The sequence below is a fragment of the Myotis daubentonii genome, chromosome 2 (assembly GCF_963259705.1).
Source record: "Myotis daubentonii chromosome 2, mMyoDau2.1, whole genome shotgun sequence".
Classification (NCBI taxonomy): domain Eukaryota; kingdom Metazoa; phylum Chordata; class Mammalia; order Chiroptera; family Vespertilionidae; genus Myotis; species Myotis daubentonii.
The window spans coordinates 86,974,579-87,218,371 of record NC_081841.1 but is presented as its reverse complement, the minus strand read 5'-3'; the positions used below and the strand labels follow the sequence as shown (position 1 = coordinate 87,218,371).

General features: G+C 43.0%; 2 protein-coding genes and 2 long non-coding RNA genes across 15 annotated transcripts; 3 read left to right on the top strand and 1 right to left on the bottom strand.

The window, feature by feature from the left end:
• The first annotated feature begins 21,526 nt into the window (after positions 1-21,526).
• On the top strand, positions 21,527-131,384 carry POC1B (POC1 centriolar protein B). 8 transcript variants are annotated; one of them, XM_059683756.1, is made up of 13 exons: positions 21,527-21,830; positions 22,428-22,512; positions 44,799-44,915; positions 51,711-51,882; positions 55,926-56,105; positions 70,976-71,083; positions 71,213-71,328; positions 72,439-72,572; positions 74,948-75,016; positions 75,921-76,073; positions 83,849-83,929; positions 126,588-126,806; positions 129,899-131,384. In XM_059683756.1, exons 1-13 carry the CDS (start codon positions 21,816-21,818, stop codon positions 130,001-130,003), a joined length of 1,554 nt encoding a protein of 517 aa, XP_059539739.1. In that variant the 5' UTR covers positions 21,527-21,815; the 3' UTR covers positions 130,004-131,384. The 8 variants fall into 8 exon arrangements, 7 of the variants coding, with proteins under 7 accessions (XP_059539739.1, XP_059539740.1, XP_059539735.1 ...); XM_059683757.1 differs by lacking the exon at positions 44,799-44,915; XM_059683752.1 differs by lacking the exons at positions 21,527-21,830; positions 22,428-22,512; positions 44,799-44,915 and adding an exon at positions 22,812-24,464.
• On the top strand, positions 56,684-66,765 carry LOC132228000 (uncharacterized). 2 transcript variants are annotated; one of them, XR_009451277.1, is made up of 2 exons: positions 56,684-57,799; positions 66,622-66,765. It is a non-coding gene; the product is annotated as an uncharacterized LOC132228000 (long non-coding RNA). The 2 variants fall into 2 exon arrangements; XR_009451278.1 differs by lacking the exon at positions 56,684-57,799 and adding an exon at positions 60,562-61,213.
• A 65,049-nt stretch (positions 131,385-196,433) lies between the features above and the next one.
• On the bottom strand, positions 196,434-200,251 carry LOC132227997 (uncharacterized). Of its 3 annotated transcripts, XR_009451274.1 has the most exons (4): positions 199,053-200,251; positions 197,260-197,461; positions 196,985-197,069; positions 196,434-196,582 (listed from the first exon to the last, which is right to left on the bottom strand). It is a non-coding gene; the product is annotated as an uncharacterized LOC132227997 (long non-coding RNA). The 3 variants fall into 3 exon arrangements; XR_009451275.1 differs by lacking the exon at positions 199,053-200,251 and having other exon boundaries at positions 197,320-198,956; XR_009451273.1 differs by lacking the exon at positions 199,053-200,251 and having other exon boundaries at positions 197,260-198,952.
• A 196-nt stretch (positions 200,252-200,447) lies between these two features.
• Positions 200,448-204,875, top strand: DUSP6 (dual specificity phosphatase 6). Of its 2 annotated transcripts, XM_059683750.1 has the most exons (3): positions 200,451-201,314; positions 201,886-202,323; positions 203,366-204,875. In XM_059683750.1, the coding sequence occupies exons 1-3, from the start codon at positions 200,915-200,917 to the stop codon at positions 203,671-203,673; spliced, it is 1,146 nt and encodes a 381-aa protein (XP_059539733.1). In that variant the 5' UTR covers positions 200,451-200,914; the 3' UTR covers positions 203,674-204,875. The 2 variants fall into 2 exon arrangements, with proteins under 2 accessions (XP_059539734.1, XP_059539733.1); XM_059683751.1 differs by lacking the exon at positions 201,886-202,323 and having other exon boundaries at positions 200,448-201,314.
• Positions 204,876-243,793: the final 38,918 nt, after the last annotated feature.

The window sequence follows — 243,793 nt, the reverse complement described above, 5'->3', positions numbered from 1 at the left end:
TTTTATTGATTTCAGAGAGGAATGGAGAGACAGGTGAAAACATCAATGATGAGAGAGAATCATTGATCAGCTGCCTCAGCCCCAAACCCGGGCATGTGCCCTGACTGAGAATCAAACCGTGACCTCCCGGTTCATAGGTCGACGCTCAACCATTGAGCCACACTAGCCGGACAGATTATTTTCTTATTGTTGATATCTGAAGGTTCTTTATATATTCTGGATAAAAGTTCTGTGCTGGAAATATGATCTGCAAATATTTTCTCTCAATTTGTAGCTTGTCTTTTCATACTCTTAATGTCTTTTGCAGAGCAAAAGTTTTTATTTTGAAGTCCAATTTATTAATTTTTTCTTTTATGAATCATGCTCTTGGTGTCATGAGTTTTTCACTCTTTAGATTGTTAATATGGTGACTTGCATTGACCGATATTCAATACTGAACTGGAGTTGACTTCGCAGGATAAATTCCATTTGGCATGGTATATATTATTCTTTTTACATATATTAAATTTTATTTTGTTGAGGATTTTTACATTTATTTTCATGAGGAATATTGCTCTCTAGTTTTCTTTTCTTGTACTATCATTGGTTTTTGTGTCAGAGCAATTCAGGAATATTACTTCTGTTTTCTGTAAGAGATTTTTGTATAGTTTGGTATTATTTCTTTTATAAATGTTTGGTAGAATTCACCGATGAAACCATCAGCACCTATAAATTTTCTTTTTTGAATGTTTTAAGCTGGAAATTAGTTCTTTAATAGTTATAGGACTACTTAGGTGATTTAGTTTTTCTTGGGCTTGTGTTGGTAGTTTTATTTATTTTTCTATGAATTGGTCCACTTTTATAATTATTTGTATATGTAGATTTGCTCATAGTATTCCTTTGTTATCCTTTTAATGTCTTCAGATTCTGTAGTGATAACTTTGATAATAATGTCTTTTTTTCAGCTTGCTAGAGGTGTGTGTGTATATATATGTGTGTATCTTATTTTAAAGAACTAGGTTTGGATTTCATTGACTTTTCAATTGTTTTTCTGTTTTCAAATTTTATTGATATGTACTCTTGCCTTTATTATTTATTTTCCTTCTGATTGCTTTAGGTTTATTTTTCTCTTCTCTAGTTTCATGAATTGGAAACTTAGATGGTTGATATGAAACCATTTTTTCCTAACATAAGGGTTTAGTGCTATAAATTTCCCTCTAACCACTGCTTTGCTGAATCTCATATATTTAAATGCATGTACTTTTTGAAATTTGCTTAGAATCAATAATTTACTGCTTAAAGTAGAATAGAGAAACCTGTCCACCACATGCAACACTTTTCCTCTCTGTTTTGTGTTGTAGTTGTCTTATGTACATTGAAAACATCAGCAAAAAATGTTATAATTTTTACTTTCAACCATTAAGCACGTTTTAAAGTGTTCAATAAAAGAAGAATAGCATATTTTAAAAGATATTTCTTGTGTCTGTTGCTTTTCCTTTATTACTGATGTTATATCTTTTCTTTGGTATCATTTCACTTGTCTGAAGAAATCTGCTTAGCAGTTGTCTCCCCTCCTCTCTTAATTCCTGAAGAATATTTTCACTGGTTATAGAATTATGAATTGACAATTCTTTTCCTTCTGTGCTTTAAAATATTGTTTCATTTTCTTTTCCATGATTTCTGGTGAGAAATCTGTATTCATTCAAATCATTGTTTCCCTGTAAGTAAGGTATTATTTTTCTCTGATTTCTTTCAATATTTTTTATTGTCTTTAATTTCTAACAGTTTGATTATAATGTATATAGGAGTGGATATATTGGATATTATCTTTATTTGGAGAGAGGTTGCTGGAAGTTTATTTCACTTGTCAGATTTGGGAAGTTTTTAGCTGCTTCTTCTTCTAATATTTTTTTCTGCATCACACTCTTCTTACTCTCCTTCTGAGACTTTGAGGTTTCAAATGTTAAACTTTCTACATTTTTTCTTTGTTATTCAAAATGGATAATTTCTACTAAATTATCTTCAAGTTCACTTTTTTCTGTTAACCTCTGTTGCTGTTGAGACTATCCACTGAGTTTTTATTTTTAAGTTGTTATATTTTTCAGTTCAGACCTTTCAAATGATTCTTTATATATTTTATTTCTTGGCTGAAGTCATCTATCATCCCATTATACGAGTTAAATTCTTTACTTGGTGGAGCATGTTTACAATAGCTTCACTAAGCCTTTGTCTGATAATTCCAACATCTATGTCATCTTGGTGTTGGCATCTCTTGATTGTCTTTTCCTAAATGAGTTGTGGTCTTCCTGGTTCTTTATATGCTTCATACCTTCGGAGTACATTCCAGACATTTTGAAACTATGATGAGTGAACACAAGAGACAGACCAGTGTGATGAGAGAACACAGAGACAGACAGAGCCGCCGCCACGTACCTCATCCCCTGGGCACCCCAGAACCCCAAGCGGAGAGGAATGTTCTCCTTCCTCAGAGTTTTGGCCCCTGCACGTTCTTGTTATTGCCACCACTGAGTACTCCTTGGGGCTAAAAGTGAATGAGAGAATTAAGAAAAGAAAAAAATAATTAGAATAATGGTTTTCTCTAGTCCAAGCATGTCAAACTCGTGGCGGGCGGGCCACACGCCTCGTTTAAATAAATGAGTTTGACATGCTTGCTCTAGTCTCTCCAGTGTTAGCAATTCTTTCTCCCATTTTTTGAGTGAGAATTCGAGAACTTCTCCTGCAGTTCTCTTCACCTGTGCCTCAGTACCCACTCTGGGTTTCAGGCAGCCTCGAGTTCATGTTGGTCATCTCCAATCTACCTGCTACCATTTACTTTTCAAGTCCGCAGATGCTCCACAAATTCTGTCCAGGTTTTAGAGCTGCATTTTAGGGGAAGGGGAAGGGTGGAATTAACGTGCTTTCTCTATTGTATCTACAATTGCGCCTCTTCAATATTTTAAAAATTCCTTCCAGAGGCAACAAAATGATAGATGAAGTTCCATTTTCTAAATTTTCTGCCTAACTGCATGTTTTCAGACCTATTGATGCCAGGAAGAGGGAAGATGTAAGTGTGGGTGGGTGAGGTGGGACTACCATGTAGTCATGTGAAACATTTTAAAGCCAAAAAAAGAAAAGAAAGTCTTTTAGGCTTTACTTTTACAGGCTTATGTTTTACCCAGTGCCATCTGTGGGAAAGGAAATAAGAAGTGAAAGGCAAGAATTAAAATAAGTTTTGGAATCAGTAAAGGGCTAAAGAAAGTTTTGCTGGGCAAGTTAGTATGGATTTGGGAAAGAAGGAAATGCATTATACTTACTGAGGTTGTTTTGTCCCATCTCCAAGCCAGGGCTTGCCAGGAATTTTCCTTTTTCCATCTACCCTGCTCATAAGCCCGCCACAAAGAGCGCGGCTTGGGTTTGCCTAGGCCTACGCTTGAGACAGAAATAAAACCCTTTTGTCTCCTAACAGGGGACTGAGCTGTGAGACTCTGAAAGCTTTTCTTATTGCTTATCTTCTTATTTTTTTGTTCCTTTATAATGTTGTATACCCATAATATCATTACCTTTCCCCAAACAAATAGCCGTGTTTGGCTCTCATGCCCATCATCCATGGAGTTAGGTCACAATAAAGATCAACCTCTACACAATGTGCCTTTCTGTTAGCTGGTTTCAGTCTGAATGTATTCATTCTGGGGTGTGTGTGTGTGTGTGTGTGTGTGTGTACTTTGGGGACTTTTCAAAGTCAGCGTTTAACCAAGGATATAAGATCTTGAACTGCGAGTCTTCTGACAAGGGAGTGAGGGCTTCTCTCCAGACCCTTTCCTACAAGTGTCTATTAAATAAACTCCCGTTCTATAACTGGTTTGCTCAGAAATCCCATTTCCGCAACACTTCAAGGGCCAAGGTTGAGGAAAGGATTGCTGGGTACGGTTTAGAAGACAAAATACAGACTATTCATCCCAGATGAGAAGCTAAATTTACTTTGAAAATCCGCTCTGTTTGCCGGGAGATGACTCTCACTGAAAACACCCTGGAATCTCTGCTAAAATGAGGGTTGTTTTTACGCAGAGCTCTGTCCTCTCTCAGGAGCCTAGCAAGAAACAGGATTTAGAGCTTTAGGAAGTGAACTGTCAGTCTTGCAGAGCTGCCTGACTCAGAGCAATCAGACTTCGGGCTTTTTGTGGACTAGGGACCGCGTGTTTGTACTTTGACTCATGCTGAGCATAGGTCCTTTCACAAGGTGGGTAACAAATATAATTATTTAATTCGGTGGTATCTCAACCATATCTGAGAGAGGAGATTTATTCATTGACCTTTAATGAGTTGCCTGTAATGGGTGAGGCTGTGTTCTAGATCTATATAATGAAGATAAAGAATGAAAGATTCCCTGTTCTAAAGACACTGGTTTAGTAGGAAAGGCAGAAGGTAACCAACTGTATTAGTTAACTCAGGCTGCCATAACAAAATACCACACTGGGTTGCTTACACAATAGAAATTTATTTCTTAAAGTTCTAGAGGTAGAGAAGTGTAAGGTCAAGGCGTTGGGTTATTTGGTTTCTTGGAGTGTGCTCGCATGGGAGAGAGAGAGAGAGAGAGAGAGAGAGAGAGAGAGAGAGAGAGAGAGAACTGGCTCTCTGGTGTCTGCTCTTACAAGGACACTAATCCTATTGGACCAGGACTCCATCCACCCTTCTGACCTCATTTAGCCATAATTGCTTCCTCACTCTAAGTATAAAGGCTTCAACATGCAAATTTTAGGGGGGGGGGGATACATTAAGTCCATAGAACCAACCAAACAAATATGATAATATAACAGCAGGTATGGTCAGGGGTATAAGGAGAAAGATAAGTGGGAGACTTGTACAATTTGAGGCCGAAGGATGGTAATTGGCTTCTCTGAAGAGGTGACTTTAAGCAGAGGTATTAGTGAAGGGAGGCAACCAGCAGTTCTCAACCTGTGGATCACGAACAATGAAAATACATCCTGCATATCAGATATTTACATTACGATTCATAACAGTAGCAAAATTACAGTTATGAAGTCGCAACAAAAATAATTTTATGGGTGGGGGTCACCACAACTTGAGGAACTGTATTAAAGGGTCGCGGCATTCAGAAGGTTGAGAACCACTGACTGTTCAAAGGGGAAATGGTCCAGACTGAGGGACCAGCAAGACAGAAGCTCTGGGGCAGAAGAATGTTTGATTACAGCAGAATAGATGTTTAAGGACCACAAAGAATTGATTGAGATAGAGTTTATCAGGGTGGAAGAATGCATGCTTTGGGGGGAGGGGGGGAAGTAGCCTACAAGCTTCCAGCTTAATCTCAAGTAGGAACTACCTTGACCCATCTTCCCCCTGATATGCCTGGTGGCTATAAACAAGAGAAAGTCTAAATGTACTTATAATACCAAGTCTCTCTAATAAGGGCTCAAGCCTCAGGAGATTGTGGGCTATCCCCAGAGCCCTGAAATATTTCATTCAACAATTTGCAATAATTAGGAAGCTCTTCCTGTGTGCCAGGTACTCATGATCATGGCTTGGCAGAGAAACTGGAAAATGTCCTTGGACTTAATTTTCCTGGGAGGTTATTATTACAATGGTAAGTAGTGTTCAGTCAACTAGCCCTGTTGCAAGCTGGGAATGCCCTAGGACAGAACGGGCTGTCCCTTCTTTCTCTCTGGCTGGGTCCTTCTTACCACTATTTTATGCTCTCTTCTTGGTTATCTCACTCAGTCTTACAAATATAACTGTTGCACTTGCTTCCACACGTTTATCCTGGACTCCAAACTCATCCATACTTAACTGGCCACTTGACCTCTCCCTTAGGATGTCTAGTGGGCGTCTCAAACCTAATGTGCACAGCACTGACCTTCTGCTCTTCCTCCCTAATCCTGCTCTGTGCACAGCCCTCCTCATCTGAATGGGTGACAGCTTCACCCTTGTTCAGGCTTCAAACCTCAAAGTCACGCTGTGCCCCTCTTCTTACTTGACTGTCATATTCAATTCATTCTTAAATTGTGTAAAATATGTTTTTATTGATTTCAGAGACGGAGGAAAGGAGGAGGATAAAGAGATAGAAACATCAATGAAAGGGAAACATAGGTCCGCTGCCTCCTGCAAACCCACTACTGGGGATCGAGCCCGCAACCCAGGTGTGTGCCCTGACCGGGAATCAAACCATGACCTCTTGGTTCATGGGTCGATGTTCAACTACTGAGTCACACCAGCTGGGCATATTCAAATCTCTATCTTCAAGATATAGCCAAACCTGCGCATGTCTACTGCTGCCAGCCTGCTCCCAGACACCATCACTTTTCATCTGGATTAATGCAGTAACCTCCTGATCGGCCTCCCTGCTATCACTCTTCCTCCTCAATGATCTGTGCTCAAAATTGCAGACAGATATTTCAAAATGTAAGTCAGCTGATGCCATTCCCTTACTCAGGTTCCTGCAATGGTGCTCCATTTCATTGAAAGTAAACACCAAAATCTTGCAACAGCTACAATTATCTTTGCCCTCATTAACTTCCTGCCCTCACATCAGCTCCTTTTCCTTTTGCTCACCTCGTTCTAATCACACTGGCTTCTTTGCCTTGGTTTTGTCAGATCCTCTTCTGCCTCCCAGTTCCCTCTGCCGGATTCTCCCCCCCAGCTATACGCATGGCTAATAGCTTCTCCTTCAAAGCTTTATGAAGGCATCACCCTCTCAGGGATGCCTGCCTGAACATGCTGTTTAAAATTGCAAACTGGCCCCCACAGCACTTCCTATCTCCCTTACCCTGCTCCATTTTTGTGAGTAGATCTTATCACCTTCTAACATATCATGCAATTTACCTATTGTTTGTTGTTAATTGGGTGGCTGTCTCACTGGGCATCAGTTCCACAACGACAGGAGTTCTGCCTGTTTTGCTCACTCATGCAAGCAAACAGGTGCCTAGACTAGTACGCTCAATAAGCATTTGTCTTGTGTGGACATGTAGATACGTTCCCCTCCCCACAAGGCTATAGTTTATATCTAATGCAATCCCTTGCATCTAGGCCTTGAATAAACTATTTTAATGAGCTGACTGTTTAGCTGGAAAAATGCATTAATTGTGTAGCATTTCACAAAATGTTCTAATTTAGTTTCAAGTTCATGGAAACTTTAGCAAGAATTTTATCATTATATAAAATGTACTGAATTTTTTCTTCTCATTGAAGTATAATATACATAGGTATAGAATAGCACATCTATTAGAAGTGTACAGCTTGTGGTTTCCCATGTAACTGATACCCAGAGGAGGAAATTCAACATTAGCAGCTGTTAGATGTCCCTTTGAGCTTCCTTTCCTGACTTCTAGGATCAACGGTTAGTTTAAACACATTTTATTTTAAAGACTCCATCATGGGGCCTGCCCAGTGTGGCTCAGTTGTTGAGCATCAACCTATGAACCAGGAGGTCACGGTTCGATTCCCGGTCAGGGCACATGCCCAGGTTGTGGGCTCGATTCCCAGTATGGGGCATACAGGAGACAGCCTACAATGATTCTCTGTTATCATTGCTATTTCTATCTCTTTCTTCCTCTCCATTCCTCTCTGAAATCAATAAAAACATATATATTTTTAAAGACTCCATCTTGAGATTTCAACAGTTTCAATAATGCTTGTATAAAACTGATTTTATAGAATTGATCTGATTTTACCCCTCACTGACAAAGAAAGCATAGAACTTGTTTTTAAAAGTACACACATGAGGAATTTATCAAAATTGTACATATCAAGATAGACTGTCTGGCAAAAGTCAATTAAGCATAGATATCGGATGTATTTTTCTTTACCTCACATACATTTAAGGAGAACTATGAAATATGTTGTCAGAAATATATGTAGAATGCTGAGATATTCCTTTATTGCCTTACTGACTTGTGATATGGATGCTGTTATATCTATAAGGATTTTTCTTACATAAAGTAAGAGGAAACTTGCAGAAGAATCATTCTATTTAAACTGAAGGCTATGGAACTTGCACATATGTGGGTGAACTGTTATTTGTTATCCCCTCACAACCCCAGTTCTATTCTCATCACTTCTCTTCCCTGCAAAAGCAGATGACTCAGACTTTCTATTACTTCCCACCTTTCCCTCAAACTGTACCTCGGGCCTTATGGGGAATTCCCTGCGAGCAATTGATGAGAAGACGGGGGGCTGCTGGCTGGTTTAAGTAAGTGTTTGTATTGGGTGGCTCTGTAAGTCAGGGGGGGATCTCCCAGGGAACAGAACTTTGGGCACTACATCTGGTTGGCCACTTGGCATGAAAGAAGAGAGAACCTGAATTTTCCTGGAATGTGCTGATTCATGGATGGTAGCTAATGAATTAGTCAACTGATCAGGGACTTGGTAAGTTTTCAACGTGATTGGAAGATTGGTGCCAAGATCACCTGAAGGGAAATTGTAGGATGGACCTATGAGAATTGCTCCAGGATTAGAAGCTATTTGAACCTCAGGTAAATGGCCCCCAGAGTACACTCGCCGTGTGGAAAGGCAACTAAGAGGTGGCCAAGACGGCCTATGCTTTGGTTGTCAGTGAGCCTCCTTCCCTGCCCATCTCTGTGCTTGCACAGATGGCCCATACACCGAGTAGCTATGGGGACAGAAATAGAGGTAATATACGAGCACAAAAACATGGACTTCCTGTCACCGTGTTTGATCTGGTCACTGCTGTGAGTGCTCAACTTTCTAAAACAGAAGCCAACACTGAGCCCTTATGCAGCTGTTTCCTGGGGGCACCAGCCATCCAGGTTGATCATCTTGGACCACTTATTATGGGAGGGGCAGTAACTTGCCTTCATAAGGATAGCTGCATATCCTGGAGCGTGATTTCTTACTCATGAAGTTTCTGCTAGCACTACTATTTGTGGTCGATAGATTGCCTTAGTCACCTCCATGGTATCACAAACATCATTACCATGGACTAAGGAACTCATTAACAGTTAAACAACTGTGGTTTGGGGGCTCATATCATAGAATTCATTATTCTTACGTCACCCAGAACCTCTTGGTTTGATGAAACGGTGGAATGGCCTATTGAGGGCTCCATTTTGGAGCCAGCACAGAGACAACGTCTTATGAGGTTGGGGTGCTGGTCTTCACGTAGTCAGATCAGTGGTCAATACAGGGTACTGAAGACATGAATGACTTCAGGAATACAGGCATGGAGGGAGAAATGGCTTACCTCACTTTTACACTTGATAACTCACTTCAAGAGTATCTCCTCCATGTCCCGGAAACATTGTATCTAGTGAATGGATCCTCCTGTCAAAGAGAGAGGAATATTTTCACCAGGAAACACTGAGAACGTCCCCTGGCCATTTTGATTGTTCGTGCCACTCATCAAGGACAGAGAATTGGGTGCCAGCAGGAGCCAGTGTGATTGATTCCACGTTTCAAGGAGCAATTGGACTGTTGCTACAACACTATGTCTGGAGCCCATGGGATTTATTACACTCCCGTGTCCAATAGCAACAACAGTCAGTGGGAAACAGCAGCAACTCAGTTAGGACAGAGCTGCTCAGCACAGGGGTCTGGTGGGAATGAGCTTTTGGTGAGAGCGTCTCCACTGCCAGGGTGCTAGTGGGGAGTAGGGAATCATGGAATGAGTGGTGCGAGAAGGAAGTCAGATTACCGGATTAGATTTGCTCAGATGTGGGACTGTGTCTGCTACATTTTACTGTAACTTTCCTTTTCTTTCTTTCCTTGCTGTCTTGCAGCCTGGTGGTGGCGGCCATGACAGTGTGGGTTCCAGGAAGGCGTATGAGAGCTCTGTCACCCCTCCATGATGAGGCTGATTCCCAGTGTCGGGACCTGAGTTTCTTCAGCTGAGTCAAGTGGGAGAGTGGCCTGAGCTGGCTATTCTAAGATCTCTACTCTGCCTTTTCTTGCCGCGCTCTGTGGCCTGGGGGGCTGACCGCTACCAAAGCTGTCGTTTCACTAAACCTGTCATTTCACTGCTTCTGCTTGCCATTTGGCAAGAGGCCAGAATGCAGGAGGCGGGTCTGGGCTCTGTCCTTTCTCCTCCCTCTTCCTAGCAGAGGCCCCAGCTCTGCTCTTTCCCAACTCCAGCTCTTTCCAGTCTGGGACAGCACTCCCTCTCCTGGGCCCTTGGCCTCCCTCGGTGAGGGCTGATCCCTGGGCGTCTCCCAGACCTTGCTGGTTCGGGTAACCCTGCCCACGCCTCTGTAAATAATCCCTGCCTGGGATGCTTTTCAGTTAAACCCCTTTCAGGCTGCCCTCTGCTTCCTGCACAGACTTCCATGGACAGAGCAGGGGAAATGGTGAGAAAGGAGAGAGGCTAGAAGGCTGGCCTGTGACAACAGAATACAATGCATTTTCACAGGCTGACAGTGGCCAAGATCAAAACAATAATCTCTACTGCTCGGAGTCTATGGTTTACTTACTCATTTATTCTTTCTGAAAAGGTGTTGTCAGGTAGAAAACACTTGTGGCGCTAATTGGGTTGTGCTCCAGACGGAGGGCTTTCCTGGGATGCAGGGTTTCGGTGCTAACGGTTACCTCAATCGGTGACTATCATCAGGACCTCCAAGTCCTGCCCAGAGGCCCTGCTGATGTGAACTCCCAGGGCAAAAGAACACTGTTCTAGTGCGGCTCCCTCAGTCCTCCATCAGTGGCAGACGTCATGTATCCCTCATTCTTTCTCAGTAATTCTACATGCAGCCTGCGGTCTCTCCGAGTACAGTGGTTCAGGCAGCCAGAATGACTGTTCACAATGCCAGGCAAGAGCCTGTCCGTCCCCTCGGAATGAGAGCTTTGACCCTAAATGCAAAAGCTGAAGTAGGCCAAACAGAGCCTCCTCGTAACCTGGGGCTTTGCCAACGTAGCAGGCAGTAATGGCCTTTGGCTCCTTTGCACTTGGCCAGGGCCCGGATCTGGTCCCTCTCTGTGTCTCTTCACTACGGTGCAAGCTTCGAAGGCTGAGTGTGTGTTATGACAGTAGCGGCTCATACGTTATCAACATGCCCGTCATTGCTCTAAGTGCTTTATATTTATTTATTCCCTGTATTTTAGGGATGAGGAAACAGTTACATGACGTAAGGGACTGGCCCTGGGTCACACAGGTAGCATGTGTAGACTGGGCCTCAAATCCACTCAGTCAGGCTCTGAAACCTCTCAGGGGCTGTGTTGGTAGCGTCATTCTCCTGGTTCACCCGGGGATTCCTGGCATCTGGCTCAGAGTTTGCCAGGTGGCCAGTACTTGATCACTAAATATGTGCTTAACATTTTTAAATGAAGATAAAACCTAGCATAGAGAGTTCACTCTCTTCTCAGGTCTCTTTTTTCCTAGAAACTGCATTTTCTTTTCTTTTTTTAAAAAATCCTTATGTGAGGATATGCCTTTTTAATTCATTTTTAGAGAGAAAGAAGGGGGGGAGGGAAAGAGGGAGAGAGGGAGAGAGAGAGAGAGAGAGAGAGAGAGAGAGAGAGAGAGAGAGAGAGACATCAATGTGAGAGAGAAACACCGATCAGTTGCCTGCCTTACGTGCCCGGACCAGGGATCAAACCCACAGCCATTTGGTGCACAGGCCAATGCTCCCACCAGCGGAGCCGCCGGGGCCAGGACCCTGCCCTGATTCTGTCGGGCCTCCTAAGCAAAGGCAACCTTTGACCCCATGATCATACCAGGAGAAAAAAAAGAGCAGAGAGTGGTCTAGCGTGATATGGGCTCAAATCGAGGCTCTATCAGTCCTAATCTATACACTGGGAATTGCAACGGCATTTACCTCCAAAAGCTGTACTAAACGAGAATCAATAACTTCGCAGACAGCAATGCTTAGTGTTAGCTTTGATTATATTAAATGCTAGTGTTCCAAATCGATGCAAATGGAGTAAATCTAAGTAAAAGGGGGTCATTTCTCATTGCGGGAACCATCCCTTTCACCTCCTGGCCCCATCCCCTCGCGGAGGGCTCTTTCCTGGTCGGTGTGGTCCGTAGCCTCTGTCCACGTTCTCCTCAGAGTGAAAGGAGAGCAGGAGAGAAAGCCTCGAGCGCTCTCTAGAGGCCAGAAACTCCAATGACGTCTCAGGACCACGGGCCGCTTTCCGTTCTTTTCTGCCCGCTCCTTCCGCTGCTGGTCCCTCCTCTGTGCTGGGTGTTTTCTGTGTCCCGGGACCTACCTCCACTCCCATGCTCCCTGCTCTGGGCCTGAGCCGCTGACCCGTGCAGACTGCACTCGGGAGCTCCCTGCCCTCTGACCTCCCGTTTATTTTAACTAGTGGACGTCACCAGCCTTAGGGGTGGGAGGTGGACGGTGCATTTGTAGGTCAGTTTCCTTCCTTCCCCTGTTGGGTTTATGGAAGGTCTTTGGGCTCTCAGGTTGCGACCTGCTCTCCCTCTGTCCCATGCAGCGCACATCTGGCCCCGGGAGACATTCCCGCACCTCCCCGCTGTCTTCGTGGGAAGCACTCTGCTCCGGGCAGTCTGATTTCTGCCCTCTCTGCCCTCAGAGCAGCCGGCCACCCACAGGCCCTTGATTTCATAGGCGTGTGCCACCTCACAGTCACTGTGCTCAGCAAACGCCCAGGTGTGCGTGTCTGAAAGACAGTCTCATCTCTCAGCAGGCCGGAGGGGAGGAGGCCTGACGCACAAACACACCCATGGAGAGTTTACATTCTGGTGAGAGATACGTGGTTATCTGTGTTGGTTTAAAGAAACACAATTATTTTATTTTTAAGTATAAAAAGCAGTGGCTTTTAGTATATTCTTCAAGTTATGAAACTATCACCGTTATTTAATACCAGGCCATTTTCATCAGCCCCCAAAAGAGACCCCTTTCCCATTAGTAGTCACTCTTCATTCCTCTCCCACCCACCCCGACCCCCCATTCCCTGGCAACCCCTAATCTACTTTCTGTCTCTATAGGTTTGTCTATTCTGAACGTTTAGCATGAATGGAATAGTGTCTGGCTTCTCTTGCTTTGCATAATGTTTTCAAGTTTCATCCATGTTGTAGCATGAATCAGTACTTCATTTCTTTTTGTTACCAGGCAATATTTCATCGTATGAACGTACCGCATTTCATTTACCCATTCATCAGTTGATGGACATTTGGGTTGTTTGTGCTTTTGGCTATTGTGGTGCTGCTATGAACATTTGTGCTCAAGTTTCTGTGTGGCCATACCTGTTTGTTTATCATGGGTACATGATAACTGAGTGGGATTTCTGGGTGATAGGATAACCCTATGTTTAACTTTTTGAGGAGAATCCACCTCTAGGTATAAAATAGCTGCATCAGTTTACATTGTCACCATCCACTTATGAGAGTTTCAATTTCTCCACATTCTCACCAACATTTGTTATTAGCCATCTTTTTTGGTCCAGCTTTGTTGAGATGTAATTGGCATGTTATACTGTGTACTGGTATATGGTATACATTGTGATGATTGATACATGGACATATTGCAAAATGTTTACCACAATAAGGTTCACACATCCTTTTTCTTACATAATTACCATCTTGCTGTGGTGGTGGTGAGAACATGGAAGTGTTATTCTCACAGAAACTTCCAAGTATATAGTATAGTATTGTAAATTATAGTCACCATGCTGTACATCAGATCTCCAGAACTTATCACTGAAAGTTTGTACCCTCTGACCAACATCTCCCCTTTTCTCCCACCCCTCAGCTCCTGAAAAATGTCATTCTATACCTCTCTCTCCCTCCTACTTTTTATTTAATCTGACAATTGACATAGGATGGCTCGTCGAGAGCATAAGCAACACACCTAGAAACTTTTTATAAATGCCTACTGAAACAGAAACTTGGGGTGCACCCAGTTGTTTTTCCATTTTAACAAGCCCTTCAGGTCTGTCTAATGCCCACTAAAATTTGAAAACCACTGTCCTGGCCAGGCGGCTCAGTTGGCTGGAGCATCGTCCCCTACACAAGAAGGTTGTGGGTTCCTGGTAAGAGCACACACCTGGGTTTCAGGTTCAATTTGGGGCATGTATGGGGCAGCCAATCGATGTTTCTCTCTCACATTGATATTTTTCTCTCTCTCTCTTCCTCTCTCTCTAAAATCAATTTTTAAAAATATCCTCTGGTGAGGATTGGGGAAAAAAGCATTTGAAAACCATTGATCAAGTCTAATCTGACCATTTTACTTTATGTTTCAATCTTTTTAAAGGCTTTTATTTTTTTGTTCTTTCCCCCCTTTTATTGAATTTATTGGGGTGACACTGGTTCACAAAATTATACAGGATCAGGTACACAATTCTACAACACATCATCTGTACACTGTTTTGTACACCATCCCAAGTCAAGTCTCTGTCCACCACCATTTATCCCCCTTTTACCCTCCTCATCTCCCTCCACCCCACCCCCTCCAATCACCACCCTCTTGTCCGTGTTCATGAGTTTTTTCTTTTTTTTCTCAATCCGTCCACCCCCTCAATGTCCATCTTTCCCTACAATATTGCCCATCTTCTCCTATAACCTTCTCTGATATAAGCACATCATCTCCAAGGACCTCTCACAGGTCTTAAGAATATTTGGCACTATAAAAATACAATCATATGTGCACAATACAGATATTTTGTAGCATTCTTGTGGTCATTATGGAATTGCTGCTTCACATAGTTTTTACGTTGATTCGTTTCACGAATTGTTTCATGTGGGAAGTCTTGTCTTCATAATTAGATTTTAAACTGTTTGAAGGCAAAGAGAATGTTTTCTATTTCCTTTCTAGCCTTTTATGTGAATACAGAGCTGGCCAACCAGAAAACACTGAGCCTCTGGGGTTAGGAGTTGTGGTGGCTGCAGTGACACCAAGATGAGTACAACACAGTCCTTGTCTTTATGGACCTTTCACTACAGTGAGAACTGTTAGAAACAAAAATAATATAGATATAATGTAGCAACATAAGACGTTGCTAAGGACCCTGGCTAGTGCTGCTCAGTGGTTAGAGCGTCAGCTTGCAAACAAAAGGGCTCATACCTGGGTTGCTGGTTTGATTCCCAGCTGGGTCAGGGTGCGTGCAGGAGGTAACCAATCCACATGTCTCTTTCACATTCTCTTTCTCCCTCCCTTCTACTCTCTCTAAAAAATTAATGAGAAAAATATCCTCGGGTGAGGATTAACAAAACAAAAGGAAGAAAGGAAGAAAGGAAGAAAGGAAGGAAGGAAGGAAGGAAGGAAGGAAGGAAGGAAGGAAGGAAGGAAGGGAGGGAGGGAGGAAAAAAATTACTAAGGAGAATTCTAAGTACATAGCATGCTATGAGGGACCAAAGGAAGAAATGTTATCTAGCTTATCTTATAGAGGGAATATGCAAATTGACTGTCACACTGTCACAAAGATGGTGGCACCCACAGCGGAGGCTGGGTTCCTGTAACGAGCCTTAAAGAGCAATCAGCAGGGACCTGAGGCTGTGTAGTGCTGGGCAGGGGACCTCAGGCCATGCTTCCTGCCTGGTGAGGCTTGATGGGAAACGCCAAGGTGTGCCCCCCGCCCCAGTGCCAGGCCAGGGGACTTCAGGCCATGCTGCCGCCCTGGTGCTGGATCGAGGGACCTCAGGTTGTGCCCCCCGCCCCAACACTGAGCCGGGGACCTAAGGGTGCACTGGAGGACCTGAGGCTGTGCTCCCCACGCGGTGGGGCTTGATAAGGGTGGGGCCGACCGGGTCTGGTCTCATGTGATTTTCAGATGCACAGGGGTGGGCGGGCACTTGACTCTGGCGTGCCCCAAACTCTGACAGGAGGAAGATTTTCACATACATTTTACTAATTTTCTTTCATCTCTGGCACTCCTATTATAGAGAAAGGGCAAATAGCAATATTAAAATATTTCCTCTAATTAATCCCCTTTTAATGTGCATGAATTTTATGCACTGGGTGACTAGGCCTCTCTAATAAAAGAGAAACATGGTAATTAGCCGTACCTCCGCTACCTTTCCCATTGGCTAATCAGGGCGATATGCAAATGAACTGCCAGCCAAGATGGCAGCTGGCAGCCAGGCAGCTGGAAGGGAACATGAGGCTTGCTTGCTTCAGTGACGGAGGACTCCAACGTTCCCCGCCTGCTGCTGCCGGCCTCTGAGCTTGCAGTTTGAAACATTGTTACAAATATAGAAGCTAAACAAAACCCCAGAAACCTGCTTTCAGCCAGCTGGGATCTCAGAACTGGAGTTGAAACAGTGTTTTGATTATAGAATCCAAACAAACCAGATACCTGCTTTCAGCAGCTGAGGTCTCAGAGCTGGAGCCAAGCCTCAGAGCTAAAGCTGGCCCAAAATAAAAAAGAAAAAAAGGAGCGGTTGGGAGCTTCTGTCACCCGCCAGCCTGAAAACAGCCCTCAGCCCCTCACCCAGACTGGCCAGGCACCCCAGTGGGGACCCTCACCCTGAAGGATGTGTGACCAGCTGCAAACAGCCATCATCCCCTCACCCAGGCTGGCCAGGCACCCCAGTGGGGACCCCCACCCTGATCCAGGACACCCTTCAGAGTAAACCAGCCAGCCCCCACCCGTGCACGAGGCCTCTATCCTATATAGTAAAAGGGTAATATGCCTCCAGCACCAGGATCAGCGGAGCTGCGAGGCTTCCTGGCACCAGGATCAGCATGACAGGGGGCAGCGCCCAAACCCCCTGATCGCCCTGCAGCTCTGTGTGTGACAGGGGGCGGGGCCACAACCTCCCTATCTGCCCTACTTTGTCTGTGACAGGGGAAGGCGCCCCAACCCCCTGATCAGCCCTGTTCTGTGCCTGATAGGGGGGAGCTCCCCAACTCCCTGATCACCCTGCGGCTCTGTGTGTGACAGGGTGCGGCGCCCCCCCCCCCCCCCACGGGCCCTGCTCTGTGTGTGATGGGGTAGAGCCATAACTTCCCCATCAGCCCTGCCCTGAGTGTGACAGGGTACGGAGCCCCAACCCCCCTGATGGGCCCTGCTCTGTGACAGGGGGCAGCGCCCCAACCCCCTGATTGGCCCTGCTCTGTGCGTGACAGGGGGTGGCGCCGCAACCTCCCCATCGACCCTGCCTTGAGTGTGACAGGGGGCGGTGCCCCAACCCCCCAATCGGCCCTACCCTGTGCGTGACTGGGGTGGCATCTCAACCTCCCGATCCACCCTGCTCTGTGCATGACAGGGGGCGACGCCCCATCTCCCCAAGAAAGGCAATTGCTCAAAATTATGGCATCTTCTCAAATCCGGAGATAGGTTTCTTTGTGCAGAAGCTGGAGCTGGGAGTTGTACAGGCATTCACACTATAGGAATAGTTCTAGAAAAGGCTCCAAAATGTGAATGTGTATAGTTGCCTGTAATGGCTTAAGAATCTGCCTGGGGGAGATGTGTGGTTGAATATGAAATAGGAATTTGTTTTAAGACTCAGACCATAAAGTGACAAAGCGCATTTTAAAGAAGGCTTGTGGTACGATTTGCCCAATGGCTTCCAAATATTGATGCACATTATAACCACCTGGAAAGCCTGTTTGAGAACATACAGATTCCTAGTATTCACACCAGGCTTTCTAAATCAAATCTCTGTGGTGGGGCCCAATAATCAGTACTTTCCGCAAGCTACTCTGGTGCTATTGGCAGTATGCACGACAGACAGAGGTAAGTCCTGAAGTCAGAAGTAGATTAGGGATTAATGAAATCCCTCTGGGGGGGGGGGGGTGGAAGAAGAGGGCCTAGAGACTCTAGGCCCTAGAGAGAGCCAGTAGGCCCAGGAACAGGAAGATGAGAAGACAAAATCAATTGTGAGGATATAGTTGATAGGATTTGAAGAATGAATGTTGATTGAAATAAATCATTGATAGTCATAATAAAAAAAGGGTAATGATTTAGCCCTGCTGGGTGGCTCAGTTGGAGTATCATCCCATACACCAAAAGGTTGTGGGTTCGATTTCCAGGCACATACCTAAGTTACAGGTTCTATCCCCGTTTGGGACACATATGGGAGGTAACCAATCTGTTTCTCACATCGATGCCCCCCTTCTCCTCTTTCTCCCTTCCTCTCTCTCTAAAAATCAATAAACATATCCTTGGGTGAGAATTTTAAAAATAAAACAGGTTAATACTTCAATGATTCAAACATATCTGGAAATGCCCTGACTGGTGTGGCTCAATTGGTTGAGCATCGTCATATCAATGCATCTCTCTCTCTCTCTCTCTCTCTCTCTCTCTCTCTCTCTCTCTCTCTCTTCCTCTCTCTGAAATCAACAAAAATATGTTTTTAAAAAACATATCTGGAAAACTTTCTATGTACTCTCCTATATTTTGGAGCAACTGTGTCCAAAAGAGTTACACAGCCTGGAAACAGGCTACAAAATATTTTCACTCCAAGTGCCAAGTAGGACTATGGACAGTAGATGGCACTTTTGTGCTCTGCCTGAAATTTCAATGTTTGAAGTGAATTAACTCAGGAATGATCCGAGCTATAGTACAAACAACCCTTTTTAGTACTCAAGTATATATATCCAGGTTCTGATTTGAGGGGGATCAGTAAAAGGGGAGCTAATGAAAAGATCAGTTTGCCCTGCCTAGTACTTGGCTTTCAATGATACCTTGCACATTTTTAAATATTGTGAAATAGTGTGGCTCCCATACAGGTTAATAAGTTTGTAGTCTGAGGAGGTCCCTAATAATTACTGCAGCAAGTAGAATTACATGAACTCAAGCACACTTGAGGTTAGGAAAAATATCCCAAATTTGGCCATATTTCCAAATGTCCATCTGAGCTTTTGCTGTTTGCAAAGGTGAGGAATAGCAAAAAGGAGTAAAATCAAATACAGAAAAGAACCATAGGAAGGGCAGTTTGAAGTAAGAGATGAAGACAGTAGAATGAAAACAAAGCAAATGGTCTGGCTGGTGTGGCTCAATGGTTGAGCGACCAGCCAGAGATGCAGGTCTGATTCCTGGTCAGGGCACACACCTGTGCTGTCAGCCCTACCCCAGAAGGGGTGTGCAGGAGGCGGCCGATCGATGATGTTTCTCTCTCATCAATGTGTCCCTCTAGTCCTCTCTCTCTAAAAATTAATAAACATATTTAGAAAATAAAGCAAATGTTACTTTTTTTCTTTTTGTAAAACTTACTCTTAGGCTAAGAAACAGAATTCTACATATTTACAATATGCTTGCAATCATGCAAAAGGCATGATGACTCACTCGGTGATGAAGAGAGTGGAGTCTGGAGGCAGCTGTGCCACTTCCTAACTGTGTTCGGGGCAAGTAACTCACTGTCTCTGCACATCAATTTCCTTGTCTATAAGATTGAAATGACAATAACAGCATCTCTATAATAAGATTCTTATGAGGATTAAATGTCAGAATTTGTAAGGTACTGACAGGAGTATCTGGCATGTAGTGAGCCTACAATGAGTAGACGATGAATTTTATAAAAGTCAACTTTAGGTGATGGGACAATAGGTGATTTTTTTTCTATTTGATTAAAAACATGTATGTTTTGATATTTGGAAAAACATTTAATATTTTTTACTAAAAGACAGAGAAAGTCTGTACTTAAAATTTTGTTTCCTTTTGAGCTAGTTTCTACATCTCCAACTGTTTCTTTTTCTGTAATCTTTTGTACCCCATATTAGACATATCTTGGCTGTGAGAAATCCTAAGGTTTGGGTTATTCCTCAGAATTCCCAGAATTATTTTTTATTGGAGTCAAATACACATAAAATTTACCATTTTAACTATGTTTAAGTGTACCGTTCACTGGCATTAAATACATTCATAGTGTTTTGCAACCATCACCATTATCGATTTCCAGAACTTCATCAGCTCAAACAGAAACTTTGCACCCATTGAACAATAACTCCCCCTTCTCCCTTTCCCCAGCCCCTGGCAACTCCCATTCCATTTTTCATTTCTATGAATCTACCTATTCAAGGTACCTCATATAAGTAGAATCATAGAGCATATGTTCCATTGTGTCTGGCTTAGCATGATGTTTTCAAGTTTCACCTATGTTGTAGTATGTGTCAGAACTTCATTCATCTTTATGACTGAATAACAGTCCATTGTATGTATGTATCACATTTATTTTTCAACTCGTCCGTTAAACATGTGAGTTGTTTCCACTTTTTGGCTATTGTGAATAAGGCTGCTATAAACACTGGTGTACAAGCATTTGTTCCAAGCCCCTACTTTCAGCACTTGTGGGTACACATACCTAGGAGTTAACATTTTTAGGAACAGCCAAACTGTTTTCCACAGTGCCATGCCATTGTATATTCCCACCAGAATCCAGCATTATTTTTAAGTATGTAAGGCGTAAAAAAAAAAAAGTCATACCTAGATTGGGAATAAATAGCAAAGCTGAGTCTTGCCACTTTGCTGACAAGTTGCGGGTATCAGCACTCTTGATGCATCACCTCCTCTAGACTAAGCAATGTTTCTCATTGTACACAGCTGAGACGCCCATAGCAATCATTAAGGGGCTTATTACATCTGAATGACTCTGATTCCACCCCATATATGATGAATCAGCATCTTTGGGAATGGGGTCCCCTAAATCATCATAATGTGTGCTAAAATATGAGGCTCAGAAACCTAGATTGTTAAGTGGGCAGGGAAGATATCTCAGTCACCTTTTTATTCCTCAGATATTCAACAAATTTATATTAGAATTAAACTAACACTGCAATCTAAAGCTATTTCCTATCTGCCTAATTGCTCAGTACAGTATTCATTAAAACTAAATTCTATCACATTCAGCAGTTAAACTGTAATTAAGTTATGTAGTATACCTTTCATTTGCATAGAGTATGTATTTTACCAGCTGTGGTCTATTATGCCATCTTATACTGCCAAGAATTCTTATTTTGTATGTAATTTTCCGATGAGTCCTTCATGCTTTGAGGCTGGGTACAAAAGATATGGACTTGGAATTGGAAGAGATGTCTCTGTGATTTTTGACAATTACATATAAAATATCTAAGAATCAAGTTTATAATTTGTAAACGTTGGTAACATTTTGTAACTCTACCACCTGCATACTGTTGCTGAAGCTTGAGTGATGTTATGTGTAAAGAAGCTTGCTGCAGAAATGGCTGTAGCTACTATGTAGCCTTAATAATTTAAACAAAACAAAAAGGTTATTCCTACGTCTTGCTAAAGACTAGATATGCTGCTGTATAAGTTGGTTGTTCTAAAACATACAGAAATGAGATTAGAATAGAAAAATAGAAAAACATTAAGTGGATGCACAACATTCACTTAATTCATTCATCACCTTTATCCACAATCTATATTTACATCACGCGGGGCATTGTGTGAAAAATAGTAATTAAGTAAATTTAAATCTGTTCTCCAGAGGCTTAGTTCCTTTGCGCACATTAAAGTCTAGCAAGCTGCTCCCACTTTGATCAAATCTCCCTCCTCCGTCTTAACAAGCAATAGGGGACCCCCTAGAATTCGCGGGCGCTGTCTCTTTAAGGAGTAATAGAACTCCGATTGCATCGATCACAGACTCATTATTTACCCTCTCGCTCCAAGCAGTTTCATTCCCATCACGGTGACTACTCTCCTTCTGGGTGTCAAGCCTGGAGGGGCGAGAGTGTGAACACATTTTGGCTTTGGCGTGTGGTCGCACCTGACCGTGGGGCGTCCGGCCTGCCAGCTGGAGGACGACCGGCGGTGCCCGGCGCCGCGGAACCTCGGGGCTCGGCTGGCCACGCCTGGAGCGCGGGTGTGATTGGGCCGCCGTTGTTGTAGTGACCGGGAGGCGCCGCCGCTCCCGGCGGACGGTTCCGGGCGCCGCATGGTCCCCCATCGCATCTCATCCCCTTCTTTTCCCCCGTTTCCCCACCCGCAGGAACCGGTGGCCCACCGCTAACCCCATGGCCTGCGCCCCGGTAAGGACGGGCTGGAAGCGACTCTCCGGAGCCGGTTCTGCGGCCTGCGGGGCCAGGTCGGGGCCGCGTCCCCACCTGCGGGAGGTGGAGGCAGGTGTCCGTCGCCGGGTCCGCAACCTCTAGCCCCTCGCCCCGGGCGCCCGCGTCTCCCCCGCTGCTGCCGGGGTGGCGGGAGCGTCCAGCCCTGGCCCGGCTCGGGACGGAGCCCCCGCAGGCGCACCGCCTCCGGAATTCTCCGAGGTTCCCGTGGAGCGCGTGCGTCAGAATCACCGGGAGGTTTTCAAAAAGCGCCGAAGCCGGGGTCCCGCGCGCACCGGTGACCGCGCGCCGCCGGGGGGCCCGGGAGCCTGCATTCCCAGCGCGCGGCCCGGGCGGCTTCTCAGGCCCGCGCGGTTCTGAGCAGCGCGGACCGAGGATGTGGCCGGCTCTGCGGGGGACGGGGGCGCCCCGCGGCTCCCTGTGGGGCCGCCCGCCCGCGGACCCACCGCCCGTGGCCGCTCCCGGGACTGACCCCTCGGGAGGGGACCGCGCGCATCCCCGACCCCCCGAGTTCGCGCTCTGCACCTGCTTTCACACCTTGACAACTTTCCTTCCCAGGAGGACCCCGTTCTGGAGCGTTACTTTAAGGGCCACAAAGCTGCGATCACCTCCTTGGACTTTAGTCCCAACGGCAAACACCTGGGTAAGTTGTATTCGCGCGCGCGCGCTCTCTCTCTATTTTTTATTTTTTTTTCCTTTTTGTGACGGGCAACGCTCAGCTGGTTGGAAACCTTGCCTGCTGTCCACGCCGGGCCCCGGGGGACCACCGCGGTCCTAGGTGGGGGGTTGAGGGTGGCCGGGAGCGCGGGGAGCCCGGGAGCGCACGGTCCCGCCGAGGCCCCCGGGCCGGGCCCCAGACTTTCGCGAACTCGCCGCCAGGAGGAGCGAGCGGGAGGGGGAGGGCTTTGTCAGCGCCGGGAGGGAGGGTGGGTGTGGGCTGGGAGTTGGTGAAAAGTTGTGAGCGGCGCGGGAGGAAGTGCGGACGGGACGGGAGCTGGGGCTGCGCCGCGGGCGGCGACGGAGGGCTCGGTGACCCCGGGAGGACCCGGCCGCCGCGGAGCCGCGGAGCCGAGGACCTGCCTGCGGGGGAGCAGGGCCCTGCTGGGAGGTGCGCTCCGCCCCGAGCCCCGCACGCCTTGCCCTGCGCCGGCACCGGGGTCCGCGCCCGCGCCCCGGCCATGCGGATCCGGGTGGCCGCGAGGTGGACCTGGGCAGGCAAGAGCTGCCTGCTGCTGGCGCTCCTGACCGTGGCCTACGTGCTGGTGGAACTCTCGGTCTCCACGCTCCATGCCGCCCCGGGAGCGGGCCTGGCCTGGGAGCGGGGGCCGAGGCAGCTCCCCGACCCCGGGGCCGGGGCAGAAGATCTGTCCCGGCCTCTGTACGAGAAGCCGCCCGCAGACCCCCAGGCCCCGGGGGAGTGGGGCAAAGCCAGCCACCTCCAGCTGAGCGAGGCCGAACGGAAGCAGCAGGAGGAACTCATTGAGAGATATGCCATCAACATCTACCTCAGCGACAGGATCTCCCTGCACCGCCACATCGAGGACAAGAGGATGCCCGAGTGCAGGTCCAAGGCGTTCCACTACCGGCGGCTGCCCACCACCTCCGTGATCATCGCCTTCTACAACGAGGCCTGGTCCACGCTGCTCCGCACCATCCACAGCGTGTTGGAGACCTCCCCCGCGGTCCTCCTGAAGGAGATCATCTTGGTGGATGACCTGAGCGACCGCGTCTATTTGAAGGCGCAGCTCGAAACGTACATCAGCAACCTGGAGAGAGTCCGCCTGATCCGGACCAACAAGCGGGAGGGCTTGGTCCGGGCCCGCCTGATCGGGGCCACGTTTGCCACGGGGGACGTGCTCACCTTCCTGGACTGCCACTGTGAGTGTAACTCGGGTTGGTTGGAACCCCTTTTGGAAAGGATCGGCGAGGACGAAACGGCCGTGGTTTGTCCCGTGATAGACACCATTGATTGGAACACTTTCGAATTCTATATGCAGACCGGGGAGCCCATGATTGGTGGGTTTGACTGGCGTCTGACGTTCCAGTGGCACTCAGTCCCCAAACATGAGCGGGATAGGTGGAAATCGAGAATCGAGCCCATCAGGTCGCCCACCATGGCCGGGGGACTGTTTGCTGTCAGCAAGAAATATTTTGAGTACCTTGGAACGTATGACACTGGGATGGAAGTGTGGGGAGGTGAAAACCTGGAGCTGTCTTTCCGGGTGTGGCAGTGCGGAGGGAAACTGGAGATCCACCCGTGTTCCCACGTGGGCCACGTGTTCCCTAAGCGGGCTCCCTATGCGCGGCCCAATTTCCTACAGAACACTGCTCGGGCGGCGGAAGTGTGGATGGATGAGTACAAGGAGCACTTCTACAATCGAAACCCTCCGGCCAGGAAAGAAGCTTACGGAGATATTTCTGAAAGAAAGCTACTACGAGAACGGCTGAAGTGCAAGAGCTTTGACTGGTATTTGAAAAACGTGTTTTCGAACTTACACGTTCCAGAGGATAGGCCAGGCTGGCACGGAGCTGTTCGCAGTACGGGGATCTCCTCTGAATGTTTAGATTATAATGCTCCTGACAACAACCCCACAGGTGCTAACCTTTCACTGTTTGGATGCCATGGTCAAGGGGGCAATCAATTCTTTGAATACACTTCAAACAAAGAAATCAGGTTTAATTCTGTGACAGAGTTATGTGCAGAGGTTCCTGAGCAAAAAAATCACGTAGGGATGCAAAATTGTCCAAAAGATGGGTTCCCTGTGCCAGCAAACATTATTTGGCATTTTAAAGAAGATGGAACCATTTTTCATCCACACTCAGGACTCTGTCTTAGTGCTTATCGGACACCTGAGGGCCGACCTGATGTGCAGATGAGAACTTGTGATGCTCTGGATAAAAATCAAATCTGGAAGTTTGAGAACTAAAAGAGCACAGCAGCACTTTGGTCCTGAGCTGACAGTATATTCAGGAAAGTCAAAGAGCCTCAATGGCGATTATATTTTATCAGAAATCACCCAGTGGTCATCTATGAGAGGGCTGTATAGCCTGTGGTTCATCTTGGCAGAGAACACAAACTGATGCGCAGAGAGCTGCCGTTTCACGTTTGAAAGTGCCTTACTTAGAGGTTGTTTTATTTCAGAGCTCTGTCAGTATGGTTTCTTCTCCTTAAAGAAGTTGACTGTGAATTGAGATATACAAAACATTTAGGTGCCAGATGATATTACAGACTGTAAAAATCCCAAGTAAAATAAGAGATGATTTTTGTTGATGGGTGAGTTCACTGCACATCCCCCCCCCCTTTTTTTTTTTTTTTTACAAACTCTTAAATGTGCAGTTAAAGCTGTTTTGATTATACATAGAATTTGGATTTCTTTAGCCAACACATTAACTTTTAGGGTTTGTTTATTTTTCCTAATTTTTTAAAAATGAAATGGAAATCAAAGAAAGTTGATTTTAAGGAGAAAGGCCTGGTTTGGATATGTGTGTCCTTAGAAGAGGGAATTAGTTTGAATGTGAGTTTGGAGGTCTTTTTTTTACATATTGACATCTCAGAAAAATGTACCCACATTTGAATGAAATGGGGAGATCTTTACATTTCACACTTTGTAAACTTGAGCTATTGGACTTAACTGAGCTATAGTGATACCTCAAATAGCTTTGATTTCATAACCTGTCCTGTCTGTGAACTTGTTTGTGTGTTAGGGCATTTTCTGATTGCACTTCCTTAAGTTATGAATGTACTATAGAGGGACTCACTCAGAATACTGTACTTCTTCCCTTTGTTAATGCTTAATCACTTAAAGTAAATACAATTGAGGCCTCTCTGAAGTCAAACCCAACTGTGTTTATTGAAATGTGTGAAACCGAAAGTGGGCCCTGTTTTGCAAAGGCTGTGGAACTCTTCTGTGAGTTCTTGCTGCTTAGGGCATTTCAGGATTAATCTTAAGATAAGGAAAGAAGCCTGTCTTGACAATGGTGAATGCCGCTTCCAGCTTATTTCCACTGAGCCTCGCACTTAGGCAGCTTTCCGAAAATGGGAAAAGGACTGAATGAATGAATGAGTGGCTCAGCCCAGGAATGTGACTGGTCAAGTCATTTGACCAAATGACTCAGTTTGGCCCTCACTTTCCTGATCTGTAAAATGTGGATGCTGGATTAGATCGATCCTGAAGATCTCTTCCAGCTCTGAAATGTTATGATTATACATTATATCCGTCTCAGTTTCAATCATTGTGCAATCTTTACAACACTTTTTATCTCTCCACTTTTAACATAGGTAATGTTTTTGAGCAATGTTCAGTCCAGTTATGAAGCTGGGAAAAAGAAATGGTTTTATGTGAGCTGAGCTCACCTGCTGCAGTGGTTTATTTTTGGATTGAGTGGAAAGTTGTTGTATTCATTTCATTTTGACAATTGTTGAACCAATTTTTGTTTTTGTCTTTAATCTTTCAAACTGTAAATAATCTTTTGGGGCAAGGATGTAAATATTTCCCAAACTAAATAATTGGAGAAGTAAACATACTTGAACAAAAGTATTTTTACTGGTTTTATTGCAATGTTATATCTAGAAATCTAAATTTAGAATTAAATCTCAATTAGTTCACTTGGCCTAGATTTTTGAAAAATACATGCTTGATAAAGAATTAATCTACAGTCCTTATATGAAAAGTTGTTTTTAGTGTCTACTTAATGACCTAGCAACTTTGCAAAATCTGAATTTAAGAAAAAATTTTAGGATAGTGTTTTCAAAAAGTAAAATTGCTCGGTGTCTTGAATTTTTTTTTTTTTTTTTTTTTTTTTTGCTTCTTAAAATGAAAATGTGTTATTAACTTTCTGTAAGTTATCTGGCAACCTTAAAGTTTACCAGATCCCATGTGCAATTGTGCATGGCCCTGGGTATAATTTAAAGAGGACTTATCATAGTGCTCTGAATTTTACAAAAGGGTTGACTGACAACAGATATTCTCCTAAACCCACCCTCTCCCCATGCTCAGTCTGCCTTTTTTTAATTATTAAGTTAGCTTTTCTTTTTTAATTTATTTTTATTATTATTCTTAGCCCCCTATCAAATGGGAGAACTAAAATTGATATATTCTGGAAGTACATACTGGAATTATTTTTATTCTGGTATCTTGCTGCTCATGTCAAGAGGGAAAAGGAGCATTGAAAAGTAGAGTAGTACTTAATTCTTTATTTACTTTTGGTCTAAATTTCAGGGCTTTTTGGAAGAAATTTTAGGCTAGTGCTTTATTTACATCAATAATTTGGAAGAGTTAGGTTGTTCATTCCTTACAATCCTGTACATAACTGAAGAATGAGACTTTCACTTTCCATGCATAGGCATTTCCAATTTAATTAAAAAAAAAACACACTATAAAACTGCAAACAAAATATATTTGAATGACCTACTTCTAATTTATTGGTACCAAAGCTCTCTTTTGTTGGGGGCAATTAAGAGTTGACCTTTTAAGTTAATTTACATGCTTAATAATAACATTAGTAAAATATTTGCTAAACAAGTTTCAACTTTAAATGGCCAGTCACTATGTCATTTAGTATATGAGCCTCTGAATAGTTAGACCATCTAACTAGGCAATTTTATAAGCCATTAAAAAAAAAAGATAAGCTAGTCATATGCAGGATCTCTATAACTCAAAGTAACTTGTTAATAAAAGAAAATTTGTATTCATTATATGTTGGCAAATCAAGCATTTCTAGATTGAAGGCAAGGTTATTTTTAAGTTGTGTAGTCATAGATGATTTAGGATCTCAATTTGAATTGATAGAACAGTTCTCACTTGTTTGTCTTTTTGAGTTCCTGTTTTAAGAATATTTTTAAATGAGCACAAAGAATGTTGAGATTCAGCCAGGCATGGTTGAGCGTCGACCTATGAACCAGGAGGTCCCGGTTCACTTCCCAGTAAGGGCACATGCCCAGATTTCGGGCTCAGTCCCCAGTGGGTGCATGTAGGAGGCAGCTGATCAATGATTCTCTATCATTTATGTTTCTATCTCTCTCTCCCTCTCCCGTCCTCTCTGAAATCAATAAAAGTATATTTTTTAAAAAAGAATGTTGAAGTTCAGATTAATCTGTTTTGAGTGATGAATTTTTTTCTGTGTGATGAGCAGTTTTCATCCTTTTTTCCCCCTTTGTTAATGTATTTGCAATATTGATTAAGACAAAATAAAATGTGTGCCTAATTATTTTTGCAAATGGATTTTGATTGTTATTTTAGTCTATGGGATCACTGTACCTGTATACACATTTGTTGGTGGTGCAGAAGTAAGTTAAGCTTGTAATTCTTTAACTTAATTGGGAATGCAGGCAGTAGACTATAAAAAAGTCAAGTTTTCTATATTATTTTGCAAAGTGTCATAAACCAGCAAGTATTCTGAAATGGTGGTAGCACTATTTATGCATTAACTACTCAAACAAACTGGGAATAATTAGGGATCTCTGGGACCCACTGAGGGCACTATAAAAGAAAGCAAGTGGGCACTTGTGCACATTAGCACTAATTTCACAGCCCTGGGCTAAAAAAAAAGAAGAAAAAAGTCCTATAAACCCCATTATGTCACACTTTCTCAACCTTCTCTCTCTCATCATCCTGTCCATATGGGCAATTCCTGTCCAACAGTAGCATCTCTTCTTTAGTGATCCCTGCCTAACACCCTGCCCTCCTGCCTCCACCCAGCCTGACACTGCTGAGAACTACTAGCCTAAGAATTGAGCTTTATGCATCAGGTGTCTTATAGCCACATTTAAGATATGTATAGTTGAGCTAAACATATTTTCACTGATCTCTTGTATTTTATACTGTTTAAAAAGTTGCTATAAATACGTGTGTTATAATCTTGCTTTCTTATGACGTGGCTACAACCCTGTGCAAATCATTTCATGTCTCTATATTTGTTTCATAAATATGAAAAACAAATGGGAAAATCTATAGAGATGATACATTAGTGGTTGCCAGAGACTGGGGAAGGGAGAAATAGCAAATGATTGCTAATGAGCATGGTCTTTTGCGTTTTGTTTTGTTTTTTTGGGGGTGAGGGTCGGAAAGCGGTGGTGATGAGAATGTTCTGGAATTAGATTGTGACAGTGGTGGTACAACTTTGGGCAAAACACTGAATTGTACACTTTAAAAGGGGGAATTTACAGTATGTAAATTATATCTCAATTTAAAAAGTAAACTTCAGGGTAAAAAAGAGGCTGGAGAATTTCATGTGTCCTAGAAAATATTTCTCTTTTCTGTGTCCCTCTGCACACTAGATTTTAAAACAGGCCAGCGGTATTTATTATTAATACTTGAATCATTTTGTGATTTAATAGAATTGAGAACCTTATATATAATGTGAATCTCCCAGTTAAGTATTAGGCTGCAGTAGGAAATCAGTTGTTATTGGAGTTTTCCCTAAAATTCAGAAAAATCTCAATTAATCCTTTAGAATAGTAGGTAGAGATTATTATAAAAGGTGAATGAGTTCCCGAGGTATACAGTCTGTTCCTGGCAGAATTGAAGAGTAGAGAAAGAATTTGCTAGTAATCGGGTACTACTTTTCCTTTTTACCCAGCTTGCCCATTCTATCAGGCTGGCCTGGGAGAAAGATCTGCTGCAGGCCTCATGTCCTCAGCTGTCTGGTGATCCTTCTAACCCATTTATTTGTACTTATCTAATCCTGTTCAAAGGGGAATGGGAGGTGCTGTTTTCACTCAGTACTCCTTTATTTAGTTATTGCCACTGTGCCAGGTGCTGGCCCACGCTTGGGTATAGGAAAGGAAGTTGACAAAGCAGGTGTGCCAGAAGTGGTATGAAGAATTCACAGTCCAGTGATAAGAGACAAAGAATAACAAGCAAACACACAAATTATATGCAGGTTCAACTTGGAAACAGGAGAATTAATTGAATGCTGCGAAGAAAAGGAACAAAATGCTTTGAGGGAAACTGTGACAACATACTTAAGTGTATGGGTCAAAAAACACTTCACTGGAAGTTAGAGTTAAGTCAAGACCTGAAGGAGGACTTAGCCAGGCAGACTAGAGAGCATGGTATGGAATAGCATTTAGCAGAAGGATGGGAAAGAGCTTGTCCTCAATCAAGGAAATAAAATTAAAAGGCAGCCAGCATGGGTAAAGCCATGCACCAAGAAAGAGAGCTTTGGGAGATGAAGTTGCTCGGGGAAGGCAGAGGCAGCTTGGGTAAGGCCTTGGAGGCTAGGAGGTTATCGTGAGTTAAATGATGGCCCTCCAAAAGATATGCCCATGTCCCAATCCCCGGAACCTGTAAATGTGACAGTATTTGTAAATAAAGGTCTTTGCAAATGCAATTAAGTTAAGGATCTTGAGAAGAAATAATCTAGAATGACCTGGATGGGCCCTAAGCCCAATGATTAGTGTTCTTATAAGACACAAACGAAGGAGATAAGAGAAAGCCACATGAAGCCAGAGATAGAGAATTGGAGTGATTGAGCCACAAGCTGGGGAGATCCCGAAGGCACCAGAAGCTGGAAGAGGCAAGGAATCTCTAGTCTTTAGAGCAGGGTGGGGAACCTTTTTTCTGCGAAGGGCCATTGGATGTTTATGACATCATTTGCAGGCCCTACAAAATTATCAACTTAAAAATTAGCCTGCTGTATTTGGTTAAACATTTAATTAACTCGCCTCTAATGCGCTGGCAGGGCCAGACCAAACGTTTTCGCACATCTTATGAGGCCCATGGGCTGGACGTTCCCGCCCCTGCTTTAGAGGGAGTGTGGTACTGCCAGCACCTTGCTTTTAGACTTCCAGTCTCTAGAACTGTGAAAGAATAAATTTCTGTTGTTATAAGCCTCCAAATTGTTGGTAATGTATTATGGAAGCCTCAGGAAACTAAGAGGCCATTTTTTAGGATTTTTTTCTGAGAGTTGTGGGAAGCCGTTGAGAGTTTTAAATAAGGGAATAACATGATCTGATTTATACATCAGATCACTGTGGCTACCATGGGGAGACTGAACTATTAGCAGAGAAATTAAGAGCTATTATAGTAATATCAGCAGGAGATGATGGTGGTTTTAATCAAAAATGGTGATCTTAAAAGTAAAGAGATGGTCTGGGAAAGAAAGAGATTTGGGAGTTATTAGCATACAGATGGTATTTAAAGTCACGGGAATAGATAAAGTCACTTGGGAAGAACATAGCGCAATGAGGGCAAATGGCCCATATCTGAGTCCAGAAGTTCTCCAACCTTTAGATCAAAAGAGGGAATAACAAAATCTAAGAAGGAATAATCAGAAAGATAGGAGGGAAAGCCATTATAGTAGGGTATCATGAAAGCTAGGGTCTAGAGTAGGGTAAAAATGTTGAAGAGAATGTAGAAGATACCAAATAGTCATTATTGAGCACTACTGGGCAGTGAAGAAGTTCATATGAAATTAGTGATCATGAATTTACAGTGTTCCCAATCTGTCTGGGGTTGTGTCTAGCATTTCTCACTGGCACAGATATAGTCTCAGAAAAGGCAGAATGATTGGGATTTTGCCAGGCTAGCCTGAAGGAAGGCAGGGTAGTCAAGGGATTGACTGTATGTGTAAGAGGGGAATTGTAAATTGGATAGTTAAACAAAGATGGTAAAAAGAGTCTTAATGGAGAATGTAGGTCAGTGGATAAGACTTCCGGATGAGGTGAACAAGTGACCTCTAAGAAAAGCCGAGTTGTCAGAAGGTATGGCAAGTTTCAATTGGTGATATGAGATGTGTTCAGGTTCTGCTGGTGACAAGATCCAGGGTGTGAGCACAGAGTTGATTATGGAGGAGGCAAAGAAAGCCTCATTACGCCCTTGGTCTGAAATGTTCTTCACCATCTCACTCTTTGCTTGACTGGCTCCTTCTTACCCTTCATACCCCCACTTAAAAATGCCACTGATCACTCCATTTGAAGTGAGTATTCTGCCCCACACAAAATTCTCATTATGACTTCCTACTTTATCTTCCTACTTGCTTGTTTGTTTTCCTCTTCTCCATGTGAATATAAGCTCAGATTTTGGCTATTTTGTTACTTAGCACTTCCCCTGACCTACCCACAATGCCTTACATGTCATAGGGGTGAGATATCTGTTGAATCTTCCCTATCCTATACTAATAAAAGAGAAAAATGGTAATTGGCGTACGACCGATACCTTTTTCATTGGCTAATCAGCGAGATATGCAAATTAACTGTCAGCCAAGATGGCGGCTGGCAGCCAGGCAGCTGAGAACAGGAGGCTTGGTTGCCCCAGCGATGGAGAAAGTCAAGGATCCCCGCAGCTGCGGGGCTCTGAGCTCCTGAAGCAACAACTCCAAAAGATACAATGTTTCAATTATAGAAGCTCAAAGATGGCGGTTAATTTGCATACTCAGGCTCCAAGCAGAGCGAAGCCAAACAGCCCTGAAGCAGCAGGGCAGAGAGGCCTCAGGGCCTGGGATCAGCGGAGCCGAGAGGCCTCCCGGCCCCAGTGATCAGCGGAGCCGAGAGGCCTCCCAGCCCCGGTGATCAGCGGAGTCGAGAGGCCTCCCAGCCCCGGTGATCAGCGGAGTCGAGAAGCCTCCCGGCCCCGGTGATCAGCGGAGTCGAGAGGCCTCCCGGCCCCGGTGATCAGCGGAGTCGAGAGGCCTCCCGGCCCAGGTGATCAGCGGAGCCGAGAGGCCTCCCGGCCCCGGTGATCAGCGGAGCCGAGAGGCCTCCCGGCCCCGGTGATCAGCGGAGCCGAGAGGCCTCCCGGCCCCGGTGATCAGCGGAGTCGAGAGGCCTCCCGGCCCCGGTGATCAGCGGAGTCGAGAGGCCTCCCGGCCCAGGTGATCAGCGGAGCCGAGAGGCCTCCCGGCCCCGGTGATCAGCGGAGTCGAGAGGCCTCCCGGCCCCGGTGATCAGCGGATCCGAGAGGACTCCCGGCCCGGTGATCAGCCGAGAGGCCTCCCGGCCCCGGTGATCAGCGGATCCGAGAGGACTCCCGGCCCCAGTGATCAGCGGATCCGAGAGGCCTCCCGGCCCAGGTGATCAGCGGATCCGAGAGGCCTCCCGGCCCGGTGATCAGCGGATCCGAGAGGACTCCCGGCCCCAGTGATCAGCGGATCCGAGAGGCCTCCCGGTCCAGGTGATCAGTGGAGTCGAGAGGCCTCCCGGCCCCGGTGATCAGCGGATCCGAGAGGACTCCCGGCCCCAGTGATCAGCGGATCCGAGAGGCCTCCCGGCCCAGGTGATCAGCGGATCCGAGAGGCCTCCCGGCCCAGGTGATCAGCGGATCCGAGAGGACTCCCGGCCCCAGTGATCAGCGGATCCGAGAGGCCTCCCGGTCCAGGTGATCAGTGGAGTCGAGAGGCCTCCCGGCCCCGGTGATCAGCGGAGTCCAGAGGCCTCCCGGCCCAGTGATCAGCGGAGTCCATAGGCCTCCCAGCCCCGGTGATCAGCGGAGTCCAGAGGCCTCCTGGCCCGGTGATCAGCCGAGAGGCCTCCCAGCCCCGGTGATCAGCGGAGTCCAGAGGCCTCCCGGCCCTGTGATCAGCGGAGTCGGAGGCCCCGCGATCAGCGGAGCAGAGAGGCCTCCCGCCCCGGTGATCAGCGGAGCCGAGAGGCCTCCGGGCCAGGGATCAGGGGAGCCGAGAGGCGTCCTGGCCCTGGGATCAGCGGAGCAGCGAGGCTTCCCAGCACCGGGATCAGTGTGACAGGGTGCGGAGCCCCAACCCTCTGATCGGCCCTGCTCTGTGCATGACAGGAGTGGCGCTGCAACCTCCCTATGGACCCTGCCTTGAGTGTGACGGGGTGGTGCCCCAACCTCCCAATCGGCCCTACCCTGAGCATGACTGAGGGTGGCATGGCAACCTCCCAATCCGCCCTGCTCTGTGCATGACAGGAGGCGGGGCCCCAACTCCCCAATGGACCCTGCTCTGAACCCGACCAGGGGTTACACCTAGGATTAGGCCTGCCCTCTGCCACCCGGGAGCAGGCCTAAACCAGCAGGTCCTTATCTCCTGATGGGTCCCAGACTGTGAGAGGGCACAGGCCAGGCTGAGGGACCTCCTCTCCCAACCCCGAGTGCACAAATTTTTGTGCACCGGGCCTCTAGTAATAATAAAAGTGTAATATGCTAATTAGGCTGGCCATCCTTCTGGACGACCTTCGGAGCCGGGGCTGCTGCCTCGGCCCTCGGAGCCCCTTGCATAAATTTTGTGCATCAGGCCTCTAGTGAACTAATAATATCGAGTTTGGAATGGAGAGGAAGACTGTCCTGCAGTAGGTGAGGTGTGAAAGAGAAAATAGTTGTTGCTTGAAAGGGTTTCAGCAATCTTAGTGTCACCAAGCAAGGTTAAGGCTTAAGTAGTTAAGGACAAGGAGGGTCTACTGGTAACTTTTGGGAAGGAGAGAAGGCATGGTGTCAAGTTCAGCTATGGAGATACCTAGAGCATTATGGCAGTGAGAGTACATGATCATTGATGACCAGCGGGGCTTAAGGCTTAAACTTCTGGTCATGATTGGAGAAAACAGAACATGAAGCATGATGGATTTTAAAAAAGACTTTAGTCTTTAGAGTTGACACACAATGTTATATTAGTTTCAGGTGTACAGCATAGTGATTAGATATGTATATACCTTACATAATATTACAGTATTATTGACAATATTCCCTTAGCTGTATTTTACATGATTAATTTCTTCTTGATAGCCTTTTCTGGGTTTCACAGGATAGGTTGAGAGGTGATCAGAAGAGAGAGAGGATGGGAGAAAGCAATATCTGTGAAGTGTTATCATCCCTTTTTATGGATGCAGAAGCGGAGAGTTCAGTAACTTTCCTGAAGCTGTGAAGCAAATGAACAGCAGGGCCTGGTTGAGCCTTGTCTGGAGCCAGACTCTGGGGGCACGCTCAAGTATACAAACATTAGAAGAGTTTAGAAGTATTTTCACAAAGTTTTCAGAATCCGAGCTGCACTTCAGAAGTTTCCATTTAAAATTATAAAATTTTAACATTGAAGTTGTCAGTTTCCCCCCTTTTTTTCCTTCAGAGTTACCCTGCATTGACTCAGTCACTGTTTTACGTGCATGGGTTGTTTGTAGAATAAATGATTGTAACAAATATGTTAATTTTCCCTGTTTCTGACTGAAAAGAAGCAGAATTAAATTTGGAATTTTTAAGTTATTTTCTTATCATGAAACCGTAATAAAAGTTTGCCAGAAATTCTTTTTCTAATATAGTTGTTGATGGCAGCCATGTAGTGCTTGGTTGAAGCTTCTCTTATTGTTACAGTTTTAAAAATTGCCGAAACCAGTTTGGCTCAGTGGATAGAGCGTCGGCCTGCGGACTGAAGGGTCCCAGGTTCGATTCCGGTCAAGGGCATGTATCTGGGTTGCGGGCACATCCCCGGTGGGGGGTGTGCAGGAGGCAGCTGATCGATGTTTCTCTCTCATCGATGTTTCTGGCTCTCTATCTCTCTCCCTTTCTCTCTGTAAAAAAATCAATAAAATATATTTTTAAAAAAATTACTCCAAGTGCTAAAGTAATCTTATGTTCTCACTGAGAGGTTGTAGCAGAGTGTAGTATTTCTCAAATTTCGATAATATACACCCAAAGAATGTAAACAACTAGAAGTATGCATTTTCAGGTCCCCAGTAATTCTAATGGAGGTAATCCGTAAGTCCCCAGCACTTTGAGAAACACTGATAAAGGAGAAACATGAATAAATGCCCAGGCTTTGGAGTCTGATAGCCTCCAAAGTGGAGCTCTACTACTTTCCTTCTATGTGACCTTGGACAAGTTACTTAACCTCACTAAGACTCATTTCCTCATCTGTTAAAGAGGGATAATTATATCTACCAGCCCTGTTGTGAGGATTAAGTAAAAGAATGCTTATGAAGTCTTTAAAGGTACTTGGCCATAATAACAACTCAGTAAAGGCTTGTGTTGATATGATTATCAGTCCTCATGGAGATGTGGAGTTGAGTAAGTTAGATTAAATTTCTCCAGATTGATTATTACTAAAGATTATTTTTAAAATGCCTGTAGCTTCTTTTAGACCATGCTTAAGCTAGCAAGCTAATTACTTAGTGTGAGCTAGTAGGAAAACATGCTAATTATTCCCTCATTCAGGGCAGAGAATTTTAAAGTTTATGCCCTCATCTAATTATACTATTATACAGTTCTAGGATAGTAATAACTACTTCTGAAAGTATTAGGGTAGTAAAGTTTATTTAGTTATGATTAGAATATTGTCTCTTTATTGTGCAACCCTCTTCTGTCTAGGTTTGTAGATGTGTAAGCCTGGGGATTACATTTTATTTTTTTTTTTTTTTTGAAAATATTTAGAGAAAACTCCTCTCATAGTTTTCCTTAGAAGGTTTCCTTGTTTATTTTTCCCTGAAGAAGGTAGCCCGGGCTCTTTTGTGACCCAAAGACTAGCATGAGCCTGGAAATGGAAATGAAAGTACAGAATCATGGTGCTTCAGACTAGAAAGCTGACATTAATTCTGGTAGGTGGCTTTTAAAGCAGGGCATAATGAGGGTAGAAAATATATAGAGGGACTTCTGAAATAACTGAAAATTCAGGAATTTTATATGAAGGTGATTGAATTATTAGGACTTCCTTGAATATGGAATGAAGACTTGAGGGGATATAATCCTGATTTATAAAGTTGTGAAAGATACTACTATATTGTGAACACAAACCTTTTTAGTAAATTCTAAAATGTTCTTTGACCCATCAATAATTCTTTTGGGAATTTGTCACAAAGATATATTTGCACATGTCAGAAATGACACATGTACATCACAGCATCGTTTGTAAAAGCACTGTAAACAACCTAAGTAGCCTAGACCAGCGGTCAGCAAACTGCGGCTCGCGAGCCACATGAGGCTCTTTGGCCTCTTGAGTGTGGCTCTTCCTAAGCCTTAGGAGTACTCTAATTAAGTTAATAACAATGTACCTACCTATATAGTTTAAGTTTAAAAAATTTGGCTCTCAAAAGAAATTTCAATCATTGTACTGTTGATATTTGGCTCTGTTGACTAATGAGTTTGCTGACCACTGGCCTAGACTGGTTAAATTAAGGTGCACAGTAAAATACTACGCAGCTGTTAAAAAGAATAAGGCAGACCTGCCTCGAGCTATGACAGAGTAATTGATTACCAAACTTGCCCTCCAGCTGAAAACAACTGAAATAACACAAAGTATATGAGACAGCTGTTTTCAGAGCAACAAAGAGTACAAAACTGGTCATTTCAAGAAGGAAGGTGTAAGGTGAGCCCCCCATCACTGGGCCTTTTTCCTAGGGGCACTCCACCTGCTGCACAGCAGAGAGGTGGAGCCTAAGCAGTGAGAGCCTGGCTGCACTGAGGCAGCAGAGGTATAGTTCTGGCTGCTGGGGTGACCTTTGTGTGGCAGGATACCTGAGATGTTCTTGCTGAGTCAGGTAAGCAGCCACAGAAGTCTGTGGGGGATTGTTACAGTTTTGGCTGAGGGTCTGGCACATTTGTGCAGATTGAGAATCTGTGAAGTTTAGCAAAGATTGCTTAATGCTGGGCTGGGAGCGGATTGATGATTCCAGTGACCATGCAGGGCTGGGTGTCCCTGTACCTCTGGCCGAGACAAACTGGGGAAATCTGGTCAAGCACTTCAGACATGTGGTGGAGACACCAAGGAGGCCAAGCCTTAGGAATCAGGACCACACCTGATATAAAAGGCCTGCCCTAAACCTGTATTCAGAACTGAAGTAGATCCACTCCCAGAGAGTAAAACCAAGTCTGACAGACCAGAAAGGAGCAAGACTGAATTCTGAACTACCGATCGTGAGAGTGCTATTTGCAGAGGTGTGGGTTAGTGATGATCACCCTACTCTTTGTGTATTCTAGATTTGAGTAAAATATATTGAGCATAATGAGAGCCAACTTTTTTTTGTGGGGGAAGAGTTATGAAAAGAAGTGGGGCTAGAATGTATTCTGTAGTTTTAGGTTGGAATTGGAGTTATGATTATGAACTCATGGTTTTGAATATTTTTATATTTACACTAGGGTCCCAGTGCACGAATTCGTGCACCTTGAAAGGAACTGTGGGCCGTGAGGCTGTGGTGGGCATAGGGGCAGGTCTCGACACATCCTCTGTGCCTCCACCCGGCCCCTCCCGCTGCAGTCCCTGGCCCCCTGCCTGCCGGCAGCCCTGCTCCCTCTGCTGTCGCTCCCACATGCTGACGGTGCCGACCCTGCTTGCACTTGCTGATGGTGCGGAGCGATTGGGGCCGGTGCCAGCAACAGGTGCGAGCAGGGCAGGCACCGGCTGAGGGTGTGAGCGGTGGCTGCCAGCCCCAGTCACCCCTCAGGAGCAGGGGGAGGTGGAAAAACCTTGAGGGGCGATTGGGGCCGGCAGCGGCCACTTGCACCTGCTGACGGTGCTGAACGATCGGGGCCGGTGACGGGCACTGGCAGTGGGTGCAAATGGCGGCTCCAGTGCCAGCAGTGGGTGTGAGCAGGGCCGGTGCTGGCAACAGGTGCGAGCACCTGGCGGGACTGCGGTGCGCAGGAGCAAAGAATTTTCAGTAACTACCAGAGGCTTGCCTCAATGACAACGACTGGTGCCCCGCCTTGTTCTGGCGCCCCCGCTCACCTCCACCATCCTGCCTCGGCTGATGCCCTCCATGTTCCACGCTCTGCCGCCTGCTGCCAAAACCTGCCATGTTCCGTGCGCACCCCCTGGTGGTCAGCGCATGTCATAGCGACTGGTTGTTTGGTTGTTCCACCGTTTGGTCTATTTGCATATTAGACTTTTATATATATAGACCAGAGGCCCGCTGCACAAAAATTTGTGCACTCGGTTGGAGGGGGGATCCCTCAGCCCGGACTGTGCCCTCTCGCAGTCTGGGACCCCTCGGGAGATAACGACCTGCTGGCTTAGGCCTGCTCCCAGGTGGCAGAGGGCAGGCCCAATCCCTAGGTGCAGCCCCTGGTCGGGCTCAGAGCAGTGCCGATTGGGGAGTTGGGGCGCCGCCCCCTGTCATGCACAGAGCAGGGCAGATCGGGAGGTTGCGATGCCACCCTCAGTCATGCTCAGGGTAGGGCCGATTGGGGGGTTGGGGCACCGACCCCTGTCACACTCAAGGCAGGGTCGATGGGGAGGTTGCAGCGCCACCCCCTGTCATGCACAGGGCAGGGCCAATCAGGGGGTTGGGGCACTGCCCCCTGTGACGCACAGAGCAGGGCCCATCAGGGGGGTTGGGGCTCCGTACCCTGTCACGCATAGAGCAGGGCCCATCAGGGGGGTTGGGGCTCCGTACCCTGTCATGCACAGAGCAGGGCCCATCAGGGGGGTTGGGGCTCCATACCCTGTCACACACAGAGCAGGCCCATCAGGGGGTTGGGGAGCTTCCCCCTGTCATGCACAGAGCAGGGCAGATTGGGAGGTTGCGGTGCCACCCTCAGTCACGCTCAGGGTAGGGCCGATTGGGGGGTTGGGGCACCGACCCCTGTCACACTCAAGGCAGGGTCGATGGGGAGGTTGCAGCGCCACCCCCTGTCACGCACAGAGCAGGGCCCATCAGGGGGGTTGGGGCTCTGTACCCTGTCATGCATAGAGCAGGGCCCATCATGGGGGTTGGGGCTCTGTACCCTGTCATGCACAGAGCAGGGCCCATCAGGGGGGTTGGGGCTCCGTACCTTGTCACGCACAGAGCAGGGCCCATCAGGGGGTTGGGGAGCTCCCCCCTGTCATGCACAGAGCAGGGCGGATCAGGGGGTTGGGGCGCCGCCCTCTATCACCCACAGAGCAGGGCTGATCAGGGGGTTGGGGCACCGCCACTGTCACACTCAGGGCAGGGCCGATGGGGAGGTTATGGCTTTAACCCGTCACACACAGAGCAGGGCTCGTGGGGGAGGGGTTGGGGCGCCGCACCCTGTCACACACAGAGCAGGGCCCATGGGGGGGTTGGGGCACCGCACCCTGTCACACAGAGAGCCGCAGGGCGATCAGGGGGTTGGGGAGCTCCCCCCTATCAGGCACAGAGCAGGGCTGATCAGGGGGTTGGAGTGCCTTCCCCTGTCACGAACAGAGCAGGGCGGGCGGATAGGGAGGTTGTGGCCCCGCCCCCTGTCACACACAGAGCCACAGGGCGATCAGGGGGTTTGGGTGCTGCCCTCTGTCACACTGATTCCGGTGCCGGGAGGCCTCTCAGCTCCCCTGATCCTGGTGCTGGGAGGCCTCACAGCTCCGCTGATCCCAGTGCTGGGAGGCATATTACCCTTTTACTATATAGGATAGAGGCCTGGCGCATGAGTGGGGGCCGGCTGGTTTGCCCTGAAGGGTGTCCTGGATTAGGGTGGGGGTCCCCACTGGGGTGCCTGGCCAGTCTGGGTGAGGGGCTGAGGGCTGTTTTCAGGCTGGTGGGTGACTGAAGCTCCCAACTGCGCCTTTTTTTTTTTTTTTTTTTTTTTTATTCTGGGCCAGCTTTAGCTCTGGCTCCAGCTCTGAGGCCTCTGCTGCTGAAAGCATGTATCTGGTTTGTTTGGGTTCTATAATCGAAACACTGTATCAACTCCAGCTCTGAGATCCCAGCTGGCTGAAAGCAGGTTTCTGGGGTTTTGTTTAGCTTCTATATTTGTAACAATGTTTCAAACTGCAAGCTCAGAGGCCAGCATGGCAGGCGGGGAGCGTTGGTTTCTTCCGTCACTGAAGCAAGCAAGCCTCATGTTAGTTTCAAGCTGCCTGGCTGCCAGCTGCCATCTTGGCTGGCAGTTAATTTGCATATCTCGCTGATTAGCCAATGGGAAGGGTAGCGGACATATGGCTAATTACCATGTTTCTCTTTTATTAGATAGGATAGTACAGCCTTCTATTTCTATCTAATTTCTTAGTTCTGCCCACTGAAACTTCCATTTATATCTTATTTCTTAGCTCCGTTCTCTGACACACTGGTAGCAATAAGCAAACATAATCCTCAGATCTCGGTTTCTAGAAGTCCAATGCGCTATCCATTGCGCAACAGAGCCCGCTAGATCTCGGTTTCTAAATGTCATTCTCCACTAATAGGCATCAGAGCATCTTGGGGGAAAAGGCCAATTCTAGGGCTGGGGTAGGGAAAATCCATCTTGGAACATTTTGTAATTCTAGAAATAAGGAAATACTCAAAGAATGATGAATTTATATCAGAAGGTCAGCTTTAAGGGTGCTTATTAGCCAAATATAGAACTATATAAGAGTAAAAATAAATGTTAATAAGGATGGATTACAACCCCAGTAAAATAATCTTGAGTTCACACCGATATAAATAAGTGAATAAATAGATAAATGGATAAGGAAAGATTTTACCTTATAATAACAAATTAAGAAATTAAATATTAGTTCATTAAATAATTACTAATTAGTAAATTATAGAAATAATGATGGGTTGGAAAATTATTAAAGGATGCTAAAATTAGTGTGTGATAAGTTTGTTGAGGAAAAGGATATTTATATAGTCTTAAAGTATGTCCCCACAAACTACTTATTAATTACTAACTATATAAGGAAAAGCTCACCTAAACCAAGTAATTAAAGTGAATCTCATCAATATTGGGACAGAGGTACCACATGCATCCTAATATGATGCACTGATAAGAGAACAACATAAACTTTGTGGATTTCTTATTAAAAAATATATCGTGAATCTGACCCACAAGGTAACATCAGGGGGAAAAATTGTTAAACATATTACAAAAATAACAGGTCTAAACTTCAAGAGTATCAAGGTCAGTAAAGACAAAGAATGACCTAGGAAATCTTTCTAATTCACAGGAGACTAAACATTCATGGAAGTTAATGCAATGCATATCCTGGCTTACATGATGGGCGGGAAAATCGCTGTAATTGGCAAATCCATATATAGACTATGGATAATAAAAACATATTAAATAGTACTTAATTTCCTGACAGTTTGTTAATTGTACTATGGTTTATGTTAGTTAGTGTCTTTGTTCTTAGGAAATACATACTGATGTATGTGGTGGTAAAAAAATGTTTCTAGCCCTAACCGGTTTGACTCAGTGGATAGAGCGTCAGCCTGGGGACTGAAAGGTCCCAGGTTAGATTCCGGCCAAGGGCATGTACCTTGGTTGCAGGCACATCCCCAGTAGGAGATGTGCAAAGGCAGCTGATCGATGTTTCTCTCTCATCGATGTTTCTAACTCTCTATCCCTCTCTCTTCCTCTCTGTAAAAAATCAGTAAAATATATTTAAAAAAAAAATGTTTCTAACGTTCCAGTTAGCTAAGGTAAAATATCCTATATAAAAAGCAGGGAACATGCAAATTGACTGTCACTTCATCGCAAAAGATGGCGGCTCCCATAGCAGAGGCAGGGTTTCTGTAACACAAGATGGCTGCACCCACAGCAGAGGCTGAGTTCCCATATGAGCCTTGACTAGCAATCAGCAGGGACCTGAGTCTGTACCTCCTCGCCCTGGCAGAGCTTGACGGGGGACCTCAGGCCACGCCCCCCACCACAGCAGGGCTTGATGGGGGACCTCAAGGTGTGCCCCCTGCCTGGCAGGGCTTGACGGGGGACCTTAGTCCGTGCCCTCTGCCCCGGCACCAGGCCAGGGGACCTCAGGCCGTGCCCCCTGCCCAGCGGGGCTTGATGGGGAACCTCAGGCCCCTCCTCCCGCCCTGGCACCAGGCAAGGGAACCTGAGGCTGCGCCCCCCCACCTGGCGGGGCTTGACGGGACCTCAAGGTGCACCCCCTGCCCCAGTGCCAGGCCAGGGGACCTCAGGCCACGCCCCCCACCTGGCGGGGCTTGACAGGGGACCTCAGGCTGCACCCCCCATCTGTCACCGGGCCAGGGGATCTGAGTCTGCGACCCTGCCGGTGGGGCTTGACAAGGGTGGGACCGGCTGGGTCTAGATCTAGCCCAGTGGGGGTGGGGCTGGCTGGGTCTGGGTCTTGCGCGATTTCAAGGCATACATGGGTGGGTGAGGACTTGACTCTGGGTCCTATGGTGCACACCAGACTCTGACAAGGAGGAAGATTTTCATATACATTTTACTAATTTTCTTTCATCTCTGGCACTTCTATTATAGAGAAAGGGCAAATAGCAATATTAAACTACTTCCTCTAATTAATCCCCTTTTAATGTGCATGAATTTCGTGCACCGGCCACTAGTGCATGTATAAAAGTGTTTATGTATAGAGAGAATGATAAAACAAATGGACAAAATGTCAACAAGAGCAAAATCTAAAGTAGAGAATATAAGGATGTTTTTATTAAATGTATTGAGGTACATTGGTTAATAACATTATATAAATTTCTTATGCTACATTGTAATTGTATTGTAAGCTTGAAATTGTCAAAATAAAAATTTATCAAAAATGGGGTGGGGAGAATAAGGCAGCTCTATGTACTAGTAAAGCATAATCTCCAATCTATATATATAAAAGGCTAATGTGCAAAGTGTCCCCTCGGAGGTTCAACTGGGAGACTGGGAGTTCGATCGCTTGCTATGATGTATGCTGACCACCAGGGAGTGGCATGGAATGAAGGGAGGCCCCAGCCAGCAGTCGGCAGCTTGGGGAAGGAAGGCCCCAGGGACCCTACCTGTGCATGAATTTTGTGCACTGGGCCTCTAGTGTATTATATATTAAGCAGGCTGGACAACTGGAGGATGGAGAGGCCAAATGCAGAATGGCCAGAGTAGCATGCTGCTATTTGTATAAGGAATACATGTGAATTAACACACATTTGTTTAAGCATGTAGGAAGATACTCAAGAAAATGGTTAACACTGGTTGTCTCTAGGAAAAGAATCAGGGGCCAAGGACTGGAAGGAGATTTTGATAAATACTTTTTAGTAATATTAGAATTCTGTACCATGTAAATGTATTTACAATTGAAAAGATAATTTAACTCCAAATCCAAAAATGGGAGACAGTACCGTTTCTTTTCAGAAAATACTGGTAGTATTCTTGACAGAGCAGATCTCTAAGAAGTTGATTTTGGTTAAATTAACAAGTAAGAGAGCTTGTGTTGACTACAGAAAGTTATTGCTACTTAGGGTAATACAATAACTGTTGACTTTTTGACATTATAGAGAGCAAACATGTTCTCCATTAGTATGTTCCTTGTGCTATCTTCAGAGCCTAGTTGAACATTGTTTTGTTCTTTCTTTTGTCCTAATGTAGATTTCTTGAAACAATGAATTACTTCATTCAGACAATAAATGTTTTTTTAAAATGGGTAGTTAACCTTTTCTCTTAACTTCCCCCTTTGACATTTTATCTTGAAATTGGCCGGCCAGATCACGAATTGTATGCTTTGACATCTTAAATTACGTGGTAATGTTTATATAGGGTGTTGCTCAATGGAAATGTATGAAAGCAAATTCCAAGTTGGCACTATACAGCATTGACATTGGTAATCAAACACCTTTCATTATCATGGTATTAGGGTTTGGTGGAAAGAGATTAAGGAAGTAAGGAGGAAAATTCAGTGTTAGTTTTCACAGTTTTTAATAAAAATGCATTCATGGGGTTTTTAGAGATTTTTGGTCTATTTTTCTGTTTTTCTAAAATTTTCAAAAAAAAAAAAAAGTAGAGTCTACGCAGTTGTAGACTGGGCCATCTACAGTTGTAATTGGGACATCTCTGCTTCTGGTGTTTTATAATTAGTAGGTCTCTGGAATGCCACCTTACCCTAAAGTTAGGTTGTCTCTGTCCTTTAAACTATTTGTTCATCCTGCTCTCTGTCACTTCTCTTTAGCAGGCCTCATTGCTAATAATAGCAAGTATTGCTTTAATGTGGGTATGTGCTATCAACTCTAAAGTTATGTTTTGAGTGTCCACTCTAGGTCAGTTGCCCTTTTCCTCTTTTGACAACGCATGACAAAGCCCCTCTTCCATTTACATTTTACAGTAGGCCCCACATTATGTAGATGGTCCTGTCCAGGCCTGATCTTAATAAATCTCTTGGCAGCATTTGACACAGCTCATCACCCTCTTGGAATACTTCCTGAACCTCTGGACACCACAATCTCCTCACTTTCTCCTACTTCATTTATGGGTCCAACCTTTGGTCTTTCTTCTCTCAAGGGTGAGTACCTTCACCCTCTTCTTATCTATACTCACTTGCTGGATGATCCCACTCAGGCCCCAGCCTTTAATATATTATCTAGACCGCTGCTGCTGCTAACAGCAACAAAAACTCTAGTAATCATGGCCACATGAGGCTGTTTTCTATGTGCCAGGTATGAATTACAAGTGTTATTTCAGTTTGCAGATGAGTGTCCCAGTCATAGAAAGTTTGGATAGCTTATTCAAGGGCACACAGCTGGTAAGCCTGGATTTCAGTCACAAGTTGAGTTCTATCATTTTCTTTTTAAACCACTACATTGTACACTTAAAACCTCTTCCTGAGCTCCAGGTGAGTATGTCCAACACCCTACTTGGCATTTCAACTTTTAGGTCAAATGGGCATCTTGAAGTTTATATTCTAAAAAGAACTCTTGATTCTCCAACCCATTCTGCCTCACTCTCAACCTTCTCCTCTTCTGGTCTTTCCAATCTCATTAAATGGCTCTGAAATTTACCTGGGTGGCCAGGCCAGAAGCCTGGTATCTTTGCTTCTTCTCTTTGCTTCTCCCTCACATCTAATCCATCAGCAAGCCTCATAGGCTCCACCTTGACCATGTACCTTCCCCTTCCACGGTCTCTAATCCAGACCACCACCTTCCCCTGACTCAATTATTGCAATAGCAACACCCAGAGAAGAGACACAAGATTATAGTATCCTCAGAGGCCCCTGTTGTGTTCCCTTCCAGCTACTGTCCTTCCTCCCTGCCACTCAAATAATCTCTATGCGGACCTCTGACTCCATAGATCAGTTTACTACTTCTTGAACTTTATATAAATGAATTTTAATTACACAGTAGGTACATACTATCAATGTATCACAATTTATGTATCCATTTTACTTTGATGGATATTTGAGTTTCTAGTTTTGGTCTATTTTTAACACATTTCGTACCACTCAGGAGTTTTCTCGTGTTTCGTGCGCCATCTGTTAAGGACTGCTCACGAGTGTTCTCGTTTTTCACGCCCATGGAAAAAGGAGCGAATCTAGATTCTTATGTAAATTTTGTTTGGTCCCTCTTCATAGAGGAAAATGTTTTACGCAGTACCATACGTTAAAAAAGTACTAGGAACTTTAATTGTTTAATTGTTTTTGTAAATAAAAATGTTATAATTATTGAAAAACAACACCTAAAGTGCATTAAAATGATTTAAATAATGTGCAGTGTGTCCAAAAACGTGTGTCCCTGGCATATGTCTTAGAGATTTCTATGCAGTACGCAATGTGTTAATAGTACTGCCACAAACATTACTGTACGTCTTTTGCTAAATGTATCTTCTATATATATCTAATCTAATAAAAGACAAATAGGGTAATTAACCATACCTCCGACACGCTTCCCATTGGCTAATCAGGGCGATATGCAAATTAACTGCCAACCAAGATGGTGGCTGGCAGCCACGCAGCTGAAGCGAACAGGAGGCTTGGTTGCCCCGGTGATGGAGGAAGCCAAGATTCCCCGCCTGCCACGCAGGGCTCTGAGCTGCACTCTAAGCAACTATGTTGCAATTATAGAAGCTAAACAAACCCCAGACCCCTGCTTTCAGCCATCCAGGCCTCAGAGCTGGAGCTGCAACAGTGTTTCAATTATAGAAGCTAAACAAACCTCAGATACCTGCTTTCAGCAGCCGAGGCCTCAAGCTGGAGCTGGCTCTCAGCTCCAGTGACAGCCATAAAAGGTAAATAAATCCCAGAATTAAAAAAAAGAAGAAATAAAGGAGAGGTTGGGAGCTTCAGTTACCCACCAGCCTGAAAACTGCCCTCAGCCACTCACCCAGACTGGCGAGGCACCCCAGTGGGGAACCCCACCCTGAAGGGGGTGCGACCAGCTGCAAACAGCCATCATCCCCTCATCCAGGCTGGCCAGGCACCCAAGTGGGACCCCCACCCTGATCCAGGACACCCTTCAGGGCAAACCAGCCAGCCCCCACCCGTACACCAGGCCTCTATTCTATATAGTAAAAGGGTAATATGCAAACTGACCCTAACAGCAGAAAGACTGGGAATGACTGGTCACTATGACACACACTGTCCACCAGGAGGCAGATGCTCAATGCAGGAGCTGCCCTCTGGTGGTCAGGGCACTCTCACATGGGGAGCTCTGCTCAGCCACAAGCCAGGCTGATGGCTGCCAGTACAGCGGTGGTGGTAGGAGCCTCTCCTGCCTCCTCAGCAGCGCTAAGGATGTCCGACTGCAGTTTAGGCCTGCTCCCCGCTGGCAAGTGGACATCCCCCGAGGGCTGCCAGGCTGCCAGAGGGATGTCTGATTGCCATCTTAGGCCCATTCCCCTGGGGAGCAGGCCTAAGCCAGCAAGTGGTCATCCCCTGAGGGGTCCCAGATTGCTAGGGGGCACAGGCCGGGCTGAGGGACCTCCCCCACCTCCCCGAGTGCACAAATTTTTGTGCACCAGGCCTCTAGTATATATATATATAAAAGGCTAAGCGACCACCTGATCATCCGATCGGCTGGTAGGTATGACATGCACAGACCACTAGGGGGCAGATGCTTAACGCAAGAGCTGCCGAGCTGCAGTGACTTGGCAGCAGCTATTCTAGGGTAACGCACCCCGGAACCAGAGAGGAGGGATCCTGATTCTTCATGGGGTCACGTGATTCCACCTTTGGCCGTGGGTTATGTTGTTGCTGGGGCACTGTCGGCCCTGATTCTGGTTACTGCCGAGGTGCGGTGACCGCAGACGCCCTTCAAGCCACGGTGCTGCCCCAGGTACTGCCGGCCAGGGAGGGACTGCTGGAGGTTGGCTCCAGGGAGTGTCTGGGCCCTTCTTGCTCAGTCCTGCTCCACAGGCCACCTTCTAATTAATTTCCTTTCATTGTGCATGAATCCGTGCACTGGGCCACTAGTATTATATAAGAATTTCTGTCAGGTATATACCTAGGAGTGGAATTGCTGAATCAGATGGTAAGTGTATATTCAGCTTTAGTAGATATCTCAAAAACAATTTTTCTAAGTGGTTATAACCATCAGCATTTTATGAGAGTTCCAGTTGTCACATCCTCACCGAGATTTGGTATTTTTTTTTATTATTATAGCCATTCTGATGACTGTGTAATAATATCGCATTGGGGTTTTAATTTGCATTTTTTCTGGTGACCAATGGAATTGAGTACCTTTTTATGTTTATTGGCCATTTGGATATCTTCTTTAATGAAGTGCCTTTTTAAGCTGCTTGCCTGTTTTCCTGCCTTTTCTAATTGATTTGTAGGAATCTTTATAGATTCTTTGTTAGATGTTGGCTGTATGTATTGTAAATATCTTCTTCCACTCTGTGGCCTGCCTTTTCAGTTACTTAGTGGTATTCTTCCATGAGCAAAAATTCTTAATTTAGTGTAGTACCAATTATTATTCTTTTCCTTTAGTAATTTTCATGTCCTGTTTAAGTAATATTTGACTATCACAACAGCCATGGAAATACCCTCCTATGTTCTTATATAAAAGCTTATTGTTTTACCTATTACATTTAAATCACATTTAAATGGAAAAAAATATTTTTTTTCATATGGATAGCATAAAATGTATGAGTCAAGTTACTTAAAAAATATATATCCAGTTGATCCAACACTATTTTTTGAAAAGATCATCTTTTTCTCATTGTCAGAGAGGCAATTTTTTTAGATCAGTTCATGAGCTCTCTCTGCTTAAAATCTGTCAATGGTTTCCCCTTGCACTTAGGACAAATATAATGGTACACCTGTTACCATGGCTCCTTGGCTGGCATCTTGCTTGCTTCTCCGCTTCCATCTCAATGTTCTCTTTTCCTCCCCTCCATTGTGGACACCCTGGCCTCCTTACTGCTCCTTGGTCTTCAAGTGCATTATTGTATCAGGCCCTTGCACGTGGGGTGTCTTCTGCCCAGTGTGCTCTTTCTCCATTTCTTAGCCCAGATCACTCCTCCTTTGACTCACATGTCTGCTCATGTGTCCTTTCCTTGGAAAGGACCACTACCCACCCCTTGTAATATTAAGACTGAATAATATATAAAAGTTCTTTGAACATGTATGATATTACTAATGAACTTTCTCCCCTACAGTATTGTGATTCCTTGAGGATTGTGTCCTATTTTCCTTTTGTAAATCTTATTTGCAACATAATACACTAGAACTCAAATAGGGCCCTAAGTATAAAGCATATGATAAGTCATTGTTTTCCCTATTTTGTCTACATTTGCCTCAGATAATTCAGACCTTGACATAAATATTTAATAATTTGATGAGCTATGGTGGAACATCAACTCTTTGTACTTTTTAAAAAGGGAATAGTAGACAGCATTACAGTTTGAAACTTATAAGGTCACTTTAATTATTTTATGTCTTACATGAAAGCTATGCATAGGCTAAGTAAGCCCAAATGAATTTTATCTGCAGCTAAAGAATTTAGAAGGTTTTTAGTGACTTTATATATTCCATCTGTAATAATATTAATTGCATCTAAATTTTATAAAGTTGCATTTTTTCCTAAGCATTCTACAGTCTAGATTTAGTGATTCTCATTGAGCTGGTTGCTATTATTGGGGCCATTTTGGGGGTTACATGTATATGTAAAACTTAGTTTTGGGCCAAGAGTTAGACCAAACTTTCATTTGTATATTTGTTCTTTCTTTCTTTTTTTTTTTTTTTAAATCCTCACCCAAGGATATGTTTTTATTAATTTTAGAGAGAGAGGGAGAAACATCGATGTGAGAAGAATATCAATTGGTTGCCTCCCTTACTCACCCACACTAGGGATCAAACCCACAATCTAGGTATGTGCCCTGACTGGGAATTGAACCCCAACTGTTTCTTGGTGCACAAGACGATGTTCCAGCCAACTGAGCCACCCGGCCAAGGCTATTTGTTCATTCTTTGTCCAAGGCATCTAGTGACACCATTGATTGCATTTGTTTTCCTTTTCCTAAAGCCATAAGGTAATGTCTGACACATAATTCTTTTATTAATAGTAGAATGTCATAAACTAACAGAGCAGAAAGAGACTTTAAACTTAATCTTGTCTAGCTATAAAAGACATTAAGGGCCCTGGTTGGGTGTTTCAGTTGGTTGGAGAGTCGTCCCATGTATCAAAAGGTAGTGGGTTTGATTCCTGGTTAGGGCACGTACCTAGGTTGCAGGTTTTATCCCTGATTAAGGTGCTCATGGGACGTGACTGATCAATGTTTCTCTTTCACATCAATGTCTCTCTCTCTCTCTCTCTCTCTCTCTCTCTCTCTCTCTCTGTCCCTCCCTTCCTCCCTCTCTCTATACATATCCTCACCTGGTGATTGCAGGGTTGGGTTGGGGGGTAGAGGTGGAAGAGGCCATAGAGCAGTGGTTCTCAACCTTCTGGCCCTTTAAAACAGTTCCTCATGTTGTGACCCCCAACCATAAAATTATTTTCGTGTTACTTCATAACTGTAGTTTTGCTACTGTTATGAATCGTAATGTAAATATCTGATATACAGGATGGTCTTAGGTGACCCCTGTGAAAGGGTCGTTCGACCGCTAAAGGGGTCGCGACCCACAGGTTGAGAACTGCTGCCACAGAGGGTATAAATGGTGATGGGAGGGGGAAAAAAAGACATTAGTGGGTCAACTGACAAAATTGGAATACAGTTGGTAGATTAAAGTATTGTCAATGATAAATTTCCTGAAGTTGATAACTGTGCTATGTAAGAGAATACCCTTATTCTTAGAAAAACACACTGAAGTATTTAGGAATCAAAGTGCCATGATGATGTATATACTTATTCCCAGATGGTTCGGGGGGAAAAACCTGTGTTTGTGTGCATGCTTGAGTAGAGAGAGAGAGAACACAAGCAAATTATAAACGAAACTAGAGGCCCAGTGCATGAATTCGTGCACCGGTGGGGTCCCTCAACCTGGCCTGCGGGATTGGGCTGAAACCAGATCTCTGACACCCCCCGAGGGGTCCCGGATTGTGAGAGGGCGCAGATTAGGCCGAGGGACCCCACTGGTGCACAGTTGGGGCTGGGGAGGGATGCAGGAGGTTGGCCAGCGGGGGAGGGACCATGGAAGGGCTCCAGGGTGTGTCCGGCCCGTCTCACTCAGTCCCAATTGGCCGGACCCCAGCAGCAAGCTAACCCTACCGGTCGGAGCATATGCCCCCTGGTTGTCAGTGCACATCATAGCGAGTGGTTGAGCAGCCTTAGCATATCATTAGCATATTACACTTTGATTGGTTGAACCTCAGACCAAAGGACTGGACACTTAGCATATTAGGCTTTTATTATTTAGAATGTGTCAAAATATTAACAAGAGGTGGATCTGGTAGTTTGTATTTAATGTTCTTTATATTCTTGTAACTTTTTATAAATGTGAAATTATTTCCACACAAAAAACCCACAAAACCAGTTTTAAAAGAATCATCTCATCCAGCCCTCTCCAGAAAACCATTCTGTCCTCGTGACAGAGAGGTTAAGTAACCTTCATCAGTAACCCTGGGAGTTGGAGACAGCACTGACTCCTAGTCCTGTGTTCTCTGTTATGCTGTGCTGCGTTCTTCTAGTAAATAGTCATTGAGCTCTAACCCAACACAGGGGCAGGGACACAGCCATGCTTGCATATTCATGGCGTAGCTTTCCGTTTCTGTTAAAAATATTTTTGCCGTTACCTGGTCAGCCTTTCAACCTTCAGCCCCTCTATTACCTGGACCTCTTGTTATTAGATACGCTGCCCATTGTAACGAGACATGCCTACGTGTTACATTTTAACAAACAGTGTTTTTATTCTTCTGTTTTTTGATAGCTACTGCTTCTTGGGATACATTTCTCATGCTATGGAATTTCAAGCCACAAGCTAGAGCTTTCAGATACGTGGGTCACAAGGACGTTGTAACCAGCGTGCAGTTTTCTCCACTTGGAAACTTACTGGCGTCTGCTTCACGAGACAGAACGGTTAGACTCTGGATTCCTGATAAGTAAGGAAACAAACACCTGGTATGCTCTGGATTTAGAAATGTGAAGGAAAGCTGGCCCCGGCTGCTCCTGGTGCACCTCTCGGGCCGGACAGACTCCCGGTTACCTGTACTCAGTCCGAGTCACACCCGAGCTGTCAAGTCAGACTGCTTCAAAGCGCTTTTTTCTCATCTTTAACTCATAATTAGGTCTTCTATTTGAAAACTATTTCTAACCATGAAAATATGCTTAATATGTATTAAGTTACTGGGGCGGGGGGGGGGATTGGTAGTTATCAATCCCTTAGTAAATTTGATGTAAGCTTTGGACTATCTCCCCAGAGAGATACACATTGGCATGTATAACCAAAAATTGTACAGGGTATTAACCTCCTAAAAGCCCCTTCATGGATCTTTAGGAAACTTTGGATCCTCATTAAAAACCCTTGGGCCAGACTGTTCTTTGATTCATATCATCCATTATTAGGCTCCAGAATGGTTAAAATTTCCTCCAAAAGTGTAAATCTTTCTTTTGTTTTAAGGCCCAACCAATTATAACAAACCTCTCTATAAGAGACTTTTCAAACGTTAGTTGATATTTTAAGCAATTATTATTAAGCCATGAATTTTTTTAAAGTTTTAAAGTCTTAATTATGCATTTTTTCAGACATACTTGAAAAGAGAAACAATAGCACAAAGACCCCTAAACCCATAATCATGGATCAGATTCAACAGTTATCAATATTCAGTCAACTTTATTTCATCTATCCCCACCCTCCACCCTCCACCCTTTTTTTTTTTTCTATAGTATTTTTAGAACAAATCCCACACATCACATCATTTCCCCCTGTAAATACTTCAGAGAGTAAGAATTGAGCATTTTCTGACGATTGTGGCAGGATTTGAGTGTTGGTTTGTGCCTGAACAGGCACTCCCAAATGAAAGAAAGTTCACAGGGCATTTCCCGTCCACCACCCAATGGAAACTCCATGCTCAGAAATCTGAATATTATCCTGATAGCAGCAAAAACTCTTGAAGAGAAATGACATGTTATAATGACACCGTGGATGACAATATAGAGGGAAATTGTAAGGGAGAGAGACTGGTTTGTGGTTTAAAAGGGAAGCATTTTCTAAAATCCTTAATTTTGGAAATTGAGAGCCAGCACAACACAGCCTCAGTTACCATTACTAACTCAAGGTAACCTCAGTGAACAAACTATAGAGGGGTACCTGAGCTAAAAGCACACTGCATCATTAATCTGCACTGGCTAATCTAAGTACAATGATTATGCTTGTGTAGCTGTCTCTTGTTCCTCTTTTTAAATCATAGTGGGGCCAGGGCAATAGCGGACAATGGCAATGGGAAGGGAACTCATGCATCAAGTTCTCTGTTGCTGCATAACAATATTCAAAACATAGTAGCTAAATACAGTAACTATCATTTCTCACAATTTTATGGGTTGTCCGGATGATTCTTCTGCCCCATTTGGGGTTGCTATTAGCGAGGTTGGCTATTACTTTTGCAGCTTCACTAAGCTGACAGTAGGGCTGGCAGATCCAACACCTCGCTCATATGCCAAGGGCCTTGGTGCTGGTTATTGGTTGGGACACCTTGGTCCTCCATATGCCCTCTCCCTGGCAGGATAGGGACTTCTGTATAGCATTGTAGGATAATAAAGCAGAAGCTGCTAGACCTTGTAAGGGCCAGGCCTGAAACTTGCAGTGTCACGTCTGCCCCATTCTGTTGGTGAAAGTAATTCACATCAGCCCAGATTCAAAGGGTGGACAAATCAGCAGATTCTACCTCCTGTGGGGAGGAGTGGCGTGTGTGTTCAGAGATGAAATTGTGGGGAGCCATATTTTCAGGCAGACAACTTCAGGTGACTGGGAGGCTACAAAAGAATAGTGGAAGCAGGTCTGGCCTGGAGTTTGTCATGGTAGACAGTCAAGGGAATGTGGGCAGAAAGGACAGGTAAGCATGTAGGAGGCAGAGTGTCTACATTAAGGCAAGGTAAGGAACTAGAAACCACTTGAGCACTGGCACAATAAACAAGGCTCTCTTATCTTGTGGATTTTTTTCAAACATGCTTCCTGTTGAGACCGGATACAGGCAAGGCCAGCCTCCACTGAGAGGAGGGCCTTTAGGAAGAAGGCACGCAGGCTAGCCTGCTGGAGTGCACAGTGTAGAACTAAAGAGCAGGGCCGATTTTGATGATACTGGCTGTCTCTTGGCTTCCTGGTCATAGCAGATGTCAAGGCTTTTCTTTGTTTTTCTCTGAGTCTTATACCTGAATTGAGCCCCAACTGTATTCTGACCTCTACTCAACAAACTTTCTCTGAAACCTCACTGAACTAGTCCCTGAATGCTACCTCCTATCTTTTTAAATACTGATTTTAGTTATTCCTGCTGTAGAATCATGAAAGTCACCTAGGCCACTAGAAGTATAAGCCAGGATGGATCTAAGGACCTTTAAGTATTGCCTCTTTGCAGTGGAATTCAACAACACACATGGAGCTCTTTTCATGTGTCTGACAGTGCGCTAGATTCTGGTCTTATAGAGATGAATAAACCATCGTTCCTATCCTCAAAAAACTTACTGCTTAATAGGAGAGAAACAGGTCTATTAAAAAAAATGCTACATAATGTAATAAGCAAAATAGATGGAGGAGATGGGGCAATTCAGCCTGTCCGGCTGGTCCAGGAGGTCTGGGGTGGGGAAGTAGTTCAGGCTGAGAAAGCAGTGATTGCAGGTGTGTATTCAGCGCTGTGGCTGTTCTCAGAATACAAAGTTCAGAGCAGTGGCAGGATGTCTGCCAAAGACCTTGAGTGCTGTGCCTTTTTCTGGAGGGTGGCCAGTGACACATTGACACTGGGATCTACTAGTACATGCTTGGAGTTAACAAGGTAGTAAGTACAGTGTGTAGGTGACTGGAGGGGGATAAAAGATTAGAGCAGGGAGACCAGCTAAGAGGCTTTTGCAATAATCAAGGTGAAGGATATTGAGGGCATATCAACCTTAAAGCAAGCATAGCTGGGACCGAAAGAGGAGGAGGGATTCAAAAGATACTTGGGCAGTGACAGTGATAGCACTATCACTCAGTAGGTGTGTGGACCTACTGGGTGTGGGAGGAGAGGCAGTGGGTGGCACTGAATGTAACTTCCAGACTTCTACAAATTCTGTTCCTGATCTTTCTTAAACAGTTATGGTGATTATCCTTCTAAGGTATCACCTGGACAGATATGACTTTATAATGGAAAAATGACTCAGTCTGGATGTGGTGTAAAGTGAAAGTGCCTCGGAAACTTCGGGACACCGGCACAGAGTAGCATTTCCCAAATGTCACCTTGTAACTCCAGTGCTATCTACTCGTCTGCTCTGAGCTGTTTTAAATTTTTTTTCCTGCTTCTTAAATGCCACGTGTTATTTTCTCCATCTATTTTTCATACCCTAGCCAAGAAAAAAAAATAGCACCTGAAATTTCAAGGTGCTGAGAACGGAAGTGCTATGTTGTTACCATTTATTCTTTGTTTTGCTTCTGAGGTAAGACTGGGCCTGAGGCCAGCCAGGCCTTACATCCTCCCAGATCTTAGATCTCATTGCTGGTGGTGGAAACAGGAAAGTTGGAGGCAAATCTCCCCTTCCCAGACTTGTGACCCCAGTTTTAAAACATTGCCTTGGTGCTATTCATTTCATCAAGCATTAGCTTTTTGAGGGTTCAGGTTCTTTAAACTATATATTGCTATTTTTAGTGGAACAGTGGAATGGCAGGAACTTAAAAGGCACAGTAGAGATTTGTTCAAAATATTATTTTCCTAGCTTCCAATGAAAAACATAAAGAGCAAATGCATTTCCAGGGTCTCTCTTGTTAAGTAACAGTTGTGACCTCAGTTGACAAAAGCAGCTTGAAACAGTATTGAAAAGTGCATACAGTACAACACAACCTTTTCATACTGGTGTTAGTTTTACAAGAGTTAAGCTGTTTTATGTTTCAGAGTCTATATACTGGTTAGCGATTGATTATACTTAAATCAAATGTTGTAAATATTGAACTGTTTCTTTCCAGGAGAGGGAAGTCCTCTGAATTTAAAGCTCATACAGCTCCAGTTCGAAGTGTGGACTTTTCTGCTGATGGGCAGTATCTAGCTACAGCTTCTGAAGACAAATCCATCAAAGTATGGAACATGTATCGCCAGCGCTTCTTATATTCCTTGTGCCGACATACACACTGGGCGCGCTGTGCCAAGTAAGTGCATAAAGTTTCATAAGATTTCCACATTTTCCCTGCCATAGTCTATGTTTGCCCTCCACCTCCCAGAAAAGGAGTTAGTTTTCCTTCTTTTCTTTCTCCCTTCCTCCTTCCCTCCCTCCCATCCAGCAAACATTTATTGTGTGCCTGGGAACACAACAGGGATGAGGATAATGGTAAACAAAACAGTCACAAACTCGTGCTCTCATGAAGCTTACACTCTAGAGAGGGGAGACAGGCAGCAAACAAATAGGAAAATGGATGTGGTAGGTGAGATGGTGGTAAGTTTTGGAGAACAAAACAACTGGATTAGAAGGGAAGCTGCAATTTTAAGCAGGGTGTTAGGCTGTCCTCACAAAGGGCGGGGGGGTGGGGGTGGAGGCGGGGAGAGAACTTTAAGCCGAGACCTAAAGGAAGATAGGGAAGGAGGCTTGACGATACTTGGGAAGACAGGGTCTTGGATAGAGGAGCAAGTGCTACAGCCCTGAGGCTGGAGCCTGGAGGCTGGTTGAGGACAAGTAGGAGACTGGTGGGGGGCAGAGCTGGGGAGGGAGTAGGAGAGATCCAGAGGAAAATCAGGCCAATCAGGAGTGGCTCTGACGTACACCCTGAGAGAGATGAGATGCCACTAGACCAGATTCATTTTCTCAGTTACACTTTAATGGAATCACTAGGAGTGCTATATGAAGAAGAGACTCTAAAGTCAGGGCAGAAGCAAGGAGGTGTTGGGAGGCTGTTGCAATAGTTCCCATCCTGGCCTGGACCGTCCCAGCTGGTGGCACTGGAGATTTTGAGAAGTAGCTGTATTCTAGATGTAGTAGTTTGAAGGTACAGCCAACAATACATGCTGTCACTTTGGATGTGACAGAGAAAGAGAGGGACCAAGAATGACTCCATAATCTTGGCAGTGTTCTATTGGGAGAAGTGCTGCTATAGGTGTTACTGTCAGCTGACAGCCACGGACAAGGGGGACTTATATCTCTACCACAAACAGTCATACTGCTGGGCAAAGTAAACTAAACAGCTGTTTTTAGACACTGTACAGAAACAACACAGGGTTTTGAATCCCGACACATGGAAACAAATGAGATGAGCACCAAATCCAAACCAGATTTCTCCCTGGGAGCATTTTTCAGTCCATGGCACAAGGACATAGAGCCCAAGGAGACAGCAGCAGTCTTGCTGGGCAAAGAAAACAGAAATTAGAATTCAGAACTGCTACGGGGCTGGAGTTTAGAGGACAGGAAGTGAGAAAGACACTATGAAGAGCAGAACCCCCCAAAAGATCTGCCTATGAATCCCACTGAGTCTTTGGTCAAATACAAAGCTGCTTATGCACAGGGGACTGAGGCTCGGCAGAGAACAACTACTGGGAGACTGCGAGCTGAACAGATTACATATAAGGGGGGTATCAATAAAAATGATCTCCACCTTCATATTAAAAAATGCAAACCAGAAGACACTGGGATGACATATTTAAAGTCCTCAAAGAAAAAATACCCACTGAACTAGAATTCAACATCTCAGCAAAAATATCCTTTAAAGAGGATCAACAAAAAGTTGAGAGAATTTATTACCAATAGACCTGCGCTACAAGAACAGTAAATAAAGTTTCTTAGGCTGAAGGGAAATGATACCAGATGGAAAATTGGATCTACTAGTACACAAAGGAATAAAGAGAGCTAGAAAAGGTAAATATGTGGGTACATACTATTAATAGACTTTTTGTTTCTTATTTCTTTGAAAAATGGTTGCTTAATGTATTGTGGGCTGATATATAGATATAAGAGGTGAGTAAATGAAGTATATTTTGGTTAAGTTCTAACATTAGAACTTTTACAAGTTCTGACATATATAAAATGGCATAAAATTAATTCAAGAGTACAGGGTGCTACATTAAGGATGTATATTATAACTTCTAGAGATTACCAATAAAAAACACACACAACATGGACAAAGAATAAAGCTAAAAAGCCTGCAGAGGAATTAAAATGGGATACTACGAAATACTCAATCCAAAAGAAAAGCAGGGAAAAGAAATAAACAAATGAGATAAATAGATAACAAAGAGCAGAAGAATTTATGAAAGGTTGAAAGGTCACCAGTTAAGTGAAATTTTGGTCTTCAAAGTATTCCCTTAGTAAGCATAATCCCCAGTCTGTATCACATATCTGTGCTAGGTCTAGAGTTGAAAGCAACAGTATTAGCCTCAAGGAGCTTTTACAGTTCAAGGGGAGGAATAGATGCCAAATAATTATAAAATGGTGTGTCCTATGAGAAGGTGATACACAAGATGATAAGGGAATCTCTGAGTGGGGCATTGAACTAGACTTGTGTGAGGAAAAGTCAAGGAAGGTATTCCTGGCTCAAAACTGAGGAAAGGAAAAGGGGAAGGGGAGACAGCAGCTTATTATCAGATGGGAAGAGGGTGGTAAACCGGTTCATGGCAGGAATCAGCAGGAGTAAGCACTGTAGCCTGGGAGTTCAAAGTGTGCTCTGGGAACATGTATTATTCATTCAGCTATGGCTAGACACAGGAAGCAAAGTGGGACAAGGTCGGGCAGGAGGTGGAGAAGGCTCAGGTTCACTGGATGACATGAAAAGATTTTACTTCATCCTACAGGAAATACAAAGACACGAGGGCTTGGAATTGGGAAGAAACATGATCATTTCTGAGCTCTTTACTAATTGGTCTATTAACCAGCATGACTACAGTAAGAGGGTCCCTGCCAAGATTCGCATGCCTATCTGCACCGCCTTGTTACCACTGGGCAAGTTAGGTTATGGCTCTCAGCCTCTGCAGACTGTTGTGAGGATGAGAAATGCAAGTTGACTGTGTTGGGGACTGAGTGGAGCCCTAGGGCTGCCATTCCTCCATCTGGGCCCCTTTAGATAGGGAGCAGCTTGGGAATGGGAAGGAGCCACTGCAAATGTTGTTATTCCTTGTCTATTCATGAAAAGGAAGCGATGGTGGGACTCTTCATGGCTGTCTGCCTGGCATCCATTCCCCATAGGGTGGTAATGGTGCCCGAGTTTTCTCTGAAGAACCAGCCCTCACACACGGCCCATTCCTGTGTTACACCTGTGCTGGAGAGGCCCTATCTCCAGCTCTAGCAGTAGGCTTTCATCTCAGGCCTGCCATGCAGATCAGAGCATCTCCCTCCTCTAGGAGTTAGTCGTGTTGGGACCGCAGGACTTTCCTCTGGGATTGCTTTCTCTAGGCTCAGTTAAGCCTGTAGCTGCTGAGGGATGTCATGGGAATGATGCTGATTCCCAGGAGAGCAGAACTGTGAGATAAGCAGAATGAATGGCTGTCTAGTTACATAGTGTAGTTTCTGGATACAGCTATACCTGGAATTATTAGCACGTGTGTTGGGGAGGGGAGATATAAGCCTGGAAAAAAATTTCCTTTTGCTTTTATTTTTTAAAGGCACTTTCCAGTTCTAGCCGGTTTGGCTCAGTGGATAAAGTGTTGGCCCATGGACTGAAGGGCCTCGGATTCAATTCCAGTCAAGGGCACCAGGCTCCATCCCCAGCCCCAGTCCGGACATGTGCGGGAGGGCAACCAGTCGATGTCTTCCACATCGATGTTTCTCTCTCCCTGTCTCTCCCCCTCCCACTCTCTCTAAAAATCAATGGAAAAAGTATCCTCCAGTGAGAATTAACAAAAAATAAAATAAAGGCACTTTCCATAGGAAGTGATAATTTTGTAAAAGTGGGAGTTATCATGTGCACTCAAGATACCTGCTTTATCTCCAGGCCAACACCACTGCCTTAATTTTTAGCATCACTGGTTCTAGTAGAGACTTCTGCAGTGACCTCCTAAATGTTCTCCTTGACTACAGATTTGCCTTCATTCAGCCTTCTCCCCACCCCCTACTGTTTCCAAAGAGACCTTCTGAAATGTAAATCCCGTCATGCTGCTCCTTGGCTTAACACATTGTATGCGGGAAACGTATTTATACGTTTTACATTGACTGTAAGTAGTAGAGCGCGGGACACGTATCAATACGTTTTTTATAGACTAGCGGTAGAATGCGGGTAACGTATAAATACGTAAACTAAAGTTATCGTAATTTTACTGAACGTTACCATTTGCGCAAAAAATTAGCAAAAATGGCCCACGCCACCTGTTAGCGCGCGATAAAAACTACCCGCAAACAATGTGTTAAAAGCATTCTGACTCCTTGGCCTGGCACATCTGCTTGCCTTTTGTTTCAGCCTCATCTTTTGTCCCTTTCACCATTCACCTTGTTGCAGCTGCCCACGTGTGTGAGGTTCCGTTATGATCAGTGCCTTTCCACATGCTGCCTGAAACACCTGGAGTAACCCAGGTCCCACCTTCCCTTCACAAGCCTGTCCTGCATCTCTTCCTCCAAGAAGTGTTTGGACTCCCCCAGGCTGAGTTTGTTGATTCCTTATGCTGCCACATTGCTCTGTTTATGGGGTCTGTCAGTATAGGCCTCCCTTTCCTATTTGAATTACAAATATTTTATTCATGTTGTATCTTCTTTTCAGGCACTGGTCTAAATTGTATAGATACTACAGGGAGCAAAGTACAAAATTCCTGTGCTCATGGAGCACCTTCTACCAAAGGGAGATCAGACAGTAAACAAATATACTAGTGATATGTGCTCTGCAGGAAAATACTGTAGGGTAACGTGCTAAAGAGTGATGGGGTGGTCTTTACAGATGGTGGTTGGGGAAGTGTCTTTTCTAAGGAACATTGACTGAAGTGAGGTAGCTAGTGAGGCAGAGTGGGGTATAGTGTTCCGAGGTAGAATCAGATACGGTGGAGGAGCACTGTAGAGTTAGTTATAGAGTGGGGAAGGCTCAGAGTTGTACAAAAACGTGGTTTGAATGAATCGATGAATTGGTAACCAGGTAGCTTTGGTGGGCATTCTCTTGAGGCAGGAGTCATTTTTGTGGATTCTTTGTATAAAATTCAGGATACTGCAATACATCTTGCATGGAGAATGTTGACATGGCTTTGCTAATTTCTTTTTTCATTTTGCTCTACCTCTGTTCAGGTTGGTAATTTTTATACTCTGCACACCTGGTCTTAATGGAATGCCTGTATCTTGCTGGTACATTGTGGTTCTGAGGTTTGTTTTTAAAAATCATTTGCTTTCTTACTGTTTGGAGGGAGTGACTCATATGAAATACTCCGGAGAACTCTCTGGAAGAATGTTCTTAGATAAATAATTGGGTTAAATTGAATGAATAAAGATTTCATCTTCTTGGCAATTTTCCTTATAGGTGCTCTACAACAGGCTTAGAGATTCTTCTCACGTATTTATTACAGTGTTTTTTTCTTGGCTCAGCTTACTGCTGTGAGAAACAAAGAGAATTGAGAGGATCCAATTGACCGCTCAGGCTCAGCCTCTCAGAGTGTTTGTGCAACTTCCTGTGAAAATACAGCCTTAATAGGGTCATCCTAGTCCAGGACTTTCTTCCAAAGTCTGAAGGACTAGAAGTCCTGTTTCTGCTCTTTACCCAGAGATGAGAAAGCTCAGAGGGAATCTAAGCTCACTTAAGAAATTTAGGAAACATAAACCAGATATCAGTTTACTTATTTATAGTGACAGCACTAACTTTCAAGTGGACTAGAAGATATGTGTGCCTCGGCCAGGGTCTTCCTTTGCCAAGAAAGTCACAATAAGACTTCAGTGGGCCCTGGAACCAAAGCAAGAGAGTTTGTTGAAAAAAATCTTGATGGATGGTTTCTTCGGGTTGGGATAGTGAGGCGGACCTATCTTTGCCACATGCACACCTGCCAAGGAATCAGCAGGATCAGTTCTGCTGGCCAGGTGCTCTCTCCCTGGGCCTGACAGGAGACATGCTGTTGCTCTGGCCTCTTGAGTTGCTGGGCACCTCCCTCTTTCAGGTAGTGCAGTTTTGTTGCTTCGTTTCAGCAAAGAGAGCAGAAGTAGCTAAGAGCATGGGCTCACCAGCATGTGATCATGGGAACATGACATAACCTCTCAGGGCCTTTGTCTGCTCTTTTGTAATTGAGTACAAAGGGGTACCTTACCTTCTTCATAGTCATCGTGAAAAAACAGGTTAATGAATGTAACTAATGTCAGCTATTAATTACCCTCACATTCCAATTTTTTCCTCCTCAGGATTATACTGGAGTCATGTTTAGGTTGTGTCTAAAAGTCATTTCACATATTTGCACATAGTTTTAGAGGTTGCTACTATATATAGTAATTACTATCCTCCTTTGAATGCATTTTATATATTTAAACTATCAGAGGATAACTTTATTTTCAAGTACTTGGGTCTGAAAGTCTCTGTCTTTTCATTGGCGTGTGTATTCTGTTTAACTTTATGTAACTAGTACTATGATTAGGTTAAAGTCTACCATTTTGCTCTTTGTTTTCTATTTACTTCATTTGTTTATTTCTTTTCCCTGCTTTTCTTTTAGATTAATTGAGTATTTCTTAGTATCCCATTTTATTTCCTCTGCAGGCTTTTTAGCTTTATTCTTTGTCCATGTTATGTGTTTTTTTTATTGGTAATCTCTAAAAGTTACAATATGCATCCTTAACATATCACTCTGTACTCTTGAATTAATTTTATATGTGTCAGAACTTGTAAAAGTTCTAATGTTAGAACTTACCAATATATACTTCATTTACTCACCTCTTATATCTATATATGATATCAGCCACAATATATTAAGCAACCATTTTTCAAAGAAATAAGAAACAAAAAGTCTATTAATAGTATGTACCCCATATTTACCTTTTCTAGCTCTCTTTATTCCTTTGTGTAGATCCAAGTCTCCATCTGGTATCATTTCCCTTCAGCCTAAGAAACTTTATTTACTATTCTTGTAGTGCAGGTCTATTGGTAATAAATTCTCTCAACTTTTTGTTGATCCTCTTTAAAGGATATATATTTTTAAAATATAGTTTATTGATTTTTTCACAGGGAGGAAGGGAGAGGGATAGAGAGTTAGAAACATCGATGAGAGAGAAACATCGATCAGCTGCCTCCTGCACACTCCCTACTGGGGATGTGCCCCCAACCAAGGTACATGCCCTTGCCCGGAATCGAACCTGGGACCCTTGAGTCCGCAGGCCAATGCTCTATCCACTGAGCCAAACCGGTTAGGGCTTTAAAGGATATTTTTGCTGAGATGTTGAATTCTAGTTCAGTAGGTATTTTTTCTTTGAGGACTTTAAATATGTCATCCCAGTGTCTTCTGGTTTGCATTTTTTAATATGAAGGTGGAGATCATTTTTATTGATACCCCCCTTATATGTAATCTGTTCAGCTCGCAATCTCCCAGTAATTGTTCTCTGCCGAGCCTCAGTCCCCTGTGCATAAGCAGCTTTGTATTTGACCAAAGACTCAGTGGGATTCATAGGCAGATCTTTTGGGGGGTTCTGCTCTTCATAGTGTCTTTCTCACTTCCTGTCCTCTAAACTCCAGCCCCGTAGCAGTTCTGAATTCTAATTTCTGTTTTCTTTGCCCAGCAAGACTGCTGCTGTCTCCTTGGGCTCTATGTCCTTGTGCCATGGACTGAAAAATGCTCCCAGGGAGAAATCTGGTTTGGATTTGGTGCTCATCTCATTTGTTTCCATGTGTCGGGATTCAAAACCCTGTGTTGTTTCTGTACAGTGTCTAAAAACAGCTGTTTAGTTTACTTTGCCCAGCAGTATGACTGTTTGTGGTAGGGATATAAGTCCCCCTTGTCTAGACCTGAAAGTTCTGCCAAAGGAATTTAGTGGAACCTGACTAGCTAATTTCGGTATTCATGAGGATGAGATAAATGTGCAAGAATAATCAAGAAACAGTGACAGGAAAAAAATTAGAAGGAACTCAGTATAAAACTATAGAAATTAAAATATGATGATAATGGTACAGGATTAGGAAAATAGGTCATAGAAGGGCTAGAAGCAGGCCCATATGTATTTTACATTGAAGATAGCATTTCCAACCATTGGGGAAGTGAATGGACTATTTAATATGTAGTTAAGATAGTTGGATTTCTATTTGGAAAAATATAAAGTAGGATTTGTATTACATACCATACATTTACAAAAATTGTAGATGAATTAAGCAATTAAATTCTAAAAATAGTCCAAGTGATACTGTTCTTCCTCCAAATGCATGGACAGTGTATTTAAATGAAGATAGAGGGTCATTAGAGCAATTGTTTCTCCCTTTAGTCATTGAATTTTGAATATATGCCATGAACTTAATTAATAAAAATTCTGTGTGCCCAGTACTTATGCGCTTTTCCCTGAAGTCCAGACTTACTCCACAGGGCGCAGAGGTGGTGTGGTATCCATTAGTGTAAAAAGAGATGAACAGTTATGTTCTCTGTACTAACCATTGTTTATGACCATTCATCTTAATTTACAGAAATATTTTTAAGATATGCCAGCTATTGGGAAATATATTAATGCTTTTAAAATATAAGTTAGTATAGTCTTTTTAGAAATCCGTGTGCAAAATATATCAGGAGTCTTTGTTGCAGCAATTCCACAACTAGAAATTTATTCTAAATACCCTTTTATATTCAAAGGAAAATGCCTTATACTCAAAAATACTGCTTTCAGTATAATTTATAATGGCGAAATATTGTAAACAAGCATTTTTTTTCTGAATAAAGAAAACTGGTTAAATAGTTTAGATTATTATGTAGCCATAAAAAAGGGAAATATAAGCAAGTAATTACATTAAAACATGTTTATCTTAGGGGGAGAGGGTGGACAAAATTCAGAACTTATGATTATAATATGGAAGGAGTATACATGAACAAAGGTAAAGTACCTATTACACATAAAATATTAACTGGAACTTGGGTGATGGAACTATGAACTTTTTTACTTACTGTATTTCCTAGTTTTTTATCTTTTTAAAATCTTTATTATTAAAAGTATTACAGATGTCCCCTTTTCTAGATTTTTAAACGAAGTAATTTTCCTTTAATGAGTAATGGAGAAAAAACATTTATCTTTTGAAATATATATATGGGTGAGAATTATTACCTATTTTGGGGGCAAAATAATGCTTTTAAAAGTTAGGATTCACAGACAGTAGAGGGGGTGAAGGCCTGTGCTGGGGGGTGGGAGTGGGCAGGGAGAGGTCAATGGGGGGAAAAGGAGACATATGTAATACTTTCAACAATAAAGTATTTTAAAAAATAAATAAAAAGACTCTATTAAAATAAATAAATAGATAAATAAGTAAATGTTAGGATTATTGTAGTCCTGAGTTTTAAAAAATAATGTATAATGTGAGATAACTTAGTTATCTTTATGGTATTCTTAGTCAAAAATAGGTAGAACTTAATGAGACTTTTCAACATTATTGCTTTTACGGCATTAATATTTAGGGGGAAAATCTGCCTTTAATTTTCAGTTGTTGGTAGTGTTACATGAGATCTTTAGCCATCTAAATTGAAGGTATTTTTGTTATTATGCTAAAATATATATAAGATAAAATTTACCATTTTCAATATATAGTTCAGTGACATTAAGTATGTTCGTATTGTGTGACAAATGGCAAAGATTTTACGTATACGCTCTCATTGGCTATAATTCTAAGTTAGTGCGAATTCCCTTAGAAAGTTTTTTGTCTTGTGTCGTAAATGTTTACTGAGAATGTAGTCAGTACCGTGCACTGGGCCTAGGGACACACTGTGAATAAGACAGATGTGGTCTTGGAGCTTACATTTTGTTAGGGAAGTAAACAGAACACGTGGCTGTAAGGGAGGCGTGTGCATATGAGTAATGTTAAGAACACCTCCTGAGGAGTTAACCCGGAGGAGGGGGAAATTCAGGAAGGCTTTTCATGGAAAATGTGAGGGGAGCAGAGACTTGAAGGAGTAAGATCCTTTTAGGTAATTCAAACTAAATAAAGAGTAGGGGGAGGTATTTGAGGCATAGGGAACAAACGTGTGTGAGGAAACAGCTGAGGCAGGAGCAAGGTCCTGAGAAAAAAGAGAGGTGTGGTGTCAGAAAGAGGGGGGTGATGAAGATGAAGAGACAGGAGGGCAGATCCAGAGGACCTGATAAGCAGTGGTAAGGGTGTCAGACTTTTTCCCAAGGGAAATGTGAAACCACCAAATGGTTTTAATTTGAAAAATTTGATTTCCAATTTAAAGATCACTTTTCTTGCATGTAGAGAATGACAGTAGCGGGGCCCATTGTGGTTTGAAGAGATGGGGCTAATCATGGATTACAATGTAGGGGAGTGGAGGGGAAAGAGGAATCGAGCATGATTGCTAGGTTTCTAACTTCAGAAACTGTTTATTCAGGAAAGTAACACTGGAGAAGAAGCTGTCTGAGGAGGAAGGTGAGTTTAGATTTGGACAAGTTCAGAGTCAGGGGTGCCTAGGGCTATCCAAGAGGAGACACCCAGTAGGCAATTGTACTTAAGGGTGGAGATCCAGGAGAGAAGTCTGGTCACATAAATGATGGATGACCCAACAAATAATTAACATACTTAAATGTTTTTGTACCTCTTTCATCTGTTTTTTGTCTCTCAACAGTTGCAGGAGTGAATCCTGTTACTGCAACAGATGGTTTCTCTTCTAATGCTGACCAGCACTTAAAAAAACATAAATGTTTTGCTTATTGTCTTGAACTTCAACTTCAGTATGTAAACACAACCCCATTAAAGCAAACTGAAACTGCTTGTTTTTTGAGTCTATGAAAGTTTGAGGTCTGAATGCAATCGAAAGTCTCACATTATCTAAATAGAAAGTGGTGGCCAGGGGGGTTATGAGTTTCACAAGGTTACAGAGCTGGGCAGTTGCAAAACTCTGTATTAATTGGACAGTCTTATTTCCACTGCTTTTTGCTGCTTCCCTCTCCTGTTGAATACTGCTGACTTCAGAGTACCACATACTAATGATTTGTTTCTTAAAGGACATGGACAATGCCCACTCTGGTCTCACAATCCTGAGGGCTAGAAATTTGTTTTTTATAGAATACTTATCTAATGATAGAAATATTTAAATGAATATTTTGATTTCTTATGAAACCACTTTAAAACATTTCATGGTTCATGGGCCCATTTGGCTGTGTAATGAATGAATAACTGTTTATGTACATAGAGACATGCAGTTTTAATACAGTTTTGGGAACTCCATAGATTCCAAGTTAAAGATCTGTTATATAACTCTTAGGCTGCTTTCAAGGAAATGTGAACCAGTTTTTCTGGAAAGTGTTCAAGAATTTCCTCATTCTCTCAAATGAGTACCAATACATTTTAAAGGATTGAATAGTAACTAGTTCAATTAACTTTTCAAATGCCTTATAGACAGTCCACATCTCCTGATCCATTAGTCACCATTGACTAATATAATATCCATCTTGGTGAAACAGTCTCTGGAAATTTTAAAAGGCTGTTGATGGTACTGAATTAGAGAATTAGAAATCTATTTATGTCTCAGAGCCCTGATCAAAGTCAGGGCAAAGAAAAGCCCATTTTATTGGTGCTTACTTATTTTTTTATGAATCTGATTAAAAGTGAAGGGGAAGGAGAAGATACAAGCCACCATCTTTACTTTTAACCCCTCCAAAGGCAAAAAGCATATACAGAAAGCAGGAATTATAATATAGTGTCCAGAGGAGGGGCAGTGCCTTTACCCTGAGTGCCCCTCTGGTCATGTGGAGTTGGAGGTAGAAACCTCTCCCTCTGCTGCCAGCTTCTTCCCACTACCTCCTCTGTTCTCTATCGGATGTTTGCCCTCCCTTCCTTTCTTTAGCATGGGGAAGCTTCTCTCAGACTATAACCCATCCTGCTCAAGATAAATTTCTAGTTTGAAAAATGTCTCTTATTTATAGCCCCTCCTTAGGATGAATTCTATCTGGCCAGTATACAGTGGGGCCTTGACTTACGAGTTTCCCGACTAACGAGTTTTTTGAGATACCAGCTGTCTCTCAGCCGATTTTTTGCATTGAGTTGATAGAGTAATTTGAGTTAATGACCTCCTTAACGAGCTCGGTCTCGGAACGAATTAAACTCGTAAGTCAAGGCCCTACTGTACCTCCTTTCTCTTTTTCACAAGTTGCTTTAAAAACATGTTTCTTCGATGGAGTTTCTAATGATAAATTGGCACATTTTTTGTTTTATCACTGTCTACAACATATTATTTGTGTGCCCTCCCCTCTGTTAACTTCCTAGATTGAAAGTTTCCTGGATTCAGGGATCTCCATTTCATTTGCCACTATATTCCTGTGACCCAGCACGTTGTCCAGTGCCTGGTTCTGGCAGGTGCTCAGTGAATATTTGAATGAATGAATGTCCTTCCTATAAACTTGTCTGGAACACTGACAGTGTATGGTAATGCAAGCGGATTTTTATTAAAGGATAGTCCAGTGGTTAGCCTGTCAGAGCCGATCACGGAGTGTCTGAGGAGCACTGCCTTAAGCCTCTCCACTTTAGGGCCTTCTGTGGTCACACAGGAGCCACACAGAACTCTATGTGTCCCAAATCCTTTGGCCAGTAGAAGACACTTCCCTTTCAGTAGGGACCCAGCAGAGTGACTGAGAGTTTAGCTATGGAACCAGATTGTCTGGTTCTCATCTTCCTGGTCGTGTGACTCTGGCAGTTACTGATCCTTTATGTGCCCCGTTTATACATCTATAAATTGAAGCTAGCAGTAGCACCTGTTTTGTAGGGTTGATTGAGGATTAAAAGAGTTGCTATAGGGTTAGCAGGATAGTGATGGTGGTGGTGGTGGTGGTAGGATTTAGTCAATAATGTAGGGTGAGGATTTCTGTACTTTGTTTTTAATCTGATCATCCCATTTTATTACTTTTTTTTCATCATTGCTCTCTTAAAATGTAAGAATCAAGTCATCTCAGAAATATTTTTACCATTTGAAGAAATATTCACATTAGGTAATATTTTTTAAAGATAGCTTCTTTTTTTAAAAATATATTTTATTGATTTTTTACAGAGAGGAAGGGAGAGGGATAGAGAGTTAGAAACATCGATGAGAGAAATACATTGACCAGCCGCCTCCTGCACACCTCCTACTGGGGATGTGCCTGCAACCAAGGTACATGCCCTTGACCGGAATCGAACCTGGGACCTTTCAGTCCACAGGCCGATGCTCTATCCACTGAGCCAAACCAGTGTGGCAAAGATAGCTTCTTAAGAGATGCAATTTAATTCATTGAATTAGTTGTTTACATTATTATGTAAAGTTTATTTTCATGGGGATACTGAGTAGGCTTCTTATCCCCAGGGTCTGTGTAAAATAAATTTCATCTGTTTGGAGCATTTCTAGAATACTGTCCTTCATATTTGAATCTTCATCACATATTTTCTGCTGGAAAAGATTAATAATATATTACATTATTATAAAATCACCCTGAACTACCATCATGGAAGATATTTTCTTACAAGATTATTTTCTTGAATTTTAAAGATTATTTTATGTAGAATTTAATTGTGCTTCTGGGTCTTTTCTTTTTTTAATGGTGAATCCATAGGCGCCAGATCCCAAGTTTCTGTCAGGAAGAATTATTCTTAGGTCAGCCTTAAGAACAGGAAGGGAGGAGAGGATCAAATGAGAGAGAATAAAAAGAAAAGCCTTTAATTATAATCCACACCCACAATTGATGACTTATAGCAATCTGGGCCTAGAGAGAAATACCAATAAGATTGAAACATAATCAGTCTGTGACCTAAATTTGTCTTTTTGGGTTTTGTTATTACTAAAATGTCAATGACAAAAATACTATTCATAATTTTCTAGTAGTCTAAAAAAAATTTTTTTTTGTCTTCTGCTCTTCTATCCTAGAAAGGCACTTAGGGTAGGGGGAAACTTTGAAAAGAATCTTAAAATGAAAGGAGAGCATAGAAACAGTAGACAAGCCATGTGAGAATTTAGTCATTTGTTTTTTAATGGGGCAAGTGGATGATAGGTGTGTCCATGAAGGAGTTTCCGTTCCATGTTAATGAGTTGTCCTACTTTCAGTCCAGTGGAGCTCTCTGGCCTCCTCATGTCCGGGAACTTATGGGTTTCGGGAGCTGGTTCTTTTGTTGATGATATCATTTAATTTTAATTCTAAACACACAAGTCATTTTCTTATAAAAAACTTAACTCTACAGGGTTGAGGGGGTGAACAATAAAGGCTCTCTTGGGGTCATATGGATAACACCAAAAAATGACAGATATAGGAGAAAGAAATAAAGATTTTTTAAAAAGCAAGGTACATGGCAAAAAGAAAAAAGGCAAGGTACTTGGCTTGGAAGGAGTGCAGAGATGAACCAAAAAACTACAACAGGTGCCATAAAGCTAAATTATTTAAATAAAAGAATGAAAGGAGAAGAACCTTGGTTAATCTATATCAGCGGGTCTCAACCTGTGGGTCGTGACCCTTTGGGGGTCGAATGACCCTTTCACAGGGGTCGCCTAAGACCATCAGAAAACACATATATAATTACATATTTTTATGATTAATCACTATGCTTTAATTATGTTCAATTTGTAACAATGAAAATATATCCTGCATATCAGATATTTACATTACGATTCATAACAGTAGCAAAATTACAGTTGTGAAGTAACAACGAAAATAATTTTATGGTTGGGGATCACCACAACATGAACTGTATTAAAGGGTCGCGGCATTAGGAAGGTTGAGAACCACTGATCTATATGGTGTGATTTGATCTTTTAATGGCCTATCAGTGTCCTTTGTCGTGCTTATTTTTAGTTGAAAAGATGGTGGTTGCAGAATAAGACGTTGCTGCATCATGTGGTAACAGTGGTCTCCAATATTTAATATGTATAGCCTGACTTGTGTATGGTGGGAGTGGGATGGCTGTGATTGTGATTATCGGGAGCCTTTCTCAGAAACAGTCTTCTTTCTTCTGCTTTCCAGATTTTCACCCGATGGAAGACTAATTGTATCATGTAGTGAGGATAAAACTATAAAAATTTGGGATACCACAAGTAAGCAGTGTGTCAGTAATTTCTCAGATTCCGTAGGGTAAGTTCATTCTATTTGTGCATTTATGTGATGTGGTTTAATAAGGAGACATTTAATTTATTACAGTTCAAATAAAGAAATTGAAGTAAAGAAATCAAAATATGAGACCATCTTATCCTTTCCTCCTAGGTTTGCAAATTTTGTGGATTTTAGCCCTAATGGTACATGCATAGCTTCAGCAGGTTCTGATCATACTGTGAAAATCTGGGATATACGATTAAACAAATTACTCCAGCATTATCAAGGTATAGTTTCTATAACAAAAGAATTCAGTTGTTGAGTGGGCTCCTGGGAAACTCTTCAACTGACAGACTACCCTTCTCAGTGTGGCCTGGCCCTCTTAATAAGAGCCACGGGCTGCCTTTGAACTGACTGAAAGACAGCCCCCTCAGCAGCATGGTCTGAGAAGCTGGGGTAGATGCCAGAGTGGAGAGGGAGGTGGATGCACCTTAAAAATGATGCCAGGACTATAAAGAAAAAAAGAAAGAGATTACTGTGAGACTTGCAAACTCTGGTTATTTGCTGGAGTAACTCTGATTATATAATTATGAGAAGTCGGGGATAGAAATTGGCACAAATACTTGTTATAACTGGTAGAAAACAACATCTGACTGTGCCTATGTATTAAAGTTAAAAGAGAAATAAATCAATTTCTTGGTTTATATTGGGTTTACATTAAGTCCACATTTCTCAGACTTAAGTGTAATATTTACCATGTAGCTACACTGATAAATCACAACAGCCCCAAGAGGCGGTATTATTATTATTACTCCCATTTAAAGATAAGGAAATTGAGGCTTATAGAGGCTTTAAGTGACCTTCTAAAAGAATTGAAAATTGACCTGGGTCTTTCTATTTACACTTTCCATCACTGTGTTATACTGCCTCCTATTGGAAAGATGGTGAAATGAGAAATGATTGCTCAAACTGGCAAGATTGTGCCCTTCTCCAAATATATCTCCACACTCTTTACCCCTTAGTGCCAAGTTACTAATTGATTACTAAATTTAGCTTAAGGCAAGGTTGTATACCTTATGTGAGCCGGTAATAATTAACTGTTGGTTATATTGGTAATATAGCTGAAGACTTTTAGTTATGTGGTTAACAAGATCATCTTTACATGACATATTCTCTTATTAAAAGCTATTCTTTCTCATTAGCTGGATACTCAAGCTATCTGATGCCAAACTACTTATTAGTTTTAGTAAGCTACTTAGAAATTTGGTGTTGTGGGGACATTGCCTCTAATTGATTTTTGTTTTCAACCTAATATTGCTAATAGATTCAAGGGGCATCTTTACCGGTAGAATTAAGAATTGTTCTCTAAAGTTTTTGCTTTATTTTCTACAAATCAGTTCACAGTGGCGGAGTTAATTGTGTATCATTCCATCCTTCGGGTAACTATCTCATCACTGCTTCTTCAGATGGTACACTTAAGATTTTGGATCTACTAGAAGGAAGGCTCATATATACACTTCAAGGACATTCGGTACTAACACTGAGATTTTTGTTTTTTAAATGATATATATTTTAAAGTTTTGATCCATTTTATTATATGCTTTTGTTACTTTTCCAAGTATAACATACATTGCTGCTGTCATAAAAAAATATTTTTGCCTCCAAGATGATGCTTTTATCCTCTAGAACAGGGGTGGGCAAACTTTTTGACTTGAGGGCCACAATGGGTTCTTAAACTGGACCCAGGGCCGGAACAAAAGCATGGATGGAGTGTTTGTGTGAACTAATATAAATTCAAAGTAAACATCATTACATAAAAGGGTACGGTCTTTTTTTTTTTTTAGTTTTATTCATTTCAAACGGGCCGGATCCGGCCCGCGGGCCGTAGTTTGCCCACGGCTGCTCTAGAAGCAACTATTAGAAATAATATTTATTTTAATTCTTGTCAGAATCAATGTGTGTCTTTTATAGCCATTAAATTAATCTTTCACTGTTATCTTCATCAGGATGTAGTTTAGGTTTAACTGGTTAAGTGGTGATAGATACATTTTTTCCCAACCTCTGATCTTTCTTCTCATGTGGAGGCTGTCCCACTAGCTCTGACACTCAGCCTCTCACACCCCGCAGTCATTTCTTTCTCTAGTCTGGTGAGACTAAAAGGAGAAATTTAACAACAAGTAGAGCCCAATGACTTCTGCTCTTGGAAGTAAGCCTGCCCTCACTTTTCCTCTGATACTTATTGTGGGGAGGCCTGCCCTTGTCCAGTCTTGCCTGTGACTGGGCACTCAGATCTGACTCATTCTGGTATTCAGATCTAGAAAGTCCATTTGCACACATAAAGCCACATTCTTTCTTTGCAAACCTTTATCAGTATGAAAGGTGATATTTGGCTCTCATATGCCTTATTTTTTGTGTTATTTCTCAGTTGGTTTATAACCCAGTGGGGAAGTGAGGTCCTATTATTGAGCTTGTTCAATCTCACACACACACACACACACACACCCTGGCATATAACACACTAAAGAAAAACTTTATAAGTATGTAAACTAGTCCTCCTTTCTGGGTAAATATTCAAACTTCTCTAAATTTTTTAGGATGCATCCTTTTAAAAAAGTACTAGATACTTCCTTTTAACCAAGTATAAGCAGTTTATATCCAGAAATAGAATAGGCCAGTGGTCTAGGGAAGAAGGGTTTTTTTCTGCCTTCATATATCTTGCTTGGCTTCCTGCTTGCTTTGTCATTTGCTCTGCAGCTGTGTTAGTGTGAAGCAGAAATAGCAAGAACCAGCTCATGTGTGTATTTAAGCTGAATAAATAACCAATAAAAGTAGCCAAGGATTAAAATACCCATGGAAATAGATTAATAGAAAAAAAGATCAACAATATTTTAGAAGAAAAATTTATACACAAAGGTGGAATTTTTCACAATGTGGAGGAAAAAGATGTTTATGGGGCTACAATAACCTAAATCTGTGGGGTTGTCTACTTAAAAATATAAGGTGTTTTTCCCCAGAAGTTTTCTTGTATAGATTAAGGGCACATTAACAGAACAGAATATACTGGTATTTTGAAATGAGAAATAATTACTCTTATCTGGATTGAAAAGTTGACCTAGAGGCTATGCATGTTGTGACTGTGCCAAGTGTAGTCTTGTCCAACTTCACAGTCATTGCTCAATTTCAAGTTCTCATTACCTCTCACCCAAATAATTGCAGTAACTTCCTAACTGGCCTCCAACCATTCATTCTTACTTCAGTCCATCATCTCACAATTGCAACATCAATTTTCATTCAATATTATTTTGTTTTAGTTTCAGGTCCACAGTATAGTGGTTAGACAGTCATATGGTTTACAAAGTTTGTGACAGCAGTTTTCATCACAGCTCTCCTCCTGTCTATATCCTGCTTTTAAAACTATTAGTGGCTCACTGTTGCCCACATGAAGGATGACTCAGTGAAGCCTGTTGAAGTCAGAAAATGGGAATATGGCCTTTTTTTCATGTAGCTTCATTCGTAATCACTCTCAGAGTTATCATTAGTTTCTGCTAGTGATTTGTTGAATAAAGAGTCCAAAGCCAGGCAGTCTTAACAGAAATTCTGTAATTGGAAAAGCTTGTAATTACATATGTACAAGCTCTTCTTTAAAAGGGAAAAAAGGTGTTTTTTAAAATTTTTATTAGAATTTCTTTTTCATTTAGTATCATCTATATGTGTTTTAATATAATTGGGTTGGTTCTTTGATTACCTTCACTCTACCTGCATTAGTTGCTAGCAGTTGGATATGTTCTCTCAGACTTACTGCATCAATAGTCTACATAAATTAGAAAAAAATTAGTATTTACAGTATCCTTGGCCATAAGAAAACATCACCAAGTAACTTTTTTTAAATTTCCATTTATATCTTAGGGACCTGTCTTTACTGTTTCATTTTCAAAAGGTGGAGAGCTATTTTCATCAGGAGGCGCAGATATGCAGGTTTGTATGTCTTTCAGCTCCCTCTTTGATTAGGTTAGGGCAAAGAAGTCCAAGACCTCAGCACAGATTTTCACAACCAGCTAGTTTGTATATGTTCCAATGAATTTATATTTTAACTTAATGCCAGGACGTCTGCTATTTCATAGTTGAAATCGTGACAGTTTTGATAATTCTTGGAACTCAACTAGCAGTTATTTTCTTTGCTTGTCTCTACACTTATACATGTAACTGACACTTACTGTATGACAAATATTAATGTGGCACTTTCACTTGAATTGTTGCCTAATATTTTGTCTGTATCTTGTGTTTGAAATGTTAAGATTCTTGAGGATTGTAAATATAAATTGTTTATGCAGCAATTTTGCATTTACTTAAAATAACCAAAAGTCATTCATAGTCAGATTTATTGAATATGGTGGACAACATGGTTTTGGGCTTTGGGGAAAAAAAGAGGATTTTAAGGTAATGTTATTTTCTTAATATGAATTTTAAACGACATGAAGGCAATTCAGATGGCTAAATCTCTCACCCTTAAAAAAGTATTGAGCCAAACCGGTTTGGCTCAATGGATAGAGCGTCGGCCTGTGGACTGAAGGGTCCCAGGTTCGATTCCGGTCAAGGGCATGTACCTTGGTTGCGGGCACATCCCCTATAAGGGGCGTGCAGGAGGCAGCTGATCGATTTCTCTCATTGATGTTTCTAACTCTCTATCTCTCTTCCTTCTTCTTTGTAAAAAATCAATAAAATATATTTTAAAAAAAAGTATTGAGAAGTAGTAATGTTGAAATATTTAGTCTTCCTATTTTGAGAGGCATTTTTGTATGTTCATTTTTTAAAAAAATCCGTTCTATTGCTTGTATATGCAAGTAAATAAATTGCCAACTTGTTTAATTTTTTTAAACAGATTTTATTATGGAGGACTAATTTTGATGAACTGAATTCTAAAGATGTTCTTAAAAGAAATCTCAAAAGATTACATTTTGATTCACCACCACATCTTTTGGACATCTATCCAAGAACACCACATTGCCATGAAGGGAAAATCGAGACTGTTGAAGTGAGTACTTTGTACGTATTTGTCCTGCTATTTGTAAGTGCAGATTTTGGGGCTACTGGTCAACTAGATGCTTGAAATCATAATTATAGAAAACCTAGTTCTGCCTTACAACAGCAGAACTTTGAGAAACAATTATTTTTACTCGTAAAACTTTAAATATGACAGTATGTAATCAATCGATCTAAAGGCTCTCATATTTGCTTCTTGAAGACTTAGAAATAAAACTTAAAAACTGTGTTAATAGTAATAGGAAATGACAAATCTAAGGCTTTGGTGACTAAAGTCTGAGCAAGTTTCTTATTCTAGGCATGTGTAGGAAGCTCATGTGATGGCTGCCATGAGACTAGTGCTAAAGGGCAATACTTATGACAGTTATTGAAATAAATATCTTGAAGTTCTTTCATAACAAAGAAGAAAATCTTATGGACAATAAGAAGAAGAGATTTGGGCATTAAACCTAATAATTGGTACTATTTTACTATTTGCTTACATATATTTTCAAATATATAATTATTTAGATGTATTTTTGTTGACAAGTTTCTTTAAGCGCTATAGATTTAAATGTTTTCTCTTCAAAAAAAATCATCATTGTTCAGTACTTTCTATTTTGCATGATTCTCCATAGCCCCTTTCTCTTCCAAGAGTTAATATTAAATCATTATTTCCCATTCATCTGAATTTTTTATCACTAACAGAGCCTCTCTTTGGTTTTAGAGTAGCTATTTTGAGTTCCTAAGTACAAGTTTTTAAAACTTTTAAGTTTTTTGGACTATTTTCTATGTTTTGTTTAATCTAGCCACATTTGGAGGTTTCTATCCTAGTTGTTCCTTGGTAATGTTTACTTTCAGTTCTTTGATATAATTTTGGTCCTTTCCAACTTTGACCTTCTTTTCAGTTCTTCTAAATAAAGTATTTACATTATGCCTTACTACTCCTCTTATTTTTTTGAAAGTATATAATGTAATTTTTGGCTCATCACATTTGTGTTTCAGTTTCTACAATGATAGATGTATTTTGATCCCCTGTGATTACAAGTATTCACATAAAATATATGTGAAGTATATTTTAATTTGCATTCCCTTTCCTTGTTTAACCCCAGCTGGTTTTGCTAACACTCTCAGTGTTTTCTGTTCTAGCGTTACTGTGGTGTGACTGAGCTAACCATCCATGTAGTTACTGCCCTGTCATCTGTCCAGCCACCTTTTCACAGGGATGGCTGGCTGGGCTGCAGGCTGAGCTCTGCTCTCCTTACTCCTAATTCAGTGCTATTTCCATGACTCCACACTACCTCAGTGCTGGCACTTCAAGCCATTTTCTCTGTGATTTACTGCCAGTTCCAGGCCATTTAAGAGTGCTGACCCTTTTTCAAAACATCAACAAGTTGTCTGAATAGCTCTGCTCTGACTGCAGCCAGAAAGTGAACTGGTCAGTTGCTCTGTATGGCGAGGTCAGGATGACCCAGGCCATGCAAGGCACACTCAACCGTATTTTTCACATACACACTTAAGAATCCTATTAAAAGCTGACTTTTCATCTTGGAATCAGAGTTCAGTTACAGAATGTTAAGCACTGTGGCTGAATTATATTTGTGGCCTTAAGAAAGTCAGCCTGAGTGTACCTACTTTAAATTGCCTGTAAGCACTCATGGTTGTTTAAATTAAGTACACAACGAACATTTGTAAAATACCTTCATATTCTGTAATATAAAATACCAGAGAAGTGGTAGGATTCTGCATATGAACAATTGTTTAATTTTTTTTTAAATCTCTTACATTGGCCCTCAGACTAGACGCAGTGATGGCGAACCTATGACACGTGTGTAGAGGTGAGGTGACACGCAAACTCATTTTTTTGGTTGATTTTTCTTTGTTAAATGGCATTTAAATATGTAAAATAAATATCAAAAATATAAATCTTTGTTTTACTGTGGTTGCAAGTATCAAAAAATTTCTATATGTGACACGGCACCAGAGTTAAGTTAGGGTTTTTCAAAATGCTGACACGCCGAGCTCAAAAGGTTCGCCATCACTGGACTAGAGGGTCCTGGGTTCTGGCCAAGGGCACGTGCCATACCTCTGTTGCAGGCTCGATCCCTGAGTGCGGGAATCAACTAATTGATGTGTTTCTCTCTGTCTCTCCCCCTTCCTTCCACTTTCTACAAATCAATGGAAAATTTTTAAAACCACTTAAAAAATCTCTTATAATAAGTTTTCTAGACAGAGAACATATTTAATATTATTAATAAATAATTATTAAATATCAAATTATTTTTAAACACTTTAAATATCACCTAGAATAGAATAGTATGAATCAGACTAGATATTATGCAGTGTATTCACTTAGATTAAGTACATTTTACTTTGAAAGACAAAATTTTGTGGATTGAAGTATTTTTCAAATCTTTAGGCAAACTCAACTTACATGTTACTTTGGAAATGTTTGAAAATTAGCAAAAAAACATTTTCGAGGTTGGAATTCATGATTAAAAGAACAAAAATGTATTATGAAAGGATATGGAATAAATGGCATCTATAATCTGATTTCACTAACTTTTTCTTTCTGCAGTAACCATGAAAGTTTCCTTTCCAAGTTTGAAGCAACATTGCATTTCTGTGATTTAAATTTTATTCTGTTTTCCATGAAACTCATTTGAATTGCATAATTTCAATCTCCTGGGTGAGATTATTTGGCCTTTTTTGCAAAAGCCGCCCATTTGCCAGCCTTAAGTGCTCCACTCCTTTGAAGGTGGGGGATCCTGCAGAGTCTTAGACCTTGAGTACCAGCTGACTAAATATATAAATTACTAATTTCTACATGGGTAGACAGGAAGATAGCAGTTTGCTTTTAGAATACATGAGAGAAGAAGGTCACATGAAAGAAGGTATGAGGCATAAAATCCTTACCCCGCTGTGGGAAGCAGACCCCTCCTGTGTCCTCTCTGTTGATCTAACTGCAGTTCCTTTGTAGCGCTCCTGTCCTAGGCACTCCATCTTAATTAAAAACATGAGAACAACTTCTTTCTTTTTTTGGTGGGAAAGAAGCCTAATTTCTAAATAATGTGTCTTAGCCCTGCCCACACTGTGCTATGGCACATCACTAGGTCATGCTGACTTCAGGCTGTCAGGAGCTACTATAAATTGCCCAGCCCTGCTCCCAAACAAAAGCAGACTTCACATCTTGGAGAAGGAACTTAATGTGAGTGCATGACGCTTTATCCTGAGCAGTCCCCAACTCTTGTGCATATTTTCATTGGAAGACAATAGTCATTCTAAGGGATGGTGTTAGATCTTGGTGACATTAAGGCATCAAAATAGTTATTCTGGGAGAATTGTAGAATATTATAGGAAGGGATGGTGGTTAATCAATTTAAGAGTATTAATAAAGTAATTGTTCCATTGGCCTTTAATTTTATAATGGCTATTTAAGACTACCTTAATCTATAAATTGCATTGGAAATTCTGTATGATATTTTGTAGGAAGGAAAACTTCTTTTAACGTAACCAAATATTGGTATAAAAATCTGGACATGATTCATTGTTGAAAACTACAAGTGATGAATTTAAGTCTTCAAGTCTGAGATTGAGCTTTATTTCAATCTTGTATAAAGGTAGAAAACATTATAATTTATGGTAAAAAAATAACATTTCTCTACCAATCTTGTATTTTAGTTCTAGCTGGAGTATATACAGCTATATTATTTTGTTCTGTATTATTGAATTGTTCTTCAGAAATTACATGATAATACTAATAATATCTAACACATACAACATTATTTTAATTCCTTCATATAAATTAAGTCATTTAATCTTCCTAAAAACTCTATGAAGTAGTACCATTTTTATTCCATGAGAAATTGAGGCAGTTAAATCATAAAGCTAGTAGGTGGGAACACTAGAATTCAACCCACGCACTCTGGTTCCATTCTGTACTTTTAACCATTTTGATGTAATGGCTCAATATAATCAAAGTTATCGTATCTATGTGTTGGACATTGTAGCTTTAGGGTGTGCAACAGGGGGAAAAGTGGGCAGATTCCTTGCCCTTGAGAATTTGTTGGTAGTGATGTTTGTGTTCATGAATTCCTAAGTATGATGGATACAGAGAATCTCAGAGTGGGGTTCTCACCCTCTGCGGTCATATAGACTAACATCTCCCTCTTGCATGAATCTCTCAATTATATGCCCTGTGTTCAGTGATAGAGCATTCAGCCTCTCCTAAGGGCCCACTTCATTTTGAGGCAATTAATTATTAAAGGTTTCTCCTTTTAATAAAAATGGAAAGGTAGGAGGTAGTGTTGGTATTCCTGAAGGTCAGCTAGCAAAGAACTTAACTCTGACTGTCACCTTCCCCCCTCCATCGCAGCATATTTTCTTTATGGAGAAGAATGTGAACTTTTACTTAATAAGAATTTCCTGCTCTAACGTATATGTCAGTAACTTGTGCCACAATACAATAAAATGCTGTTACATCAACAGTTTCCCAACTTATATCAGCTCAAGCATTTCTCAATGAGAGATGCTGACCACTTATTTCCACGTGATTTAGATTTTTAGAGCAGTTCCAGGTTCAGGTGGTAAAGCCAGATTGTATTTTTCATAGGGAAACAATTTCATATCGACACTAGGTGGCAGTAGATAAAAGAGAATAGAAAGTTTGCAAGAAATTTCTTAGGACAGCTTGTCTTAAGATGGAAAGGAACGCTGTCATCTGCAGATTTCTTGTCTTGCGCCTTAACTCTGGCCTCAGAACTCCTAGGATGGGGCTGTGTGTTCTGCTCTGTGGACAGCCAGGAAGGAGCATGGGTGTTGAGAGGCTAGTCCCCCTTCTCACCCTGAAGTTCTCATCTCTTCTTTACAGTAGCAGGGCGACGACTGGGTGTGTATGCCTCTGCCTCTAACACAATTGGCTGAATAACTATAAAAGTTTCTTCATGTTTCCAAAACTACAGCTATATCCTTCAAATAGGATAAGAGCTTTTAAAATCATTCCACATCTCTAACCTCTGGCTCAGCCCTCACCTCCACTGCCCAGGACTGTTACAATAGTGTCCTCACTCTTATCCCTGCTTTGTTCTTGATACCCTGCATGTCTCTGTCCCATAATCTTTCTAAAGCACATTTTAGCTTCCAGTTTTATTGTGCCTTCCTAAATTCCTCCGCCCTTCACAATTTGACCTTTGCCAACCTCTCTTATTGCTACCCTGTGCAAAAGCCAGCATTCACCTGTCTGCCCAGAAATGTTTCTTACCTCATTGCTATGTTTTGTGTGTGTGTGTGTGTGTGTGTGTGTGTGTGTTTTCGAAACCTCCTGTAAAGGAGCCATCTTCAGCTCTGTGTCCTCCATAGGAGGCCTTTCTCACCAGGTGCTCAGACAACAGGTTCTTCTTTGCAGTTCTTCAGAGTCCTTACTCCTATCATTCACTTCATAACAAGTTCTGCTGTCTTTGGTGCCCTTTGTTCACTTCTATTCATAATGTGTAATAAATAGTTGGTGGTGATGTGGTTTAATTTTATTTTCTCAAATTCGGAAATAACCTCCCTCAAAAGTAGTCGCCACTCTAGTTAATTATTCCTTTGCTTTTTTTTAAAAAAAGTATTATGCTTCACATAAAAGTATGGTTTGATGGTTTTAAACTTCATACAAATGAAATCATACTGAGTATATTTTTCTGTAATCTGTTTTTTAATATAATATTAAAATCCTGAGAATCATGTATGTACTCTGTATTTGTACATTTACATGTTGTTGCATGTAGTTGTAGTTCATTTCTTTCACTGCTGTGTGGGATTCTGATGAATTTATCACAGTAGTAATCTCCATGATTTACATATCTACCCTACTGTTGATAAACATTTGGGGCTTTCGGCCATGGTTATTTTTTCTTTTTTGCATTACAAACAGTGCTGATATTGATGTTGGCGTCATTGAGCTTTTGAGTATTTTCGGTTTAATAGGTGTCAAGTACTATTTTCCTTTAATCTTTTCTAATTACTAACGTTTCTAAAAACCTCTTTATATGCTGGTAAGCTGTCAGGTTTTCTTTCCTATAATTTTTTTCTTGGGATTTCTGTCTTTTTCACGTTGATTTGTAGGTTTTTCTTATGGATTTTAGATACTTGCCCTTTTTAGTTTTAGACATCATAACTACCTCCTTCTGTTCCATCATCTGAGTGTTAACTTTGTGATGTTCATTGTTAAACAGAAATCCTTACTTTTGATATAATCAGACGCATTAATTTTTTTTTCTTTTCCTTTGTGGTTTTGCTTTTGCAGCTTTTGTGTAAGTACTAGTAGTCCTTCTCGACCCTGGGTTGCGAAGATAGTCTTATATATTTATCTTTATTAACTTTGTAACGACATAACACTTAGATTTCTAGTTGATATGTTATCTACCTTTGTATGTAGTATATTAGTCAGGGGCCCATATAATGAGCCAGTTTTTTCAACTATAAATCATCTTTCCTCTGTTGATTTGAGGTACCATTTTCCTTTTATATTTATTTTCCGTACATACAGGGCTCTCCATCTGAGCTCCTTATGTTAGAAATTTTTATTTTGTGTCTTTACATGAGTTTGATTATTTTTTCCTGTATAGGTCATATCCATTTTAAAAAATATATATTTTATTGATTTTTTACAGAGAGGAAGGGAGAGGGATAGAGAGTTAGAAACATCAATGAGAGAGAAACATCGATCAGCTGCCTCCTGCACACCCCCTACTGGGGATGTGCCCGCAACCAAGGTACATGCCCTTGACCGGAATCGAACCTGGGACCTTTCAGTCCACAGACTGATGCTCTATCCACTGAGCCAAACCGGTCAGGGCTATATCCATTTTTATATGTTTACTAGTGGCCCAGTGCACGGATTCGTTCACATTAAAAGGGAATCTGGTGCAGCAAGCTAACCCACAGCCGATTCCATGAGGAATTGGGCTCCCTCCCCACTCCTCTCTGGGTCTGGGGTTCAGGTGAATCAGTTTCGGGGCCGACAGGGCCCCAGCAACAAACTAATCCACGGCCAATTCCGTGAGGAATCAGGCTCCCTCTCCCTCCTCTCTGGGTCCAGGGTGCGGTTGAACCAGATTCGGGATTGACAGGGCCCCAGCAGCAACCTAACCTACCAGTCGGAGCATCTGTCCCCTGGTGGTCATTGCGCATCATAGCTACCGGTCGAATGGTCACTTAGGCTTTTATATATATAGATTCTGATGTATTTATTTTATGGTATTGTAAATATCTTTTTGAAATTTATATTTCTAACTATCTTAAAGTGCAGACATACAATTTATTTTCAATTTAGTAAACTTTCTTTTAGCTTTAATGATGTAGCAGTAGATTCTTTGGGGATTTCTCCATAGACAATTATATAATATATGATGACAATTTTATTTCTTCTATTCCAATTCTTACATCTTAACAACTTTTGTTTCCTTTTCTTGTGTTAATAAACTGGCTAGGATTTTTCTGCATTTTGAGGTGGGTCATTTTATTTTGTTTTTAAATCCCCTTATTAGGTGAATTATATTGATTTTCTAATGTAAAATTAACTTTTTATTTCTGGAATAAATCCAACTTGGTCATGATCTTTTCTTATACCTTGATAGATTCAATAGGCTAATATTTTGTTTAAAATTTTTATATCCATGTTAATGAATATACCAATGTACTTTAAATTTAGAATATATTAGGAAATGCTCTCTAAGTTTTACAAATGTCCTCCAGTTTCTTATAATATAAATTTCTAATATTAACTTTTCTTATATATATACACAGATTAATCCAAAGCTTGAGGTAACTGACTTGCGGACCTCTACTCCCCCTGTTGTGGACATCCTTTCTTTTGGTTCTACCACCGTAAGTTTTCTTTGACATTTAAGTGGCATTTCAGTATTTGGCACAATCCATTTTTCTTTAAAAGAGAGGTGATAAAAAGTGGGCTAATAAGTAGCCTAACATTTTAGCATAGAAAAACTTTATACAAAAAGTCACTTACAATGTGTCTACATAGCCACAAGGGGGAGCAGCCTAATTTCTTAAAAAACCTTCATTTTGAGGACCTCAAACTCAGTCTAATCCAAGGATGGGCAAACTTTTCGACTCGAGGGCCACAATGGGTTCTTAAACTGGACCGGAGGGCCGGAACAAAAGCATGGATGGAGTGTTTGTGTGAACTAATATAAATTCAAAGTAAACATCATTACATAAAAGGGTACGGTCTTTTTTTTTAGTTTTATTCATTTCAAACGGGCCGGATCCGGCCCGCAGGCCGTAGTTTGCCCACGGCTGGTCTAATCCATACTCACTGTTTCATCTCCTGTCAAGGTGCTACTCAGATGACATTTCACTTGCTGTCACAGAACAGACTTTCTTCTTTGTTAATTGCCTTTCAGAGGTGTTACACTTACTTGTAGTCTCCTTAAAAGCAGTTGTTTACCTTTGTTAATTCCTCCTGGTGGACTAAGCAGACATTCAAAAGTATTCCTAATACTTGCAATTTTGTTTGTAAAAATTCCATACAGATAACTTATTTACTCAGTATAGCCAAAGTCTTCAAAAATTGAGTGTCTCAGCATATCAATTTGAGTCTGTTAGTCATTGCAAGGCTGATCATTGTTGATGTCAATTCTGCTAGTCAGTGCAACTAATCATAAGAACAAATGAGAGGAGAGACATGGTCTTGGTGACACTCCTGTGATGGTGTCACTACTTGAAAGGTGTGCTGAAATTCACAAATTCTCGTGAGTGGGGTTTGGTCCCCGTAGTGAGAGAAGGAAAAAGTAGGTGGTTTGGAGATGTGCTGCCTTCTTAGAGTACAATTGGGCATTCCTGATTTAGCAGACAGTCCACACTTTGAGACTCACTCTTGCTGCCATTTCCCTTCCAGCTTTGCAGAGCTTCATGGCCCGAGGAGTCCAGGTGTTCTCGGCGGACTGTGCTATGGAGGTGGCACAGCTGCCACCTAGCAGTTGGTAGCAGGGAGTCATCCATCCTTGGATGGTAATCCACAGGTGCCAAAGTCAGCTAGTCTATGTTATAGGCAGTGATGGCGAACCTTTTGAGCTCGGCGTGTCAGCATTTTGAAAAACCCTAACTTAACTCTGGTTCCATGTCACATATAGAAATTTTTTGATATTTGAAACCATAGTAAAACAAAGACTTATATTTTTGATATTTATTTTATATATTTAAATGCCATTTAACAAAGAAAAATCAACCAAAAAAATGAGTTCACGAAGATGGCGGCATAGATAAACTCCGGGAAATTGCTGCTTCCCACAACAATTGATAAATGCATCAAAAACACAAGCCGGACGCATCCAGAACTACAGGAGAGCTGGCTGAGTGTAAATTCTACAACTAGAAGGAAAGAAAAGCACACTGAGAGCCAGAGGAGCTGCGAAGGTGGAGTGCAGAGGTACGGGGGCCCGCGCGCGCATGCGCGGAAAGGGTCTGGCACCTGAGGACGCGGCTGTCTTTTTGAATCCGGAGGGAGACACAAGCTCCCCACGGCTCTGAAATCCGGCTCTGGGAAGTCTCTGGGGACCCAGCACTCATAAGGGGAGAAACTGGTCTCTCTGGCAGCGGGCGAGCTTGAGGGCAGCTTTCCCTCAGAGGTGCTTGCAGCCATTGCGGGGACACTGGGACTCGCGACTGCTTAGGGCGGGGCTGAGGCTCCTCCATAGCTGCTTCCTCCGCCCTTTGATTCCTTGAGACCCCGCCCCGCCCAGGCTGCAGCAGAGGCTTTTGCATATGAATGCCCCGGCCATTTGCAACCTGTAACTACCTAACTGCAGCCGGCCAGATAGACCCAGAGCTTCCAAGAGAAGGCCCAAGGCCCCACAGCGGCTTGCATTGCTACACAGCTGAGCATCATCAGGGCACTTCCAAACTCCAAAAAAAGGAAGGGGAATCTGCAGTTCTCTTCATAGTTCCTGCTGTGTAACCTCAGGCAGAGGCTAAATTAGCACATCCTTAGATCCAAGAGCCACTGTACCCAGTGGTCAGAGGGGGACCATCCAGATCACAACTCCTCAGATCCATAAGGGACACACTCAGGGTGCAGTCTCAGTGAGCACCAAAGCCCCACTGAAGCAAGTCTTGCCCCAGAAGGGTGTCTTCAGCACAGAAGTTCTCCCACCATAGACACAGCTGATTCTCACTGCCAATTGGCCTGGAGGTCAATTCCTCCCAGTGAGCCTACAACAACCAAGGCATAGCTACAACAAGACTCTGCACAAAGCCCATAAGGGGGTGCACCAAGAGTGTCCACCTCAGGTAACTGGGGTGGCTGAGCCACTGGGCCCTACAGGACACCTAGCACACAAAGCCATTCTATCAACACAGGGAAGCAGCCAAAATGCGGAGACAAAGAAACAGGTCACAAATGGCAGAAACGGAGGAAAGCAAACGACTGGATATAGAGTTCAAGGCCACATTTATAAGGTTTTTCAAGAATTTTATGGAAACCGCGGATAAATTTAATGAGTCCCTCAATAAGTATAGTGAGACCATGGAGGACATGAAAAAGGATCAACTAGAAATTAAGCATACACTGACTGAAATAAAGAATAATTTACAGAGATCCAACAGCAGACAAGAGGATCCCAAGGCCGAAACCGGTTTGGCTCAGTGGATAGAGCGTTGGCCTGCGGACTGAGGGGTCCCGGGTTCGATTCCGGTCAAGGGCATGTACCTGGGTTGCGGGCACATCCCCAGTGGGGGATGTGCAGGAGGCGGCTGATCGATGTTTCTCTCTCATCGATGTTTCTGACTCTCTATCTCTATCCCTTCCTCTCTGTAAAAAATCAATAAAATATATTAAAAAAAAAAAAAAAGAGGATCCCAAGAATCAAGTCAAAGATTTGAAATACAAAGAAACAAAAAATACCCAACTGAAAAAGAAAAAAGAAAAGAGATTCCAAAAATATGAAGATAGTGTAAGGAGCCTCTGGGACAACTTCAAGCGTACCAACATCAGAATTATAGGGGTACCAGAAGGAGAGAGAGGGCAAGATATTGAAAACCTATTTGAAGAAATAATGACAGAAAACTTCCCCCACCTGGTGAAAGAAATAGACTTACAAGTCCAGGATGCTCAGAGAACCCCAAACAAAAGGAATCCAAAGAGGACCACACCAAGACACATCATAATTAAAATGCCAAGAGCAAAAGACAAAGAGAGAATCTTAAAAGCAGCAAGAGAAAGACAGTCAGTTACCTACAAGGGAGTACCCATACGACTGTCAGCTGATTTCTCAACAGAAACCATGCAGGCCAGAAGAGAGTGGCAAGAAATATTCAAAGTGATGAATAGCAAGAACCTGCAACCAAGATTACTCTATCCAGCAAAGCTATCATTCAGAATAGAAGGTCAGATAAAGAGCTTCACGGATAAGAAAAAGCTAAAGGAGTTCATCACCACCAAACCAGCATTATATGAAATGCTGAAAGGTATTCTTTAAGAAGAGGAAGAAGAAAAAGGAACTCTTACCATTTGCCACAGCATGGATGGAACTGGAGAGCGGATAAATACCACATGATCTCACTCATTTGTGGAATATAATGAACAACATAAACGATGAACAAGGACTGATCCAGAGACGGAGAGGCATTGATTGGACTGTCGGGCTTTGGAGGGAGGGTAGGGGAGGGTGGGGGAAAGGGGGAAAGATCAACCAAAGGACTTACATGCAGGCATATAGGCCTAACCAATGGACACGGACAACGGGGGGGTGGGGGGGGTGAGGGCACGAGCCGGGGGGGGGGGGGGTAGAGGGTAACGTGGGGACAAGGACACATATGTAATATCTTAATCAATAAAAATATATTTAAAAAAAATGAGTTCACGTGTCACCTTTGGCACACGTGTCATAGGTTCGCCGTCACTGTTATAGGCCCCTCACTCGGGAATGCAGTCTATGTGGGGCTTCTAGAGGACAATTCTGTGTAATAAACACATGACACGTCTGCAGTTGTGATACAAAACAGAATAATAAACCCAAAGAGTATAATTAATATCCATGGGAGGATAATATTAGGTTAAATTATGTGAAATTGCCATTTTGTAAGCAAAATGGGCTAATATCAGTGATTTCCCGTGGTTCAACCCAATATGTAAGCATTAAAAGGAAGAAGACTCCACAGTTACTTTGAGTTGTGTGCCTGATGCTACATAAAAATGAAACAAACAAGAAAACAGGATAAAAACTTGTTGCTATAAATTGGTTTGGGATTTGGTTTATGAAGCCCCATCTTGGCATATTCTTTTATAATCTGGCAGATCATTGCTTGCCCCCAGGTAAGGTGTAATGACTCCTGGTTTTATATATATATATATATATATATTTAGGCATTTTTCTGAAGGAATAGATGCTCATAAAGCATTTAGATTTTTATAAAGAATATCTCTCTAAAGTGCTTCTCTTTAATTTTTTTTCCTTTTTTTTTTTTTCCTTTTTTAAAGTTTTGTTTTTTTTAATTGCCATCCCTCCCACATCCTCCCCTTTGGCAACCACCAGCTTATTCTCTGTATTTGTGGTCTGTTTCTGTTTTCTTTATTCATTTATTTTGTTTCATTTGGAATCCATATGTAAATGATACCATGTAAAGTATTTGTCTTTCTGTGACTTATTTCACTTAGCATAATACCCTCTAGGTCAGTGATGGCGAACCTTTTGAGTTTGGCCCCTTGAGTGTGGCTCTTCCTAAGCCTTAAGTTAGCATTTTGCAAAACCCTAACTTAACTCTGGTGCCGTGTCACATACAGAATTTTTTTGATATTTCCAACCATAGTAAAACAAAGACTTATATTTTTGATATTTATTTTATATATTTAAATGCCATTTAACAAAGAAAAATCAACCAAAAAAATGAGTTCATGTGTCACCTCTGACACACGTGTCATAGGTTCACCACTGCTCTAGGTCCATGTTGTCACACATGTCACAATATCATTCTTTTTCATTGCTGAATAATTTTCTATTGTGTGGGTGTGTGTACCAAATCTTATTTTTCCATTCACCTATTGATGGACATCTAGATTGCTTCCGTATCTTGGTTGTTACTAGTAATGCTGCAGTGAATATAGGGGTGCATATGTATTTTCAAATTAGTGTTTTTATTTCTTTTTGATAAATACCCAGAAGTGGAATTTCAGGACCATATGGCAGCTCTTATTTTTAATATTTTCAGGAATCTCCATACTGTTTTCTATAGTGGCTGCACTAATTTACAATCCCACCAGCAGTGCACGAAAGGGTTCCCTTTTCTCTACATCCTCTCCAGCACTTGTTATTTGTTGATTTAGTGATGATAGCCACTCTGACAGGTGTGAGGTGATAGCTCATTGTGCTTCTAATTTGCATTTCCCTAATGATTAGTGATATTGAGCATCTTCTCATATGTCTGTTGGCCATCTGTATGCCCTCTTGGTAGAAATGTCTATTCTGGTTGGATTGTTGGTTTGTTTTTGTTTTTGGTGTCAGGTTGTATGAGTTCCTTATGTATTTTGGATATTGACCCCTTATTGTATAATCATTTACAAATATCTTCTCACATCCAGGTTGGCTCTTCAATGTGAATATGTAATATTTTTAGCTCAATGATAGATAATTGGTTAGAAAACTAAAGTGAAATCACTTTGAACTGTTTGCTTTCCCATTTATCTACTGGTGAGTAATTCATACTCTGTTGTCTGTGCCTTAACTGCTTTTCTTTGGCTTCTCCACAACAAATCAGACACAATTGTGAGGGAGATTTGTTTCTGCTCTGGCATGAAGCATAATTGCATTAAATATTTATGGTGTGGACTTTCCTGTGATTATAATTTAAAAACTCAGAGACCTATTGGAATTCAATAAGAGCAGGGCTTAAAGATGGGTTTGGCTTTTGTTATTGTGGTTATTATTTATTTTGCAATTTGTTTGGTTTTTGTAAATTGGAAGAAAGTTTCCTTAGAAATTTAATCAAGATGGGACATAAAAAGGTTACTCTTTACACCTTAATTCGTCAAATTTCTTAGGATAAAAGCAGGTTTGTTGTGGTATAAGAAACAGTTGGTTTCCATTTCTACCTTGGCTTGAGTTAATATTATGTGCAAGATGAGTTGAAGATCTAAGTGTACTGATATCTTACCTACACTCTGATGCCTTTTTGCTACACAGAAGGAATTATGGCATGCAGTGTGCCAATTGGTATTTTAGTGGCTTGCACATATGTCTCTAATGCCAGGCAGTAAATTTGATACAATATTTTGGGATCAAAATAAGCTGTTACCAGTCTGCATTTTTAAAGTGTTGTGTGTAAAATAGTGTTTCTGTAAAGGCATATACTGGCTGTCATATAGACATCCTATCTAATAAAAGAGAAACATGGTAATTAACCATAACTTCGCTACACTTCCCATTGGCTAATCAGCAAGATATGCAAATTAACTGCCAACCAAGATGGCGGCCGGCAGCCAGCAGCTGAAGTGAACAGGAAGCTTACTTGCTCCAGTGATGGAGGAAGCCAGGTTCCCTGCCTGCCGCTGCCGGCCTCTCAGCTGCTCTCTAAGAAACAGTGTTGCAAATATAGAAGCTAAACAAAACCCAGAAACCTGCTTTCAGCCGGCAGGGATCTCAGAGCTGGAGTCGCAACAAAGTTTCAAATACAGAAGGTAAACAAAGCCCAGAAACCTGCTTTCAGCAGCCAGGGTTGAGCTGAGCCTCAGAGCTAAAGACGGCTCTCAGCTCCAGTGACAGCCATAGAAGGTAAATAAATCCCAGAATAAAAAAGAAAATAGAAATAAAAGAGAGGTTGGGAGCTTCAGTCACCCGCCAGCCTGAAAACGGCCCTCAGCCCCTCACCCAGACTTGCCAGGCACCCCAGTGGGGACCCCCACCCTGAAGGGGGTGTGACCAGCTGCAAAAAGCCATCATCCCCTCATCCAGGCTGGCCAGGCACCCCAGTGGGGACCCCCACCCTGATCCAGGACACCCTTCAGGGCAAATCAGCAGGCCCCCACCCATGCACCGGGCCTCTATCCTATGTAGAAAAAGGGTAATATGCCTCTCAGCACTGGGATCAGCGGAGCAGCGAGGCCCCCCAGCACCGGGATCAGCAGAGAAGCAAGGCCTCCCTAACCCAGGATCAGTGGAGCCGCGAGTCTCCTAGCACCGGGATCATCGGAGCCGCGAGGCCTCCCAGCACTGGGATCATTGGAGCCGCGAGGCCTACCAGCCTGGGATCAGCGGAGCCACAAGGCCTCCCGAACCCGGGATCAGCGGAGCCACGAGGCCTCCCGAACCCGGGATCAGCGGAGCCGCAAGGCCTCCCAGCACCGGGATCAGCGGAGCAGCGAGGCCTCACTGCCCCTGTGTCAAGTGGAGCCACGAGGCCTCCCAGCACCGGGATCAGCGTGACGGGGGCAGCGCCCAAACCCCCTGATCGCCCTGCGGCTCTGTGTGTGACAGGAGGCGGGGCCACAACCTCCCTATCCGCCCTGCTCTGTTCATGACAGGGGAAGGCGCCCCAACCCCCTGATCGGCCCTGCTCTGTGCCTGATAGGGGGGAGCTTCCCAACCCCCTGATCGGCCCTGCTCTGTGTGTGACAGGGTGCGGCGCCCCAACCCCCCCATGGGCCCTGCTCTGTGTGTGATGAGGTGGAGCCGCAACCTCCCCATCGGCCCTGCCTTGAGTGTGATGGGGTGGTGCCCCAACCCCCCAATTGGCCCTACCCTGAGCGTGACTTAGGGTGGCATGGCAACTTCCTGATCTGCCCTGCTCTGTGCATGGCAGAGGGGATCTCCCCAACCCCCTGATCGGCCCTGCTCTGTGGGTGACAGGGGGGATCTCCCCAACCCCCTGATTGGCCCTGCTCTGTGTGTGACAGGGTATGGAGCCCCAACCTCCCTGATGGGCCCTGCTCTGTGCGTGTCAGGGGGCAGCTCCCCAACCCCCTGATCAGCCAGCTCTGTATGTGACAGGGGTGGCCCCACAACCCCCTGATCTGCCCTGCTCTGTGCGTGACAGGGGGTGGCGCCGCAATCTCCCCATCGACCCTGCCTTGAGTGTGACAGGGGGCAGCACCCCAACCTCCAATCGGACCTACCCTGAGTGTGACTGAGGGTGGCATCGCAATCCCCTGATCCACCCTGCTCTGTGCATGACAGGGGGCGGCGCCCCAACTCCCCAATCGGCCCTGCTCTGAGCCCGACCAGGGGCTGCAGGGCAGGCACCTAGGGATTGGGTATGCCCTCTGCCACCCGGGAGCGGGCCTAAGCCAACAGGTCGTTATCTCCCGAGGGGTCCCAGACTGTGAGAGGGCACAAGTGGGGCTGAGGGATACCACCCCCCACCCCCCCGCCAGTGCACAAATTTTTGTGCACCGGGCCTCTAGTAGTTTAATAATATGGATCTCAAATTTTTGAATCTTTATTGCAATTATGTTGTCACTTATATGCTGATTTTTTAAAGATTATTTAATTAAAGAATCCAGTGACACTTTTTAATGTTTTCAAATATTCAGTTACAGTGAGACCAGGGTTTTGTCATCAAAATTGTACAAGGGCATTTATTGACACAATATAGCTACATAAGACGTTCTAGCATTGCCCCACACCACCCAAAAGGCAAGCAGCAAATGAGAATTCCTCTTCTGTATCCTAATATAAAGTGTTTTAAAAAATACTGACTGTAGTATTAGAAACACCACATAGCTGAGTACCATACCATAGGATAGATGGTGACTGTACATGACTGTAGTTATAAAGACCCAGGCTATCTTGTTCAAGAATAAACAAAACCCCCTAAAAAAAAAATACTGTAAATAAAATGTATTTTTAATACTCTGGGGTTATTTAAATGTTTTTATATTTAGATAAACCATATTCCTAAGTTTTGAAGTATTAATTTTGTTATTTGTCCCATAAATGAATGAAATGAAATTGACAATCTTGCCAGTGTTGCTCTGATTGTCAAAACACTGCAGTCTTCTAAGAGAACTGAAACAGTGTTCTCATCTTCATTATGGCCACTGTGTAGAGAATATGAATGTAATGTGTATACCTTTAGAATTAGGGTCAGTATTTCAGGTCAAATGAATTCTCTACAGTAAATGGAGAATTTGCAATTACATCATAGAAGAATATCAGTGTCTATAGTTTTTTGCTGCTCATCAGTCAAAATCCTTAAAGCCATACTGCATGAAGCAATTGCATGAGATGCGGAGGGTACTCAAGCTGACCACCTTGACCTCAAGAAATGCCCAACCTCACCAGGCAGAAATCACAGTGTAGGAAACAAATGGTAGTTTCAGTAGACTAGATTGCCACGTGTACGTGATTGTCAATTGAAAGGTTGCTAATGGGAGTATTCAGAGAAGACCTTTAATGGACTGGGGGAAACAAGGACTTCCCTAGAACCATGGTCGGCAAACTGCGGCTCTCGAGCCACATGCGGCTCTTTGGCCCCTTGAGTGTGGCTCTTCCTAAGCCTTAGGAGTACCCTAATTAAGTTAATAACAATGTACCTACCTATATAGTTTAAGTTTAAAAAATTTGGCTCTCAAAAGAGATTTCAATCGTTGTACTGTTGATATTTGGCTCTGTTGACTAATGAGTTTGCCGACCACTGCCCTAGAACCATGGTCGGCAAACTGTGGCTCACGAGCCACATGCGGAGGCAGCCAGTTGATGTGTCTCTTCCACCTCTCTCTCTCTGTCTGTCTCTCTCTCTCTCTCTCTGTCTCTCCCCCTTCCTCTCTTCCTCCCTTCTTCCCTTCCTCCTTCCCTCCCACTCTCTCTAAAAATCAATGGAAAAAATATATATCCTCGGTGAGGATTAACAGAACAAAACAAAATGAGTAATTGAAACTACAACGTGGTAGTAAAAGTGCATCAGTCTCACTTGTGGTCTTTAGTTACTTAACTCAGTGGGTGATGGATGTGGCAGACTGCAGGGAGCATGGCCACTCACAGTTTTGGCTCACAGTCAGCATTTCTTGAGTAACTATTCTGTGCCACTTACTGTTCTCGACTTTAGAAAAAGTGAACAAAAGAAAAACACCTGCCCTTGAGAAGACTACATTCAAATTCTGGTGGGGGAGACAAGCAAGTCACAAATTTAAAAATAGACTGTGTAGTAAAGTAGACCAAAAATGCAGAGATGGAAAAAGCGCTGCAGGCAGGAAGCGGGTGTGTTTTAGATAGAGGGCCAAGACAAGAATCATGTTGTGGTGACATTTGAGTAAAGGACTGAAGGAATGAAGGGAACAAGTCACGTGAATGTCCGGAAAGAGCAGGCAAGCAGGAGCAATGCTAGATGGCCAGATGGAGAGTGAGATAGGAGTCACCGAGGGTCACCTTCAGAGGAAGGACTGATCTGACATGTTTTAAAGCTTCATTTTGGCTACTGTGTGGAGAATTGGCTGGGGGGGGGGGGTAGTGGACAGGGAACGAGGAGACCAATTAGAAAGCTAGTGAAATACTCAGACAGGAGGCAATGACCTGGGGTGCTCACAGAGGAGGTGATGCTAAGTGATGGAAATCTGGATGTATTTTGAAGGCAGAGCCAAAAGGATTTCCTGACAGATTGGATGTCAGCAGTGGGATTCCCTATGTCCTTTCCCCAGGGACAATACGGTGTAACCCTGAGTAATCTCAGGATGGCCCAGATAATCTCCTGGTTTGGCCTTGTTTGCCAGTGGGGTTGCTGAGAGAAAAAGAACTGTGATGTTTCTGTCTTCTTTTCTGGGATCCGTGAAGTGAAGAGCTGAATCAGTGCAAGAGGACTCTGCTGTTTCTGTGCCTTTGGGAAGTAAAGTGGTAAAACACACCCCTTCCTAGATGTCATTTCACTGATCCCAGATTCGTATTTTTTAGCAAAGCGTATTGGTTTCCCTTTGGAAAGATTTCTACATAAGTCTACTTTTAGGAAGAAAAGGGTTTTACATTTCATGGAGGTTGTCATATGGAATATGCTGTCTGAAAATATTAATGTGTTGACAAAACACAGGGACATATAAAGAGTAAACTTGCAGATACAGAGAGAATGTCTCCACGGATGTTGTGGCAACCGTTTGTCCTGGTTGCTAAACAACATTGCATAACTAGTTCAGTCATTCCAGTTCCCAACTGCTTATGTAAGCAAAGATTTGGAAAGACTTACTTGAAAGAACACAGTGTATGCAAAACTAAATGCCCTAAAACTAAAATTTATAACTTTGAAAGTGTAAGATGGCAATATGCAATTTATTGTTCCCAAATCTCTATTTCCTTTCCCAGGAAAATCAGTAAAAAAAAAAAAAATGTTGCACAAACCTTTTGCTTTCACTATTTTTCTGTAAGCTAACATTCCTGGATTTACATATAAACAGCCTCTAAGTTTGGAGGTAGGTGAGGTTCTTCCTTAAATTTCTAAACTTTGCAACGGTTTATAAGGTGGCATTTAGGTTGTAAATGATTTCTGAAACTGGGTATGTTTGTTTATAACTTCGTTGCTGCTTACTAAGCTTTGGGAAACGTGTTTGTGGCATCGTCAGGCATTGGTTCAGTGGCCCTGCAGTGGCTGCCTCCTGTTCCTGCTCCAAGCATTTGAAAGGAAATGAACATAGGCATTTGTAGAATCCATCTCTGTTGCCTTCCACAATACTTTTAGTCTGAATTTCAAACCATAGTGAATATGTCAAGCGATCAGACACAGTAATTTTTTTTAATCTGGTGAATAAAAAAGTTAAGTGTGTTTCTAAAATGCTTAGTAGGAGTAAAAGAGGAATTCTTATCAGAGCTGAGAAATAATTTAAAAACTGACCAGGAAAAAAAAATCTGAGATGTTTAAATTAAATTATGGAGGCGGGAGCGTGAGAGAAAGAGACAGAGCATTTAGGTGGTTTGCCTATTAATAACTGGGGACCAGCTGACAAGACTGCTCACATTCCTGTTTGTGTTGGAATTTTGAGTTAATTTCCAGGTGGCTATCTCCACAGTTATCTGAAAGAGAATAGCCAGGTGCCCTGAACCCCAGGAGTCTCAGATTCTTCCTTATACATGAGCTTTCCAGGATATTGCCTGCAACCAGCCCAAAGTAGCAAGCACTTCTTCCTTATGGACTCTGCACCAGTCCTGAACGCGCCCCCCTCACCTTATCCCATCCCCTTTTATCTGTAGCCAATATAAATTATTATAGAACAACTTATATCTTCCTTCCCCAAAACGTAGTGTATAAAAGTGCTCCCCAGCTCTGGGCCAGTGGGCATGTTGCCTTTTCCCCCGATGCTGCAGCCACCGCCACTGGCGGTCTAGACCTTTGGGACCTCAGACCACTGTTGGTGACCGCTGGTCTGGACTTCATGCCCCCGACCGGGTCCTTCCTGGCTCAATGAGCTCTTCTGAAAAGGCTTGCAGCGAGTTTAGAGGTTAAGTTTTTGTGTTTAACATATTATTGCCCTTTGAATTTTTAAGAAATGAGGTAATTAAATTGTCAAATGCATTTTTAAAATAAGACATACATGATAACAAAAGAAAAGATGAAAAATACAACATTTTCACAAATTTCTTACCATTTCCAAATGAGTTCTATCCTTGCTTTTGAAGTGCATCAGGCCCCATATGTTCTAAAAAGTACCAACAGTTGTGAATGTGATAGCTGACCTTTAAAAAAAAATGTTTTAGGATTGTAAAATAATAAAAAAAAATAAAAAACACTAAAACTTTTTCGTTTCTTAAAGGGACATGTTCTTTTGTTTCTTAGAAGATAGAGATCTGGAAATCTATAAAATGTAATGTGGGTCAGAGGCTTTCTTATATTCTCCAAATAAAAGATACTTTTTAATAAAAATCATAATTACTAAGTTCCATGTTTGATGTAGCCATACTGAAAATTTTACTAATTTGAGCTTCATTCCCTTTAAGTCTCAAGGTCACGAGGGAAAAGCTTACATTAATGTTTTCTTTCACTAAAAATTGTATGCTAATTCAAGTTTTAAAAATAACCCTAGTTAAATAATACTTTATGCAGTAAAACTGTTACTGAAGTTAGCCAGCTATTAATAGGAAGAGAGCAAGGGGAGTCCGACATTGTTGAGCACCTTCAGCTGGGGAGCTACAGCTTCACACCTCCTGCTCCCCACAGATTAATTAGGGATGGGGGGCTGTGCAATAGCAGTCAAATGAGCACTGTCAGACTAGCCTAGGAAAAAGATCATTGACCCAATGCAAACCCGCAAAAGCTTGGGAAGATGATTGGTTACTTTGAAAAATCTCCTGGTTATAATCCCAGAACACAAAGAGAGTGCGCACTCTCTCTCTCCCCCTCTCTGTCTCCCTCTTTCTCTCTTTCTTTCTTTCCCTCTCCTCCTCCCTCCTTCTCTTTCTTCCTCTTCCCCCCCTCTCTCTCCCCCTACCTGTTTCCCTCTCTTTTTCTCCCTCTCCCCAACCTACCTCTCCCCAAACCCCTTTTGCTTCATGACCCAAACTCACCTCATTCATTGGCAAACCCCCCTCCCTCCTGCCAGGAACATGTGACCATGTGGGTCTAACAGCTGGGGGAGGGCGGGGTGGGCAGGCAGCAGACCACATGGGCTCCAAAAGGACTAGCTTTAATATGAAGCAGAAACTGGACACTCACCTTTGTCATGGCCTTGCTTAAGACACAGTTGGACTTTTTTCATGGCCAGATGGATGGAGATTAGACATTGAAAATCCAAGAGGGGAACTCCTTTGATTTTGCATCACAAATAAACCTTACCACACCACAATCTCCCATCTGTAGATCAGTGAAATGCTCTTCTCACTATCTCATGGAAGAGCCTGTTTTCCACAAACAACAAAACTGGTCCCTATACTTATTGAGGAAAGTGATTGAGGAAAGTGTGGGGTCACTAGAGGCCCAGTGCACGAAATTCATGCTCAGGTAGGGTCCCTAGCAGCTGCTGGCTGCTGGCCAGGGCCTCCCTTCCCCGGCTGCCTACCGCCACCAGCCGGGGCAGGGCCAGCCTGAGGAAAGGGCCGTGGGCAGTTGGCCAGCTGGCCCTGCCCCCTGGTCGAACTCCTAGTCGAGGGGACAATTTGCATATTGGGCTTTTATAATATAGGATGCTATTTGGGAGCCCAACAGAGTAGATACTTTTTAGAATTTCCTTTAGAAAATTAGCACATTTCTGGAAACTGGAAATGTTGAAGTTCTAAGTATTATTTCTGCCTTCCAACTTCCTGCGATACTGTATTTCTAAACCGTGACTCCCAACTGCTGCCATAATCTCTATCCACTGTCCCAGGGCTGGGAACCTAAGCCGCATCCCCAGTTCCCACAGCTGAGGCATGCCGAAAATGCCTGACAGCTCTCAGCCCACACATCTAGTAACAACTGGTTCCTTCCTCTTCCTGGGGAAGAGCAACATCCTCTGAGATGATAAGAAATGCACCCTGAGGAATGCAGAACAGCAGTGAGCTTTTCACACAGGAAATTACTACAGTAGCACTCTGAAAAGTGTGTCTGTCTCCTGGACTGTCAGCCCGTAATGGGCTTCCTGCTGACCTACAGGACGTTCACTGTGGAGCTAAATGCCATTTGCGGTTCTTTCAAATGTTGGAGTTTCTTGGAAAATAGTGAACTTAGCTTGCGGCTGTTCCGTACATCTGTACCCATCTGGTTTAGAGTTATTTGGTGCTGCTTATACAGTGCAGCTAAGCTACCTGTGCTTTCTTTATTTAGCCCCTTGGCAGCTAATGATTTGGTGGAAGTAGTCAGCAAGTCTGCTAAAGTGAATTTTTCAGTCAGCTCTTTGTGCTTTATGAAGTCAGGTTATTTCAAATATATTAAAGCTTCAGAAAGATTAAAAACCTCATAACCTGAGTGAACTGGCAGCCCAGTGTTGGTCCTTGCCTAGTTCTTTCTGTAGTTTTCATTGTCTTTGTTTTTACTTTCTCAGATTGTCAGATACCATACTGTGTACACAATCATACATGCTCAAGAATACATAAAGCTCTGTTGCTTTAAATCCACCAACCTCTGTCATTTAAAAGTTCAAACTGACTTTAATTGACTTACAGTTGAAAAATGGTCTGGTATAATTTGCCCTCCTTCCTGCCCCCCCTCCCCCCCCCCCTAATTCCTACAGTATTTTCTTTTACTTTTGCTGGAGATAATGATGGCCACTACAAAGCCCAGGTTTTTTTTTGTATGTACTTTTTAAATTGCTTTTCAAATCTCTGCAGAATTTTGGTAGGTTTCAGTGTTTATGGTGGCAAAATTCTTTTTGTTTGGACTGCTTTACCAAAGCACATAAGAGTTACTTGTTGTTTGTTTTCTGTTGAAGGGGGGAAGGAGAAGGAATGCCAGGCATTTCCTCTTCTTTTTCAGAATGTCTTATTAATGTACATTCCTCTTTCCTCCTAGGAACAAACCATCTCAACTCAGTGCGGAGCCTTTAAGTGTCTAACTTCTAATATTCCAGCCTCTTTCCACCCCAGACCTAGAGAGGCGGTTGCTTCATGTGTTTACTGTTCTCACCTCAGGGCTCCCGGTTAACCTTTACAAACTTCCAAACCTGTTTGGCTGGTTCCCTGCATTAAATTCATTCTCTCTGTGAAAATAACTGTGTGGTTTCCGTTTTCCTGCTGGATCCTCAATGATCATCCTAAAGGTCCTAAACTATCCTAAAGAAATAAGATGTACAGACAAACACTTCTACTCAAGGATGCTTATTCTAGCATTATTTAAAATTAAGAAATGGACACAAACCAAATGTCCTTTAAGACAGTATTGTTATTGATGGGGTGTCCTCTTCGTCCCCACCCACCTGTTGCCAGTAGAAGTGGAACTCTTGGGATGCCACGGGAATAGGAAATTCCTGAGGCCTCTGTGGGAGGATGGGTATTGTGGAAAGCTTTATTGAATGATGAGGTAACATTAAGGGAGTTCCTCTTCAAGGTCCCATCTTCCTCCGTGCCCCCGCGGAAAAAGTCCCATTGTGTCTTCAGCAGGGCTAAGATAAAGCCACTGCCCAGTGTTTCGCTCCATACGTGCACAGTCCAGTGCAGCATCTGGCTAGGTTGGCTTGTGTTCCAGCTGCAGCCCATTGTGTATGGAGTCTGCATGGCCCACGTGTGGCTTCTAGGGCCACATGGCTGTGGAGACACACACGAGGTGCATCATGGAGCAAGTGAGAAACAGGAACACAACGGCAAGAGAGAGAATTCCTTTATCTCTGGGGATTTTAACTAGGAACTTATCCAATGAATCCAGTGGGATTTTTTGAGCTTGCCACCCTCTTTAGCCAGTTATCTTTTTCCCAGGTTAGACTGCTTTAATAAAAAAAAAGGTGGGGCGGGGGGGGGGGGGGCTGGAGAAGACAAGTAATGACCTCCCTACAGCACCTGGACTTCACTGCGAACGCATCCATTCCCCTTTGTTGGACCCCTTCCCCGGTGATTTGCAGGGAATGGACCGGTGAGCCCGTGGGGAGCATGAAGGTGTAGCTTTCTGGTGAAGCTGCCCAGATGACCATGCTTATAGTGTCTGGCCTCCCCTCTGCTCCTTTCCTATTATTAATACCTAGTGAGTTACAATGGTAACAGTGCTAGTTAAATAAAAGTATAGTATATGAATAGATGGAATATTATGTAGCCATACCATCTTGACCAACAATTAAATGCAATGTGTGAGATTCTGGATTTGACCCTGGGTCAGTGGAAAAATTGATAGGAAGAAAACCATAGTACCCCAGGTTGAGGTTGTGGATCAGAGAGCCTATACAGTGGTTCTCAACCTGTGGGTCGCGAACAATGAAAATACATCCTGCATATCAGATATTTACATTACGATTCATAACAGTAGCAAAATTACAGTTATGAAGTAGCAACGAAAATAATTTTATAGTTGGGGGTCACCACAACATGAGGAACTGTATTAAAGGGCCATGGCATTAGGAAGGTTGAGAACCACTGCAAGAGAAGAGGCCCTGCCCCCATCTGCTGCAGCACAGAGGACAGACTTCATGGAGCTGGACCTAACCACTGAGGAGCCTGGGCCAGCTGGTTCTGGTATATTTGAGGAGACTGAAAGCTGTTGCTGGGAGTGGCTGACAGGAGCAGCAGCAAACTTGCAGCAATTCCATTCTGGGCTTCTGGTCTCCCTCTCTGTGTCTTCTATTGACAGAGCCTAATAGAACCAACTGGCAAGAGAAAACTGTAGATTGCAGAGTCCAGGTCTCCGTTTCACAAAACAGATTTTGAAGGGTAGATATGGAACAAGAGGAATTATTGAATTAAAGGATAGAAGCTTTTTTAAAAAAAGGCTTTATAAGGCAAATTCATTCTAGAATATATAAGCAAATATATTTTCTACATTGTAATATATATATATGTATATATATTGAGTGTTATATTTATTTAGTTGATTATTTAATTTTTTAAAGCCTTTAAAATGTAATAAGCAAGAAATATTAAGTTAATATATTTTTAGTGACTTGTGAGCTTTAAACATTTTTGACAATAAAAATTGGATCTACTTAAGGTGTATAAAGTAACTTGTGTAGATATACCACAGTCCAACTAATTAACATATCTGTTACCTGTTATTGCACTGACTTGTGAACTTTGACTTTTTTTCATAATTGCTGTTCCTTATATTTTTGAGCCTATTTGTATACTCTGCTCATTTTTATATTTTGTTTATTTTAAAATTGAATTTTAAACTGTCATTATAATTTAGAAGGTTAACACCCTTTACCATATACTACAAATATATTTTCCTTGTTTGTCATTTTCCTTGATTTTTGTTTCTGATTGTTGATCAATTTAGTTGCATTCATTTCTTAAAAGATATAGTTAATTTTATGACTTCATTGGAGTCTATACAAAGAAAATCCCTTCCTACTCCCCAAAGATATCTTCAACTACTTTTCCTAAGGTTTTATTTTTTACAATTAAATCTTAAATCTTAGATGAATTACTTTTAGTTATAAGGTACAGATTTTTGGTTAACAAAGTACCCTCAATTTGTGTTGTTTTTTTCTTTACTTGTTTGATTTACCTTCAAAAAACATTAAATTCTTATGTTCTTGTATATGTTCAGAGACTTTTACTTTGTCTTATCGATCCGCTTGTTCTTAATCCATTATCATACCTTGTTAATTATTGTAGCTTTAAAATATTTTTTTAAAATATAGTAAGTACATTGCCCTGGCTGGTGCTGCTCAGTGGTTAAAATGTCAGCCGGCCCGGGCACTGAAGGGTTGTGGGTTCAATTCCCGGTCAAGGACACATACCTGGGACCTGGGTTGCAGGTTCATTCCCCAGTGCATGAGGGAGGCATCCCATCAGTGTTGTGTCTCTCTCACATTGATGTTTCTCCCTCCCTCCCTCCCTCCCTCCTTCCTTTTCTCCATTCCTCACTCCCTTCCACTCTCTAAAACAAATCAATGGAAAAGAATATCCTCTGGTGAGGATTAAATATAGGTGTGTGTGTGTGTGTGTGTGTGTGTGTGTGTGTGTGTGTATGTATCTTAGAGGCCCGGTGCATGGATTCGTGCACAGGTGGGGTCCCTCAGCCTGGCCTGCACCCTCTCACAATCCTGGACCCCTCGAGGGGATGTAGCAGTGCCAAAGCGGCAGGTGGCTGGGGAGGAGCCCTAGCCAGGGCCAGGCGCAGCTCCGTTGCCACTCATCCTGGCCCCGCTGTGCCGCTGCTACCGCCGCCCGGTAGTACTGTCACAGAGGCAGGAGAGGTGCTTGCTGCCTCAGCTGTACTTGCCAGCCGTGAGCCCAGCTTCAGGCTGAGCAGCACTCCCGCTGTGGGAGCGCACTGACCACCAGGGGCAGCTCCTGCGTTGAGGGTCTGCCCTCTGGTGGTCAGTGCATGTCATAGTGACTGGTTGTTCTGGTCATTCAGTTGTAACGGTTACTTAGACTTTTATACACACACACACACACACACACACACACACACTCAAGTTTTCTTTCAAAAGTTTCTTGGATAGTTTGGCCTATTGTTTACCTGCATGAACTGTAGAATTATTTTTTCATGTTCTTTATAAACATTGCGGTGTTGATTGGCATTGCATTAGATTTATAAAATAATTTGAGAATTGCCAACTTTACTCTCCTGCGCTTGCTTTTAAAGTTTAACTGAATCAAATTTAGGAGCATTCTCATTTCATGCCATGGTTCCCATAAAATAGCCACCTTTTTTAATACTAGTACTACGAAGGAGGTATACTTTACCTCCTTACTAAAGATGCACATAGATTCCACAAGTTAGCCTTAAAGAGGTAAGGTAACTTGCCCAAAGTCACACCAGCTAGGAAGTGATAGAGGCCAACTAGGGCCTAGATTGGACTAAGTTCAGAGCCCAAACCATAAGCCCCTGCACTGTACTGCTCCCCAGATGCCTAAGATGCCTTGTCTCTGAATGCTGGCTTTAGCCTCCTTGTTATCTGCATGGCTCAGCCTAAGTGAATATTTCTTCACCACAGCAGAGGCTTGATCAGTATCTCTGCTTAAAAAAAAGAGAGAGAAGACAAGTAATGACCAATTTGGGAGCACATGAGGAAAAAGGCTCTAGACCAGGGGTGGGCAAACTTTTTGACTCGAGGGCCACAATGGGTTCTTAAACTGGACCGGAGGGCCGGAACAAAAGCATGGATGGAGTGTTTGTGTGAACTAATATAAATTCAAAGTAAACATTACATAAAAGGGTACGGTCTTTTTTTTTTTTAGTTTTATTCATTTCTAACGGGCTGGATCCGGCCCGCGGGCCATAGTTTGCCCGCGGGCCATAGTTTGCCCACGGCTGCTCTAGAGTCAGTACTTGCGATTGGTTGTAGAGGCTGCTTTGGGATTTTGTACATTGCCTATTCCCACTTGCCAAGTACTCAAATCTTTGGCATTTACCAGACTTTTGTAAGCACAAATCCTCTTTTAAAAATACATCTTTTTTAAATTGAATATATTGGGGTGACATTGGTTAGTAAAATTACATAGGTTTCAGATGTACAATTCTATAATACATCATCTGTATATTGCATTGTCTGTTCACCACCCCAAGTCAATTAGTATTTATGATCCTCATAAAAAAGAATTGTGTTTAAGACACACTTGTCTCTTACTGATTATCCAGAAGGTGTTCCATATGGTGTGTTCATCATAGGTTGTTCAAGCCTAATTGTGGGGATATGGCTTCCTCATATTAATAGTTATTTGATCTATCATATCTGTAAATCCATTTCTTAATGATATTTTGGCTTTACCATCTTGACAGGACTTTGTCATTACTTTTCTTTCACTGCTCCCCATAGACCTCCAACCTCACCCTCTCACTAATTTTCAATTTTTGTTTGTTTGTTGTTGTTTTTAATCCTCACCCAAAGATATGTTCCACTGATTTTCAAGAGGGAGAGGGGGAGAGAGAGAAAGAGAGCAAGAAACATTGATGTGAGAACCAGCAATCGCCCCCCAGCCTCTTGTATGCACCCCAACTGGGGATCAAACCCACAACCTAAGTATGTGCTCTGACTGGGAATCGAACCTGCAACCTTTTGGTGTACGGGACAATACTCCAACCAACTTAGCCAGGGCTGTTTGTTGTTTTTAAGAAATGATATTCTTTATAGCAAGAATTGTGTGGGCTTGCGTTTTCTTTGGTGGTGTTACTGTTATTAGTTCTGGTTTGTGCAGGCATTATTTCCTTTGTGGTATAGATGATAACATAAATGTTTATCAGATTTGGTTACAGTGTGATTTTTACAAAGTGAGTTCTATTTTCCATTGGCTTTTATTTTAAACAGAGCTATGTTTGAGTTTGTGTGTGTGTGTGGTTTTTTTTTTGGGGGGGGGGGTGTTGGTAAATATTCTCAATATAATGGGCTAGAAATCTTGTGGGCAAGGTTCAAAAACATAGCCAAACCCATAATATTTAGGGTTTTTTTCCTGGTGATTTGAGACAGTTTTATGGTTATGTGCCTATTTGCAAAATCCAGGCCATCACCTCCAACCTTTCTTTCTCTCTTGATATTCCTCAAATCACGAGTACCCACAGTCCCAGGGGACCCAGTCCTCCCATGTTCATGGCCCCGCGGACTCAGTCCCATCTCTTTGGGAGTGATTATGTAGTAGAGCTGTGTTACAGGGTAATACCTTGTCCCTGTAAGTGGAATGTTCAAAGAATTTTTGTAGTTTGCTTGGACAGTTCTTCTGTATGAAGCTTCATGTTCAGTAAAATGAATCTGTGCACTTATTCTCTAAGGCTGACGTTATGTAAAATAAATTTATTTTAAATGACATCTGGCATTAGACAAAGTACCATGCTGACTGAGTAAACGTTATTCTAGATCAGTGGTTCTCAACCTTCTGGCCCTTTAAATACAGTTCCTCATGTTGTGACCCAACCATAAAATTATTTTCGTTGCTACTTCATAACTGCAATGTTGCTACTGTTATGAATCGTAATGTAAATATATGATATGCGGGATGGTCTTAGGCGACCCCTGTGAAAGGGTCGTTCGACCGCCAAAGGAGTCGCAACCCACAGGTTGTGAACCGCTGTTCTAGATTCAGAAATATGCATGTTGGGGATGATAATAATTTAATAAAATTTCAGGATATAAATAACTTAAATAATTATTCATTTTAAATAGAACTAGAAATATATTATTAAGATAAAGTGAAGGCAATTGTGTGCTTTGGAAAATCAGTTGAAAAGTTGAATTTAACTAAGAAATGTACTCCCCCAGATTTGTACTTTTAGAAGATTCTGTGTACTTTTTGTACAATTCAGTACATCATAAAGTTACTGGGGGAAAAAATTCATGACATCAACACTATTTAAAAAGTGATGTCCTTTTTTTAAGAAGTCATTTATAAAACGTAAGTGTTCCATGAATTGTAAATGCCATAAAACTGGCTGCTTTACGCCTTGGGGACGGAAGTATCAGAGGGGCAGTGTCCTCTTTCTCCCACCTCTGGAGAAAACCATCTCTTTCTGATATATCATTAAATGACATGAAAAATTTCAAGCAAATAAGATTATGTGGAAAAAATAAATGTCGCCATTTTTTAATTGAGTATACTGATAGGTTTGCCAAACACAATTGAGAAAAAAAATTTAACTTCAGAATAAATGACCTGTCCCCTTAAGTATACTTAAAACTTTTTGTTTAGAGAGCAGTTTTCTCCAAGATATTACTAATATTTTAATCAAGTGTTAAGATCTTTTTTTATTTCTGCTAATATGTGCTGTGACTATTTTTATGTATTTATTAATCAAGGAAAATGACATTTGTGGAGTTTATATCTCAAACTGTGTTTTATCTGTTTATTTTTAGTTTTTGCTTTGGCACTCTTTGCAGGCAGTTTTCTTGGCAACGGTGGTATTGCTTCTGCCTCTCATGTGATTTTTGCAATTAATATCTTTCATTATATTCCCCATCACAACTTTTTTCTTACAAATGTTCTAGCTCTTGTATCTAGCCCTTAACTTATATATTTTTCCTACAGTATTTTAGTCAAAATTATTTTCCTAAACATAAAAGTATGTATTTTATGAGAATTTTGGCAATTAATTTTGAATAGAAAAATATCAGACTGTACTAGAAGTCTTTGTCTTTTCAACCCACCTCTACCCTTCCTGGTGTCATTTCTTACACCAGGGTCGGAGATTTGGATCCCACTCCAATAACCAGGATTTGCTTTTTATACTATGTTCCTTGTATACCTGGCATAAGAGAACCTGGAGTACCAAGGGCTGCCCAAGGAGACTGTGGCCAACCAGTTTGCTAGAGTAGGAAAGCCAGTACATATGGAATCAATTTCTCTCTGACCATAGTTCTACAGCCCCCAGATGAGTGAATCTTGGCAGGAATAGGAAACCTCTGGGAGTGCTAGTCACAGGTGAACTCGGGTTCTGCAGGAGCTTGTGCTGTCATCATGAAAGGAAGTGATTCGACCTAATTTGGGGGCTGGCTCAGCACATTGTTCATTCATTTCTCAAAAATGAACATGCCAGGCGCTAGGTAGAAGCAGGGGTCAGGGAAGGAGGCATATGTGCTGTAATGGTAAGCAGAAGCCATCATGGAGATTTACATGGTACAATAAGAGTGAATTTGGGGCATTTGACTAAATCAGGAGTGTGGGTGAGGTGGAATCAGAGAAAATTTCCCTGAAAAAACATTTGAGCTAAGATCTAAAACCTCGATATTCAAAATGTGGTCCACACATGGATGGTTTGTCTGGGCATCACTTGAGAGGTTGTAAGAGATGCCGATTCTCAGGTATCACCCCGGACCTCCTGAATCAGACCCTGCATTTAGTATAAGACCACCAGGCAAGTCATGTGTACACTGAAGTGTGGGAAGCGCTGATCTAAAGTCCCAATAGGAGTTGCAGTGAGGGGATGAAGGGGTGCTGGAGTGTCCTAGGCAGAGGGAACTGTGTGTACAAAGAATGTATCTTACGGGAGACCTGGCTATGCTCTAGGGACCCAGAAGATGGGAGCCCAGGGATGGGAGAAGAAGGTGGTGTCATGGCAGCCAAGAGAGGAGTGTTTCAAGAATATGGGAGTAGTCACCATTGCAAGAGCAAGAGAAATGTCGAAAAATGGTTGGTGAATTTAGCAGATTTGTAGTTAATTGCTGAAGAGCTTTTTTGGTTTAGTAATACAGGTGCAAGCCAGTATGTAGTAGGTTGAAGGGGAGAGTGAGCAAAAGAGACAGCTAAAATTCTTTCTTTTATTCAGTACATTTGCTGAGTATCTTTATATGCTAAGCAATGAAAATGTACAGATGAAAGAATAAGCCCTATAATAGTGATATATGTGTAAGTAGCCATGGGAGTACATCAGTGAAATAGTTAAATAAGGAGTGTGTGTGTGTGTGTGTGTGTGTGTGTGTGTGTGTGTATGGTATGTGTGTGTGTAGATAAATTATCATGATTCTTAACCACTCTTTTTACAAAGCTGTGAATCTAGTTCTCATTCTCTTTGACTCATGGCATCTGTGATAAAATATTTTTTTTTAATTTTATGGTAGTATTTGAATATTATTTCTCCTGGACCATTATTCCCCATGGTAATTGGTTTTAAAAAAAACAATATTTGTAAACACACTGATTGTTTTTATTACCTTTGGTTTCTGAGTTTCTTTCACCAGCAAAATGAAGAGGGGAAAATCCCTACATTTTCTGCACACAAAAATGTAAGAAAGAAAAACCTAGTATCACTATCAAATAGTATACTGTTATCATAGCATCTTATTTTCAATTATTTGTAATGATCTGTTACTGATTTTCTACTTATAAGCTATTCTTCCTGGAGAATTTATGCCATAATTTTCTAACTATGTCCAGTTACATAATCTTTATCAAGGGGTTAAGTATTTTAGATGAGATTCATAGGTTTAAATGCTTGATGTTAGATTGGCCTCCTGTATGATTATTAGAAAATTATTTTTCATCCATTAAAATAAGACCAGAATTTTTAAATAGATGTTGGGTCTTTGTCTACTAAGTACTTTTAAAAAGTATTACATATATTTTTCAGGTAGTTGCCTGAAAACAGAAACTTGTTTTCCTTTTAGAAACTACATCTGAAAATGTCTTTTAACATTTTGTTTTGGATTGGTTCAACAGCAATTTTCATTTTAAATGGATAGTCAGTATATACGTATTCATTTACTAGTTAACATTTAGTACAACTGACTCATTTACTCATTGAACTGCCACCTACCATTAAATAGCTTATTATTTAATGTGAGAAATCAGATACAGAATGGGGAGAGTTTTTGAAAACTTAGAATATAAAGGATAGAGAAATATTTTTAATGCAAAAATGTATTAATTACTTTGAATGCCTTACACATAGGCATGTTTTCAGCATGTTGTCAACTCTCTGAAAGAAGGTAAGCATTGGCTTCTGCCTTCTAGAAAGATGCAATTTAGATTTCAGTGGCATAGAAGTAGGACACAATATGATGATGATAGGTAATTGAATATAAACTGTAGATTAAACTCTTATATTCTCAGAACAACCTCATAATATAGATCAGAATTATCTTCTCCATTTTTAGGTGAGGAAATTCAATTTAGAGGTCAAGTAATTTGTCCAAGGTCACTTAGTTAACACAGGAAAAGACAGGATTAAACCCAAGTCATTGTGACTTGATGTGCCATTCATATAGCCACCATATTATATGATAACATAAATGTATGATATCACGAATAGCAGAAATGCAACAAAAAATTGATAATTGCCTTAAGAAGCAAAATTGAATTTTTATAGAGATTTAAATGAGTGGTAAATTGCATCTACTTAGGGAAGAAAAGACTTCATTATTCTGCAAATGCAAATTAAAGTCAACTAATATAATGTACACTGTATACTGCATTCACATAGAAAGCTTTCACTCTCCGTTTCATGAATGGTTTAATGAATCATAAATAGACAGAAGGGTGGTTCTCAGCACCCAGCTATGAATATGCATTACTGTTTTAACCACAGTTATCATTAATCAGACTAGAATATTCATATTATTCTAGATGGTGACTAAAACAATGAATATAATATTTGCCCTCTAAAAGATGTTTCCTAAAGCATGCCAGTTTTCTGAATGTAGCTTTGTTAAATGACTGGTTGAATCTTTGCCTTAAAATTTCTTTTTCGTAGCATTAAAACAAATACAATAAGGATGCTAAAGTCATATTCAAATGAGGAAACCATGATTTACTTTGTGTGTATAATTTAAAATAATTATCTCATGACTTTTAATACACAGCTTATTTCATTTGAACTTGGAATTTGAAGTTTCAAGCAACAGAAAATAGAGCCTATTAGGAAGACTAAAGAAAGGCATTATTTTATCTCAGAGAATAAGCAAGACCAGGAAATAATTTTTCAGAAATGTTAAATATCATACTTCTGATTCTGTGATAATTTTATGTTTCACAAAAATAACGGATCATTGTTTGAGGATGTAATTTGACTCGATTTGGTTGGCTTTCTGTATATATACATTGTTATGATACTAAAATAGTGGTAGTGTGTTTGCTTTGGAAGTACACATATTAAAATTGAAATGATGCAGAAGATACTAGAGGTGCCTCAATGTGAGGAAAACATGAAATTTATAAAATAGTTCACATTTATTTTTTGGAATTTTATATTTGTAGATAAGGAAGCTCAATGTCACCAAGATGATAGTTCTCCTCAAATAAATCAGCAAACCCAAGGCAATTCCAGTAACTTCCCAGTAAGAATTCTAATCACACCTAAAGAGTGCATTCTAAAGCTTATGTGAAGCATAAAGGGCCGAAAATAACCAGGACAATTTTTAAGAAATTTGAAAGTTGTGGATTCGTTAAACACTAAGTGTGATGGTGTTACATTTTCTGTCCATAATTTTGTTAAAATTTGAAATGTCTAACAATTGAATATTGTTGACTTTATAGAAAAGGGGAGATTTTCTTCTGCTCATAGAACAAGTTAATTCTACCATTTTGGACAATATCTGGTAAAACTATGACTTAACTATTCCATGCTAGGGAAACTCATACCTGTATGCAGGAGACATTTATGAGAATGCTTACTGTAACATTCAATACTAGTTAACAGTAGAAGGGACACACAAATTGTGGAATAGTCAATGGAATACTATCTGGCAGTGAAAGTAAATGAACTAGACTTACCTGCATCACCATGGACAAGTCTAAAAATGTTAATTAACAGAAAATACCAAAGGGACCTAATATAATACTAATTACATGTTCTTAAACATGTAAATGCAATACTACTGTTTAGGGGTGTCTACATGTGTGATAAAAGTAAAGGGACATAGATTGCAATGATAGGTACCGTATTTGAGATGTGGTATGCTTTATTAGGGAAAGAATGGGAGATCAATCAGAAAATGGTACACTTTATAACTTAGGATGGGGAGAGGATTGCTTTATTATTCTTTATACCTTTTCATTTAATTTTTTCAGTGAATAAGTATAATTGAAACTTTAAAAATCAGTTGTTATTAGATTTTTAAAGTATTGTTGATTCATTCAAAATTGTTAGTGTTGCAGTGAGGTTGCTTTTCTTATTCACTCATAAATTTCACTTGATTGCTCTTGTACATGCAAAGAAGGGGCAGCTTTCTGAGAGGTGCACAGATGGCTTTTTCGAGATTTAACGTGGGTGAAACTAAACCAAATATGGCTTTCAAAGTCTAACTTCCATTTTTTTATGAGGTAGTACTTACTTGAATATAAAATATTATTTTAAAATACATCATTATGTGATATCAGCTATTAATTGCCTCAGAATTTAGATTCTCACACACATACACCTTTTTTGGGCAAAGAGTGAAGTATAACTGTTTGTTTCCACCCTAGTCATGTCAGCATGCTGCATAAATTATTCTTGTTGAATTCTATAAGAAAGAGATCATAAGAATGAATCCCTTAGGCCAGCCGTGGGCAAACTACGGCCCGCGGGCCAGATCTGGCCCGTTTGAAATGAATAAAACTAAAAAAAAAAAAAAGACCGTACCCTTTTATGTAATGATGTTTACTTTGAATTTATATTAGTTCACACAAACACTCCATCCATGCTTTTGTTCCGGCCCTCCGGTCCAGTTTAAGAACCCATTGTGGCCCTCGAGTCAAAAAGTTTGCCCACCCCTGCCTTAGTCTGTATCCCTTTGAGGTGTAACAGTAGGATTCACACAACAATTAATAGCTACTTGTTTTCCTTTTTTAATTTACAGAAAGTTTTGTTATTATTATATTTGACTAGACCAGAGGTGGGGAACCTTTTTTCTGCCAAGAGCCATTTGGATATTTATAACATCATTTGCAGGCCATACAAAATTATCAACTTAAAAATTAGCCTGCTATATTTGGTCAAACATTTAATAAACTCACCCCTAATGTCTTGGCAAGGCCAGACCAAATGATTTTGTGGGCCTTATATGGCCCGTAGGCCAGACATTTCCCACCCCTGTTCTAAACTATCAGCAATAATACATACTTGTAGCATTTTTAGTTTAGTATCAATGCAAAAGAGAAAGCACTAATTTTATTTCACTGATTACCTACTCTACCACTCATCCCCCAACAATTCTGGTCAGAACTTTATCATTAATCAAGATTTGTCTGATGGAGTACACTATTCTAGATTAGCGTGGGGCATTAGGAGACAGAGCTTCTTTAAGGAATTTATTGTTTATGTTTGCCTAATTATGTCAGAAGTGAAACATAGAAAGCCATTTTTGTACAGATCTTATTTGTCCTTGTCGTGTCCTACCCACTCGTGACTTCAAAATTAATAAGCTTCTGTAGAGATAAGAATAAAGATTAAAGACAAAGGCAGACAGATTTGTGACCTCAGCTGTCTTTTCCAAGGGGAGTGAATTAATCATTCAGATATTCCAGTTGATAGCTGCATAGGGGTGTGTTTCTCAAGTCCTGACAAAAATGAAATTTCTAATGTTGTTTGAAGAGGAAAAATCAAAGCTCTATGTAAAACCTTATCCCCAAAGCCTGAAGGTTTTCTCTTTGAGAAAACGATTCTTTATTTCTCCCAGGGACAAACAGAGGCTTTCTTAGTTCTGCAAATTTAGTTTGGGAGACACAGATTTCACATGACATTCTCTCATTTTATCCTAGAAAACTTTTGAACCAATCAGACTTGATCAGGTGGATATGTCCTTAGAAGGATACACCATGCACTGTGGCAATATACAAAATGGGAGAGATGGGATTCTCTCCTTCAGGATCAGCAGCCTTTTGTTCCTAAAAATTTTAGAAATAGAAATGAATTCTGTATGGTGGGCCTGTGATAACCCCGTACAGATGTCTCTAGCTCTTGTTTCTATTTCCCCCATCTGTCTATCCACTTCTTGGTTAACACTGGCTTTTGATCTCAAGGAAGGAACCAAAGACAGAGCAACACTCTGAGTCACTTCTGAAAGACAGACATCCTCTCCCTGTCAGGATTCTCAGATGAACTCAGTGACTGTCTGAGTCCTTTGTGCTAATGGTAAACTCAGTGTAAAGCCTCCCACTCTTTGGCCACCACTTCCTCTAGTTCTCCAATTTTGATAATTCCCGAGAGGCTTCTAATTCATTGAGTTTCCTGCCTTTTTACTGCCCACCACCTGTCTGTGTCTCTCCTTTATGTGGCTTACATTCTATATTTCATCAGTACAGCCATGCTCTTGCCTCTTTCTTCCGTTATTGTACTCACCAAAAAAAAAAAACTTAAACCTGGTTAAATCTGTGTCTCTGCCTCATCTATGCCTACACCTAAACAACTGATTTTGACTAGTCAGTCATGCTGACTGATCTCACCTTAAATTTATTTACACAAAGCTCTAGGGCACTCAGTATTGCTTACCCAACCCGTTTACCTAGCAGTTTTTGCCTCACTATCTTGTGACATCAAGGCTCTCTATAGTCTTCCCATCAGTACACATTTGTAATGTATTTCCCATCATTAAAAAGGAAAATGACATTTGATCCCTCTTCCCTTTCTAGCTCTTCTGTTGCTCTGTTGCTCTGCTGCTCCCTTTTATAGCCAACCTAGAGGCCCGGTGTATGAATTTGTGCACATTGAAAGGAAATTAATTGGAAGAAATATTTTAATACCACTATTCGCCCTTTCTCTATAATAGAAGTGTCAACCAAATTCATGATCAACAATGACAGATGGAAACACACGCGTGTGATTGGCGCCAGCGAGGGCTTTATATATATAGATAATCTTGCTTAATTAGATGCGCTTTCTGATTTAGCTAAACTTTTTCCAGCCCAGTGAAGCACCCCAACTTCTCTTTCTGGGAATTGTCAGCAACACAGCAGTAAATATCAACACGAAGCAGATTATTATTGGAGATCACATAGGGAGAACAAAGGGTAAAATATGTAACTGCAGCAGTGTTTGACTATATTCTGCACAGTGAGAAAACCTGAAGTCATTTTCAAGGTCCATCATGTCTTATTTCTTTTCATTCGGGTCAAGTATCTAAGCTTTCTAAATCTCCATTTTCCAGCTAATGAAAAGAAAATAGGATTCCACTGAGTCTCCCGTCTACCTACCCCAGGAGTTCTGTGAGGATCAATTGAGATGAGGCACGGGAAAACGCTTCACAGACATTTGGTTAAAGTATAAAATGTTTGTACCTGGCTATAGAGCAAGTCGTGTTCCTGGGCTGAAGAAACTGCAGGGTGGCTAGTCGCTAGGGAGAGGAAGCCAGGCGTTGATATGTGGTGTCATTACCCAGCACTCACTGCAACCATTTCCTGGCTAGGCTGGGTTGCATTTTGTGCCATGGGGTCTCGGCAGCGTTGGCTGCCATTTGGTCGGGTGTCGCTCCAGGGTGGTGGCGGGGCCTGTATCCCACTTGGGGGGAGCGGAGTGTTGCTTTGTTGGTGCCAGGTCCATGGTGCCGTTTCTTTGTAAATGGCCAGCAGCTCCTGCATTGAGTGTCTGTTCCCTGGTGGTCAGTGTGCATCATAACAACTGGTCAGAGGGACACTTAGTATATTAGCCTTTTATATATCGATTCCCCCAAAGAGTTGCTGATATTCAGTCTTCATTTCTTCAGTTTCCACTTTTCTGAATTAACTTGAATTAAGCTTTTGTCCCCACCAACCTACTCATGTCAAGGTCCCAGTGACTCATCTGAATTAGCCTCTCTGTACTTCGTGGTCCTGGTGATTACTCCCTTCTCCTTGTAACTCTTTTCTCACTTGGCCTTTGGGCCACTACCCCTCCTATCTCACACATCACTAGTCACTATTCCTGCTCCTTCTCTCCCTGTTTCTAAAGTCCTTGCAACTCTTCTCTGTTTGCCTCCTCCATGGTTGACCATAGACTCATGGCTGTAAATGTTTATATGCTGAGCACCCCAACTCCAACAGACAAAAACTCCTGTACTTGGGATCTTTCCATACCTTGTCCTGTGTACTTCTTCATCTGGCTAGTTATTTGTATCTTTTATATAAACTAGTGTATATATACTAATAACTCTCTACAACCTCACCACAGAAATCTAGAATCCTATATTTCCAAATACATTCATGACTTTGTCCCTTGGAAGTTGAATAGGCATTTCAAATTTAAAATGCCCAAAACTTATTCTCCATCTTCCCATTAAAAAATGCATCATCAATGGAGCTACATCTTAATATAACAACTTACCCAGCTTTATTTTTCTTTATAACCTTTGTCACTACCTGATATTGCATCACATATTTACATATTTATTTTTCTACTTCATCCACTGGAATGTAACCTTATGTCAACAGGATCTCTTGTTTATTCATTCCTTATAGTAGGCAGTAAAGATGGCCATGTCCCCACCCCCCAGAATCTTGGAATATGTTTCCTTTTATGGTGAAGGAGACTTTGCAAATGTGATAAAGTTAAGGATCTTGAGCTGGGGAGACAATCTGGATTACCCAGGTGGACCCCAGGGTCCTTATAAGGGAAATATGGAGGCTTGGGAATTAGAGGAGATATGACAATGGAAGCAGGGATTGGAATACGTCCATGAGCCGAGGAATGTGGAAAAGGCAAGGAACACATTTCCTCCTAGAGCCTCTAGAGCAGTGGTTCTCAACCTGTGGGTCGCGACCCCTTTGGGGGTCAAACGACCCTTTCACAGGGGTCGCCTAAGACCATCAGAAAACACATATATAATTACATATTGTTTTTGTGATTAATCACTATGCTTTAATTATGTTCAACTTGAAACAATGAAAATACATCCTGCATATCAGATATTTACATTATGATTCATAACAGTAGCAAAATTACAGTTATGAAGTAGCAACGAAAATAATTTTATGGTTGGGGGTCACCACAACATGAGGAACTGTATTAAAGGGTCGCGGCATTAGGAAGGTTGAGAACCACTGCTCTAGAAGGAACACAGCTCTGCCAGCACCTTCATTTTAGCCCCATAAAACCTGCTTTGGACCTCTGACCTTCAGAACTTGAAGATAGTAAATTTGTATTTTTTTTTTTTTAGGAGGTTTTTATTTATTTATTTTTTTTGTTTTTTATTTTTTTTTAATTAAATCTTTATTGTTCAGATTATTACATTTGTTCCTCTTTTTTTTCCCCCCCATATCTCCCCTCCTCCCAGTTCCCGCCCCACCCTCCGCCCTCACTCCCCACCCACTGTCCTCATCCATAGGTGCACGATTTTTGTCCAGTCTCTTCCCACATCTCCCACACCCCTTTCCCCCCCAAGAATAGTCAGTCCATTCCCTTTCTATGTCCCTGATTCTATTATAATCACCAGTTCATTCTGTTCATCAGATTATTAATTCACTTGATTCTTAGATTCACTTGTTGATAGATGCATATTTGTTGTTCCTAATTTGTATCTTTACCTTTTTCTTCCTCTTCCTCTTCTTAAAGGATACCTTTCAGCATTTCATATAATCCTGGTTTGGTGGTGATGAACTCCTTTAGCTTTTCCTTATCTGTGAAGCTCTTTATCTGACCTTCAATTCTGAATGATAGCTTTGCTGGATAAAGTAATCTTGGTTGTAGGTTCTTGGTATTCATCACTTTGAATATTTCTTGCCACTCCCTTCTGGCCTGCAAAGTTTCTGTTGAGAAATCAGCTGACAGTCGTATGGGTATTCCCTTGTAGGTAACTGAGTTTCTTTCTCTTGCTGTTTTTAAGATTCTCTCTTTATCTTTTGCTCTTGGCATTTTAATTATGATGTGTCTTGGTGTGGTCCTCTTTGGATTCCTTTTGTTTGGGGTTCTCCGTGCTTCTTGGACCTGTAAGTCCATTTCTTTCACCAGGTGGGGGAAGTTTTCTGTCATTATTTCTTCAAATAGGTTTTCAATATCTTGCTCTCTCTCATCTTCTGGCACCCCTATAATTCTGATGTTGGTACGCTTGAAGCTGTCCCAGAGGCTCCTTACACTATCCTCGCATTTTTGGATTCTTTTTTCATTTTGCTTTTCCGGTTGGATGTTTTTTGCTTCCTCGCAGTTCAAATCATTGACTTGATTCTTGCGCTCCTCTGGTCTGCTGTCGGGCGTCTGTATAATATTCGTTATTTCAGTCCGTGTATGCTTAATTTCTAGTTGGTTCCCCAATATAAGATCGAGGGTCTTATTAGTTTTCGTGTAGATCTCATTAAGTTTATCGACAGCTTCTAAACAGTTCTTGAGAGACCTTAAAAGTGTGGTTCTGAACTCTATATCTTCCATTGACAATTTTGTCCTGTTTCTTTGGCTCCGCATTTTGTTATGCTTCCTTGGTGTACCCCCTAGTGGTCTTTGTTCGAAGTCTTATAGTTAAATCTTGATTGTTGTAGCTAATTCCAGGGAGGGTTTGACCTCCAGGCCAAGTGGCTATGAGAATCAGCTGTGTCAGCAGTGAGAGAACTTCTGTCCTCTAGGGAGGTGCTAATCTAGCCTTTGCCTGAGGCTATCCGGCAAATGCCTCTGTGCAGGGCTTGGGCGGGGCGGGTTGCACAGGATCAACAGGGTGGGCCGAAGAGAGCAGTTATGGCGGCTCTCAGTCCTGTCCCCAGGGGCTCTGCCTCTCTGAGTCCCAGCACCCGCTGCAAAGCTCGGAGAGAAAGCTGCACTCGCTCTGACCGAAGCCAGACAGTCCCGCTTCTCCCGTTTGAGTCTGGGTCCCTAAAGACTCGCCCGGATCTGGTGCTCAGAGTCTGCGACTCCCTCCCGATTGAAAACAACAACCGCGCCCTCCGCCGCCACCCTGCTCCGCGCACTCCGCACCTCAGAATTTGACTTCACCACTGCGCCTCCTCTGAGTGTCCGTGTGCGTTTCTCTTTCCTCCTAGTTGTAGGACTTCCACTCAGCCAGCGTTCCTGTGGTTCTGGGTGATGTCCGTTCCGTGTTTTAGTTTCACTTTTGAAGTAGTTGTTCAAAGCAGCAAACTCCGGCGTTAACCTATGCCGCCATCTTGGTTCTCTCTTAGGAGGTTTTTTTTCGATAGTAAATTTGTATTGTTTGAAGTCAGTAGACTTGTAATTTGTTATAGCAGTGGTAAGAAATTAATGCACTTCTGTATCTCTGGCACCTAGAATTTTCCTGGCATGTAGGTGATGATTCTGTCCTAAATGCCTCCGCAGAGGCCCAGTGGGGGAGCAGTGCAAGTGGTTATCACTTAACTACAATGATTCTGTGTGAATGAGTGGCAAATCGTCATTGTTTTAGTATAGAGATTATTGAAGTTTCTAATCCCTATTTTAAATGTTATTTTTAAAAATAAATGATCCATTCTTTTTTTGAAAAATAATATTTGCGTTTATTTTTCCTAGGCAAAAGATATTTTTTTGTTATCCTAGTCTATTTCAGGCAGGCATTTTATAAGTCTCTCTGTGTGTAGTGATTTAGAAATCTCAGAATGTCAGGAATGGAAAGGACTTTAAAGGGCATTCAGCTGAATTTCCTGATCTAATGTTTGTGTATTTCTCACAATATCCCTGACAAGTGACCATCCCAAGTCTATTTTAGAACCTTCAATGCTGGGAAACTCACTTTAGCTGGAAGGGTCAAGACCACTCTGGATAGACTTTTCTGACTTTTGTCTGTTTTGTTCCCTACTTAAAGAATTAAACCAAGAATAGAAATGTGAGGTTTTAGCCAACACTGACTTATTTAAACCCATTTATTAAAGATATATCTGAGATTTAAGTCACTGATTATCTTTACATGTGAAATGCCTACTTTTGCCTTCACATTTGTCAGAAAACCCTGATGCTTTTCGATCAGAAGTCATCAAATATGATTTTAGGGGATAAAAACTAAGCACTGATTTGTAGTTAAGTGATAACCGCTTGCATTGCTCCCCCTTTGTGCCTCTGTGGAGGCAATTAAGACAGAAATTTTTAGTAGAGAATGATAGTGATTTCACCTTGGGTTTATACTTCTCTCCAATACTGTCAGTTATTTCTGTTTTGTGAATGGCTCAGCTGATGTATGACGTTCATTGAACAGTTCAATAAATGTTGAGCCCTGTCTGTGTCTCATGCACTATGTTATGAGAAAAAAAGATGATAAACGTTTGGCTCATGCCCTGTAAGATAAGAGAGTATGCCTTACTACTATAGTTTAGTAGGGAATATAGACATGTAGACACAAATATAACAAGGAGTTATAAATGCTCTTCTGATGGCATGAACAAAGACTTCTGGGAGTCAAGGGCAACAGTGATTAGTTCTGCCATGCCAGCCCTGACAGTGGGAGGGTTGGAGGTAGAAGAAGGAGCAGAAAAGAGAGGAAGAAAGGACATAAATATAACATGTGAGTGCGCATGTAATTGAGCCCCACAGTATCTTGAATGGACCATTGTTAATAATATAAATACTAGTAGTTTACATGTGGAGACCCTGATTACAGTGTTGAATGGTTAATTTCCTAATAAAAATTTGCTTTCAAATGCCACAATTTTCACTTTCTACTGATGCATTAAAAGAATTCATTCTCTATTATAAGTGACATATGAAAAATTATTCATTAAAATTAACCATGGCATTTAAACAACCTGTTGAGAGTCATTTGTTCACAGAAGGTCACAGGTTTTATATGTAGCTCTCAGGATTATCGGAGCTGTTTGCATCAGTCAGCTCTGTATTTTTTTTACACTATTTCGTATGTTCAGATGGAATGGGAAGCTTTTTAGCCTGCAGAGATAAGGATTTCTCAGCCACTTAGACTCATTCCTGCATTTGGTGAGGGTGCGTTTCCCAACTTTGAGGTGGCAGCCATGGCTTATGCAAGAAGAGCTGACTTGTTCTCCACTGTAACTTGAACACCTGCCATCAGAGGCCTTTGTTGCATAAATTAATGAATGAATTCTTTTTATTTTTAATATATTTTATTGATTTTTTACAGAGAGGAAGGGAGAGAGATAGTGAGTTAGAAACATCGATGAGAGAGAAACATCGATCAGCTACCTCCTACACACCCCTCACTGGGGATGTGCCCTCAACCAAGGTACATGCCCTTGACCGGAATCAAACCTGGGACCTTTCAGTCCTCAGGCCGACGCTCTATCCACTGAGCCAAACCTGTTGCGGCTTGAATGAATTCTTAGTACTCCACTGTACTTCAAGTGTCAGCAATAAAAGTAAGAGATGAAGGAACTCAGTGTGATTCGGCTGCTTGTGTTTCTTGTTCATGCAGCAGTTCAGTCGGTGTGCCAGGCACTGCCGGGGATCTCAGCCTTGTCTGGCTTCCTTCTCTCACCACAGCAGAGAACGCGCCAGTGCAGGCTTCACGTCCTGTTCAATCTAACCCTGGCAAATTCTTCGTATGATGGCATACTCAGTAAGCATTCACCCAAACAATGAGCATTAGCAACTTTGAAATTGGGAGCAGCAGGTACTGAAGCCTCATTTGCCGGAACCCTAATAATAGCCCAAAATTTTAAACATATTTTTTCCTTCCTCAGTTGTTTTGTGTTGTTGTTTTTTTTATGAATGAGTGCATTGAAACTTCCCAAGGTTCTACATCTCACTCCTTCCCTGTATAGACAGGATGTAAAGGCTGGGTTGGTTGGTGAGAAAGAATCTCCTAATATCTAGATTCCAAAACCTTTGAGAGACAGAAAGACAGATATGTCATTTGGCTAATGTGGGGTGGAGATCTATCCCCTTTTCTTCTCTCTGCCTATACTCTTTCCCCTTTTTTCAACTCCATATGTCATAAGATATTAATGTATTTGTTGTTGGTCACAGCAAGAAAACCACTATTAAGGTGTATTGAAGTTTAGACTGTGATCTTAAATCTTCTTTTTGTCCTTCCTTCACTAACTGCCCTGACTGCAAACCACAGAGTTTAATAGCTGATTGTTAATTAGATTGAGGGTTTTCCTAGGAACAGCTGCAGGTGCTACTACAACACGACTATATTTGCAGCCATGTGTGCACATACTTAGGTATGTTGTGATTGTGTAAAGAAAGACTGTCTTGGTTATAGTTTGGTTTTCGTATGTGAGAGTGGTAGTAAAATCTGCATGTTAGTGGCTAACATATTATAAAATATTCAAGTTCCTGCTAAGTCCAGAGGATGCAGTGTTGAGAAGAGTAGGTGTAGCTCAGTCTAGTGAAGGAGACAGTAAGACAAGGAACAAATATATAAACACAAACTCTGATCAGCTCTGGCAGAAACATCAGGATGCCTTGGTAGAGAAGGGAAAGGCTTCAGGAGGGGGTCAGGGACTGCTGTTCTGGAGTTGTGACAATCATGCTGAAATGGAGCGAACAAAAAGATGCAGTCGTGCTAGGAAGGCAGAGAAGGCCAGTGCAGGCAGAGAAGAATTGTTTGTTTTGGGGGATGGTTGTGCATGGCCATCCCGGCATTGTTCACAGGCAGTGAAGTGGCTGCTGGGATCAAGAATGCAGACAGTGATAGTGAGGCAGGGCTTCTTGGCGAATCCTTTGTATATTCTGCGCTCTATTTAAAGCTGCTGCTGTTTCAGTCTTTGCCACTAGCCAGTAGCTGGGCAGGTAAGTGGGTGCTGTATGTTATTTCCTGGTTCCTTTAGCTCAGAGAAGGAATAGGGTAGAGGTCATGGGTGCTTCTGGGTATGTCTGATGAGAAGCATCTAAAATCCTTTAGGGTAACTTGTGTTTTCATGATCCTGTGCTTGATGAGATTCTGCTTCTGGACATTTTAAGGACAATGTTAGCTTTTCTTTCTCATGTGGAGCTGAGTAATTGCAAGTGATAGTAATGGGTTTGTTTTGGGGTGTGGGTTTTAATGAGTGCTTCATCCCCTAAAAAGGCATTCTCTCACAGATATTTTAGGTTCACCCTCTAACATTTCAGGCATATCACAGATGTGGAAAATTTGGGAGTAGAAAGCATAACTTCTAAGAGACCAGGATGAATTTTAGAGGTAAATATAGCCTGCTAGACAATAAAACAAAAATATAAGTTAATAAATCTCTGAGGAAGAAAAGATATCAAAAGACTGAAGGCACCAGAAGCTAAACTTCGGGGGAGCAGGGTCTAGGGTTGTGCTGCCCACTGTTAGGTCCTCGCCACTCAGAACAGTGCCTGGCACGGAGCCGGCTCCAGAAATGTCCATTGAGTGAACAGAATAGAAGACCCTGAGTAGATGCACATGGCTAAGTAGACGTACTAAAATGCATTTTATACATATTCTAAAAATAAGCTTGAATTCTGAATGTGGATTTTGACTTTGTTTTTATTGTTGTCAACAAATGGTGAATTAATAAGATTATGAGAGAGAGAAACTTGAAAGTTTTTACTTTCTTAAAAAATGATTAGAAGGATCATGGGGAACAGTGGTGTGATCCCAAAGTTACAGTACCCAGAGTCCTAGCATCTCGTAGATTAGTTGTTTCCTATGCCTTCCCTGCCTGTGTGCCCTTGAATAAATGATTTAATCTGTATCTCTGTTTTCTCATTTATGAAGTGGGAATAATAGTAGAACCTTCCTAATAGGATTATTGTGAGGATTAAACCAGTTAAGATGTGTAAAGCAATTGAAATAGTTCTCCAGCGCATATATGGTAAGCTCTATAGCAGTGGTTCTCAACCTTCCTAATGCCGCGACCCTTTAATACAGTTCCTCATGTTGTGGTGACCCCCAACCATAAAATTATTTTCGTTGCTACTTCATAACTGTAATTTTGCTACTGTTATGAATCGTAATGTAAATATCTGATATGCAGGATGTATTTTCATTGTTTCAAGTTGAACATAATTAAAGCATAGTGGGAGAACCAAGATGGCGGCATAGGTTAACGCCGGAGTTTGCTGCTTTGAACAACTATTTCAAAAGTAAAACTAAAAGACGGAACGGACATCACCCAGAACCACAGGAACGCTGGCTGAGTGGAAGTCCTACAACTAGGAGGAAAGAGAAACGCATATGGACACTCAGAGGAGGCGCAGTGGTGAAGTCAAATTCTGAGGTGCGGAGTGCGCGGAGCGGGCTGGTGGCGGAGGGCGCGGTTGGCGTTTTCAATCGGGAGGGAGTCGCAGACTCTGAGCTCCAGACACAGGCGAGTCTTTAGGGACCCAGACTCAAACGGGAGAAGCGGGACTGTCTGGCTTCGGTCAGAGCGAGTGCAGCTTTCTCTCCGAGCTTTGCAGCGGGTTCTGGGACTCAGAGAGGCAGAGCCCCTGGGGACAGGACTGAGAGCCGCCATAACTGCTCTCTTCGGCCCACCCTGTTGATCCTGTGCAACCCGCCCCGCCCAAGCCCTGCACAGAGGCATTTGCCGGATAGCCTCAGGCAAAGGCTAGATTAGCACCTCCCTAGAGGACAGAAGTTCTCTCACTGCTGACACAGCTGATTCTCATAGCCACTTGGCCTGGAGGTCAAACCCTCCCTGGGATTAGCTACAACAATCAAGGTTTAACTATAAGACTGCGAACAAAGACCACTAGGGGGTGCACCAAGGAAGCATAACAAAATGCGGAGCCAAAGAAACAGGACAAAATTGTCAATGGAAGATATAGAGTTCAGAACCACACTTTTAAGGTCTCTCAAGAACTGTTTAGAAGCCGCCAATAAACTTAATGAGATCTACAAGAAAACTAATGAGACCCTCGATGTTATATTGGGGAACCAACTAGAAATTAAGCATACACGGACTGAAATAACAAATATTATACAGACTCCCGACAGCAGACCAGAGGAGCGCAAGAATCAAGTCAATGATTTGAAATGCAAGGAAGCATAAAACACCCAACGGGAAAAGCAAAATGAAAAAAGAATCCAAAAATGCGAGGATAGTGTAAGGAGCCTCTGGGACAGCTTCAAGCATACCAACATCAGAATTATAGGGGTGCCAGAAGATGAGAGAAGGCAAGATATTGAAAACCTATTTGAAGAAATAATGACAGAAAACTTCCCCCACCTGGTGAAAGAAATAGACTTACAGGTCCAGGAAGCGCAGAGAACCCCAAACAAAAGGAATCCAAAGAGGACCACACCAAGACACATCATAATTAAAATGCCAAGAGCAAAAGACAAAGAGAGAATCTTAAAAGCAGCAAGAGAAAGAAACCCAGTTACCTACAAGGGAGTACCCATACGACTGTCAGCTGATTTCTCAACAGAAACTTTGCAGGCCAGAAGGGAATGGCAAGAAATATTCAAAGTGATGAATACCAAGAACCTACAACCAAGATTACTTTATCCAGCAAAGCTATCATTCAGAATTGAAGGTCAGATAAAGAGCTTCACAGATAAGGAAAAGCTAAAGGAGTTCATCACCACCAAACCAGGATTATATGAAATGCTGAAAGGTATCCTTTAAGAAGAGGAAGAGGAAGAAAAAGGTAAAGATACAAATTATGAACAATAAATATGCATCTATCAACAAGTGAATCTAAGAATCAAGTGAATAAATAATCTGATGAACAGAATGAACTGGTGATTATAATAGAATCAGGGACATAGACAGGGAATGGACTGACTATTCTTGGGGGGGAAAGGGGTGTGGGAGATTCAGGAAGAGACTGGACAAAAATCGTGCACCTATGGATGAGGACAGTGGGTGGGGAGTGAGGGCGGAGGGTGGGGCGGAAACTGGGAGGAGGGGAGTTATGGGGGGAAAAAAGAGGAACAAATGTAATAATCTAAACAATAAAGATTTAATTTAAAAAAATTAAAGCATAGTGATTAATCACAAAAACAATATGTAATTATATATGTGTTTTCTGATGGTCTTAGGCGACCCCTGTGAAAGGGTCGTTCGATCCCCAAAGGGGTCGAGACCCACAGGTTGAGAACCGCTGCTCTATGTACTCTAAGGTTAGAAAATTTTACTTCTGTGTTTTCTTTTAATACTTTTATATTTTTTTCCTTATATATAAGTCTATGATCCATTGTATTATATGGATAAATGAGTTAATTTTGTGAATGAGTTAACTTTGTATATGATGTGAGGTAAGGGCCCAAATCCATTCTTTTCCCAGCACCATTTGTTGAAAAGACAATGTTTGTCCCATTAAATTGTCTGGCACCTTTGTCAAAAATCAAATGACCGTAAATGGAAGGTTTTATTTTTAGACTCTGAATTGTAATCCATTGATCTGTATGTCTATTTTTATGCGAGTGCCACACTGTCTTGAGTACTGTAGTTTTGTAGTAAGTTTTATAATTAGGAAGTATGAGTTCTCTAACTTTGTTATTTGGTTCTATGGTGGCTTTCTGGGAACCTTGCATTGCCATATAAATTTTAAGATCAGTTTGCCAATTTCTTTTAGAAAGGCAGCTGGGATTCTGATAAGGATTGGATTGAATCTGTATATATTAATTTGGGGAGTATTGCCATTTTAACAGTACTAAGTCTTGTGGTCTATGAACGTGGAATATGGGATGTCTTTCCATTTCTTTAGATCTTAGTTTCTTTCAATGATGGTTTATAATTTTCAGTGTACAAGTCTTGTACTTCTTTTATTAAATTTATTTCTAAGTACTTTTTTATGCTATTGTAAGTGGAATTGTTTTCTTAATTGTATTTGCAGATTGCTCACTGACATATTTTGAGGGGGTTTTTCTGTGTCTTTATTTTATTGTGGTAAAATATACATAACATAAAACTTACCATTTTAACCATTTCTAAGTGTAACTCACTGGCATTAAGTATTCACAATGCTATGTAACCATTCCCAGTATCTATTTTAAGAATGTTTTCATCATTCCAAACAGAAACTCTGTACCCATTAAACAATAGGTACATAACTCCACATTTCCCTCTTCCTAGCTCATAGTAACCTCTACTCTACTTTCTGTCTCTCAATTTGCTTATTCTAGATACCACATGTATGTAGAATTATACAGTATTTTCTTTTGTCCTGGCTTATTTCACTTAGAATAATGTTCTTAAGGTTCATCCATGTTGTAGCATATATCAGAATTCCATTTATGTTTATGGCTAAGTAGTAGTCTATTGTTTATACATTTATCTGATGATGGATATTGGGTTGTCTCCATCTTTGGCTATTTTGAATAATGATACTATTCACATTAGTGTACAAATATCTGTTCAAGTTCCTGCTTTCAATTATTTTAGATATAAACCTAGAAGTAGAATTGATCATATGGTAATTCTATGCTTAACCTTGCGAGGAACAGTGAAACTGTTTTTACAGGAACTACAGTATTTTATATTCACATCAGCAATACATGAGGGTTCCAATTTCTCCACATCCTCACCAATACTTGCTATTTTCCACTTTTTAAAAATAATAATCACCTTAATGAATGTGATATTTGATTAAGGATTAGAGTGCATCTTACAATCTTTTAATGATGGAATAGCTAATCCCTCAGACAAATACATGCAAAATGCAGTCCATTGAAAAAAAAATCAAAGAAAATTGTGAATTTTCTGTGTTTATTTTTAGCTTTATTTCCTTGTTATAATTGTAATTTCCATACTTTGTCATAGTTGAAGATAAACAATTAAAGGAAAGCTGGGCTTTTAGGAGAATATTGAAAACTTTTATGTATATATCATTTTAAGGTTTGGGCAATGTAACAGTTTCTCTTCTTTCTATGATGTCAAAGACAACGGACACTGTTGTTAGAACTCTACCAGACAAGGATGAAGAGCTGTGCAAGTATTTCTTGAATCCTTCTTTAATGTCATCAGAATATCCACGAACAACCTTGAAAAAGAAATCAGAAGACATGAACGACCTCCCTTCTGAGAGTCAAAGAAGCATACCACTCGCTGTGACTGAAGCTTTAGAGCATATTATGGAACAGCTCAATGTTTTGACACAGGTGAATTGCTATGCTTTGTACTGGAGGGCAAGATATGAGGAACATCCTGGTTACAGCAAGCTGTAGAATTAGCAGAGTAGGGGAAAATTCTTTTTTCTTAGAAAGGCAAGCTCAAGGTGGCAGTCAGTATAACAAGGAATGCTCTGCTGAGCTGCTCTAGCAAGATCTTGTGGAGATAAAGTCAGAGCATCTCTCTCTCTCTCTCTCTCTCTCTCTCTCTCTCTCTCTCTCTCTCTCTCTCTCTCTCTCTCTTTCTCTCTCTCTTCTCTCCCTATCCTCTCTCTCTCCTGTATCTTGCATCCAGGGGCCAGAAGGGAGCAGTAGAGACTATGAAGAATAGAGGTGGCAGCATTTTGATCTGGGCAGTAGAAGTTTTGATATGTTCAGATTAGAACATTTTCAGTGGCATATTTAGGGCCATAAGACAAATGTATTGGGATTAATTATTTCTGGTTAGAAATAACTATTGGCAGTGTTTACAGTTCTTCACTCCGAGGATATTCTTGCTATCCCCTATTTCCAGAGCTGCTTGCATTGACCCTGAGTTCTTCTGCAGGTGATGGGGTTTGCATTCCCATTTTAGAATCTTACCAGTTTACCTTTGCGAAGAAGGAACACCATGGATGTTAATATACCAAAGGTCTTCCAACTCTTGGTCAGGAGATATAGACGTCATTTAAGGGGAGTGTTGTGTGGAAACCACCAAAGGTTTCTCTTCCAGCTTTGCTGATTCAGTGTTTCCTTTGAAGAAGTTTTCTGTAGTTCCTCTTTGATACATAGACTAAGAATACCAGTATTTGTCAGAGCGGACTTGTCAAAGTTATAAGAAAGGAGGCTTTAATGTGATCTAGAGATGTCAATTACTTTTCCAGAATAAATATTTTAAGTTGTAATAGGTCTTACATAGAAATAATCTAATTCTGTTCTCAGTCCTGTCTGTACATTATAATCACCTGGGTAGTTCATAAGCATTCAGATGTCCTATTCTCATCTCCAGAGAATTCATTTACATTGGTCTAGGATAAGGTCTTTCAATCACCCCATATGATTTTGTATGATAGCCAGGGTTTAGAGCCACTAACTACAGAGTAAAAACATTCAGCTCCATGCAGAGTCCGTCTGGCTGGCACTTGTTCCCACATTGCCACGACTGCCTAAGCTGCCCTCTTGCGTGCAGGGTGAAGTCCTTAGCATCTCTCCCGCATGAATCCTTTCATTCTCCACTCTTTCAGCTTCATAGTCCATTTCCAATTCCTTTGGCCTGATTCACAGATAAATGATTCACTTTCAGCTTTATTGAATGTCTGTATGATTTTTTTATCTTCAATTTTGAAGAGCTGGCTGGCTTTTACGTATGAAAGTGGTTAAAAGCAGGCACAGCACACTTACAAAACACGAACAGTGAATCTGTGGGTCAGTACCAAGTAACACAAACATGTTCTCATTCACTTTATTTACAGATGACTGGACTTCTAACTCAGCTTCAGTGTTACTAACGATCTTTACTGAACTATAATTAGAAATAAATTAAAATGAAATTATGTTTAGATGGTAGATAAATGGAGTTTATTGTTAAAGGTGTTGATAATATTTTTAACAGCTTTAGCATGTGGAAATGTGAAAATGTATGTAAAGTATCTGATAAAATGCTTGACTCAGTAGGCACTCAAGAAATAGCAGAATATATTACCAGCATCACAGTTATTTTTAACTTGTCATGATCTGTAGTATCAAATATGAAAGCAAAAGTTATAAATAATGACAGTTTTAAAAATTGGTTACCTTCAAAGGATAATAGGGCACTAATTCATTATCTTGAAACTTGCTGCTGAAATAACCAAGCATTTACCCAGCCTTTCCCCTATGAACTCTACTACTGCATAACCAAATAGTAGATGAGGGAAATGCCTCTTATTTAGGCCTGGGTGCTGATTAGAAGAGTGTTTTTCTCATGAGAATTCATTGTAACACATGCTTTATGTGGCTTCCTGAATTTGTTTTATCCTGTATAATAAAAGGCCAATATGCAAATTGACCAACGGCCGGACGACTGGTCGCTATGAGGTGCACTGACCACCAGGGGGCAGATGCTCAATGCAGGAGCTGCCCCCTGGTGGTCAGTGCGCTCCCACGGGGGAGCGCCACTCAGCCAGAAGCCCTGAGCCGGGCTCACGGCTGGCGCAGCAGTGGTGGCAGGAGCCTCTCCATCCTCCGCGGAGCACTAAGGATGTCCAACTGATGGCTTAGGCCTACTCCCCACTCCCCATGGGGAGCGGGCCTAAGCTGTCAGACATCCCCCAAGGCCTCCCAGACTGCCAGAGTGCACAGGCCGGGCTGAGGGACCCCACCCCCACCCCCAAGTGCACAAATTTCATGCACTGGGCCTCTAGTTTTATAATGAAAGTTGTTTTAAAAGATGTAAAAGACTGAAGATGATGTCAATATCACAAAAAATTAGATTTCCCAAATTTAAGAGTAGTCATTGTGTGTGTGTGTGTAGTCATATACTTATTTATTAGCTGAAGGGGTTAGACTAGCTAAGATTCATCATTTCCTGTATGCCCGGCACTAGCTGAGGCATTTTTGATGCATCATTTCATTCAGTCTTCCTAACAACCCTTTGAAGTGCTATTATCATCTTTGGGGCGTGAGAACTAGAGGCAATCATTATGGTTTTTTCAAAGTAAACTAGGTAGTCAGCTGTCTAAGGTGGTGTAGATATGATCTATCATTGACTGTGATAGAATGACCAATGATGGCATTAAAAGTAGCACCTGGGCTAGGCATGTGACATTGTACCCCCACCTCACTCCCCATACCACTTAGATCTCCGCATGTGGCCTCTTTCCTGGCATCGATGCTTTGGAGGATCTTTTCTGTTTTTCCTCAAATGCATCAGTTTTTGTTTTTTTCATCAAACTACTTGACAGTGCTTTGCCCTGGAGTAGGGCCAGAGGCAGAGCAAGTTCTGGGGCCCATTTTTGAGCCAACTTCCTGGCGAAAGGGTAGGCATTCTAGTTCTAAAAGAATCTCCTCTGCAGAGGTTATCATCATTGTCCTCATCATCATTGATTATTTTGTTCTTTTTGCAGACTGTTTCAATCTTGGAGCAGCGATTGACTTTGACAGAGGATAAACTGAAAGACTGCCTTGAAAATCAGCAAAGGCTTTGCAACGCCATGCAACACAAAATGTAAATAGAAAAGTGTGAGCAGAGGCACGTTGAATGAGCGCATGTGTACATACACAGGAAGGCAGTGCAGGAGTCTCCATGGGACACAACCATGCGCTAATCATCATGGCATTTCTTACAAGAGTGAGCAACAGAAGAAAAGGCATAATAAATGATGAACTTAAATTCACAAATCAATGTCAAGGACTGTTTCAAATCATTACCGTTTATGATTGCAGTAATAAAGTGATACGCATCCAAGTGGCTCTGTATTTTCCCCATATTATTCTAAATGTCAGTTTTCATTTGTAGTCTAAACCCCACCAGAAAAGTAACCAGATCTTTGGGTTGCATTGTTAAATCATTTCAGATTAACCATGTTCATGCAATTCCTTAAAGCAATTAATGTATTTTTTTAGTGAGCACTTTTAGGGTGAAATAACTCACCTCTAAAATAGCAACCTATATGTTCAAAGAAAACATTTATCCTTTCTTACCAATACCTTGAAAAGATGACTGTATAAATATTTCCAAAATACAGAATTTCCACAGCAAGAGTACATGTATGACATAGGTCAGTGGGCTTTTATTTAATGTATGTTTTATATTGTTTATCTTTGACCAACCTGAAAGAAAATGAAGTTAAAAATATGTGGTGAAGCACACAGCTTTCTTTCATAGCTGAATGCATTGAATGATTTGAGTTGTATTTTAACTTGTAATCCCAGTTTACAAAGATTATGTTACTGTGATTTCATTCAGCTCAAAAGCTAGAATGATGCAGCAGCAGTACTTACAGATATACACCATGTATGTTCACATGCTTCAGAAATGTTGCTTAGTGTGATTTTGGCAGCTGAATAATAGGTACTTTAAAAAATACATTCACATCATCACAGTTAAATGAATTGTGATTTGAAACTAAATGAAAATGAGCCAGGTGTGCTAAAAGATCTTGGATACAAGTTAAGAATTTTGTTTTAGCTTAAGCAAAATAAGAGATTAAATTGGAAAAAAAGCAACATGAATTTTAGCTTGCTTTTCTGTTAACCTGTATCAAGGACAAAGAAGGTGTGAGAAGATGGTCTGTAGGCAACATGGGGAAAATGCTATGTATGTGTTGGAAAACAAGAAAAAGTGAAGTCCTATTTATGTAGGAGTCTGTCTATATGTAGAAATTTTTCTCAAAGCAACTTCAGTTGTATCAGTGAGGTGGTTTTTTATTATTTCATGTTTTAAGTGCCTTTTTATATCAATATAGACTTCTAGACATTTTCAAGAGTCTATAGACTAAGTGGCAAGTATTTTTATAAGCTCATTGAGAAGACTAAGAAATGAAATGTCATACTGGTTTTGTTCACTCTTTTTTATGCTTCAAACAATAAAGACATTTTACCCATAAAAAATGTTATTCCTTTCTTTTTTGTTTTAATGATTGAAACCTGGAAATACTAAACTTGTTATTATCTGGCTGATTCCATTTTAATGTGCATAACAGCCTCCTGGAAAACCTGTCAAAACGGTTTCCTGGGCCGCATTCCCAGAGTTAATGATTCAGTAGGTCACTGGGGCCAATAACGTGCATCTCTAAGAAGCTCATGGGTGAGGCAGATGTTTGTTGGCCTGAAGCCCACACTTTGGAAACCATTGATCTAGCTATAGCCACTGCTTACAGCATGCTGCTGCCACACATTTCACAGTCATCACAGGCCTTTATGAGTAAAATGCCTTGAAACTTTTTCAAGAGAGTCATTTAATTCCCCCCTTCACCCCATTTTTTAAGCTTTTGCAGATTCTCCTTGCTGTTTACCGGATTCCAGCCTCTCATCTTTTCTGACTTGTATATTCAGCTGCCTGATGAACATCTCCACTTAGAAGATTAGTAGGCATCTCTAAATATGTCCAAAACTAAACTCTGCTGCCCACAGTCCCGCCTCCCCCACCAGCCAGTTCCTCTCTAGTCGTCCCATCTCAATAAGTGGCAACACCCTTCCTGGTGCTCAGGCTGAAGACCTGGAAGTGAGTCATCCTCGACCCTTCTCTCACCCCACGCTCCACTCCTTCAGCCTATCTTGTCAGAACAGATGAAAACCCACCCACATCTCACCACCTACATCACCCACCATCACCTCTTACCTGAACGACAGCAGTTACCTTCCAGCTGGTCTCCTTCCTGCCACCTTGTACAGCTGGCCAGAGCGGTTCTTGAAAACCTGAGTTAAAACCGTGGCTCTGCCCCCAAACCCTTCAGGTGTTCCCATCATAATAGCCCAGGACGTTGTATGTGATGTGCTCCCTTTCCAGCTCCTCTTGGACCTGCACCCCTCCCCCTTGAGTCACCCTCACTCCCTCACTGACCTCTGGCCATAGTGGCCTCTTTGCTTCCATTTGAAGAAGCAAATAAGCTCCCATTTGAGGGCATTTGTGCTTGCCATTTCCTCTGCCCGAATGCTCTGTTCTCGGGTATCCCTCACAACACTCCAGCCTGCTCACCGCGGCCGCTCACAGACTGCCTTTCCAGCAGGCTCTCCCAATGGCCCTGTGTGAAACAATAACCCTCCGTCCACTCCCTGCGGATCGGGTACAACAGATTGCCATAGAACACAGTTCTGCCTCTCCCACTGCGCTGTGACCTCAAACAGCTGTCACCTAACTGTCATCGTTAGATTCCCCACCTCACACCTTGCATCACCCATAGGAAAAGCTAAACAAATTGTTGCATAAGTGAGGATTTTCACTTATTCAAGGGGCTTTAAAACATTGCTCTCCACTTCACTTAGAGCCAAAAGCAGTAAAAACTAGACTGAGTGGACTAGAGGAGGTGACATGTCTACGTTAGATGCTTTAGATCTAAATTTAGATGTAAATTTTAGATGCTTGGTGTTGGGGGCTGAATGGGCATTGTTCTGGCCTGCTATTTGTTTTATAGATCTTGAGTGCAAATTCCAGCTTTGCTTTTCTGTAGTAGTGTGATTTTCAGGAAACATACAAAGCAGAAATTAGGTGAAAACAATAATGTGAATTGTGTTTGTGAAATGATTAGCACAAGTTCAGTAAGAGTTAAGTACTCAATAAATGTAGCTATTATTACTATTAATCATTTTTGTTTTACTGGACTGCATTTCTAAATAATATGATTTCAACTATAACTATGGAAAAGATACAAAGACTAATATTAAGTGGTGTGGACAAAAAACGGGGGGATTCTGTGCAAAGTGACCTCATAGAATGATCTGTTGATAAATTACTAACTGCACAGGTTTTGGTGGATAGTCATAGGCATATAACTTCTTTATTAAAAAGCTTGTCTTTGCCCAGCCAGTGTTGCTCAGTGGTTGAGCATCAACCCAGGAACCAAAGTGGTTGCCAGTTCGATTCCTGGTCAGGGCACATGCCCAGGTTGTGGCCTCAATCCCCAGTAAGAGGGCATGCAGGAGGCAGCCAATCAATGATTCTCTCTCATCATTGCTCTCTCCATCTCCCTTCCTCTCTCTCTAAAAATCAATAAAAAATATATTAAAGTGCATTTTCTTTTAACCTTATTTAAAAAAAAGAAAACACCTTGTCTTTGCCTTAAGCAAGCCCTGTCCATTGTTTCTGTGCATCTAGGTTAAAACACCTTTGAAATGGCCCCTTTCAGACCTTCCTTCTTATAATCCAATCCTGGTCTTGCTTTCTCCCACCCTCATGCAATCTGCCTTACATTCCCTCTTTAATTTCAAATTTTGCATGAAGGAAACTGCAAAACTTATTCTCCAGAGCATTTGAGATCTTGCTCTCTTGCATGTCATCAGTTTTGACTCAAACTCATAAAAATGCTCTACAAGTTTGGAAATTCTTACACTGACAGTGGTAACAAATGAAAGCATGGTACTTAATCCAAAGTTAGTATTTTATTTTTAAAAGTTCAACAACAATAATAAATCTATTAGTAGATTAGGCTTTCATACACAGAAAACTGAAAGGTTCAGGCCAAATGCTGGCCATTGAATGACTCCAGAAGAACTCAACCTGAGAATAAATTTGCTATAATTATATATGTAAAAGGCTAATATGCTAAGTGTCCGACCATCCAACTGGTCGCTATGAGGTGCACTGACCACCAAGGGGCAGATGCTCAACGCAGGAGCTGCCAAGTTGCAGTGACTTGGCAGCAGAAGTTCTCAGGTGACGCACCCCAGAAGCAGAAAGGAGGGAGCCCGATTCCTTGCAGGTCACGCGATTCCACCTTCGGCCGTGGGTTAAGTTGCTGGGGCACTGTCAGCCCGAATCTGGTTTACTGCACACTTAACGTTTGCGTTCCACACCCTGTACACAGCAACTTTGCAGAGTGCCCTCTCGCACTCCGGGCCCCTTTGGGGGATGTTGGAGAGCCATTTTCGGCCTGGTCCCCGCAGGCCAGGCCAAGGGACCTCACCTGCTGGAGGGACCCCGCTCACTCCGCAGATGCCAGGGAGGGACCGTGGGAGGTTGGCTCCAGGGCGTGTCTGGCCCATCTTGCCCAGTCCTTCTAATTAATTTCCTTTCAATGTGCATGAATCCATGCACTGGGTCACTAGTCCTAAATAAAGATAAGGCAAAAACAGGAAGTAGGAGTACCGGCTTATGACCCCTACCATCCTGGCCCTTTGGCCACTTGGAGAACAGGTATTATTATTATTATTACTGCCTTTTCTCTAAAGACAAGGCAGTCCAGATCCTCACTTAACTCTTCATTCATATTTAGAGCAAACTTGGGAGTTTATTATTCCCAAGATAGATTCTATATATCTAAAAGAATTGGGAGATAAACCATCTATCCCTGGGTAGCTGAGAAAAAAAATTACTCTAATATTCGGAAGTATTGACAAATAATCATGCTCAATTCAATAGCAAATTTAATTATTAAAACAGATGGATCTATCTTAGTATTCACATGGAATTATACCATCAATACACTATATGCTTCATTTCCCCTTATGGCTTACTCAATGTTTTGCCTTAGCAAGTCACGAGATTTCAACGTCATGCACCAGAGGATTTATGAATGTACATTGAGTCTAGGAACACAGTGTGATTGCCAGGTTGTCCTCTATAAGCCCTAACTGTGACTCAGCCAGGTACACAATGGTAGCCTGGGTTTAGGAAAATAGGTTGATGTTTTGCCAAGAGGCAGAGGTTAATGGAGGTGAGGAGGGTGTGCACAGCTCCTTTTTTCTTTGCGGAATACTACATCCATTGCATTTTCTTTTGGGTTAAATCTGAAACTTGTTCCTATTAAAAAATAAAGACTCTGATTTAAGATTTTGTTCATATTAAAAGTAGATTTCACAACAAAAGCAGTAGGAGAAATAACTTGATCAGCTAAAACTTCTAAAGGTATAAAGCAAAAAGTGCATGAATAGAAAAAAATGACAGAAATGCAACACATAATTGGGAATATCAACAGTTTATAAGTAGAATTTAGTTAATCCATGTGATATAAAATTACACAAAATTAATAAGACAGATTTAATATGTATAAAGAACAACATGGTGCCCTGGGCAGGGGGCTCAGTCGCTTGGAGCATCACCCCATACACCAAAAGCTTGCAGGTTTGATTCCCAGTCAGGGAATACATACCCAGGTTATAGGTTCGATCCTGATCGGGACACATATGGGAGGCAACCGATCAACGTTTCTTCTCTCTCTCTCTCTCTCTCTCTCTCTCTCTCTCAAAAAAAAAAAAAAAAAGAAAAAAGAAAACATATCCTTGTGTGAGGATTGAAAAAAAACCCCACACCTACGTGGTAATATGAGTAAACATGTTTTCTTTTTGCCCAAGTATATTACAAACAAAAATTTTCCATGTTCTTACTTACAATATAAGTAAATCATAAGTCTGTCCTCCATATATCCAGAAAATGAAATGCTCAATTACATAGAAAATATGGGAAAGAAAACTTAAGATCCACTAAATAATATTTGGGTCAGAGACAAACCCCTAAAAGGTTGTGATTTTTAAATACAAATAGAAATGCAATGTGTCAAATTAAACGGAATACAGCTGAAACAGTGAAAGTATGGCCAAGCATCTTCCTAAAAGTGTAAAGTGTGGTCATAATAAGCGAAAGCAAAATATAACAAAGTTAAAATGAGAAATATGGAAAACAGTATCTCTTTGAAACTTTTAAAGTTAAAATTGAACCAAAAAACTTGTTTTACTTCAAGAGTAATTAATAAAAACATCGTTAACTTAGAATTCAGCCATTCGGGTGAACATTGAACATTTTAAAAGTAAATCTCAACCGCAAATCAGAATGTAAACATTTCAGAAACAAATCTAGTAGAAATGCGACTTATGTTCCTGTTTATTTCAAGATTTTTTTAGAAGTCCTGGAGTAGTACCTACTAAGTAGTACTTTGACCTCGCCCTGTGTGGACAGGAGATGCAGATGTCAGGTGAGCACTGGTGTAGCTGCTCTGACACAAACCCTTTCCCTCTGCTGCCATGCCCTCATCCTTCTGCGGACTCCCCGTGCGGAACAAACGTCTGTCCTAGTCTGCGAGCAGGGAACGCATCACTCTCATCTCAGTCTTTGTACAGCTCTGTCATTAAGAACATGTATCATCGGCATTGTTCTTGGCCCCTGTTCATTCCAGTGACTCCAAACCATGGCTTGGCAGGATGAGGATGGCTCCTGTCAAAATTTAAAATAGATATTTCAAAATGATGTAGTGTTGACAAAATAAGACTTGTAAAATTATTTGAAAAATACAAAGAAAAAGGGAAAAAAAAAAAAAAGCATGTATCACTTTCTCATCCCTTTTGGATCACTGCTCTGCCTACTCAAGAAACCACCCTGTTTGCCCAGGTGCCCCTGGGGCTAGGAGAAGGGCAGTGAGGCTGGAGCTCCCTGCTGGACAGGCCCTGGGCGCATCCCAGACAGAAGGGAGCTTCTCGCTGGGCCGACTTCAGGACACTTGTGTATCCCATAATTCTAATGAAACACTATCGCTACCTTAGGCTGTTTCCCCTGCTTAATCCCCAAAGGAAATCCCTTTGCTTTTCGGAGATAAAAGTTAGTAGAACAAAGAGAAAGTCAGGGGAAGCGCAGGGCCTTTTGCTATAGAATTTCCCTGAAGCCGGTCCAAGCCCGCAGGACGGAACCCGAGGGCTGTGCTGCTTATTCCTACACCTGGATTGAATATCAAGGTCTGTGAGGAGATGAATCATTTAGAAACCTGGTGTTCTTGTAGGGACTGCTGCTTTTTCAGAACTCTTCACGACAGCTGTGTCAAAGGCAAAAATCACATAAAGAGTTCAAAGTTTTTAAATCCTCTTTCTGCACCACTTTCAGCGAGCGAGAGTCAGAATTGCCAAGACCAGAGGCCACGGTGCCGGGCGATTTGATCACTCTCGAGAAGGAGAGAGCAAGGACGTAACATTCAGGGCAGAAGGCAATAAAACGCTCAAGGTGAACACCTTGTTCTTGCTCAAGGGAACGCCTGTCTAAGGCTTTCATCATTTTCACCTTAAACTGAGTGATGAAGGCAAAAGACGCAGGACTTGATTTTGAAGCAGATGGGATCATGAAAAATACATATAAAAGGAGCTGTGTCTTCCGAGGATCCAGACTTAGTTGTTTCCAACACAGTACATGCTTATTTAAGCTCAGCTCAGACCTGGGACATTTGGAACTATAGACAGGAAGTAATTATGCTGTCAATGTAAAAACCCAGAGTTGATAAAATTCTGGACTGTATTCATCATTAATATAAGCATTTGATGTTTCAACAGTAATAACCCAATTGCTGTAGAGCCAAAATGTCTTATGAGCAGCTCTTCTTTAAAATGTTATTAATTTTTAAAATCTTTATTGATGAGAGTATTACAGATGTTTCCCTTTTCCCCCCCATTGCTCCCCTTCACCCAGTTCCCACCCGCCCCAGGCCTTTATTACCCTACTAGAGGCCTGGTACACGGATTCCTGCACCGGTGGGATCCCTCAGCCTGGCCTGCACCCCCTCGAAATCCGGGACCCCTCAGGGGATGTCAGAGAGCTAGTTTCAGCCCAATCCCTGCAGACCAGGCTGAGGGACCCTACCGGTGCAGGAATCCATGCACCAGGCCTCAGTATGCATATTAAGATCTTTGGTTAATCTCTTTCCACCCTCCCCCTTCCCGCTTCCCTCTGAGATTCATCAGTCTATTATTCCATGTTTCCATGCTTGTGGTTTCTGCTCCTGCATTGAGCGTCTGCCCCCTGGTGGTCAGTGTGCATCATAGCTACCAGCCGTTGGCTGGTCGCTTAGGCTTTTATATATATACTAGGGGCCCGGTGCACGAAATTCGTGCACTGGGTGGGGGGGGGGGAGTGTCCCTCAGCCCAGCCTGCCCCCTCTCACATACTGGGAGCCCTCAGGTGTTGACCCCCATCACCCTCCAATCGCAGGATCGGCCTCTTGCCCAGCCTGACGCCTCTGGCTGAGGCGTCCAGCCCGGGCAGCGGGGACCCGCAGCTGCAGCGGCCCCGCGATCATGGGCTTTGCTTTAGGCCCAGGCAAGGGGCCCCTAGCTCCCGAGACTGCCAGCTTCGATCGTGCCCAGCTCCCATCGCTGGCTCCACCCCTACTTCCTGCTATCACCTGCCAGGGTGGAAAAGGCACCTGATTCTCCAATCATGGCTGGGGGGCTTGTATTTCTGATGGCTGGGTTTCCGATCACTGTCAGTGGCAGCGGGCTTCTTCCTGCCTTCCCTTTCGCCTCCCTGCATTGTGCCTACATATGCAAATTAACCGCCATCTTGTTGGCAGTTAACTGCCAATCTTAGTTGGCAGTTAATTTGCATATAGCCCTGATTAGCCAATGAAAAGGGTATCGTCGTACGCCAATTACCATTTTTCTCTTTTATTAGCGTAGACTAGAGGCCCGGTGCACAAAAATTTGTGCACTCGGGGGGGGGAGGGAGGGTCCCTCAGCCCGGCCTGTGCCCTCTTGCAGTCTGGGACACCTCAGGGAATGACCACCTGCTGGCTTAGGCCCGCTCCCCAGGTGATTGGGCCTAAGTGGGCAATCAGACATCCCTCTGGCAGCCCGGCAGCCCTCGGGGGATGTCCACTTGCCAGCGGGGAACAGGCCTAAACTGCAGTCGGACATCCTTAGCGCTGCTGAGGAGGCAGGAGAGGCTCCCACCACCACCACTGTACTGGCAGCCATCAGCCTGGCTTGTGGCTGAGCAGAGCTCCTCCCATGTGAGAGTGCCCTGACCACCAGAGGGCAGCTCCTGCATTGAGCATCTGCCTCCTGGTGGACAGTGTGTGTCATAGTGACCAGTCATTCCAAGTCCTTCTGCTATTTGGGTCAGTTTGCATATTACCCTTTTACTATATAGGATAGAGGCCTGGTCATGGGTGGGGGACGGCTGGTTTTCCCTGAAGGGTGTCCCAGATCAGGGTGGGGGTTCCTCTTGGATGCCTGGCCAGCATGGGTAAGGGGGTGATGGCTGTTTGCAGCTGGTCACACCCCCTTCAGGGTGGGGGTCCCCACTGGGGTGCCTGGCCAGCCTGGATGAGGGGATGATGGCTGTTTGCAGCTGGTCACACCCCCGTCAGGGTGGGGGTCCCCACTGGGGTGCCTGGCCAGCCTGGATGAGGAGATGATGGCTGTTTACAGCTGGTCACACCCCCTTCAGGGTGGGGGTCCCCATTGGGGTCCCAGGGGGATTGGGCCTAAGATGGCAATCAGACATCCCTCTGGCAGCCCGGCAGCCCTCGGGGGATGTCCACTTGCCAGCGGGGAGCAGGCCTAAACTGCAGTTGGACATCCTTAGCGCTGCTGAGGAGGCAGGAGAGGCTCCCACCACCACCGCTATACTTGCAGCCATCAGCCTGGCTTGTGGCTGAGCAGAGCTCCTCCCATGTGAGAGCGCCCTGACCACCAGAGGGCAGCTTCTGCATTGAGCGTCTGCCCCCTGGTGGTCAGTGTGTGTCATAGTGACCAGTCATTCCAAGTCCTTCTGCTGTTAGGGTCAATTTGCATATTACCCTTTTACTATATAGGATAGAGGCCTGGTCATGGGTGGGGGCCGGTTGGTTTGCCCTGAAGGGTGTCCTGGATCATGGTGGGGGTCCCGCTTGTGTGCCTGGTCAGCCTGGATGAGGGGATGATGGCTGTTTGCAGCTGGTCACACCCCCTTCGGGGTGGGGGTCCCCACTGGGGTGCCTGGCCAGTCTGGGTGAGGGGCTGAGGGCAGTTTTCAGGCTGGCGGGTGACCGAAGCTCCCAACCTCTCTTTTATTTGTATTTTCTTTTTTATTCTGGGATTTATTTACCTTCTATGGCTGTCACTGGAACTGAGAGCCAGCTTTAGCTCTGAGGCTTGGCTCCAGCTCTGAGACCTCGGCTCCTGAAAGCAGGTTTCTGGGGATTGTTTAGCTTCTATAATTACAACATTGTTTCTTAGACTGCAGTTCAGAGGCCGGCAGCGGCAGGCAGGGAACCTTGGCTTCCTCCATCACTGGAGCAAGCAAGCCTCCTGTTCGCTTCAAGCTGCCTGGCTGCCAGCCGCCATCTTGGTTGGCAGTTAATTTGCATATCACCCTGATTAGCCAATGGGAAGGGTAGCGAAGTTATGGTTAATTACCATGTTTCTCTATTTTTAGATAGGATATAGATTGTCTGTGTCCATAGGTAATGCATATATATACATAAGATCTTTGGTTAATCTCTTCCCACCTCTCCCTCCCTCCTTCCCTCTGAGAGTTCTCACTCTGTTCCATGTATCTATGCCTCTGGTTCTATTTTATTCATTAGATTCCTTGTTCATTTATTTTAATTTTTAGATTCAATTATTGATAGATATGTATTTATTGTCATTTTATTGTTCATATTTTTTATCTTTTTTTTTTTTTCCTTTTTCTTAAAGAAGAGCCTTTAACATTTATTGGTGGTGGTGAATTCCTTTAGCTTTTTCTTGTCTGTGAAGCTCTTTATTGACCTTCGATTCTAAATGATAGCTGTGTTGGATAGAGTAATCTTGGTTATAGGTCCTTGCTTTTCATCACTTCGAATATTTCTTGCCACTCCCTTCTGGCCTGCAAAGTTTCTGTTGAGAAATCAACTGACAGTCATATGGGTGCTCCTTTATAGGTAACTAACTGCTTTTCTCTTGCTGCTTTTAAGATTCTCTCTTTGTCTTTAACCCTTGGCATTTTAATTATGATGTGTCTTGGTGTGGCCTCTTTGGACTCCTCTTGTTTGGAATTCTCTGCACTTCCTGGACTTGTAAGTCTATTTCTTTCACCAGGTAGGGGAAGTTTTCTGACATTATTTCTTCAAATAGGTTTTCAATTTGATCCCTCTCTTCTCCTTCTGTCATCCCCCCATGATGTGATTGTTAGTAGCCTTGAAGTTGTCCCAGAGGCTCCTTATACTATCTTCATATTTTTTTCTTTTTGCTCTTCTAATTGGGTGTTTTTTTGCTTCCTCATATTTCAAATCACAGATTTGATTCTCAGTGTCCTCTACTGTTGATTCCCTGTAAATTATTCCTCATGTCAGTTAGTGTGTGCTTTGTTTTTGACTGGTCCTTTTTTATGTCTTTGATGTTCTCAATAAGTTCCTGGAAATTCTCACTAAGTTCCTTGAAGCTCTCGTTAAGTTCCTTGAACATCCTTATAATCATGGCTTTGAACTCTGTATCTAATGGTTTGCTTGCTTCCATTTCATTTAGTTCTTTTTCTGGAGATTTCTTCTGTTCTTTCATTTGTGACATTTTTCTTTGTCTCCACATTTTGGCTGCTTCCCTGTGTTTGTTTCTATGTGTTAGAGCTGCTATGTCTTCTGGAATTGGTAGAGTGGCCTGGGGAAGTAGGTGTCCTGTAGGGCCCAGTGGCTCAGCCTCCCTGCAGAGGCTGACTGGCAGACCCTGAGCAATGGATGAACAGATTGCTCTGACACATGTTTCTGTGAAAGAGAGGGCTAAGGGACTTCAGAAGTAAAATGCAGTCCTGTTCGCCTGCCTTCTTAGGCTTTTATGGTTACAACAGCTTGAACTAAAATGAACCTCTAGATACAATAGCAGGGTAAGTATCCTTGAGAAAGTATATGCTTCTACAAGGTCGGGTTTAAAAGACTAAACATAGAGATTCTAGCAAAACACCCCGGGGGATTGGACTTATTTGGAAAAGTCAAGGTAGGGGCTGCCACCTTCGGCAAGGTCCCCTCAGAAGCCCCCGACCTTTTGGAGAACCCTCCTTACAGGCATTCAAACCAAGATTCATGCTTCCCCACACCTGAGCTGGGCTCTAGGTGCACCCCTGTGTGGGATGTGTGCACAGTCTTGTTGTAGCTGAGCTTTCATTGCTGTTGGCGTCACTGGGAGGAATTGACCTCCAGGCCAATTGGCTGTGAGGAACACCTGTGACTACAGTGGAAGAGCTGCTGTGCAGGAGGCACCTCTGTGGAGCAGGACTTGCTTCAGTGAGGCTTTGGTGCTCACTGAGCCTACCCCTTGAGTGTGTTGCTCGTGGATGTCTGGGGTTGTAATATGGCATGATTTGAAGCTGCCCACCAGGTGCACTGGCTCTGGGGCCTCCCAGTAAGCAGCTCTTTTTAACCTTCTGTATACCCTCTACCTGATGTTGATCAACTTGGCTGCTGGTTTAGCTGGAGAGGCAGACGGGCATTCCGCACACGTGTGTTTGGCCTCTATAGTATTTTGTTTTTCAAATCAGGTGCCTATATTTAAAAATCAAACAATTTTATACAAACATCCAGATTTTTTGCTTCTGTTGAAAAATTGGAAGAGCCAGTATATATTGTTGCCATACATTACATATTACATATTGTATGTTACAGTATTATATGTTGGACATCAATTTCACACGGCAACAACTTCAAGCTCAGAAGTAAAACACAGTCCTTTTCGCCTGCCTTCTTAGGCTTTTATAGTTACAACAACTTGAACTAAAATTAACCTCTAGATACAATCAGCAGGGGGATTGGACATATTTGGAAAAGTCAAGGTAGGGGTCTGCTTGTCTTGGTGGCTGTGACCTGCTATGTCCAATCATTATCTGAACAGTATGGCTTTGTGTGTCTCAAAGGCACAGTTCTCATAATTTTGTAGTCTTGGAAATGATAGAACTAAGGAAAACACACCTCTTTATTTATTTTTATTGTTTTTAGAGATAGGGAGAGAGAGAGAGAGAGAGAGAGAGAGAGAGAGAGAGAGAGAGAGAAACATCCATCGGCTGCCTCCTGCACTAGCCCTGACTGGAAATTGAACCACCACCTTCTGATTTATGGGCCTCTTCAACCAGCTGAGCTACACCAGCCAGAGCACCTCTTGATTGTGAGGAAATGGAGATATAGTGATAGATTAGTGTCAGGACCTGGGCCATAAGAACAGTCTCATCACTCATGAGTCAGCTCTCTACTATTTTGTGCTGCCTCCTTTCATTTACATTATATCTCAAAATGGTAAATCTATTTCAAAAACCATACAGCCTTAATCATATGTTAAATGAAAAAAAAACGATCACACTATGTACAATATGACGAAACTGTTAAAATAGTGCATTGAGAGAAGACTTTGGGATGTGGCCCTAAGGAATTATTTTTCTATGTTCAAAACTTTCTTTAATGTGTTAACTTTTGTAGTAAAATAAAACCCTATTTTTAAACACATTGAAGCAGACGCTTTGCTTGGTCATGACAATCCCAGTTTTCTTTGCCAGAAACTCACTTCCTCACTTCCTTTGTAGCTCAGGTTGGCCATATGCCTGCATCCTGACTAATGAGACGGAAGGGGAAGTCTCCTGGCGGCTCAAGATATTAGACTTTCAGTCTTGAACATAGTTTTACGAAAATGCCAAGCAAAATTCTGAAGGCAGAAGTACAGATTCTAACCTTGAATGGAAAAAAACATACAAAAACATAGACCTTGCACCTGGTTTTAAATACCTCATTAAATAATATTTTATAGTCTTACACACTACTAGGTTTTCTCTTACTTGCCTCCAAAAAATGGCTGCATGTAAGAACATTTACATGTTCTTTCAGTTAATCAACTTAATTTATACGTTCTTTCAGATAATCATGTTCTTTCAGATAATCAACTTCGGAACATTTACATGTTCTTTCAGATAATCAAGTTGAGTTTAGTTTTCTTTCTTTCTTTTCCCAATAGTACCAAGTAAATTGAAATGAAAGCTAATACTTTTGATTATTTAATCCAATGAAGGGGTAGTCAGGAGATCAATAGAAGACTTCACACTTCTACCTTCAAGATAGTCATCCACTTTAGTTCATTGTCACACATTTGTTCTAATAATTCTTGGGTTCCCTGGGGCTGATCAGGCAGGGAAATCTTTATTCTAATCATTCAAAAAATGGAAAGAAATGTGTGTTTCATTTCATAAAAGTGTTCTGTTTGTGCTGAAAATGCAGAGCACATGCTTAGCATAGGTTGCCATTTCATCTACTTCATTTGTGATGCTGATCATTAGGTGTGAGAAGGTGGGACTGAAGGATTTAGAGAGAGGAGTTGGGCACGAGAGGGAGACAGAGAAGCGGAAGAGACTGGAAGCCATTTCATAATAATGAGGTAAATGTTTAGAGATCTTTAATCTGGAGAAAAGAGACTTGGAAAACGTGAGAACTCAGTTTAATTTTTATGGGTTCAATGATTAGAGAGATTCGTTTGGTTTATTTCAAGCAATGCAGGAATTTTTGGAAGAATATATGTAAAAATAAAAAAGGCAAGAATCTTGCCCAGCTGGAGTGGCTCAGTTGGTTGAGCATTGTCCTGTGCACCTAAAGGTTGCCGGTTCAATTCCTGGTCAGGGCACACACCTGGGTTGTGGGTTCAATCCCCGGCACATGCGAAGACAGATGATTGCTTTCTTTCTCACATTGATGTTTCTCTCCCTCTCCCTCTCCCTCTCCCTCTCCCTCTCCCTCTCCCTCTCCCTCTCCCTCTCCCTCTCCCTCTCCCTCTCCCTCTCCCTCTCCCTCTCCCTCTCCCTCTCCCTCTCCCTCTCTCCCTTTCTCTCCCTTCCTCTTTCTAAGCATGTCCTTGGGTAAAGTTTTTTTTTAAGGTAAGAATCTCAATTACAATGCCAGGAAGAGCTCACAGTTAAGTTTATTGGAAAGGAAACGAATCATGGTCTAGCTGGGCCCATCTGAGTCTAGAACTTAGATTTAGAGCAGAAAACCATTAAAATTATTGAGAACATCATCAGAAATAGGTGGCCTGGTTGCTATCTCATAGCCCCAGCAGTGGGTCTCAATCCTGGTGCTTCATTTAACATTACGTGGCTATTTTGATTTTGTCTCTACTTTGCAAATGTTACTAACGGACCTGGCCCCATTTTTCTAGTCCAAATATTGATTGAAAGAACCTCATTGATGCGTTTAATTATCATCATCCCTAGCAAGACAGACATTTGTGCTAGGCCCACTCACAAGACACAGATCAGTCCACAGGTCAACCAGGATGGTGGAGTCCCAAGGCCACTTAGGTACAAGGAAATACATTGCTTCCCTCAGCTGGGAACGGTGGGCATGGCGGGCTCACCCCCTCAACCATAAGATTCCTCCATAGGGAATAGATGACTCTGGGTATTTAAAAGTCTGCCACATAGAAGTTCTGAACCTTTTTTATATTGTTCCAGGAGGTAGAAGAAGGTTTAAGAAATAATAGAAGGGTAGACTTGAACCAGACCTAATGAAAACTTTCAGCAATTAGTACTATCTGAAGTCAAAAATGGTCCTCCTTTAGAAATAGAGGGTAGCTCATCCCTGCGAATGTTTTAGGGGAGGATCCATTACCAGTTGGCCAGCATTTGTACCTTAGAACAGAGGATAGAGTCTTTAAGGTCATCCCCTACCCTAAGACTCCATGATCCTGTGGTTTATATCTGCTGAGTGGGTAAGTGTCGAAGTTGTTCTGGGTCTAAGATGGCCTGGAGGGGAATTTGGGCTTCAAGAAACTCTCAGAATTGTCAGGCTCTGACTCTCCCATGAGGCAGATATTTGACAGCAGGCTTTAAAGGGTCACTTGTGTGCCACAGTGACCCCCCCCCCAAAACGTCAAGCTCCTTTCTCTTCTCAGGTTGATTTAAGAGAGTAGCACTTGATGGTGAGGAGAAAGATTCTCAGCTCTTGTCACTATTTTGAGATGAGGCATCGAAGACTTACATTGAAAATGTGTGTGTGTGTGTGTGTGTGTGTGTGTGTGTGTGTGTGTGTGTGTGAGATACACTTTATCACATAGTAATTTATCAAATGAATTCGGCAGTAACCTAATGGCTGCTGACTTGGGCAGAGCAACAAGCGAGTAGCTGTAGAGGGTAACCCCTCACATTGATTTTCAGGAATTTCTTGGGGTTTTTTTCTGGGGCAGTGTTTAGGAGAAGGAAGAAGGGAAGGAAGGAGAGAGGTAACTCCTAATTGGACACCTGCCCTGGGACAGGTGCCAGGCACTTCCCGAGGCATCCAGCTGTGAGCAGGCCTAAGCCTTAGAATCTCTCTCTCATCACCTTTGGGTGAGAACTGGGTGTGCCTACGACATTTCCCAGGCTAAGAGGGAATCTCCATCCTGTATGATTTCTGTTCATTGTTTGAACTAAAGCTCCAGTGTTAAGCCAGCATTGGAGTCTTCTTTGTGGCGGCCTGGCTGGCCCATGCAACGTCACTTACAAATACTTGCATTTGCCAATGCGCTTCGGGAATTACTGCAAGTGTAATGACGGCACCTTGTTCAGTTCTTAGCACTTGGCGAAGACCTGTCTTGAGAAGGATTTTACTTCAAAATTCTGAGGCAGAAGGTCGAGATTGAGGCTTAAAGAAAATAAACAACCTTTGGAATTCAAGACCCAGTGGAAGAACTGGAAGCAATCTGTGTTCACTGTTTTTCAGGAGTGCCTGGAATGTAGGTTTGCTCCTGGAGACCAGGACTCGCAGGAAATTGGGGTGGGGCTAAAGGAAAAGAAAAATCCAGTCGTGGAAAGCATGAGAATAAAAATAAAAAAAGAAGAAGGCAACTCAATATACTGGTTTTCTCATCTGTCTCTCAGTTCTTGCCTGTGCCTCTGCCCCTGCCCTCTGCTCTCCACCTCAGAGGAGGGGACTGCGCTGAGGAGGCCCCTTCCTAGCCGAGGACAGACCAGCCCCAGGTGAAGAATGGGCTGAGGAAACAGGGTCACCTGGGGGCCTGGTGTGGAAAGACTTACCTGAGCCAGCGAAGGGCCTTTCGGTCTCTGCTGATTGGAATTCCACATTGTGGAAGACATTCCCCTCAACACCCATGCCTTCCACCCCCTGCCCTCTGGGTAGCCACCGTGGATGAGTGAGACCCTCCCAGCTGGTCCACGCTCACAGGGCAACCTGTTTCCCTGGACCTAGTGCCAGGCTCAGGGCAGTCTGAGCAAGATGGGCACAGCCGTTGTCTGCCCGGCTGTGAAGGGAGAAGCAGTAGACCCTGGTGCTGCTCACAGCATCGTGAAGACACCCTGCAGGGAAAGCTGAGACGTGCAAGAAGGCAGAGCTGGAAGGACAGCAAAGTACTTGAGGGCCACCTGCCTTTAGGTGTCCCCCTTCAGTATCCCCAGGATTCACACCACAGCCTCAGAGAGTAGGTGAACCCAGAGAAACATGGTGTCCCTGGGTGAGCCGGGATGGGAAAGCACCCCACAGCCAAAAATATTTACAACATACAGAATTACACAAAATGCATCCATTTGTGAACGAATGCATGCTGCAAACGTCCAGAACCGAGTTGCTATATGACACATTATAACGGACTCACTCAACCCAAGAACCAGATAGGGTTTTTACTTTTGTTTTTATTTGTTTTCAGAGACCACATTTGAGTTTATACACAGGGGTGGGGGACCTTTTCTCTGCCAAGGGCCATTTGGATATTGATTGATTGATTTTTAATAGTTTTATTGATTTCAGAGAGGAAGTAAGAGGGAGAGAGAGATAGAAACATCAATGATGAGATAGAATCATTGATCCCGCTGCCCCCTGCATGCTCCATACTGGGGATTGAGCCCACAACCCAGACATGTTGACCTCTTGGTTCATAGGTTGACACTCAACCACTGAGCCACACCAGACAGGCCCATTTGGATATTTATAATATCATTTGCGGGTCACACAAAATTACCACCCTAAAAGTTAGCCTGCTATATTTGGTCAAACATTTAATTAACTCACCCCTAATGCATTGGTGGGGCCAGACCAAATGATTTTGCAGGCCTTATACTTCCTTGGGTCAGACATTTCCCAGCCATGGAGAGGAACACAGCTTTGCCGAGTCATTATGTAATATTTTATACCTTAGTGTGTGAAGTAGCAAGAGAGAGGAGACAGTGGGTGCTGGACTTAGAATGGGAGAGAAACAAGTGCAAGAAGCAGACCTACCCAAGACCTCCTGGAACTGAGAGGACCTGTTAGAAGGGCTATGTGTGTACTACGATCCCCTCTGGAGCTTCTAGGAGACCCTCCCCCATATTATAATTCAGCAGGTCTGCAGGATCCCAGGCAAATTATATACAGTTATATATATATATAAGATAGAGACTACATATCATATATAAAAATACATACAGATATTTGTAATTTGTTTTAGGGTGATAGTGAACATTCTTATTTTTTTAAAATATATTTTATTGATTTTTTACAGAGAGGAAGGGAGAGGAATAGAGAGTTAGAAACATCGATGAGAGAGAAATATCGATCAGCTGCCTCCTGCACACCCCCTACTGGGGATGTGCCGGCAACCAAGGTACATGCCCCTGACTGGAATCAAACCGGGGCCCCTTCAGTCTGCAGGCCGACGCTCTATCCACTGAGCCAAGCAGGCTAGAGCTGAACATTCTTATTTTAATGACTCTTGCTTTAAGGTAGTCCTTAATATTTCTTTCTCTTTTTTTAACTTTTATTTTAAAACTAGAGGCCCGGTGCACGAATTTGTGCACAGGTGGGGTCCGGCTGGCCTGCCCTGATCAGGGTGATCCAGCTGGGCTGTCCGGGAGGAGGGGCCATGGGAGGTTGGCTGGCCTTCCCTATCCCAATCAAGGTTGGGGAGACCGATTGGGGGCTGGCCCAGCTGCGGGGAGGCCTGGAGAAGACCCACTGAGCTGGAGCTGAGCTTGGGCCCCAGGCTTCCCAGGGAAGACAGCCTTGCAAGGAAACAGAAGCCACCAGAAGGCTCTGCAAACAGGCCCTGAGCTCCCTTTGGCCAGGCGAACTCAGAGCTGGTGTCTCTGTGTGTACCTTAGACACAGCCCAGCACTCGCCTTTGTCTGTTGGTCAAATCCATTGCATCGAAAAACTTGTTCCCCTTCTTCTCTTTGACCCTTACAGCAAATACGGCAAATAGGAAGACATGGGCCCCAGTGGCAGAGCCAGGCCCCACAATCACCTGGGATTTAGGCCTAAGACAACTGGGTAGCAATCTCCACGGAACAGAACACACTGTTTTAGAGTCTTAATTCTCCCCTAAAATGTGCCCAGCTGCTTCTCTTTAGCCGGGATAGACTGAACTGAGGAACCAAAGACCGAGTTTCCTTTGAGGTGGGATCCACCGGGAGCAGGTTGGTGGCAAGGCCCCTCACAGGCGGCTGCCTTCCCCCCAAGCTCCGTGTGCTCTGAGCAGTGCCAGGTCCTGAGCTGCTGGTCAGGCAGCAGGTCCACAGAGTTTCTCTCCACGGCCTTCCTGGTCTCCCGAACAGCACCCTCCTGCCCCGTGCCGCGACAGATGGCTGGGCTGTCGCTAGAGCTGGGACTCAGAGAGCAAAGGAGCTGGCCGGCGCCAAGAGGGACCCGCTGGTGGCCAGGCCGCGCCCCCCACCCTGCTTCTCAGCCTTGCTCCTGTGGATCAGGCCAAAGCCCAGCTGCTGGAGACTGGCACCATGTGGGGAGGGTCGCAGCAGGGAGAGGGATGCCCTGGCCGCCAGCCTTGGTGACGATCATCTCAGTGCCCAGCTGATTGAATTCGTCCCACAGAGCCTCCATCTCAAGCCACGCGCTCACGCTGGCCACCTTCGCGTTCTTTACCGGTGCCGTGGCGGCGGCTGCACAACTGGCCCTCAGCCCTCGGGCTCGGCAGCGGCACTGGTGATGGCCCCTGTGGCGGGAGCGTCATAGCCACCGGTCGTTGGGCTTTTATTACATAGATAATTTCAAACTTACAGAAAGTTTAAAGAATAATATAAAGAACTGCCACATAGCGCTGGTCGGTCGCTCAGTGGTTAGAGCATCAGCCTGTGGACTCAAGGGTCTCGGGTTCCATTCCCGATCAAGGGCTCATACCTACGTTGCAGATTTGATTCCCAACTCTGGTTGGGGCACATGTGAGAAGCAACCAATTGATGTGTCTCTCTTACATTAATGTTTCTCTCTCTCTCTACCCCCCTCCTCCCTCCCATTCTCTCTAAAAATCAATGGAAAAATCTAGTGAGTATTAACAACAACAAGAAAACCTGCCATATACTTTTTACCCAGGTTCCCTAATTGTTAATATTTTGCCACTTTTGATTTATATCTTTCTATTTTCATCTCTCGTCTATTTTTCTGGAAGCACTGAAAGTTACAAACATAATGCCCCCCAGTCCCACTGGAAATATTAATGTGTATTTATTAAAAGACAAGGACATCCCTAGCCGGTTTGGCTCAGTAGATAGAATGTTGGCCTGAGGACTGAAGGGTCCTGGGTTCGATTCCAGTCAGGGGCATGTACCTCGGTTGCAGGCTCTATCCCCAACATTGGTCAGGGCGAGTGCAGGAGGCAACCAATAGATGACACATCATTGTTTCTCTCTGTCTCTCCCCGTCACCTTCCACTCTTTAAAAAAATCAATGGAAAAATATCCTTGGGTGAGGATTAACAACAATAACAACAAAAAAGGACATTCTCCTACAGAAACCACAGTTCAGGCATCAAAAGCAGGAAGTTGACATTTATACAGTACCACCATGTAATTTTACCTATTGTAAAGAAAAAAATTTTTTTTCCTTCTGTTTCTGGATCCAACCTAGGATAAAGTGTCTCACTTACTTTTGATGTCTCTTTAGTCTCTTTCAACCTGGAATGATTCTTCAATCTTCCCTGTCTTTCATGACCTCAATATTTTTGAGGATTTCACACCAGTTATTTTGTAGAATCTCCCTCATTTTGGGTCTGTATGATATTTCCTTAGGATTTGTTGATGTATTCTGCTGGGAATATCAGGGCAATGTTGCTGTGTTCCTCTCAGCCTGTCACCTGAAAGGTCACACACTGTCAATCCATCCCATTCTTGTGATGTTCATTTCGATCTCTGGGCAGAGTCAGGCAGATGTACTAAAAATCATGACCTTGAGGTTGAACGCCACCACTCCAGGTATGAAGGTGCCTTTGCTTCAGTCAGCCCTGCACAGGAAAATGGATAAAGAACAAGGACACAAAGAAAAGCTCAAGAAAGTTTACTACCAAGGGCAACTGGATTTTCTCTGTTTCATAATATCTTTGATTATGAATGAGAGAAAAGCATGGTTTTACTTTTTCTCCCTTCTAACAGAAAAGTGTGTGTAATGGTTGACACATTCAGGAAGTACCAAGTTTGCTGCTACACAGATTCCAAGACGTGTTCATGCAATATCAAACCAGGAGATTATGCTAGGTCATGTCTCTATTGCTTACTCATTCATTCATGTGCATGAATCGATTCTAACCTCTGGAATTATCCAATGTAATCCAAACATTAATAGTGCATAAGTTGCAAATGGGTCAGAGAAACACCAACTTGGGGCTGGAAATTCAAATTCTGGAGCAGCCGATTGAAAGTTAACAGCACATTGTGGCAATAAGGCAGGTGGTCTTTTAAAGAATATTCAGAATCCCTGTGGCCAGGAGGTGTGGAGGGAAGGGGAGGTGCCAGAATCCCTATAGAGCAGAGCTTGGGGCAATAATCTGGTTAAAAGAGGGATGGCAGCAGTTGTCTTACAGCTATGTCATAGGCAGCACAGTTTTTAAACTTAAAGTATAGACATCACAACCGAAGGACTTGTATACATGTATATAAGCCAAACCAATGGACATGGACAACAGGGGGATGGGAGCATGAGTGTGCGGGGCGGGGGGCGGGGGGAGGTTGGGGGTTAATGGGAAGGATGAGGACACATTTGTAAGACCTTAACTAATAAATAAATAAATAAATAAATAAATAAATAAATAAATAAATAAATATAAAAAAATAAAGTATAGACATCAGATCAATCAAGGTAATAAAATTCTCTAAGTATGCTTTTGCACTCACCTAATAATACTACTGAGACAACATCCATTATACCTACCAAAGAATATGATTATTTTTATTTGTAGCAAATGGCCTAACCCAATCTGGCCAACAGATGGTTGCAAGGTTCTTCCTAGTAAATTTTCGTAGTTTCTTCTAACGGGTCGATGGGCATTATTTGTTCCAAACCAGTTGCTGTATCACAATCCAAGCAAGTGTGAGCACAAATTGGCCAAACATATGCACACGTTTTAGCAGACAGGAGAGCTCGTGCTTTGCACAGCTCCCTCCCTGCTCCTATGTTGTCAAATGGCATCCTAAAGGAAAGACATAGTTCAAGGGGGACTTGCTGGCATACTCCCAGCAGGACTGTGCAGGTGACACCTGAGTTGGATCAGACAAGAGCATCCTTGGAGTGGAGGGACCCAGGGCTAAGAGACCCAGACCTGAGTGGGTGTGGGCCACTGGGCTTTGCCCATGCAAGGTCAATGGCTCCTGCCTCACCACTGCTAACTCACCATTTCACCATAAACATTGTTTCCAACATTTATGCTAATTAGCTTCTCTCAAGTGTTGATTCATGTAAGTGTACTCTGCATACTAAGTAATCAACTGTAAGATGTAGATTTCGATTCAGACCCTTCATATGCTAATTAGAGTTACTGCTCTCATGCACAATCTCCCTATACTAAAGTAGTTTAAAAATAAATGATCATAGATATTTTTATTTGGGGTAGTTTTAGTGGTAATGGTGTGGAGGGTGGAGATTTTAGGTAGGGATGTAGCCATGCTGTGGTGTTAGCAGGGTTTGCTTTGTATTTAAGGACATTCAGAGGAGGCTGAGGCAGCCTAGAAAGCAGGCTGCAGGGCACCTTGAAAATCACAGTAAAAACCCAGAGGTGCCACACAGTACAGACACAGTGAGCAGGTTCTTTTTTTTTTTTTTAAATCCTCACCCGAGGATATGTTTACTGACTTTGAGAGAAAGATAGAGAGACAGAGAGAGGGAGAGAGAGAAGAGAGAGAGAGAGAGAGAGAGAGAGAGAGAGAGAGAGAGAGAGAGAGAGACATCAATATGAGAGAGAAACATAGATTGGTTGCCTCATGTATGTGCCTCAACTAGGGATCGAACCCGAAACCTAGGTACGTGTGCTCCCTAGAAATCAAACCCTCAACCTTTTGGGTGTAGAGGGACGACTCTCCAACCAGCTGAGCCAACTGGCCAGGGCAAACAGGTTCTTATGTTGTTTTGCAATTACATATTTCTCATTCTGCTTATTATGGACAAACCAGAAAACATAATGAACAAAAAGAATTGGCAATCGATAATTCAGTTTGGCAAGGATTATCACTTTTATACACCTAGATACATATAGATAGAGACAAATATAGATATACAGATAAATATATTTTTCTACAAACATGGGAACTTTCTTTTTCTTCTAAATATATGGTCAATAGCTTTCAGGATCGATGTATACTGATTAATAAATTGATTAAATGTAACCCATGTGCTATTGTGCAGCTCTTAGATTGTTTTTAACTTCTTGCTCTTACAGTCTTGCCAGAGAACATTCTGGCAAAATTCTTTAATCATTTCCTTAAGAAAAATTCCCGGAAGTGGTTTTGCCAAATGAAAGTTCATGCATATTTAAGTTTTCTTTCTTTCCTTATTTCCTTGTCCTTCAGTAATATCTGTTCATCGCCTTACTGCTTCGCAGTAATCATGTCACATTTTCTTTTCTTTTTTGGTTAATCCTCACCTGATGATATTTTTACATTGATTTTTAGAGACAATGGAACGGAGGGGTGGAGGGGGAGAGGAGGAGGAGAAATATCCATGTGAGAGAGACACATCAATTGGCTGCCTCCCACATTTGCCCTAACCAGGGGCAGGGATTGAACCTGCAACTCAGGTATGTGCTCTTGACAGGGAATCGAACCTGAGACCCTCCAGTGCTCGGTCAGACGCTCTAACACTGAGCCACACTGGCCAGGGCTCACATTTTCTTAGTTGATTCATTCGCCCAGTCTTTCTGATTCCCTATTCTCTGCTGATAGGGTTGCTCCCTATTTGGTGAGAAAACAGATGCCACTAGATCATTCCTGTGATCCCCACCACCATTCCTGCCCACCTTTCAATGACTGTGGCCATAGCCCTGCCTTCCCTTTCCTTGCAGTAGAACTGGCCTTCCTCTGGGCATTGGATCCCAGCCCCTCTTGCCCATCCATGGACGCTGCTCCAGCAAGTCCCTTCTCTTCTTCCTGCACCATCATTTCCCTCTCTCTCTCTCTCTCTCTTCTCTCTCTCTCTCTCTCTCTCTCTCTCTCTCTCTCTCTCTCTCTCTCCTGTGAATACAAACAAACCTTACTTTTTCCACCTTAAAACAAAATAAGAAAAACCCTTCTCTTGACCCATTTCCACTTCTAATTACAGAACTCTTTCTCTTCTCCCTTTGCAACAGAACTGAAAAAGTTGTCTTCATTCACGGTTTCTAATGATTTCCTTTTTTTTTTTTTTCTTAAACCCACTCCAGTCAGGCTTTCGTCTGTACACTCTGCCAAATCCATTCTATTCAAGGTCACCAATGACCTCCCACCTGCTATAGCCAGTGGACAGCATTCAGTCCCATCTTACCTAACCAATCAGCAGCAGCTGGAACAGGTCATCAGGTCTCTTCCTTGGAAGAATTCTTTACTAGGCGGCAGAACCTCACGAGCTCATGGTTTCCTTCTTCTGTCTCAGCCCCTCATGCTGCCTCCTCCTCCTCCTCTCTGTGGCCTTAACTCTAGAGTGTTCCAGGAGGCAGGGTACCTCTTCACTGTTTAAACTCAGTCTCCTGGTGATCTCAGCCAGTCTCTTGGCCTTAGTATCAAAGATATGGTTACAAACTTCCAAATATAACCCTCCAGCTCCAGGCTCCTTCTCCTACTGCCCCTGACCTCCAGATCCAATTGCTCCTTCACATTGCAAAAATAACATGTCCCAAACTGAACCCCCAGTCTGCTGCCTCCCCAACCTGCTCCTCCTACAAATGTCCCTATTTCACTCGATGGAATCTTCCTTGATCTCTCTCTGTCTCTCACTTTGAGCCAGTCCTGTTGGCCACACTTTCAGAATATATGTAGGGCCTTATGACTGTCACCATCACTCTGGTATGAGCCATCAGAACATCTTGCCTGGATTATTGAAATACTTCATGACTGGTCTTGCTCCCCTGGAGACTTTTTCCAGTGCAGCCAGAGTGATACCATTGACACACGTGCCAGATAATGTAACTCTTCTGCTCAGAATCGGCCAGTGGCTTTCCATCTCACTCAGAGTAACAGCAAAGCTTCTATAGAGGCCTTCAGGCCTCACACGATCGGCCCCCTTGCCTTTCTGACTTCAGATCTTGTTACTCCACCCTTCACTTGCTCTTTCCTCCACCTCAGGGCCTTTGCACATACTATTCTTTGAGGAACTCTTTCTCTACAAACATGTCAGAGGCTCTCTCACCTCCTTTTAGTCTGCTTAAACAACACCCTTCTATGAGGCCTTTTTTGACACATTTACAAATCACTCTCTGCTTTCCACCCCTAGCATTCCTTACCTCCTTCTCCACTTTGTTTTTCTCCATATTCCTACACATTGTATTTATTTCCTTTGTTGCCTAGATCCCTCCATTAGAATCTGAGTGCCTTGAGGTTTGCTGCTGTAGCTGGAACAACCCCCAGCATGTGGCAGGTGCTAACAAATGTTTATTGTGTCAGTAAATTTTTTCAAAAAAGTTAGACAAGGAAAGAATTAGAAAAAAAATCATTCCTATATTAAAAAATGGGATATTATTCAGCCATGAGAAAGAAGGAAATCCTGCCCTTTGTGAGGACATGGATGGACCTTGAGGGCATTAGGCTAAGTGACATAAATCAGGTAAAGGCAAATACTGTATGGCATCATTTATATATGATATCTAAAAAAGCTGGTAGAAGAAGGAGTGCATTGGTGGTTACTAGGGGCTGGGGGGGTGACGGGTGGGAGAAATAGGGAGATGTTGGTCAAAGGGTATAAATTTCCAGTTATACGTTCTGGAGATCTGATGTACAGCATGGTGACTATCTATACTAATAAAAGGGTAATATGCTAATTAGACCAGACAACCATCCAGATGTCCTTCCTGACAAAGCAGGGGCCCAGGTGAAGCTGCCCGCCCCATGGTCCCAGGCGCCAGCGCCTGCGGCTGTGGCCTAGGAGACGGAGAAGCCTCCCGCCCCGTGGTTCTGGATGCCAGTGCCTGCGGCTGCAGCCCAGACGAAGCTGCCTGCCTACGATCCCCTGCCGCTGGGGTCGTCCCAGGTGAAGCTGGCCTGGGTCCCAGGTACCTATTGACAACTGGAGGAGGGAATCCTGGGTCCTGGGTGCAGGGCCGAGGCAGAGGCAGTTAGGGATGATCAGGTCAGAAGGGGACCAGTTAGGGATGATCAGGCAGGCAGGGGAGCAATTAGGGGTGATCAGGCAGGCAGGCAGAGGCAGTTAGGAGCGATCATGCAGGCAGGCAGAGGGGTGAGGGGCAATCAGGCAGGCAGGCAGGCAGGCAGGCAGGCAAACAGTTAGGATCCAGAAGTCCCAGACTGTGAGAGAGATGTCCGACTGCCCAGAGAAATTGGGCCTAAACCGGCAGTCAGACATCCCCTGTGGGGTCCCAGATTGGAGAGAGTGCAGACCAGGCTGAGGGACCTCCCCCGCCCCCCCCCTCCCATGCATGAATTTCATGCACCAGGCCTCTCGTAAGTCATAATACTGTATAATGCATTTGAAAGTTGCGCAGAGAGTAAATCTGAAATTGTTTCACCACAAAAAAAAAAGTTAATTATGTGATGTGATGTGATGTGATGTGATAGAGGTGTTAGCTCAAGCTATGGCGGTAATCATTTTTCAATATGTATGTGTATCAAAGCAAAACACTGTACTTCTTCATCCCTTCACCTTCTTTTATCCAGTCCCCCCACTCCCGCCCCCCAACAGTTGTCAGTCTTCCTGTAGACACCGACAACAGCATGGTGATGGCCAGAGGGAAGTAGCGGTGTGTCTGTGGGGGGTTGGGTGGAGGTGGGCAAAGGGGGAGGGGAAATGGGGACATCTGTAATGGTGTCAACAATAAAAATAAAGTTAAAAGAAAGAAAAATAAATAAAACGTATATCTTAAATTTATACAATGTTAATTATATCTCAATAAAGCTGGAAAAAATTACCCATAACCATACTATCCAGAGAACCAACATTTACATGTGTATAATCTCAAATTATTTTTCCTATATTCATATATATTTTTGGTGGGGTCACTCTAGACATAGTTTTAAAACCTGCTTTAAATTTTTTAATATGCATATAAATTAGACTTTGAACATATACCCACCCCACCCCCACCAAGTCTCCATCAGAAATACCAACTTACATCTTACTAGGAGTGTATGAGAGTCCAATTTGTATCTTCTGCCCCCAAACTTGGTCTTAATAGATTTGTTTTATATATAATCCAACCAATATAATAAGGTTGGCTGCAATCTTGAGATTTTTCTTAGCATTACTTTCACTGTCATCCCAACTTCCTGTCACCTAATCATTTGTCACTATGCATACACACACCTCCTTCTTCCCTAAGAATTTCAGAGATTCCAAACAATGAAAATTGCTCCTCCTCAAAAACATATTGAATGCTCTTGCTAGAGAAAATTTTAGAATGTGAGGAGCCAGATCGTTAAGCCTGAGAGAGCCTGATCATTTGAATGAGGATGCGTGAACTGGCCAAAAGTGAGACAAGCCATTATTTCCTACGGGATATTTAGGTGACTGTCATAAACTGTTGCTTTCCTGCGTAGTCAACTGGTTGTGCATTGCTGACTCCAGGGGGTGCCGCTTACCTAGACTACGATGAGGAGTCGCTCCCTGGAGTTGTGCAGTATGGCCTCCCTCAGATAGCTCCGACTGCATTACACTTAACTCAGTTTTAGGAATCATTTCTAAGATGTTTTCTTTCTCCGGCTCTGCCCTTCTCCCTCTATTGAGCACTTGTCTAAGGAAAGAAGACTTTCTGTCATGATAAGTCAAACTTTAAAACAATACTCTTTTAGAGTTATACCCTTTCTCTGTTGGACAAAGAAGGGGATGCAAACCTTTTGGTCCAGTAAAATGAGCAGATATGTCTACTGAATGAGTTTGCTAATAGAGCTCTAGAGGGGGAGTTTGGAAGGAAAGCAAACAGCTGAGCTCTGACACCCGTTCTGTCTTTGCTGGGCCAGCCAGCATCTGGAATGCCCACGTGCAGTCCCCTCCTCTTCAAGCCCTGAGGCCTTGCCTGCTGCACCTGCTTTCTCTGCCCCTGAACCCCTATTCTTGAGTTGCATGATGCCTGTGACGGGCCTTGTCTCTTTGAAACTAATCTTGTCTCATTGCTGGAAGAGTTTTCCAAACAGTGTTTAGACCTGAGGATCCTTTCTACCAAACTGGGAATACAACAAACCCTTATACAAAATGCTAGCAAGCAAAACCTATTGAGGCAGAACTGCTGTAGGTAAAAAGGTTTTTCCCCGCCCTACGGGGCACTTGAAAGCCTGTAAGCCTTCTAGAGACAGAATCTGAAAACCTTGTGCCTCTACTGGAACTCACACAAAGTGCCCTCCCTTTCCTCCCACCCCCATAGGACCTCTGTGAGGTTCCCATGAGACCACTGTGAGGCCCGGGCCCAAGGCACAAAATTTTAGAGGGAGCACCAAAAACACTCAGTAATCAAGATGAAGAGCATTTTAATGCAATATGTTAAACAATAAAAATTAATGCAAAAAAATCCACAATGAACAAAATGTTAACATGGTAAATAAAGATAGGATTGACAACCATGTCTGCTGAGCCATATTGGATCCTGAGCCAAAAGGAAAAAGCAGTCATGCCAATACCTGCTTGATCCTGATTGCTGAGTTTCTGGTGTCTCTTTAAATTTTGATCCCAAAGTGAGTGCCTCCTTCTCCTTGCCTGGCGTTCCTAGTCCCCTTTACATCGCCCTAGAACTGAAGATTTCTCTTGCCGCTCATCCTTTCTTATACTATGATCCCTGAGTATTAGGACCATGCCATGCTCACACTCGGCATTTAAGAAACAATTTTTGAATAAATGAAGTGGACTATAAACCATGGCTCATAGGTTTTTCCATCTGGCTCGCCCTCTAGCCTTGTGATCTCTGGTTTCAGCACACTCATCTGGGAAATGAAAGACTTGGTCATCTTTTTTTTTTTTTAATATATTTTTATTGATTTTTTACAGAGAGGAAGGGAGAGAGATAGAGAGTTAGAAACATCGATGAGAGAGAAACATCGATCAGCTGCCTCCTGCACATCCCCCACTGGGGATGCGCCCGCAACCCAGGTACATGCCCCTGACCGGAATCGAACCTGGGACCCTTCAGTCCGCAAGCCGACGCTCTATCCACTGAGCCAAACCGGTTTCGGCAAGACTTGGTCATCTTGAATGACCTTCTGTAGTTTCTATAGATGTCATCTATGATTGGCAGTCCAAGCCTCCCCAAACATTCCCTGCCTGATGGTTGATGATATCAATAAGGCAGCAAGGGTGCTGGTGATTCGCAACCGGTTGGAGAGCTGGGTTCAGTTATGAAGTTATCTGTAAAATGCCCTCTTGGCCGGATCGTTGCTTTGATCTTACGTTTTGGTGGGGCTGTACTTAAAGAGCTAGAAGGTCATTTTTCCAGTAATGCTGTCCTGCTTGGGAAAAACAGGCATTGTCCTTTAATTACAGCAGCATTTGTTACATGCTTTTCTCCTAATTTCATTCCTGTTGGCCGGTTATCTTCAAAGGTAGGGAAAGGCCATAGGAGTATTGAAAGGCATTTTATGGGTCCCCACCATCCTTTGTGTGTGACTGAGAGGGAGGAAAATCAGACAACAGTGAAGCACTTTCTGGCAGGTCTAAAAACATGGACCCACTGAGCACCTACTGTCTACCTACTATGTGTAGTCCTCTGCAGGAAGTGCATCAGACAAGGTCGCAGATCCTTCCAGGAGAGAAAAACATGAATAAAGAAGCACCCCAAGTTGGTCATGTAATCAACTTCCAAGATGGCAAAAACAGTAGAAGTCAGAATAGTGGGAGAAAAGGAGGAAGCGAATCAGCTTTAGGTGCCTACTCCGCAGGACTTGAAAACTGGATCTTGTGAAATCCTTATGACTACCCTTTTGAATTGGACATTACTATCTCTAATACACTAATAAGGACACTGAGGCTTGGAACACAGCCAATTTGGAAGTATCATTTGCTTTCCCAAAGTGTTCAAGTACAAGTTCTTCTAATGTGTTTGAACTGGATTACTTGATCTGGGAACTGTGTGTGGAGTTTAACCCGATTAGGAAATATGACTCACCTTTCTCCTCCCTCAGTGACTAGGCCTTGGGTTTGGAAGTGGCTTTCATTTAGCTATCTCATCCACGGAGTGTTTGACTTGTGGGATATCGCCAGGGTTCGAAAACTCTAGTTGGGGGATGTAAAACAGCCATCAGTTTCATTTCACACTAAATATGATTTCGGCCCTGCTGCTGGGCCATCAGAAACAAAGGCTTCCCCCGACCATTTGGCAGTTCCGAACGCTCTGGCTCAGTGACCGCAATTCCCCACCTGGCTCTGTGCTCCGGGATTTCTCTTTCTTCGTTCCAGAGGCAAGCTAGATCCTGCCGTTTCCATTAAGGAGGGCTCAGGTGGGCAGCTGACTCTCGTTATTCTAAAGCCGTAATCTTGAAATGACAGCTTTGAAGCAGCAGAGCCTGTAAAACTTGCTTAGTGCCTTTTTCTAGTCTTTTTGGGGGGGATGAGGGGGAGATGAGTTTATCCTGCTGTTGATGTTCTACCTCTCTCCCTCCACCCCTGACCTCAGGCAGTGGGAGAAGGGGTTGGGATTTAATCATCCATGAAAGATGGCGATTTGGCAGCCTCAGAATGTGGAGGTCTGTTTACCCAGGGGCCAAATGCGAGGCCAGAAACAGTGAACACATCCCCCGCCTCCTTCTTGGTCTGAGAGACTCAACAAAGCTCTCAGAGGTTTGTAAGACCCTGGCCTGTTTGCCCACTCAGTATATCTACCTTTAAATAAAATCAGATGAATCAAGGGTTCGGCATTTGCAACATTTGAGGTAGCAACATCAATAAAAAAGGGTTTAATTTTTTTACATGATTATTTTCTGTTTCTGTAGGATGATTAGAACTTGCATTCTGCACTTGCTCAGTGTCATTTTTTATTATCTAATGAAATCTTAGTAGAAATATTGTGTAGAACTTTTTGAACATAAGATGTAAGTCATCATCACAAAGACTAAGAAGAGGAAACAGCAGAGAGATGGTATTTGATGGGGACCGTGGAGGTCCCCAGTCAGTGGGTTGGATGGCCCCTCCATTGAGGCAGCGTGTGCCTGCGTGGAGTCAAAGCCATGCACACCCTCCTAGGTCTCAGCTTCCCGCTGAGAGCGTGGCCCATCTTTCCATGGCCTCTACACAGAGCCTTGTGAACAGGGCTGGACCGAGTGGCCAGGAGGTGGCCAGTGAGTTGGTGGTGTTTCCCAGGATGGTGGACCCACTCTTTGGGAAATAGTAGGAACTATAACAGACCCACAAGGAAGAAGGAGAAATAAATAGAAAATATGATTCCCTGGAAGAGATTGTAATTCAATTGTAGGAAACAATTCGGAGACTTCTCATCAGCAAGTGGAAGATTACTAATGTATCCGGGCACAACATGGCACACGGGCCATCATATCTGTTCCCGGCCTCCGCCACCTACTGCTCACACCTTCTGCGCCTCCCCCTCCCTCCTTCTACCCGCACATCCTCTCCTCCCAGAAGTCTCCATTCTGGTGTCAGTTTTTCCAGGAAGCTTCTGACTCCCTAGGATGAATGTCTCTGTGCTTCCGCATGCCTATCTCAATCACTGCCCTTATCATCACATTTTATGAGATTGTTTGTCTGTGCATGTGGACTGTGACCTCCATGAGGGCAGTGCCTGGGATTTACTCATCCTGCAGCTCTGGGACCCAGCCCAATGCGCAGCTATAGTTAGAGAGCAAATAAACACCCAGCGATAGTTAGAGAGCAGACCTACTGACAAAGAGCCACTGAGGGTTTGCAATGATAAGGAATGACAAGGTAATCAGGGAAAGCTTCTCGGGGAAATGCTGAGTCAAGTTTGAAGAAAGCAGAGCTAATTGGATTGGGAAGAGAACTGGGCATATTATTTGGGGGAAATGTCGGCAGCTGCATTGCGCTGCCCTCCTGGAACATTGTGCGGGGGGGGGGGCGGGGGGGGGGTGATGAGAATGAAATGCATAAAGGAAATGCAGGATCGTGGGGTGGCTGGAAAGCACTTTATATTCTGGATTTGACGAGCAGACCATATAATTCTGTCCACTACTGTCCAGAAGTGAGCCAATGCCAGCAGTGCCCTGATGGAGTTCTCACCAAAGAATCCATATTCAGCTTATTTAAATCCAGTTCAAGGCAGCATTCCCTTCATTTCCCCTCTGAAATCCTTATGTATACTTCAGTAGTAGCCGTGGATTACTGCCAGGTACTACAGTAAAACCAGTTCAAGTTTTTCCTTAAGGTTGCAGGCTCTTTATCTTTAAGCAATTGGAATCTCACTTAAGCATCATTTCTGATGTATTCTCGTGTAGCGAAAGGCCTTACCTGAGTCCTGCAATCAGAGCAGCACCATCAGGAACAGGAAATGGTCAGGGCTGTTAACCAGAACATGCTGAACCTTTTTAAACATTAACCACTGTTCAGGTCTGCAGACCTGGCTGCTAAAGGCAGTGATGGGAATCGGGAATGACAAGCAACACACCGTACCAATGGAAAATTTTAGAGTTCCCATATCTTCCTTGATCCACCAAAGTTTTATATTACATTAGATTATATTAATATATATATAATTTTTTTAAAAGAACTAGAATTACAACAAAATTGATCTACCTCTCATCTGAAAGTAGCTTTCCCTGACGTACGTCATTCAGGAGAGTCAAGTCATCCCACCTGACAGCATTTAAGCTAGGATGACATCATGTCATCTCTATGGAAGGAGTTTTTGTTCCGTGAAGAATTTTATGTTGGCAATTAAAAGGAACTTGATAATCTTTGCTCTCTGCTATCATAGAATGGCCATGTATGGGTTATCATTGATTTTTATAATTCAAGGAGTGCTTTTTGTTGCTCTCTTGATTTTATTTATTTATTTGTAAATGTGAATCATGGAAGCCAGCAGTTAAACGATTCTATCAGAAACTCGATGGCTGCAATCATCATTGTCATTGTCAATTTGTTATTGAGCACTTACTATGTGCCAGGTAGGGAGCAAGTGATTTTTATACATTAGCTCATAGAACCTGGCATTTACTTCTACTATTGTACTTCTTAAGGTGCATTAAGATATGTCACATATGCATCTGTGTCCTTTGTATCCTGTCTCCACTGTAGCTCCTGAGTATAAGAGCTGAGTATAGGACTATATCTTATTCATTTTGGTCTCCTGGCACCTGCACATATCAGGCACCCAGTAAATGTCAGATAAATAGAAACAACTTGTAACAAAATCATACCTTTTCCAAGATCTTTAAATTTTTTTATGGTAGTAGTACCTTGATACCATGGTATTTCTAATAACAAAAAATCTAGAAACAAACTAAATCCCAATTATAGGGGAATAGTTAAATATAAGCAACAGTATAGCTACAATGTGATATTAGGGTACCCTAGAAATAAAGATTTTTGAAGAGAAACCTTGTAACCCTGAAAAAACTTGTGGTAATGTCAGGTAAAAATGTCATGATACTAAATGGGATATATATAGTTTGCTTGCAACCATGTTAAAGAAAGAATATTATTCATAGAGATGGGTAAAGTACCTGAAAAAATATATACCAAAGTTTTTTAAAGGTAGAATACTTGTGGAAGCTTTTTTCTTCTTTTTCACATTTTTATTAAACTTTTATATTGAAAAGATATAAGTAGAACTTCAAAAGTAAAAAGAAATAGCAAAGATAAAATTATCATTGGTCAATGACATAATGGGTGATATTTATTTATTTAGCTCAGCATTTCTCAACCTGTGGGTCGCAACCCCTTTGGGGGTCGAACGACCCTTTCACAGGGGTCACCTAAGACCATTGGAAAACACATATATAATTACATATTGTTTTTGTGATTAATCACTATGCTTTAATTATGTTCAATTTGTAACAATGAAAAGGGCGGGCACCACAACATGAGGAACTGTATTAAGGGGTCACGGCATTAGGAAGGTTGAGAACCACTGATTTAGCTGGTCCTCACTGTCAAAATTTTTCACCATAAACATGAGTATTTGATTAAAAAGTTTTCTAAAATAATACAATTTTAATAATAATGCAAAATGATAGCAGTAAAATCATTAAAATCTATGTCTCCCCCTCCACCACCACCCAATGGCTCAGAAGACCCTGAGGGTCAAACATATAAACATCTCTATGGAATTCCTCAAAATCCTATTTCGTCTAAATGATGGCTTGCTTGACAGCTGTCACTGCCATGTTGTAATGCAGACTGTGAATTACGGTTGGTTGTTGACTTCAATGCTGGTTTGGTTGACAGGCAGAAGCTTTTGTTTATATCAGTCAGATGTAAACTACGGTCCAGCAGGCACACTGCTGGGACAAGGCCGGCTGTAACACGCACACTGACACGCTTAGTCTAACGCAGACACGTTTACCATGTAGGTGCTCCCATTCAGAAATTCAAATGGCCCGTGTGCCTGAGTCCCCTGCCCGGGTTTCGGATTGGAACTTTCTTCAGCATTTTCATCCTCAGATGGTCTCTGTATTGAGGCTTCTCTTCCTGTTCACCCTGCCTGGGTGCTTTGCCTTTTGTTTTTTACTTTTTGCTTCCTTTTCCCCACCACTCTTAGCCTCCTCAGGCACCTTGCTTCTTAAGTATTCATTCCCACAATTCTACCGAAGATTCAGTGGCATCTTTTGCAAGGCATCCTCTTTAGCAGACAGTTCCTGCCTTATTTTAAACAATCCTCTGTAAGTGTCCCACTTTTCACAGGTCCTGGCCTCCATTAACCTTCCATGTCCAGCAAGAGAGCTGCTCAGACAGTTTCTGGTGGGATAAAATTGGGCCTTTCCACTGAATAACAACAAACAATAATAGATATATACCCGAGAAGAACATTAAGTGCTTCTGATTCTGCACAAAGCAGAAGAGGTTATTTGCACAATGCAGGATTAATGATCTATGAATTAGCAGAATTTGTGATCCTATTAGAAATGCTAATCTCATGAGAACAGAGAGAACCGTTTGTGAGAGGGGCTGAGCTATCCAGGCTGTGCCTGTCCCCGCTGTCCTGGTTCCGTGAGAAAGGAAGGAGGAGGGGAGGGGAGAGAATATCTGCTCAGCACCTGCTACATTCCAGACACTGGGGAAGGGGCTCTCACAGCCTCCATGTAGCTAATCCTCCCAGCAATCCTTCAAAGCAGGATTATTGTTCCTGATGGAAAACCTGGAGATCAACGAGATCAAATAGTAGCCTGGCCTGGGCCACACAGCCGAGCAGTGGCAAGCTTGGAAGGGAGGACTTGAACTCAGGACTTTATGAGTCCAAAGTCTGTCATAGTGTCATCACAGCAGCTGCAGAGCTTGGTTAAACAGCTGGCAGGAATGTCTCGGGTTATTAAAGGTCAAAAAGCAAGGTACAGGTCATCTTTTTGAGGCTGGCTGCAGTCCCCTGTTACCCTGGACTCCAGGACTCACTCCCACACTGACTGTATCACATGTACCTGCGATAAGAAGTCACGTCATCCTTGATGGACCCCGGGAAGTCACGACCTTAGGAATCAGGATTTAAGACTATGGTGCTAATCCTGACTGGCTGACCCTGTGTCACTGGAGTGCCTTGAGGACCAGTGGAGCCATTCTCTATCCCTAACCAATTGCATCCTTTTTGGACGTTCCACCCCTATGAAACCATTGCTCAGAACCATTGCTTTCCTCTCTCCAAAATGTCTACTTAAATGCATAGACTCTCTTTTTTTATTTTATTTTTTATTAGATTGATTGGGGTGACATTGGTCAACAATTGAGTGGTTTCAATACTCAAAACTCCTTTATTTCCCAGCATCCTGGCTGGATAGAAACCATAAATAGAAAACTGAAGGAAACCAAACTAACATTTGCTTTATAATAAACACCTAATTTTAGAATAGTTTTAGATTTCTTAAAAAGAGTTGTGAAACAGCACAGAGTTCCCATGTATCCCCTATTGGTGATGTCTTACAAAAACGGCATATTACTGTTCACCTACGCCCGTCCTTACTCAGACTTCCTTGGTTCTGACCTCAGGGCCTTTCTGTTCCAGGGTCCCATCCGGATGCCAGTCTCCCTAGGCTCCTCTAGGCTGTGACAGGGTCTACACGTTCCTGTTTTGGATGACCTTGACAGTTTAAGAAATACTGGTCAGGTCATTTATAAAATGTTTTTAATTTGGGCTTGTCTGATTTTTCCTCGTGTTTTTACAGGGATTATGGGTTCGGGGCAGGACAATGACAGAGGTAAACCCACCCTTCTCGTCACATCACATCAAGCACAGGTGACACTGATCTTCAGAGAAAAGAAGTCATGTGGTAAGTCCGTCCAAACCAGAACCGGACCTGTACATTTTCTAAAATAATTAAGCTGGCACGACCTCAGATTGCCAAACTCTCTTGGAACGAAGGAATGTTCCATTCAGCCCAAGTCCCTGGTGGCAAGGTGTATGCAAACTCACGTTGCAGGAAACCTTTGGAGTTCCTAAGAAAAAGCGGCTGCCTTACATATAGACTGCAGCTAGGGTGCCCACCTGTGTGAGGAGTTACTGCACTGAGACGAGCAAGCGAGTCCGCTGTCCTTGCAGAACCCCAGCTGTGGAGCCCGGCCTGCTGAAGCCGCAGGCCTCACGTCCCCGGAAGACAGGATTAGCCACGAACTAGACTTTCCCATCGCCTGCCTCCCTGAATTCATAACACTTCCAAACTGCGGGGCAGCTCCGAGGCGCCTGTACCACGCATGGCCTTGCAGGGAAAGCGCTGGCAGAACCACTTTTCATTTGTGTTGCATAAGACAGCATCTCCATCTCACTGACTTAACCCTGACTGAGTGTAGCTGTCAGCCTTCACAGTTCTCTGAGCGAGAAGAGCATGGCGGCAGGTTCTCTGCAGCCTCTCCCCTCCCCCTTCTCCTGCCAGCTCCTTCCCAAGCAGGGAGGTGAGGCCCAGTGTCATGAGAGAGCAACCCCCCGCCGCCCATGGCTCGGGTCCGGTGCGGGTGGCATGTCAGCTCCCCTCTCCAGCCCTACCAGGCATCATTCTGGTTTAAATTGCTTCCTTTTCGTTTCTTGCGTCTCAGGTAAAATGCAGCCTGTGGTTTGGGCTTTTTTAATTTCTTTTTTCCCACTCTTTTTCAATTGTTTGTCTCTTGCCAAACCATTTTGTATTTTTCCTCTTCCTGTTTTGTCCCTCCCCTCCACAGCCCTCATGCTTTCGCTGCGCACCTAAAGTTAAACACCCATATGCAAGGGCCGTTTCCCCTAGCGAGTGGCTGTTCCTGTGCGTGCCCCTGCCTTCCAGCTGTTAGGGTGAGCGCAGGAGGAGGGGGCGGAAACGGGGCGAGCCCAGCCTTCTTCCCTGCAGAGAGGGCGAAAGTAGGCCCGCCTGGAGGTGGCATGCACAGTTCCTCAGGCCTCCTGACACGTCCCATTTTACTTGTTGTTTTAACAACCCTAAGGGTCCTATTGCTGCAAATTGCATGTTAGGGTTTTCATCTTGTGCTTATTGTGTGTCCACCATGCGGAAATTACGCAGAACTACAGAATAATGTAAAAAGAGGGCATAGGAATCCTGGGAGTGTCTTATGGCCAGATCAGCTAGCACTGCCTTCCAGTTTATCAGAACTCTAAAACAGCGGTTCTCAACCTGTGGGTCACGACCCCTTTGGCGGTCGAAGGACCCTTTCACAGGGGTCGCCTAAGACCATCCTGCATATCAGATATTTACATTACGATTCATAACAGTAGCAACATTACAATTATGAAGTAGCAACAAAAATAATTTTATGGTTGGGTCACAACATGAGGAGCTGTATTTAAAGGGCCAGAAGGTTGAGAACCACTGCTCTAAAAGGATGTAGAAGCAGGCATGTGTTTCAGGCTTGATTGATTATCAGGACAGATCTGAGATGTTATGAATCCGCAATTGCTTTGATCTTCCCTGTTCTCATCAGCATACCCAGCTGGATAAATAACATTAGTCCAAGCATAGCTTCCTGGACAAATGGTAAAAAAACAGATAATGTCCGGCATTTTCTAGAAGCACAGGTGCTGCAGATCAAGGCAGGTAATCTTGTGGAAACAACTGCTAAACCTTTTTACAAGACAAAATGCTTTTGTGTTTACAGGTTCAAATTTGGGAGTTAAAATGAATTTTCTGGGAGCTAAAATTGTTTCCTTTAGAACTAATGGATTGTTAACATTCAGCGTGTTTTATTGAGCTCTTAAAAGAGAAAAAAAATAAAGGAGGAAAAACAGCCCAAACAATAAAAGTAATAAAACCTGCCGCCTCACCATCAGTTTATTGCAAGTTAAGTTTCTCCTTATGAGTTTTTCAAAGATTGACTCCCCTGAAAGCTTGAGATAAACACACTATTATGAAACAGATAATTGTTCTTCAGGTTTGCTCTTATCAGAACAGATCCAGGTGGAATTGGAGACTCCTACTGGAATATGGCTCGTTTACAATTGTTTAGAAATGTTTCTTGTAGTTGAACAGAGAGCCTTGTAATTGAGTCCTTGGGTATGAGTCTGTCAATATTACACTTTAAATGGCATGGGTATTCTCAACGCAAACTCTCAAAAAAAAATATTTCTCTGTAAATTGACGGGCAAAAACCGAGACTCATTCTAGCTTTTCTCCAGCTGGGAGAGGCAATGTAGAGACAGGCCTCACTCTGATGGTGGAGGCATACTGTGTCTTTCAGCAGATCCTTAATCTGCTAGGGCCTGTGCTCCCTCTCGCATAAAATAGAGGACTGTGATCTGAGTCTAATAATCTGTTCTCCTAATTAGAACAGTGATCAGAAAAGAGGGTTCTGCAGGCAGACAGCCCTAGTTGCAAGCACTGGCTCCACCTCTAAGTGGCTGTGTATTGTTGGGCAGAACAGTTTACCTGCTGGGACCTCAATTTCCTCATCTATGAAACGGTTATAATAATAGCACCTACCCACTTCCGGTCAAGATGGCGAAGCACATAATGTGGTGCTCGCCTCCTCCCACAACTACATTAAAATTACAACTAAATTTTAGAACAATCACCCTTGAGAACAACCTGAAGACAAGCTGAACAGAACCATAACTAAGGATACAAAGAAGAAGCCACATCAAGGCGGGTAGAAGGGGTGGAGATGCAAAGCAGGCTGGTCCCACCCTCATGTGTGGTGGTTGAGAATCAGGAGGAATGTGTTGGCTATGGAGGTGCCCCTGAGGAGTGAGGGGTTCCAGCTCCATACCAGGCTGCACAGCCCAGGGCTCCGGTGACAGGAAGAGGAGTCCCCATAACATCTGGCTGTGAAATCAGTAGGCATTCCCTCTGGGTTAGGTGGAAGGCTGCTTTAGACCCAGATGTCCTATTAAAGGGCCTGAGCACAGACTCACTTGCTCACACTTACCCTAAGCTCCAACAAAGGCGCAGTAGCTGTAAAAGTGGCAGGGTCATACGGTAGGCACTGAATTGTCTGACTTCAGGGTGAGGGCTGGAGGGGCAGCTCTGTCTAGGACAGAAGGGCTGGCAGGTACCATTGTGCCCTTGGTGACCTCTCCCCTTTCTCAGGCTGCAGGTGCAGGCAGGCACCAATTCTGAGTCTCCATTAACCTGGCTAACACTGCTCACCCCACCATAGTGATTCCCTGAGAACCTGCCCTTTTCAACTTATGCGCAGTCCTGAACTTCTTTTAGTGGCTGTTCCTCATAAGTGGCTGGCCTCAGCCTGTGCTTTGAACTTTCCTAAAAATCTCTCCAATGTCCACAAACCCCTAACAAGCAGTAGCTGGCCTCGATGTGTCCTGTACCCCTTTGTAAGCAGCCCCAAGCCTGGCACTAGTGGCACCTGGCCTAGGTTGCAGCATAGCTTCTCCCGGGCACCTCCAAGCCCAGCACAGGTAGCTCAACTGCAGATCATTTTGTAGCTCCTGCCAACTGGGTCTGAGCTGAGCACAGGCAGTGGCTGACTTTGATTGGCACTTGAGACCTTCCCAAGAGGCCAACACATGTAGTGGCTGGCTTCAGACCACAACAGAGCACCACCCACTTAGCTTCACAAATGACACACCCAAAGTGTGGACTCAGCAGGCACCAGAGCCCCGCGAAAACGAACCCTGCTCCATGGGGTCAGACCCAGCGCAACAGTTCATCTCCTGTAGTCAAGACCAGCCTTCCACCAGTCAGACTGAGCATCCATCCCACCCACTGATGCGCCAACAGCAAACGAGGCTCAACAATAACAGGAGGGCACATACCACCCAAACAAGAGACACCCCTGGAGCAGCTGGGTGACCAGGAAGATTGCACCATTGGGCCCCAAAGGATACTTACTTCATAAGGTTACCCTGCCAAGACTGTGAGATGTAGCAGATCTATCTAATACAATACAGGGAGGCAGCCAAGAATAAAGAGACAAAGAAACATGTCCCAAATGAAAGAAAGGGGAAAACCTCCAGAAATCACTAAATGAAATGGAGGCAAATAATCTTTCCGCTACAGAGTTCAAAACACTGGTTATAAGGATACTCAATGAACTTAGGAGAACAGATTAACTCAGAATTTCAACAAAGAGATAGTAAACATGAAAAGTGACATAGAAACTGTAAAAAAGAACCAGTGAGAAATGAAAAATACGTTAGATGGCCAGAGTTTCTTAGTGGTTGGAGTATTGGCCCTAGCACCTGAGTGGTTGAGGGTTCAATTCTGGCCCAGGTCATATACCTGGGTTGCAGGTTTGATTCCTGGTTGGGGTGGGTGCAGGAGACAACCTACCGATGTATCTCACTCACATCAATGTTTCACTCTTTCTCTCTTCCCCCCCCCCCACTCCCTTCTACTCTCTCTAAAAAGCAATGGAGCCCAACTGGAGTAGCTCAGTAGTTGAGCATCAACCTATGCACCAGGAGGTCATGGTTCGATTGCCTGGTCAGGGCACATGCCTGAGTTGTGGGCTTGATCCTCAGTGGGGGTGTGCAGGAGGCAGCCAATCAAGATTCTCTCTATCTCTCTCTCTCCCTCTCCCTTTCTCTCTGAAATCAATAAAAATACATATTTAAAAAATAAAATAAAAAGCTATGGAAAAAATATATCCTTTTGTGAGGATTAACAACAACAAAAAAGAATACATTAGATGGTATCGACAACAGATTGATGAAGCAGAGGATCAATCAGTAACTTGGAAGACAAGGTAGGAGAAAACCCCCAATTGAATCAGCGAAAAGAGAAAAGAATTAGAAAAAATGAGGATATTTTAAGGAACCTCTGGGACAACATCAAGCATAACAACAGTCTCATCATAGGAGTACCAGAAGATGAGAAACAGCAAGGAATTCAAAACCTACTTGAAGAAATAATGACTAAAAACTTTCCTAACCTGATGAAGAAAATAGACATATAAGTCCAGGAAATGCAGAGTGAGCCTGGCTTCTGGCTGAGCAGCGCTCCCCCTGTGGGGAGCAGCTCCTGTTTTGAGCGTCTGCCCCCTGGTGGTCAGTGCGCGTCATAGCGACCGGTCGTTCCGCCATTCAGTCGATTTGCATATTACATATGATGAAATATTACTTAGCTATAAAAAAGAATAAAATCTTACCATTTGCAACAACATGAATCGACCTATAGGGCATGATACTAAGTCAAAGAAAAACAAATACCACATGATTTCACTTATATGTGGAATCTAAAAAACAATAAACAAACAAGCAACACAGAAACAAATTAATAGATACAGAGAAAAAACTGATGGTTGCCAGATGGAGGGGTGTTGGAGGGCTGGGTGCAAAAGGTGAAGGGATTAGGAAGTTCAAATTGGCAGTTACAAAACAGTCACGGGGATATAAAGCTTTGAATTTCCTTGACTGAAGTGTTTGTCTAATCCGTGGTCGGCAAACTGCAGCTCGCGAGCCACATGCGGCTCTTTGGCCCCTTGAGTGTGGCTCTTCCTAAGCCTTAGGAGTACCCTAATTAAGTTAATAACAGTATACCTACCTATATAGTTTAAGTTTAAAAAATGTGGCTCTCAAAAGAAATTTCCATCGTTGTACTGTTGATATTAGGCTCTGTTGACTAATGAGTTTGCTGACTCTAACTAATTGCTACTTCACATAACCATTTCCACCTGGAAAGTAAGGACATCAGAATCCCTTTCTCCCATTCCTTAGACCCACAGGCTATCTTAGTGGGTCCAGCAGATCTGAAATCCTGGTGTTTGTTTCTCCCTCCATTACAATAGCAGCTCCTTGCAGGCAAGCACCATGCCTGCCTGCTAGTTTTCTGGTACAGGGTGTGGTGCCTGGCACTTCATAGCTACTCATCCAACAAAGGTTATTGAATAAAACAATCCATAGACGTTCGTCCTCATTAGGATGCTGGCATGGCACCCACAGCAAAAACATACAATAAAAGAAGAAAAAGAAATGTCAACAGGTTGAGGTAAATGGTAAATGTTTAAGGAACTATGCACCTCTGTCTCCAACCCCCTCTGACTCCCTCAGCTCCTTGAGGAGAAGGCTGCTTATTGCTGATTCCTATTGCTTTTCAAACCAAAGCTGAAAATAACTTCAAAGGAGTGTGACATCTTAGGGTTACAAAATGCCATGAGCAGGAGCTGCTGTTACAGGAAAGTAAAATCCAGCCTGGTTCTTTTTCAGCTGCTGTCGTGCTGAATGAGTGGTTCCAGCTGACTTTAAAATTGCTGCCTAAATGAAGGAATGAGGATTTTCTGGGAAATGTAGGCTCCTAATGGAAGGTTGTGGTTTGAAAGGGTTCCCACGCAGTGATTTCGTAAATGCCGATTGACCTAACTGCAGTGGCAGCTTTTCCATCATCATCTGTCATTTAATTATATAATTCGGCTCAGGCGCTGCCTCTTACAAGACCCATTTAAATTCACCCACCTAGACCCACACCGCTGGCATTTTTCTAGAATTTGTGGGGCTTATTTGAATTACATTGGCTGACCTAGAGAATCTGGTGTTTTAGCCAAGTTTACCCCGGAAAATGGACTCCCGGGCTCCTTTGCCCTCCCAGGCTTGTGTGGGATGCCGTAGAGCCAACATTTGGGACTTGAGTGGCTTAGGAAAAACTGAGTTTGGTGCCTTAGTAAATGTTTGACCCCAAGTGACTCTCTCCACCTCCCAAATTCTGACCTTTAGCATTGCCTACTGGAACCTGCAGTATCTGAGAAGCTAAATTCTGCAAAGGATAACAGGAGCTGAGTCTGAATACCTCAAGCAAACAAATGAATTAGGTTCGCACAGAACAGAAGGGGAAGCTGAGAATCTGCTGTATAAGCGTTCAAGGGAAACTTTAAGAATTCAGTTATTAAGAATAACTCAGTTTCTTTAGGGCCCCGTGGTCGGCAAAATGCGGCTCACAAGCCACATGCGGCTCTTTGGCCCCTTGAGTGTGGCTCTTCCTAAGCCTTAGGAGTACCCTAATTAAGTTAATAACAATGTACCTACCTATATAGTTTAAGTTTTAAAAATGTGGCTCTCAAAAGAAATTTCAATCATTGTACTGTTGATATTTGGCTCTGTTGACTAATGAGTTTGCCGACCCCTGCTTTAGGCCATTGCTACCAGAGTAAATTACTTAGAACAATTTTCAGTGATTGTGTCATTTCTCTCAACATCAAAATTCCAGGTCCAGAGCATCTGGTAGGCCTAGCTTCGGTTAGGTAGCCAACCTCACCTTGGCCAGGATAGGGGAAGGCACCATGATTGACAGTCATCTCTCCCCCAGAGGAAACGTAGTTTTCCAAAGGAAAACCAGGCTGTCTCTCCTCAGGCTGTCAGGGCAGCGTGGCTTCGCTGTGGAAGGGAAGTAGTGGTCCGCTCGGAAGGCAGAGGCCGGAGGTGGCGTACACTATTTTTAGCTCATTATCTCCAGTGCTTCCTCATGCCTTCCCTCTCCTCCAAACCACGCATGAGCACACTGGGCACTCCCACACCAGGACCACACAAACTCCTCCCCAGGAACAATCTGGGATGTGTGAGCAGCTTAGAATTTTGGAGAAGAGGAAAATGGGTAAAAGGCATGACGTTGGAGACAGGAGTGGGCGTTGTGGCCTGCTTTTGAGCTGCCAAGTTGGTTTCAGTTCTTTTCAGGTCAACACATTTTTATTTAATTTGAGAGAAGCTCCAATAATATATCTACTGCAATACCTTGAATCTTCTACTTGTGATATGCTTTAATGTGAAGAGAAAACAAAGATACAGTGGTTGCCAAAAATGTTTCTTTAGTTCCTTTTTTCTAGAACTGACCTCTCTAAAAATGTTTTATTATAGAATTATATGGGTGTGATTAATTTTAAAAATTAAAAAAAAAAAGAGTGCCAGAGAAGAGGAGAAAAGTTATTGGGCAGAAATCCACACCCAACACGTCTTAGACAACTCGCTCATTGAGTGCTTGCTGACACTCCAATCCTTGATCTATTCTGTCTCAAGGTTTCCTATAAGCTAACAACTTACAATGCCTCCAAGCTTGGGGGAAGGCTTGAGGAAGAACTGGAGCTAACAACTCGTAATGCTCCCAGGATTTCATCCCCATGCGTCCTGGAGAGGAATAGAGTACAGCACACACTAGAAAAAAAAGTGTCTTCCATTTCAATGTTATGTTTGTGTAAGTTCTAGTTTGGGGAATATCTAATTCTGTTGCTGTTTTAGAAATATATATATAGGTTTGTTTCTCCCTTAAACCCATTTGCTACTTTTTTTAAAAACTTTGGTGTGTTCTATAGAGTTTGGTTTTTAAAAAGTCAATAATTGACTTTGATTCATGTTGGAGCAGATTGGTATGTTCACTCTGCTTCTTTCTCTTTTTCCTTTCAGTTCAAATTACCTACCCTACCACTGCAATTTCTCTCCTGCCTCTATCAGTAAGCTACAAATGCGTAATGGACTTAATGTTCACTGGCCACCTGTCACATGACAAGCATTGTGACAACTGTCTGTCATTGCATATATGTTTTCATTTACACTTGTAGTATCTTCAGTGAACATATGTGTAACCCGAGACCCAAAGAGATTTAAAAAAGTATCCAGGGGCACAAAGCTAGTAATGGGTGGGTTTGTACTGGAACCTACATCTGATTTCAAAGCACATTCTTTCTATTGTATTATGCCAAATAAGATAGTTAGACATTATCTTATGAAGAACAACTAAGCATCTCGGGGATAAATGCTTGTGAAGAGTTCCTGAGACCAAAATGGTCCTAGAAGAGATACGTGAATGGGAACTGAATGAATCTGTATCTGGGATACAGTCTCCTGGTTCTCCCTCTCTCTCTCTCTCTCTCTCTCTCTCTCTCTCTGTCCCTTGGGAGCACCCAGAAGGTGAGTGGACTGAGTTCAGTGTTGAGTATTTTAGGTCAGGGAGGATCACCAAAGGCTGGGGCTGGGATCCATAAAGTACTTCTGAAAATATATAGCTTTCATTTAAATGGATATTCACTTATTGTTTTATACAACAGATATTTATTGTGTGTGTATATGAGTTTATGAAAGGCCATGCATACAAAGATATATAACACATGGTTTTTCTACCAAAGACATCAAAAATGTCTATTGGGGGAGAGAGATAAGTTAACAAGCTATTTGAGTACAATGGGACAATATATATCATCTGCAGCACTTAGATGCCCCTTCTATAATCAACATATTATGAACACATACTGATTTTTGATCACTCGCCATCCATGTCACTTTGATTTTCTTTTGAAGGATTATTTCTTTTCCACTGGAAGTCTAGTGAGACTCTTAAATCCAGGTGCCCTCATCCCACTGCTCACCAACAGCCACCTGACCCGAGTTGGAACAATGCTCACTCCCTATAAATGGAGGTCAGAAAGGTAGAAAAACTTCCCCAGAAATGAGAGCAGATCATTCATTCTGGGACGGCACATGGCTTCTAAACCTGTCAGATCTCCGTCCCCCTCAGTTTCTATCCATTTCCAAGTCTTCCGGTCCATCCTGAGGGCTGACAGAAAATCTTCCCAATAAATTTCCATTGTTCAACGACAAAAAGACATGAAAGGTCCTTGCTGAGATATGGGTTTAGCGGGGCAAGACTGAAAGCAGGAAGAACAATTAGTAGGCTATCGTAGTCATCCAGGTGAGAGATGTTAAGAGATTGACTTTGGTGCCTGGAGAGATGGAGGACAAATGGATTCCAGAATCAGAAGAGATAGAGCTAGCTGGGTTTGGAGACGATGGGTGCAGAAAGCCAGGAACATGAAGAGCAAGGTGAGGAGTTTGTCAGTGAAACCACGTAGGGCAGCTCCCCTCACCTCTTGAGGGTCTGCTCTAACCTCGCCTTGGTTTTGGCAGCATTTTCTGACTTGTTTAGGCTGCCTACTTCCTTCTCCATCCTCCTAGCCCTAAGATGAGCACATCACTTCCTCCTAAAAAAAATCATCTCCATTATTTAGGAAACTGGGCAGGGATACCAAATTCCTCTTTTCACCGTGTCTCCTAAGCCCCAGGAAAACGTGTTCAGTAGATTCTTGGAAATAGTCCTGGACGGCACGTAGAGCTCCAGCATCAGCAAGCGAACTCTAGTGATGACTGTGTGTCACAGGATACATACACATTGTGATGCCATGGGCAGTCTCACCTGTGACCACAGCCCACGCAGTTCACATAGCCTCACCACTCCTTCTCTGTGGGGATGCCAAGGGTGCCCTGTGTTATCTGCTCAGGAAAGGGGTTCGGTCATGGGGAAAGAATCCAGCAGTGCCTGGGAGTGCAGAGCTGGACTTGGTGAACTGTGCTCTCCCTCAAAAGCGGCACATGGGGCACAAGCAGACAACCGCCTCTGTGAGTCAGTGCCGCTCTGCCTGCCTGACCTTGGTACCAGTCTCTTGAACCGATAAATACAGTAACACTCATATCTGCAACCTCTTATCTGCAGGAAAATAAGCAGTAGAGAAGTTGTGCAAGATGCTGAACAAACATCTAGGAGAACTGAGGCCCCCACCTGCCTAGAAAGCCCATGAACCCTGAATCCGGGGCCTCACTTTTGAGATGGAAAAGATGAGTTGACAATGGCTTTAGTCTTTTTCTAGTTTCTCTTATTTCAAGATACCTTGGAACCTGAGTATCTTTAAAAATAAAGATGAATAGCATTGAACAAATATACTATTGGTACTTGAAATACATCATTTCTTGGGTGAACTTCTAAAAAAATAAAAGCAAGGTATTGGTATGTCCTAATCACTTAGGAATCCCAGCTTTTTCAAAAGCATATATAAGCAGTAAGCAATGCTTACTGCCCAGTAAGCAATATGCTACAGATACTCAGATTGTGATGAAAATCTTGACGGGTAGTAGAAGGAAAGGAAACAAAAACATCTCAGTTACAATTTATGCTCTCAGGACATTTTTGCTGAATGATTAGATTATTGTATTGGTTATAACATGATCACCTGTATTTCGTTTCAAATAAATTTATTTTAGTTTCTTTGCCAACAAAGCACACTTGATAGAAAGGCCCCAACATCACTTTATACTGCTTCACCAGTTTTATGCATTTTAAATATAAGGAAACAACAATTAGGATATTTTTGATGATGAAAAGAACTTCATTAAGATGCCACAAATGTCAAAGTTCCTGGCTCTGCTAACACTTATGTAATTGTTCTGGAAACCCCACGCACCGGAATAGACCTACAACAGCAGGCATGACTCACTGAATATTTCTATGCACGTACTCTGTCTAAAATGCTCTCCAGTTGCGTTAAAAAAAAAAAAAAAAAAGACAAAATGTAATACATCTCATCCAAAAGTTCTTTCTGTAATTTTTTGGAAAGTACTGCCTCACACGAGAGCATTAGAAGTTACTGCTGTTTTCATTAATAAAGTAGCCAGATGGGCTACATTAAAACAGGTTGAAACTTTGAAATCCTTCCTGGGAAAAAAAAAACAAAAATGGAGAACGTGTGGGTTCTCAAATTTCCAAATGGCCCTCATTTCCTCTTGTGACTTTATTCTCATTTGTTTTTTGAAAGTTGTGGCTGGTAACATATGACTGGTGTCCTAATCTCCTGAGCAATGTTAAGGAAAATGATACATGCCGTGACATGCCAATCGGCACGCAGGCCTGGGCCCAGACACCGTGTCTCATTGGTAGCATACACTCTGCTAGTTTTTATTGGACGTCTTTCCATAAGTCCAATGCTTGTGGGGAATTTACTAAACCATATATGGCAGAAACTATATCCCAAAAAGCGTATGTTTGGCACCACTTTCAATTCCAAGGCAGTGCATTTTTCATTAGCAATAGACAGGATGAAGTTTAGGAATTCAACCGATGGTGAGCCAAATGGGGCTTGTTGACGGGGGTCCTGGGGGCAGTGCTCCCTGGCAGCTGACACAGGTTGCGAATAGGAGCTTTTGCTTAGGCAGTAACAGGGCAGTTCAGCCAAATGGCTGTCATCGGAGACTTTCAACAAGAGGTCAGCAGTCTGGTGGCTGGACACTACCCACAGCGAAGTCCTCATGGCTGCTGGTCCTGTACTGCCTTCCTCCAGCCCCCAACTTTATTCTTTTGTTTCTGCTACTGAAATTCCCACGCCCAAACTCCTCTGGCTGCTCAGCCTTCACGATCCCATTCAACAAGCCTCTTCTCTAGGAAGCCCTTTCCTGGCTCCTGGCACTCACCACCCGGGGCTGGTCCTGCTTTTCTTTACACCTCTCTCTCCCCTGCTCACCTCCAAGCTTCTTGCCAAATGAGCCTTGGCACCTCCCCAGGCCAGCCTTGTCCCAGCCCAGCATGAGATCTCCATCAATATTTGCAGATAAATAAATGAATGGGGTGACTAACAATTCAGTTCCCTGAATGAGTGAACAAGTATTTATTAAATGAAAATCCATCAATCAATAAACAGGTTAATAAACAAAAGTAATTGTTAATTCCATATATTGACAAGGGAGATAAAATAATAACCGGTGGTAATATTTATGTACTGCTTGCTGACTGTCCTGGGCTCAAGGCTCAGTCCTTTATAGATTATCTTATTTCATCTTCACAACAGCTCAAGATGTGCTATTATAACACCCATTTTACAGATGAAAAAATGGAGGCATGATGCTCCATTTTAAGACTCGGTCTGATCTGGGATCTGTATATTCTACTCAGCAAGAGGATTGCTCACTTCTTGAGCCCTTCACTTGCCACAGGGGTCATAGTGGCTGTTGGGGTAGGAGAAGAAGGTGTCATCGGGTTCTGCTTATCTCTCTGCCTCCCCCCTTCTCCTCTGTGTCTTGCATTAACAAGGAGCATATGCCCCATGCAGTTCTGTTGCCAGGTTCCATGTGATATCTGCCCTTCCTCTCCTGGTGGGTGAGGCCATACTCAAAAACGCCAAAGCCCCAGTTCTCCTTTGAATTCTTGACTTTGCTAGCCTAAGGATACAGGATGTGGCAGAAATTGTTTTTCACGTGATATTTGCATATCTCCCTCGTCCCAAGGACCACATGAAGTACTTTACATACGTTATCCAGTTCAGTCCTCACCCCAGCCTGTGAGGTAGGTGTCCTCATATCCCAACCTACAAAGAAGGCGCCTGAGAGTCCAGAGGTTTCGCAACTTGCCTGATATCCCAGAAGCTGGAAGCAGAGCCAGGATTTGAACTGAGGCCCATCTGTGTCCACTCTGGAGCACTTCCATAGTGGGACATGCCCGTTCCCTTTCCACACAGCATGTTGCCACCGATACCCTTTGGTGTCAGGGACACAGCATTAATCGCCTTCTCTGGCTATTGGTTAGGATCGCCTTTAAAGCAGATTTGGGGGCAGCTTTTTGGTCGGCTGATTAGAAACAGCCACAAAGATCTCATTCATTGGCGTAAAATTAGAGATGGGCACCATCTCTGATGGTGGGTAAGATGAGCAGCGTCTCCAGTTAGAAAATCCAGCATCCTTCTCTTGGCTTGTGCTGTTCTGTCCTCTTCTGCTCTTTAGCAACTCATGCACTCATAGTTTACTTGCAGTTGTTTTGTTGACCTGGCCCTGCTGGCTGATGATAACCTGTTAAGAAATGGTGCGCCAGGAGGAAAGAGTCCATACCTGCACTGTTGATTTTGGGAAATTCCAGTCTCTTTAATCTGCTCTACCTCATCCTAAGAAATCCAAATTCCACTTTTCTTAATGACATTCACCTCCTTAAATGACTACACAGTTATCTTTGAATGAGAAAAAGAAGAGATGAATCACTGGCAGGAAATGGGGGAGGGGGGAGGCATGTGGTTGGAACAGCAGATGGCTGAGCCTGTGGGCACATCGCTCTCTGTCGTTCCTCCCACCACCCGCTGGAAGTGTACACTCACTCCAGGGGTGGTGGCGGTGGGGCGGGGAGCTGGGCCCGCGTTCAGGTGCTAACATGTAATCCCACATCCGCTCGGACACTTCTCAGACATCTAAACTCCAGGGAAAGAGGAAGACTCAGGCTAGGCCCAGATTGGCCTATTTCTTCTCTCCTTGAGTTTTGACATTAAAGCCTCTAAATATAAGGCAATAAACTACTTTTAATTCATGGCAACAGAATTTCTCATGCTCTCTTCTTTCTCCTGCAGGATATGAAGTAAGTACGTGAATATTCTTCCTCTGCCACAGTGACCTCATAAGGGCTTGGCAAATGCCTAGAGGGAGACTACATTCAGATGAAAATATACATTAAGCAGGAAAACGGGAATTGTTCTTGGTAGGGCTTTTGATGGCAAGGACGCGGAAACGACATAAACAACATACTAAGATCTCTGGATGAGGGGACCAAAGGTTTTCCACCCCCAAATTGATTTGAAGCTGGTTATTAAGGAACAAAAGACTCAGAAAGAAACTTTGACCCTCCCCCTTTACCTGCCTAAAGGAATGTAAATAAAGGGCCTGCTCCAGGAAGGCAGATAACTTTATTTTAATATAAACTAATGTGTGATAGACAGAGGGGAACCTAGCAAGGCGCATTTGTTCAAAGTCCTCCAGTGTCCCATTGTTCAAGATGGCCCAACAAACATTTATTTACCAAACATTTGCTTTTCTATCTCCATGAGAATTGCCTTCCTGCCCTTTGAAATCCCAAACCGAAACCACCCCTGCACCCCCCCCCCCCTTCTTTAGCTCCGGAATGCCATAGAAACCTCAACCGCCTGGTACTTCTTTGGACCTTTTATGGCACCCCCGAAACGCTGGACAATTTTTCCTGTTAATCTGTCTCTGTTGACGTGATTATTGGCCCAGCTAGAAGGACTTAGAAGATGGGAGGAAAATTATTTTTTAAACCCTCACAGGGCATGTGCCCCGTTAGTTCCCAAAGTTAGTGTCTTGCTGAATGTATGGAGATGATACCAACTGTTGGTGGTTTCACCTGGATAATTGAGGTATGTTTCTAAGATCCCAAGAGTACGCACATGTTGAAAAACTATGACTTCTTCCAGAAGATTTCCTTTAGGCCCCCCTGTTACTTCACATAAATCTCCGAATGTCATCTGGATGTGTATGCTAGAATAAGTAATTGTTGCTATTTTATTTTTAAATGTACAAAACACATTTTTCAACAGACTCTCTTTCACTGATTTTTTTCTACTCCCATCACCACCATCTGCCCTTCCCTCCCCTAGACCCATACACATCACAGGATGCTGCTAGGAACACACAACTGTGCAGAAAGAGCTGTTTTTTATTCCTCAGTGCAACAGGAGTTTTGGAAAAATATGAATCTAGAAGTTGAGATATGTTTCTTAGCACAGATTATTACACAGCATTTGGAAACAAGGCATTGTGGTTAAGAGCATTTTTTATTAATGGACACTCCTTTAAAAATCAACTTTAATAAAAGTCATCAGATTAAGAATGAGTAAACTTACCCCAGAAATCAATCTGAATAATCATGAAAAAATATCTCAGCAATCATAAATCTTGTTTATAATAGAATTTCCACCCTCATGTTCATTATGATTTAATGACTCATTTATTTGAAAGTCATTCATATTAGTCTTCACAAAAGCACTACTTCTTGGATTCTAAAAGATCTTGAAAATTGCTATTATTCATAATTTAAAAACTTGACTGTATTAATTTCTGTGCTTCTCAAGAGTCCTTAGCCCCACTGGCACCCCCAGCCTCTGGCCTCTCCCTGAATGGACAGCCTCCTGGGGGGCCGGGCTTCCGTGAGAGCACATCTCACTACTGCAGAGGCAGCAGCCTGAGTCTCCAGGGCCCAGCAGTGACCCAGGAGACTCATGCACCTTATGGAAGACTGCTCTTCTCCCATCTCTTCCAGGCAGGGAGGTAGGATGTGGAATTGGCTTCCCTAATGGCTCCCTGAAGTGGCTGAGTAACAACCCAAAGGTGCTGGAGAGTTAAACTTTGAATCAAGGGATTAGAGGCCAAGAAGATAAACCCTTCTTCCTTTTTCCAACACCCCACCCCCTGCCCCTGATGGATTGCTTCAAGGTGATATGCAGGACGAGCAACTGGCTTGTATTTCCTTGTGAAATTACGGCCAGCTCCTTAACACACCACCTGGCATCCGAATCCCTTTCTTTCCTGCCTTATCTCTCTTTCTCCCTCACTTTTGCAGGCCTGGGATTGCACCTTCCAACATTGCCAGCCTTAGCAAGTAATCTTTGCCTCCTAGGCCCTAGGTCCTAGGGAATTTGGCTAAGACAATGATTAAAATAAAATCACATGTTATCTCTTCAATATGGCCTCCTGCCTACAATCTATTTTCTTCTTAATAAGAAAGATGAATGGAGATCTATAATCCCTGTTAAGGTTAACTAGCATTGCTTCTGGTGAAGTGTCTCTGTGTTGAGTATGTTTTTTATATCTCATGTGCCTGCCCTGTGGATTTTACATCACCACAATGGATTGGACACGAGCAGTTCTTTTCTGTAGTGGTCACTTCTGCCAGTTGGGTGTAGTGAACCAGGACAACAGATAGCAGCTTTTCCTACATACAGCCTGGTATTTATAAATCTACTTTCTGATCTCCATCTTCTTATGTTTGATGCTAATGAAGTATGGTAGCAGTCATCTCAGGTAGAAACTGTAGTTTAACTTTAACCCTGCTGTTTGGCTTCTGTACATATTTGCTTTGTTTAACAATCGAAAAGTTACTTTGATTTTCTGAATTGTATAAATCATCCCATTCGATTAAATGCCTTTTGATTGTAATGTGAATATCCCATGGGTTGTGGTCATACTGGTCTTAGAAAGCACATTTTCATTTACCTGGGAAGGACAGCACAGTTATCCCAAGGTCAGAGGGCTCCAGTTAACATGTCCTTGTTGACACAGTGTTCCAGAGACCCAAAACTGTAATTTAGATAACATGCCTAACTTTAACCCAGGTTCCTCATTCCAGACCTGAGGGCTCTAGATAATGTGTTTCTGTCAATTCAGTGACTCCGAGACCCAAAACTCTAATTAACATGCTGCTTCTGCTTCTGTAAACTGCTTTTTTGCAAACCAGGTTCCTCATTCCAAACCTTGAGATGTAATCAATACCTTTGTGATCTTTGCCTATATAAGTCTGGTTTGCCACCATCTTGTCACTATGAGATTTGGGAAAGCAAAATGGCCCCTCATAGTCCCGGGTTGCAATAAATGTGACTCTTTAATTCGACTTCTTAAGACGTCCTTCTGTGATTCGCGGGGTACATTATAACACTATCAGCTTCCTTCTCAGTGTCCTTATCTCCCATTTCTTCCCTCATCGAATTCCTGATAAGTACTTGTAATAAAGTCAGTTCAAAGTAATGTTCAAAAGCTTTTTGAATCAGGGTATTCTATTTTATGTAAAATATGTATTTTTTAAAATCCTTCCCAAGGATATATTTCCATTGGGGAGAGAGAGAGAGAGAGAGAGAGAGAGAGAGAGAGAGAGAGAGAGAGAGAGAGAGAGAGAGAACATCAACGTGAGAGAGAAATATGGACATATGGATTGGTTGCCTGCCATATGTACCCCGACCAGGGATCGAACCCAAAACCTTTTGGTTTGTGTGACAATGATCCAACCAACTGAGCCACCCTGCCAGAGCTATTGTATTTTTTAATCAGCAGCTACAGAATATCAACTGCTAAAAGCAAGGCGATATTTGGAATTGTAAGGTACTTTAGTGACACCAGTCTTTCCCAGTCTGAGAAAGAAGGGCCTTTTTCATGTCTCTATTTAATGGGTCATCTAATATCTTCTTATGGAGGGTGGGGGTGAGGATAAAGGCTTTCAGACATTTAGTGGTATCACTCTCTTTGCTGCTCACATGGAAGGCAGGGACTGGGATATCAAGAAGAGTGTTATCTGGCTGTTATTTTAATAAGTTAAAATTCCTTATTAAATTTGCATAGATAATAGTGGCCTAGACAGAGCTTAAGACAAATAATTCTTCTGGGATTAAAACAAAACAAACAGCCGAAACCGGTTTGGCTCAGTGGATAGAGCGTCGGCCTGCGGACTGAAGGGTCCCAGGTTCGATTCCAGTCAAGGGCATGTACCTTGGTTGCGGGCATATCCCCAGTAGGAGATGTGCAGGAGGCAGCTGGTCGATGTTTCTCTCTCATCGATGTTTCTGACTCTCTATCTCTCTCCCTTCCTCTCTGTAAAAAATCAATAAAATATTAAAAAATAAAATAAAACAAAACAAACAAAAACCATGGCTTTTTTTTTTTTTTTTTTTTTTTACCTTGAGCGAGCCTAAGGAGTAAGAACAATTTTCATTACCGTGTGAGATTTAGAATGAGTTGCGAAGGAAAAGTCAGGCATCAATGAGTTATGTATCAAAGTGTGCTTTAGGATTATCAAGTGATTCTACGTTTTTTCTACTTGAAACTAATGATTAATTAATGTTATTTAAGTTCAGTGGCTATAATGAACTTAATATTATTGTTGAACTATAAGGTATAAAAATAAAACAGGATTTTAATTTTGTTTACCAATCAAAAAGTTAATTATTTAACGAATGCGAATAGTTCACAGGAAAGGAATTCAAGTAACCTTTTAACATATGAAAAGATGCTCAATCTGTCTCTTACTAAGAGAAATGCAAGTTAGTCACCATGAGGTATCAGTACTCATCTATAAGACTGGCAAAAGGTTGAGAGTACTCCATGTCAGCTAAGATCTGGGGATGCACATTCACGGTGGAAATTCAAACTAGTACAGTCTGTGAAGAGGCACTTTGGTAATATCTCTCAAAACTATAAATGTACATACTCCAAGCAAGTCCATATCTAAGAATTTTTCCTACAAACATCTTTATATTATAATAGCCTAAGCAACTTTTACAGCTGAACAACCAGTTGCTATGATCTGCATTGATCACCAGGGGGCAGATGCTCCACGCAGGAGCTGCCCCCGGTGGTCAGTGCACTCCCACAGGGGGAGTGCTGCTCAGCCAGAAGCCGGGCTCATGGCTGGCGAGAGCAGTGGCCGTGTTGGGAGCCTTTCCTGCCTCCATGGCAGTGCTAAGGAACAGCAAGTTGAGTGGTAAGGAGCCTGCCACTAAAGAGCAGTGAGCCGAGCAGTAAGGAGTGAGCAGGTGAGCAGTAGGAACGAGGGATCCCAGATTGCGAGAGGGATGTCTGACTGCCGGCTTAGGCCTGATCCCCAGGGATCGGGCCTAAGCTGGCAGTCGGACATCCCCTGAGGGGTCCCAGACTGTGAGAGGGCGCAGGCCGGGCTGAGGGACCCCCCTGCCCTCCAGTGCATGAATTTCGTGCACCAGGCCTCTAGTACTCATATAAAAAGTAGATGAATGTGTCAAGGTATATTCACTACAGTCATTTCTTGCAATAGCAAAATAAGATAACAAAGAACCTCAATACCATCAATAGGAAGCCTGCATAAGTAAATCTTGTGGTGCAGTGGAATACTATATAGCCATTAAAAAGCATGAGGCTGGCTGATGTGGCTCAGTAGTTGAGTGTTGACCTATGAACCAGGATGTCATGGTTCAAGTCCTGGTCAGGGCATATACCTACGTTGTGGGCTCCATCCCCAGTGTGGGGTGTGCAGGGGGCAGCCAATCAATGATTCTCTCTCATTGTTGATGTTTTTTTTTTTATCTCTCTCCCTTTCCCTTCCTCTCAGAAATAAATTTAAAAATATACATTTTAAAAAATAATTAGGTAGTTTTATGTTTTCTGATACAAGCTGATCTCCAAAATGCATTCAGTGAAAAATCAAATTGCACTCTGTATTTTAGTCTGCTGCAATTGTGTACTAATAACATCAATAATATTAAATGTACATGCTTGTCCATTCATAGAAAGTATACACAAAAACTAGTTAACTGGTTGCTTCTGGGTGTTAGGAGAATTTTTACGCTATACCACTTTCCTTTTTTATTTTTTTTTAAATATATTTTATTGATTTTTTACAGAGAGGAAGGGAGAGAGATAGAAAGTTAGAAACATCGATGAGCGAGAAACATTGATCAGCTGCCTCCTGCACATCTCCTACTGGGGATATGCCCGCAACCCAGGCACATGCCCTTGACCGGAATCGAACCTGGGACCCTTCAGTCCGCACGCCAACGCTCTATCCACTGAGCCAAACCGGTTTCGGCACCACTTTCCTTTTTGTTGTTACTTCATGTATAAGTATCACCTATAACTCAATAATGTTTTGTTTTTTAAGAGAAACAAAAATTGAATAATAATAATAATAATAATAATAATAAGGGCTTTCATCTAATTCATGGAAAATCTATATTCTGTAGTTCTAAGTCACTGTGCAACTGCATACACATTTGTTTGTTTTTAATAATTAAAACTTTATTTTTTAGAGCAGTTTTAGATTTAGAACAAAACTGAGCAGGAAATACAGAGATTTCCATATTTCCCCATCCCCACATATGCACGGCCTCCCCCAGTATCAACTTCCTGAACCAGAGAAGTACACGATCAATGAACCTACATTAATACATTGTTATCACCCAAGTCCATGGTTTACATAGGGGCTCACTCTTGCCGGTTCACATTCTATGGGCTTTAACAAATGTATAATAACATGTATGCACTCTTATACAGAACAGTTTCACAGCCCTAAAAGTCCTTTGTGCTCCACCAATTCATTCTTCCCTTCCCACAGCCCTGGTAATCACTGATCTTTTTCCTATCCTGAGAGTTTTGCCTTTTCCAGATGTCACATGGCTGGAATCATACAGTAGGTGGCCTTTTCAGATTGGCTTCTTTCACTTAGTAATATGCCTTTAAGCTTCTTCCATGGCTTCAGAGCTTATTTCTTTTTGGTGCTGAATAGTATTTCATTGTCTGGATGCACCACAGTTTAGTTATTATTCACCTACTGAAGGACATCTTGGTTGCTTCCAAGTTGTAGCAGTTATGAATAAAGCTGCTAGAAACATCCATGTACAGGTTTTCAACTCCAAGGAGCATGATTGCTGGATCGTATAATAAGGAGTCTGTTTAGTTTTATAAGAAGTTGCCAAACTGTCCTTCTTCCAAAGTGGATGTACCATTTTGCATTTGCTGTCAGTGTTTCAGATTTGGCCAGTCTAATAGGTATGCAGTGTTACCTCATTGTGGTTTTTATTTGCTTTCTGATGGCACAGGATGTGGAACTTCTTTTCATATGCTCCCTGCCAACTGTATATCTTCTTCAGGGAGGTGTCCAACCTGGTCCATTTTTTAAACCAGATTGTTCATTTTCATATTGGTGAGTTTTAAGAGTTCTTTGTATATGTTAGATAACAGTTCTTCACCAGATTTGTATTCTGCAAAATGTTTTCTTCCAATGTGTGGCTTACACATTTTTTAAAAAAGAAGTCACTTTTAAATATTGAATCAGAAATTAGAATTATTGGCCCTGGCCAGGTAGCTCAGTTGGTTGGTGTGTCATTCCATGCACCAAAAGGTTGTGGGTTCAATTCCTGGTCAAGGCACATACCTAGGTTTCGGGTTTGATCCCCAGTTGGGCCATGTATGGCTACCTATCGATGTTTCTCTCTCTCAAATCAATTTTAAAAAATTAAAATTATCAGATGGCCATATTATTAATAAACTAGAGGTCTAGGGCATGGATTCGTGCACCAGTGGGGTCCCTTGGCGTGGCCTGCGCCCTCTCACAATCTGGGACCCCTCAGGGGATGTTGGACTGCCAGTTTTGGCCCAATCCCCACAGGCCAGGCCGAGGGACCCCACCAGTGCACAAATCCATGCACCGGGCCTCTAGTATGCATATAAGATCTTTGGTTAATCTCTTCCCACCCTGCTCCCCTCGCCCTTCCCTCTGAGATTCATCAGTCTGTTCCATGTTTCCATGCCTGTGCATTGAGCATCTGCCCCCTGGTGGTCAGTGCACATCATAGCTACTGGTCAAACAGTCCGGCACTTAGCATATTAGGCTTTTATTACTTTATTAATAAATGCATAAATCTTTATTACTTCCCTTTATAACTGATACTTTGTTGTCAGCACAGCCAAGAGTCTGGGTTGTTTTCCTTGAGTTCATTGCAGTAAAGGAATCTAACAAGTAATGTATGAGTACATGCAAATGCAGACTGTGATGGTGTGATATTTAAACTGACCTTAAGATAAAAATAAATTTGCTTAAGGATTAAAAAGGCTTATTCTTCTATAATCTCCCAGTTGCTTTGTGAAAAATTCCAACAGTTAAGTTTCCCAAGAGATGTTATATTAAGAGAGAACAAATGAATCAGAATCATTTACTGTACCAGAACACTATTTCCATTTGAAAGAACTAATCATTACATAAATGTACCTCAGAAAGTAGCACATATTATCTTTCTTGAATGTATTCCTGACATGTCTCCTTAATACATACACTCTTTAGTTTTCATGTAGAGTTCGTTGTATGTCTACATTGTCCTATCCTGGGATGGAAGAACCATCAGTTATCCAACATGACTGCTCTTTTGGATCTTGAACTTGGATACTGTTCTAACAGCACACCGAATGCTGCCTTTGTCACATTCCCTCTTAGGTGATTGACCCCACCTGTTGACTTCTTCAGGGGAGTGTCTCCAAGTGATTTATCTTTTTATCCCTCAGCATAGCTTGCACCAACTGAGCAGATATATCAATAATAGATTTTTGTTTCAGTCTATGGTACATTCTGCGACAGACACCAATGGCCTTTTTTCAAAAAGAGGAGAGACTTCTTATGTGGTTCTGGGGGAAGCAACGGAGACCTCTCTTTCAGAAAGGACCAGGCAGCAGATGGCACAAGACACCACCAGCTGCCCCTGGCTACCAGGCAGACTCTCAGATCCAACACTCAAGCACCAGCTGAAGGCATTTTGCCCAACTCTTCACTTAAACGACTGTTTAACTTCTACTGTGATGCCCCCACCCCATTTCAGCAGCAGGAGCAATAGGAGTAACTTTCCTTACACTTTTATTTGTAATAAAAACAATGGGGAGCCCTAACCAGTTTGGCTCAGTGGATAGAGCATCGGCCTGCGGACTGAAAGGTCCCAGGTTTGATTCTGGTCAAGGGCATGTACCTGGGTTGCGGGCACATCCCCAGTAGGAGGTGTGCAGGAGGCAGCTGATCGATGTTTCTCTCTCATCGATGTTTCTAACTCTCAATCCCTCTCCCTTCCTCTCTGTAAAAAAATCAATAAAATATATTTTAAAAAAACAATGGGGAGATGGGCCTTTCCTGACAAAACCTCACTTTATGGAACACTGCTTGTAACCAAACGTGTTGCAGTGGCATTTCCATCCTAAAGCAATGGGCGCTTGAATTAGAAATGCTACTTCTGGGGTAGTGAGTGCTGGCTACTTTGGCAGAAGCTCCCCTCCAAAGAGTGTTTCTGATGCTTCTACTCAACTTCAACTTTTCTGTAGGTTTGAAATTTTTATTATTAAAAGTTAGAGACAAAAGGCAATTTCTCTCCCCAGAAACGGATTGCACCACTGGCATTAGAACAGCATCTCCCCCTCTTTCCTGGCTACAATGACAAGGATCTCTCAGTGCCTCCCCATGTGAGGTAAGATAAGTATTTTGTCATCTTCTATTAATAGGGAGGGACTCTGAGTCACAGCAGAGGTTTTCCTCGCCCCAGAAGGAAGAAGTGATTATTTCAGGAACAGGACAATTGTGGTGGCGTGGCATCGTTTTCCTAGACAATTGCTTCCTAACTGGATTCTCTGCCTCCAGTTTCTCTTTCCCTTGCAGTCTACTCACTTCTTTGTTACCAGAATCATATTCTGAAATCATGTCACACCCCCGTATAAATATTTTTGATGACTTATCACTGCCTAAAGAAAAATTCCAGACTCTTTAGCATCACATCCGAAGCCCATTTTACCTTTTTAAAAACATATTTTTAGTGATTTCAGAGAGGAAGAGAGAGGGAGAGATAGAAACATCAATGATGAGAGAGAATCATTGATCAGCTGCCTCCTGCACGCCCCATGGGGAGAGGGAGAAGTCTGCTTATTCATAAGGATCTAAGTCGGACACTTCCCAGCACCCAAGGTTGGTGAACCATTCCCTCTTCTAGCCTGCATTTCCTTTCTATAGCAATTACTGTACTACATTTGTTCGGTCACATTCTAGCTACCTGTGCATGTGCATAACCTCCCCAATGAGACTTATTTTTTTGTGTGATAAAGGGTCCGAATCTTACTCATTCCTATATGTCCCAACAGTCATTTTAGTTCTAGACCCACAATGGGTGCTCAAACACCATGGTGTTGTCAAGAGAAACTTTCTTTTAGGCAAATGCACATGAGGACTGGGTACGTGAGCCAGCATCATGGTGGAGGCCCGAGATGCCCAGGATGAAACACCTCAAGCTGCCTCCACTAAACAGGGGGAGGTGGAGACAACTAGAAAAGGCCTCAGCCCATTTTTTGTAAATGGCCCAATAGGAGACAATAAGACCTGGGTGACGTAGGACACTAACCCCACAGCGCTCAGCCAATGAGGAACCAGAGGGCGGACTCTCATGCCCTAGGGCCTAGGCCAGTGATGGCGAACCTTTTGAGTTCGGCGTGTCAGCATTTTGAAAAACCCTAACTTAACTCTGGTGCCGTGTCACATATAGAATTTTTTTGATATTTGCAACCATAGTAAAACAAAGACATATTTTTGATATTTATTTTATATATTTAAATGCCATTTAACAAAGAAAAATCAACCAAAAAAATGAGTTCATGTGTCACCTCTGACACACGTGTCATAGGTTCGCCATCACTGGCTAGGCAGGGGTCGGCAAACTCATTAGTCAACAGAGCCAAATATCAACAGTACGACGAGTGAAATTTCTTTTGAGAGCCAAATTTTTTAAACTTAAACTATATAGGTAGGTACATTGTTATTAACTTAATTAGGGTACTCCTAAGGCTTAGGAAGAGCCACACTCAAGGGGTCAAAGAGCCGCATGTTTGCCGACCACGGCTAGGGGATAAACAGCCTGCGATCACTATTCTGTGTGTGCCTGTACAACCGGAGGGGCACCCACTTTGCAAGAACATTTCAAAAGTCTCATTTTTGCCACACTTATGTCTCCGAGTTCATTATTTGAATTCAGACAGGTGAGCATTTCTCACATCTCTACCCTCAATTCTTTGATTGACAGCACCTCGCAGAAAGGGCCACACTGAAGGAAAAGCCGCCGGTTCCTAAAATCAGAACCGGCACGTTTGGAGTCTCACTGGGGGCAGGATCCCAGCTGCCCCAAGTCATGGAGCAGCTGAAGTGAAGGGTGGGAGGCTCCGTGGTGCTTAGAGGCTATGTGGTTCCATATGCAGGTGGGCTGGCTGCCTTCTGCTATCTGGGACCTGCAAGATCCACAGGCCTTGCCACACCTCCTCTAACAATCACACATCAGAAATGCCTCCCATTTCAGCAACAGTAATATTTTGAAAACATCCTTTATGCTAAATTTTAAAAATCCTGCAGGTCACCCAGTCTAAGGCATTGTTTCAAATTAAAGAATGTCACAGCTAATTACCTGTCCCTAAAGCATTAGAGTACTAGGATAGTTATACTCAATTACTTAAAAGCAAATTACCATCCAGACAATGTAGCAAAAGGGCAGAGAAATTGCACCATAAAGGCCTTTTCCCAGGGAAACTGGTTAGGTGAGGGAAAGGGGGAGGGAGAGCAAGTGGGTGAGGAGGAGCATGACCTGGCAAGGTTTTAGGCTTTGGAGGATGGGAATACTACAAAAGATGCATACTTGTCAGACGTTTAATAAAATAAACTTGGACTCATATATGTGCAGCATTACTATATAAACTGTTAGCAGGCGGCCTGTTTACTCAAGGTTACAATGTGGCCTGCAGCACAGCACCCTTCACCCAGGAATGCAAGATTCCTTCCAGTCCCGGAGCATGGCTCTCATCGCCAGTGGCTCTGACACTCCCTCCTTCTCCCCCATCTGAAAAGTTCCTGCTACGCAGGAAAGTCAGCGGAAGGAAGGAACTTCCCAGAGGATGAGCCTTCTGAGATGAGTGTATAAATGGGAGCTCCCATCAGCCACTGCAAACCCAGATCACTGAGAGAGAATGGGACACTCATTGCTAGGGCCAGTAGACTTCCAATTCCCTCTTTGTAGGATATGCAGTCAACAGGAATGGCCGTGAGCCGGCAGCGAAGGGGAGAAAATGCCTGCTGCTTCGGCCGGTGAGCCCCAGACAGCTGGGAAATCCCGGCTGTCAGCATCCCCTACGCCCCCACTTTGTCCTGGTCTCTTGGCACACTGAGACAATGTGATTTCTGGGCTGCTCACATCAGCAACTAAGAGGACTGGTAAAGCAATCTACTAAAATAATTTTTCAAAATTTTGCATGGATTGTTTTTCTGTTCCTGAGAACAAAACTGACATGTAGAGTTTTCTATTATATAATCCCTTTTCAGTAAGGTCAAAAAGGTTTATTTAGAGGTATGTATATTCGTGTGTATGTGTGTAAAATAAAAACAGGTAACTGTCAATTATTATTGTTTCAGGACTGTTCCTACCCCTTTACAAATCTGAGTCACTTATTACAATAGTCCTATGATATGTTATCCCCATTTTCCAGGTGAGAAAACTGAGGCATAGGGAGATTATGCAACTCCTGCAGTCACATGACTGGAAAGCATTAGAATCCAGGTTAATTTAACTCCAGATCTAATAGTCTTGACCAGCAATATAAAAGTTAACAAATTAGCCCTGATCTGGCTGGTATTACGGTGTTACTCAGTGGTTAGAGCATCGGCCCGCAGACTGAAGGATCAAGGGTTCAATTCCTGGTCAAGGGCAGGTACCCGGGTTGCAGGTTCTATCCCAGGCCCCCATTGGGGGCTAGTGTGGGAGTCAACTAATCAATGTGTCTCTCTCACATCAATGTTTCTCTTTCCTTCCTCCCTCCCTTCCTTCCACCCTTTCTGAAAACCAATGGGAAAAATACTGAGTGAGGATTAACAAAAAGAAAAAGCTAAATTATGTTGAAGCTGCCATTTTATCAGGTCAAATCCATAACTGGCTGCGTGAAGGCGTGTTTTAGCCACTCTTATGGAGTAGTGGGCAGAATACACTAGAGAGGTTTCCAAAGTTCTGAAATGTGAGCTCAGGTTCCAGGGTAATTACCTGACATTTGAGCTCAGCCTTCCCCACTATAAAACTGTGGCACACCTGCTTTGCAGCGTTACCATGGCATTCACATGTTCAAAGTTCGGTGTAGATTAGATTGTTGCCATTAAGTTGCTATTTTCATGATTATAGAAATATAACTGTTATAATCACCTATCAAATGGCCTAAAGTAGTATTGCTTAGACAGGAGCGTGGAGGCCCCTGGGGTTCCACCAACATATTCTTGGAGGATCTGTGAGTTCTTAATAAACTGAGTTTATTAAGTTTGATAAACTGAGCAAAAGCGTTCCTTGTGATGTGGACATGCATTTCCACTGATTGCTAAGGCAAAAATGGGCTGACAGGAAGTAGTCCCTACTTTGAAGAATAATTAGTTCTCTTACACAGCAGCGATTTGTGCTGCACGTATCTGAGCAAAAAAAGGAACACAAGGAAAGTCACCAGAGAAAACAGGGCTCACATATGGAGGCACAGACAAGTAATGTGCATGTAGATGCATCATGGCTAATGCCAAAGAGGCTGCACACATGACGCTTCATGACATGATCAGGAAAGTTCTGGAAAGATGAACATATAGTCCCTGGCCTCCCTGGACGGCAACATAAGCCCAATTTCCCACTAAGGATCATCCCTGGGGCTTTGGAAATGATACAAAGGCAAGCAAAGTGCTGTAGTCTGTCCTCCCCGCCCCCTCCCCCCCTTGGCTGTCCTGCAGAGATGCAGCTTCCTGGGGACTTCTCGCACACATTTACATGTGCTTTTACATTTCCTACTTTGTGAAAATAAAGGATTAGAGGGAAGAATCAATGTTTTCCCGCTGGAATGAAAGGGACTAAAGCTTTTGAAAGAAGAAATCAACATTGTTATATTTAAATTAAATTTCTTGGTAAAGACTTCAAAAGAATCTTCTAGATAAATTCTCTATGGGATCCTGAATGTAAATTACGTGCATTCCCTAAGGTGATGGAAAACAGAAACACAAGAAAGCGGATGAAGACCATCATTTTTGAAAGCTTAGCCGGATTGGGGCCACGGTCGAAATTTCACATTAGTTCCCATTTTTTCTGCCGGTTGTATCATTCTGGCAAGATGTTCAAGTGCCATGTCGTCTATAGGAATGCTCCAAACGCGCCCTAGGTGTGCCTGTGGGTGTGTGATTCTGGCACTGCTACCGACCAGCTTACCTGTTAGTGCCGTCTAACCTAACCTGCCTTGCCCCCACTCCTGAGCTGTTTAGGAAAAGCGTTAACCCTGCAGCCCCTCACCCTGGGGCAAGCTCCCTAAAGCTGCCAGTGAGAAGCTGTTTGATTGTAAACCCGGATCTGCAGTTGTGCTTTTCATTTGGGGCACATACTTGAAACTCCTTTTGGTTTTCTCTGTGCACAGCCTATCCTACTGTCAGCCCTTTGGGCCTCTTCGGTTCCTGTTGATCAGACGTAACTCGCTGTCTTTTTTGAGGAATCTGCCAAGAGGCCTCACCAGGCAGACCATTTCAAAGATATTTCTCAAATGCAGTTAAATTCCATTCTGAGGTCTAGCTGTTCTGAAAGCCACTGTCACTTTGAGGGCTCCCTGGGACTTCTAAAAGTGAATCTTGAATATGCCACATGCCTACACTTTAAGTCAGACCTTCCAAAACATGCTCTCCCTATTAGCTGAAAATCTGTGTAACTATTTTCACACGACGTGCTAATAAATGTATTCATAGCGATTATTCCAAGAAGAAGATTAGAGGTCATGCTAACCCTTTTGGGTCACTTAAATCCCAAGTGTCCTTGAGGCAGGAAAATTCCTGCAAAGCTGGAATGCTTCTTCAATTGTCAAGCAAACATTCGCAACCAAAAGACACTTTTAAGCAGCTTCCCAGGGGGAAGAATTCAAGCCTGGGTTCTAGGTGCACGCGCACGCATACGCACACGGAGAAATTAGGATCTTGGGAAATTGCTTCCCTGCACATAGACACAGCCCTCTACACATGAACCACACCCTAAGCAGGGAACCCGGGCCTCTGGAAGTAAGGAAGCCTGTGATTCTCCCAGTTGTTAGAACTCTTTTGAGAATGTTTCCTGGGAGGCGGGGTGACAGGGCCAGGAAGAGGAGAGTCAAGACAGGAGCATCAGCAACAGCAAGTCAGCTCTGTGCAGGAATAAAGCAGTGAGTTTTAAAAAGTCATCATTTAAGTCCCCATATTGAGTCCCCAACACTTTTTGTATGTCACCTAGGTTGTCTCTAATCCTCACAGTCCTTTGAGGATTATAACTAATCCCAACTTTGCACACTACTGAATTCCCTTCCTTGCTTTATTTTTCTCCATAGCACTTTCACTTTCTAATATACTGTAGAATTATTTCTGTAATCGATTGTCTGTCCTCAATAGGATGCAAGCTCTGGGAAGGCAGGCATTCTTTGTTTTGTTCACTGCTGCTTTCTGGAACCTGGAATAGATGAGCGAATGAATGCATGAATGGAGGCACAGAGAGGTTAGTAACTGCTCTCTGTCAGACCACAAGTGAGTGGTAGAGCTAAGATTTAAACCCAGGCCCATGTGCTACACAGACTAGGTAAGTAATGGTAGTTGTGACGATCCAAAACACACTGTGAGGAAGAACAATGTGCAACATTTACTGCGTGGTTAACTAAATGAAGAGGTGCATACAGTCAAAGAAAACCACCAGATGCAGAAGGAGCAGGAAAGTAAGCCTAACTTTTGATCCTAACATGTGTGGGGAGGGTGCAACAGATAATGTGACTCTTGTGGTCAAAATCCAAAAGGCAGACCTTAATCCTGCACATTCCAGCAGTGTAGTATGATCTCTACAACATCCTGTATTACATACATTTATGTGGTTAATCCTGAAAGGTCTGGTCTCAAATCCTGGCCCCACCATTTCCTAATGTGTAACCTCAGGCAAAGTCATTCCTCTGTGAATGGAGAAAATTTACATGGGTTTTCTGAAGACTGACCAAAGTTAGGAACTTGGAGAAATCGGGACCATGCCTACCGTGTAGTAAGTGCCCAATAAGTATTATTTCTATTAGATCGTTTTGGTGTGGTTGGAGAAGAAACAGGGTGTTTTAAAAAGGACCCCTGAGGGAGAAGTTAGAAAGGTACCTGGGTACTTCCTGTCCGTTAACCCAGTTAAAGGGTTTTGACCCTGGTCTGTAACAGCACCTGCTTTGCTTGGCAGCGGGTTGGGATGGATTCAACTGCTCAGGGCAGTTCCGCAGAGGGTTTCTCTGTAGACCAGCCGATTCCAGGCGAGCTGTGAGGCAGCCCGCGAAGGGGGTCTTTGGGATGGAAAGGACTCAGGCCTCTGTACAGGTTCGGAATTCAGAGCGATAAAAACAGTATCAACAGCTAACAGCACACCATGTTAGGGCATTTCGTTTTACCCATCCAATCATCGCAGATATTTTTATCTTCATTTTGCCACCGTGGGAGACTGCGGCGTAGAACAGTTAGAAGATTTAACCACGGTAGAATGTTTAGGAAGCGACTGGGGCACAATTTAAACCCGGGCCGCCCGGCTCAGAGGCGGTTTACGGCGCCTGTTTTCGGACCTGGCGGCCCGACCGGTGCTCCGCGGGGACCCCGCGCCGCAGGGGAGGGCGCTGCCGTTTTGGAAAACGCGACGAGAAGGACAGACATTCGGCTGCGACAGCCTTCAGAAGCACGGGTCAGACTAAATGTTTCCATCTTCGAGTTTGCAAAGTGTTGCGATTATCCTCCCAAATTTATGGCCAGGTTCAGGTAACCGCGTTTTTAAAATAGCAAAATAGAGCCCTCGCCAATTTGGTTCAGTGGATGGAGCCTGGGCCTGCAGCCTGAAGGGTCCCGGTTGGATTCCGGTCAAGGGCACACGCCCCGGCTGCCGGCTCCCAGTGGGGGGCGTGCAGGAGGCAGCCAACCAATGATTCTCTCTCTTCATTGATGTTTCTCTCTCTCCCTTCCTCTCTGAAGTCAATACAAAATTAAATAGAAACCAGTGTTCTTCCCTCCTTTCCTGCGGGAGGTCCCGGCTGAGAGTCCGCTCTTCTCAGTTCTACAGCAGGGCCCCCGGCCGCCCCCGTCCTCGCCTCCAGGCCCCAGGGACTGGAACGCCTTGGGTTGGTAACGCCTGTAACAGGTGGGGGCGGACCGGAGGCGTCAAACCCAGCGCAGGCCTCCCCCAGCTGGGACGGGGGAATATCCAGTGAAATATGGGGGTTTTGTTCCAAGGCATGCCCAAAAAAGGAGCGGGGAGAGGAGCTCGGCCACCCCCGCCTTCGCCGCACACGCTCCTCCAGGGGCCGCCCGCCCGCGGCAGCGCTCCAAACTTGGCAACCTGGGCCTCGCGAGCAGCCTGCTTTTTTTAGCTTACATTCCCCAAACCAGGGGAGAGGCGGGTGACTGCAAATGCAAGTCGGAGCGGGGCGTCAGCAGGCCGGCCCGTGGGTGCGGGAGTCTGGCTGAGGAAGACCCCACGACCTCAGGTGCCCTCCGTTACACTTGCGATGGGCACAGAGCGCCGGGAGGGGCGCTCGGAACAGCCGCTCCCGGCCCGGCCAAGCCACTGCCCCCGCTTCCGCCTCCCTGGCGGCGGCCGCACAATGAGCGGCCTCTTCTCCGCCCGGGGTTAGGGAGGGGAGGCCGGATTAGGGCCCGCGCCTTCCGGCCTCGGCCCCCCCTCCCCGCCCCAGCGCCGCCGGCCGCACACAGGTGGTTTTCCGCTCAGGAGAGGCAGGCCCGGGTGTTTTTATATTAACAATGGAGCTTTGCGCTCAGGACTGCGCCTCCCCGTCGCCGAGGCCCCGGCCGGGCCCCGCCTCCATCCGGCCCCCAGCTGGCTCCCCCCCTCCCTCGCCTGCACCCCGGCGCCTCGGCCGAGCGCTGCTCGGAGGCTGGGCCAACACCGCCCGGGTTACCTGTTGGCTCTGCAGAGCTGCAGAGACGTCCCCCGGGACCCCCAGCCCTCCTTAGGAGCCGGGGGATCCCGGCATGCACCCCCTCACCCTCCTTGAGCCGCTACGGAGCCCTCAGCCCCGCACCGTAGTCGCCCCCACTACGGCGCCCACCTTGCTAGGGAACCGGGGTGACGGGGGTGCTGACAAGGAGTGCAATGCGCAGGCGCGGGCCGTCCTCCGCGAGAGCCGTGACGCAGGGGAGGGGGCTGCGGTTCACGCTGGGAAGAGAGTGGTAAGGTGGGGGGTGGGCAGGCTCCCCTTGGACGTGCTGCTCTGTCTACACAGTCACCGCTCGCCGAGCCCAATTTATCCCTGCAACCTGCAGGCTTGCGGGAGGGCTTCCCCGAGCCTCCACGATGGTGGGCCAGCCCACAGGCTCCGAGCGCCCTAGTGCACCCCGCGCAGGCGGCCCCGCCCGAGCAGCGCCTTTTTCGGAAGCCGAGCTTCCTGCCCAGAAATAAGTAACGAGCGCGACCCCCACCCGCTCAGCGCTCGGTGGGTGACCGGCGCGGGGGCCAGGATCACAGGAACAATGGCTCTGGCTCCTTACGACCCACGCCGCTGGAGGGGGATAAAAGCATCAGACTGTCCAACAAGTTTGTTTCTGCAGTCTCCACTGTTTAAAAATAATAATTAAAACGCTATTTTTTTTTAAAAAAAAGCTTGAGTCCTATTATCTGGACAACAGGTATTTGTTTGCTTGCTTTAAAATGTTTCAATATAATCCTGGTTTGTTTCCAAAGATGTTGGATTAACATTTAACACCTCACCGGTCACTAAAGCCCAGGCAGTCCAGCAGCCCCAACACAGCCTCGGCTAAAAGAACATCAGAGCCAACAGAATTGGGCTTTTTAAACAGAAAAACAAAGGTCACACCGCCGAAAGGAGGGCGGGGGAGGAGGGGTAAGGCGAACTCCAGTCCAAATGAGTTTAAAGGGAATAAAAAGGGAAAAAAAAGTCAGCGCAAGTTTTCCTAAAGCTCGCTTGGTCACGAACAAGGGCTTTTGTGCCTGCTAATTGCACCATTTGTGCGCAAAAGTTCCGACGCGAAGTGTGAACTCTCAACAGAAGGAAACATGAGACAACTGAAGTGCCCTGGTTTATGTGCCTGCTCCTCCGCCGCCGCCTCCTCTTTCTCCTTCCTCCCGCCGAGGCCGCTGTTGCAGCTTGTTTGCACTGGGGCTTATCCGGAGCGGAAATTCCTTTCCGTTTTTGTGAATGACAAACTCATTAACAATTCATCAACACAACCTGTTCCAGCCGGCCCGTCTCCACGGCAACAGCCCCTTCCGCAGCTCGCTCATTGGCTGGCGGGGAGAATGTATCCATTGAGACGCTCGCTGTTTGTATCCATTGAGGAGCTGCCTTGCGCTGGGGGTGTGCGAGGGCTGAGTCCGAGGGAGACAGAGAGAGTGCGAGGCTTGAATAACCTGAGGAGAAAGACGCTCGGGTGGATTTGAGGTGCAGCCTTGGAGGGAGGGATTAGGAGCCGCTGGACTTTTTTTTCTCTCCCTCCCCTCTCAGTAGCCCGGAGTCCAAATTAATTGGATTTCATTCACTGGGGAGAAACAAAACTGTCTGGGCAGCTTCATTCAGAGCGATTCATTGACACCGAAAGCGAGCGGCTGCAGCCGGGTGCAGAGGAAAGAAACCACCGGCTTCACTTCTGTCTCGCCTTCCCCAGCCTCTTAACCCTGTCTGGGAAGAGCGAGGTGGAATTCAACCCCGCTCCGTGAGCGGCGGCTTCGCGTGGCGCGCTCGGCCTATGCCTGCCCCGAGGGGCGACTGCTAGGCACCCCACCCTCTCTCGCAGCTCGACCCCCATGATAGATACGCTCAGACCCGTGCCCTTCGCGTCGGAAATGGCGATCAGCAAGACGGTGGCGTGGCTCAACGAGCAGCTGGAGCTGGGCAACGAGCGGCTGCTGCTGATGGACTGCCGGCCGCAGGAGCTGTACGAGTCGTCACACATCGAGTCAGCCATCAACGTGGCCATCCCGGGCATCATGCTGCGGCGCCTGCAGAAGGGCAACCTGCCCGTGCACGCGCTCTTCACGCGCGGTGAGGACCGGGACCGCTTCACCCGGCGCTGCGGCACCGACACCGTGGTGCTGTACGACGAGAGCAGCAGCGACTGGAACGAGAACACGGGGGGCGAGTCGGTGCTGGGACTGCTGCTAAAGAAGCTCAAGGACGAGGGCTGCCGGGCCTTCTACCTGGAAGGTATGTGCGGGGGAGCAGGGCAAGGGGTGTGCGGGCTGTGGGCGGCCGGCGGGGCGCGCGGACTGGAGGTGCCCTGGCTGCGCGTGGCTGGCGCTTCTGAGCCGCGCTGCCCAGCCAGGGGTCGTCCGCTCGCTCGGGGCTGCGAACGTTGCGCGCCCCGCACCGGGGAGCCAGGCCGGCGCAGAATTCACCCGCTCCCGGGGAGCAGGCACCCGCAGAATATCCTCCACCTCGCCTTGCTTTCTATCGTTCGATTTTGAATTAAAATTTGCAGGGTGGGGTAGGTAGGTCGTTGGGGGTGCATGTTGGCATTTCCTAGCCCCTCAGAATATTCAGGAAAGTTGCCATTTTGTGCATTTCCGGATTCAAAAGAATAAGGGCTCCCAGGGGAGGCGGGGCCCCGTTCGTTCCATTTCCAGGGGTGCACATTGAAGTATCTTTATACATCTGGTTCTGTGTGTAGGGGGGTCGTAAGGTGCTGTGGTGTTTCCAGCGCCCGGCTGCGGCTTTCAAAGCTGTGAAAACTACTACGGGATCTCGAGTTACACGATTGCTTTTCTCGTCCTGGCAGGTGGCTTCAGTAAGTTCCAAGCCGAGTTCGCCCTGCACTGCGAGACCAACCTAGACGGCTCGAGTAGCAGCAGCTCGCCGCCGCTGCCAGTGCTGGGGCTCGGGGGCCTGCGGATCAGCTCCGACTCCTCCTCGGACATTGAGTCTGACCTTGACCGAGACCCCAATAGTGCAACGGACTCGGATGGCAGCCCGCTGTCCAACAGCCAGCCTTCTTTCCCGGTGGAGATCTTGCCCTTCCTTTACTTGGGCTGTGCCAAGGACTCCACCAACCTGGACGTGTTGGAGGAGTTTGGCATCAAGTACATCTTGAACGTCACCCCCAATTTGCCGAATCTCTTTGAGAACGCAGGAGAGTTTAAATACAAGCAGATCCCCATCTCGGATCACTGGAGCCAAAACCTGTCCCAGTTTTTCCCTGAGGCCATTTCTTTCATAGGTGAGACTAATTAACAGCACTCGCTCACTTTTACATGCCAAAGTCTTAGCTCACAGAGTTTTAAGCTTTCGATCTTTCTTGCTGCTTGCCAATTTGTCAGTCTGCAGGTCTCTAATATTCCGAGGGCCTTCTTAATTCTGGTTCATCTTCTTGCTAAGGAAATCAAAAGCCCCTTTTGATAAGGCTAGTGACCACAGGTGTATTTGAAATGCCGGCTGTTTCTTAACTCTTTGAATTAAGTCATTGGAAGGGGAGGGGTGGCACTCACAGTCAGACCACAGAATATTCCGACAATCTTTGGAATGGGGGACGGCTAGAAAGAAGTACTTATGGTAGGCAGGAATTCTAGCCTTGCTGTAGAATTTTGAAGGACCTGGGAGCTATTTTATGACATCAAGGCCATAGTTGGAAAGCCCTATGAGTGCTAGATGTTAAAATCCAGTTGAATGTTACTGTGATACCAGTGAACAGTGAGACAGTGCGGGTAACCTGAGCCCAGCAGGAAGGACTGTGGGCTGGAAGCCTGGAGAAGCGAATCTCCAGGCATTGTAATGCATTTCCTATTACAAAGGAACTCATTTTCAGGCCATGTCGACATCCTGTTCCTCCTAATGGGCTGTCCCCTGTGACTTCCCTCTCTCTTTTAAAATGCCTGAATACCTCCATTGTTAGCTGCACAACAGTTGGAGAATAATTTAATAGACCCTTGCCGGCTGCTTGTCTGTATAAAAGGCATTCACTACCATATTGCAGGGTTTCTGGTATTCACATGCTGAGGCAAAGAATGCACACATTAAGGAGTTTTTTGTTGGCAGAAACTTAATACAAAAGCTCCCTTTTCAGAAAACATCTGAAATATGTAATTGTGCCCAGTGTACATGTTTTATCGAAATGATACATTTTTTTTTTTTTTTTGCTGCCTGCAGGGCTCAACTGCCACACACGATTACTCTGAATCTTTTAAAAAATTCATCTTTGAGACTGATCATTCACAAAGGGTGGTTTTCGGTCTATTGAAAGCATGCCTTTCTTGTGTTTACAGATGAAGCCCGGGGCAAAAAGTGTGGCGTCTTGGTGCATTGCTTGGCCGGCATCAGCCGCTCAGTCACCGTGACCGTGGCTTATCTCATGCAGAAGCTCAATCTGTCCATGAACGATGCTTATGACATCGTCAAGATGAAGAAATCCAACATCTCCCCCAACTTCAACTTCATGGGCCAACTGCTGGACTTCGAGAGGACGCTGGGACTCAGCAGCCCCTGTGACAACCGGGTCCCCGCTCAGCAGCTCTACTTCACCACCCCCTCCAACCAGAATGTCTACCAGGTGGACTCCCGGCAATCCACGTGAAAGGCCCCACATTCCTCCGAGCTGGGATGTGTCCTTTCCTTCAGCAGTTTCTCTTGGCAGCATCGGCTGGGCTGCTTTCTTTGTCTGTGGTCCCAGGTGTGCAAATGACACCCGCTGTCTGTTAGACAAGGTTATCACATGTGGAATTGGTTATGACAGAGGGAGAGATTTGCTCCAATCTCCATGGGAAAAACAGGACTTGCTGTATAGATACAGGCAGTAGGTCTGGTCCACGCCCATGTGTACAGCCTACCCATGCAGGGACTGGAATTTGAGGACTTTCAGATAAATAGGGTAGGACCAAATGGTAGGATAGGAGCTTGTGTTCTCTAGGGCTTTGTACCACTGTTTCTTTTTGCATCTGGAACTGACTATGTTGTCTTCAGTGAAGACTGATCAATTTTGCATATAGAGGAGCCAAAGACAGGTTTCAGCTCTGTAGTATCAGTTTGCAAAAAAACCCCACACATTAATAATAGATAAAATAAATCTGATACTCCATTTGATTATTGTAAATATTTGATCTTAAATCACTTGGCAGTGTTTGTTTGAACTGTGTTTGTTTTTTCTTTGATGGGTTTAAAAGAAATCATCCAAAGGAAGAAAGAGCGCTGTACCACTTCTTGCAACAACAACAAAACGGAAACTTTTGCTCTTTTCTAATCCAAAGGATATATTTGCAGCATGCTCAACTTTACCAATTCTGAATGACATGTTCATGGACACTATAGTCGCTGAGACCTTGTTATGGTGCAGTCCTCAGTATCTTTCATATATCTTCCTTGTGATTTCCTCCACCCCCTTAATGTAGTTTGACTATGCCTTACCTTTGTAAATATTTTGGCTTGTGTTGTCTTAAAGGGGATACCTTGGAAAGGCACCAAAATCAATGGGCTCACTTTTTTTTTTTTTTAAACTTCAGCTGTGCTAAAACAGTATATTACCTCTGTACAAAACTCTTCAGGGAGCTTCACCTCTAATGCAATACTTTGGGTTGGTTTCTTTCCTTTTAAAAATTTCGTATAAAACTGGAAGTGTGTGTGTGAGCATGGGTACCCATTTCATAGGTGAAGTTGCATATGATTGTGAAGAGGGGGAGTTAGGTTGCTTCATTATGTTCATGGTGTAAAGTTTTGAGATGCAATTTATTATAAGAATGTAAAACCTTAAATTATTAATAAATAACTATTTTGGCTATTGAATGTGTGTATTTTTTTTAAAAAAATTCTTAATTGTACCTAAATGTGAAGTGACACATTTTAGGCACTTTTCACTTGGGACTGACACTGGATTGTAAAAGCACAGATAGGCCTAGCAGGGCAAAGTTCTCATCTTTTGAGCTACTCCAAGAATGTTTTTCAGGAGTAGCCTTAAATAAGGGTGGCATCATAGAATGGACTAAGTATATCATGTGTATGGACAATATTTTCTGTATATGTAGTTCCGTGAATATAGTTCTGGCTTATAAGAATTTATATTGGGGTAAAAAATGCAGATATTAATGAACAGTCAAAAAGGGAACCCCCAGGGTACCAGAATTAAGATGGCAGTAACAGCGTTAACCTCTCCTTTCTCCATCAGGATCTTCTCAATATTGCATATGCCAAGGAGAAAGAAGGGATTACTTATTTTTCCAGTCAGTTACTATCTGGCAATTCTACTTGCAAATTAATCTTAATGCTGGAATAAGGAGTGAATCAGGAGTGTGTGGCTAAGTATATCCAAGCTTTCTCACTTGAGCCTGGATTTGGCTTTAACGTTTTACATTGGCATTTTAGTTGAAGCTTTGTCACTCCTGTTCTAATGTACTTGGTGTTTAACTGGTTTAGAATGTAGGTCAGAAACCACAATTGACCCTAATGGAGGTTATTTTGAACAGTTTCAGGTAAAGGTTTACTATCCTGTCATTTTCTTGGGACATCCTGTCTCTCTGTCCCAAGTGTAACAGAACACAAGCCAAAAATAAAAGTAAAGGGCAGGCGTGTGTAATCAAAAGAACTAAAACCTAACTACATTTTGTATTCTCTTCAAATGCGCTTAGTCCCTTTATCTGCAGTTGGGAAGAAGCTGAGCTTTTCACCCACATGGCACATGTCAGATGCCAGTTGGGTGGTTTGGTAATTTTCATGATAGGCATGTGGCCCTGACTTTATGGCAACCGTATCAAACTGTCCAGTGGGACTTTTAGTGAGTGAGCATGTGTAAAAGGCAAATGCACAGAAAACGACCAAGCCAGTCTCCCATTCGGCTTCCCCCAGTCAGCCGGAGCTCAGAAAGGAGAAGTGGGTTGCAGTTCCACTTGGCCCGTGTTAATCCAGTTCTGAACGGTTTCCGCTCCTGGCATTCCCTAGACTGGCTGTTCAAAGTGGGGATTTGCAAGCAGCGTTAGCAATTTCCTGTCCAGCTGCAGCTCAAGTAGCTGTGTGCTTCTCCCCCCCTTTCTTTGTTCTGGATTCTTTCTCTCTCTCTTTTTTCTTTCTTTTTTCTTTAACATGGGCTGTGGATAATTTTAGTGCATTTCCTCTCTGTGGATTATCATCTTTCCTCCTCAAACTTGCATACATTGAGTTCCTACTGCTCAGCTCAAGCCGACAGCTGGCCTCCCCAGCACTTCCTCTCCGTTCACTGTGGGTTTGTTGTTTGTCAGTCCACTTCTGAAATTAATAATGTTTTCTGGCCAAGTGCCACAAGCCATTACCACAAAGGGGAAGTAACACATATGAATAGCAGGAAGCCATGCAGGGTCACAGTGTGAGCTGAACCTGCGGAGGGAACATAATTGAGCCCGGCCCATTCAGCAAGTGTCTGACATCGATTTGGGGAGCGGGAGCTCCCTGCATTTAAACAGCTCAAGCTGTGAAGAAAAAATAAAAGTTTCCAACAGATTGGTAGCAAATGGTCTTTGTCATCAGTCTGAGTAAAAGAGGGAGCCAGAAGAGTTTCGGGCCCCCATAAAGTGGCAATCCTTGGGGCTTCTCCCCCTCCCTCTCCTGGTATATTGTTTCAGAAGGCTGGTGAACAGAGGGGGGCCTGCCTCCCTCTATGGCCACAAAAGAACTCATGTGAAATGGGTGGTTTTTATGGTTCACACAAGTCAAAAGATTCAAAGGGCTATTCTCTCTCTTTTTTCTTCTGTGGGAAGGGGAAGGTTGTAACTGACAGCGCGGGCCTCCACCTCACCTTGGCCTCCCCTCCTGGCCATCCCTCTGTTCCTGTGGTTCCTTTGTGTTTGCAGGAGCCGCGTGAAGGCGATCATTTTGCATCTTGGAGTTGGGCTCACTTCCTGAATGGAGCCTGCAAGCGGTTACTAGGGCAACCTTAGCCAGCAGCCCAGCTCCCGCTCCCTCCTCACCTGCTGTCCCCATTGGTGGCTTCCTCAGGTCTTGGAGAAAGTGTTACCTTTCCTGGCCTTCTGGGGTTAGGGGGGGCCTTTCCGGGAAGGATGTTATCTACAGGTTTTGTGGGGGCCGTGGGAGACTTAGGGACTGCACTGGTTGATGGTATACACTGATTTTAGGGTTAAAATCAGACTGAGAAAGAAAGATCTGGGGATAGAAATACCAGCACAGCCTTCAAAGGAGTGAAAACGGAGACTTGCCCAGACCCAACAATTAGGGGACCTGAACTCTAACTCTTGCTCTCTCATTAATGAATCAGATAGCCCAGGGCAAGTCACCCAGCCTCACTGAGTTTCTTTATTCTTGTCTGTAAAGTGAGAGAGTCTTTGCCTTTCATTCTAGGATTCTGTTATGATTCCAGCCTTCTGGTCATGGGTGGGTGACACAGATGAGGTGAAATAAGTGCAGAGCAGGTGAAACAACGTTTATTGATACTCTCAGATGCTGTACTTCATGTACAATATTATATCTTTTAATCCTCAAACAGCTCTGTGACATAGATCCTATTATTATCCTTATTTTTCAGTGAGGAAACCGAGGCAGAGAAAGGCCAATAACACCTAAAGTCACCTAATGGGAAGTGGTTGAACTGAGCTTTGGAACGTTAGCTCTTCTCGTAAACTGCCTGCCATAAGGATCTGCTTGTCTCTATAAAGTCCCGTGATGTTTAGTGGGAAGTGATGACCCCATCTTACAGCCGAGGAAGCGGAGGAAGCAGAGGTTAAGTGACCTGCCACGTCCAATCCCAATCTCAGCCAAATCACGAGAGAGCCAGAGGGCCCCAGCTGGTAAGTTGCCAGAGAGATGTCATATCTGTCTGGAAACTTCCATTCTCCCTTCGCAGAAAAGTTGCCCTTTCTTGAGCTCATGAGCACATAACTTACAAAACTGGTTTTCCTAAGGATCCCTGGAGAGACTAGCAGCTGTCCAGCCGGCCCTGACCCTTGCCCACACTCCCCTTTTAGGATTACACCAGTGAAAAGGCCCCAGAGAAATTCAATGCCTCAATAGGATGCCTCTGGAGAAAAGGTGGGGGGCGGGTGTTCAGGTGGGGGAGAAAGAGAGAGAAAGAGGTGGCGGAGGGGCGAGGGGGGGGGGCGGCGGGGAGAGAAGTAAAGGGCGGATGTGATAGCTGGCTGTAAGTAAATATTCTTGAAAAGTCATCTAAAAAAAATCAGTGTTTAGACCTTAAGTGGTTTCAAAAGAATTACTTTGAGTATACATTTATATGCAGTTTCTCACGCAGTAATAATCATTTTCCAGAAAGGTCCTACAGACTGAAATTCCAAATACCCGTACTCTTGTGTTCTTATCACAACTGGCCCCAAATCAGTCCAGTTTTAGTGACAGAATCTTCAAGCGTCTTTAGTCCAAAATTGATTTCCTAAGAGTATTTAAGGGCATAGAACAAAGTTCAGACAACTCGCAAATATTTATCTGAGCCTTGATCTGTATTGCACCGGTTTGATGAAACAAGGTTAAAGTAAAAGGCAACAGAAGACTTAACAAGCCCTCAAAGACTGAAGATAATGTGGTGTTTCTAAGTGTAATCCCTTAATCTTTCTGTGTGTGCCCATATCAGAATTAAACCTTCAAGGAACTATTGGGCAAGTCCTTGCCTGCCTCAACAGTTAAAATAACCTATATTTTGGACCCTATATTTGATTCTTTTATGTAGGAAAGGATGCTTGTGGGCTCACAAGCATGCAATTTGGCCAACTGACTTCCCAGTTTTGTCATGGAAAATACCTTTAGAGAATGTGTGTGTATCCATGCCTTTTAGTGATGAGACATTTTGGACCACTATGCCACCAAAAATGAACTCCCAGACACACAAGGAAAAAGAGAAGAAATATCATATATTATTTGGTAATGATATCCTAAAATGCACTAAGCAAGTGTGAAAAAAGTTGCTTCCTGTAAGCTAGAAGTGTTTTTATCACGTGGTCTAGTTAATTCTTACTGCAAATACGAACAGAAGAACAAAGAAGAAAGTGGGAGGGGTGCATAAGGGGACTGTTGGAAAAGCACAGCTCCCAGGACAAGTGTAGCAGGAATATCCTTTTATCTTATGTTCTGATTATTATTACTGAATGACAAACCACCCGAAAGCATAGTGGCTTCTAACCACAACAGTCTTAAGTGTGAGTCTGGGCCGACCTCTGCAGGGGAGGCTGGTGTCTGCTTGGTGCCCTATTGTGGGGGCTCATTCCTTTCCCAAAAGGGGTCACTCACATGGCCCACAAGCTGGTGCTGGCTATCAGCTGGGAGCTCAGCCAGGTTTCAGGGCCAGGGACTTAGGTTCTTCTCCATGTGGCCTAAATTTCCTCACAGCATGGTGTCTGGGTTCTCTGGGTGAAACCCCGTCAGGTGGAAAGGATTGACCTTCAGGTCGTAGGCTCAGAAGTCACTTCTGCTGTAAACAGAGGTCTATCAAGGTTGAAGGAGATGAGATGAAGGAGGAGCAGATTCTGAAAGAGCACCTGGGAAAGAAAATATTGTTGCAACCCTAGCCTTTTTGGCTCAGTGGTTGAAGTGTTGGCCTGCAGATGGAAGGGTCTTGGGTTCAATTCTGGTCCAGGGTAACCTACTTCAGTTGCAGGATTGATTCCTGCATCCTGGGGCGCATGAGGGAGGCAACCAATCAATGTGTCTCTCTCACATTGATGTTTCTCTTCCTCTCTCTCCCTCCCTCCCTTCCACTCTCTCTAAAAATCAATGGAAAAATATTCTCTGGATATATATATATACTAGAGGCCCAATGCACAAAATTCGTGCATGGGTAGGGTCCTAGGCCTGGCTGGCGATCAGGGCCGATCTGTGGGGCAATTGGCAGGGAAATGGGCGGGGTGGGGTAGGGGAGGGCCTCCTGCACCCGCCTTGGCTGACCGGGGGCTTGTGGGCTGGGGGCAGTTCCTGTGTTGAGTGTCTGCCCCCTTGTGGTCAGTGCACATCATATTGACTGGTCATTCCACCAATCGTTCTGCTGTTTGGTCGATTTGCATATTAGGCTTTTATTATATAGGATAGGATTGTTGCAGCCATTTTTGGAATAAACAGCCTACCACTTCTTAACATGAAAGCTGCTTGAGTGGAGGGCTCAAAGAAGTAGTGATCCCCCATATTAATCTCATGTTACTATCTTGAAAACACAATTGTCAATAGCTGCTATAATTATTCTTTTAATCCAACTATTTTTTTTTTTATCTATCTCTAATGTTCACCATAGAACCTGCCATCAAAACAATCATTAAGAGAAACCAAGATGGCGGCATAGGTAAACACCGGAAATTGCTGCTTCCCACAACAACTTCAAAAATACAACAAAAAGACAAAACGGACATCATCCAGAACTACAGGAAGGCTGGCTGAGTGGAAATTCTACAACTAGAACAAAAGAGAAAAGCACACTGAGACTCAGAGGAGCTGCGGAAGTAAAGTGCAGAGGTACAGAAGCTCGAGCACTCGCGGAAAGGGCCTGGCACCTGAGGACGCGGCTGTCTTTTTGAATCGGGAGGGAGTCACAAGCCCTGGACTGCTCTGAACTCCGGTTCCGGGAAGTCTCTGGGGACCCAGGACTCATACGGGGAGAAACTGGACTGTCTGGCAGCAGGCAGAACTCTGAACTTGAGGGCGGCTTTCCCTCAGAGGTGCTTGCTGCAATTACGGGGACACTGAGACGCGGGGCCTCTTAAGGCAGGGCTGAGGATCAGACATAGCTGCTTGCTCCGCCCTGGCCCTGTTGATTCCCTGAGACCCCGCTCCACCCAAGCTGTGGCACAGGCTTTTGCATATGAATGCCCTGGCCCTTTGCAATCTGAAAATTACCTAACAAACTGCAGCTGGGACAGACAGACCCAGAACTTCCAAGAGAAGGCCCAAGGCCCCACAGCAGCTTGCATTGCTTCACAGCTGGGCCTCATCTGGGCACCTACAAACCCCCCAAAAAGGAAGGGGAATCTGCAGATCTCTTCGTAGCTCCTGCTGGGTAGCCTCAGGCAGGGGCTAAATTAGCACCTCCTTAGATCCAAGAGCCAGTGTGCCCAGTGGTCAGAGTGGGACCATCCAGATTACAACTCCTCAGATCCATAAGGGACACACTCAGGGGGCAGACTCAGTGAGCACCAAAGCCCCACTGAAGCAAGTCTTGCCCCATAAGGGTGTCTTCAGCACAGAAGTTCTCCCACTGCAGACACAGCTGATTCTCACAGCCAATTGGCCTGGAGGTCAATTCCTCCCAGTGATACCTACAACAATCAAGGCTTAACTACAACAAGACTACAACAAGACTGTGCACAAAGCCCACAAAGGGGTGCACCAAGAGTGTCCACCTCAGGTAATTGGGGAGGCTGAGCCACTGGGCCCTATAGGACACCTAGCACACAAAGCCACTCTACCAACACAGGAAAGCATAAAAAATGTGGAGACAAAGAAACAGGTCACAAGTGACAGAAATGGAGGAAAGCAAACAACTGGATATAGAGTTCAAAACCACGGTTATAAGGTTTTTCAAGGGTTTTCTGGAAACCGCCGATAAATTTAGTGAGACCCTGGAGGATATGAAAAAAGACCAACTAGAAATTAAGCATACACTGACTGAAATAAAGAATAATATACAGAGATCCAACAGCAGACAAGAGGATCCCAAGAATCAGGTCAAAGATTTGAAATATGAAGAAACAAAAAATACCCAACCGGAAAAGCAAAATGAAAAAAGAATCCAAAAATATAAAGATAGTGTAAGGAGCCTCTGGTACAACTTCAAGCATACCAACATCCGAATTATAGGGGTGCCAGAAGATGAGAGAGGGCAAGATATTGAAAACCTATTTGAAGAAATAATGACAGGAAACTTCCCCTACCTGGTGAAAGAAATAGACTTCCAAGTCCAGGAAGCGCAGAGAACCCCAAACAAAAGGAATCCAAAGAGGACCACACCAAGACACATCATAATTAAAATGCCAAGAGCAAAAGACAAAGAGAGAATCCTAAAAGCAGCAAAAGAAAGAAAATCAGTTACCTACAAGGGAGTACCCATACGACTGTCAGCTGATTTCTCAACAGAAACTTTGCAGGCCAGAAGGGAGTGGCAAGAAGTATTCAAAGTGATGAATACCAAGAACCTACAACCAAGATTACTTTATCCAGCAAAGCTATCATTCAGAATTGAAGGTCAGATAAAGAGCTTCACAGATAAGAAAAAGCTAAAGGAGTTCATCACCACCAAACCAGCATTATATGAAATGCTGAAAGGTATTCTTTAAGAAGAGGAAGAAGAAAAAGGTAAAGATAAAAATTATGAACAGCAAATACATATCTATCAACAAGTGAATCTAAAAATCAAGTGAATAAAAAATCTGATGAACAGAGTAAACTGGTGAATATAATAGAACCAGGGGCATGGAAAGGGAGTGGACTGACAATTCTTGTGGGGAAAGGGGTGTGGGGGTGCAGGAAGAGACTGGACAAAAATCGTACACCTATGGATGAGGACAGTGGGAGGGGTAAGGGCAGAGAGTGGGGTGGGAACTGGGTGGAGGAGAGCTATGGGGGGGGAAAGAGAGGAACAACTGTAATAATCTGAACAATATTTAATTAAAAAAAAACACAATCATTAAGATTGACCCATAAAATAAAATAGAAAATAATTTTACTAAAGAATATTAATGTTTACATTTTGGCAGAGAAATAGATTCACCCAAGTTATTAAAGTGATAGTTTATTATTTTCATGCAAAATGGTATTTCATTGTATTCCATTGTACTAGACCCGTGGTTGGCAAACAGGCTCGCGAGCCACATGCGGCTCTTTGGCCCCTTGAGTGTGGCTCTTCCTAAGCCTTAGGAGTACCCTAATTAAGTTAATAACAATGTACCTACCTATATAGTTTAAGTTTAAAAAATTTGGTTCTCAAAAGAAATTTCAATCGTTGTAATGTTGATATTTGGCTCTGTTGACCAATGAGTTTGCCGACCACTGCCCTAGACCATCTTATATTGATAGACAACTGGTTTTTCAGTTTTAGCTATTATAAACAACTAGGGGCCCGGTGCACGAAATTCATGCATTGGGTGTGTGTGGGGGGGAGTGTCCCTCAGCCCAGCCTGCCCCCGCTCACATACTGGGAGCCCTCAGGCGTTGACCCCAATCACCCTCCAATCGCAGGATCGGCCCCTTGCCCAGGCCTGACGCCTCCGCCAGAGGTGTCAGGCTTGGACAGGGGACCCCCATTTCCCCCCGATCACTGGCTCTGACCCCCGCCCAGGCCTGAGGCCTCTGGCCCAGGAATCATGCCTGGGCAGGGGACCCCCAACTCCCTCTGATCGCTTGCTCCACCCCCCGCCCAAGCCTGACGCCTCTGACCCAGGCTTCAGGCCTGGGCAAGGGGACCATCATATCCCCCCAATCCCCGGCTCCGCCCCCCATCCAGGCCTGATGCCTCTGGCCCAGGCATCAAGCCTGAGCAGGGGACCCCCAGCCCCCTGCCCAGGCCTGATGCCTCAGCTAGAGGAGTTGACCCTCATCACCCTCCGATCACCAATCACCAGATCGGCCCCTTGACCAGGCCTGAGGCCTCCGGCAGAGGTGTCAGGCCTGGGTGGGGGACCCCAAGCTCCCCGCGGTTGCAGGCTCCGCCCCTGCCCAGGCCTAACGCCTCTGGCCTAGGCGTCCTGCCCGGGCAGCGGGGACCCGCAGTGGCAGCGGGGGGCGTCACGATCGCGCGGGCTCCGCCCCTGCCCCTGCAGGAAGCCTCTGGCCTATGCGTCCGGCCCGGGCAGCGGGGACCTGCAGCTGCAGCGGCCCCGTGATCGTGGGCTCCGCTTTAGGCCCAGGCAAGGGACCCCTAGCTCCCGGGACTGCCAGCTTCGACCGTGCCCAGCTCCCATCGCTGGCTCCACCCCTACTTCCTACTATCACTGGCCAGGGCGGCAAAGGCGCCTGATTCTCCGATCATGGCTGGGGGGCCTTTGCCCCAGGGCCGCCTTTGCCCTGCCCCCCAGTTCTTAGCTCCCCCCTGGGTTTCCGATCACTGTCAGTGGCAGGAGGCTTCTTCCTGCTTTCCCTTTCACCTCCCTGCATTGTGCCTACATATGCAAATTAACCGCCATCTTGTTGGCAGTTAATTTGCATATAGCCCTGATTAGCCAATGAAAAGGGTAGCGTCGTACGCCAATTACCATTTTTCTCTTTTATTATGTAGATACTACTAAGAACACTTTGTGCATGTATCCTGATACACATGTACATACATTTCCCTGTGGTGGATGAAGGAAAGGAATAGGTACAGGATGTGCAGACACTTACTTTCAGATAATGACAAATTATTTTCAAAGTGGTTGTAGCAATTTACATTCCCACCAACTGTATTTGAGGTTTCATATATTACCATATTTTTGGCAACACTTGATATTGTCACTCTTAGTTTTTGTTTTTCTGGTGGATGAAATGGTTGTTTATTATGATTTTAATTTTTATCATTCTGTGTTGACTGACAATAGGGTATTTTATTTTGCAAAGTGCCTATTTAAGTCTCTTGCCAAGTTTTCAACTGGATTGCTTCTGTTATTTGTATTAATATAATGAGTGCTCTGGTATTCAAAATACTAGACTTTTATTGATTACATGCATTGTAAATATCAGTGCAATGCTTTTCAATGCTTGCTTCCTCTGGTCCTTCCCAGGGAATCTACCTTGTGTGTATTTTGGGGCAGGTTGTATACCACACAATTCTAAAAGGTGTCAACCAGAAAGACAATGACAAGAATGGCAGTGTCCAACCTACATAACCTTACTTAGAGGCCTTAGGGACTCCTGCTTTTGGTTTTTGAACCAAGGGACTTATGGCTAAAAATGTCTGAAAACCACTGATTGAATCTCTTTAACAAACGTGGAAACAGAGTCTGCAAGACTGAGTTAAAAGAATGACTATGTTTGATTATGTAAACTTAAGTGGATAGAAGCTGGTCTAGAAGTGTTTGTAGAATATAGTAAATTGTGGTCCATATTTTGAAGGGGGAGTGGTTTTGCACAGATGTATGAAAATGATGTTATAGGTGCAGGTGATAAAATATGCCTACTTTTGGAAGCAGTAAGAGACAAAATCTTTATAAGGCATGACAAGAGTATTTTTCAAGTTGTAAAACAGAGAGTAAAAATCAGGATGCCCAGAGATATGGGGGGTGAAATTGAAAGAGAATGTGTAGAACATAGAAATAACTGTCTGTTTAGTCTCCCTTCACAGTTACATCTGGTACAGAAGGATTCAGTTCAGAAACCTGGTATAGAGAAATAAAACTAAAACCTATTAAAACTCATGAGGGTTTATTCTAGTCTGTAAAAGTGAGGAGATGGGAAATCCTGGCCTAACCAGGCAACTTTGCAGAATCGTCTGAAACTCAGACTTATTCTAGTTTTAATTCCCAGGCTTAGAAGATGGTGAATCCATCACTAGTCATCCTATTCACATCCCAGGCAGTAGGAAGGAGAAAGAAGGGAAGGAAAAGGGAAGAATCAGTTCCCTTAAAGAAGCTTCTTGGAAATCCTACACCAGATTTGTACTCTGTGTGTTCAATGTTCAGAATTAACCACATAGCCATAGCTACAGAGCCTGGGGATGTAGACTTCCAGTTGGGCACATGCATCTTCTAATATAACTAGAGGCCTGTTTCTCGGATTTGTGCACCAGTGGATCCCTCGGCCTGGCCTTCGCCCTCTTGCAATTCAGGACCCCTCAGGGGATGTCAGATAGTCAGTTTTGGCCCAATCCCCGCAGGCCTGATCCAGACAGGAGGGAGCCAGATCCTGTGCATTGAGTGTCTGTTCCTTGGTGGTCAGTGCGTGTCATAGCTACCAGCCAGTCGTCCGGTCATAATGGTCACCTAGGCTTTTATATATATAGATTAAGGTTCTGTTACTCGGGAAGAAGAGGAGACTGAATTTTAGTTACTCACTTTCTTTCCTGGGGAGAAACCCCACCTGCATCAGAGGGGAGGTTCTTGATCCAGGTCAGGCCAAGGGGTGTGCCTGGCTTGCCCATCTCAGTGATTGGTTCAGGGATAAGTCATGATTCAAGTCCAGCCAATCAGATTATGCTCTGCATTTTCTATGGAAAAGATGATCTCAGTGTGGCTAAATCCCAGAAGTACTGAATCAGAATTATTGGATATGAGGCCTGGGAATCATTTTTTTTAAAGAAAAGGTTCCCAGGTGATTCTTTTGATTGGCTAGTTTGGAAATTACCAGATATACCACATGTATTAAATCAGCAGTTAATTTAATCTAGCACTTCCTTTACCAGGGTCTTCAACAAATAGTGTGGAGGGAGCTTGCTACATCTTCTATAACATGGAACATCAGAAGGCCGAGCATATAGTTTAGCTATAACTGCACCATAAGCTATTATGAGCTCACTGCTACAGACTCTCTTAGAGCTATGATTTTTTTTCTATTTTATTATCTGCTCTATAAACTAGCATTTGAAAACACTCATTGTCCTAAACTGCTTTAATTTTACCAGGGCTTCTAGGTCTGCTTTGCTGGAATTTGGTGTCACAATCTGTGTTCACTCAATCAATACCCTCTGTGATTATAGGTTCTTGCGCACCAACTCTCCTGTTTTGTCTTTCCAGACTGGAGTCCTTTAAAGTTCCTAGTTTCTTCACAAACCCTAATAATTGTAAGTGACCTTCTTTGGATATGTTCCAGTTTCATTGTGACATTTTTGAGGTTTAATGCCTGGAACTCCACCCAGCATTTCTGAAGCAGATGAATACTAGTGTCCCTGTGTGTATGTGTATGCGTGTGTGCGAGCACTCATGAGATTGTGCTTTCTATTTTGTTTTTTAACATCCTTCCTGATGATGCTTGCTTTTGTGACTGCCACAATGCTTTGGACCGACTTCTTCAGGGGATGGTCTACAATGATGCCATCATCCTTTTCCTGGATCACGTCTGCACTCAGAGGCCGTGGTCTCTTGAGAACAAGGTGGGTTCCCTTTTCCTGCGGGCATGATGTATGGCTGTCTCCCCAAAGTGTGAATGTTCCCTGCCCACTCACATAGCTCCATCTGAGATTTTCTCCATATTTATTCTTGTCTGGTTGGTATTTCAATTGTCAGAAAATCTTGATGTCATTTATAAATTTGAGACTTCACTTTATTGATGTTTAAATCACTTTTGCAAAATGGTAAGCAAGACTAGTTCAGGTACAGAATCATGAAACACACAATTTTATCTTCACCTGAGGACATGCGTAGAGAGAGGAAGGGAGAGAGAGAGAGAGAGAGAGAGAGAGAGAGAGAGAGAGAGAGAGAGACATCAATTTCCTGCCCTCCATACTTGCTGTGATTGACGACCTAATCTGACACTCAGGCATGTGCCCTGCCCGGGAATGCAACCAGCAACCTTTTGGTGCACAGGACGACGCTCAATGCCGGTCATGAAACACTCCCTTTAAAGTGCCCCTATAATATCCATCAGCAATCTGCAAATAATAATAGAATCTGATTAAAAATTACCAAGTTGCCTCTCAAAATATAGCTTTATGATAATTTCCCCCCCCCAAAATAAATTTAAAAAATCCTTGTGTCCCTCTTCCCCCTACCTCAATTCCAATGACATTGCTATTTCTAAACCCTTCTTATAAGGAATTTTGGAATTGCCACTAATTTCTATACAAAGCTTCACATTTTAAGGGCCCTTCTAATTCCTTTAAAAAAGCCATTGAGAGTTAAAAAGTTTTGAAAAGAGAGATGCTGCCTGAGTGGGCCAGAGAATGTCTGTGGTTTGGTGAGGCCATCCCCTTTCAGATCTGCTTCTCAGCTGTGGAGTGATGATTGCAGACTCAGTCAGAGGGTTCAGTCTTCCCAGATGGGAATCCAGATCTGTAACTTATTAGCCTTGGGCAAGTTACTCATCTCTCTAAGTCCTGGTTTCCTTATCTACACAATGGAAATAATAACAACAAGCTGGTGGGGTTGTGAGCATAGAATGAGACAATTAATATAAAGCATTTAGTGCAAATAAATTAAGATTAATAAGACTCTGAGGAGGGGAATTATGGTATATAATCATTCATTCATTCATTCATTCATTCAATAATAGACAACCTGTGTGTTCAAAGAACATCCCTTGGAACATAAAAATATAACTGACATACAAATCTTGACCTTTTAATCTTAAAATGAAAATGATAATGGCCGGGTGGTGTGGTTTAGTGATTGAGCATTGACCTATGAACCAGGAGGTCATGGTTCAATTCCCAGTGAGGGCACAGGCCCAGGTTGTGGGCTTGATCCCCAGTGTGGGGAATGCAGGAGGCAGCCAATCAATGATTCTCTCTTGTCATTGATGTTTCTATCTCTCTCTCCCTCTCTCTTCTTCTCTGAAATAAAAATATATATATATTTTTAAAAAAGAAACTGATAATGAACATAAATCATTATAAGGTATAGAGGGACAAACAGCATAAAGTTAAGGACATAGGCTCTGGATTTAGACGCTTGTATTAGCTTCATCACTAGCTACCTGTGTAACCTCAGACCAGGTACTTAGCTTTATTAAAATTTTGTCTTCTCATCTGTGAAGAATGGAGATAATTATATTATTTATAGTGTTGTTATCAGGATTATATGAGGAAAATGCATGTAAAGTGCTTAGCACTTTGGCTGGCACATAGAAGGTAAAGTTACCCGTTTCCACACTAGAGATCCAGAAGAAATCCTGCAGGACTTCAGAGGAGCAGGGGACATTTTTTCTATTTGGGGAAGGAAAGGATCATGGGAGACTTTCTGCAAGTAGTTGATAAGTCACAAAGCCAATTTATAAATTTACTAAAGAATACACATTGAGCTATCACCAGGAGGCTGGCCCAACTGTGCTGTGAGGTAGGCTTTATAAGGATGTTAAATCTCCATCTTTCAGGTGAGAAAACAGAAATCCATAGAGTTTCAATCAAGGTTCCTGAAGGTTTCCCAGGGAAGTCCCGGTAAAGCTGGTATTTGTTCACAGGCCTGTGTGATGCTGATACCCCAGTTCGAACATCTGCTTTATGCCCTCTGCAGTGATGTGGACATTGCTCATTCCACTGGCCACTCCCTTCCCAGGATGAGGATGAGGGAAACAGGATAGCTGAGTTTCTCACTGCAAGATTGCTGATGAGCATGGAAGTGGTGGGAGTTTGTGGCATACCTCATCCATTTTATATCAGAGCTGAGACAATGTTCCTGCTCTGTGATCAGACAAACAAAACAAAACCAAGTCCATACTTTTTAGTCAGCAGACTATTGGGGTCCATGGGATGGTGCTAGATAAACCTGACCAAGTTTTCTTGTCTGGCTCTGTCATATTTGTCTGTTTTCAGGAACTCCAACACCATTCACACGGACTGTCAAGCACAGCTTAGATTCCTTGTTCTACCCTAACCCTTGATGAGAGTTAGGAAACAGTCTAGTTCATCAATAGCACACTGTTTTTCTAATAGTAAAAATGCAATTGACATTATTTGAGCCCTTCCTTTGTGCCAGGCTAGATGTTGTATGTAGGTTATGTCCTCTAATTTTTGGTACACACTTGTGAGGTAGAGGTTACTCTCATAAATGCAAGGATTCTGGAATTACATTGCTAAGTTCAAATCCTGACACCACCATTTTCTAGCTGTCTGATTTTAAGCAAGTTGGTTAACCTCTCTGTGCCCGAGTTTCCTTATTTCTAAAAGGGACATGGTGGGAAACAAATTAATACATTTAGTGTTTTTAAAACAGTGTCTTGTTCATTGTAAGTAACTAATACATGTTTGCTCTGTTGGAGAGAAAAAAACTCTTCCTTTAACTTCTTAATAGATTCAGGGATTGGAAGTCTGTGGATTAAACTGACATAAGACAGATTGGCAAGAGAAAAGACAAACTTTTATTCACATATGTTTGCCAGAATGGACAGAAAAATATGACTCAAGGAGAATTGAATGCTTATATACCATCTTAATAGGAGAAGAAGAGAGACAGAAGGGCATTTAAAGGAAAACAATGACTTTTAAGAAAGATCAATAGGCCCTTAGGAGATATGACAATATCTGTTTAGGTGATTTCTTTCTTTTTAAAAAAAATATATTTTTATTGATTTCAAAGAAGAAAGGAGAGGAAGAAAGAGATAAAAAACATCAATGATGAGAGAGAATCATTGATTGGCTGCCTCCTGCATAACCAACACTGGGGATGGAGCCCACACCAGGGCATGTGCCCTGACTGGGAATCAAACTGTGACCTCTAGGTTCATAGGTCAAAGCTCAACCCCTGAGCCACCCCGGAGGGACTAGGTGATTTCCTATTATAGTGCTGACTTCTCTCTAGTAATAGGAGTCATACATACTTTCCTGGCTGTGGAATTCCCTGGGAGGGCATTTATGACGGTTGAATTCTTTTGGGAAGCTCAGCTTTTAAGCAGATAGCGGAGTTCAGAAAACAACAACCAAAAACTCTTCATAGTGGTACATTCTGGATCCTTCAATTCTTATTATTTCCATTTTGCAGATGGGGAAACAGTGGCAAATTTACCTAAGACCACCCAGAGGTAAATGATGGAGCTGAAATTTGAACCCAGGCTGATCTGACTTCAGAGCCTCAGCTCTTTCCACGGAGAGAGATCAGATAAGGAGATACTCTAATCTTATCTCAAAATCTTAGAGAATATAAATTCTTTGGAATGAATTTATACCTGGGCCTCATTGTCATTCTTTGCTAAATGAAGTGTTGAACGATAAGTCTTTAAGACTCTTTTTACCTCCAAAATGATTATTTGCTTTTTTGTGTGTTTTAGCATAAACCATCACTGGAGAATAAATTATGGTCACGTTTCTGAGAATGTACAGAGGACTCATTGCCATGCACGGGCATGTGCGTGAGTGCGTATGCACTCATCCATGAGTGTATACCTGCGTGTGTGTTTCAATTGCTCTGAAAAGAACGATTGTCTTTGGACGGAAAAGGGAAGATCTTAAGATGTAGATAGTGTAGTTGTTTATTGCCACCACACAGGCTGCTGACCTAGGATTCTGCACGTCCTCAGGGAGTGTCTCTCCCAGGCCTTTTCCACAAGGTGATTGGCAAGGGAAGTCATTCCAAAAGAGATAAGTGGCTCCTTAAAGTAAACTCAGAATAAATGGAGTACAAGTTCTGTTTACTGAATATTTCCTGGTTGACGTGCAGCCCAGCATGGCACGTTCTTGGAGGAATGGAAGAAATGAGGTTGAATTCTGTTGCTCTATCATTTGGGAAAGGTATGTGTAAACTGCCCCAGATGGAAGATTACATCATTTCAGAGCAGAAACTTAATTCTATAGAAATAGATGCTACTGTGTGGGAGATGTGTTTACTCTGGAGACCACTGAGAGATGTAAAAGGCTTTTGAAAGCTAGTTACAAAACTGGTTAAATGCATTCTTTGTAATTTATGAAAATTGCAAAATTGTTTGTGCAACCACATTTTCTGTGCAGCTTACGTCCTTTATGCTAAATACACTTTGTATTTTATGTGGTTATATTGAAGAACTGCAGGGTCATTTTTTTCACCAAAGGCCTTTTCCTTACCCCTCTGTGGGCAGATAGGAAGTCTATACTCTTGAGCAGCTGAGTCAAATATTTTCCAATCCTTTTTTCCCCTCTTTTTAAAAAATATTTTCTTTCTTAATATATTTTCTTCAGATGGTGGGCCCTGGGGATGTTATTTTAGTAGTATGATTGTTGCACTGTTCTGACTTTTTCAGGGTGATTTTTTCTGGCTAGGGATAGGCCAATTAAAGTCCGATTGTCCAAAATAGTGAGGCCTGTAATTATACTAACAAACAAAGGCTAACATAGGGAGAGAAGACAAAAGATTACTAGTTGACACCCAAAGTCTTAAGGTAGTGAAAGGAAAACACAATTTGGCTATTTACCCCACATGAGAAGGAAAAACAAAACAAAACAATCAAAACAACCAAACAAAACATAAGGACAACTGAAAACAAATCAATCACCATCAACCCAGGGAAGAGCCTGCCTGCTGAGGAGGAGAGAGATGGGCTATTGCCCATAAAGGCCAGAGAAACAGGAAAGGGAGTGGGTGGGCTGCTGAATGAGTTAGGTTCTGAGGAGTCATTCAAGCGAGAGGAAACTGAATCCCACTGATGTGTAGATTGAGTACCTGAGCGGCCCTAACCAAAGTGGGGAAAACTCCCAGGTCACCAGGAGGTCACAAAAAGGCAGAGGAAGCTCAGGCAGCCTCTCAGGTCATATCTTCCAAGGGAAACTAGAGTTAAACCAGTCTTTCAATAGGTAAGGCATGTGAGTAAATCAACCTGCAGGGAGGAGATGAGGAGAAGGGAGGTTTAAGGCTAGAAATTTAAAATATATATATTTTGGAGCCTATTCCTTAATTTGGAGTGAAGGTCATTTTTGTTTGTTGTTTGTTTTTTTTTTAGGCATGCAGACACTGGGGTGGTGGGGGCTTGCCTGGGGTGGGAATGGCTGGCGGGGGGTGGGGTGGGGGAGGGGTGGGTGTCAATTGGGGAAAAAGGAGACATATGTAAAACTTTAGACAATAAAAATATTACATTTTAGATACACCTGCGTTTTATTTTGGTGAGAAGAACGAAATTCTTGATATGAGCCTAAATAAATAAATTTTCTCCTTTTTTCCTAAAATCACTCTTGTCTTTAGCACCTAGGATTTTCGACACTCATAATCCAGAAAACTTTTACAGCCCCTACATCTTGGACTTGGGAGTCTGGCTGAGATGGGAGCATATCCCAGCTTCACTACTAATAAGCGTGATGTTGCCAAGACCTATGCAAGGCCCAGTGGCAATAATATTGGTGGCTGGGCAGTCTCAACCTCAGGATTATTGTGAGCCCAGTGGCCATGAAATGCTTGGCACAGACCCTGGCATGTAGCATGTAGTCTATAAATTGCTCATGAGGAGTGTTCAGATCTGTGACTTGATTATAAATTGTATCTGTCTTCCACTAATTCTGTCAATTTTTGTTTTGTGTATTTTGAAACTCCGTTATTAGGTCATACTCTCAATTCTTTTATTTGCCAGATGAGAAAAGTTAAACCTTGTAGCACCCTTAAAAAAATGAAGAAAAATGTCTATTTTGTTTGGGTGATTATAAATGTATATAGGCTCAAATTACTAAATTCATGCCATGCTTAAGTTTATAAACTATCTTTTGAAAGTACTCTTATAATCCTCCCACCAAAGATAATGACTTAAAAGTTTGACAAAGCGTACTTTGGGTTATAAGATGCTTAGATAAATATATATAAGAGATTTTTATATTTTTACATAAACAGAATTATATTCACATATTTCTCTGCAACCAGGTTTTTTTCAACTTTAACAATTTATAGAGAACTTTTCATTACGTGTTGCATAACTTTAGTTCATCTTTAAAAATGATTATAAACATTTTCAATTGTGTGAATATAAAATAATTTATATGATCAACTTCCGATTGAGGAACATTAGCTAGTTTATAATTCTTCACTGTGATCAGCACTACTATGATAAAATTCATTGGTTTATGCTTGCTTAATTATTTCCTTTGGATAAATTCCCGGAAGTGGAATGACTGGGTCAGTGACCTCACATTTTATATCTGATTCTTATTGCACGCTTGCCTTCTTTCAGATTTGCCACCGTCATTTCACTGGGTGTTGCTGCTCTTTATATTCTTTCTCAGTCAGCAGGGGGGAAACACCCATTTTAGAAGTTGGGTTCTCTCCGCATTAGAAGATCCTACAATGCCAGGTCAAAGCTGCTGATGGCAAAAATACTGAAGACATAGGAAGCACGAAAGTGAGGAGAATACAATGAATTTTCTGCCTCTAGCTCTCACCTCTCCTTTGTCTCATGAGCTAGAAATAGAAGAAACAATGCAGAGGAGAAAAATAAAATTTTATCAGAGATATGGGGGGGGGGTGTATAGATCTGGTCTAGAGTATTTTAACTTCAGATCTCTGTTATTTTCAACCCATTGCTGTCAAGAAAATGAGGACCCCTGATTTTGCACCCTAACTTTAGGAGACAGATTGCAGAAGACTATTCCAGTACAGGAATGCACAGGGCAGGGTGGCTGTGGGAGATGGGATGGCTATTTATTGAGGGCTTGCTCTTTATAGTCTACATGCTTTACATACGGGGGGTGGGGGGGCGTGGAGTTAAAAGTAGGCCTACAGTTGTTCATATGGGAAATAATACAATAATTAATCAATAATAATACAAGAATAAACCCTGTGTTTTGTGGACTCACAACTGTAAACCTACTTTTTCCACTCCAGGAATATTGTCTCATTTAATCCTCCCACAGCTGTATGAGCTAGGTAGTGGTGTTATTAGAATTATTCTGTGTTTACAGGTGGGGAAGCCTATACCTTCAAAGGGCAAGCACACTTGCGGTAGAATCCGGTCCATCTGCACTCAGGAGCAGGCTCTTCCATCTCTACACATTGCCCAGGGAACGGGCCCGTGTGTGTGGGAGCAGGGGGGAGGGGCGGGGAGGAGGAGGGTAGTTGGGAGGAGCAGGAGGAGGAGGGTGGGGCAGACAGTCTCCAGGGGACAAATGCCTTTGTGAGCCTCAGGGAATCTGCTGGCTGTGTCTCCCTGTTCATAGATTAAGACTCAGAATTGTCCTAAACTGACCCTTGCTCTTGGCAACAGTAGGGCCTATGTTTGTTTCCAGAAATCGCAGTAGCGATCATAATGAGGCTGTGTTCATATGTAATCGGGTTTAACAGAAATTAATTTTTAATAAGAGGTTCCATTCAGTCAAACAACTGCCCTTGGGGGACGCCTGTCAGGATCATCCAGGGCCGGGGCCTGGCACAGCGTGTGCCCTTGGCTGTGGCCAGGGGAATGTGTACGCGTGTGAGTGGAGGGGGTGGGTGGGGGGGGGGGAGTGGGTGTTTGGACAGAGGGTAGGGAAGAGGGAGAGAAGGATTGGGAGGTTGGATACAGACCTCTTAGTTAGATCTTAAGTCAGGGCCAGGCGTTGGTCAATTGGAGCTGGAGGAGGCAGCTGGGCCATTTATTTGATTGCTGAGAAGAATATGAGCGCACCCCCAGAAAACCCCTTCTGGTTGCTCATACTAAGTGCCCTTTCAACAAATTCGAGGTCTGGCAGATGCTCAGGATGTGCCCTTCACTGTGGTCTTATTAAATGCCATTTACTCTGTGTTATTTTTTTCAATTAAATTTATTGGGGTGACATTGGTTAATAGGATCATATAGGTTTCAAGTGTACATTTCTATGATACACGATCTGTATATTGCACTGTGTGCCCACCACCCCAAGTCAAACCATCTTCTGTCACCATATATTACGCCCCACCCCCATCCTCTTTCCTGTGTCCTTATTTAATCCTAACAGCAACCCTCTATGGTACAGTGTCATCAGGCCCGTTTTATAGATGAGGAAAACTAAGGTTAAGAGATGTTAAATAACTGAGATCACACTTTTAACTAGAAAGTTGGGGAGTGGGAGTCCATAATCTCTCTGCTGAATCATTTTGTGTTTCTCCCTGTAAGATGAATCTCCATCATCATCATTTCTCTGAGGACCCAGTATTGGAGTAACCGAGGCCCTACTATTCACACTCTTACCATATTTGGTCCATGTTTCTCATTGGAATTACTTAAACCTCCACATTTATTTATGCACCACTACTAATTTTCCTCCATGTTACTCAAACTAGACATTACTCACTTCTCTTGCTTGTTACCAGCACCAAAAGGGGGTATTCACACCAATTCTTGAAGACTTGAGGGCTTCTACTGGTTTTCTCTTCAGGGATGCTTCTCTTTACTCAGGAAATGCATAATTTAAAAAAAAAAACCCATATCTATATATTTTTTTTACTGATTTCTGAGAAGGAGAAAGAGAGAGAGAGAGAGAGAGAGAGAGAGAGAGAGAGAGAGAGAGAGAGAGAGAGAGAGAGAGAAACATCAATGATGAAAAAGCCTCATTGATTGGCTGCCTCCTGCATGCCCCACACTGGGGATAGCTCTTGCAACCCGGGCATGTGCCCTGATCAGGAATTGAACCATGACCTCCTGGTTCATAGATCGACACTCAACCATTGAGCCATGCCGGCTGGGCATGCACAATTTTTTTTTTTTTTGGTCCTGGGAAAAGGCAGAATCGCAAGGCTCATTTCCCTCGGTGTGGGTAGCAGGACCATTTCCAGTGCTGCAAACATAGCCTCCAGCAGCCTCCAAAAGCTGTATCAGGGGACATGGTTACTCCTCTCCTACATGACACAGGTTGGCTTAAAAATAGAGTGCAGGGTTTCCCTCGTTTGGAGCGCTGTCAGGCTGCCCGCTTTTGACAGCCGCTGCTACCTCCCTTCTTTGGTACTTGTCAAAGCATTTTTATTTTAAACATGTTCTGCTTAATTTATCTGGAGCCCTGAAATTATGCAAGAAGGTTTATTTAAAGCATCTAAGAGTGCTTCAAAAAATGCTTCAGTTTCCTGATTAAAAATCAGGCACCATTTGATTTGCTATGCCTCACCATCTTTGCAGGAGCATTGTTAGTATGAAATGAGTTTTAAGAATATACTGTCTTGGAGGCGAGCACCCTGACCTGTAGAGAATTCTGCGCTGTGTGGGAGTGACTTTGGTGGGAAGTATACAGATCGGCTTGCATAGTGAGTGCAGCAAAAGGAAATGAAAAATTAAACAAATAAATATAAGTTGAAACAAATAAAAACAAAACAAATTAACACAACAAAAATAAGGTCTGGAAGTAAAAATGAATAAAAAACAACCCATCCCACACAGAAATACTGGGAAAGAGGATATCCCGACACTTGGATAGATAAATATTCTCTAGTTAAATTTTTTCCAAAATTATAGGCTTTGTCGAAACATCTTGTCCTTTGTGTGGCGAATGTAAAAATCTCCATATTTTCCCTGTAACCTCTGCCTCCCCATTCCTCTCCTCTTATCTGCACTGTCTGTTCCTCCCTTATATGGCTGTGCTCGGAAGTCCAGGAATTTGAATGTTATGTGAAAGGCTAATTCTAATTGGGCTCAGTGACATTCGTGTCAAATGAGAGATGTATGGGGGTCGCCCTGTGAAAGATCAACAAGGACCCAGCATCTGCTGCTTTGCATTGCTTCTTTCATTCCAGTCTCTCTAAATGCCAGTCTTGGCTAAATGGCCCAACAGCCCCCTTATCCCCTCCACGGGGCCTCCTCTCCTCTTACTGTTTCCTTGATTAGCAGGGCAAATACAATTCCCTAGCATTTCTTTAACATTTCAGCCTGTTTACATTTATTATCTCATTTATTACATGCAAAAACCTCTGAGATAAGGAGGGCAGGTATTGTTAAATCATGATCGTTTTGTAGCAAGAGGCTCCAGGCTTTAGTAGGGTCTAGTTACTTCTTATGATTGCACAGCTCATTAAAGGCAGAGTCCGCTTCCCCTCTCTCAGCCCCAGGCTTCTTGGCGCCTGAGTTGGGTGGTTTTCCCTAAACAGAATGCTTCCTGACTTTGGACATCAGGCACCATTTGTGGATTCAAGTTAGAGATTATTTTGTAATATATAAAAGTCTATCCAGCTTTATGCCTCCATATTAAATACACTTTTCTTATCTCAATCTAAATAACTTCAGACTTTAGGAAGTGTATTAGCATCATTCATTCAACATATTTATATTGTTTAAGTTTGAATATATAGCAGTGGATAAAACTGACACAGTCTCCACCCCCATGTAGCTTACATTCCAGTGGATACCAAGATTTTATTTTTATTTTTCTTAATCCTCACCTGAGGATATTTTTCCATTGATTTTTAGAAAGAGTGGAAGGGAGGGGAAGAGAGAGAGAGAGAGAGAAATATCGATGTGAGAGATGTACATCGATCGGTTGCCTCCCATACATGCCCTGTCCAGGTGCCAGGGATAGAGCCTATAACTGAGGTACATGCTTTTGACCGGTATAGAACCCGGGACCCTCCAGTCTGTGGCCCAAAGCTCTATCCACTGAGCCAAACTGGCTAGGGCAGATGCCAAGATTTTAAATACATACATACATACATAATATGAGAGGTCTGGTGGTGGAAGTGCTAAGGAAGAAAACAAAGCAAGGTGAGTAAAGTATTGCTTGTTTATAGGAGGTGGTCAGGGAAGGCTTCTCTGGCACAGTGACATTTGATGAGATGCCTGTGAATGTCAGAGAAATGGGTGCTCCAGATATCCTGGGAGCAAAGTGTTCTAGGAAAAGTGATGGTATATGCAAAGGCCCTGGGGTGGAAGAAGGTCTGTTAGGTGGGAAAATATAAGTAGGACACCCTTGCTGGAGCTTAGAAGGCTGGTGAGTCGTGGGAGATGAGTTCAGAGAGGTAGGCAGGGAGGTGTTGGTGGGATAGAGCCATAGTGAACATTTTGGTTTTAACTCTGAATGAGATAGGACGTACTGGACATGTTTCAATATAGGGTTCTGGTGTCAAAGAGACCTGGACAAATGTTTTCATCCTGCTGGGCTGTGGCCCAGCCCTGACCTCTTCCAGCCCAGCTTTGGTCCCACTCAATCTCTTTTCATTGTTCATCAGGGGTGGCTACATAACTCACATGACCCAGAAAATTTCGGGCCTCTTGTTCAAATAGAGGAAAAAAGATACCGTTAAAGGCACTAAAATTTAAAGCTTTTTCCTTCCTTTTGCAGACTATTTCATAATGTTTTAAATTTGCCATTTTATGCAACTCTAAGTAAAGAGACATTGACATTTAAACTTATGTCAGTGGTTTTACCATTCATCTTTATATCATGCAATGCCAGAATTAAATGCAAATGTTAGAGCATTTTGCCTATATGTGGAATCACCAAAATTGTACATTTCACATTTGGTAGTTCACACAACAGAAGAGTGGAAATGCTGCATAAGACTAACTCAACTGTTTATATTTCTTAATATGCAACATCTACCAACAGTATACCTTTTACTTACTGATGAGCAAAGAAGGACTGAAAGGAAAAGGAACTATTATCTTACCTTTTTTAAAAAAAATATATTTTATTGATTTTTTACAGAGAGGAAGGGAGAGAGATAGAGAGTTAGAAACATCGATGAGAGAGAAACATCAATCAGCTGCCTCTTGCACATCTCCTACTGGGGATGTGCCCGCAACCCAGGTACATGCCCTTGACCAGAATCGAACCTGGGACCTTTCAGTCCGCAGGCCGATGCTCTATCCACTGAGCCAAACCGGTTTCGGCATATTATCTTACCTTTTTAAAAAATATATTTTTTTATTGATTTCAGAGAGAGGAAGGGAAAAGAGAGAGACAGAAACAATGATGAGAGAGAATCATTGATTGGCTGCCTCCTGCATGCCCCCTACTGGGGATTGAGCCTGCAACCTGGGCATGTGCCCTTGACTGGAATTGAACCTGGGACCCTTCAGTCCGCAGGCCAATGCTCTGTCCATTGAGCCAAACCAGCTAGGGCCCCCCCCCCTTTTTTTATAATGTCAAAATTTTCAGGGTAAGTGGTAGGCTAATACAGGGAAGTCCTAGGAGTAACAAAAGATAAGTTTTCTTGGGTGTTTAGATTGCTTAGAATGCCACTGCCTTCTTTTTGCATTTGGCGCAGGTTCTGGGTAGAGTGGAAAGTATAGCTCCTACGTGTGGTCATACTCCACTTACGCAGCCATAGATGTAAGTTGCCATGTACTTGCTTTCAGTCTTGCTGACCTCCCAAACTTTGTAGACCCACAGGAATTCTGTGTTCGCGGGGCTTTGCGAATGCTTTATGTGAGGGAGTGGCATGGCGTGTGGTTCTCTTCTGCTCACCCACGTGCCCAATTGTCCCATTGGACTTTGTTGAAACGTACCCCGTGAATCACAGAAGGACGCCTCAAGAAGTGGAATTAAAGAGTCACATTTATTGCAATCTGGGACTATGAGGGGCCATTCCCCAAATCTCATAGCAACAAGATGGCCGCAGCTCCAAGGTTATATAGGCAAAAAATCACAAAGGTATTAATTACATCCCAGGGTTTAGAATGAGGAACCTGGTTTGCAAAAAAGCAGTTTACAGAAGCAGAATTAAGCATGTTATCTAAATTACAGTTTTGGGTCTAGAGCCCTTGGGTAACCTGGGTTAAACTTAGGCATCTTATCTAAATTACAGTTTGGGGTCTAGAGCCCTCAGACGTTGGGATAACTGTGCTGTCCTTCCCAGGTAAAGGAAAATGTGCTTTCTAAGACCACTATGACCACAACACATGGGATATTCACATTACAATCAATAAGGCATTTAATCAAATGGGATAATTTGTACAATTCAGAAAATCAAAGTAACTTTTCTATTGGTAAGCCAAACAACAGGATTAGAGTTAAACTACAGTTTCTACCTGAGATGGTTGCTACCATACTTCAACTTCACATAGAAAAAGGTTTAAAGATAACATTTTAAAGAATTTTAGGAAGATGACAAAACATGAAACCAAATGAAGCCTGGGATGCAAACCCAGGAAGGCGGCCCTGTTTTTCTCCGCAGTTTTTCTCAGTGCGGTGGAGCTCAAAGAGCTGATTGAAAGAGCATAGCCTGCCAGCTCTGCCAGCTGGATATCTTCCCTACGCCTTGGCCTGCTGACAGGGCACACTGCCCTTGATGAGGGCTTTTTACATTTTATTTTTAATTTTTGAATATGTTTTTATTGAATTTTTAGAGAGAGAGGAAAGGAGAGGGATAGAGAAATGGAAACATTGATTAGAGAGAAACACCAATCAGCTGCCTTCTATATGCCCCCTACTGGGTATCGAGCCTGCAACCCAGCATGTGCCCTGACTGGGAATCAAACTGGCAACCTCTTGGTTCATGGGTCGACACTCAACCACTGAGTCACGCCTGACGGGTGAGGAGGGCTTTTAATAAATCCTGTTGAGAAGATGGTACTTGCTTAGAACAGAGAGAGTTATATTGAAAAAGCACAGAGAAGTATGAGAGAAATGGACAAAGGCGAGAAAGCTTAAAGTGAGTGAAAGAGGGAAGGCAGGTGAGGAGTGGGATGCGCATGAGGCAGAGAAAGTGACTGCTGGTAAAGGCAGCTGCTAGTGAGGGCTCTCTGATTATCTTTTGTGCAGAGGAATGAGGAGCACCCGCTGTGCCTAGCAAAAGGGGTACCAGGATGATAACTTTGGTTTTGGTTGAATTGATTTCAGCTTTTGAGCTATTAGTAGGGATAATCTCAAAGAAAGGGAATTCTAATAAAATTAGGAAACAATCAAGGCCCAGGGATAAAGACACAAAGTTAGATATGAGTAATTATTAATTTAAAAAAGGAGCTGAGCACTAGTCTCTTATGGGAAGTGGGGGAGAAGCAATGACTTTAAGATGGTCATTGTCCCCATGGTCATCTGTATTCCCCATTTTCCCCTTGGGGGAAGGGTAATTGAACAGAATTATTCTGGGGCAGGATAAAATGTCAAGAAAAAAAAACAAGCTTTCTGAATTTGGAGGAAATGAGGAATTTGGACTGCAGTTTCAGATGAAAGAATAATGTCAGGAGTGAGACATTAGAAAGAAGCTGGTTGGCTGACATTTGCTTGCGATTTATGGAGAAGATTGTGAGAGTGGAGGTGCCACCAAAAAAAGCTGAAGGGCAAGGGACTTCTATAGAGGCCATTTGTCTGTGGGCGAAGGTGTGAGGAGGAATCTCGCTACGGAACAACCCCTGGGCGGAGGACTGAGAAGATTCTGAGGAGAGGCTCCAGTTGGTGTGGCTCTTAGACCAAGGCAAGAGGCGTCCCTGTCCTGGGTCCCAAGCTCAAAGGGGCCCTGTTCTGGTTTCCTTGGGATATACTGGGCAAGGGGTCTGGGAGGCCCAAGGGTACATACACATCTAAAGTCCATGCTCTCTTTCCAGACCATGCCTGGATGCCTGGGCTCCATGAACTCCCTAGGCCAGACTCTGGTGCAGCGGTTCTCAACCTGTGGGCCGCGACCCCTTTGGTGGTCGAACGACCCTTTCACAGGGGTCGCCTAAGACCATCCTGCATATCAGATATTTACATTACGATTCATAACAGTAGCAACATGACAGTTATGAAGTAGCAACGAAAATAATTTTATGGTTGGGTCACAACATGAGGAACTGTATTTAAAGGGCCAGAAGGTTGAGAACCACTGCTCTAGTGCCTGTGTGGGCATCTGCCCTGAGTTTGTTGTGACCACAGACTATTGTGCATTTATTGTGCATTTCTGGGCCTTGGGGTTGCCAAGCACCAGCTCACCCTCAGGGCTTGAACTGCTTGGATGTGGGAGCTGGGTTATACTCCACTGTGCTTTGAGGCTGCTGTGGTGCTGGGTAGAGAAGGGGTGAGCAGGGGTCAGCGCGACTCAGTGTGGAACTGAGGAGTCCAAGAAGACTGGATGCGAACCTGCTCTTCCTTGTTATTAAGAAGATAGAGTTGTCAAAGCAGGAGGATAGAATGTATTTTATTGACCCATTTATGTACTTATTTTTATGACTTTTAATTATTGATTCATTTGGTATGTGGGCACTCACTCGTCCTCCTGCCCGGGCCCTGCCTGCATACAAATTCTTCTTGGACTGACTGGCTTAGACAGAGTGCAGGGTGCTGAGACTCCCCGTTCCCCACACTGCTATTGTTTTGTGATCATCCTTTGCAATTACAACGCAGAGCCTTAAAGACTGAATAGTAGATTCTTCTTGCGGTTTAACTCTCTATTACTTTTCATTTTGTGAATGGACAGAGTTGTTTTTAGTTGAAGAATAAAACCACTTTGATGTTTTAGGTGCATTTGTTTTCCCCTGCACACGGGGGGGGGGGGGGGGGGGGGAGAGGGAGAGGTGAGAACTGTGGTGAAGCTGAGTATCCCGTTCCAAGCCGATGACTGGGAAACAGCCTTCACTCTGCGACCTGGGCTGGGAGCGCCACTGCGAACCAGGGAAGAAGTCAGTTAGTCTGCACAGTCCGCCATTCTCCTCTCCTTTCGACTCAGATCCCGAATCTCGTTTTCTTTCTCGGACTTGAAATTGAAAGTTTTTTAAAAAGGGAAGTAAAACAGCTTGGGCAGGGAGAGCATAGCTCTAGAATGTTCTGTGGATTCTGGAAGTTCTACTTCTGCCCTGTCCCCAGGACATGCAAGCAGAGCTGAGGTTCGGGTGATGGTGAGAGGGGCAGCTTTAGGATTCCTGTGTGGATCATGTGACCTGACCTATGTATTTGATGACAGTGTGGACAGGGCTAACAGACATGGTTTAGGACCTTTTGATTCTAACTTTAGGTTCTTGTCAACAGCATGAAGACGCATTTCCTGAGCACCTCCTCATATGCCACACATATGCTGAACATACGAGATGCATTATCTCCTAATTAGCAGAGTCTAACACAATTATTGTTCTCATTTTACAAATGAGGACACTGAGAATTTAAGATACCTGTTCAAGATTCTACAGCTGGTCAGTGACTGAGCTGGCCCCCAAACTGGTTCCTTTTGATAACAAAGTTCATGCTCTTGACCACAATGCTACACTGACTGGTATGAGGTTGAATCAGTTATTTAATTTCTAGAAGAGCAATATTTAGGTAGGTCACCTGCTCTGACGCTTTCAATTAACAGTTGTGAAAGTACGGACCCAGATGGGTCAACTGATTTATTTGAGCTCAAATAGCTGGTTAGTGGCAAAGTGAAAATCTGGGAGTCCTCCATTCTGTGTCAGCGTGTATTCTGCTACCTTCTGATGAAGACCTAGTTCGGAAACGCAGCTTGAGTAGTGATAGGCGGGGAAAGTGGAAGTGTTTCCTTTTATATTTAAAACTTGGAGCAGAGTTGCCAGCCTGCTTTTTTTTTTTTTTCTTTTTGACTTGGAATCTGTTCTATGAATTCTGAGAGCCTTCATAAGGACATGCATTGCTTATAGTTTGGCCTTAATATGTCACATTGAGGAGAAAAGCACATGGTGGTTTCTCCTACAGTGTTTCTTAATCAAATGTGTGTTTTGTTTTTTGTGGTTGTTTCAGTAAACCCTCTTCCTTCTCTCCATTGGTGAGTTGGTGTAGAAGGGGAAGGGGGGGAGAGGCATGCCCGAATTTTCCAGTACCTAATTTACACTTGACTTTCATGTATGAGCAACCCTCTGTTATCTATCTTGCTTAATAGAAATGGTGGGGGGAAGTCACCTGATGTCTCTAATCTACTTTAAAACAATTTAAAGTAAAAACAAATAAGGTGAGTTTTAAAAAGGAAACTGGAACAATATTGGAACTTTTAGCTACTGTATAGATTCAGAAGTTGTTACAGTTAGCTTTTGCAGTACAACCAATGTCCTCAAAAATTTGTGACCTAAATGGCAAGAATTTTTTCCTCACAATTGCTGGGTCAGCAATTTGTGCAGGGCTCCGCTGCGACAGCTCATCTCAGCTGTCCCTATGGCCAGAGGGGGAGCAAAGTAGGTGGTTTGCAAAGGTGGGGCGTGACAGTCCTTTCCACCCCTACACAAATGTCCCTTTGCAGTGTGACCTAGCCACCCCTCTCATCAAACAGGGGAGCTTGTTTCGCTACCCTTGTTACTGAATTTGACTGTGTGACTTATTTTTCCCCATGGGACATGAGCAAACACCACCCAGAAGAAACCTAAAATGTCCTTGCATACTGGGGCTTGCTCTCTTGCTGCTGGGAACCAGAAGAACACCCTTTGAAGAAGCCTAAACTAACTTCCTGGAGTAGGAGAAACCATGTGGGGAGGGGCTAAGCCTCCCAGCTGTTCGGTCTAAGGCCCCAGACAGGGGACTGAGGCCATCTTAGACTTTTCAGACCGTATCAAGTCGACTGAGACCGGAAGAACTGAGAGAAATAATAAATCATTGGTCCTATAAACCACTTAATATTTACTCTTTTATTTATTTGTTTAAAATATCACATTTATTTTTTCTGGTTGAAAGTCTTATATACTATAGTGTTTTTTTTTATAAATGTATTTTTGCATGCACAGTCTGAATGACTAGCCAGCAATCTAAGGCAATTTTAATAAATCTTGTTCCAGAAAATGGTTATTGATACTGTTGCCCAACATAAAGTTTGTGAAACTGTTGTTGCAAGACAAAAAGTCCTTGTTGGCAAAGCAATTTAATTGATGAAAGAAGTAAGAATGAAGCACAGTACCATGGACTTGTAGAGTGGCTCTAAGTAAACTGTTTCACATTAAAAGCTAAACATACCTTCAAAAAATCAAATAGCACCTGCAACGTGTTTCCAAATGGATAAAGGTCAAGTTTGCAAACTCGATTAACAGTGGTCATGAGTGAAAGAATTAAAAATAAAGATGCAATCTGGTGACTCTTTACACTTCTTCCTCTTGGGATATAGTTTTTCCTCACGTGAAACCGGGAAAATCCATTCATACCCTTTGAATTCCTGGGTTAGTAGATGTTGTACAATATTATTAGGTCTAATCACATCAATATCTTGAGAAAAACGTTCCATTTTACTTTCAACAGATGTTGTTGGTGCCTAAAACTCTACAGAGAAATACTCTCTGATATTGTGCCGTTGACTATGGATGGAGATCAAACCAGAAAGTGCGAGTTTTGCTCAGGTTTTCCCAGCTCCTCACTATTTCTCCCGTGTCCACTGGGACCTGGCAGTCTCTGGGGGCTCAGGATCACAGACAGCACTAAGCGGGGCAGGCCTGAGCACACCACGCATGGTTTGGGACTGAGGCACCTCCCGGGACACAGGAGGGCGGGGCTGGTAGGACAGGGACCATCGGATTACATGGACTGCAGGGACAGTACAGGAACTGATGGGTCGGGAGGCTCCTGGATCCTGAAAAGCTTACGCCATTTAGTTTTGAAGTGGTTTGTTTCACAACAAAAACTAACCGATGTAGAAATAGAGCAACCTTAAGAGACTGTTTGGGACAGAATAATCTTAGGAAAATATTACTAATTATGATTGAGGTAATGAAAAACAAAGCTTACCAGATGAGAATAGCATAGCATTACTATTATTATTTTTAATTGAGATGTAATTGACATATAGAGTTGTGTTAGTTTTAGGTGTACAAAATAATGATTTAATATATGTACATATTGTCTAATGATTAGCACAATAAATTTAGCTAACATTCATCACCACACATAGTTACAATTGTGTTTTTTTTTAATCCTCAACCACGTATATTTTCCCACTGATTTTTAGAGAGAGTGGAAGGGAGGGGAAGAGACACAGAGAGAGAAACATTGATGTGAGAGAGACATATGAATTGGTTGCCTCACGCATGTGCCCCAATCAGGGCCAAGGATTGGGCCTGCAACCCAGGACCCTTCAGTTGACAGGCCGGCACTCTATCCCCTGAGGCAAACCAGCTAGGCCCATAGTTTCAATTTTTGTTTTCTAATTGTAAGAACTTTAAAGATATTCTCTTTTAGAAACTTTCAAATATAAAATACAGTATTGTTGCCAGAGTCACCATGATTCCCAGGACTATGTATCTCATAACTGGAACTATATGTACCGTTGACACCTCTCACCTTCCACCCCCAGTAAAGACCAAAAGTTATTAAAAATTATTATCTTTAAAACTAACAATGGTGATGATGATCCTGACAATGGAAATGTCCCTTATTTCTATAGGAAAGATCAAATGTCTTCCATAGAATGATCTTACTTAAATATGAGCACTTGTTCTACACATCCATTTGTAATGCTGACATCCATTCTATGCTACCTTGAAATAATTTGAGTGGACAGTGTTAATAGAAATATTTAAAAGGTATAATATCTGTAGGAATTGGAGATTTGAAAGATTGGAGACTTTTCACACATAAAGTGACAAAATTTATTCAGATTGCTTTCTTCTGGACATGCCCAAATGTTTGGAGGGAAAGGGAATTTTTATTTTAGATAGGAACAAATGAAGGGAGCACTTTGATTGGAAGATGAGAACTTAGTGAGTGCAGCTAAGGGGTGTGGATCAGCATAAAGGTGATGAGTTTGTGGGGCACCTACAGGAGCTGTGAGGGTTCCAAGACAAATTCTCTGGGCTAGTCTTGACTTCAGGAATTGAGAAAACTTCTTTCCTCTTTTTCAAAATCCATCAAGTTGGAGCATAGTTTAAGTATATTATGAAAAATAATAGTATTTCCCCAAATATGTTCTTTGTGATATTAGTTCCTCAAGGTGCTGTGTGAAAGAGATATGCAATCAATATATATTAAAGCCCACTTTTTGTCACAATGCACATTAGGACAGTATATTGAGCACTCCAAGAAATATTGTAGTAAAAATATTATTCCCTGTTTTAAAAATCCAGTGATTGTCAATACTAATTGAAGATAGAATTTCCTTCCATAAATGTTTTACCATCCCACATAACTGGCATTTACTTGAGAAATACTGAGTTAATTGCCTAAATTGAATCAGCACTTATGTATATGCATATACATGTACTAGTATATACCAGGCACCTTGGGCAGATACAATGATATGTTAGATACAGTATTGGTCTCAGAAAGTTAATAAGTATAATAGAAAACATAAAGCTGGTAGACACATATATTGTATAAAGTAGGATGCCTTCATTGGAGGCAACAAAACCCAGCTCAGTGTAGCTTGCAAAATAGGAGGGAATGATTGGCTTATGCAATTGGAAAGTTCAGAGGTTGGTCAGGCTCAGGGAGCTGGCTCTGTCAGGACCTGGTTTTGTTTCTCTATGAATCCCTCTGTTCTGCCCTCCGCTGGGTGTCAACTTCATGTTGGCTTCCTTCATGAGAACAAAATATCGGCCCATAGCAATGTGAGCCATTTAATCATTAACTTTCAAATCCAGAAAGAGAATGTTCCCTTCCACAACCATTGGTCAAAAATCTTAAAGTTTGTGCTGATTGGATCTTCCCTGAATCAGTCCATGTGGCCAGGGACATACCAAAAACCTATTGGATTACCTGAACCAATGTCTAGGTCAAGAGATGGGGTTATTCTCATTGGCATAGCTTATGCTCCAGGAAATGGGGTGGACTCAATCTCACCTCCACAGGCAGGGAGGGGTAGAACAGATGTCGAAAGAAATAACCACAATATCCACCTCAGAAGGGTCATGACAAGTACTTTAGTTCTGGGGATCTAGTGATCAGTTCCATCTGTTGAGAATCTTGGTAGAGTAACATCTGAGCTGGCAGTCAAGGACATGAGATGGCATTGGATCTGAGGGAGAGGAGGGGTGAAGGGCATTTCAGAAGGAGGGAGCTGTGTGATTCAAGTTGGAAGGGCAGATATGGAGGAGTGTGAGTGAAGAGCTGTTAGGCAGACCCATTTGGATGAAATAGTCACAACAATGTTTCTATGGAAAAATGTATCCTGTGTTCCAAATACTTAGGAAATAAATTTTGAAATACACAGCCCGCTAGTAAATTGGGAACTCCCTGTCCTCTTGGTGATAGTGGTAGCCCTACTACAGTTGATGATGTTTATGTTCCAAGAAGTGTGTAGCTGACACATCCATGCAAAATCTTCATAGAAAAACATCACGTTTGTTTGAAAAGATGCCAGGTTAGTGCAGAATTGACCAATGACACATTTTATGGTAAAATATTTGTTCACAGGAAGGAAAAGAATTTATTTTCTCTCTCCAAGTACCCTTTGCTTGTCTATTATTATAATAGCTAATTTAGATTAGAAATAAGATATAATTTCAAAAGTCAGATTTTGAAAGGAATGCTATGAATTTTCCTGTATTATTACTTTATTTTGTGTAACTAAAAAGACCATCATTTTAGTAACTTAATGCAAATCACCTAAACAAATTTCAAAGCTGTTACTAGATAGAAGTTCATCAGCAGTGTGAATTAATTAAAAGGGAGAGGCATTGCTGCTCTGTACAGAGAAACCGGATGTGCCGTTAACTACAGGAAGGCAGACCAGTGGAGGCTCTCATATACGTTCAGCCTTTTAAAATGTCTCCCTGACTTTGTTTTTCATTTTTCATTCATTTTAATCTATGCATTTCTCCTTTTCCTTAAAAATCTAGCTTAGCGTTGTACATAACCTCCTGTGAAACGGCAGAAGGCCACTTCTAAGGGACTCCAGTCAAGCCTGACCATTCCCTTTGATGCACAGTTTGATCCCTTTCTAAACAGCTCCAAGCTTTGCTAGTGGTCATTCTGCTTCCTCTCGGGTTGGTTCAGAATACGTAATTACCTCTAGGTCCAAAGGAGAGGATTAGCAGACGTTACCCTAATTGCTTGTTTTTGCAGACTTGTTAAAAAAGATTTGGGCTCCAGAAACAGAGGATGTAGCCAGACAGAAGGCAGCCTGGAGTTCAAAAGTCTTGTAATCTTTGGCTCCACAGGCCTATAAAATTGAAGTGTTGACTGAATGCAAACAGCCTGCAGTCTGAGCAGCGAGGCCCAAGAAAGGACGAGAGCCTCCTCGGTCATTTGAAAAGGCGTGGGTTTCATAAGGATTCTGGACTGGCCTGTGAATGGATCACCCCATTCTATTTCCCCTTCCCCATGAATGCCAGGCCTGGAACTCTCCAGCACTTGGTTGAGTGCTGTGTTCCTAGAATTTAAGAATAGACAAGGCCTCTCGCAAAGGCCTGCCATGAGAGGAGTAAATTGGAAATATTAAGGGATGATGGTGCGGTAATAGTGTACGCTTGTTTCCTGGTGCCACTCTTGAGGTAATTGTTATAGGCTTGTAATTTGTGAGCAAGAAAATTAAGTTCAATATAAAAATGTTATTATAGGGAAGTAGAAGCAGGGGCCCCTTTTGGGAAAGTGCAAGTGATCAGTCACCTGTGAGTATTAAAGGTTACCGGAGGTTATAAGGTTTAACAAGTGTGGAAAGTTTTGCTGGGTGAGAGGGTGTTTTAAAAACTTAAGCTGGAAGCTTTTTCAACTGACTTACTTAATAACAAATCCTGCGTTCTCACTCTCCATGGGGTTCTTAGGAATTCATTGGGTATCTCCACAAAGGAAAACTTTAGTTTGTTAAAGTAAGTAAATGACATGTTATACTTGATTGATTTGTGGAATTAATGATAGATCTATTACTTCATTTAAGAAAATGTAATGTAATATCTCATTAAAGCTGGCTATAAAAGGGTATTAGAGGAACAATGGAGACAGAACTTAAGAAAAAACACCTGGGTTATGCCTCTGTTTTCTTTCTAAAGTGCATTTTTGTCTGCAAGCTAATTTTTACTTATTTTAGCAGAGATTTGTTTTATACAACTTTGAAAAAATGCAAATAAATATTTGGGTTTTCAATGAATCTGTTTTTTTTTTTTTCTTCTTCTGAGTAAGAATCTCTTAGTCATAGAAAAATTTTAGTTTATATTATTCATATCTTACTTTAAAAATAGATACATTCAGATACATTCATCTTATTTTATCTTAGAATTTGGACTTTTATAAAGTCAGGAGATTTCTTAAAATCAAAACTACATCACTAACTCCTACTCATTATTATATTTAAATTTATCTTCAAAAACCCAGGGCTTGATATTTGAGAGCACATTTCTCATGCATGTGTTGAACTCATTTGTGATTTCTTTAAACTAAGAAACTAAAATAATTGGAGGCACACATTTATGGAAAAAGAGACTTCTTATGGGAGCTTTGATAATTTCCATCTATTTTTTTTTCACAAACAAACACTTCCAAATCTATTGTATTTCCAGAAGGCACTGTCTCTTCAGTGATGTGCTTTGCATTGGCAAGGTTCTAGCTTTCTGATCTCTGGAAAGTTTCCAACACTGGTTAAATGACTAGGCCTCAGAAAGTAGTTCCTGCCTTATTTATTTAGAAAAAGCCTTCTTAATTGAATTCTGAATAGAATGATTAACTACCCTGAAAAGAATTATGTCAGTTTTGCATAATTTAGACTCAAGTCTCTGGCAGCAGCTCTTTCTCCAACCCTAGTACATCGACCCCATAGAGGGAGAGAGAGGAGAGAGGAGAGAGGAGAGAGAGAGAGAGAGAGAGAGAGAGAGAGAGAGAGAGAGAGAGAGAGAGAGAGATTGGGTAAAATGTGGCTTACATGTCAGGGTGCAGCATTTAACTCACATGACTGTTTAGATGTGTAGAGAAACACAGCTTCTTTATTTTGTCTATAGATTGTCTCCTTCAGGAGCTCCCACTTGCTGGTTTGTGGGAAAACTTGATTACATTTGAAGTATGTTTTTAAATTGTCCAATCTGACAATTTAAATAATCCCTTTTGGTTATACTCAGTCTCTTATAAGAATAAAAATTATTTTGTGTCTCAGTTTCTATTTCCTCTTGCTCCTGTGTAACACTGAGTTCCTGTGAGCTAGGAAGTGAGTCTTACTTACGCTTGTGCAGTCCTCAGGCAAGGAGATTTGGGGGTCTTTAGGTGTGTTATCTTCTGAGCTCCAAGGTCATGGCCAGTGTATCTTGACTGTTGAATTCTCTCCTGGTTTTCGGAGCTTAGTACTGCTAAAATTATAAGCTGAGGCTGTGTCTCAGATTGGATGCTCCGCTAAGCAGTTCCCTTCCAGAATCTCTTTTGGGGGTAGCTGATCTCATTGGCACTGCACCTGTGTAACATGTCACCTCTTTTCCTGGTGGGAGCCAAACTAGAAAGATTTGAAGGCACATGTTTACTTGTTGTTTTTTTTCTTTTTCCTCTCTTCTCTCTTTTTCACCAATCTTGTGTCCAGAAAATGACAAACTTTCTTTTACTTCCTTTATGACACATCCTCTGTCTCCCATAGAGATGGCCGAGCTGTGAGAGGAGGGTAGGCATTGCTTCTACACCATGGTAGAACTCTATGATCTAAATCACCCACATCCAATTTTTGACATACTGAGGGGAAGAATAAAGTGACCTGGAAAGTCTTCTCTCAGCGCAGTCATGTAACTGACAAGACTATTGTCTCGGCAGAGTATCCTATTTTGCATCTCAGAAACCAGTTGTTACTTTACCATACCCTAATTTGCTCTTTATGAAATACCAGTCTCTATCTTGCATGAAGAGTATTGCAGATTGATGTGACATCGTTTTGGGGATTTGGGGAAACTTGGGGAGTTGGAGCTGAGACATGTTGGATCCGTTCTTTCTTTCTGTGGCCCCCTTGCTTCAGCAATATTCTTGGTATTTTGCTAATTAAAATGAAAACTAAATGTAACCATGTAACGTGTGTGTGTGTGTGTGTGTGTTCCTGTGTTGCCAAAATATAGCTTGCTGAGATATTTACTATCTATTTTGCCTCCAACTCCTTCAATCAATTTCTATTATCTTATCCTACATTATCTTTTTATCACTTAGTCTTAGTGAAATTATATATTTTTATTTGTGTGCCTGTTTATTTTGTCTTCCCCATTAAAACATAAGGTTAAAGAGAGGAAGATTTTATTTTATTTATTTTTTTTTCAGTATGGTATTCCAATGCCTTAGGACAGGATACACTCATATTAGGGACTCCATGAATATATGTTTGAATAAACAAATTTATAAGTAAATGCTTAAATGAATGAATCCTTACCCAGATTCTTCAGGCAACTGGCTTTGTCTTTTTCCTTTTAGGTTCAGGTTCTGTGCATATTTTGATATAGGCTTACCAACAATGGCTGATTGTCAATGATCCTATATAATAAAAGGCTAATATGCAAATCAACTGAAAGGCTGAACGACCGGTCACTATGATGCATACTGACCACCAGGTGGCAGACGCTCAACATAGGAGCTGCCCCCTGGTGGTCAGTGTGCTCCCACAGGGGGAGTGCCGCTCAGCCAGAAGTTGGGCTCACAGCTGGCAAGCTCATAGGCACTGGCGGGAGCCTCTCCCGCCTCCGCGGCAGCACTAAGTATGTCTGACTGATGGCTTAGGCCCATGGGGAGCTGTCAGTTGGACATCCCCCAAGGGCTCTTGGGCTGTGGGAGGTCACAGGCCAGGCTGAGGGACCCATGCCCCCCCCCCCCCCCCCGCAAGTGCACAAATTTCATGCACAGGGCCTCTAGTATTACTATAGGCTGCCTAAGCAATCATATTCATTGAGGTTAACTCTTAGCGTTGTGTCTTTTTTCAAAATTTTCTTGAGGCTGAAAGTTTTATTAGTTCATGGAGAGCCTGTTTTCTGTGGTTGGAGAAGTGGTATCCTAATTGTGAAATCAATGGAAGACAAATTTATGCAACATTCAACAAGTGCTACATATTTTTAATAATACCCTGCTCATTTGTTCATCATTATATCTTGGTGTCCAATCCCACTCCTTGATGTATAGTAAACATTTATTACTGTTTGTTGAATTGGCTCAGTACAAAGTGTGAATTTGAAACTTCCAATTTTACTTGAAGTCTCTGTATGAATGATCCTGAAGTCACTAAATCCCAGATAAAACTATTCAGTTCATGGTGTGTTTACTCAGAAAAACGAACAAGATATTTTATGTTGTCCTAATTTAGGTCCTGTTATTGAGCCACTTCACAGCCATACAGAGACAGGCACTGCTGGAATTGGGTTTCCAGCCTGCTGGAAACCTCTGCTAGTAATTTAATAAAATAAAAGAGAACGTTCCTTAGCATTGATATTTCAGTTTATGATATCAAAACTGTGTTTTGCCTCAGCATGCTAGCCGGCCTTAAAGCAGCAGAGCAGAACTATTCACAGGTTAATCAAGAAGCCCTTGCATTGTTATGGCAGTTGAGGATTTGCACAACCATTGTTGCCAGGACGGGATGGCT

Excerpts from the sequence above, each read along its gene's own strand:
- POC1B (XM_059683752.1), top strand. The coding sequence starts at position 23,048 with ATGCGGATCCGGGTGGCCGCGAGGTGGACCTGGGCAGGCAAGAGCTGC. Across the intron at positions 71,329-72,438 it reads ATTACTCCAGCATTATCAAG|TTCACAGTGGCGGAGTTAAT; the intron begins GTATAGTTTCTA and ends TCTACAAATCAG. Across the intron at positions 76,074-83,848 it reads GGAAAATCGAGACTGTTGAA|ATTAATCCAAAGCTTGAGGT; the intron begins GTGAGTACTTTG and ends ATATATACACAG.
- DUSP6 (XM_059683750.1), top strand. The coding sequence starts at position 200,915 with ATGATAGATACGCTCAGACCCGTGCCCTTCGCGTCGGAAATGGCGATC. Across the intron at positions 201,315-201,885 it reads CCGGGCCTTCTACCTGGAAG|GTGGCTTCAGTAAGTTCCAA; the intron begins GTATGTGCGGGG and ends TCGTCCTGGCAG. Across the intron at positions 202,324-203,365 it reads TGAGGCCATTTCTTTCATAG|ATGAAGCCCGGGGCAAAAAG; the intron begins GTGAGACTAATT and ends TTGTGTTTACAG.